The 232,131-nt window shown below is 41.2% G+C and overlaps 1 protein-coding gene and 1 pseudogene across 1 annotated transcript; both read right to left on the minus strand.

Moving 5' to 3' along the window:
• Positions 1-28,039: 28,039 nt before the first annotated feature.
• Positions 28,040-158,738, minus strand: LOC126174941 (protein spartin). The gene is made up of 8 exons (XM_049921398.1): positions 158,475-158,738; positions 144,895-145,025; positions 113,236-113,552; positions 111,583-111,717; positions 110,495-110,683; positions 99,321-99,518; positions 54,087-54,339; positions 28,040-30,101 (listed from the first exon to the last, which is right to left on the minus strand). Exons 1-8 carry the CDS (start codon positions 158,604-158,606, stop codon positions 29,915-29,917), a joined length of 1,542 nt encoding a protein of 513 aa, XP_049777355.1. The 5' UTR covers positions 158,607-158,738; the 3' UTR covers positions 28,040-29,914.
• LOC126177829 (5S ribosomal RNA) lies at positions 101,812-101,928 on the minus strand (annotated as a pseudogene).
• Positions 158,739-232,131: the final 73,393 nt, after the last annotated feature.

The raw sequence follows: 232,131 nt of genomic DNA on the forward strand, positions 1-232,131 counted from the left end.
GTGATTTAGGTTCGAAAATTATGCTCAGCATTACATGTACTGGAACACCTGCTGTTGTGATATTTGTCAACTGTGTGGTCAAACATTGCTTTTCCTTAGGATTTATTCAACAAATTTTCTGCCTTTTTTACAACTAGCTTTTTATGGTTGTTCCACTTCAGATTCTGATGCATGCTGATGGATATTTATCAATTGTACCTGTTTAATGATTGAAGATGAATCGTTTAAATAACCAAGAATTGATTAGTCTTTGTACCTATTTGTTGAGTGAGCACTAATTGTGTAATCAAATAGTAACTGGTCTTACAACCTGTTAGTACACAATATGTTACATTTTCTTTTCACAATGAGGTCAACAAGTAGTTCCCCACTGAGTGTTAATTCTCAGTATGTCTTCCTGCATGTTGCTTCAATTTTCTGGGATCACAATGAAAGATGGACTGCACCTCAATAGCTTAGGCTCTATGGACATCAGTAAAATGTTCACAGAAGTATGTAGCATCCTAAAAATCAAGGAAACTGATACATTCTGATGCGGGTGACAAAATAAAGGCAGAAACTGAAAATAATAAGTATAGGTACCAGAGAGAGGATGCACATGAAATTACAGTCAAAACAAAAATTTCTACTGCTGCACTGGAATATCAATGGCTTAACAGCAGGACTACCAAATCTTAAATACTCTGAAGTTGATGAACTTAAAATTCTGCATTCTGAATGTGTAAATATCAAAATAATCTACCTAAAAGAAAACTGATTAACAGAAGGCTGTATACAAGTTTTAAACAGTATTAATAATTTTAAGCTGGCTAGCATCTTTTATGGGAGAAACAAATCTTATAGAAGCTCCTGCAATCTTGTTGACTCTTCAGCAAATCATAACATAAGTGTTTCAGAGTTTTACTACATGCCCTAGTACGTCGATCCCCTGTTGTTCGGGCTCCTGTCAGAATTCGTTCAACACTAATAGCCTTGAATGAACTGTGACAGGAACCCGAACAACAGGGAATTTATGTACTGGGGCATGTGTTAAAACTCTGAAATCCTACATTGATAGTGGCTAATTACTAGCCAAAATGTAGATTTGCCTTAATAAAGCCTGAAAGGAAAGGACAACTGATTGCTGTTCTCCATCACTTTGAAAAATCTATTTCTTTAGTCATTTACCTGTTGTTTATGGAGGACTTGAATGCGGATCAAATAGTGACAGCTGTAGCTTATGGTCATCCACAAGTGAAAGTTGTTCCCCCATAAAAAATACATCTTTTTTTTTTTACAGCATATATGATACCCAGGGACTCTCTTTTCAATTTGTGAATAGTTTAACTGTGAGCCATCAGCATTTTTGTGCCTTCGTGCGACTCCAATGTACATGTTACTGGCACCATTTGTTTTCCTGAAGTGATAGTTGCCAGATATATCAATTACAATTGACAACACCAAAAATAATAAGTCGAGGCCCTAGATTCTCATACAGTGATTGTGCTTGATGAGCAAGCTGTTGTTACCTCGAATTGTGATCTGCTGCTTCTGATTAAAATAGTTAGGCTCTAGCCGTTATTTCATCTACTGTAGGGTCCTTAATTTGTATGGTATGCTAATGGATTTCCCTGAGAAGACTCGAACAGACAACATTTCATACTAAAACATCCTTGAGGAAATATAAAAAACCATGATTTGTATGTTTAAAACTGCACTTAAGACTTAACTCACACAGATTGGCAAACCAAGCTAGTATGTCAGTCCACGAATCTTCAAGTAGTTTGTGGAATCTTAATATGGCAACAACAGTGCATCTCTTCATGAGATAATATGAGTAGAGTTTAATAGAAATTGGATTCAAAGAAAAGCGTAATGGGTTCTTTAGTGTACCCTCTTTAACAACTCATATGACTGTAATCACAAACACGAGAAGAAGTAAGCTTTCTTTGCTTTAGGATCATATACAGGGTGGCGCACGATAAGCCACCTGATTTGCTTCATGAATAATACATTTGTTGTTGACAAGACCTGCAATTTATTGGTGTAGAAGTAAAGAATACAGCTTTGAAATACAACCTAATGAATCACATTGTTCAATATGACTGCCGTTTTGGTTTACAACTTCTTCAAGTTTCACACGTGCATTTGTGACAACTCTCCGACACAAATCTTCTGGAATGGTACTGCATAGCATTAGTCCACAATGACGACCCTAAGTTGCACTGCATTTTCAGTTTTTCTGTGGTACACCTTCTCTTTAAGGAACCCACAAAGGAAGAAGTCACTTGGGTAAATGTCCAGGCTGTGGGGCGGCCACATTTCTCCTTCTGCATAACATTCTCAAAATCTGTTTGACAATACCCTAAGGCCAAGTCTTTCGTGTAGGAAATCAAGCACAGCGTTGGCAGTATGGGGAGTGATCCATCCTGCATGAACCATTGTCTCTGCAATGGAAGACATGAGGCTATGAATTGAGGAAAGAACTGGTTTCACAGCATGTGTAAATAGTGTTCCCAGTTACTGTGGCATCAAAGAAGAATGGACCGACGATTCCATGGCTCGACACCACATGCACACTTCTCCCCATAGGTGTCTTTTGTATGGATTATTCCCAGACGTTCATGTGCCCAGAATCGAATGTTTTGTTTGTTCACAACACTGTTTATGTAAAAATAAGCTTCATCAGAAAACCATGTGTTGTGTAGCACTGCCCTTGGTCCTGCTCGACTGTCCAACTCGCAAACTGCAGTGTCCACTTCTTACCTCTTGCAGTAAGCTTATGCACACCACAGTCATCTTGTATGGGTAGAAGCGAACGTCGGATTGAATAATTCTTTGTACAGTCGGCATGAAATTTCCAACTTGGCACTAGCTCTTCTTGTTGATTATTCAGACTATGAGTCAAAGCCACTCGAACTACTTCAAGGTTTTGCAGCGAACATATGGTATATGCCTGTGGCCGCTGACACTCCAAAATAGATCCAGTAGCCTCAAATTTTTTATGTAATCTGCATACTGTCTGTGGGCTGGGAGCCCACAGTGTGCCAAAATAAGCACAAAACCTTCTCTGTGTCATAGTAATGCTGTTTGTCACCACAAAAAGTAACACAGTCTTTGTCTTTTATGCAACGGTCAACCATCCTTTGTCCACCATTGCAGCAAACTGAAATGGCAGACTCACAACGCAAGCGACATCTGGCATAATTTCCATGAACTGCACGAAGTTGAGTGCAGAACTTGAAAGTTATTGCCTCAACAGTATACTTATAGGATCAAAATTCAGTCAGGTGACTTATCGGGTGCCATCCTGTATATGATAAGAATTATTGTAGGTAGGAGTCCCACTTTTCACAAACCTCTCAACAAAGGCCTTGTTGGGTGAAAGCTCATTTTGTGACAGCCTTTTTGTTGTGTCTATCTGTGACTCAGCACCTCCTTTTCATAATATTTTACATTCTATCCTGGGTTTTCTGTTGTTTGAAATGAAAATTAAATGGACCAAAGTCAGCTTACAATGAGCTGTTGTGGATGAAATGGTGCACTAACTGCATTGCTATTTAACTCAACACTTCTGTTTGTTGTTGCTCAGCCTCCCATTTGCAACTGTTGCTGTTTGCTAAATAAGTTGCATAACCTGTGAATCTGAAAGCTCTGTTTTAAGACTGAGTTTATTTCACAAGATATATTACAAGAAAAGAAAACAAGTAAATGAATGCGCTGCCTGGCAGTCACAGCACAAGTGCTGATATGTCTCGAGCTGAAATAAATAAGTAGACATGCTAGTGTGAAACTGAGTCACAGCTAATGTAACAAAATTAAATTTCTACATGAACAGTTGTTGCTACAGAGTGTCCTTGAATTATCACTGTTTCAAACAAACAAATACTGGATTTTGATACTTGAGAGTGCCTCAAAATGATTCTAAGCTTTCATTTTTTCCATCTAAGGGTCACAAACCCCATTGGGAAAATACAGAGTTTACATAATTATGTACCCTACTAGTAGCATACAGTTAACATATGGTTTGTTAACTCAGGTAACTTTGGATGTATAAGAGATAGTCAAATGTAAATGAGACAGATGGAGAAAAAGTTAGTAAACTGTTTACTATTACGGAAGTAATTGCCATACGTATACACATGTTTATAACACTATGTGACAAGATAGTCGATGCTCTTATGGAAAAATGTTTGCAGTTGCCTACAGAAAAACGATTGCATCTAGGTGTGTACATCTACACCCTAAACAAATTGATGGCCTCAAATGTCTTTCTTCAGAGCTCCAAAAATATGGAAATCACATGAGGAGAAATCGGGACTGTGTGGAGGATGTGTAAGGGCCTCCCAACAAAATTTCTAAAGCGTAGTCAAAACAACCTTAGCACACATGTTGCCATGGTTGTTTCGATTACACTGCAAAAGTTTCACTGAGAAGCCCTTACACATCCTGCATAAAACCCCGATATCTCCCCATAATTTCCATATTTTTGGAGTCCTGAAGAAAGACATTTGTGACCTATGTTTTGCTTCTGATGATGATGATGATGATGATGATGTTACATAGCATCTTTGGTTGATAAGTGGTGTATATTCAGAGCTCTCATAGAGATAAGTCTTTAATTGCATAATAACAATTAATTAAGGCAACATTACATCATAAATAGGTAAATTAATGTATATTGTAAGCTATCAATTATAGGTTTCACATTTTTTGTGTATTTTCTGGAAAAAGAAAACATTTCATAGTGGTGAATTTTGGACTAGGATTTGTTTACATTATTGTATATTGTAAGTTACGTGATTATTTCAATAAAGTAAAGTTTGTGTTGTTAGTGTATTCTTACACACTATCCATTTGATTCTCTAGTAAGCAGTCAAAGTGAGAAGTTCCAAAATAAGTGAAAAGTTTACATAGTGTGGGCTCAGTTCTCTGTTTACTTTGTGTTTCATCATGTAAACAATACAAGTTAAATCATTTTTGTTTATCTGGAAGTTTTGAATTAGTATCCAAACTTTAGGCCTAAACTTTCCAAGAAATGTAATATATTAATTAAGTAGTTTATGAAGTTATTCTTGTTTAACTTAGACTAAAGCTAAAATTTGTTTGCCATAAGTGAGAAGTGTATGACTTGCTATAGGATTGTTAGTTCTGGGGTGTGGTGTGAGGGTTATTGCAGTTTCTTTCATGTGGGTGACTGTAGTGGCGAGGGAATTAGGGAAATAAACAAGGCTTGTTGGTTATGTAGTATTTGCTGTAGAGATAGGAAGGAAGATAATGGAACAAGAGGAGAAGATTGCTGTGCTTCAGGCAGAAATATGTAAATCAAAACAAGATCTGGAAAGGTTGAGGAAGGAGAAGGGAAAAGAGAGGTGGAAAGTGACAACAGATTATAGAACAAATAGGAATAGGACTTCCTCAGACAGTGTTGTTGTGAATGTGGGAAACAGGTTTGATCTGTTGTCACAGTTGGAAACCGATGAGCCACAAGTAAATGGAGGAGCAGACAGGACAAACAAAAAAAGTGTTTGAAAAGTAAGAGGTCAGAAAAAGTTGTGAAGAAGAAGTAAGTTTTGTTGTTAGGTAGTTCACGTGGTAGACATGTTGGCCAACTGTTGCAGGATGAACTAGGGTCAGGTTACCAGGTCACAAATTTTTTTAAACCGAGTGCAAGTCTGCAAAGACTTCACAAAGGAAGACACCATGGTAATAGTGGGTGGAGCAGGCAACAGCACAGACAGGAACTCTAATTGTTCAATTGAGAATGACCTGGTAAAGATAGCTTCAGCAACGAGACATACTGGTGTTGGGCTTGTGTCTGTTCTGAGGCATCATGACCAGCCTCATTTAAACTCTTCTGTTATGAGAGTTAATTTAGAGGTGGAACGACTGCTTGGATCAGGTATGGGGTGTTGACTCTATCAGCGGGTATGGGGTGTTGACTCTATCAGCGGGTGGAACTATACTAGGCATGGCCTTTGCAGGAAAGGGAAGGGAAAATTGTCTGGGCTATTAGCAAATAACTTAAGGGTGGAGGCACTGTCACAAGTGGTAAAGTACCAGTGGTTACAAGTGATAGATCAACGATTTTTTTATGGAGGGCAGAAACAAAAGACGTTCAGAGACAGGTTGAAAATGACTTTCACATTGATAAAACATGCACCCAGAAAGCAAATTTTAAGGTACACAGTTCATGCAGATAACTTCTGATTGAAAGTAGAGATACTCAAAAGCTGACAGGAAAATTAGGTTCAGCCAGTCGTAATTCAGCCAGTGCAAAAAATCAGTTCTTTTTGCATCAGAATATCTGAGGACTAAGCAGTAAGCTTAATGAATTGCTTATTTGTGTTGAAGAATTAGGGTTGAGTAAATTGGTTGATATAGTCTGCCTCTCTGAACATCATGTGAACGCTGGTATAGATATGTTAAATGTTACAGGATTCAAGTTAGCTTCTTACTTCTGTAGAGAAAATATGGAGAAAGGAGGAGTTGCCACATTTGGCAGCAACTGTTTTGATTTCAAGAATATTGATATTAATAAATTTTGCTCAGAGCAGCACTTAGAAGCATGTGCAACAGAAGTAAAATTTCATAACAAGTCCTTTATAATAGTAAGTATACACAGGTTCACCTTCATGAAATTTTAACCTCTTCATAAAAAATCTGGAATCTCTGTTGTCCCATCTCACAGTAAAACACAAGGAAATAGTGGTTGCTGCTGATTTTAATGTGGATTTATTGAAAAGCTCTGACAGTGAACAATTACTGCAATCAGTAACACTATCATTCGATTTAGTTCCTACTGTGAACTTCGCAACTAGGATATGCAAATGCTCTGAGACTGCTAACAATAATATTTTTGTAGACTAATCTAGGGAAAAAAGTCATATCACAAAACCAATCATATATGGGCTATCTGATCAGGACATGCAGCATCTTGTGTTAAATGCTGAAACTTGTCAGGATAAAAAGTCTTTTAAATCTGAGTACAGGAAGGTAATAAATCAGTCAAAAATTGAGAAATTCAGGAAATTGCTCAGCGACATGAACTGGATATATGTTTACAATATTTCTGACTCAAATGGAAAATACAAAGCACTTATTAATTAAGTTACTTCCACTTTTGAAAATCGTTTTCTCCTAAAGGTAACTCAAATCACACAGAAAAAAAAATAAACCATAGATTACACAAGAAATAAAGGCATCATGTGGGACAAAAAGGAGACTCACTCTACTACTGAGGAACAGCTCTGATGTTAGCATTGTAATGCATCACAAAGTATACTACAAAATACTGAAGCAAGTAAGCCAGAAATGAAAGCAGCTTTATTATGAGGAAAAGATAATTACACCAGGCAACAAAATAAAAACTATATGGGATATAGTGAAGACAGACACAGTTGGGACCAAAAAAGAAGAGGGGCAGACAGCTCTAAAAATAAATGAGACTTTGGTAACAAATGAATTTAGTGTTGCAAACCTCTTAAACAAGTGCATCATTTCTGTTACTAACAGCTTGGGGTTATCAGGTTGCGTGAACATAGCAATGTAGTATCTGCGACCAGTCTTTAAAAATAATTTCAGTAAAATGAGAGTGACACCCACGTCTCCCAAAGAAGTAGCATCCACCATAAAATCCTTAAAATCTAAATATTCCAGTGGGTATGATAACATATCAACATCGTTAATCAAATAGTGCTCATGTGAGTTGAGTTCTATCTTAAGTTATTTGTGTAATCAATCTCTTATCAGCAGAACACTTCCAGACCGGCTAAAATATGCTGAAGTTAAGCCTCTTTACAAGAAGGGGGATAGAGAGATACCATCAAACCATTGACCAATTTCACTTTTGCCGGCTTTCTCAAATATATTTGAAAAGGTTGTGTTCAAACACCTCCTTAAGCATCTGGCTGTAAATAATATATTGTCTTAGTCACAGTTTGGGTTTCTTAAGGGTTTTGATAGAGAGAAAGCTATTTACACTTATAGTGAGAATGTACTTAATTCATTAGATAATAAATTAGAGGCTACTGGCATTTTCTGTGACCTGTCCAAAGCCTTTGATTGTGTGAACCACAGCATTCTCTAAAGTAAATTAGAATATTGTAGTGTCACTGGCAATGCTGTGAAATGGTACGAGTCTTATTTAACAAACAGAGAACAAAGGGTGTTGTTGTGAAATACCTGTGCAATAAGCAGTCAGTCTTCATCTGACTGGGAATTAATTACATGTAGTGTTCCTCAAAGATCCATCTTGGGTCCGTTGTTTTTCCTTGAGTACATTGAATTACATCTCATCTGTTACATTGCCGGATGCTAAGTTTGTTTTGTTTGCAGATGATACAAATATTGCAATAAGCAGTAAGTCAAGTACAGACTTAGAATTTGCTGCTAATCAAATTTTCACTGGCATACTTCGCTTACTTTCATTCTATTACATCATGTTGTTGTTGTTGTTGTTGTTGTTGTTGTTGTCTTCAGTCCTGAGACTGGTTTGACGCAGCTCTCCATGCTACTCTATCCTGTGCAAGCTTCTTCATCTCCCAGTACTTACTGCAGCCTACATCGTTCTGAATCTGCTTAGTGTATTCATCTCTTGGTCTCCCTCTACGATTTTTACCCTCCAATGCTAAATTTGTGATCCCTTGATGCCTCAGAACATGTCCTACCAACCGGTCCCTTCAAGTTGTGCCAAAAACTCCTCCCCAATTCTATTCAATACCTCCTCATTAGTTACATGATCTACCCATCTAGTCTTCAGCATTCTTCTGTAGCACCACATTTCAAAATCTTCTATTATCTTCTTGTCCTAACTATTTATCTTCCATGTTTCACTTCCACACATGGCTACACTCCATACAAATACTTTCAGAAACGACTTCCTGACACTTAAATCTATACTCGATGTTAACAGATTTCTCTTCTTCAGAAACGCTTTCCTTGCCATTGCCAGTCTACATTTTATATCCTCTCTACTTCGACCATCATCAGTTATTTTGCTCCCCAAATAGCAAAACTCCTTTACTACTTTAAGTGTCTCATTTCCTAATCTAATTCCCTCAGCATCACCCGACTTAAATTGACTACATTCCATTATCCTCGTTTTGCTTTTGTTGATGTTCATCTTATATCCTCCTTTCAAGACACTGTCCATTCTGCTCAACTGCTCTTCCAAGTCCTTTGCTGTCTCTGACAGAATTACAATGTCATCGGCGAACCTCAACATTTTTATTTCTTCTCCATGGATTTTAATACCTACTCCGAATTTTTCTTTTGTTTCCTTTACTGCTTGCTCAATATACAGATTGAATAACATCGGGGAGAGGCTACAACCCTGTCTCACTCCCTTCCCAACTGCTGCTTCCCTTTCATGCCCCTCGACTCTTATAACTGCCATCTGGTTTCTGTACAAATTGTAAATAGCCTTTCGCTCCCTGTATTTTACTCCTGCCATCTTTAGAATTTGAAAGAGAGTATTCCAGTCATTATTGTTGAAAGCTTTCTCTAAGTCTACAAATGCTAGAAACGTAGGTTTGCCTTTCCTTAATCTATTTTCTAAGATAGATCGTCGTAAGGTCAGTATTGCCTCATGTGTTCCAACATTTCTGCGGAATCCAAACTGATCTTCCCCGAGGTCGGCTTCTACCAGTTTTTCCATTCGTCTGTAAAGAATTCGCACTAGTATTTTGCAGCAGTGACTTATTAAACTCATAGTTCGGTAATTTTCACATCTGTGAACACCTGCTTTCTTTGGGATTGGAATTATTATATTCTTCTTGAAGTCTGAGGGTATTTCACCTGTCTCATACATCTTCCTATACATTACATCATATGTATCATATTCTGGGGTAACTCATCAAACCGAGAAAAAGTTTTTAGTCAGCAGAAGTGTGTCATAAGAATCATTTGTTGTGTAAATTCAAGAACATCATGTAGAAACCATTTCAAGGAACTTTGTATTCTAACTACTACTTCTCAGTATATTTATTCCCTAATGAAAATTGTTGCAAGTAATATATCTCTGTTTCCAACCAATAGCTCCATACATAGTATCAATACTAGGAATAAGAACAATCCACATAAAAACCTAAAATTACTTAACTTGGTCCAAAAAGGGGTCCAATATTCAGGAACATACATTTTCAAAAAATTGCCAGTAACCATTAAAAACTTGCATTCAGATAAAGCATGGTTTAAACCGCAGGTTAGTTAAACATAACATTATTGGTATGTACTGCCCATCAAATACAGATGTGTTATGCTATCTTGATAGACTTAACAGGGCAATTAGACAAACAGGCCCCACTGACCTTAACATAGTTGGAGACAAATATCGATGCAAACTCCTGTCGTATAACCTATTTGAAAATAATAGATATATTAAATGCATATAATCTCACAAATATCTGACACTAGAGTGACAGAGTCAAGCTCCAGCAAGATAGATTATGTAATAGTCAACAAAAATGTAAAAGACAGTGTTAACTTTCAAAGTGTTGATTATCTTTACTCAGATCGCTATTGTCAAGTGTTAGAATATTTAAGGTTTGCTGTACCAACAGCAACTAAGTTAATTGAGAAGAAGCGGATCCTGCACCAACTTCAGCGCCTTCAAAACTAAGTTAGGAGAGGAGAAATCTGACACCATTTACCAAACTAACGGGTCAGAAAACAAATGGGAAAAATTTTATAGGACAGTGCTGAAGCATTTTGACTGCTGCTGCCCACTCAAAAAAAACAGGGCATGAACCAACTCCTGTCTTGAAAGTAATACTAGGTTGAAACTTACACCTAGGCAGATTAAGTTAAGGCAGAATATATATTGATCTTGACTGTTTATACAAGGAAACAAAGCTACATATATTTAAGGAAAAGTACAATCAAGTCAAAAAAATTTTAAGACAGATCTCTTACACCTGAGGAAACATGTAGAATGATGCAATAGAGCCTTCAGGCAACATAAGTAAGGCATCATGGAGACTAATCAATAAACATCGTAAAGCCACAGCAAGGGACAGAGTGAACCAGTTAGCACTAGACACAAGGTGCATCTAGTAAAAGATCCAAATGAAGTATGTAATTTATTCAATAAGCATTTTATCTCTCCTTTTGACCAACCACCCCCTATTAGAGATCTACAGGCTGGCACACCAAATGATATCACGGATGGTACAGAGCTCAAATTTATGGAGGTGAATCAACAGGAAATATTTAACACGATGCAAAAGCTAAAAAAACAAGCACTCATCTGGATGGGATGGTATCTCAAGTGTGGTGTTAAATAAATGTGCCAATGAAATAACTAAACCCCTTACCTATCTTATCAACTGTAGTATTAATGAAAACTTATACCCAAATGCCTCAAAATTTTAAGTGTCAGTCGGCCAATCCATAAGAAGGGAAGTAAAGAAGTAGTTTCAAATTATACACCACACTGCCCTACCTTCAGTAAAATATTTGAAATAGTTATCCAATCACAGCTCAAAACATTTTTCTCAAGACACAAAATGCTTACCGAATCGCAGCATGGGTTTAGGGAAGACCTAAGCATGACCATGAAGTATATAGCAATATAGAATGGGGTATGCACACAGCCAGAATATTCCTTGACATGAGCAAAACTTTTGACTCAGTAAACCATGAGCTGCCTTTCTTTCTTTCTTTTTTTTAAAAAAAAAAAAAAAAAAACTGCGGGCATATATCAGTGATACATCAATGAAACTTCTAGCCACCTATCTGGTGAATCTGAAACAGTGTACCAACCTTACACATCAAATTGACAATAAGATCTTAACCTATAAATCCACAAGTGAAGCACTGCCACAGGAGACCCTCAAGTTCAATTCTTGGATCTTTCCTCTTTTTAGCATATATAATGTTGTGCACCCCATTAACTTGCACATTGTAAATTATGCTGGCGACACCTTAGTTTTATTTCACGGTAAGCATTGTGAGGAACTGAAATTCTCAGCAAGTAATGGGATACTATAATTAAGTTCATATTTTCGTGCACAAGGATTAAAGGTCAATGTAAATAAGTCTCAGATGCTAATATTTACAACTGGCAGCTCACACCACTCATGCATAAATGAGGTAAGCAGTGTAGTGGCAGAGGAAGCAAACAAGTGTAAATTTCTAGGGGTCCATCTGGACTCAAATCTCCGGGGGATTAGCCACATTACAGCTGTATGTAAAAAAGTCAGCAATGGGCTGTATCTTCTTAGCCAACTGTCTGAAATGGTGCCCATCCACATGCTTAAAACTGTGTATTATGGGACAATCTATCCCCATCTTAGCTACTGTGTAGAAGAATGGGGGTTGTGCTGCAGACATTCACCTTAACAGAGTACTATTGCTACAAAGAAGAGGTTTAAGGATTATACATGGACTAGGCTGCGATGTTTTCCGACAACACAAGTACTTCACCATATACTCTTTGTATATTTATAAATTAATTATTTTTTTGTCTCAAAGAAAACTGAAGTAATTCAATGTAGTGATATACATGACCACAACACCAGGTCCAAAGAGAATTAATATCGACAGAGAGCAAGATCAAAAATGACAGACCAGAGCCCATATACTAATGGACTGATGTGATATAATTAACTGCCAGAGTCCATGAAAAACAGTAATAAAAAGCCATTCAAATCAACACTAAAAGCATTCTTAATGGGAAAGTGTGTGAATTCACTCAATGAATTTTAAATGGTTAAGTTTAAGAGCTGTAAAATGATGTATAAAAAAATAATTGGTTATATTAATATGTGTAAGATGTAATGTATTTTGACAAGCATCAATTTACTGTTTAATTACTAATTGCAAGGCTAAGATCTAAATGTATTTTATGTTTATAACTGTACATGATGTTTGCAAAAGCCACCATATTGATGACTCCATGTGAAAAAATCTAAATAAATAAATAAGTTTGAAAGACTTTTTGATAGGCAACTCCTTCTACTCTATAGATGAATATCTTAACAGGGACTGTTAGACCAGCTTAAGTAAAAATGTCTGTTATATTTCAGTTTTGACAGCACGTGGTCACAACAGTCAAGATTAATTATTTTATGTATGATAAATTTATTAAAGCTGCATAACAGTGCTTCATTTTGACAACATATTAATTCTGTAAACATTAGCAGTTCCAATTTATGGTAATGTAATTACCTATTTTGACAACTCCTGACAATTGACCAGAATAGTAAGTATTATATTCAAATATTTCATTTTTTTTTTTTTATATACTTTTTCCACGCCCACAAGAATCATCCCAATTTTTGGTCTATGGAACTAAAACTGAACTGAATCTAATCTAATCCTAAGTACAATCCTGGTTCCACACACAATCACAAACGTTTTTCCATGAAGGAACTGACCGTCTTGTCTCATAATGAGATGTCTTAAGAGTTATGGTGATTAATTTTGAAATAATAAAGAGTTTACTCACTTTTTTCTCACCTGTCTCATTTTCATTTGACTGCCCCTTATAGATTCACCCAAAAAATTAATGTCTTGAGCTATTGTCAGTGCTGTGCTAAAAATGTTTCACGTAACATAAAACTGCCACAGTATTTAAACAAGTCAACATTCAGCAGTTTCAGGTTTTTAAAGTGGTTTTTCATTGCATACAAGATGAATGTTAACACATAAACCCTGTTCATCATCATCTGTCTCCATAATCTGTTGAACATTTAACAGTATAAAATTTAGTGGCTAAAATTTATAAGTTTATTTTAACTTCACAACATATTTCCTTCTCACCTAATGATAATGACATAGAAGCAACTATGCTTAAATGTGGAAATTGGTTTGTATTTTAATTCATTTCAATTATGATAATGTCATAACTGATCATGTATTGAATTTTTGAAAAGTGTTCTAGCAAAACCTGGCAAGTTATTGGTGGTTAACACATCAAGTAAGATATGTTAAATATCTACAAGTATCAGTTGCTTCCTGTGGCACAACCTGTAATTTCTCAATCTTCACATTGGTTTATGCATTTATTTTACCAGAAAAACAAAAAATAATTAGAGACTTCAGGTCCTCTCACATCTGGCTGGACATGTTTGTTGAGTTGATATTATCATCTGCATAATACATGAGCACTAAATAATAATAACAATGTCAGGCTACAGTACATCTGGAGAAGCTGAATTGTATGGAGAAGAGTGAGAAATAACTGAGTAAGGTTAGCAACATGGGATGGAAAAAAGAAAGCTTGAGGAAAGCACAAATAATTTACTAGGTTAAAGTAATATTAGTTTGTTGTTGGACAGAGGGAAGACAGCATATCCCAACTGAGATGTCCACTATGCTGATAACAATGGGTAAAGCTGTAAACGTCTCTTGAACGCAGCGTGGTTTTGGACAAGACAGATTACTGGGTAATTTATTCCAGTCTCATAGCAAAATGGAGGAAGATTTAGTGTTACGCATAGGAAAAGTCAAAATGCTGGCTGTATCAGATCTTGTATTGGGGTTATGCAATGTTGTTATGAGAGGACCTCAGTGGCTAAGAAACTGAGGAAGGAAACAGAGCATATAAAAATCACGTCAGCCATCCAGTCACATTGGCACTACTGAAGCATAGCAAAGACTGATGTGATGTGATCGGACAACCGAATGTGTGCACACACACACACACACACACACACACACACACACACACACACACACACACACACCTAATTTTTCTTGTTGGAAATCTTTTTTCTAAATTTTTGGACTGCATGTAAACATAAGAGAGATTTTACAAGTATGTCAAAAGCCATATCATTTTCTCTCTTTTGCTTCCCCCATCACCGTTTGTCCTTCACTTTGTTTTTTATTATTTGTTTGTTATCTAGATAAAAATGTTAACAATTTTCCACATCACTTTTATTTATTGGAAATGAAGTTATTTCATTTCTTTCATCTGTTGTGAAAAATGGCACAATGATTTAGGAGAAAATCTTTATAATTCAAACCTTTAGCCAAATAACCTCACTTCTGTTTTTCATATATCATTGTAAATGGAAAGTAACATAGTTCCTTACAACAAACAATAGCCGTTTTCTTGCCTAGGCTAATCCTAATGACTTGACAGCAACAAGAAAACTCACTCTCTCTCTCTCCCCCCCCCCCCTCCCTCCCCCCTTCTTATTTTCTCAAGTCTCTTACATTTCGACATTTCTCAATTCATTATCCCCTCTTTCTACCCGTTATTTCATACTTGAGTGATAATCTAAGTATTTTGACAGTTCTTGAAACCAGACTATGCACACTGTGCCATGAGTTCTCTCTCTTTTTTCCAACCATCTACAGCTGTATCTCACTGAAGGCACTGTCAGCACATTAATTACCTATTGTTTTAAGACATACAATAAGTAAATAATCTGAAAGATCCTGTTGTTTTCTTTGAAATAATAATTCATTTATTTTTTGACACTGACAGAATAACAACATGTCCATACACTTTCATACAACAATGTGACAAAATAGCCAATGCATCTGTTAAATATTTTGAGTATTTTGTAACACAGGTTTTTTTTCAGTACTAGTGTTTTCACAAAAACACTTGACAGTCTTTACTGGATGAATAACTAGTATACTTGCTTACAGACAATGCTTTATTAAAATGTAAAAACGTGTATAATGTAACAATATCACATTCAAAAAATAGTGCAAGCTATATGTAAACTTAAATCTCATTTCTCAGATCTAATGAAATGGTTATCTTACTGTGTAACCAAAATGGAAACTCCTGGATGGAGCAGTATGTAAAACAAGGGAAAGGTGAAGGTATCTGTGCTGCTTTGTGTGTGAATGTATGTATTTCTTGAGAAGAAGGAGAAAAACAATGTCTTCTGTTATCTGTTTGTATGGTATACACATCGGCCCACTATGGGTGAGTGGTTGCTTTTCCCTTATTTTACATACTGAAACAGTTATCTTCAAAGCTGTGCATATATTCACTGCCAAAACTATGTGAAAATGTAACAGAGGACTGGACATCAAAATTGAACTCTTTTCTTTTCCAAACATCCTCTGTTTCATAATCATTTTAGAATTATTCTAAACTTTGAAGGTTTCTAAAAAATCATGGTCATAAAATTAAAACAATATCTTGAGTATTAACAAATTAAAATGTGTTTCATGAATCTGGCACAAGGAACATATGACCATTTGTATCAGTTATCATTAAGAAATCAGACAGACATCAGAATATTTTAATAACTTACAGAGAGCATCACAACCAACAATTTTTTCCTGCTTAATTTATCAAATAATGGAATGACCTCTGTCTGACCTAGAATGCCTTTTGCAGAGATGATAAACTCTACATCAACATACAAATAGCACATCAAGAAGTGATATAATTAATATTAGGTCAAACCAGTGTGTCCAACCACTGCATAGTCTGCATAACACAATTATATAATATAGATCAAACAACAATTTAGACTAAGTAATTGCATTTTACAATGGATAAGAAGTCAGATCACAACTCTCACAAGCATACAAGTAATAATAATTAATTGAACACAGTCACACATGTGCAGGAACAAATGCTTACATCTTTGAGAAGCACAAAGTCAATTGTTGACTGCATTTTTGGCATGCAGTTGTACAGAATCTTAGAAAATCAGGTAATGCACAGTGTGAAAAAATACCTCACTGGTAATCTTTAACATCACAGCATGCACTGGAATAGTATTCCTTAAAAAGTAATGTCCAGTGTTATATAAAAATGTTAGATCATGCCATGCTTCACAAAATCACCAATACAATTCTGAATGTATGGATTAACAATTCTGGAACAATGAAAGAAAATCTTCAGAAGATTATCTTCCCAATTTGACACTAGTGTAATAAGCTGAAAGTATTAGCTGTGATAGGATAAAACTGCCTTCCTGAACAGAAATTAGCGAACAAGAGAATCAAAAGAAATTTGTTATAGACACTGTAGAAATTATAGTAAACCCCCTTATTTCAGAGAAGAAAATCACAACAGCAGATTTTATTCCAAAAAAACATTCACTGTCAGGCAATAAACATCTTGGGATACCACAAGTACTTACGTACCAGTACACATATTTCACTCCAAAACAGCAACAATATACTGTAAAACTAACAGTCCCTTAATAAAAAGGACGTGCAAACATTGCTACTGTTAGCTATATTTCAGCTGCAAAAGCCTTTTATAAACAAAATGACTGAAGTGTTAAAAATAACAGTATATATTGCTGATGATGGCACAGAACTGAATTTTGCTACTTGCTTTCATCATTTACCAATTAAATACATTTAGAATATATGCATAAGAATTTGAAAATTAGATTATCTGCCTGTTTTTAAATGTTACACTGGACAATAACAAAATTTTGTTCCATTCTTTTTCATTTCACTTTTGCATGAACAATAAAAAATAAGTGCTCATCACTCAACAAAATTTTGTTTAACAAACAAATTTATGCTACTTTCACCACACTGATATATCACATTTGCATATTCTAATGGTGTTATGTTGTGAATCACAGATTGCACTACAACTCATGTAAATAATCATGCATGTGGGGTACATTAAGCAATAAGACTGTATAACATAATAATGGAATTTTTCTTAGCTGCTATTATATTTAAATTAACAGGTTACTTCACTACTTTGTAATCAGATAAAACACTTTATCACTGAACATGAGCTAAAGTTGTAATCTATTCCACTAATACACACTCCACAAATACAAAATACCACAATGAGACAAACACAAAAGAATAACTTTCAACACACCACAAGTCTGTTAACAGGGAGGCAATGAGTGACATATAACAACTTCTTTCTGAGAATATGAGTCAAGTAACAGTAATACCACTGATAAGAGGAAAACTCTGGAGAAATGTCCAAGTGAAATTAGAGGCACAGATTAAATATTTTACACTTACCAACTGAACAGCAAGACATAATTATATGAACATCAAAAATGTTACAAAAACATAAAAGAGAAGAAAAGTTTATTTTTACTTTGAAGAACATTATTATAATAATATTATAAGGCCAGACAAAGGAAATGTTTCATTATTCATGAACAGGGAAGACTAAAAGAAAATCAATGAAGTGACAGTTGGCGGAGTGGGCATAGTGTTAATCCCAATCATATTCCACTATTTAAGATCATGCCATTCGAGAGTGGAATGGTAGAGAAGTGGTATGAAAATGGTTCAATGAACCCTCTGCCAGGCACTTTAGTGTGAATTGCAGAGTAACCATGTACATGTAGATGTAGATGTAGGTGGGAAAGTCACAGGTACTCTGAATGATTCAAAACTGAAATATTTTCATTACCCTCCAACTCCTATGTGTGACAGTTGGCTTTGTTTGCCAAATTATATTTACAAATATTCTGCTTTCAAAGGCTGTGAAAATCTCGAAACAAGTAACTACAACACATATCTGTAATTTGGTCAAGTGTTGTGTTGTAACACCCACAATTTCTAGATATCAATACACGGTACACTGAAATCCAATGAATACCTATCTCAGGTGAGCACACACCAACAAAGAGGACATAATAAAGTGATTATTGGTACATTACCATTCAAATGTGACAAAAAACTGATACTGCTGATACTGAAAGGAAATTGCTGTTTAACAATGATATAACCTCCTTAGACAAAATGTTTAACTGCAGAAGCAATTATAATTAATGAAGAAAAGAACTAGTTCATTTAGGATCTGCGTAAAAAAGCATTATTGTGTATCTTCTTTTGACAATATGTATTTTTGTTTTTACAAGATGTTTTACATTTATAGGGATCTCACTATGGATCTATGGAATAAAAAGTATATTATGTATCTACCTATTTTAAAGGGGTGGAAATTATGAACTACTTGGAGGAAAAAAATAACAGATATTTACAATAAGATCTGTGCAATAAAGTATAATTAAAACCTGTTATGTTCATAGTCCCACAGTGTCTGGTGTCCTACATTTCTAGTACATAGCAGTTAGGGTAAAGTGAGGATAGCTGAACCACATTTCGAAAAATTAACAAGTAGAGAAATTTTAATCATTAGAAAATTTTGCTGAATTGGATGCCCTTCAAATCTCCAATTCAGCTCAACTCAGCACTATAACTTAAAACCACATGTGCTGTATTATTATTATTGATTTACCAAGGTTAAAAGTAATTTCTTGCCATTTTTATTTTTATTGTATTTGTAGTTATTGACTACCCATTACATGTGTGACAATGTCATTGCAAAACATGCTTTTAAAGGTTTCATTTCACATATCATTTCCAAATGTTCTTTTGGCCATGGTTACTCTGATGAAAAATTTATTTCATCAGTGTTTGTAGGAGTTAACTTGTCAGTAGTTCATTTAAATTCACAAAAACTGTGTGGCCTAAGTAGAATAAGTGACACCTACTTAGTGTGAAATTCAACTTTGTGTCCTGAGTATAGATGCACTATAACTCTCAGATGTTGGCTAGACAAAAAATGAGGGTATTGTGGAAACTTTTAAAATAAAGTTGTCCACTACAGAAGAGATATCTTTGACAATGCATATTTGGTCTGATATTGTAAACAAAAAGCTTTTTAGGCATGACTAACCATTTCAGTTACTTTGCCATGTATGAATAGTTCAAAGATGCACATCATAGCATATCACTGAAACCCTCAAAAGACTGCAGCCACATGGTTAATGCAGTACAATTAATGTTTGATCAAAATAAACACTTTTCATGTTCCATGCATACATTAAATGTGTTAATAAGGGAGTCATACCATGCACCAGGTGGTATAATTACATCATTAACAGCAACTAGGTTTTAACAGCATTACACTATTAGTAACAAACTGTGCAAAGCTGCTGTTTTGGAGACATAACTGTATCCACTAACTGGAACAGTACTTGCTACATGGTACAAAGCTTTTTAAAGCTGTGAAGTGTTGAAAATGAAAAATGATAGTCTGTTTTTGTCACACTAATGCATCTACAATGCTTAGTACACATCACAAATATCCATTGTTTTATCAGTTCGCAACATATTTCAACATTTAGAGGCATCTACAAAACAAATTTCTGGTGACAAATGTTGGACAATTAGCAAAATTAGACCCTTAGACCACTGTACGCTTTATAAAATACTATCCTTTTCCCCTGAGTCTTCGTTCGTGTAAGCATTCGACACATATATTGCACACATCTGCTCCTCCCCCCCCCCCCCCCTGTGTGTCCACCTCTTCCTCCCATCACTACCTTCCCATTTCCTCCCCCCCCCCTTCACCCTATCCTCCTCCCTCTGACCAGCTCCTCCTTCCCCCTCTTCTTTTCCACCAGCCCACTCCCCCTCTACAGCTTCCACCTATAACCCACATCTCCCTCTCCCCTCCTCTGACCACCTCTTACTCCCCCTTCTCTCTGTCTGTCCTCTCACCACCCCTCTCTCTGCCCGTTTCTTCTGCCCCCCCCCCCCCCCCAATCTCTGCCCACCTCCTCCTCCCCACCTCTCCTATTCATCTCCTCCAGCCCCCTCTCCCTGTCCACCTCGTCCTGCCCCTTCTTCCTATCCATCTCCCTCTGCCCCATCACATTACACATCTGCTCCTTCCCCTCTCCCTACCCATGACATCCTGCTACCTTCCTCTGGCCCCCTTGTCCTCATTTCTCCCTACCCATCTCCTCCTGCCCCCTCTCTCCACCTAGACCCTCCTCTAACCATCTCAAACACCCCCCCCCCCCCTCCTCCCCGCCATTCCCATCAGTACATGTATACCCGACAAAACAGTTCGACAAAGCAGGCCTATACTATAACCAAACAACATGCATGTTGTCCAGGACAACCTATATGGCAAGGGCTGAAAAAACACATTTTTGCCCGTATTTCCACTCTTATTAGAGCTAGGAGGTTATAAACCCCACAGTACTGATACTCATGAAGTTTACCGTTGGTGTGCCAAAGGTGATCCCAGACATACATACATACATACATACATAGAGTCTGCCTTATATTACTTCAGCCATTGTTGCAGATCCAATGGTCAAAAGAGATGCAGAAACTTGCTCTAAATGAAATAACCACAAGAATGGGCCCCATATTGAAACTGCCAACCACTGAAAACATTTTACACTACACTTTAAAATACTCCACTTTAATGGTGGAATAGATTGTGCAAATGCTGTAACTAAAATTAAAAATTTCATCCACACTGATCTGCATCAAAAAGACGAGACCTTTTTACCACAGAGTGATGATCATAAAGTAATACATAAAACTGGAAGAGGAATAAATGTGATTACAGTTTTACCGGTGAACTTGCAATTTATCTGAGAACTCCTAAAGTAAAGACTAAATGAAATTTGGAAAGATCATAAAATACAATTTCCAAAATTATATAAAATCATGTTTAGATATTTTACAATGGTCAGCATATTTGTTCCATCTGACACACTATTTATCACAGTGCAGCAATTTTTGAATCTGCAACAAAATCAACAGGAGGACAAAAGACAGAGTAAAATTTTGTTTTTGCAAAGGACAGATGAGAAATATCGGGAATTTTCAAAAATGAGTCAATTTAAGGCATATCCAAGCCACATCTGCATTCAATTCCATAAGACAACTGATACATTGGAAACTTTGATTTTTTTTTATATAGCATCATAGCACTGATGTCACAATGTGATGTATTGCGCGCGCGCACACACACACACACACACACACACACACACACACACACACACACACAGAGAGAGAGAGAGAGAGAGAGAGAGAGAGAGATTGATGTATTTTTTTGTTTTTTTTATTTTAAATACTGATCCCTACTTTACAAGGGCAAATTAGAAAGTTTACTCTAACAATCTGGTTTTAGGCCTGAACTGCAAGATGTAAAATCTGGATGATACAATGGCAATCAATGTTCGGTAGCTACCAAATGTATACATTCAGCCTTGCTGCAGCAATTGTATGAGCTACATGGACTGAAAAAGGTACACTAGTGACAATGGTTACAATAATTACTGCTTCAGGAAGAGATGTACCATATTCATTGTTCCGTAGGGTTCATTTTAAAGATACTGCATGCTGCACAGTGCCTCATTTCACATTGGGGGTGAAGCTACAGTCTTAGGTTGGATGAACAGTGAATTACTTTCACAATTTTACAGCATTCCATCAATTACGAAAGGCTCACAAAAGAACATCCTAAACTCATGGTACTGGAGAGTCATGAAAGCCACAAAAGTATAGCTGCAGTATCATGTGCAAAAGACAATGCTATTATTTTGTTTACTCTATTACCTATTGATTGAAAATTTTTGCCTCTTTCAAAAAATTATGTAATACAGTATGTTGTGCTCTTATTGCAAGCACTGCAAGGCTAATCACTTTCTCCAGTCAAAATATATGGAATGGTTGTAGAGCATGCAGTACTGAAGCACAAACAGACACACTTTTGAGCCTGAGGACTACCTGCCAGGTTGTTTTACTGATCAGCCTTGGCCAACTTAATCAGAACAATGAAATGATTTGCCATCTAATCTCACTGTTGATGTTTTTGAGAAGATCATAACTGCAAATTCTGAGCACTCCTCAGTCTACTGAATAATTGATGATCAGATGGTGAGGGGCGGGGGAGGGAGGGGACCTTCCAAGACATTCGCACTCATCAGAAAGACTATATCCAAACAAGAAAACAAGCAAATAAGTATAGCAAAGATTCTGACAGATGCTCCCACCAACAACAACTTTAAGAGGAACCAGTACTAACAGAAGGAAATAAAAAGAATTAACCATGTATAAGAAAACAATCCCTAAATGAATGGAATAAAAAATTTAAAGAGAAAGCTATTTGACTTAGAAGAACATGAAGAATTTGAGAGAGCTGTTTACCTATGGTAATTCATGTTCAGCAGTTAATCTTTCCCTGTCAAAGACAGTGTGCTCTATTCTGAGGAGTACTATGTGATTGTGAAAGTCTATACCATACATTTTTAGGACTTTCAGGTGTGGTTGCTAAGTTTTTGCAGATCCTAAAAGTTGCAGCTCAAGTGCCTTTTTCTGGTGTCCGATTGGAGCAAAGACATTTATGCTGACATATGAAAGAAGGTTTGCACTAGAGTCTGAGGTTATATTGAAATTACATAACTGAAATCAACTACGAGCACCTCGATATACGAGCCTGTTGTCTTTACATTGAATCTGGGTGCCTTCACACTGTACTAGCTATTTACTGGCCTCTTTTTAAGTTTATATTTTCTATAAGATGTAGTCTGGTGTAGTATATTGTGTTCTGTACACTACAGTCACTAGCTTCTTTAACATCCATTATACTTTTGAACTTAAACCAGTTAATGGCAGTGGTCCATTTAATGCTATTGCGTGGCTCAATTGCCCTCCAACATGATGTCAAGTGTACCATTTCTAACTATATTACATTCTGTTCTCCCTTTTGACATGTTGAACATTTGCCTATTATTATGAGGCCACAGTTGGTATTAGTGCACTGTTTCCATTGGCAATACGAGTTGGTTGCTATTTGAATAATAAATGAAGTAAGTCATTCTTTATGGCCTGTACTTTATTATATTCTTTTTAAAAAGATAAATCCCATATAGTGTCTCAAAGAATGAAAGACAATCTCAGATTTTAGAAGTTATCTTGATACTTTCTGTGACATTAATGCTGTATATCTGGGGAAGAAAAAAATTGAAATTTGCAAGTGGAAAAAAAAAAAAAAAATTGTGCTTCTCCTGTACAAAGATTTGTGTATCATATGTCAAAATATAGATTCATCCCCAGAAGATGTAGCATTAAACAGTTTCCTCTTATGAGACCTGGAAATAACTGTGATGTTCATGGCAAAGGACATTGGTGGATACAAGGAACCTAAGAAAAGGACAAAACACTATATTCTGAGAACCACAGATATTAATGTTAAAACATGTCCGTACCTGTTAAACATCTAAAGAAAATAAGTGGTGCACTTACAAAGACATATCATAACAATACAGACCAGTAGATGACTCAGGTGCTTGGAGAATTCAACAAATTTGAATATGACAGAAATCAAGATATGGTGACCAGCATTGATTGCTTAAAGTGCAAACACTAGCTTCAGAATAAACTGCTTGGGGCAGAATATTGATGAAACAGCATTAATCACAAGGATAACAACAAAGTTGCCTGCATACGAACTTTCAAAAACCTGAAATCAATACTTCAATCTGACGAAGATAAAACGAAGAAAAATAAATAAGAAATGTGTGTGCATTCAAAGCTGCAGCCTATCAGAAGAAAGATTAGAAAAAAAAAAAAATGAGAAGTCAGTGAGGTGGTTTGGATGTAGAAGTTCAGGTCACTACGTGAGTGAGTGTAAAAAGAAAAGATAACAAGAACAAAACAGAATGCTCTAAGAGTGGTAAATATCGTATGGGAGAGTGTTGGGCAATGGAAGGAATTGTTTCCATGTAAGTTGTGCAGAAACACAAATCACCCAGCTGGAAAGTATAACTATGGAGAGGAACATGAGGAAATGAAGAAAACAGCGAAGACAGTTTATCTTTCAGAAGTGTTTGTGACAGAAAATCGAGATGAGAAGCCTGATAAAATAGATAATAAATTTAATGTGGGCACTGGTAGTAACAAGCACATGTCACATGAAAGGAAGATTGTGACAGGCTGTGAAGATACAAAAATTAAGATTGCAAATGGAAATTTCGTGTATTCTCATTTGGTTGGTGAAGTTGAAGCAAGAAGACTCGGCCTCTGCAGACAAGTGGAAAACAGTGATGGGGAAAAAACTGCATTCAGGAAGTAAAATCTCCAAAAATTGTGAAACTTCAGTGCTGCAACTGAATGCAGCAAATAATGGAAGAAAGTGATCATACGAACAACTACAGTGAGGTAGTGAAAAATAATGACCAAAGCATACAAAAAAAAAAATCAAACTTTCCTCACAGTAATCTCTAAACTCCAAAGTGAAAAATTCTCAAAGAAACTTTTTGAATAAACCTAATATGTGCACAAACAGATCTAGTGTGTTATCAGAAACAATGAACGGCCTAAGTGATGCTAACATGCAACTGAAAGTTTCCAAACTGAATACAAAAAAACAATAACAGTCAACGTGTAGAAGATTCTGGCATTATTTATTTGCTTTCTGACAGTCATTATGAATGAAAAACTAATAAATCAAAGTGTTGTTGGGTTTGTGAAACCATGTGCTCCAGTACGAGAAGTTACTCAATACACTGACATGTACATTAACCAAGTTGTAACTCTTGCATTATTTTAGCTGGAGCAAATGATGTTTACAAAAATGAGGCAAAGTTTACTTTGCTATCTTCTTTGGGGATGTCACCCAGAACCCCGGGTCGGGGGAGACTTACCACACGGGATGAGAAGGAAAGTCTTTCCTTCTCATCTTGTGCAGTAAGTCTCCCCTGATCCGTGGTTCTGGGTGACTTTCCTGAAATCTACCCCTTTTCTTAGACCTCTCCAGTCCTTTTCCTTCATCCCTCTTCCTTCCCCTTCAACCCTTCTGCCTGAAAGAGGAGCAACTGGATCCAAAAGCTTGCCAATTACAACCGTCTTAAGTGCGTGTTCTGCCACCACTTGGTGAGTAGACTTTATCTATCCAATTAAATTATTTTGTCAATAATTGAATACAGAAAAAAACAGAAGTGACAGAGGAGGAGAGAGTAGAAGTACTGCCTTTAATGAATGGTGTAGAAAGAGAGCTATAGTGATTAACTACACAGTTAGTGTGTGTCCTCAAATGAATGATAAGACAAAGAATAAATTTTACTATCATGAACAAATAAGGACCATGTTTGATTCAAAAGTCAGAAACAACATGTGGGGCTATGTAGTTTTAAGTGTAGCTTATCTCATGAACAGATGTCCCACTACAGCTACTGATGTGACACTATCTAATATGTGGTATGGAAGAAAATCAAATTTGTCAAGATTGGGTTTTTTGAATATGTGACATTCATAAAACTTCTTGGATATTTAAAAAAATAAGTGTAAGAGGTGAAACGTGTTCTAGTAGGATATACAAACAATGGCTATGTATTGTGGAATCCTAGGACTGGAGAATTTTCTGAAGCAAGTGATGTTTACTTAACAATATGAAGAAGAGACAGACAAAATCAAAGAAGAATGAATAAATCTACCTATATAAAACCAAGTTTTCGAAGAAGAAGCAGAAGAAGAAGAAGATGAAGAAGAAGATAAAAAATCAAACAAATTTTCCAAAGAGATATGATTAAGTCATGCTCATATACAAGGAGTGCATTAAAGGTGAAGACAAGGAAAACTTGATAAAGGCTATCACGGAATAGAAATTATTACAGGAAAATGTATTTTCAAGAAAAAGGATAACAGAAAGTATAGAGCTACACTAGCTGCAACATGATCAAAGAAAACTGGATTTTAAAGACATTTTTAGTTCTACTGAATCCTTGATTTCAGTATGCTCCCCCACAAAGAGCAACCCACGAATAATTTATTTTTGAAATCACAGATTTATAGAATTAGGTGCCCAGAATTTCCATCAAATATACTAGACAAATGGAAGGGTCATTTACTGTTAGATTCAGTGAAGGCCAAATTAAAAAATATCCCCCCTTCGCTAAACATCTAAAATTTTAGACCATCAGTTCCCTACTTTGGAAAAAATTATTTTTGGAAAATTAAATTTGCTTGAGGAATTCAAAATTTTGAAACATACTTGCTTCAAACCACTGAGGCTTTTAAATGAACAGTTATTGTTGAATAACCAAAGAGTTTTCTGTGCTATGATGTGCATCTTCAAATTAGTTTATGAATTTCTATTAGTTCAGACACTGGGCATTATCCATTATTATTTACACTCAGCCTTCCATTGTTTGAAACCACAGTATCACCATCTGGCAAGCTTCCCAGTACTATGATATCATAGTCCTTACTTTTCATCTAGTCAGACCAGTGCTAGCACGTAAGGTTGTGTATATATGACAGATGTAAACAGGTCTTATTTTGTGTTTTAGGGGTGTCACCTCCGTATGGTAAGTCAAATAATGTCTGTGTCTTGCTCTTTTGGCATGCAGACAATTCGCTTGTTTCTGTTGTATAGTCATGGTTTATATATTTTAACAGTGTGCTTTCCTTCTCCAGATGATTTTTTATGTTGTGGAGAGAACCTGTATTTTCAAAGGCCACATTTGATATTTCCTTATGAGAGTTCTCATTTATTACCATTATTGGCTTGTGGTGTTACATTACTGTAAACCTTCACAAGGTAGGCTTTTGCCTGTTTCTCTTTTATGGCTATTTGAAAGCTTACTTGTTTAGCAGTCTTTTTGTCATGCCTGTCTGCAACTCAAATTCTCCACTATATGGTGAGTAGCAATCTGTCCTTTTCATAATAGTCAGAAGACTAAATAAACATTAAATCAAATGAGTTGCCGGTCCTTTATAGCAACACAATATTGGGATCACTCAAACATGTTTATTTACTTGATGACTTAGTACATAATGTTATCCTGTAACACACAATCTCAACAACTGGGACACTTACAGAGGTCAAATGAAAACCAGAAGGAAGTAAATACAGCATAACATCACATTGACTAAATGGTCATTAGAGACGAAGCACAATCTTGGATTAGGGTAAGACAGAGAAGGCAATTGGCTGTGCCTGAAAAGGGGCCTTCTGGAACATCCTGGAACTTGCCTTATTTGATTGGGTATATGGATATATGGAACATCTATATGTCAATGGCTAGAAAGAAGTTTGAACTGCCATCTTCCTGAAGATATGTCTAGTTCTTACCACTGTGACACCTCATTCAGATTGAAATATGCAAAAATTAGTAATGATTATTGGATAGGGTTACCAATTTTTGAATCCAAATGTCTGAAAAACTCCTCACATTTGCTGTATCCCTTGAATGGTTTGGAGAAAACAGCACGTACTTCTGCAGTCATGAAAGATACATGTAATAATGAGTATTACTGCAGAAACTATGGCTGTTTTCTCTGTTTTATTTGAGAAATATGCCAAATTTAGGAAGTTCTTCAGACTTTTGAGTACAGAATTTGGTAACTTAACATGACAGACACTAACAGTACAGTAGCATATGGAGCAAAAACTTATCGAGTATTCAAATTCAGCACCAGCAACAGTGCAATAAGTACAATGCAGAAGGAGTGCAGATTTGAATAAGATGTACATTTTATGAAAACAACAACACATTAATTAAATAAAAGTAAGCATACAACGTTTGGTTTAAAAATGACAAGAGTTTTGAGTTGTCAGCAGCTTGGATCCAGACTAAACTCAGGAAATAACTAGAAGTGCTGATGATGGTCAGCATGGTATGTATGAATAAAATATGTGAAGAAAATAATGTCCTTTTTTACAGAAGCTGCATTCACTGCATCTGGTCAGTGTGAGCTGCGCCAATAATATGCAGTGAGGAGATATCTATTCTAAGTAAAAAGCATTTTGACTGATTACAAAATAGTATAAGTACTCTTAAGTTTGTCGTGATAAATATATTGTCTTCACACAAGCAAGTACATGTACTCCAGTACAATGTGTATTTCACATACTGAGTGAAATATTCGAATGACCACCCAGTGAAATATTAGCTGCACTAAAACTCTGGCTTAAGTTTCACATATACACTTTTCATAAAGCTCACGACTGTCCAATTCTAATTTTACCACTCCTCTTTCATTATACTAGACTCTCTTAAAAATTATTTTTATAGCTCTAACAAGTACCCCTTCAACATAAAAATAGAAATTTTTATATTTTACTATATTTTAAAATGACAAGTGACTATGTCAATCAACATTAACATAATTGAAAACCACAAAAGGAACATCCAGTTAACCAACACAACTCGTACTTACTACACATATGAGATTTCCAGAGAAAATATCACAGAACAGAAACTATTTTCTGCATAATAAAGAGAATTGAAATAGCTACAGGGTGTAAAAATATTACAGATTAGCTACTATCACACTGTAATAACCGCAGTACATATTGCAAAATAAAAAGAAGGTGGATTACCGTGCACTGCCTTTCCTTTCACATACAGCTGGAAAAAGTCTTCATAATTAACACAACTTAATGCTATCAGTTTCTTCTCAATACAGTAAACATTCAAACAATGATGAGGAGGTACAGCATAGAAATTTGCCACTTGCAAAAATATTGTAACAGCACCTCTTCTTTCCTCAGTGCTTATTACACAAGGAATACTAAAAAGTTATGTAATTTCCCTGACCATATCCTAGAAATTTATTACCTGTTTGTATTCAGAAGAGATTTATCATAGCTTAGGTGCCTTATATTTCTTAGTACAACACCAGTTTAAAGATCACCCACGACATAATGTAACTCCAGTGTGAGAAAACAGTTCAAATAATTATGAAATATCAATGAATGAAATTTATAACATCCCCCCCCCCCTTGCCATCAGTTCAGCTTCAATAAAGTGACTTGTGATTGACAGATATCAATGGCCAGCTATTCCTCCCTCTTCCACATCATATAATCTGGATCACTTATGAGGGTTCTGTAGTTACCTACTAAACAGTGAGCATGTGGAACCATAAAAAGAACTGTAGTTTACTGACATCTCAGCCCTTGCCGACTGTCTTGCTTAATGTCAATCACAAAGTTATTGTAATCAAAGTATAACAATACAAATGTACATACAAGGCAGATTTATGAAACTGTGCGCTGTAAAGTCTGATAAAAGCAACTATACAATGTCAACAGTAAGTCCACCATTACAAAATTATTAATGCCTTGCAGTCACTTCAAGTGAACCAAGAAAAAAGTAATTTTAAATCATTCAACACAAAGGAAAGCCAAATTGTAAGCAGCATGCCTTTGATTCTCTGATAATAACTGACTTATTTGAAGACTACCCAAGAGTAATCATTCCTTTTTACTTGATGGTCCTGGCAAATGCCCAGTGGCTTCCACAACACCTTTACTGGCACCAATAGCTGTTGTCTTTGCAAGCCCTTTAGGTGAAAGATGTCTGATATCACGACCAGCTATCCAGACGTTTCCAACAGCATCCAGAGCTTCACCTGTGACCTGACCAGCAGAGTTGCCATATCTGGAAAAAATTGTTTATATATATGGTCTTACAATTACAATAAAAAAATCAGTTCCATCTGGACAGATTATACTTCAACTATGATGCATGACTGCATTGTGTAAGAAAGGACATATAGCCAACATTTACTTTTGCAGGAAAAACAACTGTCTTTATAAACACATCTGGAAAACAGTTACTATGTGACTTGGGTTAAATATGACACAGTCACTGACAAAGGGAATTTCCTACCCTGCTTGAAGAGAATATATGTGAGAACTGATGCACTGTTAACTCTAATTTTTTAAATGGTGAAAAACTGATACATCACAACATGAATTACCTGCCCATTAAAGTATGGGAAATAGAAGTGACATACAAAAACATTCTAACAATGAAGAGCTTAATTTATGGACAAAGAAAAAAATCACAAGGAAAAACAAAGTATTTTTTAATCTCTTCTGTACGACACTTGTCACATACAGAACAAAATGAGGGTAAGGTATTGCGATGTGGCTGACTGGGAAATAACATTATGCAGTTACCAATACCAGGACTGATTATCAATTCAATACAGTAGTCACATATTTTTCATATATATTATAAGTATCTGCTAATTTGCTCATTCCTCTTTCCACTTACATATACATTTTATTTCTACTTTTGTATCATGCGGACACAATTTCAACCTTTGCATAATTAATTTTTGTGCAGATTTATTTCCTTTAGAACATTTTAGAAACACTGCCTATCATAACTGCATAGAATTGGGTATTATTATTTGTTTTACACATAAGGGGTTAATTGTACAATTATCCACAATACACACAGACACTGATTAAATGTAGGTAAGGAAAATAGCAATACCTAAAATGTAAATAAAGACTATTGTAAAGTGGTTGTTCAATGATGCTATTTCATTAATTTTCATGTTAAAAATGTAATTTAAGCAGCACTGTTACTGTACCAAAAATTTTTCTTTAGTTCTGCAAAACATTAAACTGTGGTAAACTTTTTACAAAACATTAATTATCAGTTCTAGCTTCTTGAATGTAATAGTGCTTTAGAAAATTTTGATTGTTAGTACATTATAAATGGCTCTACAGCAGAAACCATACAGATCAGTATGGAGTCGATATTCAGGGAGTGTTTGCAGGGCAGTCTTGAATAGAATTTCAAAGTTTTTGTGCAATATGAAAAATTGTTTCAAACTTGAAATGTGTAATTTGGATTAAGGCACATGTAAATGTGATTGCTATAAAGAACTGGAATTTATTTGAAGCAGATTTCTAAAATTGAATCCCTTGCTCTCCAACATCTGGAAGGGCATTCCAGATGCCACCTCCATAAATTATACATCCTACTGCCTTGGGGCACCACTATCCAACTACCTATACTACCCACAGTGTTCGTCCTCTTCAACACCTCATAGCACCAAGACACCACCTAGCAGACCTTTTCAGCTTACCACATCCCCCAAAACTTCCTACCCACACTCCAAATCAAGTGCATAAACAACTCTAAAAAATTGTTGTTAACCTTTCCACCAATCCTCATCCCTACAGAAGTTTCAGTCCTGTAGTGTCGCGGAATAGTAAAGAGTTGGAAACGTGGAATATTGTCAAAGTTTCACTGCCTATGCCGAGAGCCAGAGGCGGTAGGTTAGCCAAAAGGTAAGAGGATTGCACATGTATTGGAATGTGTCGTCATGCAGGAGCAATGGCCTTGTTACACACAACAGGCGAGAGAGAATTGCTTAGCACGCGGGTTTGTGTTAGACGGAGACTTTCGTAGAGTGTAAGACAGAGGTATAGCGTCAGCTGTACTGCATTTCATAACTTCGCGTAAGTCTGCTGTAACAACACGTAACCCTGTCATAAGAACATCTAAGGGGCGAGTATGACAGATAAATCAGCAGTATAAGTGGAACGAATGTGTTCATTACAAACAAGCATGACGTCAGGACATTGCTCGTGCTTCCTTTAAATACGCCAGCTTTGATAGCAACAAGGCACTCACAGGTAGACTTGGAGTTAGATGTGTACTGGGTCGCTGCACAGCATTCAGCTCAGTGATCGACATGTTAATCTTTATTAAGGAGATGTTGCGGCCCATCCAGCAGCAGACCTGAGGGGACATTACCAGCTCTACTCCTCTCTGCTGCCGCTGTCAATCATCAACCCAGGATTAGCAGACATTGTGGCAGACTCACTCACCGCCAATGCTGACCAAATCGGCTGTGAGCCGTCGTCGAGATGATGCGGGGGCCTAGGCCCTGTGCATCCGCCGTCACAACCAGGTGAGCCGACGACACTGGGGGATTGCAACCAGTTCCGCCCGTCCACCGCGGACGAGCCACCGGGAGGAGCAGGGAAGAAGACGGGGTGGGATAGAGTACACTCTGCACTACGAGAACACTTCTCATGCCGACAGCGCCGGGACTCCAGCCCGGAGCCTCCTAGGCACAGCGGCCTGCTGTCTGCCGCCGAGCCGCCCGGCCAGCCGTGTGCCGCCAGCCATGCGCGGCCAAAGTAAGGGCGTTCCACTTCTACGTCACAGCACACAGCGCTGCACTATTAAGACTGGTGTGGCTCGGAGCTGGTGTCATCGCTCCGAGTCAGCGAGGACTTGGGGAAGGTCATTGATATCACCAAGCTCAGCCAGCCTGTGTTACGCGGGCCAAATTGCACTCGGCAGGAATAAAAGTGTCATTAATTAATAATGTTTCTTTGGCGTTTCTGACCCATCCACAGTCATTTCCTAGCATCCTGACAACTGGAGAGGTCATCGCTCAGTTTCCAGTCCACTGTAGGCGACCGGGACCACCGGGGCACCTACAGATTTGGTGTCAGAAGTCCTCGCACCCACCGCTTGTTCAAACCGCCCACTACAGCACTGGCCTGCAGACCTGGTATCTGGAGTCGTCGACACCGCCACTGCAGGACTGACACCACAGAGTTGCGGTCAGAACTGTCGACTCTACGCAGCCTTGTGGTATGTGCACAAGGCAATTTTTGTTAATAACTATGGATGCACGTTCTTTGTTGGGAGTGCACTTTGTGAGACCTGCGGAAACAGCAGATTTATCTGAGTTTAAGGGGAACAGTTGGGAAACGTACTTGGTACTAGTCAGATGTACTGTGTGTAATTTAACGGGGCACGGGGAGCCATGCACAAAGTTTGTACCAGTAGAATGTTCAATTTGTAGACGGTTTGGTCACGCAGGGCACAATTGTAGAGAGTGTCGCTGGGCAATAACAAGGTGGAAAGATTAATTTTGTTTAGTTGTGCATTGTGAGTCTTGTTTGTCTTCTTGTGTGTAGTGCTGAACTGTGACAAAGGAGTTGAGTAGCTAGTGTAGTTATTGTTCTGAGGAGTAAATTCAGTATAGAGTAAGTTGTTGGTAATTTGCACAAATCATGCTGGAAACAAGATCCGTTAGTACTGAAATGAGTATAGCTGCTCTGACGGAGCAAGTCTCAAAATTGTTAGAAGAGAATGCGCAGCATAAGTTACGTCATGTAGAATTAATGATGCAAATGGAGACCTTGCGTTCGGCAGAAGAGTCGCAAACGGGCTCAAGTGAGTGCAAGTCAGTAGCAATGTCCAACCTTGCAATATATCCTTCAGAAGCTAACCTGATCATGCCTTTCTTGGGTAAAACAACAGAGGATGTCACAGCGTTCATTAACGATGTTTTGGCAACAGCTGCAATGAGCAATTGGTCGGACGTAACTACGTTACGTATGGAAAATTTGCGAGTTGCAGGGGAAGCCAAGACGTTCGTGATGTCCCATAAGACACTTAGTAAGGCGAGCACGTTTGAAGAATTGGCAGATGGGTTACGACAAAGATATTGTAAGCAGAATAGTGCAAGATTTTTTAGGGAGAAGTTAGCTAATTTGACAGAGAACATCAATGAGACAGTGGAGTCTTTTTCAGATAGGATACAGAAAATTAATTCGCAGACCTATGAATTATCGGGTAATCCCGATGCGGATCACAAGAGGCAGAAAACAGAGCCCTCAATGTATTCCTCAGAGGAATTCCTGCAGAATTTTCTAGTATAATAGGGTTAGGATGGAGAATCCTGGGGATTTAGCTGCAGCACTGCTTATTGCAACGCATCTGCAGGAGATAGACATTGCAAAAAGGGTTCGCAGTGATAAACGCATCTTTGCGTCATAGAGGAATTGTTTCAGTTGTGGGAGCAAAGGTCACATGAAGGCTCAATGCAGACAGCCACAGCTTGTAAACGCTACGGTCACAAGGCGAATGAGTGTCGTAGTAAGCAGAATGGTAACAGGAATAAACAGGAAAAAGCGTTAAACGGGAACGGGAGTGTTTCGTCCGTCGGAAGACATTCCCGGTAAGCAGAAGTACAATGAAAACCAGTACAGGGACGGATTGTTGCTTGATGGGTGTTGTAAGGAATAACAGATGTAAGTTTTTGATTGATACAGGGGCACATGTATCTGTTGCTAGTCTAGACCTCGTGGGTAGGAGAAGACTAGGTACTCTTAGGTATAGATTACGTGGTGTAAGGAATAATGAGTTGCAATCATTGGGTACAACACAGCTTGTTTTTCAGATTGGAACTGTAGAGTTCGGAGAGCAAATGGAAGTGTTGCCAACTGTGGGACAAGGGTATTCTGTAATTCTTGGACTGGACTTTCTCGATAAACACCATGCCAAAATTAGTCTTTCACAGTGTACAGTTGAACTTAGTGGAAACTTGTTTTCAATGGGTACAACAGCTGTAAATGTTTTTACGTTGCAAGGTGCATCCATTGCTAAGATGTCACCAATTGAACTGCATACAAGGGCATTTAAGATGATTACGCATGTCAAAGTGCCTTCGAGTACAGGGAAGTTAGTTTGGTTGTCATTAGGTACCGATGAACCACAGCAGAGACTATGTGTGGTGGAGCCACTGCAGAGCAATGAAGCATTGGATGAAATGCATTGTTTTATTAGGAGGAGCATTGCGCGCGTAACGGATATAAATGGGGAACTGATGAGTCCGGTCAGTGTAGATCATTTTGGGTCAGATGAAGTGGATCTCCCAAAGGGTTTAGTGGTAGCAAGTTTGGAAATACTCGACGATTAGGATACAGGTGAATCCCAAGGTGATTATAACGCCAAGCAAACCGTCAAGGCATCTGTACTACGTGATAAGATTCATCATTTGGAGAATGGTGATCGGAAAGCTAAGGAAGCTTTGTTATTAGAGTATTTAGATTTGTTTAATTCAGAAGGTCTATTACCAGCAACTTCTATTACACAGCACCGTATACCAACTGGCAATAGTCCGCCGGTCTATAGAAAACCATACAGGATAGTGAAACACCTACAACCACTAGTGGAAGAATTTATTAATCAACAGCTATGGGACAGTATTATAGAGAACAGTGAAAGCCCATGGTCTGCCAACAGTGGTAGTTCCTAAGAAGTCATTGGACGGTACTAAAAGTATAGGTTTTGTTGTGACTATCATTTTTTGAACGCACGAACTGTAACAGATGCGTATCCAATACAGAACATCACAGAAACATTGGACAACCTGGGTTGGTGTAAATATTTTTTGACACTAGATCTAAAGAGTGGGTACCATCAGATAGAAGTAAGTCCCGAGGATAGACCAAAGACGGCCTTTACAACAAGCCTTGGTCACTTTTAGTATCGCAGAATGCCATTTGGGTTGAAAAATGCTCCTGCTACTTTCCAGCGTCTGTTAGATGGTGCGCTTTGGGGACTGAAGCCGAAGATTGCTATGGTATACCTCGATGATATTGTTACTTTTTCGCATAATATAGAAGAGCATGTGGAACGACTGAACGAAGTATTTAGTAGGCTAAGAGTGGCAAATCTTATGCTTAATGTCGAGAAATGTCAGTTTGCTCAGATGCAAGTGACTTATCTTGGACATATTATCAGTCAGGATGGGGTAAGAACGGATCCTCGTCTAACATCGGCTGTGCGTGGTTTTCCAGTACCACAGACCACTAAACAAGTTCAGCAAGATGTCGGTTTATGTAATTACTACAGATGATATGTAAAGGGGTTCACAGAAATTGCACATCCATTAACGAGATTGCTAAAGAAAGGTGTTAAGTTTGAATGGACAGCACGGTGTCAGGAGGCATTCGAGAAGCTCAAACAGATACTAACATAAGACCCAGTGTTGATACTTCCTGATTTCGAACAAGAGTTCATACTATCTTGTGATGCTAGTAATATTGCTGTAGGTTGTATTCTTTCTCAGAGGGTTAATGGACAGGAACATCCAGTGGCTTATGCTTCCAGGCAACTGAATAAGGCAGAGAAGAATTATTCAACTACAGAGAAAGAAATGTTAGCAGTAATTTACGGTATCTTGTATTTTCGCTGTTATTTATATGGGCGTAAGTTCAAGGTGGTTACAGATCACGCAGTATTGAAGTGGTTGTTGGGGTTGAAAGATCCTTCGAGTCGTTTAACGAGATGGGCACTGAAACTAAGTGAATTTGACTACTATGTAATTCACAAACCAGGGGTAAAACATACGAATGCAGACGCGCTTAGTAGAAAAATAGCAGCTGTACAAGTTGTGGGCATAAGTGAGAAGGAGCGGATAAAGGCGCAAGCCATTGACAGAGAGTGTCAATTGTTCCGAACGCAACCGCAGTTTGAAATGCAGGATGGGTTGCTTTGCAGGAAGATGAAGTGCGGACTACCCGTCGTAGTACTGGAGTCGCTGAGGGAAGAAGTGCTGAAACAAGCGCACGACCATGTATTGTCGGGTCATGGTGGTAAAAGAATGACTGATAGATGGGCAGCTGAAAGGTTTTGGTGGAAGACACGTCGCAATGATGTAGAGCAGTATGTGCAAAATTGTATACCGTGTGCGCAGAGAGCAGATTTAAGTCATCAGAAAATTCAGTTATAGAGACTACCTGAAGCGGATCATCTGTTCGTATTAATCGGATTAGATGTAATCGGAGCATTTAACAAGACCCAAGCGGATAATCGATACGTATTAACAATATTAGATCACTTTTCCCGATACCTGGTAATGGTAGCTATTCCAGATCAGAAGTCAAGCACTGTTGCGCAAGCCTTAGTAAATAACTGGTTGCTGAAGTATGGTGTGCCTGATACTATAATTACAGATCAGGATAGTAACTTTATGTCGGAGCTGATGAAGCAATTATGCCGTTTATTGAAAGTTAAGAAATTGCGGACAAGCCCATTTCATCCTCAGTCAAATGGCCGAACAGAACGGGTTCATAGGATGTTAGTTAGGATGATTAGTCATTATGTAAACTCAGAACACACAGATTGGGACATGTATTTAAATCTGTTGAAAAGCGCATATAACGTGAAAGTTCATACAGGAACTCTCTCCGTATGAGGTAATTTAAGGTCGGAAAATGCCATCACCATTTGATGTGTTCAAACTTCAGGTAGGTTCACAGGATGAGTCAGTGAAGAATTTCGCCAAGAAATTGAGAGAGATTTGGCAAAGGGTACGGCGTGCTAATACTAAAGCTTTGGAGAAACAACAGAGTATTGGGCAAAGAACAGGTAAACTGCCGCAATACAGAATTGGCCAATGGGAATTGCTGGCTAATCCTTATGTTCCAAAGGGTAAAATGAAGAAGTTTTTGATGAAATATTCTGGACCGTATCAGGTAAATGACATAGTGTCCCCAGTGAACGTAAAGTTGCAGTTACCAATCAAGTCGTCAGTAGTTCATGTGAGTAGGATTAAGCCATTTAAGAGCGCAGTGAATGCATTATCGCAGATTCCTCCAGCAGTAACAAAGGGTGTGAGGGTACTGAAGCTAAAAGAACAGCAGAGGAACGTTCCTTACGCACTTAGGTCTAGGGATAAGTAGATTAAGTGTCCTCGGGGAGGAACATGTCGTGTTTATTGTTATTAGGTAATAGGGTATGTGTAGTTTTTACTTGTCATTTGTGTGTTTTAGATGTGATAAGGAAGGGAGCGATTGACATGGCTTCCTTTTCCTTCAGGTGCTGTGCCAGGATGTGACCTGGGAAACTTTTCGTCAGACTGGTGCTGCTACACTGTTGCAGAGGAGAGGTGGTGCAGGTGCAACCACTAGATAAGGGAATTTTCTTTGCAAGACAATTAGATGTGGTATTTTCAAGCCGTAGGTGGACAATTGTGTTCACGTATAATATATGGAGAGTGAGGAATGATGTACGGACACTACAGGATAGGTTTACAGCGCGTTCAGGAGGCCACGGAGAAGGGTTTCAAGACATACGGAACGAGTATCAGGAATTGAAGCTCTCATACGAAAAGCTGAGAAGGCAGCTGCAACAAGTAATGGAAGTGGTCCCGCAAATGCTCGTTCGCAGGAAATGAGAGTGGTTGGATGCAGGGGGAAAATTGCTGAAAACAGTGTTTGGAACCGCGGACGAGGAAGGTGTAAGGAGCTTAAATAGGACGGTGGGGTCAGTGCAGGAGTTGGCGGAGGAGACAAAGTCAAAAGTGGATTGGCACACGACACGTATAGGTAACATGGAGCAGGGGATATTGAACATCACTAGAACAGTGCGGGAGTTGACGTCAGACCTCGAACGGTATGCAGAAAATATCAGGAAAGTGTTGAATGGGGATATAGAGGCCATACAGGTGAGATTGAGCCGAATAGACGGGAAAATACAAGTAGCAGCTTTATTGAGGGCATTAGCAGACAGGGTGGATGATGCGCGTGTCGAATTGGAAGCGTTATATGAAGCTATGCATCACGCAGTGCATGGGCAATTGAGTGCCACTTTGTTAGGTCCAGATCAGATGCTGAAGGCGTTGCTGAAAGCGCAGAAAGAATTCTTGGAAGGAGTGTGTCATGCCGTGCCTCTGGCGAAGCGAAATTTACCGTTATTCTATCGCATGTCTAAAGTGAGAGTAATTACGGATCCCGCAAGTATACATGTAGAAGTGCAAATACCAGTGATGGGTATCAATTTGCGGTACCAGTGTTATACAGTACACCCATATCCAATTAGATGGGGTGCACTTGGGAAGTGGGTCCAAGCGCAAACTTGGGAAATGTTGTTAGTGTCAAGACGGAGGAGTACTCATGTGGTAATGTCTACGGAAGATTTGACAGACTGTTTCAGGGGAAGTGTTTTATTTGTCCAGCAAAGGAGGTGGCAACCCACAATCATTCGTGTGAGATGCAGTTGTTCTTGGGGAATATGGGAACCTTAGAATGCGAAAAGAAGGTGTTACTTCCGAGACCGAAATTTCAGAAACTTGGGGAACCTTGGATTTACTCTGTGTTCGAACTAGAGACCGTAGTTGCCACTTGTTACAGAAATGGTAGATTGACAGATATATCAAAGCTTGCATTGTGGGGCAGTGGGTTATTGATTAATGGCACTGGATGTGAAATAGTGGGGAAGCATTTTCACCTACCAGCTACTTTCATGGGTACAACAATGATTAACGTGACACAGCCTATCTTGTATTATCCAGAGGAACCAACACACATGTTGCGCTCACCAAAACCTAACTATCATTAACGAGTCCTTGGATCCCACACTGCTACAATCTTTCAATAGCCTGATTATCTCAGAAAAAGAGCAGATCTCCGTTAATCAACTACTGCATCACGTCCAGCAATATCGGGAGAAACTTAAGCAAAACACAATTATATTTGGTGTGTCAACGACTAGCATAATCTTAGTTCTAGTGTTTATTCGTGCAACTTACTTTTGTATACGGAAAAAGATGTCTCATTCTGAAATAACAACCATACATCAAATACCTATGTGATGGATCGGGAATAATGAAACGTAATACAAATAGATAACCAATGATAAGATTGGAATCAGTATTAAGTGTAAATAGATTATTAGCGGATAAGAAAAGTTTGACAGTGCTGAAGGAGTAGTTGTAAGATACCTGTAGAGTATAAGGAAGTATGGCGTGCACAACCAGCAAGTGCAGAATTGTAAAATTCGGGACGAATTTTCTTAAAGGAGGGGGATGTGTAGTGTCGGGGAATAGTAAAGAGTTGGAAACGTGGAATATTGTCAAAGTTTCGTTGCCTATGCCGAGAGCGAGAGGCAGTAGGTTAGCCAAAAGGTAAGAGGATTGCACATGTATCGGAATGTGTCGTCCCGTAGGGGCAATGGCCTGGTTACACAACAGGCGAGAGAGAATTGCTTAGCACACGAGTTTGTGTTAGACGGAGACTTTCGTAGAGTGTAATACAGAGAAGTGAAGGGAGACGAAAATTTAATAGTCATGGGTGACTGGAATTCAAGAGCAGGAAAAGGGAGAGAAGGAAACATAGTAGGTGAATATGGATTGGGGCTAAGAAATGAAAGAGGAAGCCGCCTGGTAGAATTGTGCACAGAGCATAACTTAATCACAGCTAACACTTGGTTAAAGAATCATGAAAGAAGGTTGTAAGGTTGTATACATGGAAGAACCCTGGAGATACTGACAGGTTTCAGATAGATTATATAATGGTAATGTGGTGTCACCGCCAGACACCACACTTGCTAGGTGGTAGCCTTTAAATCAGCTGCGGTCCGCTAGTATACGTCGGACCCGCGTGTCGCCACTGTCAGTGATTGCAGACCGAGCGCCGCCACATGGCAGGTCTAGAGAGGCGTCCTAGCACTCGCCCCAGTTGTACAACCGACTTTGCTAGAGATGGAACTGACAAATTACGCTCTCATTTGCCGAGACGATAGTTAGCATAGCCTTCAGCTACGTCATTTGCTACGACCTAGCAAGGCGCCATATCCTTTGCTATTTATCTTGTGAAGCATGTACAATCAAGAGCGATGTTCTCCAATTATGGATTAAAGTTAAGTATTCCAGAAGCTATGTACTATTCTTGGCTACTATAATTCCTTGACATTTTCCAGACCTCACGCCAGCCTGCGTGAGCTTAAACGCGTGCCTTTCGGCTTCCTCCAAAATCCGTGAATTGGCTCCTGCCAATTCACAACAGGTAAGACAGAGATTTAGGAACCAGGTCTTAAATTGTAAGACATTTCCAGGGGCAAATGTTGACTCTGACCACAATCTACTGGTTATGAACCGTAGATTAAAACTGAAGAAACTGCAAAAAGGTGGTACTTTAAGGAGATGGGCCCTGGATAAACTGACTAAACCAGAGGTTGTACAGAGTTTCAGGGAGAGCATAAGGGAACAATTGACAAGAATGGGGGAAAGAAATACAGTAGAAGAAGAATGGGTAGCTTTGAGGGATGAAGTAGTGAAAGCAGCAGAGAATCAAGAAGGTAAAAAGATGAGGGCTAGTAGAAATCCTTGGGTGACAGAAGAAATATTGAATTTAATTGATGAAAGGAGAAAATATAAAAATGCAGTAAATGAAGCAGGCAAAAAAGAATACAAATGTCTCAAAAATGAGATCGACAGGAAGTGCAAAATGGCTAAGCAGGGATGGCTAGAGGACAAATGTAAGGATGTAGAGGCTTATCTCACTAGGGGTAAAATAGATACTGCCTGTAGGAAAATTAAAGAGACCTTTGGAGAAAAGAGAACCACTTGTATGAATATCAAGAGCTCAGATGGAAACCCAGTTCTAACCAAAGAAGGGAAAGCAGAAAGGAGGAAGGAGTATATAGAGGGTCTATACAATGGCGATTTACTTGAGGGCAATGTTATAGAAATGGAAGAGGATGTAGATGAAGATGAAATTGGAGATATGATACTGCGTGAAGAGTTTGATAGAGCACTGAAAGACCTAAGTCAAAACAATGCCCCGGGAGTAGACAACATTCCATTAGAACTACTGACAGCCTTGGGAGAGCCAGTTCTGACAAAACTCTACCATCTGGTGAGCAAGATGTATGAGACAGGCGAAATACCCTCAGACTTGAAGAAGAATATAATAATTCCAATCCCAAAGAAAGCAGGCGTTGACAGATGTGAAAATTACCGAACTATCAGTTTAATAAGTCATGGCTGCAAAACACTAACTTAAATTCTTTACAGACGAATGGAAAAACTGGTAGAAGCCGACATCGGGGAAGATCAGTTTGGATTCCGTAGAAATATGGGAGCACGTGAGGCAATACTGACTCTACGACTTATTTTAGAAGCTAGATTAAGAAAAGGCAAACCTACGTTTCTAGCATTTGTAGACTTAGAGAAAGGTTTTGATAATGTTGACTGGAATACTCTCTTTCAAATTCTGAAGGTGGCAGGGATAAAATACAGAGAGCAAAAGGCTATTTACAATTTGTACACAAAGCAGATGGCTGTTATAAGGGTCGAGGGTCATGAAAGGGAAGCAGTGGTTGGGAAGGGAGTGAGACAGGGTTGTAGCCTCTCCCCGATGTTGTTCAATGTGTATATTGAGCAAGCAGTAAAGGAAACAAAAGAAAAATTTGGAGTAGGTATTAAAATCCATGGAGAAAAAATAAAAACTTTAAGGTTCGCCGGTGACATTGTAATTCTGTCGGAGACAGCAAAGTACTTGGAAGAGCAGTTGAATGGAATGGACAGCGTCTTGAAAGGAGGATATAAGATGAACATCAACAAAAGCAAAACGAGGATAATGGAATGTAGTCAAATTAAATCAAGTGATGCTGAGGGAATTAGATTAGGAAATGAGACACTTAAAGTAGTAAAGGAGTTTTGCTATTTGGGGAGCAAAATAACTGATGATGGTCAAAGTAGAGAGGATATGAAATGTAGACTGGCAATGGCAAGAAAAGAGTTTCTGAAGAAGAGAAATTTGTTAACATCGAGTATAGATTTAAGTGTCAGGAAGTCGTTTCTGGAAGTATTTGTATGGAGTGTAGCCATGTATGGAAGTGAAACATGGACGATAAATAGAGAGGAGAAGAGAATCTTTCGTAATGTGGTGCTACAGAAGAATACTGAAGATTAGATGGGTAGATCACATAGCTAATGAGGAGGTATTGAATAGAATTGGGGAGAAGAGGAGTTTGTGGCACAACTTGACAAGAAGAAGGGACCAGTTAGTAGGACATGTTCTGAGGCATCAAGGGATCACAAATTTAGCATTGGAGGGCAGTGTGGAGGGTAAAAGTCATAGAGGGAGACCAAGAGATGAATACACTAAGCAGATTCAGAAGGACATAGGTTGCAGTAAGTACTGGGAGATGAAGAAGCTTGCACAGGATAGAGTAGCATGGAGAGCTGCATCAAACCAGTCTCAGGACTGAAGACCACCACAGCAACAACAACAACAACAACAAGACAGAGGTATAGCTTCAGCTGTACTGCATTTCATAACTTCGCATAAGTCTGCCGTAACAACACGTAACTCTGTCACAAGAACACCTAAGGGGCGAGTACAACAGATAAATCAGCAGTATAAGTGGAACGAATGCGTTCATTACAAACAAGCATGACGTCAGGACATCGCTCGTGCTTCCTTTAAATACGCCAGCTTTGATAGCAACAAGGCACTCACAGTCAGACTTGGAGTTAGATGTGTACTGGGTCACTGCCTAGCGCTCAGCACGGTGATCGACATGTTAATCTTTATTAAGGATATGTTGCAGTAAGGATGGGCTATCCAGCAGCAGACGTAAGGGGACAGTACCAGCTCTGGTCCTCTCTGCTGTAGCTGTCAATCATCAACTCAGGGTTAGCAGACATCGCGGCAGACTCGCTCGCTGCCAATGCTGACCACATCAGTGAGCTGTCGTCGAGATCGTGTGGGGCCTAGGCCCTGTGCATCCGCCGTCACAACCAGGTGAGCCGACGACGCTGGAGGACTGCAGCCAGTTCCGCCCATCCACCGCGGACAAGCCACCAGGAGGAGCAGGGAAGAAGACGGGGTGGGTGAGAACGCTTCTCGTGCCGACAGTGCCGGGAATCCAACCCTTAGAGCCTCCTATGCGCAGCGGCCTGCTGTCCACCGCTGAGGCGGCCGCCCGGCCAGCCAGCCAGGCGCCGCCAGCCACGCGCAGCTGAAGTAAGGACGTTCCACCGCTACGTCACAGCACGTGGCGCTGCGCTAGCAAGACTGGTGCAGCCCGGAGCTGGTGCCATCGCTCCGAGTAAGCGAGGACTCGGGGAAGGTCGTTGATATCACCAAGCTCAGACAGCCTGTGTTACGCAGGCCACATTGTACTCGGCAAAGGAAAGGACAGTATTACATAATTTCAAAACAGTTCCTGACCTAATCATCTTCCCAGCACACAAAGGCTCCACCAATCTCGTGACGACTCACAGCGACTACCTGGTGGAAGGCCCCTGCCAATTGTCTCACTCATACACCTACAAACTCTGCCAGTGTGATCCCATCCCAGAAGCCCAACATAACCTTCAATCTCTGATTAAAGCCTTAGGCCCTCCCAGAACCTCTCTACTGAATCCTCACCCCTACGACACCCCTCCTCTCCCCTCTACTCACTGCCCAAAATTCAAAAACTCAACAATACTGGACACACAATTTTAGCTGGTTATTGTGCTCCCACTGAATGGATTTTGGCCCTCATTGACCACCACCTCCAACCAACTGCCCATAATCTAGCCTCCCACCTCAAAGATACTAACCACTTCCTTCACCAAGTCTCCACCATATCCATCCCTTTACATACTGGTCACTGCTGATGTCACTTCCCCATACACCAACATCCCTAATTCCCACGGTCTTGCCACATTTTAACACCACCTATATCAACATCCTTCAGACTCAAAACCCACTACCTTATTCCTCATACCCCTAACTAATTTTATCCCAATACATAACAACTTCTCCTCTGAAGGGTAGGCATACAAACAAATCTGTGGCACAGCCACTGGTACCTGCATGACACCCTCTTATTCCAATCTGTTTATGAGCCATCAAAAAACATTCCTGGCCTCTCAAACCCCAAACCCTTGGTCTAGTTCATGTTCACTGATGATAGCATCATGATTTGGGCTCAGGGCCAAGACACCGTACCCTCATTCCTTCAAAACATCAACACCTCTCCCATTCACTTCATTTGATCCTTTTCAACCCAGCATGCTATCTTCCTGGATATTGACCACCACCACCACCACCTCCTCCTCCTCCTCCTCCTCCTCCCCCCCCCTGCCCCGCCCTGATGGCTCCATCCACATCTCTTTCCACATTAAACCAACCAAACACCAACAGTACCTGCATCTTTGCCATCTCTCCCACACCAAAAAATCGTTCCCTTTTCCAATATGCTGAAAGTCTCACAAAGGCCTTCACAGACAGACACTAACCCCCAGACGTAGTCCATAAACATACATCCCACGCTATTTCCCCGCACACCCCTAATCCTCCCACCACCCCTAAAAGCCAGCTACAAAAGAGTGCCCCCCTTCATCACCCATTACCACACTGGACTGTAACACAGAACCACATCCTCCATCAGGGCTTTGATTATCTACGATCATGCCCTGAAATGAGTGGTGTTCTATCACTCACCCAACCTCCACAATGTCCTAGTACATCCCTTATAACACTCCCACAGGGGTCAGACCCGCTATGGAAGACCCAGATGCAAAATCTGCCCCATCCATGCACCCAGCACTTCCTATTCCAGCCCTGTCACAGCCCCATCTTACCCCATCAAAGCCTGAGGCAGCTGTGAATGCAGCCATGTCTTATACCAGTCATGCTCCAACCACTGCACAGTTTTTTTTCCCCCTTCATATGAGTACAGCTACTCACCAGCTGTCCACCAGGATGAATGGCCACTGCCAGAGTATGGCAAAGAGCAAAGTATGGCAAAGAGCAAAGTATGGCAAAGAGCAAAGTATGGCAAAGAGCAAAGTATGGCAAAGAGCAAAGTATGGCAAAGAGCAAAGTATGGCAAAGAGCAAAGTATGTCAAAGAGCAAAGTACACCACCCACTGACACAACATGCAGCTGAACATAATATGCTTGATTTCAATAGCTGCTTTGCAATCTGGGCCATCTGGCTCCTCCCCTCCACCACCAGCTTTTCTGAACTGCACAGATGGGAGTTAGCCTTACAGGGGATTCTCCACTCCTGAAATTATCCCGACCTCAATCTATGGTAACCTACTGTCCCCACACTCTTCACCCAACAGTTTCTGCCCCCTCTATCCTGTCACCTGCCCCCTTTTCATATCCCCCACCCTCATTGTGTCCTGCTCTCTGCCAATGCACCCACCCATCCTTTCCCCTTCTCTGCTCCTCTCCTTTTCCACTGCCCATGTTTTTCACCCCACACCCCACCTCCTGAAGCTATGCCTGGGAGTCTAATCAGGCTGCCCTGCATGCCCATCCTGCCAGCACCCTTCTTTCCCCCCACCCATACCCCGCTATCCCTCTCCTTTGCCTGCCCCACTCCAGATTGCTATTCACCTCACAGTCACATTCTGGTCAGAACTGCCGGTGGTAGTGATCGTGTGCGGTTGCTGAAGGAGGCCTAGGTCGAAAGCTATAATGTGTAACAATCTAGTCGTTTTGCCTGTTTGCAACTCAACAGGTCATCTTTACAGTGTGTAGCAATCTATCCTTTACCTAATATTGTTGGAACCTTGAGTTGCGTTACTAACAATGAAAAATGTAGCCAGGCAACAGTCAATTCAACATCAGATGCTATTAACTTATGGTGACGTAAATCAGCTTGTTCTGACCAGATCGGCTGAAAATAATTTTTAGCTCCATCCAAAATTTGAAAGTTTTACTCATAATCACATGATAGCATTAGTGTGTACCCAAGAAGGTACTTCTTAGGCTCATAATATTATAACAAAAAATAAAAAATGATCTCTGGCTTTTAGATCAACTAAAAAACTTCTCTCCTTCTTTTGTTTGTATCACAGGTACCAGGATGTTATAACATAAGCACTAGAGAAAAGGAGGAAGATTAGTTTTTTAATGCTCTGCTGAGAGCAGAAGCTCTGAGAAGACCAGAGTGGGCCATGGATCAGGCAGTGACTTTCACAGGAACTGTTCCAGTACTGCCATAAGTTATTTCGAGATACCACAAAATACATGAATTGGATGGTTAGACAAGGATTTGAACTGCTGTCCTCCCGAATGCAAGTCTAGTGTGTTATCAGTGTGCTGCCCTACTTGGAAACAGCAACTACATGGGCATGGGTAGTATGGCTGTAAAGTATTATTTTGTCACCCTAGAAAACACAATTAAGATACCAAACTCTAATGACAAGCTTTTTCCTCTTTAACTCGTGATAACTGAAGGACACCAGAAGAACAAATATGTCCTCCCTTGGTAGAATACAGGTTCTCCAGTGTTATCTTTGAATGTACTAGTCATTGTATAAATCTGAATGTGGTTTATTGGATTTACAATTGAAGACTGGAAGTGGGACAAGCTGAATGTGCCAAAAATAAATATTTAGGAAATTGGGAAGAAACCTTACGGAAGTTATATTACAAACAATTTGTAGTTAATGAAATATAAATTCTGATGACAAATGTTGATGGTGTTAGGACAGCAACCAGCCACAAATTTACTTTCAGTTCCTTTATTCAAAGGTTACCGTTACCGGTTTCGAATTGTTGTGATTCATCCTCAGACAGTTTACATGCTTTCTTTATGACGTGGTGTGTTTTTTACAGATTAATTGTCCTAAAATATAAATAATACATAATTATAAACACGCCACACACAGATGGTTGCATTACATATTTTCGTTGCATGTGACTTACATGAAACGTAGGTTTCGAGTGTTTGTTTGCATAAAATTTGTCCAACAGATGTAAATGCATTCCCACTGCATTCTTATTGTTGCACACGTAAATTTTTCTCACCGAACACTTAAGATTTGTCACTGAGATGATTTCTACCACGCTCCACATGTTTTGATACATACAAAGAGCTTACAAACAGCTGTCCTAACACCATCAACATTTGTCTTCAAACAACAGCCACGGTCTCCATCATGTCGTCATATGACAAAATTGCATAAATTCTGATATTTGACATCACTGTTAACATTTCACACAAACACATTTTAAAAAGGAACAGACCCCCATAAATCTTAAGATTTTGGTAAGGCTGAATGTGCCATGCTCCTTTACCAAGAAAATGCTAAATGTCCATGTAAATTCTTACAATCTAATATCGCTTACACAAAAATTCATAAAATGCTCTATATTCCACGTCAAGAAACGTGATCATAACAAGTAGATCCTTCTTTTTCTCTTCACTTAATGTGTTTGGCAGTGGAAGCTGGTGCACATTTCCTAAGGGCGGCAGTCATTGAAGTTCTGTCCCTTTTTTAACACAGAGAACTCAGTCCAGTCTGCTTCATCACAATGAGTTTTCATAAGAATCTTTCCCTTCTTGTCTAAACTAAAGTGTCTAGCTGAAGCTTTGATTATCTTTAGTTAGATGGTGATAAGATATGTATTAACTAAGGAAGCCAGATCCAAGAAATCAACTTCACCCATGCTGATCACCTACAAGGATCTTTTACTCTAGCTGTGGCCACCATATCTCCCAGTTCTTCAGGCACCATGATTTTAACCTTTTTTTTCCTTTTCTCTATAATACCTAAGTCTTGATCAGAAGGTATGTAACTATGACCAAATACTAAATACTTGATTTCAGCACTTTCAAAGATACCTTCTGAAACAAGCAAAATTGAAGCCATCAACATTATACGATTTTTGTTCTGTCCGATGCAGTTATTACACCACAAAATGAGTTCCTTTTTGTGCATGATCCCATAGCTATAACCTATAATACACAGGATGGCATTTCATTACCTCCTTGGTCAACTAGGTCACCATGCCACATGCACATGAATAATTTGCCCAAAACAGCTTGTATTCCCAACTTATAATTTGAGAGTTGTCTTGAGTAAAACATGTTGCTGAGTGTCCACGTACGTGTAAACAAAACTTCTTGCCAATCTCTGGACACAGTGCATGTTTTACTTAAGGGCATCTATGAAATTGTAAAGTCGATTTTCATCAAGTCCGGAGCTTTCTTGGCATTTTCATGATGAGTTAACAGTGCAGAATTGGCAGATTCATCGGAGATAACTTTAGTTTGCAAACTCAGCTTATCAAATAGTTCACACGTGCTCTTTCTTGGTTTGCTGAAAGAAACATAGCTGAAGAATTTCTTGAAGATGGTAGAAAAATATTTGTAAGTCAGTGAGGAAGCCACATGTTTTTCTTGAAAAGATGCATGCATATGGTTTTTATTTACGTTCTGGCTGAAATATTTCTTTACCTAACTTTCTTCTGCTGCAGTAACATTCTTCTCTGGGAAAACTATTAATGTCTGCTTTGATTAGATTCATGTTTTCATCGTTGAACTTTTTTTATAAGCATGAGAAACCTGCAATGTTTCCTCTACAGTCATCATACATTGTTTCTCCCTTTTCAAGTTTCTCTTCAAGAGTCTGTAGTTGTGGGAAAAAATTCAAAAAAGAAATTTTTACTACATACTTGCACGCATCTTCCTGAAGCATTAGGTACTGTGCAATACATGCTGGCTTGCTTCCTGCTCTCTTAGGGCTTATCATATCCACTGTGACGTCTTCTGTCAACACAAGTTACTTAAAAGCACCCTATTAAGTATATACCCTGTTGCTCTTCAGAGAGTTGGTAGAACTGCACAACCACAAGCTCTCTGTGTTCATACAATAATGACTTGCAGGGATATCTGCATTTGCACAGCACCTGAAAACAAACCTATATAATATCAAAGAGAATAGTAATAATGAAACTAAAATGGTAATATTCCTCATAGATATTTTATTATGTAATGCAAAATACAGCACAATACCTATGGTTTGAACTGCTTAGGAACAGCAGCTGTCCCTTTCTACATTGAATATGGGCTTCTATGAATTATCAGCTCCAAGTGTCATTTTTAGTTCAAAAATGGTTTAAATGGCTCTGAGCACTATGGGGCTTCACATCTGAGGTCATCAGTCCCCTACAACTTAGAACTACTTAAATCTAACTAACCTATGGACATCACACACATCCATGCCCGAGGCAGGATTTGAACCTGCGACCATAGCAGTCGCGCGGTTCCAGACTGAAGCGCCTAGAACCACTCTGCCACTGCGGCCGGCCTCATTTTTAGTTAAAAACGTTTTCTTTCTTTTCCTTTACATTATAGCAATAAACAGTATCAATGCAAGTACACAAGACTCAAAGTACTACAATGGTATAGCTCACACCAGACACAGGTTACAACAATCACTGCCTTTAGGCACAACAAATTCAGCATTCACCGTACCGCTGCCATCGAACATCCATTCTCCTACATCTATTGGAATTCTTGTGAACATAATGAAACCTTTGTGGTACTTCAATATCTTCCATGTTATTTACTTTGGCATATACAACAGTTTCCATGAAAAATTTGACATTGCATAATTTTGGCACTTTCAACATTTCTGACTTCCAGGCTTCAATAGTTGCTGGAACATGATCATTAGACAGACGTCTACTAAACATCACTTTCAGTGAAAAGGTTGCACACCATAAACTTGCACACAGAATTTGCCCTTTGTGCTGGAATTTTCTTCAGTAACATACAAGGTGGACTCTCCTGGAATTATTGTATATTATTAGCTGTTGGTCTTTCTGGAGGTTTGGAATAGTCTTGGTGTGTTTGTTGCTGCATTCAGATGACAGATGCACTTTTAATGCTCTAGGCAGGTCTGTGTAAACCAGCCTGTACTGCCCCTAACATACATTTTGCTTTCAGAGACTATTCAATAAATGGATTGAGACTTGTTTACACAAGGGAGGTGGTACATGTATATGTACATATATACCTATGTACTTTGCAAGTCTCTGTACAGGAAATGGTGGAGATTACATTGTTCCAATGTCAGTGATTTTTTGTCTTGTCTCGGATAGTAGCCAACAATATAGTACAGTATTGAATATCTTTTGGAAATCCAGGAACACAGAAATTACACATTCATTTATATCTATTGTTTGCATGACACTATGTATAAACAAATCAAGCTGTGTTTCACTGGGTGGTTTTTCCTGAATCTGTGCTGATTCTTTCAATGAACAGAACTTCATAAACTCTGAACTGAGAGTAGGCTCTAGGATCCTGCAACAGATTAATGCATGTGATACCTGTTTTAATTCTGTGCAGCTGATCTCTTACACTTTCTGTAAATAGGAATGAGCTGTGCTCTTTTACAGTCATGTGGGATTATTTGGAGCTCAAGGGACTATTGATAAATAGGATCTTATAAAGGAACTAATTCTGCAACAGTCTTAACTGTTTTTCAATACTGGGGATGGTACTATCAATATCTCTCATTTGTGAGTCCGCACAGTCGTCAAACATTGGTACAATAGTATCCTCATGTGTGAATACCTCTTTAAATATGGAATTTAATATTTCTGCTGTCTTCTGTTTCAACAACAGACAGATTCACAGTAGAATGCATGGAAGATTTGGACCCATTCATTGACTTTACCTATAATCAGAACTTCCTGGTGTTAACAAAGATATTCACCTGGGTCTGACTGCGAACATTACTGTAGGCTTCAAACACAGATATATTGCTTTTAATTTTTCTTTATCAGTTTGCCTGCAGTCTTTTTTATGAGACTGTAGTGCTCTCCAAACAACACAATTATTTAGAATACATTTACGCAGACTGTGGATGTCTTTCAGCTTTAACCACAAAATATTCTCTTAGCTTTCTTGATGGCCTTCCAAGCTTTGGTGACTGCTACTCCTGTAACAGTATCATGATTGCTAATTCCAATCTCACTGGTGACACTCTCTAGAAGATTGTGTCTCTTTTTAACTGGGAATCAGAAATATGTTTTTTGCGTGTGGATTATTAGACTAGTTGTTTGAGGCAATTGTCAGAGTTTCTCAATATTACTTCACAAGACTGATTGTTCTTACTGCTGATAACACGTCAGTGGTTTTCCCCTGTTGGTGCTAAACAGGTTGAAGTCACCAACCACTACAACCACTACTACTACTACTACTACTACTACTACTACTACTATTACTGTATGCTCAAGGTATTTCCTTGCTGTCTTTAAATGGCTGTATCATGATATGTGTGAATCAGGTGGTCAGTAAAAACATCCTGTTATTAATTTAAGCCCACAGAACTCCTCATTAGACTTAATGCTACTGCTTACTTCTGTAAACATTCATCTTCCTGGGAAGCCTAACCAGTATTTCCAATATATGTTCCATGTATTGTCAAAAATTTCCCTATCTCTACTTTGGGTTTCATGCACCTCTCAGTTAGCATGATGTGGGGATGACTGCTTTCTATGAGAGTTGTGAGCTCTGGGATTTTGTTGTGAATACTCTGGTAGTTTAGCAGTGAATATTTTGAGATTATCCTTCCCTACATTCGCTATCTGGCTTACTGAAATAGTGGTTTATGTGATGCTAGTTTTTCTACTAAGGGTCTCAGTAATGTAAAAATGACAAACATATGCATTCCACATTTCCCTGCCACCTGAGTAGCCATGTATAGTAAATATTGCACACCTGACCAATCCACGGTGACTCTACAGTTCTCCACTGAGCAACATAGTTCAAGGAATCTACTGCTAATCTTGTTGCAGACCCAGCAAAGCCTTGGGTTTAGACCCTCATGCAGCTCGTAACTGGCACCCAATTAGTCTTAGGATTAATGCTGGAAATTGACAACTGTGCAGAAGCCTCACAAATGAGGCTAACATTCATCACCATGTCCACCAGTCTCTGTAAAGAACTGGAAATTGTCTCAGAATCCAGGTGCCAACATAAGTGAGGATCTGCATGTGATACAACTGGTGCTTTCAACTGTTTCTAAGACAACCACTTCCAACTGGCAGACAATTCCTTCCAGAAGAACACTGAGTGAACACTTGGTTCATTTCATTGTTGTGATGCTCTTTCCCCAAGAGAGCTCATCACACATCTAACACTGGAACTGATCACCACTAACAGCCTTTCCTTTCCCTATGCAGTTGCCCTAATCATGTCAAAAGTGAAACCACTGCATAAGCAGGAGAGGCAAGACTCAGTAGCTGTCTCATTTTTAAGCTTTAGGCAATGCCTCAAACCATTTGTTAGAGGTATGGAGCTAGTCTCACAAGTGCTGGCTGTATCATGCTATGTGCCTACTGTGAGGGAATGCCTCATGCAGCAGTTTTAAATGTGTTGTGACTCCACAGAATAAAGGTGCTTTACCCACGTTGCATATCATGTAATCCCATATCAACTTCAATTACTGAAGTCTATGAAATGAATGAGACTGGAATACATGCTGTTTGTTGAGATTTTCCACATTTGGAGGATGTGGAACATTTGCCAAAATACATGTCCCATTGTAGCCGAGTACATCATCAATGGGCTGCATCATTTTATTCTGGCTCTTTTAGGACTATGACAATACTATGACACAGGGATTTCAATGTATACCAGGACAGCAGCCATGTATCTGCAAACTAACTAACTCACTAACCAACCAACCAGATTTAGGTTGAAGCTCTTCTGTTCATGTTTGCTTACAAACAGATTTGTTCTTGGAGAGGGTAACCATGAGCAAAACATAATTTCTTTTTATTCCCCAGACATATTTTGCTGAAGTTACAGCATCAAAGTGAGTTTTATGTTATCTTCTTGTTACAACATGCTGTGGATTTCCTGGATTTTATGTGATTCAATGTAGGTGTTTTGTTTCAACAAACAACTACAATGAATTACAGAAAATCCAGAATTTGAGAAAAGCAATTTCCTACAAAGCTATGAGTAATTAAGTGTTATTTGACAGACATGCATTCAGTATTAAGATATTTAAGATTTCCAAGTCACAAGAGGAAAAATCATTATAATAATTACTCTAATGAGAGATATTTTGTCTAGGACTGTCAGTGACTGAACTGTCTACATTAGGGATATTTTTACTAGTAATATGCCATCATTTATAGGCATCTCTAAAATCAAGTTGTCATAAATGACCATCACAACAACAATTCTTAGGTTAACCAAAATTTTACTGTACTTTTTGTAAATACGTACTGTAAAACGAAAATAGAAAGTAAGTCATTTACGCACCTGTGTTTCACAATTGTCACTGTGGAGTTAGCAAGGCTGCTGCCTAATATGGATGCAGAACGTTCTAGTCCTTCATACACAGTGCCAATGCCTTGCACTGCGCCAGCTGCCACTTCCAGCACACCCTCCATACGTGCCTTGGCTTCTTCCTCTCCTGACCCAGACACTTTTGTCAGTAACTTTGTTCCTTGTTCACGAACATGTGGTGCAAGGTACCTTCCAAGAGCCACAGTTGCAGTTCCGACTTTGCTTGCTGAGGAGAATGTAAAGGTTTAATTATTACTTTGGTGATAAATTTTAACTTTTGAATATACAGGGCTACTGTACATGATTCACTTGTTTTCAAAGTTCTGTATTTTCTAAAGTATTAGATGTACACATGTACAAATATGAGTAAGATTGATGAATGAATAATGAATAGAGCCATAAACTTATCAAGTTTGCATTGTGACCACCAGTTGACTTTTTGAGATCAGTGCCTTGATAAAATGGTGAAAAGCAGGGAAAAAAGTTTCTCGCCCCCAAGCTGAAATTCAGTGATGAAGCAACCTTCCATTTATAAGGAAAGGCAAATTACCACAATGTGAGAGTGTGGGGCACTGAAAATCCTTATAAAATTGTGATGTATTTTGCTGAAGTTAAAGTTTTCTGCACAGAGTCACCGATGAATCTGTATGGGTAACTTTTCTAATGTGAAAAGACTGTGAGGGGTACCTCTTACCTCAATACGTTGCAGTTAACAGTTGTTTCCACAACTGACTGCTGAGTCCAAAAATTTCATCCTCCAACAAGGCAGGGCACCCCCCTCCCCCTCCCTCATCTTCCAACAAGGCAGGGAACCCTCCCCCCCCCCCCCCCCCCCCCTCCCCAATTGGAGTTTTGACGTTCATCACCTCCTAAACAACAATTTCTGCCCCACTGGTTTGCACTCAGTAGTGAAAATGATGTGGCTCTGGTGGCTCTGTCCCCCCCCCCCCCCCTTCCAGGTCCTGACCTACAGCCTTGTGACTTTTCCCTTTGGGGGTACATTAAGAGCTGTGTTCACGTACCCCCACTGTCAAGATCACTGGACCACCTCAGAGAATGCCTCAACACTGTTGTGATGATTACTCACAGGACAATGCTACACAAGATAAGGAATGAACCCAATTACCTCTTGGACATGCATCAATTGACCACAGGGGCAATTACAGAACATTTGTAAAGTGCAAAATGCAAACTTGGTGAGTTTACAGTTCTGCTTACACATCAATCATATTTGTACTTGTAATACTTTAGACAATATAGAGCTTTGAAAATCAATGAACATAAAGTGTGTCCCTCCTATAAGTTGTCAGGTGCATTTTCTCTAATGTTACAGCAGATATTTGGAATTTCCCTTTTGCAATGTGTTACTGGAGTCATTCCAAACAAATACTGCTCATCGTGTCTTTCATGTTGATGGAAAGCATTGGATTGTTTCCTGTTACAAATAAAATTATTTTTAAAAAGAATTTTAAGTGCATATTTGACATAGTACTCCCAAATTAGTCAAGTGTGATACTTGGTTAATCGATATATAAGGGTTCCGTTTCTATCTACAGCAGCCCTACGATCGCAATTCTGAGCATGCACAGCAGTTACTCAGACTCACGTAGAAGACATATACACCATTTTCAGATCACTGCTGCCCGACGCGTGCTTTGTAGCGCTTCCTTATAATGTCAGCTGTAACTGAAAATGCTGTCGCATGTGAATCAGATCTGCGATTCGTTTTCTAAATTCAAAGAAAGTTAAACCAAAGGAAATTCATTTGCAAATCTGCGAAGTTTACAGACAAAATGCTATGAGTGATTCAATGGTTAGAAGGTGGGTCAGACTGTTCAATGAAGGACGTGATCATGTGCACGATGAAGAACGAAGTGGCCTCCATCTGTGGTTACCGATGAACTGGTTCACACAACTGGAGAGAAGATAAGATATAACCGTAAGTTTACACTTAGTGCCCTTGCTATGGAAGTTCCGCAATTCTCACAATCACAAATTCATGAAATTGTTACTGAAAAACTGAAATTTTGAAAACTTTGCTCACATTGGGTACCCAAAATTCTTACTGAACAACACAAAAAACAACGGATGCACAGTGCACTTCAGTTTTTGACACACTACAATGAAGAACGCGATGGTTTTCTTTCTCAGATAGTTGTGGAGGATGAAACTTCGGTATCATAAGACACCTACTGAAACAAATGGCAATCAATGGAATGTAGGTAAACTTCGTTGTTGTTGTTGTGGTCTTCAGTCCTGAGACTGGTTTGATGCAGCTCTCCATGCTACTCTATCCTGTGCGAGCTTCTTCATCTCCCAGTACCTACTGCAACCTACATCCTTCTGAATCTGCTTAGTGTATTCATCTCTTGGTCTCCCCCTACGATTTTTACCCTCCACTCTGCCCTCCAATACTAAATTTGTGATCCCTTGATGCCTCAGAACATGTCCTACCAACGGATCCCTTCTTCTGGTCAAGTTGTGCCACAAACTTCTCTTCTCCCCAATCCTATTCAATACTTCCTCATTAGTTATGTGACCTACCCATCTAATCTTCAGCATTCTTCTGTAGCACCACATTTCAAAAGCTTCTATTCTCTTCTTGTCCAAACTATTTACCGTCCATGTTTCACTTCCATACATGGCTACACTCCATACAAATACTTTCAGAAATGACTTCCTGACACTTAAATCTATACTCGATGTTAACAAATTTCTCTTCTTCAGAAACTCTTTCCTTGCCATTGCCAGTCTACATTTTATATCCTCTCTACTTCGACCATCATCAGTTATTTGCTCCCCAAATAGCAAAACTCCTTTACTACTTTAAGTGTCTCATTTCCTAATCTAATTCCCTCAGCATCACCCAACTTAATTTGACTACATTCCATTATCCTTGTTTTGCTTTTGTTGATGTTCATCCTATATCCTCCTTTCAAGACACTGTCCATTCCATTCAGCTGTTCTTCCAAGTCCTTTGCTGTCTCTGACAGAATTACAATGTCATCGGCGAACCTCAAAGTTTTTATTTCTTCTCCATGGATTTTAATACCTACTCCGAAATTTTCTTTTGTTTCCTTTACTGCTTGCTCAATATACAGATTGAATAACATCAGGGGGAGGCTACAACCCTGTCTTACTCCCTTCCCAACCACTGCTTCCCTTTCATGTCCCTCGACTCTTATAACTGCCATCTGGTTTCTGTACAAATTGTAAATAGCCTTTCGCTCCCTGTATTTTACCCCTGCCACCTTTAGAATTTGAAAGAGAGTATTCCAGTCAACATTGTCAAAAGCTTTCTCTAAGTCTACAAATGCTAGAAAAGTAGGTTTGTCTTTCCTTAATCTTTCTTCTAAGATAAGTCGTAAGGTCAGTATTGCCTCACGTGTTCCAGTATTTCTATGGAATCCAAACTGATCTTCCCCGAGATCGACTTCTACTAGTTTTTCCATTCGTCTGTAAAGAATTCGTGTTAGTATTTTGCAACTGTGGCTTATTAAACTTATTGTTCGGTAATTTTCACATCTGTCAACACCTGCTTTCTTTGGGATTCGAATTATTATATTCTTCTTGAAGTCTGAGGGTATTTCGCTTGTTTCATACATCTTGCTCACCAGATGGTAGAGTTTTGTCAGGACTGGCTCTCCCAAGGCCGTCAGTAGTTCTAATGGAATGTTGTCTACTCCGGGGGCCTTGTTTCGACTTAGGTCTTTCAGTGCTCTGTCAAACTCTTGACGCAGTATCGTATCTCCCATTTCATCTTCATCTACATCCTCTTCCATTTCCATAATATTGTCCTCAAGTACATCGCCCTTGTATAGACCCTCTATATACTCCTTCCACCTTTCTGCTTTCCCTTCTTTGCTTAGAACTGGGTTTCCATCTGAGCTCTTGATGTTTATACAAGTGGTTCTCTTATCTCCAAAAGTCTCTTTAATTTTCCTGTAGGCAGTATCTATCTTCCCCCTAGTGAGATAAGCCTCTACATCCTTACATTTGTCCTCTAGCCATCCCTGCTTAGCCATTTTGCACTTCCTGTCGATCTCATTTTTGAGACGTTTGTATTCCTTTTTGCCTGCTTCATTTACTGCTTTTTTATATTTTCTCCTTTCATCAATTAAATTCAATATTTCTTCTGTTACCCAAGAATTTCTACTAGCCCTCGTCTTTTTACCTACTTGGTCCTCTGCTGCCTTCATCCCTCAAAGCTACCCATTCTTCTTCTACTGTATTTCTTTCCCCCATTCCTGTCAATTGTTCCCTTATGCTCTCCCTGAAACTCTGTACAACCTCTGGTTCTTTCAGTTTATCCAGGGCCCATCTCCTTAAATTCCCACCTTTTTGCAGTTTCTTCAGTTTTAATCTACAGGTCATAACCAATAGATTGTGGTCAGAGTCCACATCTGCCCCTGGAGATGTCTTACAATTTAGAACCTGGTTCCTAAATCTCTGTCTTACCATTATATAATATATCTGATACCTTTTAGTATCTCCAGGGTTCTTCCATGTATACAACCTTCTATCATGATTCTTAAACCAAGTGTTAGCTATGATTAAGTTGTGCTCTGTGCAAATTCTACCAGGCGGCTTCCTCTTTCATTTCTTAGCCCCAATCAATATTCACCTACTATGTTTCCTTCTCTCCCTTTTCCTACACTCGAATTCCAGTCACCCATGACTATTAAATTTTCGTCTCCCTTCACTACCTGAATAATTTCTTTTATTTCATCATACATTTCTTCAATGTCTTCGTCATCTGCAGAGTTAGTTGGCATATAAACTTGTACTACTGCAGTAGGTGTGGGCTTCGTATCTATCTTGGCCACAATAATGCGTTCACTATGCTGTTTGTAGTAGCTTACCCGCATTCCTATTTTCCTATTCATTATTAAACCTACTCCTGCATTATCCCTATTTGACTTTGTGTTTATAACCCTGTAGTCACCTGACCAGAAGTCTTGTTCCTCCTGCCACCGAACTTCACTAATTCCCACTATATCTAACTTTAACCTATCCATTCCCCTTTTTAAATTTTCTAACCTACCTGCCCGATTAAGGGATCTGACATTCCACACTCCGATCCGTAGAATGCCAGTTTTCTTTCTCCTGATAACGGCGTCCTCTTGAGTAGTCCCCACCCGGAGATCCGAATGGGGGACTATTTTACCTCCGGAATATTTTACCCAAGAGGACGCCATCATCATTTAACCATACAGTAAAGCTGCATGCCCTCGGGAAAAATTACGGCCGTAGTTTCCCCTTGCTTTCAGCCGTTCGCAGTACCAGCACAGCAAGGCCGTTTTGGTTATTGTTACAAGGCCAGATTAGTCAATCAACCAGACTGTTGCCCTTGCAATTACTGAAAAGGCTGCTGCCCCTCTTCAGGAACCACACGTTTGTCTGGCCTCTCAGCAGATACCCATCCGTTGTGGTTGTACCTACGGTACGGCTATCTGTATCGCTGAGGCACGCAAGCCTCCCCACCAACGGCAAGGTCCATGGTTCATGGGGGGTGAGGTAAACTTCATCCCTAACAAAAGTTAAACCTAAGCAAATCTAGTCACCTTGGAAAGTCAAGTGCACCGTTTTTTGGGAGAGAAAAGGCATTTTGCTGATTGATTTCTTACCATGAGGCCAAACAATGAATGCATATGGTTACTGGAAGACCATTAAGAAATTGTGCTGCACAATACAGAACAAGTGCCGAGGATTACTGTCAAAAGGTGTTTTTTTACATGATAATGACCGACCTCACACGGCGAATGTGACCAAACAACTATTATGGAAATTCCACTGGGACACATTTGATCATCCTCTGTACAGCCCAGACCTCGCTCATAGCGACTTTCATCTCTTCTATAAAATCTGACCTTGGTGGTCAACACTTCAACAATGATAACAAACTGAAAGAATATGTTACCACATGGTTGAAAACACAGGTGGCAACCTTCTATGAAGAAGGCATACAAAAACTTGCACCACACTATGACAAGTACCTACAAAATTTCGGAAGCTATGTAGAAAAGTAGTTTAACGGTTGTAGATTTTTGTACAATAAATATTTTTTCTGTATCTGTGCACATTTGTTTTATATAACCAAACGGAACTTACTTTGTGAACGTACCTCGTATATTAACAGGGACAGTAAAACATGAAGATAACCAGTACTGCAGCAGCAGCATCAGCAGTATCGCCCTGGCCGTGATGATTGCTATCACTATGCAACATCATGGCTCAGTTGCTCCTGGAGTGTTTTAATGTCACTGTTAGTACTTGCTGATGACACAAATATCACTGTAGAGTGATTTGGGACTACTCAATCAAATGGCATTTGAAGTTACACTTACAAATAATTTTGTTTGTAATGGGGAAACAAACCAACACTTTCCATTGACACTGGGAATTGCATGAAGGACCTGATGAGCATTATTCGTTTGAGCTGACTACAGCTACACATTTCAATAGAGAAATTGCAAATAACTGTCAAAACACAAGAGAAAATGGACCTGACAACTCTTAGGAGGGACATCCTCTAACAGAGAATATGAACAAATTCAAAAGAATGAAAAAAGGAGTCAACATATTTGGAAAAATACAAAAAGAAAACTCTAATGAAGTGGACTCAAAATTACGACAGGGCCTCAGAAAGGCATCGATGACACTTCATTAGGTTGGGTACAGAACAAAGAAATAATTTACTATCAATAGACAAACTACTACAAGTGTCGAAAAATTGCTTCAGCGTTTCAGTGAATGAAGGGTAGGTAAGTTTGAAATAAACAAAGTAAAGGAAGCTGTGACATTCTTTCATACGTTATGTGTTGAGTCGATAACACTTCTAAACAGATAACACAAAAATTCAAAAACAAGAAAGGAGTACCAAAATTACCTTCAGAAAAAGTAAAGGGTACAAAACATCTTTGGCTTATAAATTGTACCACACACTTTCTGCAAAGCATTTATTGCAATATGTATAATCAACAACTTCAAATTGAAGTATGATCATCATTAAACTAAAAAGTGTTCAATATTTACATCTGTTTATTACAGTCTTATTAAAAAGTATTATGTATACAAAATAAAATACTCCAAGAACAAATCAAAAATAATTTGGACTATTCCTAAAAAACTTTAACAGATGCCGTATGGACCAGTAAGGAACATCAGCTTCCAAAGTACAATACATAAAGAAATTATAAAATTCATTATGTGACTAAAAAGTATTAACGGGGAAATTACAATGTTATGGAATTTATGATTTCCTCTTGTGTGTCTTACTTTTACAACAGAAAATAGAGAGTTTCATTAACATACTGTCACAGTGATGAAACAGACTGGAGAACACAATGTGTGGTGTGCCACAAGTTTCAATTCTGGGTCCACTTTTGTTCTTAATCTACAAAAATAATTTCCAGTGACTCTAAAAGAAGGCTCAAAGAGCAAAACTCGAGCTTAACAGACATAGCCCAAATGGTAGCTGAATAGGCCTACAAATGACTCAGAGAAAATAGTTTATAATCTTACAGAGACAGAGGCAATTTCAGAAAGGAAGAAAGGACCTGCTCACATCAGAAACAGACATTATTGGCCAATCTCTAAATGAAACATTGGATGTAAAATTCCTTGGTGTCCAGCTAGAAAGTTAAAATAACATTAACACAATGATAAAATAGCCTGTTTTGCTTCCACTGAGTCACCCTAAAGGAAAGGGTGCCTGTTTATTTTGCACATTTTCACTCCCTGTTGTCTTATGGAACTATAATTTGGAGTAACACACCCAAGATAAATAAATCTGTTATAGAGCAAGAGAGAGAACTATTAATACTGTTTAAAGTAAATAACCACACCTCTCACAGAGACCTCTTTAAGGATCTTTGAATTACAGTCTTCCTTCCTTCCCAGTAGGCCCTATATTTTACTCCTTGATGATTTTGTTGCTGAAAATAGAAATCAGTTTGATCTTAAATGTGACTTATACAGTACGAGAGACAAAAAATATTTTCATATGAATTATGTCTCCTCCCTTAGGGTTTGGATTGGTGTTACACACTCCTCTGCACATGTCTTGATCAAATTCCCACACAAAGCAAGAAACAAAGGATGTCTATCAATTCCAAAGCAGTTTAAATACATTTCATTACCAGTCCTACAAATTATGTGATAATCTAGATTTAACGACTGGAAATACTTATTAACTGGACAGATTTTTCAAAGTAGGTGCTTTCCTGGTAATTAAGTTGGATATATTTAATTGACATAAGTACAAATTGTGTCTCGTAGAATCTACATCAATTACCAGTTATGATAGAAAATTCATCCACAAAAATTAACATTTTACACTGAAAGCACAATTATTAAGCATATTTTAAATTACAGGCATATGGTTGTTGGTTGGCTGTTTCTAGGAAAGGAGACCAGACAGCGAGGTCATCGGTCTCATCGGATTAGGGAAGGACAGGGAAGGAAGTCGGCCGAGCCCTTTGAAAGGGACCATCCCAGCATTTGCCCGGAGGGATTTAGGGAAATCACGGAAAACCTAAATCAGGATGGCCGGACGCGGGATTGAACCATCGTCCTCCCGAATGCGAGTCCAGTGTCTAACCACTGCGCCACCTCGCTCGGTAAATTACAGGCAGAGCTGAACTGATTACCTAAGCAGAAAGTGCTCCTATCTGTACATACAATGTATAAGTAAATCCCAAAACCTTCTATATGAGGTGGAATCCAAAATTTTCTGGACTGGTGTTGCCATCTGGAAAGTAGGAGTAGTAGATCTCTGCGCCACTAGGTGGCAGCAAGAGCTGTATACCTGATGAGACAGTGTGTGGAGTGGCATTCAGATGGGAGGACGTGTTGTGTGTCCACAGTGATTTTTGTAACACTATGTGTTTTGTATGTGGCGATTTTACGATGGATCTGCGAACAGAGCAGCGCGTGTGTATCAAATTCTGTGCGAATCTCGGGAAAAGTGCTACAGAGACCCTTGCAATGATTCAACAAGAGTTTGGGGGACAGAGCATGAGCCATATGCATGTGTTTGAGTGGCATGCACAGTTCAGGGCCGGCCGTACAGACGTTGAAGATGATGCTCACACTGGAAGGCCCGTTGCCAAACTTCAACAACTGGTTCATGAGGATCGACGTCGAACCATTCAAGACTTTGCTTATGAAATGGGTATTGGTTATGGGACATGTCAACAAATGTTGACTGATGAATTGGGCATACATCGTGTCACCGCAAAATTTGTGCCAAGGATCTTGACTGCCGATCAGAAGGCACAGAATATTGAAGTGTGCACGGACCTTCATCAGACCACATCTGATGATCCAACCTTCTTGTCATAGGTTATAACTGGTGACGAGAGCTGGATTTATGGTTATGACCCATAGACAAAGCAACAATTGTCCAAGTGGAAGAGCCCGGGCTCTCCAAGAGCCAAAAAAGCAAGACAGGTAAAGAGCAAAGTGAAGAACGTGACAATCGTTTTCTTTGATACCAAGGGAATTGTGTACAAAGAATTCGTCCCACCCAACCAAACAGAGAATTTCGCGTGCTACTGTGACGTTTTGCAATGGCTCTGTGAAAACATGCGGTGATGACAGCTCTAACTCTAACTTTAGTGTCAAGGGAACTGGATGCTGGGAACTGGCTGCTGCATCATGACAACACACCCTGTTACACGTCCTTGCTCACCAGGATCTTTTTGGCAAAAAACAACATGGTGATTGTACCCCACCCACCGTACTCAGCAGATTTGGCACCTTGCGACTTCGCACTATTTCCAAAACTGAAACTCAAGTTGAAAGGCCATAGGTTCGACACACTATAGAGGATTGAAGAAGCATCGCTGGCAGTGATAAACACCCTCAAAGAACAGGACTTCCAGAAAACGTTTGACCAGTGGCAGAAGCACTGGGACCGGTGTGTACGTGCGGATGGGAACTACTTAGATGGTGATGGTGATGGTGACCATTAGTCCAAAGGTAAGGTTTTCAACAGATGGCAGCACCAGTCCTGAAAATTTTGCATAGCACCTTGTAAACCGACCTTTCACACACGTGTAAACGTTCACACCATAGTCTGATTACAATTACTTGATAGTTGGCATGCATTCAACATCAGGTCCAGACCATTCATCATTGCCAAACTGGCACAAGTGGCCAGTTCACTTCCAGTTCCTTGTCCGGCATTCTTTCTTGACGAGTTTGGATCCTAAATCATTGGCATGCCAACACATTTCACACACAGCAGCAACCAAACACTACTGGGTACTTCCGCGTAAGACACAATTCATTGTCTCATACACAGTTACCATAAAGACATTTGGCTTACATTAGATAAGCTTCACACGACATTACAAGAAGCCAAATTTTTGAAGTCTGCAATTCATTGTTGTGATTGGACCACCACAGTCATAAATATAAATACTACACCTATAGTGTTGTGTCTTAGTGCAATTGTTAGCCTATTATAAACTTGATGTGCAGAAGGTTGTAGGTCTGAATCTCATCAAATGTAGCAAATTTTTTTTTTTTTATTTCTGATTTTAATCAAAAGAGCTTGAATATTTTTTTATTCAATTAACTGGTTGTTGGCCTGCAGTCAGTCTTTCCTTTTCATCCCGTCTGGTAAGTTTCCTCTTACCTGGGGTTCTATGGCGACTTTTCTGAACTCTACCCCTTTTCCTAAACCTCACCAGTCCTTTTCCTTCACCCCTCTTCCTTTCCCTTCAACACTTCTGCCAGATGGAGGAGCCATTGGCTTCAAAAGTTTGCAGACTTTAATACCTTTACGCGTGTGTACTCCAACTGCTTCGGTGAGCATATTTTTTATCTATTCAGTTACTTTATGTTTTCAAAAATGGATTATTTTCATTGATGTATTAGCCTGCATGGTCATAATTGCTTCTTATGTAACCCTCTTATCAGTGTCTCTTGTCATCAATCTTGTTCAAACTGTCATCTGTTTTCTACCGTATGTGCTATTTTGTCCTCTACCTTATGTGCTATCTTGTCCCTACATCTTTTCTAGTACCAATTTCCATGCATATAGTGCGAGCTAACACCCCAAAGATGTTCGGGCTCACATGCGGTTCCTCTTCGTTGAAATGTCTTGACTCAAACTCGTCTGGGCGCTGAACTACACGTGTCGCATTACACCCCCTCAATTAGACACTTGTGACCTTTGGTTAAATTGTCTGGCTGATGGCAAGTTTGCGAAATACAAAGTTAACACAACATATAATAACAGTAATAATAATAATAATAATAATAATAATAATAATATTGGGAACTAAATTAATGACCCATAAATGATGTAGGCCACACAGTTGCGAATTTGTTAGAATAATGTTTATTCAGAAAGCAAACTAATAATGCTCGTTAACTCACAATAGGCAGATCCACTTATTTATGAATTTGCATGGAAAAAATTATTTGCAGTTCACTACACTGCAAGGCCTTCTCCCAATTGTCTTTTGCTGGTTTACTTGTAAATTTGAGAGCTATTTTCTTTCCCATTGTCCAATTACCTTGCTTATACATAATTCTTTCATGTTTCTGTGCATTTATCACCAAACCACTCTGATGGACTTTTACTGCCATCTACTACATTATGTTATCTGCCAAACACAATTGATTACATTTCCTCCAATGACTTCATCTTTCTGTTTTCCTAGTTTTTAAAATTTTGTCTGTTTTCATGACATTCCCAACCAATATTTTTTTTCCATTCATATTTTTGTATCATAAGGCCACTTTTCTAATGAGATCACCCACTAATCACTTCTTGTTAGTCCTAGTCTGTTCTCATGATTTTTGTATGAATTTTTCCAATTTTCCCATCTTTTCCTTTCTTTTCTTCCAATTTTCTATCTTTTCCCACTCTCCACTTCTGTGGTTTGACACTCCCACCATCTGTAACACTCCTAAACCTCTTCTCTTGCCATGATGAATCCCATCAAATATTACATCTGTTCCTTTTGAAAACATGCTTTTGCACTATCAAAACTAAGGTCCCACATTCTGCTTGTCCCTAGGAGTTACTCCCAAAGGTCTAACATTGAAAGTCCCTGTTTCTGGGTGCAATCCTGCTCTACACCAGCCTATTTACAGTTCAAAATACAGCAAACTCTAGCTAAATCTGCCTAATCTGTTACCTACATGCCTCTTCTCTGAAATCCCAACAATCAGCTTTTCTTTCTCATCCTGTCCAGTGACTTTTCCAAACGCTATTCCTTTTCTTATACTTCACCAGTCCTTCACCCCTCTTCCTTCCCCTTCAACCCTTTTGCCACAAGAAGGAGTCACTGGGTCCAAAAGCTTGCAAACATCAACACTTTTACATTTGTATTCTCTTAATGCCACTTGGCGAGTAGATTTTTTAGCTATCAAATTACATTATATTTTCAAACACTGACTATTTTTGTTGCTATAATAGGGAGTGTTGTTCATGCCTTGTGTGTGAAGATGTACCCCCTTTGGCCATCAACGAAAGTTCCATCATTGTAAAGACAATCCAACTCTAGAATTACTTCATGATCAAACAAAAAACTCATCTTAGACAGATGAGTCACTTACATGTTTCGGCCAGAATGATAGATCTAGACAAAGTTGTTGGCTTGGGACACTACAAGGGAGAGAGAGTGAGAATGATTGAGAGAGAGGCGTCAGACACGTCGTATAGTTCAGAGAGGATGGATTGAAGATGGGCTACAGCAGGACACAGATCAAGGGTGTTTTGTATATGCCGTGCATGTCCTTTTATTTGTGAAGAATATAATGGTTTGAATATACATGGACAGCACAATTAAGTACTAGTTGGAGCCATCAAACCTGTGAGGGTGATATGCTCACCTCTCAAGTGGTGTTACGGCACCTGTGAATGGCACCACCTCCACGCTCGCTTCCTAAGCCAGCCTGGTGAGTAAAGGCTTTAGGTTTTGTTGTAGTATCCACTCTCTCTTTTTTAAAACAAAATGTGAAAATGTGGTTGGCACCCATTGTGTTGTCAGATAGCATTTGATATAAGGATATGTCCAATTTCAATTTATCAAACAATGGAAACTCAAGATTGGAATATCAACAATCTAGAGAAAAGAGAGATTGCTACTTATCCTAAAGATGACACATTCAATTGCAGAGAGGCACAACTAAAAGACAATTACATGTAAGCTTTTGGGCAAAGCCGTCATCAGGAAAGATAAAAGAAAAACATACACACATATTCATTTACATAAGCAAGCACATTTCATGCACACATGACCATCATCTCTGGTACCTAGGACCAGAATGCAACTGTCATATAGAACAGATGCAGTGATCTGGACGGGTCATGGAACCAGAAGGGATAGCAGTGTACAGTTGGGAGGGGAGAGAAGAGCACTGTCTGGCGGAGTGTGCAACCGCGGTGTCGGCAGGCTGCAGGGTAGGGAGGTTGCAACAGAGTGGGGAAGGGGGGGGGGGGTGAAAAGGGAGAGGAGTGAGGAAAGGGAATGTCAGGCAGGTGTCTTGGCCGGAGGTGGAACACACAAGGTATGAGAAGAGAATAGGAAGGAGGTGATAAGACAGAGAGGGTGAAACCATTTGGTGGAGTGCGTGGGGATGGTAGGTTGTCATAGTTTGAGACTGGGATAATTTCAGAAGCGAAGAATTTGTTGTACGGGGAAACTCCCATCTGTGCAGTCAGAAAAGCCTGTGGTGGTAAAGGAGAGGATCCAGATGGCTTGAGTAGTGAAGCAACCATTGAAATCAAGCGTGTTACGTTCAGCAGCATGTAGTACCGTACCAGTGTCTACTTTGCTCATTGCAACAGTCTGGCAATGGATGCTCATCTTGCTGGACAGCTGGTTAGTAGTCATACCAATATAAAACACTGTGCAATGATTGCAGCAGAGCTGGTATATATCCCTGCTAACTACATCACATTTCCAAAATTGAATCCCTGCTCTCCAGCACCTAAATGAGCATTCCAGACACCACCTCCGTATGTTATCCAACCTGCTGACATCCTACTGCCACCTCGTAGTGCCACTATGCAACCTCTATTCTACCCAGGATGTTCCTCTTTGTCACCCCTCATAGCTTAGCTGACATTTGCAACTTACCAGATCCTAAAAAACTCCCTATCAACACTTGACCAAATCCACAGCCAAAATATTCCCAGACGAATGCAGTAACCTTCACTCCACAGAAGTTTCAGTCCTATCCCAGGGCCCCACCTTTAGCCCTACACCTAAATTTAACCATGCTGTACTTGTCAAAGACATACTTTCCTTCTCCCAATCCCTGCAATGGAAACACTTCTTTGTGAGCAATGCCTCCAACCAATGCCAACCCAATCCCAACATTGAACTCTGCCCCTTTCCTGGTTCATACCACCATCCAACCATGATACCACCCCCCCCACCCCCCCACCCTGCTGCAACTAACCATCCACCGGTCACCTTCCAGGAATTCCTTACATCCAATTTGGCCTCACCATCCTTCCCCCCATGCCCAGGACAGTCATACATAACCTCAAAACAAATACTGATCTAATCATCCTACGTGCAGACAAAGGTTCCACCACTGGTGTTATGAATCACAATAACTACCTGGCGAAAAGCCTCTGCCAGTTATCTGACTCCTCCACCTATAAACTCCTCCACAGTGATCTCATCCAGAAGTGCAAAATAGTCTCCATCTGTACTTAGCCTTACGCCCTTCCCAGAACCTCTCTCCTGAATCCACTTAATTCCTCACCCATATGATGCCCCATACATCCACCTTCTACATGCTTCCACAAACCCAATAATCCTGGATACCTTTTTGTAGCTCATTATGTACCCCTAATGAAAGCACCTCAGCCCTCATTAACCAACACATCTGACCAAATGCCCGAAATCTAGCCTTCTGTGTCAAAGATACCAACCATTACATTCACAAACTCTCCATCAAGAATCCCTTACAGCTAGTGAATCCCTACTCACAACTACTGATGCCAATTCCTTATACACCAACATCCCTTATCCCAATGGCCCTGTCACTGTTGAACACTATACTTTTCCCAACATCCTTCAGACTCCAAACCCACTACCTCATTTCTCATATACATTACTGACATTATCCTAACACACAACAAATTCTACTTTGAAGGGAAGTAAAGAAATCCATGGCACATCCATGGCCATCCACATGGCACTTTCCTATGCCAACCTGTTTATGGGCTATCTAGAGGAAACCTTTCTAGCCTTCTAAAATCCCAAACCCCTGGTCTGGTTCAGCTTCATCGATGATATCTTCACGATCTGAACTCATGGCCAACACAATCTACCTTAATTCCTTCACAACCTCATATCTTCTCTCTCATTCAGTTCACCTGGCCCTCCAATTGCGGGGTCGGGGGGTCAAACCCAGGGCTCCAGATGGCAGAGCTGAAGCACCCACCACGCTGTATTTCGTCAGGAGGCTGAGCAAGTTCAAGATCATCAAGGGGCAGTGCAGAGCGATACAGCAGTATTCGGTAACATTGCTTTATTCAGCTAATTTACAGTACTCGATGGTGAAGCATAGTGTCAACATGCTGGCCGCTGATGTCCTGCGAGTACAGCCGGCTCAGCAGACTCCTGGTATGCCGATGCCACTGCTGTCATCATCAAGGTCGCCCGCCGATGGAAGTTGGCTGCCGCTCTCCCGGTCGCCGTCAGCCGATGCATTGTGACTTGCATCGCACTGCTGCCCACAATTCTGGAGACTGCTGCAGCCGCTGGTCCTCTCCGCCCTCCACCCCATTTGGCCTGCTCTGTATGACCATGGGACGAAGGTGGATGCACTAGTCACCCATAGCTTTCGGGCCGCCACTGCTACCAGAACAGGACCAAGCTCGAACCCACACCCTCCTCGATGCTGTGCCGCAACTTGCCGCTAGTGGTGCTTGCCCGGACCCCGGTATGCCAGGTGGGAAGCGAACGTGGCCCATAGACTGGAGTGGAACCAAGCCCCTCCTGGACCCACTGCAGACCACTGTCACTGCCCTCTTTCAGGCAGACTGTGCGATCTCCAAGTTCCAGGCTGCCGTTCTGTCCCACCCCAGTGTTGTGTCCCCGGAAGCGGAATACAGCCAGAACAAGAACATAGAAACAAAGCACAAGTTTATGCCGAATGCTTATAACATTGCTGCCAGACTGGCCCCCATAAGCGTGGGCCAGCACAGGTCCTCCCGACGCTCGACTGACCTGGCACACCATGTCAAGCTAAAATTGCCCGTCTATTTATATTGGTTTCTCCCTTGCTTCTGATGTAGTGTCAGAGAGAGACAGAAACTATGGCAGGGGTAAATTCCCACATGTCAGCCATTTACAAATCGCCACTCCTGGCTCTGGCCTAGTGCCCAGCCTCATACATCACAATAACTTAAAGCAATGCTGCAGTTTCCTGCTTCGTTGCTCCATTCAAAGCAAATTGTGTGGGCAATACCACCGTCGCAGATCCGCGCCCGCGAGTGCCATCTTTACCTCGCCCGCGAGTGCCATGTTATCTTGTCTGGCCTGCTGGCTGTCGTCTGTTACCACACTCTGCCAGCGGCCCTAGATTTCATTGCCCAACCCTGCCTTCATTGAATTTTGATAAAATTTTCCTTTCCCTCAACTAGGACTGACACTAGCGCAGCACACCTCCCTCCTTTCTACAAGATTCGTCCCGAATCGAGATAAAACAGACGTGGCCTGCGGCCGCATAAACATACCTTGTTCACAAAACTTACATTCTACAGACTAAACGTAATGAGAACATCAAAACATTAACTCTACACCTATACACTGTTTACATTGGTTACCCATGATAGGCAACTGATGTATTGGCACCCCCTCCACTGGTGTATGTTTCCACATTCTCCACAAAGCTATACTCAAGAAAAATAGAAAAACGGCACACCCTGTGGCTGAAATGCTCACTGTCATTATCCTGTTGCTCCGATGCTGTTGTACCATTTGAACATGTTCCAATACTTCAGATCCCTCCCGTGCATTAATAAAGGAATACATTTCCAAAAACTCTGGGTTAACGTGGAGGTCAAATATGTCAGATTCTGCACTGGTAATATCTCTAGAACCCCTTCCAGATAAAACAAAGTTCCCTGTGACAAAGTTAAAGCTGTTTCACCCGTACATGATGCTGGAAGATGGAAATCCTCCCCCACAATCTCACAAACCATACCTTTTATAATTATTCCACTCTCCTGGAGTTGCAACCTCCTTATTTTATCCACTCTCTGATTGGTATAACAAGTGACTGTCACCCATATCGGCATAAATACCAAATATTACCAATGCCTCCCAACCTTCTGGTAGTAGGAACGTGTTGATAACACCTCTTTCTCACAATCTGAGCCATTTGTAATCCCCAGGAACAATCCAACTTTGCATGTACTACTATCTGAAAAAACTGGTCAATTAGGGCAAATCATCACTCGTCCTTGCATACAATGCTCCAACTCTGACAATGGTAGTACCCCATGAGCTTCCCTGTTTGCCAAAATAAAATGTACGTCTAGCGTCCTAATCTGCACCCATTTACTGATCTCCTTCCATTTCACTGGGTATGGGTGAATCATGTAACACTCATAACGTGAGTCAACTCCGAATCGCACAAACAAAAAAATGGCTGACATCGAAATAAGGGTCCAAGGAATAGAAAAGCAACTGGAATCACTCAACAGAGGAAAGTCCACTGGACCTGACGGGATACCAATTCGATTCTACACAGAGTACGCGAAAGAACTTGCCCACCTTCTAACAGCCGTGTACCGCAAGTCTCCAGAGGAATGGAAGGTTCCAAGTGATTGGAAAAGAGCACAGGTAGTCCCAGTTTTCAAGAAGGGTCATCGAGCAGATGAGCAAAACTATAGGCCTATATCTCCGACATCAATCTGTTGTAGAATTTTAGAACATGTTTTTTTGCTCGCGTATCATGTCATTTCTGGAAACCCAGAATCTACTGTGCAGGAATCAACAGCAAAACAGACGTTAAAGTAACCTATGGCATGCCACAGGGGAGTGTTATGGGACCATTGCTTTTCACAATATATACAAATGACTTAATAGATAGTGTCGGAAGTTCCATGCGGCATTTCGCGGATGATGCTGTAGTATACAGAGAAGTTGCAGCATTAGAGAATTGCAGCAAAATGCAGGAAGATCTGCAGCGGATAGGCACTTGGTGCAGGGAGTGGCAACTGACCCTTAACATACACAAATGTAATGTATTGTGAATACATAGAAAGAAGGATCCTTTACTGTATGATTATATGATAGCGGAACAAACACTGGTAGCAGTTACTTCTGTAAAATATCTGGGAGTATGCGTACAAAACGATTTGAAGTGGAATGATCATATAAAATTAATTGTTGGTAAGACAGGTGCCAGGTTGAGATTCATTGGGAGAGTCCTTAGAAAATGTAGTCCATCAACAAAGGATGTGGCTTATAAAACACTCGTTCGACCTATACTGTAATATTGCTCATCAGTATGGAATCCGTACCAGATCGGGTTGACAGAGGAGATAGAGGAGATCCAAAGAAGAGCGGCGCGTTTCATCACAGGGTTATCTGGTAGGCGTGATAGGGTTACGGAGATGTTTAGCAAACTCAAGTGGCAGACTCTGTAGGAGAGGCGCTCTGCATTGTGGTGTAGCTTGCTGTCCAGGTTTCGAGAGGGTGCGTTTCTGGATGAGGTATCTAATATATTGCTTCCCCCTACTTATACCTTCGGAGGAGATCACAAATGTAAAATTAGAGAGATTCGAGCACACACGGAGGCTTTCCAACAGTCATTCTTCCCGCGAACCATACGCGACTGGAACAGGAAAGGGAGGTAATGACAGTGGCACATAAAGTGCCCTTCGCCACACACCGTTGGGCGACTTGCAGATTATAAATGTAGATGTAGATGTACTGGAAAACTGACATCGATGTAAACTCGCGCCCCATCCGTCCTCACCTGTACCAATGACACATGAAAGAATATTTGTATGATGCCCGTGTTACCTCCATTACATGTTCTATATCTGGTGGGTATTGCCTCTTCGCTAATTGTGATCCAGTGAGATTAACATTTGACTAACACTTGAATAAGATGCCCATTTACCGCATGATATACTGCTTCCTGTAACATCGTAACTTCTGAACATGCGTCAATCAGTCTGCTAATGCCCTGAGCAAACTGGCAATAGCCAACTTACCATCCAATATCTTCAATCATTTCTGCAGAATCTCTAAATCGCTATTTATAATTTCCCATGTCTCTCCCATGTATCGAGTCAACTCCTCCGCTAAGGTCCGTCCGAGCTTGGTGTTATTCAAGACCCTCATTTCTAAGCTTGACAAGCGTGTTGCGTGCCACTCTATGGTTCCTCTAAGCTCACTGACCGCTTGCTCCACCTACATTACCAATTGATTCAGAGCTCGGACATCATCATCATCATCATCATCATCATCATCATCTGCTGTACCGAACACCATTTTCAGTATCTTTCCGCCTGCATTTATCCATCCCCTCTTGCGCCTAGTTACCGCCTGTTACTCTCTCCACTAAACGAGACAATTGTTCCCTAACTTTACTATAAGTCAACTTTAATTCTTGTTACTCCCCTTGTACTTCTTTTAATATGTGATTCCTTTCCTCTTCAGTATACAATTCCAAAAATGATTCCTGTAATTTTCGTACTTCATTCCTGATCTTCCATACCTCTATTGTTGTTCATAGCGACCACTTATGACTTGTTACTAATATATCTGGCTGCCGTGAATACAGTAGCCCTGATTGCAAGGTCTAGATCATTATCCGTTGATGTCCGGCTCCACTGCTGTGACCACAGATTAGCATCCCCATGGCTATCATCCAGCACATCCACATCTGACCCTGCGAAGAAAAGGAACGAAACATGCGTGTACCACCTCTTTTCCACCACAAGTTACTGCAACATCATACGACATCCTCAAAAATTCCCGACAGTTCACTTTGCCCCTATCAACTTCTCTGGAAAAAAAAAAAAAAAAAAGTCTCCCCCATACAATGGAGAAACTAAAACAACAAATAAGAAAAATGCAACTCTTATTGGACCCACCAAAATGCGAGAAAAAGAGAGAGAGAGAGAGGAAAACACACACACACACACACACACACACACACACACACACAAAACAAAAACAAAAACAAAAACAAAAACAAAAATTATTCCTTGATACAAAAACACAAAATGTAAACATGCCATACAATATTACACATACAATAATTTACTCCTTCCATGACCGTAACGCATATGGAACGTTATGCATCCACTGTTGTCCTTCCCCCAGAGACCACCTCCTTCCGCTTGCTTTGCCTAGCCTCTGCAATCGGAGCAATCGGGTCACTTCCCTGTAATTGAGGTAATCCGTCCACCATTCCTTTAAAAGGTTTTACTCTACTCATGTGGATAATGGATGCTTTTGTTGGCAGCTGCACTTTAACATTTACAGGCAAAGTCATCTCCATGACCTGGTATGGGCCGTGGTACTTCGTCAAGAATTTTTTCGTCTTTCCCTTAGGTGAATATGGATTCATGATTAATACCCATTGACCTAGCCTGTACTGTCATAAAGGTCCCAACTGCTTATTCGGTTCTTCCTGCCTCTCTAATGCTTTTGTACTGGCCTTCTGTACCCTCTTCCAGACTTCCCATATTGTTCATGCAAATTCCCTCACTGCATTCCCTTTAGCTCCCAATTTTGGACATAGAATGTCAAATGGCGATGTTATTTTTCTTCCATAGGCCACCTCGAATGGTGACATTCCAACCTCCGAATGTATTTTAGTGTTATAACTCGATACCAAATATGGAAGATAACCGTCCCAGTTATCATGGTTTCCATTCACATAATGACTTCGCATTTTTGAAATTGTCCTATGTACTCGTTCGATTCTACCATTCGCCTGTGTATGAAATGGACTGGTACATAATTTTTAATTCTCCATAAATGACACAACTGTGATATTAATTCGGAGATGAAGTACTTTGCCTGATCTGTAATTATGGTATCAGGCACCCCAAACTTCAATAACCAATTATTGACTAAAGCTTGTGCTACCATACTTGCCTGTTGGTCTGGTATTGCGACCATGGCTAGAAACCGCGAAAAGTGATCAATTATAGTTAGAACGTAATGATTCTTTGCTGGTGTTTTGTTGTATGGCCAGCAAACATCTAGCCCAATAAACTCGAATGTTTTTGAAGCCTCTGGTAACCACTGCAATGGAATTCTTGTGCATGTCACATCTGCTCACTGCGCACATGGCACACAATTTGCTACATACTGTTCCGCTTCCCTTCTCCGAGTGCGGCATCAAAATCATTCTGCTACTCGTCTTCCCGTTGCTCAACAACCACCACCACCACCACCACCATGCCCTGAGAGCATATGACCATGGGCCTGCTTTAAAACTTCCTCTCTAAACTATTACAGCCAATATCTCCTTTTCCGTTGTGGAATAATTCCGCTCTGCCCTATTTAACTGTCTACAAGCATACGCCACCCGATGCTCCTGTCCATTCAGCATTTGCCCCAAAACACATCCTACTGTGCCATTTGAAGCGTCACATGATAAGATGAAGTCTTCTTCAAAATTTGGATACACCAACACTGGACCAGAGACTAATCTCATCTTTAATTAATCGAAAGCTTCCTGACATTCCTCCGTCCATTGAAATTTAACCCCTTTCTTTAAAAGCTTTGTTAATGGCTCGGCTATTTTAGAAAAATCCTTTACAAATTTACGATAATATGAACATAATCCAATATACAATTGTAATTGCTTTGTTGTATGTGGTGTCGGGAAATTTTGGACTGCCTCCGTTCACCAAGAATCGGTTTGAACCCCTTGTTCACTAATTACATGACCTAAATATTTGACCTGTGTCTGTGCAAAATTACATTTTTCTAAACTTAATGTTAACCGTGCCGATTGCAATCTTCTAAAGACTTCTCTTAAACACGATACACGTTCCGGTACATCCTTCAAAAATTCTATAATGTCATCTAGGTAAACCATACAAGTCTTTGGTTTCAATCCCCTTAAAATCCCATCTAATAATCGCTAAAAAGTTGCCGGTGCATTCTTCAACCCGAACAGCATACGTATATACTAATAGTGCCCCCCAGGAACAGTAAAAGCTGTCTCTGTCCTATTCTCTGGCGCTACTTCCAACTGATTGTATCCACTCCATAAATCTATTGTCATAAAATACTTACATTGTCCCAGATTGTCCAATATGTCCGTGATATTCTGAATCGGATATGCGTCCGAAATGGTTTTCGCACTCAGAAACCTACAATCACAACAAAACCTATAATTCCTTGTACCATCCACCGACTTCTTAGGTACGAGAACTACACTGCTTGAATATGGACTATCGCTATGCTCTATGATTCTATCCCGTAGTAGTTGTTCTATAAAATCCTCTAGTAGCGGTTGCATATGATGTGCTATCCTATATGGTTTCCTAAACACTGGTGTATTTTTCTCCATTGGTATGTGATTCTTCGTAATCAGTGTTGCCGGTAACCTACACTCCATTCCAAATAAATCGCTAAATGTCAATAACAATTCCTCCAACGCAACCCTGTCGTCTACCTGCAAATGCTGTAATTTTCCCCTTAATTGCACTGCATCAACGTTTTGCTTACTGCTCGCCTCTAAATTCTCCCTATTGAGGTCATCGTCATCAAAAAAAAAAACCAACGTAGCCAATAACAACCCTTTCGACAAGCAAAATTCCACTCTGCCGAAGTTATCTATACTTACAGGAACTCTATAGTCTCATTCCACATAACTTGTAGGAGCTAAACTCCTCCGCACAAAACAGTGCGCATTATCCAACTCCTCATTACTCAAGAGTGGCTCCATCATGTACAATGTCTCCTTTGGTAAGTCCGAATTTATCGAAACCCAAACTACCTTCCCTGTAGCTGCCGGTATGTTATCCTACTGATCGACTTTTAATGAATCTGTTTGCAGTTTAGCTGATGTCACCTTCATGTTAAGTACGCATTGTGACATTTGTCCATTTGCAACCATTTCCCCCATGCGAAACATTCTTCCATTGAGTTCCACTGTTTTTTGCCACACATCTATATTCACACGATGTTTGTCAAGGAAATCCAGTGCAAGAATCACTGAATACTCCTCACCTACATGTGGTAACACCTCCACCTGCTCACTAAACTTAGTTCCTGTGATAACGAATTGAAGTATCGTCGTACCCAATGACTCCACTTTATTATTGCCCACCCCATGTAACCTATAATGTGGTGGCTCAAGCCTTCTCCTGCTAAACGGGTCCAGACTAATAACAGACATGTGTGCCCCCGTGTCAAGCAGAAAGCTCCTCTAAGTATGTGGCAATCCTTAGAGCCACTGCAAGATCACTAGGATTCTCCATTCTCACCCGACGTGACATCTCCAGTGGTACTCCCTGCAAAAACACATCTAACACCCTGTTCTCAGCCTCTTGGAACAGCACTGTATTAGTCTCCCCATTCTGTGACAGTTCGAACATTTGTGCATTCAATTTTTGAATCCTGTCTGAGGAAATCTCCACAGTCTCATTTCTCCTCATAACTAATGCACTTAAATTTTCACGAAAAAACCTGGTACTATTCTGTTTTTTGGTACCTCTGGTGTAAACCAGCCTCAAGCTCTGAGAACATCCCCACATTGTTCAACGTTTCATGGTACAATATGTATGACTTGGAATCCCCTATAAAGCATAATTTCGCCACTGTCAACTCCCAGCCATTGTGATAATGTCATTAAGGAATACTGACACATCCTCCATTGTTTTACCCGAAAAGGAGTTAATCAATGCTGTGATTGCCAGGTCAAACAGTCTATGACACTCCATGACCTGTAATTTACTTTCACCTGATGTCCCTTCCCCTACTCACAATGCCTCAAATCTCCCTGCTAATTCTTCATAATTTTCTTTGTCACTTAGCCTCACCTCTGACAATACCCGAATTTGCTCTGTTAGAGCTGCTACAGCTTCCGCTGCTTGCCATGTTTCCACCATTCTTGCTTATAGCTCCACTGTTGCCATTAATTTCACTCTGCTACTCCTTAAACTTAGTTCTTGAAGCGAATCATCGCCCATCTACATTCTGAACAATTATGCGCCAAATGACCAAATCTCTTACTAATAAAACAATTCTTTGGCACCCACTTTGTACATGGTAATCCATGGCCTGACAGGTTACAATAATTACATTGCTTAGGCGCTATGTTATCATGTCCCCCCATTTCCCCTGAATCCAGATAAATCTACAGGCTCCTCCGGCCTTACAAAAGACACCTTTAAAAAGTCCATCCTAATTAACAAAAGAATGACACATAAACCACAAATCAAACGTCACTCACCCCTCCACATTGTGCTCGCCTGCAGGTGAACAGTCCTACTTTCCTCCCTATACTGGTATGGACGAACACCTCCCGATCGACAAGGCGTAACAAGAAGTGCACAACCACCCATCACGAACACAACCAAACACCTCAACTACCCCTCTACACAGGCACACCACAAAGATGAGGGAATGGAAATCCGGTACCAGCATTTTAAGCAGCACCACTTCTGCCACCACTGTTGCGGGGTTGGGGGGTCGAACCTGGGGCTCCAGATGGCAGAGCTGATGTCAGGAGGCTGAGAAAGTTCAAGAGCCTTGAGGGGCAGTGCAGAGTGCGGTATTTGGTAACATTGCTTTATTCAGCTAATTTACAGTACTCAACAGTGAAGCGTAGTGTCAGCGTGTCGCCCGCCGATGTCCCGTAAGTCCAGCTGGCTCAGCAGACTCCTGGTAGGCCGACGCCACTGCTGTCGTCATCAAGGCTGCCCACCGATGAAGTTGGCCACCACTCTCCCGGTCGCCGCCTGCCAATGTATTGAGACTTGCGCCGCGCTGCTGCCCACGATTCCGGAGACTGCTACAGCCCTTGGTCCTCACTGCTCTCCGCCCCGTTTGGCCTGCTCTGTCTGACCATGGGACGAAGCTGGATGTACTGGTCACCCATGGCAGTTGGGCCGCCGCTGCTCCCAGGACAGTACAGGACTTGAATCCACAGCCTCCTCGATGCTGTGCCACAACTTGCCGCTAGTGGTGCTTGCCGGATGGCAACACCCGCCGCCATCTCTGGCGCTGTCGCAGCAGCGCTGCAACTCCTGCAGTGTACGCCTCGCCTGGACCCCGGTACGACAGGTGGGAAGCGAACGTGGCCCATAGACTGGAGTGGAACCGAGTCCCTCCTGGACCCACTGCAGACCACTGTCACTACCATCTCTCAGGCAGACCATGTGATCTCCAAGTTCCAGGCTGCCATTCCATCCCACCCCAGTGTTGTGTCCCCGGAGGCGAAATATATCCCAAACAATTACATAGAAACAAAGCACAAGTTTATGCTGAATACTTATAACATTGCTGCCAGACTGGCCCCTATTAAGCGTAGACCAGTACAGGTCCGTCCCGGCGCTCGACTGACATGGCACACCCTGTCAAGCTAAAATTCCCATCTCCCATCTCCTTTGATTCTGATGTAGTGTCAGAGAGATACAAAAGCTATGGCAGGGATACATTCCCACACGTCAGCCATTTGCAAATCGCCACTCCTGGCTCTGGCCTAGTGCCTCGCCTCATACATCGCAGCAGCTTAAAGCAACACTGCAGTTTCCTGCCTCGCTGTTGCTCCACTCACAACAAATCATGTGTGCAATGCCGCCATCACAGCTCCGTGCCCGCGTTTGCCATGTTTACCTAGCCTGGCCTGCTGGCTGTCATCTGTTACCACACTCTGCCAGCGGCCCCAGATTTCATTGCCCAACCGTACCTTCATTGAATTTTGATAATATTTCCCTTTCCCTCAACTAGAACTGACACTAGCGCAGCACTCCTCAACCCTAAGTGCCAACTTCCTGGATGTTGACCACCTCCTCTCTGACAGCTTCTCCAACAACTCCATTCACACTAAACCCACCAACCACCAACAGTATCCACATTTCAATGGCTGCCATCACCTCCACTACAAAAAATCCCTCCAGTACAGCCTGGCCACCCATATTGCAGTGACGAGAACTCCCTTACCCAGTATGCTGAAGATCTCACTAAGGTGTTCACTGAGAGACACTAGCCCCTGACCTAGTCTGCAAAGAGACCTCCACTGCCATTTCTCCACACACCCCCAATCCCCCTGAGAACCAAATACAAAGATATGCCCCATTTGTCACCCTATAGCATCTCGGACTGGAACAACAGAACCACATTCTTCATCATGGCTTTGATTAACTATCACCCTGCCCTGAAATGAGGGACCAAGATTCTTCCTACCTTTCCAAAAGTGGTGTTCCAATGCCCACCCAGCCTCCACAACATTTTAGTCTATGCCTGTGCCACTCACAGGCCCAGTGCCTTGCCACTGGGAACATATCTGTGTAAGATCCCACTGCAAGTCCTGCTCACTCCACCCACTCAGTACTCCCTACTTCAGTCCTGTCACAGGCTTATCCTACCCCATCAGGGGCAGGCCACCTGTGAAAGCAGCCATGTTATGTACCAGCCCTGCTGCAGTCACTGCACTGCTTTTTATAGCAGTATGATGACCAACCAACTGTCTACAAGGATGAATGGCCACTGCCAAACTGTTGCCAAGAGCGTGGTTGACCACCCTGTGGCACAACATGCAGCTGAACATATCATACTGATTTCAATGGCTGCTTCACTACCCAAGCCATCTGGATCCTCCCCTCCACCACCAGCTTTTCTGAATTGTTTAGATGGGAGCTGTCCTTACGAAACATTCTCTATTTCAAAAATTATTCCCGGCTGCTATCTATGATATTCTGCTGTCCCCACACCTTCCACCCAACAGTTTCCGGCCCCTCTGTCCTATCGTCTCCTCCCTTTTCATGTCCTCTCACCCTCACCGTATGCTGCCATCTGCCAATGCATCTGCCCATCTTTCTCCTGCCCTGGTCCTCTCATTTTCTGCTCCCTTTCTGTCCCCACCACCCTGTATCACAGTCTTCCAACTGCTGCTTGAGACCATCTTCTCATGCCTCCATCTAGTACTTGCATGCTCGACTAGACAGCACTCTTCTCTCCTCCCACCCATACCCTGCTACCCCTCCCACTTCCCTGGCCCACTCCACATTGCCACCCAATATGACAGTTGCATTCTGTGTTGAGCAGCTGGAAATGATGGTCGTGTGTGCTTTAGGTGTGACTGTTGGTGTGAATGTGTGTGTTTTCTTTTCTGAAATAGGCTTTGACTGAAAGACAAGTGCGTAACAGACTTTTTGTCATGCACGTCTGCAACTCAATGTGTCTTCCTTATAGTGAATAGCAATCTATTCTTTTCCTAATATTGTTCAGACTCCAGCCTGGAGTTTCCATTAGTTAAAATATTTATGTGTCACGAAGGTTTCATGGCAGGTCTCTCTGGACCATAGTACATGCATCAGCCTAATTGTTCTTTTCTGTAATACAAATATTCTATTCAGGTGTAGGTTACTGCATAACCCCACAACTCAGTATGATAATTAAGAAACTGGCCTACCCTTTTCTTCCATTTCCCACAATGGAAACACTTCTTTGTCACCAATCCCTCCAGAAAAAGCCAACCTGATCCCAACTCTCACAGCTCACACCACCATCCAACCATAATTCTCCCCTATCCCCCTCCCACCTAACCACCCTCTGGTCGCTTTCCAGGAATTCCTTACCTTCAACTTAGTCTCACCATCCTTCCCCAAGTCCCTTCCCCAGAACACAACCTTTCAGCAGAAGAAAGGACAGCCATACACAACCTCAAAACAAAATCCTGACCTAATCACCCTACCTGGAGACAAAGGTTCCACCACTGTGGTTATGAATCACAGTGCCAACCTGTCAGAAGGCCTCTGCCAATTATCTAACTCCTCCACCTATAAGCTCTGCCAGAGACGTCCCATCTTAGGTTCAGCATAACCTCCTCTCTGTGCTTACAGTCTTAGGCTTCTACTCTCTTGTCCACATTAAAACTGCCAACCACTAACAGTACCTGCATTTCAATGGCTGTCCTTGGCTCCACACCAAAAAATCCCTCCCATACAGCCTGGTCACCTGGCCGCCTGGGGATGCCCAACATGCTAAGAGTCTCACCAAAGCCTTCACAGACAGGCACTTGTCCCAAAAGCTAGTCCACAAAATGATATCCCATACCATTTCCCCCCCACACCCCCAATCCTTCCACCACACCCAAGATTCAGCCACAAAGGAGTACTCGCTTCATCACTCAGTACCACCATGGACAGCAAAAACTCAACCACATTCTTAGCCAGGGTTTTGGTTATCTATGATCATACCCTGAGATGAGGTGCATCCTACCCAAGATCCTTCCCACCCCTCCTAAAGTGGTGTTCCTTCGCCCGCCCAACCTCTGCAATGCCCTCGTCTATCCCTATGTTACTCCCAATCGCAACCACTTGCCAGATTTGGAAGCGCAGGTGCAAGGCCTGCCCAATTCAAGCATCTAGCGCTTCCTATTCCAGTCCTCACACAGGCTTATCCCTCCCCATAAGAGGCCAGGCCACCTGTGAAAGCAGCCACGCAATATACCAGCTATGCTCCAATCATTGTGTAGTTTTTTATATCAGTATGACTACCCCCAGCTGTCAACCAGGATGAACAACCACTGCCAAATTGTGACCAAAAGCAAATTTTACTCCCTTGTGGCACAACATGTAGGTAAACATACTGTTATAACCTTTAATCACCAATAATTGCGTGGATATTCAAACACTCTCACTTAGAAACAATAGCTCGTTACATGATAACAACTCAGTATCTCTTATTCGACTGCCGTGCCGTGACATGCAGCCGGTGCCATTCGTTCGCTCCCGCGCTCAGCTGAGTTGCGGAGCGCCTCTAACGCCGTTTGCGCGTACTGTCATGGCGGCACTGTTAAATGTCGTGGCACTGTCACAACACTTTTCCCCCCTTGGAAAAAAAAAAAACCACTCACTTCCTTGGAGACATGGACAGTGGGGAGACATCCATGGCCTCTTGTGAGGCCCTGAGAAGATCCCGCGGAGAGACACGAGAGTATGGTCGAAAATGTCCAGGACGGAAGCTCGTGCGTGGAACGTGCCTCCTGGACAAGATGATGGGTGAAAACTCTGGAGCAGCATCCATAGGTGTTGTGGACCTGGGGGTGTGCTCCAGCGAGATGGGTTCCGGAGAAGGCGGCGTCGCGACTGGGGCCGGTTCCGGCGTACTCGGAAGCAGTAGCGACGTCGGCTGAATCCACACGTACAGTAGATTGGCAGCAGTGACAGGACTGGCTTCTCGGGCTGGTGGAGGCGAAGGAAGGGGCAGTGGCACTGGTGTGGCCACCACTCGTGGGCGCATCTGTTCGTAATGGCGAACAACCATGCCGTCGTCCGTATGTATTTCACAAAGCCGGCGGCCGCGAAGAGCCTTGACCACCCCTGGAATCCATTTAGGGCGAGATCCATACCCTCGTGCTTACACGTCGGTGCCCACCGAGTATTTTCCCGCACTAGGGTACACAGCACAAGGCCTGACAGGGTTAAGCAGGTGCAGTAGAGTGCGCGGTTGGCGGCCATGCAAGAGTTCAGCAGGGCTGCGATCACCCAGAGGCGTGAAGCGATAAGAACTCAGAAATTGCAGCAGAGCATCATCTGTGGAAAAATCACTAAGGAATTTTTTCATCTGGCTTTTGAAAGTGCGGACAAGGTGCTCGACCTCCCCATTCGATTGCGGATGGAAGGGTGGTGCTGTAACATGACGATGGTTGGTTGGTTGGTTGGTTGTTTGAGGTTTAAGGGACCAAACAGCAAGGTCATCAGTCCCTTGTTTCAAATATGCTCCATTCCGCTAATGGGACATCTCAGTAAAGTCAGAACAATAAAACAGAAAAAAGGTAAAAACGTAAAAGGGCAGTCATGTTGTCATTGGTAAAAAACAAATTGAGGGAAGTCGGCAAGAGAACGAACCCAACACTATGCTGAAGCAGCTCAGGCAAGACCACCTGTGACGTAAAAGGGACAACTGCTAGAATGTAGAAAGTATGTTTGGGAATAGAAAGACTAACCAAGCCTTAAAAAAAAGGGTAAAAACAGAGTAAAATCTCCGAACACTGCTTACAGTGGGAGACACCCAAACACTCACCGCCCTGCCCCAACACCAGAGAGAGATTAAAAACCTTAAAACTGAGAATAAAAACCACTTTCCTGGAGGAAACCGAGAACCAGAGAGACCATCCGGGAATCGTCAGCCAACATCAAAGGTAAAGTGTGGGGGACTCTGTACTCAGCACGCAGAGCCAAAAGAAGGGGGCATTCAACCAAAATGTGGGCTACTGACTGGAAGGCTCCACAACCACATAGCGGGAGTGGCTCATCACGCAAAAGAAAACCATGGGTCAGCCTGGTATGGCCACTGCGGAGACGACACAATGTGGTTGAGTCCTTTTGGGAGAGGCGAAAGGAAGAACGCCACGGGCCTGGTGTCACCTTAATTGCACGAAGTTTATTAGACAGGAACTAACCAAGGAGGGGTGGAGGGGAGGGAGCAAGGAAGACAGGAGAAAGAAGGAAGCTGAAAATCACAGCAAAAAGACGCAAGAAGTGGCCCATGACTGTGCGAAGTGGGATTTGATGTGAAGCCGTAAATCCGCTGCAGGAGGGGTTACAGAAAACGGGAGGTAAGTAACTGCTCCCCCAGCCAAACCATCAGCGAGCTCATTACCCGGGATACCCACATGGCCAGGGACCCAAAGGAAGTCAAAGGAACAAGCAGCACGGTGAATATCAGCGAGATGGTCATGGATGGCAGAGACCAAGGGATGGCGCGAAAAACACCGGTCAATAGCAAGAAGGCCACTCATCAAGTCCATACATAACAAAACGCGGTTGTGTTGGGACTGTTTAATAAAGGTAAGGGCCTGGGAAATTGCCATCAATTCCGCAGTAAACACCCCACATGTAGGTGGCAGCAGATGACTTTCCGTGCCAACAGAGGACGTGAAGGCATACCCAACATGATCAGCAGATTTAGAGCCATCAGTGTAAAAAACAACAGCATCCCGAAACTCCCATAAAATTTGGCGGAAAAAGGAACGGAACACCACCGGGGGGATGGAATCTTTCGAACCTCGGTGGAGATCCATCCGAATTTGAGGCCGAGGAACTAACCAAGGAGGGGTGGAGGGGAGGGAGCAAGGAAGACAGGAGAAAGAAGGAAGCTGAAAATCACAGCAAAGAGACGCAAGGCGCAGCCCAACTGGTAAACCCGCCCGAGGGCGGGAGTCGGGTGGGCGACGTCCATGGTCTGGGAACAGGATAGAATAGGAAGGATGAGTGGGAGAGGAACGGATACTGAGTGCATAAGACACCAGAAGCTGGGACCGCCAAACAGAAAGGGGGGGGGGGGGGGGGGGGGAGGATCCCAGCTTCAACCAGGAGACTATCAACAGGGCTAGTAGGGAAGGCACCGGTGGCCAAACGGATACCGCGATGGTGGACTGGAGCCAGCACGTGCAGTGTGGAAGGAGCAGCTGAACCATAAACTTGACAACCATAGTCCAAGTGAGACAGAACTAGAGCACGATAAAGACGGAGGAGGAGGGAACGGTCCGCACCCCAAGAGGAGTGGGCAAAGAAGCGAAGGACATTGAGTTTACAGAAACATCCTACCTTCAGGAGTCGGATATGGGGCAGCCAAGTAAGCTTGTTGTCGAAAAGAAGACCCAGGAAACGAAACTGTGGGACCACAGGCAATCGTTGTGCAGCGAGATAGAGCTCTGGATCAGGGTGGATCGTAGTACGGCGACAGAAGTGGACCACTCGCGATTTTAAAGGAGAGAAATGAAACCCATGTGAGAGGGTCCATGCAGAGGCACGCCGTATAGCTACCTCGAGCTGCCGTTCTGCAGATGCCATCGAGGAGGAACTAACCCAAATGCAGAAATCATCCACATACAGGGCAGGGGCAGCCAAGGGACCAACAGAGGCCACAAGTCCATCGATAGCAATGAGGAAAAGAAGGACACTCAAGACAGAACCCTGTGGGATGCCTGTCTCCTGGGTCCGTGGAGAACTAAAAGCAGTACCAACTCAAAGTCTGAATGACCGATGGATCAGGAACTGGTGGATAAAAATCGGGAGTGGGCCCCGAAGACCCCACTGATGAAGGGTAAGTAAGATGTGATGGCGCCAGGCCATGTCATAGGCCTTGCGGAGGTCAAAAAACACTGCAACCAAATGGTGGCGCTGGGAAAAAGCCTGCCGAACTGCAGATTCCAAGCGAAGTAAATGATCAATTGGAGACCGTCCCTCTCGAAAGCCACACTGGTAATGGGACAATAGATCCTGAGATTCGAGGACCCAATTGAGCCGATGGGCTACCATCCGTTCAAGTAACTTACAAACAACATTGGTCAAACTAATTGGCCGATACCTGTCAACAGATAGGGGGTTCTTACCAGGCTTAAGGACAGGAACCACAATGCTATCCCTCCACTGAGAAGGGAAGTCACCCTGGGGCCAGATACGGTTGAATACCCGAAGAAGATGCTGCCGTTGTGGAGCACTGAGATGTTGAAGCAGTTGGTTATGAATGGAATCTGGGCCAGGGGCCGTATCATGAGAAGAAGATAGAGCAGAAAGAAATTCCCATTCAGTAAAAGGTTCGTTGTAAGATTCTGACTCACAAGGGGTGAAACATAAGGTGGAAGCTTCAGCCTGCTGTTTTTGATGAAGGAAAGCAGCTGGATAGGAGGCTGATGCTGATGCCACTGCAAAATGGGTCGCAAGATGTTCTGCAAGAACTAATGGGTCCGTACAAATGCCATCTGGGAGGTGAAGGCCTGGGAGGGTGGACTGCCGATGGCAACCTTGGAGAGAGTGAAGTGTAGCCCATACCCGTGACAGAGGGACAGTAGAACCAAGGGAAGAAACGAATCGTTCCCAACATATCCGCTTGCTCTGTTTGATTAAATAACGGGCTTTAGCGCGAAGGCGTTTAAAGGTAGTAAGGCTGGCTACGGATGGGTGCCTCTTAAAGTGTTGCAAAGCTCGACGGCGATCACAGATGGCGATGGCAATGGCAATGGCCGTACTCCACCACGGGACTTGCTGGCGACGAAATGGTCCAGATGAGCGCGGGACATCAAGGCTAGCAGCGCAAACAATCGCGTCAGACATGTCATGGAGGACGTCATCAATACAACCCGACAAAGAGGGAGAAAACACGACCTGTGCAGTGTATAGAGGCCAATCGGCGCGTTGGAAAGACCAACGAGGTAACCTGTCCATCGGGGAGCGGGAAGGGAGCGTGATAATCAATGGGAAATGGTCACTATCACCAAGGTCGTCGTGTGGCGACCAGTGTAATGAAGGGAGGAGAGAGGGAGAAGAAAGAGAAAGATCAATGGCAGAAAAGGTACCATGAACGGCACTGAAATGAGTAGGGGAGCCATCATTAAGAAGGCACAGGTCGTGGTCTGCAATAAATTGGTCTATAAGAAGACCTCGTCTAGATGGAAAGGCACTGCCCCACAAGGGATGATGAGCATTAAAATCCCCAAGGAGGAGGAAGGGAGGAGGAAGTTGTTGAAGAAGGGCAGTTAAGGCAGCAGGTGTAAGAGTCCTGTCAGGAGGGAGATAATGATTGCAAACTGTGACCGCAGAGTCTAAGTGGACCCTAACAGCAACCGCTTCCAATGTAGTTTGAAGAGGAATCCACGTGCTAGCAATGTCTGTACGGACCAACGTACAAACGCCACCAGAAGTCCGCAGGGGTCCGACCCGATTTCAACAGAAAACACAGAACCCACGGAGGGTCGGTGAGTGAGCATCAGTAAAATGAGATTCCTGGAGAACCACACAAGCTGCAGAGTAGGACGAAAGAAGGGATTTCAATTCCGGAAGGTGACGATAGTATCCATTACAATTCCATTGGAGAACCACAGAACGATGGTTTAAATGGGGGCTGAACACGCTAAATCCAGTCATACCGCCGGGTCCCCACCCGTCACCGACAAGGAGGGGGCGACATCCATGAACAACAGGTCAGAATCCGGTTGTGAAGTCGGGGAAGGGACCTCTGGTGACACCAGAGGCTCTTTGTCCTGGGACTTATGTTTCTTCTTCTTTTCAGGCTGAGATCGAGGAGGTCTGTGTGGCATAAATGAGCCAGTTGCAGCAAGATCAGGAACAGAAAGAGACCGGGCGACCTGTGGGCCGACAGACCGCGGCTCTCGCGGTCGTCGTGCGGCAGCAGACCTTTGGCCTGGAAGGTGCTGGGAAGGGGCATCCCGGGAGAGGCGCCCTCAATCGGCAGACGCCGAAGGAGTGGGACACTTCTCCGGCTGGGGAGGGCAAGCAGCGCCCATAGGAGAAGGTGTGGGAGCCGCAAGGGAGGGGGGGAGGAGAGGGGTCCGGGATGGGGGTAAGGAAGGGGGAGGAAGGGGTGAAGATGTAACCAAGGTGTAACTAATGACTACCATGACAATTTACACATATAGGATGGGGAACACAGGAACTCCCCTCATGGAGTGGACGTCCACAGTCACCACAGAGAGGGGCCTGGGAACAGCGGGAAGACATGTGGCCAAAACGCAAGCACTTAAAACACCTCATAGGAGGTGGGATGTACGGCTTCACATCACAGTGATAGACCATAATCTTAACTTTCTCAGGGAGGGTATCCCCTTCAAAGGCGAGGATAAAGGCACCAGTATCAGTATGATTGTCTTTAGGACCCTTCTGAACACGCCGAACAAAGTGAACACCCCGCCATCCGAGATTGTCCCGAAGTTCCTCATCAGTTTGAAGGATGAGGTCCCTGTGAAAAATCACACCTTGTACCATATTTAGAGACTGGTGGGGGGTAATGGACACAGGAATTGTGCCAAGATGGGTACGGGCACGAAGGGCCGCAGATTGGGCAGCTGAAGCAGTTTTGATCAGCAACGAACCCGACCGCATCTTGCTCAGGGAGTCCACTTCGCCAAACTTGTCTTCAATATGTTCCACAAAGAATAAAGGTTTGGTATTGGTGAAAGTATCTCCATCAGTCCTGGTGCAAACTAGATAACGGGGGAAAGGTTTTGACCCTAGCCGACGGGCCTGACCCTCTTCCCAGGGGGTAGCCATGGAAGGGAAGGCCGAAGGGGCAAGAGAAGCAGCAGTTGAGGAATCAGTTCCACGCAGAGAGACGGCCGCAGAAGAACGGCCAGAGTTCTGGACCCGTATGCGTTTCATTTGCATAGCGTCCGCCCTGATACCACCCACTCCGATCAGGGGCTCTCCTCACGGGCGCCACACAGCTACAGCAAGGGCCGTCTGGCACGGCGGCCATTGCCGGGAGTTCCGATGCTCCAGGATGACGAGCAACCACTCCAAGGCATGCATGAGGAGGTCACAGCTCAGGTATCAGAAGTTTGATCCCTATGTGTTCAGGGGTCTCAACCAAAAGGGTACATAGCGACCCCACCACACGGGCTGGCTACCGTGCTGGCTATGCACCCTAGTATCAGACGACGACGTGAAAGAAAAGGTGGAATGTACTAGGAGAGCGCACATCGGAGACACTAGGTAAGGTGCTCTTCCCCAAATGGCTCACACTACGGAGGAGAAATTTTGTAATGGAGGTCAAACCCCAGAGGGGGACCAAGGAATGCAAAAAGGAGGAGATGATTATGCAACAAAGCCGAATTGGAAAACCAACAGAACCAGGAAGATAGCGGGGGCCAACATAAGCAAGGACACCAAGAGAGGGAGAGGAGAGGGTGAGGGGAAAGGGGCAAGGAGGGGAAAGGAGGGGAAGGGAAAGGAAATGCAGCCCTGGAGAGAAAGAAGGCTGCAATGGCTCGGGGCCCCGTGCTCGCCACACACGTATCCACAAAGGAGTTGTGGACCCCCTGGGGGGTGTAACACGATGAATCCCTTGTCCAGTACAAAAATCACGGAAGGCCTCCGAAGAGAACTGAGGGCCATTGTCTGTGACGATCGTGGATGGAAGACCTTCTACGCAAAGATTTTGGGTAAAGCCAGCGTCGTCGCCGCAGTGGTTGGCAACGGACATCGAACAACAAACGGAAACTTCGAGAAGGCGGCAAACAACAGTAGCCAATAAGTACCGAGGAAGGGGCCAGCAAAGTCAGCGTGCACCCATTCCCATGGCTGAGCCAGATCAGGCCATGGAGAGGGCATAGTACGAGGTGCAGCCAGTTGTTGAGCACACTGAACACACGCAGCAACCATGTGGGCGATGTCCGAATCAATACCGGGCCAATAAACGTGCCTGCGGGCCAGGGACTTAGTCCGAGAAATAACCCAATGGCCTTCGTGCAACAGTTTGAGAACATCTTTGCGAAGAGAGGCTGGCACCACGACCCGTGGAGATGCGCCATCGTTGGCCAGAAGAACAACACCATCACAAACAGACAGACGAAGGCGCAAGGCATGGTAGTTGCGAAGGGGATCCGATGCCCGGCCCTTGGTCCTGTCTGGCCAACCCCTTTGAACAAAACCGATCACCTGACGCAGGACCGGGTCCCGCACAGTAGCCGACGCGACCTGCGAACCTGTAAGTGGAAAACCCTCGATCGCAGGACGTTCTTCCTCATCAATGTGGAAACAGAGTAGTTCATCACGATCGAAAACCGGGTCGGGGCCCATCGGCAATCGCGACAATGCGTCAGCGTTGGCGTGCTGGGCTGTGGGGCGATAGTGAATCTCGTAGTGAAAACGAGACAAGTATAAGGCCTAACGTTGCAGGCGGTGAGCTGCCTTATCCGGAAGCGACGCCGATGGGCTGAACAGAGAGACCAGCGGCTTGTGGTCGGTGATAAGGTGAAACTTAGAACCATACAAAAAAAAAATGCTGAACTTTTTTAGAGCATAAATGATAGTGAGCACCTCCTTTTCGATTTGAGAGTAACGCCGTTGCGCATCGTTGAGGGTCTTGGAAGCATAGGCGATGGGTCGTTCCGACCCATCCTCATACCGATGGGCGAGAACAGCCCCTAGGCCATACTGTGACGCATCAGTCGCCAGAACCAAGTGCTAACCCGGACGGAATGTGGCAAGACAAGGCGCCGACTGCAAATGAGCCTTCAGGCGGACAAAAGTCTGCTCACACTCATCGGATCAACAGAAAGGGACGTTTTTGCGCAACAGTTGATGCAGAGGATGAGCTACCGCCGCCGCGGATGGAATGAATTTGTGATAATAAGCAATCCTGCCTAGAAACGCCTGAAGTTCTTTGACCATAGACGGCCGGGGTAGAGCGTTAATGGCCGCAATGTGCTGACATAGAGGACGTATACCCTCAAGGGACTAGTGGAAACCAAGATACACAATGGAGGGTTGGAAGAACTGTGACTTGTCCAGATTGCACCTCAACCCAGCCAAATGCAAAACCCGAAACAGTGAACGCAAATTGCGAAGGTGCTCCTCAGTGGAGGCCCCCGTGACAACAATGTCATCCAGATAGTTTATGCAGCTGGGAATGGAAGCCGTGAGCTGTTCCAAAAACCGCTGAAAAATGGCCAGCGCGCTAGCAACGCCAAATGGTAACCGCTGGTACTGATACAACCCACAAGGAGTGTTGATGACGAGAAATTCCTTGGAAGAAGCATCCAACAGCAACTAATGGTACGCCTCTGATAAGTCAAGTTTGGAAAAGAACTGGCCCCCAGCGAGCTTGGTAAATAACTCCTCAGGATGGGGAAGAGGATAAGTGTCAATGAGGCTCTGAGCATTGACAGTGGCTTTAAAATCACCACACAATCGCAGACTCCCGGTTGGTTTAGAAACCACCACGACTGGCGATGCCCATTCGCTGGAGGTAACAGGAAGGAGAATCCCTGAAGCTGTTAACCTGTCTATCTCAGTCTTGACAGGTGTACGCAACGCCACCGGAATAGGGCGTGCCCGGAAAAACTTAGGGCGAGCTGTAGGTTTAAGAGTAATGTGGGCTTCAAAATCCTTGGCACGACCCAGACCAGCAGAGAACACGGATGAAAATTCAGAACACAATCCATCCAGCTGATGATAAGGAATATCCGCAGACATGAGGTGCACATCATCATCAATGGAGAACCCGAACAACTAGACAGCATCATAACCGAACAGGTTTTCAGTGCCCGCATGATCCACCACATAAAACGTGAGGGGCGTAACAACAGACTTGTAGGCAGTGGAAGCATCAAACTGGCCAATGACAGGAATTTTCTGTTTATTATAAGTTCTCAGATTTCGCGTAACTGGAGACAAGGGAGGCGAGCCGAACTCTAAATAAGTGCAAGAATTAATGAGAGTTACTGCAGAGCCAGTGTCCACTTGCATGCGAATGTCTTTATCCAGAACACGAACAGTAATAAACAACTTATTTGTTTGAGAAAGCATACAGTTAACATCCATGTCCGATGCCTCGTCTTCGTCGACAGGAACTTTAGGGGACTGACACACAGAAGCAATGTGGCCTTTTTTCCTACATGAATTACACGTGGCCCAACATTATGGACACGCGGCCCTGTCATGCTGTACGAAACAACGTGGACAAGGAGGAAGTGCGGAATGAACTTGCTTCTGTGGTTGCTGTTTTCGCTGTGAGCGTTGCGGCCAACGCGACGTTGTTTACGTGAGTGAACCGCCGCCACATCTTCATTCTCCTGTGAAACAGCCAAATTGTCCGTGTCGAAAGTTGACTGTACCGCGCGTACATCACACCATGCATCTATTTGCGCGCCAGCAGCGTGAGACACTTCAAAGGATTGAGCGATGCTTAGAACTTCCGACAACGACGGGTTTGGCAGTTGTAGGGCACATTGCTGAACTTCTTTATCAGGAGCAAGCCATAGAATAGCATCCCTAACCATTGAATCAGCATAAGACTCATGATGAGTGTCCGTGACAAACTGACATTTCCTACTCAGACCGTGTAGTTCCACCACCCAAGCCCGGTAAGATTGATGGGGCTGTTTACGACACCAGTAGAACGCCACGCGGGCGGCAACAACGTGGGTGTTTTTTCGGTAATAGTTAGACAATAAGTCACACATTTCTTGGAAGGACAGAGGGGCTAACTGAGATAGCAGCTGATAGATCCGTAGGGAAATCCAAGATAGAAATAACGACTTACACGTAGGAGTGTCGACAACACCGAAAGCCAAGAAGTGTTGCCGCAAACGCTTCTCATAATCCTCCCAATCTTCAGCGGCCTCGTCGTAAGGATGGAATGGAGGCGGAGAAGAGGAAGACAGACGATGAGTAAGCGACGTCGACAACACCTGAATAGCAGCCGTCAGCTGTGTTTGTTGTTCAATGAGCGCTTGCATAAGCTGTTCCATGGCTGCCCCGTCACGAACACACAAATCCACAACGCAGTGAAAATATCCGACCTCGTCACCAAAAAGTGTTATAACCTTTAATCACCAATAATTGCGTGGATATTCAAACACTCTCACTTAGAAACAATATCTCGTTACATGATAACAACTCAGTATCTCTTATTCGACTGCTGTGCCGTGACATACGGCCAGCGCCGTTCATAGCTAGGTGGCGCTCCCGCGCTCAGCCGAGTTGCGGAGCGCCTCTATCGCCATTTGCGCGTACTGTCATGGTGGCACTGTTAAATGTCGTGGCACTGTCACAACACATACCATGCTTCATTTCAATGGCTGCTTCACAACTCAGATCATCTGAGTCATCCCCACCACCACCAGCTTTTATGAACTGTGCAGGTGGGAGTTACCCTTACAACACATTCTCTGCTCTTGAAATTATGCTGGCCTCAAATTATGGTAACATACTAACCCCACACCCCCCATCCAACACTTTCTAAGCCCCCTGTCCTGTGACCTCCTCCCTATTCTTGGCTCACACCGTCTGGGTGCCGACCTTGGTCAACGCATCCACCCACCTTTCCCCTTCCCCGCTCCTCTCATTTTTCATTCCCTGCCACCTTCCTACCCCCACCTCCCTACCCCACAGCCTCCCAGAGCTGTGACTTCTGGCTGTCTACTCCGTGTGCACTCTGCCAGATAGCACTCTTCTCTCCCCCCACCCATACATGCTATCCCTTCCCCTTCCCTTTTCCTGCCCCCTCCAGACTGCTGCTTCCATTATATGTGACAGTTGTATTCTGCTCCAAGCTGTCAGAGATGCTTGCCATATGTGCGTGTGGTGCACTTGCTTGTGTGTATGAATGAATGAATGAATGAATGAATGTGTGTGTGTATGTGTTTTGTAATCTACCCCTCCCTCACATCATTTGCAGATCATCACTGACATCATAATGAACTCTTTTAACAAGCTTTGAGAGGAATAAGATTTTCAGTAAACTTTTTACTTATCTTCTTTTCTCATAGTTGGCCCTAGTTCTTCATGTCTAGGGGCTGATTCTTGAAGCTGAAATTTTTGATATTACAGGTTCTCATGGTTCCAACTGACATAATAACTTCTGAAAGAATTGCCTGAGCAATTAATTTTTATTCTCTCTTACATTTTTCTTTATCACACGGTCTTTACAATTTCCATTTCAAAATCGAAAATTGCATTATCGCCAAAAAATAAAAACACATCCAATCACATCAGAGGCATGCCCACTACTAATCCATTCTACAGTGCTACCAATATTCCAAAGAATTTACAAATTTTCTTGACAAGTAAATGTCAACCAATTTATATCATTATTTTATAAATGAATCTAGAAGTAAACGTAATTATATCGTCAGATTGTGCTGTTAAATAATAGGAATGTTAAGTGTGCCAGATATTTTGTAATTTCAAATATTTCTTTAAAAAAATGTAATTTTAACTGTACATATAGAGCTAGTACATATCACTTTTAACAACGAAAGTAAAGTAATTTCTTTTTATGGATTATAGCCTGAAATATACCACAGCATGTACAAAATCATGTGAAATTCTTTTAGAAAAACAGCTGAGATAGTATTAACCTGTTTAAAAAGTTTTAATTATTTTTGGCATTGACTACTACTGTTGAGGGAAACTAATGTGAGAGAGAGTGCCTTAACAATACCCCCACACAAAATTTGGAAACAATGTGTTTACAATATTTTGTGACAGACTATAAGGTTTGCCAAACAGTGTACAAAATGATGCCAAAAGATAAAACATAGATGTATAGAAGTATCTGAGACATAACATATTACAGAAAACATAAGAAAGATATCTACTATACAAGTCACAATCTATACATATATCAGGACTTGGCATTCAGATTTTCAGATCTATGGAACATTCTGTCCCAGGACAAATAATACAAGGTCAAAACTACAACATTACAATACTAAACTATAGAAATAGGTGCAGTGACAATGTAACTTACTAGAATTACAAATCGCAAGTTTACATCCATAAAATCACACCTTCAAAATCTTACCGGAAGAATATACTCAACCATGAGTAGAAATATAACACAAAATCAATCAGCCACATAAACCAGAGTATTTAAGGATATGTTGACTTACGAAAGGACAAAATAATGAAAAAATATTAGGGCCTATGCTTACAATGTGGGGACTGATCCATGAATCCAGATAACACTGGGCACGAACCAGCATAAAATATTTCGACACAACAATATGAATAAAGTTCATAATCATACCAATAGGTTAAATCATATGTAAAGAGTAATTATAAGAAGCATCTAGCCTCAGTCAATAGTTGCACACTCTCCTTGAGTACACATACACAGTCGTGATGACCAGGGGTACCCAAAACAGAGTTAAGCATGAGTTTGCCCACAACTCAAGTTCCAGTCAGATCATCTGTGAATTTGCTGTGACCAATATGTAAGTGATATATTATGACTGGTGCTTTGAGAGAAACCTGGAGTGAAATTTGCCACTCATAAGTAGTCTCTCTGATTGTTGGTAAGGTCGGTATTTTGCCATACAGTGTCCCATGTCTTCAAGATATGGTGTCTGAGATGTGACCAAACGTCAGTACATGGAGCTAATAGTTGTAACATTTCCATTGCAGTTGGGTCCATGGCAAGTCCAGATACATGTTCATGGCCTGGAATGCTCACATAACTCGAGTACACAGAAAAGTTAAGGACATTTCTGCTCTATGGTGGTCATATAGCAGGTCCTGAACGTTAGAGATTAGCATTTTTCATGTTTAACATTGGTCTGTTGCTTGCATTCCACTTAAGGAATCATTACATACAAATAAGTTCAGGTTTGGGAGGTTTACAATATCAGAGAGCTCAAAATACAGCTGTCAGTTTGCCGTAAATGTACTGCACTTTTTCGCTGGAGAGTGTTGCTCAAAACCTGCACAAACATAGGCATAAATGATTTGTTCATTGACATCAGAGTCATCTGCTCAAACGATTTTTTGATGTGTATAATCATGATATCTGTAGTCCCTTTGGTGTTACAGTGCTTCCCATCCATGTTACTGGCCTAGGGACATATCACAGAGGAGTCCGAGATGTGGTTCTTTGCACATAAGCAAGTGGTGGATGCTGTAGTTTGCTACATAGATCCTCAAGCCATATCTCAGCTGACCTATCAGTACAAAGGAGGTTCACAGGCAGAGAAATGCTTCCATTTTGGAACAGAATGAGCTAACAATGGTGTTCCAGTTGCTGGCTGATAGTGACTATGTATTTGATCAGGAACAGCTGGCTTTGTATTGTCAAGAGAGGGACGCCCACGTCTACAAGGCGGCTATAATAAAGCTAGTGCTACCGAACCAGAAGCAACACACCTATAGTCCTAAGTAACATAAAATTAATGTTTTATAAAATCTACATAAAACCAAGAGTGGTGTACAGACTTAACTCTGTAAAAATGCTTCATATGAGATTTCATTGCTAAAACATAGTACCTGTGGTTCTGGTCTCAACCTCATGTCCTTGATATAGAATCCTGAAGTTTCCATCCTGCCATATGAAATGGTGGAGAGGTGCAATATACACAGAACACTTCTACAAATAATGCCAACAAGACCATGAATCACACAGTGGTTGTGATATTGTTGACTGTAATTGAAAAGAGTGTAGCACCCAGCACAGGTCCCTGTGGGACTCTGTTCTCCTGGATACATTGGGTGCTGTGTCCTGCCAACTCATATCCAAAACAGTCTGAGTAATAAAAACTTCCATATTAAAATGAGCAGGCAACTCCAAAAACCCAACTTATCCAATGTAGACAAATTGTGATAGCACCATGTTGTATCGTACACTTTTCATAAATCAAAGAACACAGCAATCTGATGTCAGAATGTGCAATGGCATTTTTGGCTGCAGACTCCAGCCTCAGAAAGCAGTCAGTGGTAGACCCAGATTCACAGTAGCCATATAGGAATTAAGAAAGTAGTCTACACATACATCTAGACTCCACACATTGGCTTGGGGTACTCTTGGTACTGCTACCTGATCCTACTTCCTCGTTCCATTCCTGAATGGCACATGTGAAAACGATGGTTGGTTAATCTCCATTTGAGCTCCAATTGCTTAGATTTCCTCTTTGTGATCATTACACGAGACGTGTGTGGGAGGAAGTAACATGTCACCCGACTCTTCCCGGAACACACACACTCAGAATTTAAGTAGTAAGCCTCTCCATGATCTGCAATTCCTCACTTCTAGACTCTGCCACTGGAGTTTGTTGAGTATCTCTGTAACTATCTTGTGGCAGCTAAATGATCCTGTGACAAAACGGGCCACTCCTCATTGGATCTTATCTATCTCATCTATTAATCCAACCTGGTAAGGGTCCCAGACTGACGAGCAATACTCAAGAATTGATATGAATCTCAGCTTGGCATCTGTCTTTTTATCTGTTTCATGTGGTCATTCCACTTTAAGTAGCTTTTGATTGTTACTCTCAGGTATTTTACAGTAGTTACTGTTTGCAGTCAATTGTCACTAATATTTATTGTACAGTAGTGGACTTCTTGTAATATGTACACACAATGTTTGACACTGATGTGCATTCAGGGTCAGCTGCCAGTTTCTGCACCATTCATTAATCATCTGCAGTCTTGCTGCAATTCACTAAAGTCTTCTGTTGCTGCTGCTTTCTTATAAACAACACATCATACGCAAACAGCCTGAAGGAGCTTTCAATATTATCCATTGGATCACATATAGTCCTGTCTCACTTCCTTGGGGCATTCCTGACACAGTCTTTACATTGTCAATTTTGCTCCATGAAGAGAGATGTGTCGAGTTCTATGAGGCATGTACATAAAGTGAGTTTCCCATTTGTTCCACAGCTAAGTAAACCATTTCGACCATTCATTAACTTTAAGTATGAAAAGAAATTTTCAAGGTTTTCTGATAGATCTGTCTCCAGGATCTGAATGTGCAACTTAATTGTAGGCTTCACACATGCTCTTTGAGTTGCTGTTAAATTTTATCTATCAGTCTCCATGCAATGTTTTTTGTACTAAGGACGTGCCAGTCTGTTTTTGCAGAATTTTCCAAATTTGTAATGTCTTTTAGCTTTGATCATGATTGTTTCGTGTTTGACAGATTTGGACAAAAAGTTCTCAATTCCTCCCGTAAGTAAACATATATCCCTTGCCCTTTTTGCATCATTCACATAACAGTTTACAACAGTTGTTCAGGCACATGCAAGATACTGTTGTCCATGAATTACCAGAAAACCTCAGTTGGCTGCTATCTGAGTCCACTAGAAGATTGATAATGTATCATTATAGTTGCAGATCATGTCCCAAATAATTGTATATAGTCATACCATCTTTGTGTTTCCATAAATCTCCTGGATGGTGGTGATGTATGTTCAGTTGCTACCGGAATTAACTGTCAACTGCAGCAATATTGGAATCTCCACTGCAAATTCTGTGTTTTACTCCACTGATTCATAACTTGTACAATAAGCATCACTATGAAAGTGTCACTGTGTAACAGTTTCAGTTTTAGTTTCAATTATATAAATCATTTCACATTACTGTCATTCATTAGTTTCTTATCTACTTAAACAAGAATAATATCGAAAAGCATTGCTATTTTTACATATCTGCAAACTAGAACAACTTTACATTACGATAGTCAATCCAGAAATTGATAATTTCTATCTCATCCAGCTTCCCTTAAAAATAAATATCACATTTATTTTATTCTTCCAGGCACCTACCTACAAATCCCGTAAAGTGCACAGCTTTTCCAGAAACATCTTTGGCAAATTGGACACCCCTTGTCATGCCAGGACTAACTGGTCGTGGCTGTGCTACAGGCTGAATATGTGATACCAGAGCAGGTGTCCCACGCTGTGTTATCAAGTTTGCTGCCTTACTTGCTCCCCACACTAATCCATTTGATACATACTTGGCACCTAAAAATGTGGTAACAAAAAATTTGAAAAATGCATTCTGCTCTAAATAAAAACTGTTCTACACTGAGGATAAGGTACATTGTGAGCAGGTGCAAATATTTTAATTCTTCCTATAAAAATTTCATCAAAGTATACACAAAAAATTAGATACTTGTGTTGATGTGATATTTATATAAAATAGCTATGATCATGATAAGTTATAAAACATCATGTCAACAGTTTGTAAATGAAAGTTAAGAAAATCATTCTGCATTGTAGTTCTACTCTTCTTGATATATCTCAACATGCAAAATTTTTCGTCCATCACATATGCATAAAAAATAGTTCCAATTTGTATATAAAATAAGATTTTATATCCACATGGATTATAATGTTATCTACATTTATTTACTTACATATTTATTTATACTCTCAAATTATATGGAGCATCCAAGCTGAAGCTACACAATTGTAAAACATCTCATTACATATTTACCAAAGAAATTAAATATGAAAGCAAGAGATCAACCATCAAATTATCAACAGAAGATTTGCACCATTATATCTACATCTTCATCTAATTTATACTCTGCAAACCACTGTGCAGTGCATGGCAGCAGGTACATCCCACTGTACCAGTTGTTACGCCTTTTTGCTATTCCATTGCTTAAACGCCCTTCTGCATGCTACAGTTAGTCTATTCTTGACTTTGTGATCACTATGGGAGTGATACACAGGGAGTTGTACAATGTTCCTAAGTTCATCATTTAAAGTTGATTCTAGAAACTTTCTAAGTAAACTGCACTTGAAACACCTGTATACCTACAAACGTGTAGGCTTAGATTCAAGAGGAACAAAGAATCAAAGAATTACTCACAATAGAGGTTGTCTGTTCAGAAGTGTACACCTTTGCACATCGGAATATGTTGTTGGGTAACATTCAATAACCTTTAACTCCACATTGTTCACTGTAACAGGTTTGGAACCTTCTTGGCATGTTGTCTACTATTTGGTTGAGATACTGCTGCTCAAGCCTGTCCCACTCTTTGGTGGTAACCCTTATTAGGTCATCCTACGTGTGAAAGACTTCCTGCAGATTTCATTGGTCGCAAGCATGCTCAGTCAGAATAATGTCAGCTGTACCACAGGTTGATTGCTGCCTCCTGTAGGACGATGTCACAAAATCGGTGTTATTTGCTTCCTTTATTAAATTTACAGTGGATATGGATCTGTACACAACAAAGACTATAGACAGGAGCAGGAATGGTGGAAAAGACTGAAATAGAGTGCCACAAGGAAAGTTTTCTGGATAGATTTGAAAATCTGACTTTCAACCTCATTTTTCAGTTCTTTTGGAAGCTCATGGAAACTGTCATCAGCAGAGTATAATCCGTCCATCATAAGAATAAACCTATGTAAACAAACACAAATGCAATGATTGGTCAGAAGCCATTGCACGCCGCACTGGTTTCGTTACACTCTTGGAAGTAGGTCCTACTTATGTATTAGATATCTTATTACCAAGTTATGTTCAATGAAACTTTAAGATATTCAAATGAATTAATAGCCATCACACTTTTTCTTAATCATGCTTTAGCTATGTAGTTTTTATTTAAAAAATCATGTACAGTCACAGCCTCTGCAGCATTGTGCCCTGATTGTCGCACTGCTAATGTGCAGTAAGAAAATGGCTGAGGTTGCGCTCTGTTCCATAGTGAAACACACACATGGAACACAGTTAAAAAGTGCCAAGAAATAGGGTGTTATTAAAGTTTTTCATAAATTTATGGAGATAATCAGCTTTGAAGCTTTCTCAAGTGTTGTATATAACACAGTTGGTAACTGAATGAGCACTGAACGTGTAGTGCAATCAGTAGTGGAATGGAATGTAATCAAAAAATGGTTATTCATGCGGTGATTCAAATCTTCCCGATACCGTTTTTTTCATTCAATTTGAAATACCTACCACTCATGATTATAAAACTCATCATCATGTTTTATGAATAATGCATGTCTTCTTGTTTCTAATTACATATTGGACACGAATTTCCTGTTTCCATTTCAAATACAAATTCTTAATTACAGATTTTTAATGAAAGACTGTTCATAAAAGCACTCCGTCTTCAGGCCGCAAGCAGCCCATCAAGACCATCCAACCGCCGTATCATCCTCAGGTGAGGATGCGGATAGGAGGGGCGTGTGGTCAGCACACCGCACTCCCGGTCGTTATGATGGTTGGCTTTGACCGGAGTCGCTACTATTCGGTCGAGTAGCTCCTCAATTGGCATCACGAGGCTGAGTGCACCCCGAAAAATGGCAACAGCGCATGGCGGCTGGATGGTCACCCATCCAAGTGCCGGCCATGCCCGACAGCGCTTCACTTCGGTGATCTCACGGGAACCGGTGTATCCACTGTGGCAAGGCTGTTGCCTGTTCATAAAATTTGTTAAAATTAAGAAAACATAACAACTTAATTTTTTAAGGCGAAAATGAAAAATCAAATCCTCTTTATTTGGACTATGTCCATTGTTTTATACCACAGAGGTAGATAAACATCATAGAAACATGAAACACAATCATTTTCACAGCATCAAGCACAACATACAAATGCTGCATTTTTACATTTTCTACTGTACTATTACAATATGAATGCAACAGAACTGAACTGGAGCCAAGCTGCGGGATTTGGCCCGAGAAGTAACAAGACTGTTAAGTTGCCAGACGTACTGGAACTAACGCATGCATCTTTTTCACACGTCACTGACAAACGCTGGTAGGATATAGAGCGGCTCGTCATAAAAGAAGAAGAGAAAATGCTGCACCTGGTTGGCTTCGTGGATTCTGTTGTTGATAGGCTCATTATCATTTCACACGTCACTGCCAAAAGCTGGTGGGATGTAGAATGGATCGTCATAAAAGAAGAAGAGAAAATACTGTGCCTGGTTGGCTTTGTAGATTCTGTTGTTGACAGGCTCATTATCAGCATGGCAGGTGACACTTCCAGAACTGTAATGTATTTCTCGGATTCGAATTAGGAAGGAGCTAAGAGAGTACCAGATGACTAACTGTAATTAATACCTTCAGTAGCTTCAATATTTAACTATATGGTGAAATCCTTCAATACTCTCTTACGTTACACATGGCTTATATAGGAGAAATTAACCTGTGGTTAAGTCAGGAATTTTCATCATTCTTGTTTTTAATTACAATTGTGCATTAGCTAAAACCAATAATGTGTTGTGGTTTTCGTCTAGTCGTCTAAGGAACATACTGTGGGAGATTTGTAGTGTGTTATTTCATTCTGCTTAAAAATTAAATGACATTCGAAACTGTATTGCTCCTCTGGTCATCTCTTTTTACTTGTGAACTGCGGCTGGCCACGTCACTGCAGGCTGTACCAGCTGACCAACCGGTGTTGTCCAAGGACTGACTAAGAATGTGAAAAGCATAGCACAGATTACTCAATTTCTTTAGTAGCTTTTCTCTGTGAATATTCCACTGTAAGTTATTATCTTACCACACACCAAGAAATTTGATCTCATTGACTAGCTCTGTTGTTTCACTGTCAATTAGTATGGGTTCCATTTACATACAGTGATTTTTAGAGGCACTGAAAAGCATATGGGCAGTTTTGCTTTTTTTTTAAATTGTAGTCTGTTTTTGTGTACCCAGAAAATTAGTCCATTGATACAATCTATTGTTACATCCTTAACAATCTGTAGAGATGGATTATGAAAAAGGAGATTTGTGTCATCTGGAAACAACACAGGTAAAGCATTCGGCAGATTTTGAGGCAGGTCATTGAAAAATAGCAAGAAAAATTAAGGCCCTAGAGCTGAACCTTGATGGGCACCACAACTGATCATAGTTTCATTGGACAGAACTCTGATGCCATCTTTCTTTGAGAATTCAACCACCTGCCTCCTGTTACTGAGGTATGTCTGAAACCACATATTGCAATTGCCTCTGATGCCAAGAATTTGTAGTTTTTCAAGCAGCAGAGAGTGACTGACTAAGTCAAAGGCTTTAACCAGAACTATGAAAAGACCAGAGACAGAATGTTTAACGCACTTAGAACTGGATCAGTAAAAGAAAATAAAGCTTCACTTATGGACCTGTTCTTGAGAACCTCAATGTGAGCAGTAACTGGGCTGCAGACTGATTGGTGGACTCAGACTTAGTGTATATCTGTTGGACTCCCTTGCTGGCCCGCAATAGTGATGCCCATCCACTTCAGATGCAAGTTGTGTAACCAAAGCCATCACACCCTGGAGCTGAGAGCAAAATGTCACCAATTCAGCTTGCATCTGCACACAGCAATCACAGTCATACTAAAGACTATGGAAAACTACACCACACAGACAAACAAGGGTTATCAGCACACACTACAGAACTCTACAGTAGTCACAGAGGGAAATGCAAGAACTGTGCCCAATAAATTAGATTAATATGCAGAGATTCAAAAACTGAACTACCAAAGTACTCAGGTGAGACTAAATAATTCGCTCCTTATTAGGAATAAACTACCACCATAAATTAGGGAAAACAGAAATGCATTTAGGAATAAAGAAAAAAATCTTAATAATGCATTCTTTTTATTCTGTTCATGAATATCTACAATTGAATTTGTCCTAAAAGTTCTTATACTCTTAGTGGCTCTGACCACTATGGGACTTAACTTCTGAGGTCATCAGTCTCTTGTACTCTTAGTCTAAAATGTGGCTGCACTATAGTATGTACAAGTTTATAGTATATAATTTATCTGAATTGTGCTGTTATGCTTTTGTGTTTTATTTTTAATTTCTAGTATTGTTCATGTGCGGCTGACTAAGTTTCTTAACTGTGATCTAGTCTGATGATCTGTGCTGTGCTAAGTTAGCTGTGTATGATTACACATAAGCAAATTTGTGCAGCAATGTTGCATCATTTATGGCTAAAAATTTGTATCACATATGGTAAAGTGAAGCTTTGTTCTAAAAATTTTAAGTTTGTCCAACATCCAGGTGTATCTTGTACAAGTGAGATCTGATGGTCTAAATAAATAACCGAGTATATTATTATTATTTCTTTCTTTTCTCAGATGTTATGACTGGTCAAAAATGGAAAGTCACGCGGACCTTGATCAAGCGTGACTTCCTTTTAACTGTACAGTATATGTTATATTGCATTTAGGAACTTTCGGGTAATTGAACATGTATCAATAGTTACGGATTTCTGTAGTTGTATATATAAGTTTGGATGTAGCTGTATTGCATTGATGTACTGGTGGATATTGTGTGGTATGACTCCTGTAGTTGATAGTATAATTGGTATAATGTCAACTTCATCCTGATGCCACATGTCCTTGACTTCCTCAGCCAGTTGCATGTATTTTTCAATTTTTTCTCCTGTTTTCTTTTGTATATTCGTTGTATTGGGTATGGATATTTCGATTAGTTGTGTTAATTTCTTCTTTTTATTGGTGAGTATGATGTCAGGTTTGTTATGTGGTGTTGTTTTATCTGTTATAATGGTTCTGTTCCAGTATAATTTGTATTCATCATTCTCCAGTACATTTTGTGGTGCATACTTGTATGTGGGAACGTGTTGTTTTATAAGTTTATGTTGTAAGGCAAGCTGTTGATGTATTATTTTTGCTACATTGTCATGTCTTCTGGGGTATTCTGTATTTGCTAGTATTGTACATCCGCTTGTGATGTGATCTACTGTTTCTATTTGTTGTATGCAAAGTCTGCATTTATCTGTTGTGGTATTGGGATCTTTAATAATATGCTTGCTGTAATATCTGGTGCTTATTGTTGGATTCTGTATTGCAATCATGAATCCTTCCGTCTCACTGTATATATTGCCTTTCCTTAGCCATGTGTTGGACGCGTCTTGATTGATGTGTGGCTGTGTTAGATGATACGGGTGCCTGCCATGTAGTGTTTTCTTTTTCCAATTTACTTTCCTCGTATCTGTTGATGTTATGTGATCTAAAGGGTTGTAGAAGTGGTTATGAAATTGCAGTGGTGTAGCCGATGTATTTATATGAGTGATTGCTTTGTGTATTTTGCTAGTTTCTGCTCATTCTAGAAAGAATTTTCTTAAATTGTCTACCTGTCCATAATGTATGTTTTTTTATGTCGATAAATCCCCTTCCTCCTTCCTTTCCTCTTAATGTGAATCTTTCAGTTGCTGAATGTATATGATGTATTCTATATTTGTGGCATTGTGATCATGTAAGTGTATTGAGTGCTTCTAGGTCTGTGTCACTCCATTTCAATACTCCAAATGAGTAGGTCAATATTGGTATAGCATAAGTATTTATAGCTTTTGTCTTGTTTCTTGCTGTCAATTCTGTTTTCAGTATTTTTGTTAGTCTTTACCTATATTTTTATTTTAATTCTTCTTTAATATTTGTATTATCTATTCCTATTTTTTGTCTGTATCCTAGATATTTATAGGCATCTGTTTTTTCCATCACTTCTATGCAGTCGCTGTGGTTATCCAATATGTAATCTTCTTGTTTAGTGTGTTTTCCCTTGACTATGCTATTTTTCTTACATTTGTCTGTTCCAAAAGCCATATTTATATCACTGCTGAATACTTCTGTTATCTTTAGTAATTGGTTGAGTTGTTGATTGGTTGCTGCCACTAGTTTTAGATCATCCATGTATAGCAAATGTGTGATTTTGTGTGGGTATGTTCCAGTAATATTATATCCATAATTTGTATTATTTAGCATGCTGGATAGTGGGTTCAGAGCAAGACAGAACCAGAAAGGACTTAATGAGTCCCCTTGGTATATTCCACGCTTAATCTGTATTGGCTGTGATGTGATATTATCTGAATTTGTTTGGATATTAAGTGTGGTTTTCCAGTTTTTCATTACTATGTTTAGGAACTGTATCAATTTAGGATCTACTTTGTATATTTCCAATATCTGTAGTAACCATGAGTGGGGTACACTATCAAAAGCTTTTTGGTAATCAATGTATGCGTAGTGTAGCGACCTTTGTTTAGTTTTAGCTTGATATGTCACCTCTGTATCTATTATCAGTTATTCTTTACATCCTCGTGCTCCTTTGCAGCAGCCTCTTTGTTCTTCATTTATAATTTTGTTCTGTGTTGTATGTGTCATTAATTTCTGTGTAATGACTGAAGTTAATATTTTGTAGATTGTTGGTAGGCATGTTATGGGGTGATATTTAGCTGGGTTTGCTGTGTCTGCTTGATCTTTAGGTTTCAGATAAGTTATTCCATGTGTAAGTGTATCAGGGAATGTGTATGGGTCTGCAATGTAACTGTTAAATAATTTAGTCAGATGTGAATGTGTTGAGGTGAACTTCTTTAGCCAGAAATTTGCTATTTTATCATTTCCAGGGGCTTTCCAATTGTGTGCAGAATTAATTACTCGGGTGACTTCATGTTGCAAAATTATCACTTCAGGCATTTGTGGCATAATCTTGTATGAGTCTGTTTCTGCTTGTATCCACCGTGCATGCCTGTTATGTTGTACCGGGTTTGACCATATGTTACTCCAGAAGTGTTCTATGACTGTTATGTTTGGTGGATTGTCTATTTAAATGTGTGTGTTATCTATTGTTTGGTAAAATCTCTTTTGGTTTGTGTTGAATGTTTGGTTTTGTTTCCTTCTATTTTCACTTTTTTTGTATCTTCTAAGTCGTTTGGCCAATGCTTGTAATTTCTGCTTCTTTTCATCTAATTGCTCTATTGCTTCTTGTTGTGAGATTTTACCTAACCTTTTTCGTTTTTTTGTCTGATATTTCATTTCTTATAAATTTTGTTAGCTGTCCGATGCCTTTTCTCAGTTTTTCTATTCTGATCTGTAGCCTGTGTTGCCATGCTGGTTTTGTGGGTTTCTTCTGTGTGTTGGTTGGTTCTGATCTCTGCCTAGTGTGTATATTTAGTGTAGTGAGTGCTCCTACATAAACCAGTAGTTGTAACTCTTCCATAGTTGTATTTTCATTTATTTTGTTGTGTATGATTGTGTTGATAGTTGTTATTGTTGTTTTGACTTGTGGGTTATTTGGTGGTCTATGCAAGAATGGTCTAATGTCTGTATTTGTGTCTTTGTATTCTATATATGTCAGCTGAAATTTTTCTTCTATATCTAACATGTGTGTCACTTCGTGTTCTATTTGTGCTTGTTCTGGTGGCTGTCTTAAGATTTCGTTTTCCTCCGATTGTTTAATTGACGCGTTTTGTTCTTTGTTTGTTTTCTCTGGGATGTTAGAGTCCATTACTGTATTTTCTTCTTCTTCTAATTGCACATTATTTTGTTCCAGTATTTATTGTACTTGTTGTTTGGTGTTTTCTAATTCTGACTGGGGTATCCTGTTATTTTTTATTATTACACGGATCTGATCAGCTAGTCGTTGTTCTGTTAAAAAATTTTAATTCCGGGTATCTGGTAATAAATGTTGTGTATACTAGTGATCTGTGTCCAGTTGTGTTGGTTCCTAGGTTTGTTGCTTGGTAATAACAGAACATGAGGTGTCGATTAACTTCATCTGACCATCTCATCCTCTGTCTTTGTTTTCCTTCTAGGGTGGTTGCAGGAATCATGTCCTGCAAAACACCTCTATTTGGATTTAAATCATTTTCCAGTTGGCTAGCAGTGTCGTTACCATTGTGGGCGGGCATAGGGTTCAAGCGTCGTCCCCGACCATGACGGCGCTTGTCCGAGGCTTCTTTAGTTCTGTCCTGAACCAAGTAATCACACTAAAAGGGGGTTAGCCCTATTAGTGGTTTGTTCTTTTCGTCGCCTTTTACGACTGGCAGAACATACCAGAGGCCTATTCTTTTCCCGGGCCTCCACAGGGTTATTATTATTGTTATTGTTATTGTTATTATTGTTATTGTTATTATTATTATTATTATTATTATTACGTTTGTCACTTTTGGGTGTCAGTTTGTTTCTAATAATTTCACAATGTTCTATGATATTTGTTACACTGTTATATTTTGATGTAAATTATTTTTTTATCCTAGTAGACTTGCTCAGGCAGACCAGTGAAGCTTTTCCATCACCTCTGGAGTACAGTGTCAGATTTTCTGGTCCCTCTTGGTTATTCAATTTAAGCGTCATCTTCCCTATAGTTAGTTTTAAAGGTTGTATTGTTTCACAAAATATGGTGTGAAACTGGAGATGATAATACACCTAAATAATTACAAAAATTACGTACGTTCTTACAGGGGAAAATGACTACCATATTCTTCAAATGACTCCACTTGTTTTACACAATCTTTTCATACTTTCATTTTTGTACATATATACCTCTAGTATGGTTATAATAGAAGGAAACATTCCACGAAGGAAAAATATACCTAAAAACAAAGATGATGTGACTTACCAAATGAAAGTGCTGGCAGGTCGACAGACACACAAACGAACACAAACATACACACAAAATTCAAGCTTTCGCAACAAACTGTTGCCTCATCAGGAAAGAGGGAAGGAGAGGGAAAGACGAAAGGATGTGGGTTTTAAGGGAGAGGGTAAGGAGTCATTCCAGTCCCGGGAGCGGAAAGACTTACCTTAAGGGGAAAAAAGGACGGGTATACACTCGCACACACACACATATCCATCCACACATATACAGACACAAGCAGACATATTTAAAGACAAAGAGTTTGGGCAGAGATGTCAGTCGAGGCAAAAGTGCAGAGGCAAAGATGTTGTTGAATGACAGGTGAGGTATGAGTGGCGGCAACTTGAAATTAGCGGAGATTGAGGCCTGGTGGATAACAGGAAGAGAGGATATATTGAAGAGCAAGTTCCCATCTCCGGAGTTCGGATAGGTTGGTGTTAGTAGGAAGTATCCAGATAACCCGGACGGTGTAACACTGCGCCAAGATGTGCTGGTCGTGCACCAAGGCATGTTTAGCCACAGGGTGATCCTCATTACCAACAAACACTGTCTGCCTGTGTCCATTCATGCGAATGGACAGTTTGTTGCTGGTCATTCCCACATAGAATGCATCACAGTGTAGGCAGGTCAGTTGGTAGATCACGTGGGTGCTTTCACACGTGGCTCTGCCTTTGATTGTGTACACCTTCTGGGTTACAGGACTGGAGTAGGTGGTGGTGGGAGGGTGCATGGGACAGGTTTTACACCGGGGGCGGTTACAAGGGTAGGAGCCAGAGGGTAGGGAAGGTGGTTTGGGGATTTCATAGGGATGAACCAAGAGGTTACGAAGGTTAGGTGGATGGCGGAAAGACACTCTTGGTGGAGTGGGGAGGATTTCATGAAGGATGGATCTCATTTTCAGGGCAGGATTTGAGGAAGTCGTATCCCTGCTGGAGAGCCACATTCAGAATCTGATCCAGTCCCGGAAAGTATCCTGTCACAAGTGGGGCACTTTTGTGGTTCTTCTGTGGGAGGTTCTGGGTTTGAGAGGATGAGGAAGTGGCTCTGGTTATTTGCTTCTGTACCAGGTCGGGAGGTAGTTGCGGGATGCGAAAGCTGTTGTCAGGTTGTTGGTGTAATGCTTCAGGGATTCCGGACTGGAGCAGATTCGTTTGCCACGAAGACCTAGGCTGTAGGGAAGGGACCGTTCGATGTGGAATGGGTGGCAGCTGTCGTAATGGAGGTACTGTTGCTTGTTGGTGGGTTTGATGTGGACGGACATGTGAAGCTGGCCATTGGACAGGTGAAGTTCAACATCAAGGAAAGTGGCATGGGATTTGGAGTAGGACCAGGTGAATCTGATGGAACCAAAGGAGTTGAGGTTGGAGAGGAAATTCTGGAGTTCTTCTTCACTGTGAGTCCAGATCATGAAGATGTCATCAATAAATCTGTACCAAACTTTGGGTTGGCAGGCCTGGGTAACCAAGAAGGCTTCCTCTAAGCGACTATTATTAACATGAAGCGAAAATAATAACTGTGCTAAATCACCACAAGTTGACATTAACATAGTGCATACGATTTAACAATGATGATGATAAACTATTAATGCAGTCTATAAGTACTGAATACATGCGTGCTCACCTGAGATGAGAGCGCCTGAGATTCTCTGACTATAGCTATATGGTGCAGGTGGCAGAGCTGGTGCTGCTCTCGCCATGCGAGGCAGTGCCTGGGGTGCCTCCTGGCGCATGACACCTTGTAGGATGTCATCCAAGAGCTCAAGCAATGAATCATCTGCATTCTCAGGTAGGATCAGTCCAACAGCTGCACCTGTTTGGTGAACAATGATATTGCGTATAATTTGCCAAAACTGCTACTGTATGGCAGCAGTTATTTTACACTGATTTAAACACAGCATGTAAACACAATAAAACTGCAAGTGAACAAAGGAAAATAGAAATGCTATAAATTTTAAAAATGTACACTGAAGTTGAAATCATTTTGGTCCAACACTGTAACAACTCATCAATTTCTTATGAATAAGTTAACTAGCCATTTATTTCTTCTAATAATAGTGATAACTGAAAAGACTATCAATTTCCCTATTTGTTTTTTTTCTATACCAGTCAAAATTTTCTGACATTTCATTCGTCCTACTGAGTATCGTATGATGCAGACCATGATATGACTGCAGCCAACCTCTCACCAAAAGGAGCAATTTTTGAGCTGAAGTGATGCACATAACTAATATAGTGAGTACTACAGAGCACTGTGTGTATCTCTGTCACCTTTTTTAAATCTGGCTTTAAGTAATTGGGAAAATAATTGCCACTGAGGAGCACATGCAAGCAGATCTATGGTTCTCCATTATGAGTCCTTGAATTCATGAATTTCTGGGAATACGGTATACCCCCTGATCCATATTATCTTTGGCTGCTTGTGTGTTTCTACAGAAGCTTATGATTTGCTGCAAGCTGGCATCTACTTAACACTACACAATTAAGCAGAATACTTATGCTCAGTCCAAACTTGAGTAATTAAAACCCAATACTGTAGAATTTTATCTGTGGCCAATAGTAATCTTTCACATAAATTATATAATCTGAAATTAGTATTCTTTCCTTCCAATGTGCATCCTTTAAATCATCCTAACTTTCATCTGCACACTATAAAGAGCATTCACTATTCTATTGATTTTATTTTACACAAATACACATTATAACACTTACCAGGAACATCAGAATGCAAGTCAGGTAGTATCAAAGCCCCGTATTGTGTACGAAAGCATGGCGAAACACCAGGTATTAATGGATAAATCCATGTGCCAAGCTGCAAGTAATAACTTGGCACCTCTCCTTCTGCATCTGCAACATAATTTTCCTTTGACTTCAGTTTTTAATCCAGTACATATAGGAATATTATTGAAAAGCAAATACATTACTCAATATAAAGCTGAAACAGTCATTATACCATTAGCCCTTTACTGCAGAAATATACAATCTGCCAGATTCCATTAGTGGCTAAGCTTGCATTTCGGTACGATAAGTTACTCAGTCTTATCACTGCTGGAGAAATGTTTCCAATGTAATGGTAGTTGAAGTTCACAAAACAGAAAGAGATTATTGGATGTCCTATCTGGAAAATAGGGCAAATGATGTATCATTTCACAACCAGCAACCTGCGTAAAAGACAGTTTTACAGGCAACAGGGAAAAGGGGGGAGGGGGGGGGGGGGGTGAGAGGAGCAATTCCTTGTAATGGAGAATTCAGACCTCACAAGCGAATTTTCTTTTGACAGAATTCAAATCCCTTTTGATAAACTTTTTCATCTACTCCATTTTATCTGACAGCACTGCTCTGACAGCAAACCTTCATAAAGACCTATTATGTTTTATAAAGTTTTGCTGTTTTGACACCACCCTTAGACAAAGCAGCAAAATCTCAGAAAATATTAACCATCAGCTCTCTGGACAGGGAACTCTCATTCCCTTTTACTTCTGTATTACTACAGTGAACGCAATAGTAATCTACTGCCACAAAATCATTGAAAATGTTGTTTTTAACATTCTGCATAATTTCCACCTGTCAGAAATAATGTGTCCATTGGACCACTATTTCTGTTGTCTATGATACTGATCATCAATTCTGAACTAATGCCAACCAAAGACAATTTTCTGAATAATGATGTGTACAATGGACAATACCAAAGTACTCTTTCTGGTTAACTGTTCTCACAGGGGCAATCATTATAGCACATCTGCTGTAGATTGGTACAACGAAAATATTTTTACTTATTCATACCTGTATATTGGTATATCGTTGTCTTACACCATCACCACTGTTTTACAATATCACTTGCAAATTTAAATACAAAATTTTATAAACCAAAATAACACAGCAAAAAGTCTCACTGTACGTATCCAACATTCATGTACTCCTTTTTCTCAACACTTCTTTTCAGTTTATGAACCACTTGCTTAACTGGGAAGTTTTTGCTAACGATATAGCACAAATTTATTCATTAGCACTCAACAACCAGATGTGAGTTTGCAATGCAATAACTGAGGAAGCATTTTCTAGTATATCTTAAGTCTTAATTGAAGGAAAACAAGTACAACACCACAAGCTTACTGGATGATAGCAGTTTCTTATTATTTTTGTTGTTGTAAAGGATTTTGGTTGAACATGGAATGAAAGTAAGAAAGTAGAGTTTGCTAGGGTTCTCTTACACTGAGGGAATCAAACAATTCACTCCAACGTCCGACACTTTCTTCCAATTCAAAAGTATCTGACAACATCAAGAAACATGAAAGCAGAAGCTCTGCTGCCTAGGAATGAATGAGTAACACAAATTCTGCAAAAGTAACTCCATCATAAGCATACCTTTCACATGTACAATCTGTAGTGATGCAGGGTCTGATGGAGATGTGACAGAACCATCAGGTGAGATAAAGTAAATTCTAACTCCATCCACTGTGAACAGTAGCTCCCCATGCATCTCATCACACAGCTTACTGCTATCAGGCTTTAACCTCTGCAGGGCTTTCCCCAAATCCTCATATGTCTGGATCTGAGATGGCTCTGGAACGGGTGAACTGGGTGCCGACATTGCCTCTTCATAAGAAGGTGGTGCCTGCTGAGATGATGCACTCCCTGCTGCACTGACCTGTGCATCACTAATCCGGTGCAAGACTTCTTTCCTTGATTAACAGAACAAAATTTGTCAAATCAAGAGTCTGCTTAAGTTGTGAAGATTCTATTTTACAAGCAACATGTGGAAAAAGCACTGTAAAATAGCTATTTGGTGCAAAAGTTAAATAAGAAAGCATATGTCCTCTGACCATACACACATTGCTTCAAAGAAGCAATAAAACCTGAAAAAGGGAAAGTCAAGGTCATAAATATTCTCCTTATTGAGGCAAGCACGGAACCTGACAGTAAAAATACAGAAATGTGAACCATCACAAAGAGAGAAGTTGGTGTTAAACTATCTGTAGTATTCCTGACATGACTCGTCAGAAGAGCTGTTACAAGCCTCATCAGTGTAAGTGACAGAAAGTACTGTGCAGTATTTCACAGGATTTTCTATTTTGTGTCTGGTATCCACTGTACGGTATTATTTAGTTTTATTCCTGGTCCACTTTGATTGCTGTATTTGATTTCCAATGCATATGGCAGTTATAAGTAGTATACATCTATGCACAATGGCACTTTATGTACAATTTGTGACAAAGGATGTTTGCTTGAAAAATGCATACATAAAAACACATTAACTAATAAATACAGTCAAGGTGAAAATATGTCTTAAAAAATATACATTGGAACCTAACATGGAAAAAAATGTAGAAAAGGTAAGGTCTCCAGTGGTCCCATCATTTTTCCCCTCTCAACACTGATGTTATTAGAATCCATACAACTCTCTTGTTGGGAAAGTGAGCTTAAATCTCATAAACCTTTACTTTCTATACATTAACAGTAGTAGTGATAAGGCGCAATATGTCACAATTGAACATTCACCACTAAAATGAAAGTATTTAAAACAACATTTCAGAAATGTGGTTGACTGACTACTGGTATAAGGAACAGTGAAGAGTCAGCATGTACAAAGGGCATTCAGAAAGTTTCGCAAAGTCCTCTCTAATTTTTTTTATTTTTTGCAGGAGGACAATGAAATTTTTTGTGAACATACTTGGAACATTTAGCTATATGTTGGTATTATAAAAGTATTTTCTTCTATTTACAGGTGAGCTATAATGAACTATGAAGTAGATGTCTGGTTGCAACAACGGTCGGTTATGGAGTTCCTCTTGAAGACCAGCGATGACTCTGTCACATCGATACACAGGAAGTTGCTCCCTGTTTATGGGGAGAACTCAGCAGATCACAGCAGTATCCAGTGGTGGTTGCAGAGGTTTAAAGAAGGTGATTTCTCTCTACTGGACAATCCATGATGCAGTAGACCATCGATGGCAGTGAGTAATGTGAATAAGGAGACCACTGATCAAATAATCCAAAATGACAGATGTGTGACGACACAACAGCTTGCTGAAATGACTTGTTTGTCATTGGGTAATGTGGTACCACTGGTACAGTCACTAGGGTACAGAAAAATCTATGCACGTTGGGTGCCTAGATTACTGACAAGAGAAATGAAAAGATGAGGAAGAATGAGTGCGAGGGTCTAATGAAGACCTTTACTGAAGATTGGAAACAGTGTTTTGATGGCATAATTACCCAGAATGAAACATGGTTGTTTTTGTCCGAACCTGAGAGCAAGACCCAATTCATGGAGGGGTGTCATCCAGGTTCCCCTCTGAAGGAGAAACAAAGACTTTCATGGACAGCAGGCCGAAAGGTGATGGCCTCCTCCTTCTGAGATCAGGGTGTGATGAAGCAGGCTGGGATAATTTTAATTTCCCTCTTATTTTGCCATCTGCCTCCTTAAATTCATTTCTTCACTTTGAACTATTTACCATTAGCATACGTGAATATAATCTGTATTTTCATAAAAGAAAAAGGTTGGCTCTCAGTTTCAAAGAATATAACACCAGATCAAATTTTGTGCTTAGTTTTACATACGTAATTGATTTTTCTAATTTATTTTGACTTTTCCTAGTTAGTATCTTTCAGTATAGGGTGAAATCAGTGATTGTTTCATAACTTAAATTCTATTGTTGACATATAAACAAATATAAATTCTGTAATAATTGTAAACATTTGGAAGAAGAAATGCTAGCAATCTTTAAGTATCTATTTGGCTCTATTTGAAAACATGTTAGCAAAATCAGCTCTTCATTAATTCCAAAGTAATTAGCAGTTTTGTCAAAAGTATTGTTTGCATAACTATATTTGTTAATTTCATGATTTAAACAAATAATTTGGCTTAACCCTAGTAGTAGAAGACACTGTTAAAAAGATGCAATTTGTCAATGTATTCACTTAATTTAATTGGCTTAACCCTAGTAGTAGAAGACACTGTTAAAAAGATGCAATTTGTCAATGTATTCACTTAATTTAATGAGTGAAGTTTCAATTGTAATTTCTGTAATTTACACTTCGAACAATGTGTAGTTTCAGCACCTATTATTGTGATGATATACAAGGGCCAGATTTTTGGTCATGAGACAGTCAGTCCACAGCCAAGTTTCTGACAAGTAACCTGTGCTGGTTAGAGCAATAACAATGATTCATATTAACTGTAGAATGAGTGTTAAACAATTAGGCCATGTGTCTGCTCCATATGTACCCGATTATTCTTCAAGAACTGTGAACTTTGTGGTTATGTTTTTACTCCTCGTAGATGTTTAACAAGAAACTATTGTAGCAGTATGTGGAGTTTCACCTGCTAGCTATTAATGAGGCTTATCAAAGGTTAAATAATAGTGCACTGACCACATAATTGTGTATTATTGGGGGCTTGTGAACAGTGAAATTAAAGTACTATGAAACACAACTGTGCACCTGTTGGCTACATAATTTGCGGTAGTCAGTGTCGGAATCCATAACCCATTTTTTCTGCCAGTGTAGCAATGTAGTACGTCAACACCAAGGACAACAAACGAAGAGAGAAATAAAGCAGGAGGAACTGCCACAGGTGTGGTGTCATTTTCATTGATGTTTTGGAACCTGGCTCCACAATTAACTGGGACCGGGCCTTTTTGTCATTGGACAAGCTGCGACATGCCATCAAGACCCACAGACCACGGCTTCAGGGTCAGATCATCAGACTACACCATGACAATGCCAAACCCCATACAGCCCTTGTGACACAGGAGAAAATTAGGACAATGGATTGGAAAATTGTTCCTCATCCTCCTTACAATCCGGACTTGGCTCAGTCTGATTTTTACCTTTTTAGTCGTCTGAAGGGCCACCTGCATGGTACAACATTTGATGGCGAGAAAGACCTTATTTCCTGTGTCAGGCAATGGTGTAAAAGTCAATCCCCCAGAATTTTACCAAAGTGCATGGAAAGAGCGTTGGGCCAGATGCGTAACAGCTGATGGGGGCTACATTGAGTAGGTTCAGTGTATAGCTAAATGTTCCAAGTATGTTCACAAAAAATTTCATTCTCCTCCAGCAAAAAATAAAATTAGAGAGGACTGTGCAAAACTTTTTCAATGCCCTTTGTACCACAAGTCATGATAAAGCTGCAACTGCTGTCTCACAATGAAGATGCATGATGTTTATCCATATCCATGTACATACAAAGACAGATGACAAAATCTTCCAAACAGTTTGTGATCCTAAATTGCTTGACTAATAAAAATACTTTCAAGTGTCACAACCATCATTTGTAATTTAGGTAGACTCTGAGTGACACATCACTTTACCAAAGCATACTGTGAGTATGTAAATAATTAAGAGTTGCAATTCTCTGTGGCAGGGAGAAAGGTAACCAGAGAGCACGACTGTTGTTCATGTTTAATTTATTACCTGGCCCGGTAGTGGACATAATCATTGTGGAAAATGTCAAATGTTGAGTGATCGCTGATAAACATGGAGATGCCATTTACTCATGAGACAGCATTATCAGAACCTGACAGAATTTGGAAGGGCCTCATTGTGGATCTCCATTTGGTCATCTGATCAAATAGTGCAATATCCAGATGACAGTAGCCCAATATTTGACTGCATGGGAATGTGAGGGCATATATATTCATGATAAAGGTTCCAGTTGACCACATCTGACCACCACAAAGTAGGATCACCAAACTGTGAAACCTGAGAAAAGTAATGGACTCACTGCAACATTTCGTATCACTCCACATCATTTGTCAGAGAAAAGCAGACAGCTCCATATGGAGTGATAGTGAGGCTAAAGCATGGACTGCTGGGGGTTTGCAGGTTTTGTTTTAGGGAGCACAAACAACTAAGGTCATAAGCACCCATGTCATAACCATACAAGAGTAAAAAGTGAAAGAAGTTAAAAGCGAGTATACATTAAGCCCAATCAATGGAAGGAAAGAGTGATAAAAACAAGGATTTCCTCTTGGAGAAAGGTCCACAAAATACGCCACAGAGACAGCAGAGGTCCCAAGCCAAAAATTAAATGTCCTTTGCCCACATTGCTACGATGTATAAAAGTAAAATGCAGTTGAGTGCCTCCACAGAGTTTACTAAAATGGCCCATAACTCAGACGCAAACATACAGTAGAACATGAGTGGTTAAAAAAAGGGCATTCAGTCAGGAAATGGTGAATTGTCAGAGGTTGACAACAATTAGCACAAAGTGGTGGGGGATCACTGCTTAACAAATGGTGATGGCTAAAATGACAGCGCCCAGTACACAACCTGGGTAAAATTATTTCCTCGCAGTGAGAGGGCCGAGAGGAGGTTGGCCAAACAGCTCGGAGGGGTTTAATCTCCAGAGCTTGTTCCTGTGAAGGAAGACCAGTGGTGATGCCAAAGTGACACCACCTGCTGACAGATGGCAACACACAGAGATCATCCCAAGGCTGACATAGGAGGACTGCAGCCTTGGCAGCAGCATCAACAGCCTCATTTCCCGACAGACCGATGTGATCAGTAACCCACATGAACATCACAGTGCACTAAGGGTTAAACTGTGTACAGCACACAGATGCTCTGTATGGCACTAGGAAAATTTGAGCAAATAACATAATTAAAAAGCCTGGGTTGCTGGATGTAATGGGTGGTCTGATAGAGGGTGAAGAGCTCTGCTATAAATACTGAGCAGCTGATACCAAAAATGGTCCGTGCCAATGACAAAGGCACACCCGACACCACAGTTAGTCTTAAGGCCATCAGTGTACATGAAGGTGTTATCGTCAAGTTGCACTGAAGGTCTAGAAACCTACAGTGATAGATCAAATCCAGATTAGTTTCCACGGGAAGTGAATGAGGTCCAAAATGAACATGGGTAGCCGCACAAAGCCAAGGCAGTGAAGGGTTCATACCCAATGGGAACATGGCAGGTAGTGTGGATTTAAGCTAGAGACTCTCAAAACCATGTTAGTGTAAAAGTTGCCAATGGCCAAATATTTTCATGATGGTGGATTGTATTAAGACAGCATAAGATGGACGGATGTACAGATTAATAAAAAAAAAAACACCCATAGTCTAGTTTCAAATGGGTAATGGATCGGTGGAGGGTGGTCTGATCTGCTCCCTAGGTAGTACCGCTGGTAACAAGTACGACAATGGGGAACAGGGAACAGCATGTGGCCAGGTAAGACACGTGGAAGGATCAAGAAAGTTTTCTGTCAAGCATGAGCACCAGGAATTTCATAGTTTCAACGAGTGGAAGAGCAACGTGTCTAAGATTTAAAGATAGTGGAAGAAAACCACAGTGCCATCAGAAATTCATAAAAATGGTTTTTTTAGTGGAAAAGCAAAAGCCATTGTCCTTGGAGAACTGCAATAGATCACAAAGCCATCGATAAAAAGGGAGCTGGAGCTGTCTGGTCAGAGAGAGGCCATATTAGGGTTAATGGCTATAGCAAAGAGGATGATGCTGAGGACGGAGCCTTGATGCACCCTATTCTCCCAGAAAAAGGTGTCCGACAAGACCATACCCACATGTACCATAAAAACTCTGTCTTTTAAAAATTCCCAAAGGAAAAGGGGCAGGCGGTCTCAGAAGCACAATGTATATAGAGTACAGAGGATAACAGTCCTCCAGCAGGTGTTGTAGCCATTCTCTGAATCAAAAAACAGCCACAGTCTGGTATTTCCACATAAAACCATTCATGACATGTGTTGACAAAGTAACGAGATGATCAACTGAGAACAGCATGCTCAAAATCCACATTGTGCACTTGTTAGTAGAGTGCAAGACTTGAGGCACCACATCAGTTGGCCAGGTATCATATGTTCCATCATCTTGCAAACACAGCTGGTGAGAGAAATGGGGCGGTAGCTAGAATGAAGGTGTTTGTCCTTACCATGTTTAGATATGGATAGTCATACCAGCATCTGGGAAACATGCCATCTGACTAAATACAGTTGTACATATGAAGTAGAAAGTGGTTGCCCGCAAGAGAAAGGTGCTGCAACATCTGTAGGTGTCCTTCCCTAGGGCAGAAGTTCAGGATGAAGTGCATGCATGGTCTACCTCCCTCATAGTAAGAGTGGCTTTGTAGCATTCACAATTCTGAAAGGAGAAGGGTATCACCCAAGCCTCCTCAACATGTTTCTGAAAGAGGAAGGAGGGTTGATAGTGGGTAGGGCTCAAAATTTTCACAAAATAGCAGCCTAAGGAGTTGGAGATAGCAATAGGGCCACAATGACATCATCTGCTATGGTCAGGCTGGAAATCAGGGAATAACCTTGGTCTCAATGAGCTGAAGGAAGTTTCTCCAGACAACAGGAAAGAGGGAGTGAAACTGTTAAAAAAACTAGTAAATGAAATCCAGCTACCATTTTTGCTATCCTGAAGAATGTGACGACACAGCACATGCAACTGTTTATAATGAATACAGTTCACCATCGTAGGATGACTGGTAAAAACACGGAGAGCATGTCTATATACTCTAATCGCATTGTGGCATACCTCAGTCTACCAGGAGACCGGAACATGGCACGGTAAAGAGGAAGTATGAGGTACGGAATGTTCTGTGGGAGTAACGATAATGTTTGTAATGTACACTACCTGGTCATCGGAACAGGGGATATGTTGTTTGTCGAAGGTTGCCAGGGAGGAGTAAAGCCTCCAGTCGGCCTTAGAAAGCTGCCAATTGGGTTTATAAGTACATCTACATCTACATCTACATTTATACTCCGCAAGCCACCCAACGGTGTGTGGTGGGGTAGGAGTCGGCACATGGATAAAACTTGGGAAATGGTTGGTCGAGTACATGTCAGAGAGAAAGAACTATCTGAGATGATGGGCAAGCTGGGCAGTGCAGAATGAGAGGTCCAAATTAGAATAGGTGTCTGTGGAGTCTGAAAGGAACATGAGTGCTCCAGAGTTAAGGCAGATGAGGCTGAGTTGATTGAGGTCAGCCAAGACAGCACCTCTCGGACAGGTTCTTTAAGATCCCCAAAGAGGATGGTGCACTTTAAAGTCACTAAGCAGTGAAAAGGAATGAGGGAGTTGACCAATAAATTAGGGGAAGTCTGTCATGGTGACAACAAATGACAGAGGAGTTTGGACATTACACAGGGAAAAGGTGTAGCGAGGAAGGAAAATATGGACTGCAACAACTTGCAGTCGGGTGCTCAGTGAGATGGTTTGGTTATGGATATCATCCCAAATGAGCAACACGACTCCTCCATGAGATGGAATGCCATATTCAGAAGGAGGTCAAGGTGGAACAGGAGGAAACACAGGAGGTGAAAGTGGCAGCAAAGAACCAGATGATGTGATTCCAAGAGCAGCTGTAATTCCTCCTTGTGGACCTAATGCCGTGAACATTCCATTGGAGAAGGGTAATAATGGGGAATAATGGAGAATGGGGAGAAGGGAAGAAAGGAAGGCTAGTCACCTTGGTGGCTGCAAAGTGCCAGGCTTTAAAGACTCACTGCTACAGGGCAGAGAAGCTGGAGGAGCCTGGTCCATGAAATCTACAGAGGCATCAGCATTCTTCCTGGGTTGGCCTGTGGATTCCAGAGCAGAAAAACAATAGGCGGTGTGCACCAGTCAAATGGAGGTCAGCTGGGTGAGGGTATCACATGGTGAAACCGTTGAAGAGGCTCTCCAAGCCAGGGAAGGAAAAGACCGTTTGCCTTTATTTGATTTGTTAGAGCCTTTATCGTAGCAGGTGAAGACTCAGACAGCTGTTGGCTGGAGGGGCATAACAAGTCTTTGCAGGAGTATTCCTTTTGCCCTTCTGGCCTACCAGCAGTGTAGCAGGTGATTTCAATGCTGGGGTGAAAATTTGGTGGCTTTTTGCACAGCTGTAGGAGGAGGAGATGGGGATGCTACCATGGCATTAGACAATTTTACAACTGCAGTGCTGAACTGGACGTCACAAGACTGTGTGGCCATGTCCTTCATGGACCGACAAGGCATAGCAAGAATGGTACTAAAGTGCCAGATGGTAAAATGAGGGCTTTCGACTATCCAACAACTTGTGAGTTCTATTTTGTAATCACTGAAATATCATTACATACTCTCTCAGTCTGTGAAGTTTTGTTTCCTCCTCCAACTCTGGGTGCTTCACATTTTTTTTGCAGGCAGTATAGAAGCCAGATTCATGGATAATTGTAGGGATGGTCTCCTATGACATCTGTTATCTGGGAGAATGGTACAATTATCTCCTTACCTGCAACGGGCAAAGGGTATCCTGGGTGCTTTTGTCTGACTTGTGCATGTGGTACAAATGCTGAATGGTTGGCGTAGCATTTGAGGAATCAGATGAGATGAACAATCAAGCCAGATGACGTTCCATTCAGTCCATTGCCCTCAACACTGAGCAAAATATGACATTAAATATAGCAACTGATACACTCTGATACACTCTGATAACACAGTTGGTGAAAACAACTGGGCAGTTGATTGTTTACCACATAATTAAAAAATTTTGAAATCAACCAGTCATCATAATAACATGTTTGGTGTATTTACATTTATTAGTCTATGGGATAATTTTCTGGGGAAACTTATCACTTACAAATATAGTATCCATCGCTGTCCATTCAAGAAGAATAGTACTGTCCACAGCTACAACACTTGAAGAAAAAAATATCATTATTCACTATTAATGCTGTCAAGTCTCACAAAAGGTAAATCAAAATGCAGCCGCAAAGTAACAAGTTGTTGTTGAAGTCATCAATCCAAAGACTGATGTGATGCAGCCCTCCAAACTCATCTGTTTCATGCAAGTCTTTACAACCTACACCCATTTAAACCTTCTTACTGGATTCAGTCCTCCCTCTACAATTGTTGTTATTGAAGTCATCAATCCAAAGACTGGTGTCATACAGCCCTCCAAACTCATGTGTTTCATGCAAGTCTTTACAACCTACATCTATTTAAGCCTTCTTACTGGATCCAGTCCTCCCTCGACAATTGTTATCAATCACACTTTAGTCTAGTACCAGCTCATCTGTCCCTTGATGCCCGAGGTCCTACCAACCAATCAGTTACTTGATCTATCCATCAAATCTTCAGCACTAGATTTGAAAAGGTTCTGCTCCCTTCTTGTCTGAACAGTTTATAATTCATAGTTCACTTCCACATAAGCCTACATTCTGAACAAATACTTTCAAGGAACTTTCTTACAGTTAAATTTATACTCAATATTAACATTTTACTCTTTTTCAAGAAAGAGTTTCTTTAATTCTGCCATCATCAGTTATTTTCCTGCCAAATAGCAAAACTTTTCTACTTGCATCAACTCAGTTTCTGACAGAATTCCCTAAGCAGTACTGGATTTAATTCAACTAGATCTATAGACTGTCACCGTGGTCTAGGGACACCGTGTTTGGCTAATAATCAAAATGTCCTGGTTCCCAGGTTTGATTCTAGCCATTGCTTAAATCATGAATAAAAGTCAACAGCAATGGCAACCGAAGACTCCCAGTATAAGTAGTCAACCTTGTTCTGACAATGGACAGAGGACAGAAGGAGGTTCAGAGTACCCTCTTGCCCTCAGGGTGGGAAACTGTGCCTAAAAGGCAGAAGAATCAGAAATGATCAATAGTATGAGGATGCAAGAGGCAATGAAAACCACTATATTAAAGATACATAATGCATGTGGCCTGTAATTGAAAAGTGTCATGGAGATCTCTCTGTTGGCAAAAGATTCTGGATTAGTCCCCATTTGGATATCTGGGAGGTTGCCATGAGAAAAAAATTGAGCAACCAATGCAAGAATAACATTCTTCATGTCAGAAGTCTGAATGTGTTAGGGAAGCTAGAAAATCTGAAGAGAGATGTACAAAAGCTCAGTTTAGATACAGCAATTAAAAAATGGGTCAATAAAGAAATATTTCAAGTGACCAACAAAAGAAGGGAGCACATAAATGCTTAGGAAAAGGCAGGACTATATCAATACAAGTCACCTATAAATGAAACAGATAGGAAGTACATGGACAACAGGGCAAAATGGTTGCAAGTAAAATGTGAAGAAATTGAAAAAGATATGGTCATCCGATGGACTGAATCATGACATAGAAAAATCATGACAACCTTTAGTCAAACTAAAAGCTAGGGCATCAACATTAACAGTGCACAGGGGAATTTCGCTGTTAAACATACAGAAATAAAAGGATAGTTGGAAAGAGTATACTGAAGGCCTCTACGAGGGGGAGAACTTGTCTGATGATATGATATGATATGATATGATATGATATGGAAGACATAGAGTCAGAGTTTACAGAGCTTTGGAAGACCTGTGGTCAAATAAGGCAGAAGGCACAGATAATGTTGTGTATTCAGGGCTACCCCCTGCATATTTCGGCCACTGCAGTAACATGTATGCTTCATGAGCAAGATATGGCCCCTGCCTCAACATGGAGGTTGTTTGTAAGTAAGTGTCATGGTACAGTGTACAGTCACACTGGCAACAGCCGCCACAGCCTCCAGGGACGCTAACCTCACTGACAGGCAGCAGCCTGTCGCGGCAGAGAGAACTGTAGGCAGGGCACTACTTCTATATGAAGCTATGTCACCTGCACTCACAGCACCACATGGGTATCCTCCTGTAGCAAATTATTTAGGCTGCCGCTGGACCAAGCTGGAGCAGTTAAGTCTCAGGGCTTCACACCACCTACACTAGCAGCTCACCATACCAAGTCATCGCCCTTGCTGTGAGCACCTGTCACCAACACTATGCAGGACTGCTGTTTGCTGCTTCCAAGTGGCATGCCACACCACATGTCATCGTACCGGTAGCTTATGTCATCCAAGACTTTGCCTCCCACATTTGCCAATGCCCAACATACCAAAAATATCATAATCTAATGGACATACATAAGAGTGCCAGGTTGGATCCTCATGATCCGGAGCCTACCATGACCTGTGGACTTCTTCATGCAGGTGCATCTCACACAATACCCAGGAGAAACAGTTCTGTTTGTACTTCAGCTGTGTGGACATTCATCCAGGGACATTGTATTGTGTATTGATAATAAAAAGTTATTACAAAGATTCTCTCACTCCTTAGTATGAGGTTACTTCAACAGTGACGAGGTTAAGTGTTCTGTGAGGTCTTTCATTGTTCTTCTCCAGTCTGCCATGATTCATTTGCAATGAGTCTCTTTCACGCTTGTGTTACTAGTGCACCATTTTGACTCTGTCTCTCCCCCCCCCCCCCCCCCCCCCCCTCATCTTCCTTATGCTTCAATGGTGATGAGGTAAAACGTTTCGTATTTCAGCACTCTTAAAGTCTGTTTTAGTGCTTCTGCTGTGTATTGGTTCATTTAGCTGAACAAGTTTCACTTCAAGTTTGTTAATATGGTTTTTCAACTGCTAGGTTTTGGGCTGGGTTGTTTTGGTGGGACAGTGTTTTCACACTTCTTGCATTGTCACACAGTCAGAGGGCAGTTGGTGCTCATTGCACTCCACAATTCTAATTACAGGGCAAGTTTCTCAGTCTATGCAAGTCAGAGGAACAAGTTTCTTCGTCACTGTCTTAATTTCCTATGTACTGTAGTTCAGGTTTTCCATTCACACGTTCTACAAGTGCGAATTCTCTTAGTTGACAATATTGGTCTGTATTATTTCCAGTGGTTCTTTCATGAATTTTTCGTACTCCTGTGACAGCTCACATTCCAGGACTGGCAGTGTATTTTCATGTAAGGTTTGTGTGTCATTTTTTCTTATCATGTCTGTCCCTCCGTCCAAGTGGTCTGTCTCGACTCATTCAGTTATAGGAGCAGTAAATTCAGAAACTGCTGCAGGGTGTAACTCAGCTCACTTAGGTTTCGGCTACTACAGCTGCATCTACATCTGCATCGACTTTTCGTGTGTTTAATGATCTGAAAGATTGGTCGTTGTACCATCAGCAGTTGGAGTGGCATTTTATGGCCTACAGCATTAAGGTATGTAACACAGTGTTCATTTTATTGCTAGGATGGGAGCAGTAATTGTTCGTTTGTGTTGTTAGGTTTTTCTGGGCTATGACATGTTAGTGAAACAGATGTACACTTATGTTATGATTGTCACCTCCAGCCAAGCAGAGTGTGTGCCACATTGTTAGTCAATGTCAGACAGTCTTCCCCACAGTGTTCAAGTGAGCTTGTTCATGAACAGTGTCCAGAAGTTGTGTGTGGGGCAAGCTGGGCCTACTTCAGTCAAGTTGTTCGCAAAGCCGTTGTACGTGTGGCCCTCAGTTTTGTGTTCACAGAGGTCTATAGTGGTAGTACCATCCTCTCGCCATAGCCCTTACCTGTGACACCATCATACATCAACTCCCTTGTTGTTGGCATCAGTCCTGTTAGTGCCAGCCCTGTCATGACCGGCCCTCCCATCGGTGCTGCCCTCATGTGACTGACTCTCCTCTCAGTGTCACTCCTTTTGGTGACAGTCCTGACATGGCTGGCCCTCTTGGCGTCGCCAGGCCTGTCAGCAATCTCCTCAGCCCTGTCATCAGCCCAAACATCACCAGCTCTGTGACAGATGGCCCTCTAGTCATCACCAAGCCTGTCAGTATTGACTTCGGTACATTTGTCAGGCCTGTCAAAGCCAGCCATGTCTCGACTGGCCCTCCAGTAATCACTCAGCCTGTCAGCGATGCCAATCCAGGTGTCAGTCCACGTGTTGCCATCCCTGTGCTGGCCAGCCCTCTTGTCATCACCCACCCTGTTGATGATGCAAAAAGGCTTCTAAATCAGTTTGGTCATCACCAGCTGTTCTGGTCAGTCCACCTGTTATCACCCATGTCGACAACAACGCCATTCCTGTTTTCGTCAGCCCTGTTACGACCAACCCTCCTGGTGTTGTCAGCCTTGTTGACATCAATCCTAGCTGTCGGGTCAGTGTATCTGTTGCTGGCCCTGTCATGGCTGACCCCCTTGCCGCAGCCACCACCATCCCTGCAGTCAGCCCATTGTTCCCGCTGCCACTGACCACTACAGGGATCACTCTTCTTGTTGCTACCAGCCCAGCACTGTTCCCACTGGCACCCACAATCCAGTCGTGTGTTCTTCCAAGCTTTGGGCTACCTTCACAGAAATTTTGCTTAAGCTCTGCCTATTCCAAGTCGGCCCCACCGTTGCATGCGTAAGCTGGTTGCCTTAAGAGTGCATGGAATATTTGTTTTACTGGGGTCAATTTCCTGTGTTGTTTAGTAGTTTGTTTCAGTATCTTCATGTGCCTGAGCTTTTGGAAGCTGTTATGCAATGCTTAAGTGATTTTTCTGTTCTCAAATATAAGGCGTGATAGTCTTACACCCTCGGCTCAGCATCCATGTTCATTGTATATTTAATTCTTATTCAAGTGTTCATGCCATGTCTGGGTTCTTTTTATCCATTGTGTTATGGTTCTGTTCAATGCTAGTAGACTGCAAGGTTGTGTCACTGTGCTTAGCAATGCACTGGTCAGTTTCCAGGCAGATGCTTACACACTGACTGACTCTGCTGTTGTTTTATTCCAGCTGTTTGGACAGTCTGCACTGGTGGCTGTGTTCGACCTACTCCCTTGGATGTAGCACTTCTTTGAGATGGTTGTACCATCTCTTTTTAAGGGGGGAGGGGCATGGTGTACGCAGGATTGCCCCTGCATATTTTGGCTGCCACAGTAATGTGTAGTATGCTACGCTTGCCAGCTATTGTTCCTGCCTTACCACAAAGATTGTTTATAAATAGTGTCATGGTTCTGCATAAAATCAAGCCACCAGTAGCTGTCACAGCATCAGGGGTGCCAACCTTGCTGACAGGCAGTGTGCCTGTCGCAGCACAGAGGACTGTAGGCAGAGCACTACTTTTCTACACTGCGTCACTTGCCCTCATAGCGCCATGTGGTCATCGTTCTGTGGAAGATTATTTACACTGCCGCCAGACCATGCTGGAGCAGTTACATCCCAGGGCTTCACATTAGCCACGGTAGCAGCTCATCATACAGTGTCATTTCCCTCAGTGTGAGCACCTGTCGCTAACACAGGGAAGACCACTGTCTGCCACTTCCAGTGGCCATGACATGCTGCACATCATCCCACCAGCAGCTATAGTCATCCAAGCCATCATCTCCCACAACTGTCGACACCCATATTCTGGAAGTATCATCATCTCAACGACTTACTCCAAGTGCCAGGTTGGATCCTAATGTCAATCAACCTCTGCTCCTTCTGTTCCACCACCCACAATGACTCGTGGACTTCATTGTGTATGCACATGTCATGCAACATCTGAGAGAGGTAGTTCTGTTTGTACTTCAACTGTGTAGATTTTCATCTAGAGACATTGTATTTTACTTCTGTTTTCTATACCATTACAAACAGTTATTATGACGTGTCTTTCATCCCTACACAGTACAAGGATACTTCAGAAACATTTTTTCAAAAATTCTAAAGTGAGTGGGGAAGTGATAATTGAACAACTATTCAGCTTGGTATGTAGAATCTATGAGATTAGAGACTTACGATGAGACTTTCGGAAAAATATCATCCACACAATCCTGAAAATAGCAAGGGCAGATCAGATGAGTGTGAGAATTGTAGCACAATCCGTTTAACAGTTTCCGCATTCAAGTTACTGACAACAATAATATGTAGAAGAATGGCAAAGAAAACTGAAGATCTGTTAGATGATGAGCAGTTTGGCTTTCAGAAAGGTAAATGCAGCGGAGAGTCAGTTCTGGTGGCACTTGAGAAGGAAAATAAGACTTAAAAAGAATGAAAACACTTTCATGAGATTTTTTGAAAATTCTGGGAAAAGTTGGTATAAGCTATAAAGAAGGATGAGTAACGCAAAAAATGCACAAGAACCACAACAGAACAATAAGAATGGAAGACCAAGAATGAAGGGCTCAGATTAAAAAGGATATCAGAAAGGATGCAGTCTTTTGTCCCTACTGTCCAATCAGTACATCAAAGAACCAACGACAGAAATAGAAGAGTGGATTAAAATTCAAGGTGAAAAGATATCAATGATAAGATTTCCAGATGATATTGCTATCTTCAGCGAATGTGAAAAAGAGTTATAGGACCTGCTGCAGTCTAACTAACATGGGATATGGTAGGTGGGTAAACCACAGAAAGACAAAAATAATTAGGAGCAGCAGAAATGAGATTAATGATGCATGTAACATTAAAACTGGTGATCATGAAGTAGATTAGGTTAAGGAATTCTACTAGCCTGGAAGAAAATTAACACATGACAGGCGAAGCAAGGTGGGGATAGAAAACACACTAGCACAGGCAAAGAGGGAATTCCTGGTAAAAAGAAGTCTACTAGTATCAAACACAGGCCTTAATTAGAGGAAGAAATTTCTGAGAATGTATACTTTGTGTACAGCATTGTGTGGCAGAGAATCATGGACTGTGGGAAAATTGGAAGAAAGGAAAATCACATTATTCGAGATGTGGTGCTATTGAAGGATGTTGAAAATTAGGTGGACTGGTAAGGTAAGGAATGAGGAGGGTCTCTGCAGAAATGACAAGGAAAGAAATATGTAGAAAACACTGACAAAAAGAAAGGACAGGATCATAAGGCATGCATTAATCCCAAACAGTTTGGTTGTGTGGGGGCAATACCTGAATAGTCGCACAAGTTGGTGTGGACAACCGCATTAAATTCCATGAGGCAACAATGAAGTTTTAAGCGCTTATGAAGCCAGAAGGAGATGCTACCAAATTGGCAGTGGTAGGTCACCAGCCTTTGCACATCGACTTTTAACTGGACTGGTCCGAAAGGCTCCACTCAATGTCCCAGTGTCCTTATGGTGGACAGTGTACATCTTGAGGTAGGAAATATGTGCTGATCCATAAATGATGCTGTTGCAATGCAATGGTGATCTGACAAGTGGTGCCCTATAAAACTGCAGGAGGTGGGACAGGTCAGTTCCCCACGCCTTTCTGCCGAGGCATTTCAAAATATTTAGTGATTTGAAGCCCTCTGTTTGCACGAACCAGGTTAATTTAGAGTCAAATAGCAGGCCCAAAAAGTGCACACTGACATTAAAATTTAAAACAGTGTCCCCTATTGTAAGCTCCACTGGGTGACAACTAAGATGAGCATGGGTAAAGTTGATGCAAGCAGTCTTCTCAAGTGAGAACCAAAACCAGTTTTATTGAAGAACTTTTAACTGAGATTCTGACTTCAAAGGAGATGCCACTGATAGCGACTGCGAACAGTGTGCACTGAATACACTGCCTTGGAGGACCAAATTCTCCTGAACAAAGCAATCAGACAAGGAATCATCAACACAATGGTGAAAGCATGTGTCCTTGAGAAAGGAGTGAATAAGAAACACAAGATGTCTATGCAGTCCCCATTCATGAAATTGATGAAAGATGTGCTACCTCCAAGTGGCATCTTATGCTTATTCAAGATCAAAATACACACCAAGTAAATGGCTGAAGCTATGAAAGACTCCTATATCACCATCTCCAGTACAATTAAGTTGTCAAGTGTGGAACAGCAGCACATGAAACTACACTGGAATTGGTATGGGTGACCCCATGATTTGAGGAGCCAGAGGTGGTGGCATTTGACCATATGCTTGAAAGTCTTAACCAAATAGCTGATAAGAGTTACACCCCAGACACTATTAGGGCTGGCACGATGTTGCCCGATTTCCATAAGGGAATTAATATTGCTTCTTCCACAAAATAGGATACTGTCCATCAAATCAGATCTGATTGAAACAAGACAGGAGCTTGTCTTGGACACCAGGACACAGATGACAGAGCATAGCATAAAGAATTTGATCCAATCCTGGAGCAGCATCTCTGACTGCAGACAGAACTGATTCCAATTCCCACAGCGAGAATGGAAGATCATATTTATTTAGCTTATGGCATTACATATGAACAGCAACTAACAATTGTGGATTACATAATTTTACAAAAATATATTAATTTCATAATTTACAATTTAAAAAATAAGTCTATAAATTAATATCTAATTTGTTGAGCCATTCAAGGGCTGCCTTTGTCGCTTCAAAGAAATCTTCCAACTTCCCATGGTAGGCTCTTCTGCTACAGCTTGTTACATTGTGATGCATCATCTGGTGTTCATTTCCACAGCCACATTGAGAAGACAAAGCCTTTCACCATCAGTAGAGGTTTTCAGCACAGATGCCGTGGCCTGTGTGGATCTGATTAATTTTTTTCTGAGCATGTCACGTTAATTCCATACTGGCTGGTCTTGTGTCAGGTCTTTGGAGGGTCTGATGTTCCTCATGGGCAACAGTGTTCCACATTTCTGTCTACTTGATGCTGAAAGTAGCTGCCTGTAGCGATTCTGCCAATAGGACAGGTGATTGCCTAGATTTTAATCAGTTCATTTGGAGTGCAGGAACATCAGAGTGCATTGGAAGATTGGGGATTTTGAGTAATTTTTGGTATTCCCTGAGGAGAAGGTTCTGTCTCTGAGGTCTGGTGGCGCAATGTTGCTTAGAGGTGGTAACCAGTACAGAGTAGTAGATTTGATGCAGCCTGTTATTGTCCTCATTGCTGCATTTAACTCTATGTCAATTTCTCTCAAATTTGTGCTATTAAACCACACTGTGGCACAGTATTCGGTAGCAGAATAGACTAGCCCTAAGACAGCCCATCGCAGTGTCGTCATAGCTCTTGCGCCCCATGATGTACCATTCAGCTTCTGTATGTTATTGCGTGATCTCAGCTTTGCTGTGGTGTTTCCTACGTGCTTCCTGTAGGAGAGGGTTCTATAAAGAGTCACTCCTAGATATTTTGGAAAGTCTTGGTGGTGAAGGACCTAACCGTTAAAGGTGACATTCAACTTCGCTCATTGGCCAGTCTGTTGTTAAGGTGAAAGCAGCTGACTTCAGTCTTCGTTGGATTTGGTGTCAGTCTCCACTTTTTGAAGTATTCATCTATTGCGCTTAGATTTGCGGATAGGATCTCACCAGCTTCAAAAGTTCTCTGTTGGGTGGCCAAGACCAGATCGTCTGCATAGATGAACTTCCTTGACTCTGTTTCAGGATGGTCAGATGTATACAAGTTGAACAGGACTGGTGCCAAAACTAAGCCCTGAGGGAGACCATTATCAAGTTTCTTCTGTCTGCTTAATTGGCTACCAAGGACTACTTGGTAGTATCTCTCAGATAACATGTTTATGAGCCTGATTGTGGTTTGCCAGTGTATAACACTGGCGGGTTTGTACAAGAGTCCTTGTCTCCATACTGTATCATAGGCAGCTGTAGGACCAATAAAAACCACTGATGTTTTAAGGATGTTTTAAGGTGAAGTTGTAATCCAGCTTCTGCGTGTGTAGTTAAGCTGAGCACTTAGTCTGCACAGCTTCTGTTATGTCTGAATCCTGTCTGTTTGATGGGAATAACTTCATGGATCCTTGGACCGATTTGATTGAGGATGACTCTTTCCAAAAGCTTGTAGGAGCAGCTCAGGAGGGTGATTGGGTGATAGTTAGCAGCTTTGTTCTCTGGTTTACCTAGCTTCAGTACAGCTATGATTTTTGTTCTTTTGAAGGCTTTTGGAATGCTCCCTGATAGCATAATATTGGTGAAGAAACTTGCAAACCAGCTAAGAGTCCTGTTTCCACAATTGATGATGAACTCTGGGTGTATCCCATCAAATCCTGGAGCTTTGCCTTTTTTTCCATTTCTTTTATTGCTGCAGTGATCTCTTATTGCTGCAGTGATCTCATCTACAATGAAGTCTCTGGAGTACTCTGATTTGTTGGGTGCCTTCTGCTTCAGGTTTCTGAGTTTTTTCTTAACCATTCTTGTGTGTGGATTATGCGGGGGTGCTTTGGAGAGAGAACTTATTCTATTCGCAATCTGGTCTGGTGTTACTTCAGTATCTTTTTCAGGTGAATGGTCGACTTCCTCCCAGTTTTCTAAAGGCGCTCCATGCCTCTCTGCTTGACCTCTTAAAATCCAGACTTTTGGTTTTTGGTCCCAGCATTCTTTATGAGCTTTATTGGGGTGTTTTGGGAAGATCATAGACTTCTCATTACACAAGAAGAAGCTGAGCCTCCTCGTCCATATAGTCCTATGCAAAATTTGTAACTCAGGAGTTTATCTGGATGATGCAGTTACAGTAAAGCAATATTCAGCTAAAGACTGTGCCATTTACTTAGGCGCATCCACTAAGACTCCATTTCTCAAGAGAGCCAACAAGACTTCATTTCTCAAGAGCCATAAGAGAGGCACACTGTCCTTGCCTGAAATCCGCCTTGTTGAGCCCCAAACTCATGCAGTGGAAGTGGACTGATTAATGGAAGTCTCAAATTTCTTCCAGGAGTTCCTCTTCTGTTCTTTTATTGCTTGCCTCAAATGTGCTCATGTAGACCTGAAGAAATGAAGATTTTCTGTAGTTGGGTGGTGTTTGAATTGCCACAAACCTATGTGACTGGCTCTGATTGCCACATGACATTCTTCATTCCACCAAGGAACAAGCCATCATCTGAGGTGGTTGCTAGACTGAGGAATGGAATCGGCGGCATCTAGTTAGATCACAAAGGTGACATGGTCCACCATCTCCTAAGCACAAACCTACTGTTTGAAGGCAGCCTGCTGACTGTATCACAACCAACCTGCCCTTTGAAGTATCCATCATTGCGGTCTCTAACTGACCACCATCTGAATCAGCAGATGGATCCACACCAGAAAGTGGTCACTGGAATGCAAATCTGTGACCACTCTCCATTGAACTGAGTCTAGAATGGCTGGTGAGAAAAATGGTAAAGGGATGAAGATGAAAAATTATCATTTGACTAGAGTTAAACATGGAGTTCTCTCTAAATGGATACTCAATAATTCAACCCCTGGAGCAGGTGGTAGCCAAGCTCCACAATACATTGTGTGCACTGAAGTCATACCTGAGGAGTAATGAGGGGAGAAGTGCCCGGAAGTGCTCTGTCAGTGAATTTGCATCCAACGGATTGTGAGGTGGAAGATAAAAGAACACACATCGTTCTTAAATTGTATGAGACCTTAACCCTCAAACAGCTTGTATGGCCATGGTATGACAGACAGGAGAGAAGTAGCATCCATCTTTGAAAGAAACAGCCACCCCACTTTTAGTCTTGTCACTCGTCAGATTATTCTTCGTGTAGGAATAGTAGCCCTGTAACACAGGTGTGTTGGTGACTCTAAAATGAGTTTCTTGTAAGCTGAAGTAGAACAGGCTCTCCAGGGCCAAGAGCTGAAATTCTTCCAAATGCAATTAGTATCCACTGAAGTTCCACTGAAATACCAAAGCCCCTGTGGGATCCACTGATTGACATGGATTATTCTTGGTCCTGCTTCCTCAGCAATAGTGATTTACCCAAGAGGTCAGGTGGAGCAGTAGCTGTGCCCAGCTCTCTGGTTCCTCCAAGAAGATATCAGTATCCTCAATCTTAAAATCACCTTTGGAAAGGGAGAGTACTTGCCGATCCAACAGTCTTGCTGCCACTTTTGAATGTCTCTTTGTGTGAGAGTTTTTTCTTCCTTATGAGAGGAGTTAGTTGCATGGGTAGAGAGGACAGCTTAGTGGGTCCCTGATGGTGTGCAGAGATATGTGGCCAATGTTCCAAGTCCATTGCTGATGACTTATGAATGGTTTCAGGGTCAAGTTAAGCTTTTCCTCCCACATGGAGATTGACGTGTGTACGTACTTATGCTTGAATCTGTGGTATTGGTTTGTGTGGAGGCATCATACTTAGCGACTGGCTTTTTAAGGGCCAATGCAAAACAAGAAGCAAAAAGGTTTCAAAACTTTGATAATCATTTAGCTTCACCATACGGTATGCAACTCTCAACTTTCAACACCTGAATTTTCCTTTCTTTGTTTTAAAACCTATTCTTCTTCTTCCATACAGCATGATCCCTGTAGCAGTTTAAACATTTCAAAGGAAGTGTACAAGGATCACCTGATTCATGAGCTGGGCCTCGACAATTTCCACACATAGCTCTCCCCTTACATACCACACTGGTATGACCAAATTTTTGACATTTGAAGCATTGCATTGGGTTGGGAGCAAATGGTTGAACCGTAAGATGGGTATAGCTTGTACGAATATGTTCAAGTAATTCTGGAGTGCTGAAGGTTAGAATAAATGTTGTCATTTTTTACAGTATGCCAATGACTCTCCTCATATAATTCTGCACTTCCGTCACACTCACTGTTTCTTCACACAACTCCTTAGGGTCCATCTCCAATACATCCGAGCAATGTCAATGTGCCCTTACAGAAGTTAAGAGTGTTAGGCAACTCAGATGATGATGATGATGATGATGATGATGATGATGATTGGTTTGTGGGGCGCTCAACTGCGTGGTTATCAGCGCCCGTACAATTACCCAATCTTTGCTCAGTCCAATTTTGCCACTTTCCTGGATGATGATGAAATGATGAGGACAACACAAACACCCAGTCATCTCGAGGCAGGTGAAAATCGCTGACCCCGCCGGGAATCGAACCCAGGACCCCGTGCTCGGGAAGCGAGAACGCTACCGCGAGACCACGAGCAGGCAACTCAGCCACAATGGGTAGCCACCTACGGCCTTGCATCCCAGAAGCTTAGATACTTCATGTGACATAGCAGTTTCAACTAGAAGTGTTCCATTACGAAGTTGTTTAATGCCTTTTAAGGACCCAGCAATACCAACCAATGCCTTGTGAATATAGAAAAGGGATACATTCTCAAAGTTTCCCTTAGCTCTCTCAATTACAATTGTTGTGTTCTCCTTTTGTACACAAAGAGAACAGTCCAATGAATTAACAGATACCGCCAAGTAACACAACTCTTTATTTAACACTGAAACACACTTATCACTCACTGCTGTGAGTGATGGGAATTGGGATGGAATTATTTATAGATATTTAATTCTTGATGTCCAAATCAAACAAAAAGCAACCAAAGACACTGAGCCGTGTGATACGGCAAGTCCGTAAATCTCGCAGTCTGAATGTTCTAAGTGCAGTTACTACAAACAGTGTCTGTTGGGCAGAATTAAACTCTATATATACAAGTCTGACATGAGCTCACCAGAGTGATGATGTGATGAATCTGTGGAATTCTAAATCTACTCCAACATGAACTCAGGATCAAACTTCCATTTTCATCCCTGGTGGCCATATTTCACAATTGCTTTGCAATGTATTTATGCATATTGTTATGTGGTTTCAAATATTTTTGTGTTTTTTATGTATTTGTGCACATTTTTACATATATGTGTGTATTTTTGCATATCTGTGTGTGTTTCTGCCTGTCTTCATATATTTTTTACATATCTTTACATCTCTTTTCACTTATCCAGCTCCTCTCACAACCATCAACACCTATTTTGCCTGTTTCTATGTCATTTCCATTTCCTTTACACCATTCCTGCCACAATGGCCCCTATCTCCATCTTCCTGCATCAGTTCAGAAAAGTATCGCTTTCCTTGGCTAAAGCCCACTGCCACATCCTGTTTCTCAAATGCTGCCTAAACCATGGACTCCCTCAAACAGCCTAACTGTAAAGATTCATTTCTCTGGACCTCACCCTTCCTTTCACAGTGACCGACATCTTTCCTAACCCTCACCAACCAGGTACTGCACAAAACACATCTCCATATCATCCCAGAACCACCTCTGCTCTCTCTGCAAGATATTATTACTCTGCAAACCCTACTCCGTATAACAGATCTCTCAGATTGATTCCCTCACTCTCCAGCACCTGGGGGAGCATTCCAGACACCACCCCTGTAAGTTATCCAACCTACAGACACCTTACTGCCACCTTGGGGCACCATTATCCAACCCCTATCATACCCATAATGTTAAAGTGTTCTTCCTCATCCACCCCTCATAGCAGCTAAACCCTGCCTAGCTGACCTTTTTAACTTGCCACATCCCCCAAACCCTCCTACCATCCCTTCACCAAATCCAGAGCCAAAACATTCCAGTAACACTGTTGTTCACCTTTACCAAAACCCTCAGCTCCACAGAAGATTCAGTCCTATCCAAAGGCCACACCTTTAGCCCTACAACCACATTTAACCATGCTAGACTTGTCAAAGACCTACTCTCCTCCTCCCAATCTCTCCAATGGAAGCACTTTTTTGCCACCAATCACTCCAACCAGAACCACCTTAATTCCAACATTGAACACTGCCTCTTCCAGTTATTACCACTATCGATCCATGATCCTGCCGCCCTCCCACCCACTGGTTACCTTCCAGAAATTCCTCACCTCCAATTGAGCCTCACCATCCTTCCCTATGCCCCTTTCTCAGAACACCAACCTTTCAGCAGAAGACAGAACAGCCATACACAGCCTCAAAACAAATCTTGACCTGATGATCCTATCTGCAGATAAAGGTTCCAACATTGTTGTTGTGAATCACAGTGACTACCTGGCAGAAGGCCTCTGCCACTTATCTGACTCCTCCACCTATAAATTCTGCCAGAGTGATCCCTGGGATCCAACACAAACTCCAATCCCTGCTTAAAGCCTTGAGCCTTTCCCAGAACATCTCCCCTGAATCCATTTCCCTCCTCACCCCTATGACACCCTGCACACCCATCTATGTGCTCCCCAAAATCCACAAACCAAACAATCCTGGATGCCCCAAGTGGCTGTTTATTGTGCCCCCCCTCCCCCCCCCCCCCCCAACTGAAAGAATTTCAGGCCTCATTGACCAACACCCTCCAACCAACTACCTTTCCCAATGTTCTTCAGACACCTAACACACTACTTCATTCCTCATACACCTTTCAACTTTAACCTAACCTACAACTACTTACCATTTGAAGGGAAGGTATATAAAAAAAAATCCAGGGCACAGCCAAGGTCACCCGCATGGCACCCTCCTATGCCAACCTTTTCATGAGCCATCTAGAGAACACCTTCCTAGCCTCCCAAAACACTAAACTCCTAGTCTGGTTCAAATTTACTGATAATATCTATGTGATCTGGACTCAGGGCCAAGACACCCTATCTTCGTTGCTTCACAACCTCAACACCTTCTCTCCCATCAGCTTCACCTGGTTCTCGTCAACCCAGCATGCCACCTTCCTAGATGTTGACCACCACCTTTCTGATGGCTCCATCTGCACCTCTGTCCATATTAAACCCACCACTCACCAACAGTAGCTGTATTTTGATAGCTGTCATATTTTTCACACCAATAAGTCCTTCCCATACACCCTGGGCACCTGAGGATGATGTATCTGCAATGACAAAAACTCCCGTGCTCAGTATGCTGAGGGTCTCACCAAGGCCTTCACATATACATACTACCCCCAGACCTCGTCTGCAAACAGCATTTCCCGTCACATCCCCAATTCTCCCAGCACCCTCAAGAACCAGCCACAAAGGAATGCCCCTTCATCACTCAATACAACCCCTGACAAGAATAACTGAACCACATCCTTCAGTAGGTCTCTGATTGCCTATCATCATGCCCCGAAATGGAACATCCTACCCAAGATACTTCCCACCACTCCTAAAGTTGTGTTACACCACCCATCCAACTTTCACAGCAACATCCTAGTCCATCCCTGTACCATTCCCTATCCCACCCCCATGCCACAAGGATCATATCCTTCTGGAAGACCCAGGTGATAAACCTGCTCAATCCACCCCCCCCCCCCCCCAGCACTTTCTATTTCAGTCCTGTCACATGTTTATCCTACCCCAACAGGGGCTGGGCCACCTGTGAAAGAAGCCCTGTCATTTACCAGCTCTGCTGCAATCACTGCACAGCTTTTTATATTGGTATGACTACCAACAATCTGTCCATCAGGAGAACAAAGTAGACCACACTGTGGCACAACATGCAGCTGAACATAACACACTTCATTTCAATGGCTGCTTCACTACCCGAGCCATCTGGATCCCTTCCCTCCACTACCAGCTTTTTTAAACTGTGCAGACAGATGTTATCCTTTCAGCACATTCTATGCTCCCCTAATTATCCCGGCCTCAACCTATCATAACATACTGCCCCCACACCCTCCACCCAACAGTTTCCACCCCCTCTGGCCTATCCATCATCTCCCCATTATCATCTCCCACCCTGTTTATTTGCAGCCCTCTGTCAATGCATCTACCTGTGTTTTCCTGCTGATCTTCTTTTTTGTTCCTTTTTTTCCCCACCTCCTTGGCCCACAACCTCCTGACACTGCGCCTGTTGGCAGCCTAGTCCCTGCGCACTCCACCAGACAGCATTTGTCTCCCTCCCCACCTGTACACTACCATCCCTTCCCCATTCCCTCCAGATTGCTGCTTTCATCCCACGTGATAGTTGCATTGTGTGTGTGTGTGTGTGTGTGTGTGTGTGTGTGTGTGTGTGTGTGTGTGTGTGTGCGCGTGTCTGTTTTTTACTGATGAAGGTTGTGGCTGAAATCTTTATGCAAGTGTCTTTTAAATGTGCCTGTCTGCATCTTGACATGTCTTCTTTATGGTAAGTAGCACTATGTCTTTTCCTACATTGTTAATAATTAAAAATGGTCACTTTCATGTGTGAACATGAAACAATATTTTAGTGTTGTGGCTTTTATCTAAATGTGTTTTTATTGGTGTACTCCATGAATTCAACGCCACTCATACTCACATGGTGTACAGTTAGCAGCTGTATTTATGCCTGTCTACATATTTGGATTTGGAATTTCTGCCTGGATATGAAATTGCAACAAATAAAAAAATACAACAGTTTTCGACAACCATAAGCAGTATTGTCCATAACGAGATTTTCACTCTGCAGCGGAGTGTGCGCTGATATGAAACTCCGTGGCAGATTAAAACTGTGTGCCCGACCGAGACTCGAACTTGGGATCTTTGCCTTTCGCGGGCAAGCGCTCTACCATCTGAGCTACCGAAGCACGACTCACGCACGGTACTCACAGCTTTACTTCTGCCAGTACCTCATCTCCTACCTTCCAAACTTTACAGAAGCTCTCCTGTGAACCTTGCAGAACTAGCACTCCTGAAAGAAAGGATATTGCGGAGACATGGCCTAGCCACAGCCTGGGGTATGTTTCCACAATGAGATTTTCACTCTGCAACGGAATGTGACAGGAGTGTGCCAGGAAGTTTCATATCAGCACACACTCCGCTGCAGAGTGAAAATCTCATTCTGGAAACATCCCCAAGGCTGTGGCTAGGCCATGTCTCCGCAATATCCTTTCTTTCAGGAGTGCTAGTTCTGCAAGGTTCGCAGGAGAGCTTCTGTAAAGTTTGGAAGGTAGGAGACGAGGTACAGGCAGAAGTAAAGCTGTGAGTACCGGGCGGAGTCATGCTTCGGTAGCTCAGATGGTAGAGCACTTGCCCGCGAAAGGCAAAGGTCCCGAGTTCGAGTCTCGGTCGTGCACACAGTTTTAATCTGCCAGGAAGTTTCATATCAGCGCACACTCCGCTGCAGAGTGAAAATCTCATTCTGGAAACATCCCCCAGGCTGTGGCTAGGCCATGTCTCCGCAATATCCTTTCTTTCAGGAGTGCTAGTTCTGCAAGGTTCGCAGGAGAGCTTCTGTAAAGTTTGGAAGGTAGGAGACGAGGTACTGGCAGAAGTAAAGCTGTGAGTCCCGGGCGGAGTCGTCCTTCGGTAGCTCAGATGGTAGAGCACTTGCCCGCGAAAGGCAAAGGTCCCGAGTTCGAGTCTCGGTCAGGCACACAGTTTTAATCTGCCAGGAAGTTTCATAGTATTGCCCATGTTTAATTGATAACTATTGTTTTGTTACAATATATGTGCGTATTATCAATTCAGGCAGTCAGTGAACAGTACTGCTTATTAAACAAGCCAATAGCAGAGGTGTGTTGTCATACATTCTCAAACTAAGGAGAGACAGGTGTCATTACTTTCTCAGACATAGCAGTAGATGCAGGCAACACAATCAGAGGAATGTGTACAGCATACAAGAGTGAAAAACTAAACAGTCAAGACCAAGAACATAGTCGGATTGGAACAGCAAACTGACAACTCCAAAAGTATCTCAAAGAGAGAGAGAGAGAGAGAGAGAGAGAGAGAGAGAGAGAGAGAGAGAGAGAGATGGGAGTTTTGCACCCATTACCTGCAGAAGAAATGTGGTAACACCACCAACTCAGGCCACGGTTTGGAGGTTTCCTCTGGCTATAAGGTGAGTACTACCCTCTCCCCCTCAATAAACCTCTAATAAGTACCTAATTAGGAAAACTAACCTACCCAAATTAGTCCACCAACAAAGCGGGACAAAAATTAAAAAAAAAAAAAAAATGCCGCACAGAGCTTTTCATATCGCACTAATTTCTGTTGCTGTTGATAGTTTCCTATTTTCATCTGCCCAGAAATTCTTATCTTTTCTTTTCATTTCGCTGCCTCCTCATAGATCTAGGGCATGTCTTAATATTTTCATTTTCAGAGTTACTAGATTCTCTACCACATTCATAGTTCTGACATTCAGCACACTGATTCTCAGAATGTTAACATTTAATTGGTTTTTCAAACTTTTTCTCATGATCACCTCTCCTTTTTTGGCAAACCCATCCAGGATATTTGAATAAGACACATCCATTGTGAAACTTTTTCAGTTACAGGTCACATTTGGTGAGGATTGTAATGTAACAAATTGAAACTCAAATACCGGAGTGTATGATACATCTCATTACTTATGATCATGATGCAAAACGATTGATGTATTATGTGATACACAGTCTATGATGTATTACTCAATACAATGCACCTTTTATTATGTTGTCTTATATTTATGGTTGTGTTTATTCCTTTTGCAGTTATTATTCTTTATGTAACACTGTTTCAAATAACTAAATTGCCTGTAAATGACAAATTACTGTGCTATTTCATTTTCAAGAGCGCAATACTTTGAAATTTCATGTAGCCATATCCTATTTTGGGTAAATGATAATGTCTAATCCAGAATGCTTATGGTTGACTCACGTATTACAGAATCATAAAATTAACAAATAGAAAGTTCTAAGAAAAACCTTAGTAAATTCGATTCTGATTATTGAAATTTCATAAAATATTTAGATGCAGCACATAATGTGTGTATAGCATTGTGCTTATGTAAATGGTTATAAGTCACATAAGAGTGTGCTAGAAAGGATGCAAATCATGTTTACTTTATGCATGTGCTGTAATGGTCATGAGTGTTAGTTGCCATTGAGACTGGACTTGGTGAGTTGATGTCAATTAAGAGTGTGCTCAAGGCAACAAAGATACCATTATCAATACCTCACCGAGTTTGAATGAGGTTGCGTAATAAGGCTACAAGAAGCTGGACGTTCTCTCTGCGACTGAATGTTCTTACCGCAATACTGCAGAGACTTAATGGGAATGTAGCCACCATACATGATTGCTGGCAGTGGTGGTCAAGAGATTGTGAGGTCACGTGGCACTACCAAGAGGGAAGACTATGGTATTCAATGTATGCCTCTGGTGCATTGTACTGCATCTATAGCAGCAATGTGAGTAGCATTTGGCACCACAGTATCATAATGAACTGTTACAAATCAATTACTTCAAGGACAGCTCCGAGCCCAACATCTTGTAACATGCAATCCACTGACCCCAAACCAACTGCCAATTTGTAACTTCAGTGTTGTCATGCAAAAGCTCATCCAAGGGTAGGGTGGAGGTCTGTTTTGTTTTCTGATGAAAGCTGGGTCTACCTCGGTGCCAGAGATGGTTGTATGTTGATTACGAGGAGGCCAGTTGAGGGCCTGCAACCAACCAGTCAGCGTGCTAGACACACTGGACCTGCACCTGGAGTTATGGTCTGGGCTGCTATTTCATACGGCAGCATGAGCACTCTCGTGGTTATCCCATGCACAGTGACTGTAAATTTGTATGTCAATCTGGTGATTCAACCTGCTGAGCTGCCATTTATGAACAGCATTCCAGGGGGCGCTTTCTAACAGGATAATGCTCACCCACATGCCACTGTTGTAACATGCTGTACAGAGTGTTGATACATTGCCTTGGCCTGCTCATCACCAGATCCGACTCCATTCGAGCACATATGGAATATCATCAAACAACAATTCCAGTGTCACCCACAAACAGCATTAACCCTCCCAGTATTGACTAACCAACTGCAACAGGCATGGAAATCCATCCCATAAACTGACATCTGGCACCCGTACAAAACAGCACATACATGCTTGCATTCAACATTCTGGCAGTTACACAGGTTATTAATACAGGGAGCGAAAGTCAAACCTGAATTTTTAAATGAGTGTAAAATAAACACAGATGCAGATACCATACAATCTTATTTTACATTAAAAAGTACTTAAGAAACATCAACACTTTTTTTTTCATTGTTTGAAAATAACATCAGCAAAATAGGTCCTCTTCAATCACGGCATTCTCGCAGGCGATTTACGAAGCTGTCCATCACATGACGGAGCATACCCTGAGAAATTCTCTCGTTTCCAGCCGGATTCTTGCTTTGAGATCACCACCATTACGAAGTCTTTCTTCGTACACTTTTCTCTTAAGGTAACCCCATAATAAAAATTCACAAGCTGTAAGGTCAGGTGAACGGGAAGGAGGGGAGGGGGGGGGGGAGGTGGGGGGGGGGGGGGGGGGGGCAAGGGCAAGCAGTCGCTCCACGAAGTCGTCATTACTCAAAGCATTAACCACTTGGATTTTGTGTGGGTGGTGATGTAAGTCCGACCTCGAAATCCTTCCGACAGTCCTGTCAGAAATTCCAAGCTTAACACTCTGTCTATGTGCTGATCTCCAGGGGCTTCTGCCCACAGCAATTCTTATACATACCACATTCTCAGGAGTACGCATTGTCTTCGCTCTGCAATCTCTTTTCCTCGTTATTTCACAAACGTTTTGAAAGTTTTCGACCCAAGTTTTTATTGAGTTAACCGAAGGCACCAAACTATTACAATTAATTTGAAAACACGCCTGGAAATGATGCTGAGCAGCTAGAAAACTACCACTTTTGTAGAATACTTTGCAAACGACTGTTGTTGCTTAGTCCACTGCTCCATGGCAACTGAAATGCTTTGTGTTGGGGAACGCAGTGGTGACCTTTGTTACTCTTCCCCAACTACTTCCAATGCTTCCGCGCACTAATAATAAACGCAGGTCTGACTGCCGCACCCTGTATATCAGCATTTCATATTTGCAATGACATATCTCATGCTTACATTAACCTGTAATCTTGCAATGTTAATCACTTACATATGTTACCTAGACATATGTATTCCTGAAATTTCATTACTCTGCATTAATTATTTTTTAGTGCTGTGATTTTTTTCTGCCGGTGTATTTAATAAATCGTATGAAGCACTGGAAATGTTCAAGAGCTGATCTATGACTTCCATTTGCATCATATAAAAGTCCACGGAAATATCCTTTCAGCCCAGACAGAGCCCATTTATCAAGAGAAACTAGTACGTAGCAAGTGCTCACTAACGACTGACTCTCTGCAACAGTCATAAAAATCAGTGGCACAGACCACACCATGAACCTGAGCTGCTTTTATTGTCATCATCTGGTCAGTTAAGATAAAATGTTCATATGCTATGATACATAAAATTTCACCATTCTACTGCATGGCAGTCCCTGGCCCCTGTAGTTTAGGATGGGGTTAGTCATCTTAAACAGTCCCCAATACAGAAAAAACACACCTAATGTAAACTGATCAAAAAGAAAGAACTCATGATATTAAATTAAACACAGTGTGTTTTGCATTCTCCCTTCAATATCTCAAGGTATCTCAAACTACAAGAACACCCACAATATCTACAAGTGGAATTCAGTAGCTTGGACCTCAATTTCCAGTTTTGGAGCTCACTACCCTATTTTTTCATTGACTTGTTATCAAAGCCTCGACTTTGACAGTGAAATTCAGCATTGCAACAAAAACTGTAGAAAAGTTTGAAAAATCCATCATTTTTTTTCTTCATGTTCAGTAAGGAAATTCTACTTTTACATCAGAGAACACAAAGTCATCATTCAGATCTAGCAAATATTAAATAAAAAACTAATCCATATGTATGAGCAATTACAAAAATAATTAGCAATTTATGTGAAACACGAGTTTTCACACTAACCTGGTCTTCCTCATTTTTTGCATCATCATGCATGCTTTTTCCCAAGAAAAGTCTGGATTCTGCGGACAGTCGAGCTGAATACTTAGTGCTCTATCTATTAAGATTAGACCTTGTTCATACCTTTCAACTGCCTGCAACATTTAGAGAGGAAAAATTCATATAACCTCTTCCACAACAAATTCTGCTGACTATTGGATAGAAAAATTTTAAAAATGATGATGGTGTGTGTGTGTGTGTGGGGGGGGGGGGGGGGGGGTGTCGCGCACGCACACACCAGCAAACAAATAAACAAGCACCCTCCCTCTCTACCCCCATCCCCTGCTCTCTCTCTCTCTCTCTCTCTCTCCCTCACCCCCCCCCCACACCCCACCCCTCCCCCTCCCACTACAGCACACATTCTTCACTATGAGACCAGAGACACAGTTTCTGCATAATACTCGTATCATATTCCACACAGGCTCTACCATATTGTTATGTGAAAGTAGCATCTCTAATGGAAAGGGCATAGCTTTTCGTCAGACTGTAATTTATCTTTGTTAAAGTGTATCTTTTATTAAGTGAGATTAGTTTTTCTCCCACATTATTTTTTGCAGCATGACATTTGTTGGCTGCATCAAACACAGTTAGTTGGTTATCATAAGCAATGTATGGTGTGACAGACCAAAGGGGAAAAATGTGTAAATAAACAACAATTGTTCTGACACTTTTTTAAATGCTTTTGTGGTTGATTCAATGAGTTGCAAGCCAGAGAGGGAGCAGCCAGAGCTAAACCTCTGGGACATTATTTCAGTTAGCAAACATTCACAGCAACATCAGTCCAGCAAAGTAGTGTTTGTAGCAACAGTATAAATAATGACACAAAGGACACATTTCAATTGGCATCCCTTGGCTGGCAAATGTGCTGCTTAGAATTTATAATCTTTGGAATAGAAGCAACTGGAAATTGAACAAGCATCAAAAGACTGTAGCAGGGAATGTGAATGGTCAGCTTCGGTTTATTAGGACAATTTTAGAAAAGTGTGGTTTAATTGTAAATGAGGGCGCATACAGAAAACTAGTGCAACAGATTCTTGAGTACTGCTCGAGTGTTTGGGATCCCCACCACATCAGATTACAAAAAGATACTGAAGCAATTCAGAAGCAGGCTGCTAGATTTGTTACCAGTAGGTTTAACCAACATGCAAGTATTACAGAGATTCTTCAAGAACTCAAGTGGGAATCCCTGGAGGGAGGATGAAGATCTTTTTCAGAAACACAATTTAGAGAACCGGCAGTTGAAACTGATGCAGAACAATTCTACTGCTGCCAATTTACATTTCATGTAAGGACCACGAGGATAAGACAAATAAAATTAGGGCTTGTATGGAAGCATATAGATAGTCATTTTTCCCTCACTTTATTTGCGAGTGAAACAGAAAAAGAAACAACCAGTGGTATACAACATTCCCTCCACCACACAGCATACAGTGCCATGTGGAGTAGGTATGAGGTCTGTTCAAAAAATTCCGGAACATTCATAATTTCGTGCCAATGGTATGTTGGAGCGAAATGCGATTGGCATCCCTACACACATCTGTGTTTAATGTGTAGCTGCCGGAAGTTTCATAGTTGGATGTCTGTTAGTTACTGTTCAGTGCTGTGCTGAGTAGAATATTGTGTCACACAGTTTGCATTTTCAAGATGACACAGCTACAGAAACAATGCTTATGCATTAAATTTTGTGTGTAACTCGAGAAAACCTTTATAGGGACGAACCAAATGAAGTAGGAAGCCTACAGTGATGAGTGCTTAAGCTGTATTCAGTGTTACAAACGATTCACATGGTTTAAAAATGGCCCGAGAGAATTTAAGGATGACCCTCATTCAGGATGCCCTTTGACATCTATCGAAGCAGCTCATGTCAGGAACGTCAAAGAAATGGTGCGTGCCAATCGAAGACAGTCTGCCCAAGAGATTGTAACATTTCAGTCCAATCATGCCATGAAATCCTGATGCATCTTGGAATGCACCGTGTTGCCGCCACATTTACCCATGGCTCATAAGTCAAGACCAGGAAAACCTTCACCTAACAGCCTCTGAAGAACTTTCGGATTTTGCACATGCGAACGAGATGCTCCTTAAGAGAATCGTAACCGGTGATGAGACGTGGGTCTATGGTTATGATGTTGAACCCAAGGTTCAATCTTCACAAGGGGTCGGGAACGGTTCTCCTGACCAAAGAAAGCTTATCAGGTCAGGTCAGATCAAATGTCAAAGTCATGGCGATAGTTTTCCTTGACTTTGAAGTATTAGTTCATCATGAATTCATGCCACAGGGACAAACTGTTAATCGATAGTACTATCATGACTTGTTGCAACACCTGCGAGAAAATGTCAGAAGGAAATGACCTGAAATTGATGAGACAATTCATGGCCCCTGCATCATGATAACACAACCACACATTCATCCCTTTTGGTGTATGACTATTGCACAAAAAACGAAATCACTGTGCTGCCTCCTCCTTCGTACTCTTCAGACCTGGCCTCTGCGGACTTTTTCTGTTTTGCAAGACTGAAAACCTCACTGAAATGATGAATATTTGTAATGACAGACAAGATAAACGAAAATTCACTGATGTAGCTTGACACAATCCTGCAAGAGGCGTATGAAGACTGCTTCCGAAAATGGAAACGGCATTGGAAATGGTATAGCAATTGAGAAGGAGAGTATTTCGAAGGAGACCATGCACAATAAGTAAGGGGTAACTGTAGAAAAATTTTGTGAACAAAGTTCCAGAATTTTTTGAACAGACATTGCATGCATATGACTTTGAGGTAGAAATGTTATGCAATATCAGAATTGTAATATTGTGGACTGATTACTGTATTATGAGTGACAAGAAATCCACAGCAATATACCTCTGAAATTTGATTAGAAGGGAACTGTGTAGGAAAAATGCTGATGATTCCATTGACATATAGGGCAGAAAATATTTTTCAGTGAAACTGTTAACCTTGAAAATAAAGAGTGCAAATACTTGTAAATAATCACTGAAGTACAAGAAGTAGTGCACATGACCAATTTCATATTTATCCATAATGGCATTGAAGAAAGAAAAGTGGAAGCAGTCTCCTAGCAAAAGTAAAGTGACTGAAGACAAAACACAGTAGAGCAGTCACAGTAAGGACTTTTACAAAAGACAGGGGGCAACAAGTCGTGCATTAAAAGTGAGGTCACACGACCGTATCAAGCAGCAGCTGTAGTATAGAGTGTACAACAGATGCAAGTATCAGGGTGTAGAAAGCTTACTGAAAACAGATAGTGGATGTACATAAAATGTTAGTGATTGCATGGTTCAATAAAAATGTTACCATTACAATCTATAAATAATGCTAGTGAATTAAGTTTTATTTCATCTATAAAGGTAAATTAGATAATATGTTTTCTTTGGAATAAGCTAAGTAGGGATAAGAAAATTTAATAGTCATGGGTGACTGGAATTCGAGAGTAGGAAAAGTGAGAGAAGGAAACATAGTACGTGAATATGGATTGGGGGAAAGAAATGAAAGACGAAGGCGTCTAGTATAATTTTGCACAGAGCATAACTTAATCATAGCTAACACTTGGTTCAAGAATCACAAAAGAAGGTTGTACATGTGGAAGAATCCTGGAAATACTAGAAGGTATCAGATAGATTATATAATGGTAAGACAGAGATTTAGGAACCAGGTATTAAATCGTAAGACATTTCCAGGGGCAGATGTGGACTCTGACCACAATCTATTGGTTATGAGCTGTAGATTAAAACCGAAGAAACTGCAAATAGGTGGGAATTTAAGGAGATGGGATCTGGACAAACTGATTAAACCAGAGGTTGTACAGAGTTTCAGGGAGAGCATAAGGGAACAATTGTCACAAATGGGGGAAAGAAATACAGTAGAAGAAGAATGGGTAGCTCTAAGGGATGAAGTAGTGAAGGCAGCAGAGAATCAAGTAGGTAAAAAGACGAGGGCTAGTAGAAATCCTTGGGTAACAGAATAAATATTGAATTTAACTGATGAAAGGAGAAAATATAAAAATGCAGTGAATGAAGCAGGCAAAAAGGAATACAAATGTCTCAAAAATGAGATTGACAGGAAGTGCAAAATGGCTAAGCAGGGATGGCTAGAGGACAAATGTAAGGATGTAGAGGCTTATTTCACTAGGGGTCAGATAGATACTGCCTACAGGAAAATTAAAGAGACCTTTGGAGAAAAGAGAACCACTTGTATGAATATCAAGAGCTCAGATGGAAACCCAGTTCTAAGCAAAGAAGGGAAAGGAGAAAGGTGGAAGGAGTATATAGAGGGTCTATACAAGGGCGACGTACTTGAGGACAATATTCTGGAAATGGAAGAGAATGTATATGAAAATGAAATGGGAGATACAACACTGCATGAAGAGTTTGACAGAGCACTGAAAGACCTGAATCGAAACAAGGCCCCGGGAGTAGACAACACTCCATTAGAACTACTGACAGCCTCGGGAGAGCCAGTCCTGACAAAACTCTACCATCTGGTGAACAAGATGTATGAGACAGGTGAAATACCCTCAGACTTCAAGGAGAATATAATAATTCCAATCCCAAAGAAAGCAGGTGTTGACAGATGTGAAAATTACCGAACTAACAGTTTCATACGCCACAGCTGCAAAATACTAACGCAAATTCTTTACAGACGAATGGAAAAACTAGTAGAAGCCAACCTTGAGGAAGATCAGTTTGGATTCCGTAGAAATATTGGAACACATGAGGCAATACTGACCTTACGACTTACCTTAGAAGAACGATTAAGGAAAGGCAAACCTACGTTTCTAGCATTTGTAGACTTAGAGAAAGCTTTTGACAATGTTGACTGGAGTACTCTCTTTCAAATTCTGAAGGCGGCAGGGGTAAAATACAGGGAGCGAAAGGCTATTTACAATTTGTACAGAAAGCAGATGGCAGTTATAAGAGTCGAGGGACATGAAAGGAAAGCAGCGGTTGGGAAGGGAGTGAGACAGGGTTGTAGCCTCTCCCCGATGTTATTCAATCTGTATATTGAGCAAGCAGCAAAGGAAACAAAAGAAAAATTAGGAGTAGGTATCAAAATCCATGGAGAAGAAATAAAAACTTTGAGGTTCGCCGATGACATTGTAATTCTGTCAGAGACAGCAAAGGACTTGGAAGAACAGTTGAATGGAATGGACAGTGTCTTGAAAGGAGGATATAAGATGAACATCAACAAAAGCAAAATGAGGATAATGGAATGTAGTCGAATTAAGTCAGGTGATGCTGAGGTAATTAGATTAGGAAATGAGACACTTAAAGTAGTAAAGGAGTTTTGCTATTTGGGGAGCAAAATAACTGATGATGGCCGAAGTAGAGAGGATATAAAATGTAGACTGGCAATGGCGAGGAAAGCGTTTCTGAAGAAGAGAAATTTGTTAACATCGAGTATAGATTTAAATGTCAGGAAGTCGTTTCTGAAAGTATCTGTATGGAGTGTAGCCGTGTATGGAAGTGAAACATGGACGATAAATAGTTTGGACAAGAAGAGAATAGAAGCTTTCGAAATGTGGTGCTACAGAAGAATGCTGAAGATTAGATGGGTAGATCACACAGCTAATGATGAGGTATTGAATAGAATTCGGGAGAAGAGGAGTTTGTGCCACAACTTGACAAGAAGAAGGGACCAGTTAGTATGACATGTTCTGAGGCATCAAGGGATGACAAATTTAGCATTGGAGGGCAGTGTGGAGGGTAAAAATCATAGAGGGAGACCAAGAGATGAATACACTAAGCAGATTCAGAAGGACATAGGTTGCAGTAAGTACTGGGAGATGAAGAAGCTTGCACAAGATAGAGTAGCATGGAGAGCTGCATCAAACCAGTCTCAGGACTGAATACCACAACAACAACAACAACAACAACAAGCTAAGTAAGTACAAATGATTTGCAGAGACGGTTCAGATATATCACTACTAAAGGAAAGACCCAAAACTGCTATATACATAGAGATCGGAAGATAAAGCAGTTCCACTGAAGATCTGGCATTCAGTAAAAAAGAAAAGGTAAATACAGGGAAGGAGAATTTAGTATACATGCTCCGAAAAATACTGAAAAGGAAGAGTTCAAAATTTTATTATGTGAATCTCGTGGAGGAAAGTTATTTTCAAAAGATAAAAAATGTTATCACAATCAAAGAAGATACATTACTGGTGAACAACACTCAAAAATATATTACACAATGGCACACAGGTGCATAAATAGAGTAAATGTCACCTCTGACGGTGCAGTAGCATAACTGACTGGGTGTTGTGTGTTCTTCATCGGGTCATTCCATGTCAAGTCACCCAGGCCTTGACACCAACCATGTCAGATTTTGATGAAACTTGGTACAATTACTTCTTTTATCATCCTGAAAGCACTTGTAAAATTTTTTTTGCTCTATCTCTTATAGTTTCTTTTTTTTATAAATTTTTAAAGTTTTTAGATTTGGCTTTGTTTCAGCAGTCGGAAATTGTAACTTAAACGTGTCCTCACAACTAAAAAAATTTGTATTTTAAAGAATACTCAAGATATCAGTATGAAATTTTGGAATAAGTTTGTATATTATATCTAAATGTTAAAAAAAAAATTACCATAAAGATATATTAAATTCTTCCAAATGAAAAAAAATTTATAAGTTTTTTATTTTATTTTTTTAGCTAACGGATGTTTAGTTTTACAAAAACTGCAATATCTAGAGTCTCAGACCTGATAGAAAGCTCAAATTTGTTTTAAAATACTCTTAATTGTATAGGCTCTTAGATAAAAGAAAAATTATGTTGGCTTTTTAACGTGTTTAATAGTTATCTAATTTTTAAAATAATATTAATTATATTTAAAAAATAAAAAATGCCAAGTGACTTAGACACCGAAAATAAGTTTTTGTCTTCTTGGAGTAACAACGTACACTTGGATTTTGTATTGTTACTCCTGTGTTTTGAAGTAAAAAATTATTACAGTGTTAAATAGTGCTTGAATAGTATTTTATTAAGTTTATTCGAACTCTCAGTAAGTACGGTTGCTTAGTTTACAGAGATTCTTTTCCAATATCCTATAAAAGTAACCAGAACAATAATCAGACCAAAAGTGAAATCAGTATGTCAGATATTCAAACCTGTAGTGTAGGGTTATTTAAAAAATCTGACTGTTTCCAAACAACCTACACACCTTCAAAAAAGTTACAACCGGTATCAGAATTGAGTGAGGAAGAAAAAGATTTGATCCACTTACGATCTGGAATTAATCTGTGTGAATTTAAGAATATATGTTCACACCACAGCTACTACTTTTTAAATGTTTTTGAAAAGTATCAAACAACATGTGTAGACCCACTAAAAAAACACAAAAAGCCCATCAAAAAATCGTTGAGAAGTGTAGGCTTGGATCTTTCTAAACAATTACTGACAAAAAATAATAGCATAAAACCTGGACAAAAGCTTTGCTCAACATGTCGTAACTTTTGTGAGGAAAAATTAAGAGTTGAAGTCAATGAAAGTGAAACAGATGATGAAGTCATGGTTGAATTAGAATCATTGGAATCCAGAAATGAATCCCTCGTACAAACAAACATTGCTCTTGATTATTTAGGTTTAACACCGATAAAGCTTCATGGCTTGTCAGAACAAAGTAAAGGGTCTTATTTTAAAAGGAAGGTTAGCAGTATTGAAAAGACTGCAAAAAAGGTGGTTTCAAAAGCATTAAAATATGATGCACCAAGTTCTGATGATGACGAAGAAGATAAAAGTGTGGTTGAGAAAGCAAAGGATTTTGATGTAATGATTTCTCTTATGAAAGAGAAGATTTCATCTGTTGGGAGATCTAGAAAAATCCAGATTCTGACCTTGGCTCCAGATTCTTGGACTCGAAATAAAGTGATGAAAGAATTTAATGTAAGTGAGTACATGGTGCGACAAGCTAGAAAGCTAAAATCTGAAAAGGGTATTTTGGAAACTCCTGGTCCAAAAAAAGGTAAAACTCTTTCTGAAAATACAGTAAGACTTGTAACAGATTTTTATGAAAAGGATGAAAGTTCCAGAGTGCTACCTGGAACAAAAGACAAAGTAAGTGTTCAAAAAAATGTGTACATGCAAAAAAGACTCATTTTGTGTAACTTGAGAGAACTCTATTATTATTTCAAATGGGAGAATCCCGAGGTAGAAGTAGTTTTGTTTCTTGAGACCTAAATGGTGTATCCTTGCTGGTGCTGCAGGCACACACACTGTATGTGTATGCAGTATCCACCAGAATGTTAAACTATTACTGGATACTGTGAAAATTGAAGAATCTTATAAAGACCTAATTAAGATGCTTGTGTGCAACACAGAAAACCAAAACTGCATGCTACATCATTGCAACAGCTGTCCTGCAAATACTGCGCTAACAGAGTGCTTAACTGAAAAACTAAGTGAAGATTATGATTTAGAAGAAGAAATTGTAATCAGTCAATGGGTTAACACAGACAGGACAGAAATGATCAAACAGTCTATCAGTGTTGAAGACTACATTTCTTTATTGGTTAGGTCATTGGAAAAGCTCACCCCACACTCGTTTATAGCAAAATCCCAATCAGCAGCCTTTAAAAGATTGAAAGAAGACCCGCCACCCAAAACAGCGATTATTGTGATGGATTTCAGTGAAAATTATTCCTTTGTTATACAAAATGAGATCCAAAGTTACCACTGGAATAGAGGTGGTTGTACTCTACACCCAGTTGGAGTTTTTCTAAGAAATGAGGAAAACAATGTTTTTGTTTCCAACCACTGTTTTATTAGTGATGACCAAGAACATGACACTGGTTTTGTTAACTTTGTACAAAAAGAAATTACAAAGTGGCTGTCATTACATCATACTGACATTGACTCAGTTCACTACTTTACAGATGGTTGTGCTGGGCAGTACAAAAACAGAAACAGTTTTAAAAATTTGACTGAACACTTGAGAGACTTTAATTTGAAGGCCCAACACTCTTTTTTTGCAACAAGTCATGGGAAGTCAATTTGTGATGGCCTAGGAGGAACTATTAAAAGAATTTTAAGGAAAGCCAGTCTACAGCTTTCAGACAAAGAACAAATAATGACAGCAATCGATGTGTATAAGTTTTGTGAAAAAAATATTGAAAACATTCATTTCCACTTTATTGACAAAAAAGAAGCTGATTTGCTACGGTTAAAACTAGAAAACGTTTTTCAGCAACCCGAACCATTCCTGGAACTAGAAGTTTTCATAACTTCAAACCACTTCCAACAAACAACCTTGAAATTAGAAGGACTACAGATAGTGTAAAACCCTCCTTAGTCTTTTCTTTCCATTCTTCTTCTGATTGGGTTCGTGTTGAACCATCCATAAATTGCTATGTGGCTGCAAATTATGATGGTAACTGGTACTTTGGACTGGTAAAAAACAATATTCAATGATGAAGAAGATGCAGAAATTCTATTTCTACATCCTTCAGGACCCGCTGCATCATTTTATTGGCCTGAAAGAGAAGATTCCTGCATAGTGCCTTTGGAGCACATAGTCTGTGTAGTAGACGCACCTCAATCAAGCGGCACTGGGAGAATGTATTACTTCAAAAAAGACTGTATCAAAAGAACTGAAAGCTCTTGGATGAAGTGGAAAAACAGTTTGAATCAGCATTAATGTTTATTAAAAAGACAAAATTACTCAAAAAATTCAATGTTTCAAGCAATCAGTTGGGTTATACATAAGTGTCGTAAGTAAACTATCTTTGTACATAATTCTAATGTAATCTACTATAATTAATAAACATGTTAAAAAGCCATCATTATTTTTGTTGTATCAAGTAGCCTATATGTTTAAGAGTAAAATAAAACAAATTTGAGCATTCTATCAGGTCTGAGACTCGAGATATTGCAATTCTTATAAAACAAAACATCCGTGAAAAAAAAAAAAGAAAAAAATACATATATATATTTTTTTTTCATAGAAAATATTAATGTATTTTAATAGCATCATTTTTATCTTCAAATATGTATAATAAATAAACTTGCTGCAAAAATTCATGATGTTATCTAAAAGAGTTTTTAAGATAAGCAAATTTAAAGTTTTGAATACAAATTAAACTGACCATTTCCCAAGGTTCAGAAAACGCAAAACATAAAAACTTTAAAAATTTATAAAAAAAAAAAAAAACTGTAAGAGATACAGCAAAAAATATTGCAGGTGTTGTCAGGATGGTATTAGAACCATTTGAGCCAAATTTCATGAAAATCTAAGGAGGTGGGTTAAAATTTATTTTTTATTGGGTGATTTGATATGGAATGACCCCATCATCATTTCATCACCACTGACATGCGCAAGTCGCCAAAGTGGCGTCAACTAAAAAGAACTTGCAATACGGCGGCTGAACTTCCCGCATGGGGCCTCCTGGCCAACAATGCCTTACGATCATTTCATTTCAATTTCAGCACACAACTGAATAACTGAAAATGTTAAAGCTAAACCATACATAAATGTGTTTGGAACATTAACAGAAGACTTTAGCCCTTGCAATACCAATGCAATATCCATAATGCAGATTACCAATTGGGGGGAAGGGGGTGTACTTCACACTCACCCTAAAAAAATTTAATGAAGTAATTGTTGTCGGATTTTACTAACATCATAAATTTTAAAGAAATATTGATGGGTAAGGAAGCTCCTGCACCTGAAAATAGTGAATATGACATTACTGGAGAATGTGACACTACTATCGCAACTTAAATTTTTGGGTTGTTTTAAGTAAAAAATTTAAAACAATTCATTAAAAACAACATTTTTCAGTTTTAACATAAGAAAAAACAGACTAGATTACAATATTTTCAAACAGTGGGCATAAAGTACCCCTCCCCTTGGGATTGCAAGGGTTAAGACTAAAGATTGAAGGGTGGGGAATACAGAAGGATGAGGTGTGCAGCAAAAGGACAATGTGAGCAAAGATTTGCACCCAGCAGAAGGAAAGATGGCACATATGGCTAATTATTGTGTGTGTGTGTCTCTTGTCTTTCATTTTCAAAATGGCGCAGATTTAAACATTCATTGGCTTCGCAAAGTCACTCCTTGCCACCTAACCTAGACCTCGGGCTGCGTAACAGATCACTCTGTCACAATCAAGACTTCAGGGTGTTCCAATACGAAAATTTAGCAACAAATGACAGTAAAATTATATTACAGGTTGTCTTTTTCTGAGAGGTTGCAGTGTTTCATATGTTCAGTGGTGTAAATTGATATTATTCATTTTATGTGATGCTCCTTGGCAGTGATTAATAAATGTGAGTCACAGTTTATTCACACACACACACACACACACACACACACACACACACACACACACACAGAGAGAGAGAGAGAGAGAGAGAGAGAGAGAGAATCATGTAGCTTATTATGTCAATAAAAAGACCAAGTTCAACTGTAGTAAATCTTCAGTATGGTTGATCCAAGTCCAATATCTGCAGTAGTTAAGAAGTTTAGGCCTTCAGTTAGACTATTTAAGCTAAAATCTCTAGGATGTTAAAAAAATGTACAAAATAATGAAAGCAATAAATCATTTCACATGTGCGCACGCACGCACATACACACGGGATTCTCAGCAGTACAGTGAGTTTTGGTTGAGAGCGCGTGGAAGCAGTCCCATATGTGAGCAGCCGTTACAATATCTGTTAAAACTACACAACTGTGGGTTAGCTATATTTGAGGAAGAAACAAGCATTTCATAGCAGTGGAAAAAAAAGGAACAGAAACAAGAATGAATAGGTCAGGCAATTTAGAGTCGATTATGGCTGCAGATACATAGGGAGTTGTTTATCCACGTGAGGGTATTAAGGATGAAAGAATTATGCAAATACTCTTCCATTTATCTGAACCCAAACACGTTTCCTTATTTTATTATCCATAAAAACTGTTCATTTGATCAAGTGGAATACCATCAAATCAGCACACAATCACACATTATACACTTTTATAGATGCACGAGTTCAACATGTTTCCATCTGAGTGCCACTGCACAAACTTTTTTTAAATTTTTTATTTTGCATAGTTACATGAATTTATGGCACATGGAATAATGTTCCAAGTAATTCTACACGCCCATATGTAAACCATTCATTGCAAAAAGATATTAATAACTCTACTCTTCAATTTCTATGGAAAATGCATTTAGAAGCATCACACTGGATTTAGGCATGGCGACACTGGAAAACATTGGAGGTCACTGCCAGTTCATAAGTAATGTTCCTGTGGTACATGTTACAGGCATTTCACAAAACATTCTATGTCTATGTTTAACAGACTCCCACCTCTAAATTACAATTGGAAATAAGCATGGTAACAGAACATCTGAAGCTTCATTGAAATTACCCCCATGATTTTGTCACTGTTACTGTGAGCTCTCATACCGTAATTTCCTTGATGCTCTAATGCACAACATCGGAGAAGCATTGTCTAATTAAAATTTCTTGTTATTTGACATTTCATGTCTTAGAACTTAGGCCCACAAATCAAAGCTCTCAATGTGACATGTAAACAGTCTGCTGTTGTAAACAGTCTGCTGTTGTTAAACAAACTGACACTTCATGCCTTAGAACTTAAGCCGACAAATCACAGCTCTCAATGTGACATGTAAACAGTCTGCTGTTGTAAACAAACATCAGTTCAGTTGCAGTGTTGAAGCACACACACTACTGGTTGTCCATTTAATGCTGGCCACAGCAGACAAGTACACGTATTGTCCACACTGGCAGCTCATTCACTGTTGCCAGCGTCTGACCTGAAGTGCACCTGGAAGCCAATGGTGCACTGCTTTAGCACCACTTGGCAAACTGCACATAGGCCTAACATGTAACATAATTATTTATAACAGATAACACCAGCACACACACACAGAACCACTTAGTTATTTCAGAGAAGACTACGCTGTATCATAAAGCAAGAACTTTTATTTTATGTAAAAGCTATAACAAACTGCAAGACAAAAATTGACATTTTGCCTGACCAGTATCACATCTAATCAACTGAACTGATGTTCAATAAGAGAACTCCGAATATGGCTCATGCGGTTACCCAATGGTGTCAATGAATTATGGTCTCTGACCAAAATAATGAAGCAATGAGTATCTCATAAACATTCCATTGACTTCTTCACTGTAGTGTGCTGGACTGAAGCTGGCAACACGCAACGTCGGTTGTCAATGACAACAAATTTGATATTAGGAGAATAACTGCAATTCATGTTATGACACGTACTTTACCCATACTGGATTAGGATGGTCCTTTCATAATGTCATGGGTCAAAGCAGAATGGTGGTATCGGCATGTTCCTGATCTGCAGCAGCAAAGCCTAGTTGAGCGCATTATAAATCTATAATTTTTATCGAACAACGATCGGTTCTGTTTAAAAACTTACGTGCCTGTTAGCATTATCATTTGAAGTGTTAACAAACTGCGAGTTTCACAATAAAGAACTTCGCTTTTCGGCATCATACTGTCAAACTCATCGTACTCTCTATACGTTGCATTATCTTCCTGTCCTATAATTACCTCTCTGTTTTTTCTTTCCTCTTCCAGTTTTATAGCAGTGTCAATCACACGATACGCTTCGTCATGGTACTGTTTTAATTCAGCAAACAGCATAGGCCAATCGGTTCTCGTATCACCATGATACACAGCCATTATGTTATCAGTAATAAACGAACAATGTAAACAACACTTTCGCTAAGCCTTGACAGCAATTGTGGATGAGGCGACTGCGCTGACACACAGCGAAGTCACTGCGCTCTTGCTAATCAAAATACACAAATGTGCATGTCAGAGCAAATATAAGTGATCTCTGACAGAATTATCGCTGATCCACTATACAACATATCGTACGTCAACAAAACGTCATCTCGTGCATACCGCGCAGAATACCAAAACTGAAGTTCAAGAGAACGGCAACAGTGCTCATAGTGGCCTGGCAAGGCACTTTGAATACGGGAGAAAGTGGCACGAAAATCCATATTTTTACTTCGTAATAAGTCATTTAGATTATCCAGCAGTAAAGTGCGTGTCTGCTAACCGAAGTCTTCTTGTATTCTTGCAAAATAATAGATTTCAGAAATCGCAATCAAAAACTAAGATATATATGATGTATCATGTAATAAGATTGCTATGCATTAATGTGACAGTACGAGAGAGAGAGAGAGAGAAAGTTATTCTTTATTACTCTGTGGCGTGGTGCGCTTAGAACATGGAGATTCTTACCTCCATGGCTTAGACATTAATTCTTAGATAGTAAGCTTTTGTTCTTGTTAAACTTTAATTTCGTGAGAGAGGAGACTGTTCTTTATTGTGTAGTACAAATCGACGCCATTGCGAGATTTTGAAGGAAATTTGTATATACATCTGAATATATGATAGAGAATCGCTCGTTCATGTGCGAGAAGAATTTCATTGACACTAAGGCCAATAAAAATTCGTTCCTTTCAAAAAGGTACGTGTTATTTCCACAAACGACGTATACTCAAGTGTGATCTATTAATGAATACCAGCTCGAGACGAATCCCGACAGGAAAATTCAGTTCTAATTAAATAATTTGATGCTTTCTTCGGAAAAGAATTGATTTCATGGATCTTTCTTTTTTTGCCACCAGTGTTTCTAAGAACTGAAGGCAAATCAGATTGCAATGCAACAGAGTCCAGACAAATATTTCTCTGCAACTTTGATTAACACCTTCAGTTTCGATACAGCGTCTGCAGCAACTGGAGCAGATCACCGTAACATCAAAGCAGCCCTGTGTCCGACCAACGGTGCATGTATTCACTACAACAGAACACACATACAGACAATCACATATATATATCATCATCATCATCAGCCAATTCAATCATTAGATGATGTGGCCTCTTCGAGTCGTGGGTTCAGGTAGGCTTTCAGAAGTCTTCTCCAAGTGGGACGGTCTTGGGCAGTTCTCTGCCAGGTGTTACCAGCGATCTGAAGCGATTAGCTTCAAGTGCTAATTATATGTGTAATAACCTTTCTTTTTCATTTACTGTAGTAATTGTCCTTAGGACTGGCGACCGTAATTTCCCCCAAATCTCAAATATCTAATTACCGCTAGTTAATTGTTAACGTAACGGCCGCACATTTACTTTCTTTATTAACTTTACCCCTTTTCAAAATTAATTTCCACCAGTTTCATTGGCATTTTTCCTTTCATTTAGATGTAACCCTTTCCTCCCTCTTTACCGACAGATTAACTTCGGTGACGATTGCTTTTCCCAAATTTCCATTACGTACACGCGGTTCAATTTTTCACTGTCATTAAGTTCGATAAGTGAGGGGGAGGTTACACGTGGCGACCTGGTGACAGGACAATCTTCGGATTTGAGGTTGTTCTGGACACGAATTTTGCATTGTGCAAATCTCGTAACAAAGTACTTTTTACGAAATGGTCGATACGTCAGCGAGAATATTAGTGTGAGGAATCCTAATTAGATTTGAGATTTGGCATTCATACTGAAAATTATTAAAATGAGTGAAGGCAACAATTACCAAAATTTGGTCGACTTGGATACGGAACAGTCGGTCGAACAGTGGGAAACGCGCACCGCGGAACCCATTGTTCAGGGGCAGGCGGCTAGCATGAAAGACGCGACCGCCGAAACGCAACAAAAAGCAGAAATGGAATTCCAAACTTTAGAAAATGTTTCGGAATCGGAAGTGAAAATCAAATGTGAGTCCCTTGATGACGAATACGGGGGGACAATTAAAGAGGAAGCCGCTACAGAGGTAAAACCGGTAGTTTCCGGGAATTTAACTGATTTATTGAATGTTTTGATTAACGAAATCACGAGTCAGTCTGAAAAAATTGAACGGTAGCTAGACAATCAGAACAAAGCTATTAATGTTGTTAACAACAATGTTGGAGTTGTTAACACAAAAGTTGATAAAATCAAACAAGATATTGTTGTGATTAATACCGAAATCGGTAATCTTAAACAGGAAATGATAGGCGTTCAGGCGGAAGTTGCGAGCATAAATACTCGTTATTATTCCGAAATTAGCAGAATCGAGAAAAGTGTAGGAGAAGCAGTTGCTCCGATCATCGAGAATAAGGTGACGGAACAAATTCAATTCGTGAAAAAAGAGGATCAAAAGAAGGTGGAAACTTTAAAGGCTTTAGTATCCGAATTAGATACCAAAGTGACGAAGCAGGCTAATACCTGCGAAGAGAAAAAGAGGGAAGTGGAAACGCTTGCGACAACCACTTGCCAAGTAATTACGAGACTGTCGGAATTAGAAAAGAAACGGCGAAAAACAGAGCTACGTGCCAATCTGTGCACATAGTTAGGAATTGTTGACGAAAGAGGAGCGGTTCGACCCCTTGAAAAAAGGCGGTACACACCCGACGGATTTCATTAAAAATTGTGAAAGGGTTTTACCCAGATCATGGACTAATGAGAGAAAAATTAATGCAGTTATTGATGTGTTGGCTGGTGTTGCCAAGCGTTGGGGCTTAAACCTTAACATTACGAACCTGACTTTTGACGAGTTTAAAAATTTGTTTCTGGCTGAATACTGGTCAGAGCAAAAACAGCAAAGTGTCTGGCGCGAATATGTCGTATCGAGGCCTTTCGATGCGAGTTCGCGCGGCTCGATGAAGGAGTTTTGTGAGGGCTGGATCCGCAAGTTGGAATATTTGCGTGATCGCCGCACGGAATCCGAAATAGTCTGGGAACTCTACAAGAAGCTTCCAGATGATACAAAACGCTACATAGGTAGCAATTACAGGACAATCAATGATTTCCTGGAAAGAGTTGAGGACGAGGACAATTGGCGCAATAATCGCGATAGTGGTAGAGGCCGGGTAACAACAACGGGTACTACAGCAACCACAACAACGATAACCATGGGAATAATGCATACCGCAACCATGGCAGCAATAACAATAATGGTTCGGACCGTAATAACAATCGGTACAATGCAAATAATAACAGGAATGACGGAAACCAGTATCATACTAACGTGATACGGGCTTCACAGGATAGTAATAACGCCAGAGGGTGCGATAAGCCGCCTCAGCAGCGTCCGGGGAGCAGATCTACTGGAACGAGACAGGGAAGCCATTAGCCGCGCCGGTGACGGCACCGGGCGTGGAGAAATTTTGGAGGCCCAATAACAGGAGAAATCCCAGGTGTCGTCGTTATGAAAGTTCCGTATGGAATATTCAACGGCGGGAGAGTGTGCCAGTGTTAGGAGAAAGGAGTGCGCCCACAAATAGTAGATCAGCTGTACACACGGCGGTAGAAAATACATTCACTGTCAGTGAGAACAATTTAAGTAGTGTTCCGGAAAACGATTATAAAGTGGCAGCTGTAACACCCACAGCGGAAATGGAGATTGAGTTTAAGAATGATTCGCAATTGTTGAGAGAAGATCAGATATCGGATAACACGTTCGTCATTGAGCGAGGGGATGCAGAGAGGGATGAGGTCTGGTTAAGGCAGTTCGGTCGCTTATACGACGAACTAAGAGATTATAGGGGCCTGTACGGGAGAAGTGTTTATGAGGAGCGCGGGCAGGATTTGCCGCGTCTCGTCCCACAGGAAGATAGTATTTGTGAAGTGATAGAAAGTTCTGGCCCTGACCGGCAGACTTTACTAGAAATAGTTGATGTTAATGGGGAGCACGAGCAAGATTCGTCATGTTTCGTCCCGCAGGAGTTGGATGTTGAAGTAGTAACGGAAAGTTCTGGCCCTAACCGGCAGACTTTACCGAAAGTTATAGTGGTAGAAGTAGCCGACCCATCCGACGCAAACCTCCAGTTTTAAACATTGCGAGAGTATTAAGGAGAAAGATTACGAAAATTTTAGTGATAGCCGGACACGATTGGTAGAAAAGCACGTAGATTACAGCGTGTATGAGGTTAGAGCTGACGTTATACGGTCAGACGGTAGCAGTGTGGGTTGCGCAGATCCAGAGGAAGTAATTGCAGATACTACTGGGCACATTCCTCCAGATAGATTGGCAGATGAGATCAATCTGACCAAAGAGGAATCAAAGAAGGTGACAATTAGTGAATTGATAGCAAAGCAACACTCACTAGTTGACGAGTTACAGGAAAAGGTTTCGGTATTGGAGGCGAAGCTACAGACTAAGCCTCAGGACAAACGTGTTGAAATTAAAACTGTATGTGAACAGAAGCCGAAAAGGCCGCCAGATAAGCCGGATTTAGGATCAAAGCCGGATGTTTTTTTTTCTGGAATGACCTGGATATAGACGAGGATTTACTGTGGGAAAAATAAAGAAACAGTCGAGGACAAGTGTAGACAGGTAGTAGTGTCTGTTAATATGCACGACCTACAACTAAACGTGTTGATTGACACCGGTGCAGAATTGAGTGCTGTATCTGGGAAAGTATTTGAGTTACTGAAAGACAGACCCGGCATCGTAGTTATGCCAGTAACAGCAGTGAAAATTATCGGTGCTACTGGGAAGGCCAGTAAACCGGTCATAAAACAGATTTTTGTCAACTTCGAGATATGTGGGGCACGATTTGAACAGGAGTTTGTCGTCGTGCCAGACTTAACTGAGGAAGTAATTATCGGGTTAGATTGGCTATTAAAGTACCGTGCAGTGATTAATTGCGAAAGCAAAACTTTGACTTGTATGTCACAAGATAAAACAATAGTAGTTGGCTTTGACGAGGCAGGAGACGGTGTGCATAGGCAATACCAGCCTATACACATTGTTAACTGGCCGGATGGTATTGATGTAGGTATGAATTTTAACTACTGTAATGTGAGGAATCTCGGCATTGACAATAGTGTAGAAAGTGATTTGGAAAGTATTGTAGACGGTGTGTCAAACGTAACACACGAACAAAGACGAGGCCTGTATGAAGTGATAATGAGGAATAAGAGTGTGTTTTCAGACAAACCGGGACTTGTGGAAGGATATAAATGCAAGTTGCATGTAATTCCGCACGAATCATTCTTCGTGAGACCGTATGCTATACCGCTGTCCAAAAAGGAAGCAGTGCAACGGGAGATAGATAAGATGATCGAATGGGGAGTGATTGAAAGAAGTACGAGTCCATACAATAACGGTTTGGTCATTGTAGCAAAACGGGATGGTAGTGTGCGTATTGTGATTGACGCACGCACGTTGAATAGGGTCGTTCAACGCGAAACAGACAGACCAGAGAGTATGGAGGAGATTTTGCAACGTTTTCATGACGTTAAGTCCATGACTAGCCTCGATCTGACGGCTAGTTACTGGCAAATAGAAGTCGAAGAAGAATCTAGGCCATACACCGCCTTCTTGGTTGCGGGCAGGTGTTATCAGTATAGAGTACTGCCGTTTGGACTTAATATATCTGTGTCTGTATTCATCAGCGCCCTAGATAAAGTGCTAGGACCGGCTTTGAGTTCAAGATTAACTGTATATGTTGACAACCTATTGTTGGCCAATGCCACTTGGCATGACCATTGTGACCTGTTAGATGAAGCTTTTAGAGCATTGCAAAGCTAAAGAAATGCGAATTTGTGAAGCAGGAACTGAAATTTTTAGGGCATGTAATTACCGCTACTGGTATTACGAAGGACCCGGAGAAACTAGAGGCAATAAGGAATTGTCCTCCACCCAAGTCTAGGAAACAGTTAAAAAGTTTTCTAGGGCTAACAGGATTTTACCGTAAATTTGTAAAAGGACAAGTGTTTAATGATGAAAATTTGAATAACCTCTTACGCAAAAATGTTCCGTTTGTGTGCCACACACCGTTGGGTGGCTTGCGGAGTATAAATGTAGATGTAGATGTAGATGTAGACCGACGGGTGTCAGGCCGCTTTCGAGAGATTAAAAGACGAGTTGTTAAGATCTAACATACTGTTTCATCCTGATTTATCGCTACCCTTCCATCTGGGAACGGATTCGTCGAATTACGGAGTGGGGGTAGAACTGTTCCAAGAAGTTGGTAAAGGAGAGGATAAGGAACACCCGACGATAGCGTTCGCGAGTCGAACTTTATCAAAAAGTGAGCGAAACTACACGATTTCTGAGAAAGAGTGTCTCGCTATCGTGTGGGGAGTCAAGAAGTTCAAGGGTTACCTATGGGACCGTAAGGTGATTATTCATACGGACCATAAGGCGCTCACTTATCTGAAGAATTGTAAACCACTTCACGAAAGACTGACTAGGTGGTCGCTGTATTTACAGCAATTTAACTATGACATCTGTTACGTAAAAGGGACCGACAATTGCGTAGCGGATGCGCTGTCGCGGTTGCCCGAGTCTAATCAAGATGTATTGAAAGATGAGCCATATGGAGTGGTCAAATTATACTATTTTAAAGAAGTTGAGGGACGCAAATTAATAGTGAACATCTGTAAGAATCTACGTCGTCATCAGAACGAGGATGGTTGTTTAAATATGGTGAAAACGCGATATGACGGAAGGAGTCCAGAAGGAGAGAAATTAAGGAAGTATTACAAGATATACGATCATATCTTGTACATACGTAAGGGTGAAGATAGTAATATTTGGCGGGTATGCTGGCCCACCAAATACGTCACGGAAATAATAGACTACTATTATTTGGCGTATGGTCACTGTGGACCAAAGAAATGTACGGAAAAGCTGAGTCAAGTAGTGCATTTTGACAACATGTTAAAACGCGTTACTGACAGAGTGAAAACTTGCGATTTATGTCAGAAGGTGAAGGTTACCAACTGTACGAGTCGTGGTCCTATGCAAAGTATAAGGCCAAACGACACCTTCGAAATACTGTGTGTGGACTTGTACGGACCTTTGCCCAAGTCATCAGGAAACTTTGCCTACATTTTAGTGGTGCTAGAAGCTTTTTCCAAGTTCATAAAACTATACCCGATTAGGAAAGCTGCAGCCAAAGCGGTCTATAGCAAGCTTGTGAACGATTATTTTGTTCATATTGGTAAGCCCAAGGCGATTCTATCAGACAATGGGGCACAATTTACTCCTAAGTTGTGGAATGAAGGCATGGAAAGTAATGGGGTCGAGGTGATCCATATTTCAGCTTACTGTCCGGCTAGGAATCCCGCTGAGAGGTATATGCGCGAGCTAGGCCGACTTTGCCGTACCTATTGCCATCACAACCATAGGGCATGGGGCAAATATACAGCAGTATTTGAGAGAATTATGAACACCTTGAGACATGAATCTACGGGATTTTCTCAAGAGGAAATCCTGTTGGATGACAGAAGTAAAAGTTTAGTGGAAGAGATAATCAAATTCCCTCCACGGATTGACATTAGTATTGGTGAGAAAAAAGATCGTTTGCGAGAAGTAATGAAGCTAAAAGCCGATGCTCGCATACGTCATCATGACGCTAAAGCACGTTTTCCTAAGTTTGCAGTCGGAGACTTAGTACTTGTAAAAGCTCATGAGAAATCGAGCGAGATAGACAATGAAATCTCTAAATTTAAGTTTGTTTATAATGGACCATATAAAGTCATTAGTATACCTCACACAAATGCTTATTGCTTAGACTATCCAAGCTCTGGAAAGCTATTAGGTATACGGAACATTGTAGACCTGAAATTGTACCAACCAAGGATTGATTAATACCACAGTAAGGGTAATTTGTACAGTATGTAAATATAGAGTGTAAGATTTAAGGATGTGCCATGTGGCCAGTAGAGATGGGGGATCCGCTCTTGAACTAATGCATAGAGTTGCATCTTTCAAAGGAGTGAACATTCAGTGATTCAGAAAAAAAGAACGGTAGCTCCAAACGTTTCCCACGGCAGAGAGAGAGAGAGAGAGAGAGAGAGAGAGAGAGAGAGAGACGGAGCATATCAGCAGCGCCTCTGCTGGTCAGAGCACAGTGCACGCCACACAACACAGCCAGCGCCGGCCTCTGCCCTGCTTCTACCTTGGCTGCCTGCATTGTGCAGTGCCCCATTGGATTTTGTGTTACACATATGCCGTGCCATCTCTGTGCGTCGTCTGCCACCTGCAGTGTCTGGCGCAGCGTAACTTCGCATCGCACTCTGTCGGCGATCGTTTCAGTCGCACGTCCTGCCCTCTGGGCAGTTGATGCGAGCAACAGGACAGAGAGCGACCTAGCGGATAACATAGGAACTACTTGCAACAACGTGCTCGCAAGGGAACGGACGATTTGTCTCGGAGCGGGTGAGTTCACCGCTCCCCCCCACCCTTGGAACTCGCCCGCTCAACGCTCGCCCCACCGTCTCGACTCTAGCCAGAGCGTTGAGAAAAGCGACTCAGGTGTCACTCTGGTCTCTGCGGTCTCAGCTCACGCAGTAATACAGCTCGCGGATCGACCTGCTCGACTCAGCGCCTCTGCATCGGAGTTCGTCTCTACTGGATATTGTTCTTCGTAGTAATACCGCTATGTATATTACATTATTATGTTATGTATACATCAATTGTTTTTATTTTATTTTTCTTTGTTTAAACTGATTAGATTAGGTTCCTGACGACTCCTCTTACTATAGGATTTTTATTATGGACACTCGAATTTACGCTTTAATTACGAGCGAACCGATAAACGTATCGCAAAATGTGATACACCAATATTTTCCTTGTTTTATTCTGCGTAAGGCTATATGCAGCACTTTCGTTTTACAGTCAAATTTATATATTTTTTTTCTTATTCTGGTACGGATTTTGCGATTTTAGGCGTCTTCGGAAGGAAACGTTCACTTTAAAAATATATGGCTTGCGATGTATTTGTATGAGGTTAATGAAATTTTAATACATTATAGCCAAATATATTGTTAATGAAAATCTCAAGTTACAACATTTTCCGATCACCCAAAAAACCACGATAGTGCAAAATAAATAAATAATCCAAAACTTTGTCATATCGTGGAAATTTCAATAAACAATATAAAATTCTTACTCATTATCTGTGTTACTTCAAAATAGGATCAAATAAGATCAAAATACAGGTATAGTACTGGAATAAACCAAGTTTAAAGGGCAATGTGCCTTCCATTTATTTTCTATTGTAAATGAGTGGTGAATCATGAAAAAGAGCTAATTCATTTCAGGGAGTGAACAGTTCTGATCCAATCTCTGAAAAGAACAGTTTTGCCCATCTCTAGTGGCCAGGCTATTGCCTGACCAAGAGGTCGTTAAAGACGTTGTAATTAATAAGTAATTAGTTTTGATTATATGAGTTAAAAGTAACTCATTATTAATCAATTGAAAATCCAAGCTGCTAGTTTAGGTTTTCAGCTGTGTCACAGTAGATTAAAGAATGTAACTATGATTTTGTAACTAGCTGTAAGATTTCATGGATATGTGATTACTAGTAACTGCCAATGTACTTAGACGCTGTTTTAAGTTTCAGGCTGGTACATGCGTGTGATGATGGACACTGTTTAGTTATCCACTGTGATAATATTAATGGACTCCTTGAGATTACTCGGGAGTGAATTTTTCCGAAAGAATTCAGTGAAACGGATGTTCTGGAAATGCCGTTACAAGGGCGAGAGAGATCAAGCGTGCCGCACAGGCGGGCGCAACAATTCTGGCGGGGCGGAACCGCTGTCGGCTCTTGTGCCGCTGTCGGCTCTTGTGCCGCTGTCGGCATTCTTTGTACTTGCGAGTACTGAAGGCGGAGTTGTTTTTCTTCCCGGACAGCATATGTGAAAGAATTCTGCTGTCAATATTTATGTTTTTTTCGATCTGCTGTATATTTTTTTCTTGTTTAGCGTTATGTGTACTCTCATGACTAGAATATTAATTATGAAAAGGTTATACAAAAATGTGTATTCTATGTCATTAATTATTAATTTGCGTATTTTGATATACCTGTTTTTATGACCATGTACTCTGGTTAATTTTGTAAATAGAATTCCATTTCTTGATACTGTAAGGAATTTTGACGATTTTAGAATAGCTAAACCATTTTCTAAGTTTTCTATGAATTTTAATATGTTGTCAACCTGTCATACTTTGGGTAAGATGACAGAGTGGAATAAGATTAGGAGTGCCTCCAATCAATTATTATGGTCTAAAAATTGGTTTATGGTTAATTAGACGAATGCTACATTTTGTTGATGATTTGAGCATATGCATTTCCGCTGTTTCTTTTTTGGGACATTTTCTGAGTCTGTTTAGGTTACACGAACATCCTCAGACAATGTGGGGCACGTGTAACGCCGGAAATTCATATCCTCCTATTTCCATCTGCTGCACTATAAATTTTTTTTCCTTATTTTGTTACCTGAAGATATGACATTTCTGTGTCTTTATATATTGTAATTGTTTTACTGTTTGTGTGTATATATATATATATATATATATATATATATATATATATATATATATATATATATATATATATATATGCATTTATGTTGGTTTGTTTTGTGAATATTATTTGTATTTATACGGTGGGTCTGGCCTAGGGAAGACTGTGCTATCGAACGAATACATCGATAGGTCGTGTGGAGAACAAAAGTGTTTAGGATCTTTGGTAGTGTGAACTCTGTCGCGTGGAGCGCGGGAAGAGCAGAGAGAGTCTGGCTGGGGTAGTGCAGTGGAGCAGGGGTGTTGTGTGACGCTCCCGTGAGTTGCCGCGCTTTCTGGGTTGGGCAGCGTGTAATTGCGCTCGACTTGCTATGATAGTTTCTGACACGGTGTCGCGGATGGGAAGCATTAGCTGGCGCACATCAAGAGCCCGTTTCGCCTGGTGACCGTGTCGAGAAGAAGGCGCGCCAACATCCAGCTTCTGCAACAGCGACGGCAGACAATGAGTGACTGTCGCCATCTCCTCGATTGACGGCTTCAAACCTTCAATCAACCAACAAGGAAGACTGGAAGCACGTAAAGTTTTAGATATGTATGGCAGACCTCAGCTTTTCAAACTGATCCATTTTCATAACTAAATTACAGCAACGTAGCATGAACCTTTGTTGCTCATTGTCCCATTTGCATTTTCAAGCAGGGTCCCTTCCTTTTCTGGAATGAACCCGAGTGTCGCTGAAATTCAAATGCCAGCATCATTCGATTTCACTGCTTTAATTTCAATGTTCAGTTAAGGTATTCATAGCTGGCTACAATATTTAGATTACACAGTCACAAATTAAGAGTGCGAGTTTCGTTACCGTATTTTAGCTTACCTGTGACTGCAGCTGAGCTTGGTACGTACTAAATTTTACTATTGTTAATTTTTCAGAATCATTTAATTCAAGATCAAAGTTAAATCTCTTATTTCTAAATTGTGTAGATTCAAGTAGCTTTTGAAATGATTGTTGAGGTAGTCCAAGACTAACCGTATTTTACTGAATTTCGATGTGCTTCAGAAAGAAAGCTCACTATTAACTTCAGTCACTAAATTAACTTTCGATTTTCCGGTTTTATTAATTCTTTTGCTAAATTAAGTCAGAGTGTAGCGAAATTTATTACTTCTGACAAACTTTCAGTTTTCACACTACACATGTCAACCTTCAGTTGCCACGCTTCTAGTGCTAATTATATGTGTAATCACCTTTCTTTTTCAGTTACTGTAGTAATTGTCCTTAGGACTGGCGACCTAATTTCCCCTAAATCTCAAATATCTAATTACCGCTAGTTAATTGTTAACGTAACGGCCACACACTTACTTTCTTTATTAACTTTACCCCTTTTCAAAATTAATTTCCATCAGTTTCATTGGCATTTTTCCTTTCATTTAGATGTAACCCTTTCCTCCCTCTTTACCGACAGATTAACTTTGGTGACGATTGCTTTTCCCAAATTTCCATTACGTACACGCGGTTCAATTTTTCACTGTCATAAAGGTCGATAAGTGAGGGGGAGGTTACACGTTCACAGAAAATCTGTGTTGATGACGTGATTCCACAATTGCGTGCAGATTCTCGTCAGCCCACACATGTTGATTGTGAAAATTTACAATTTGATCACGTTGGAATGAATCCTCATCCGTGAAGAGAACTATTGCACTGAAATGAGGATTGACACATTGTTGGATGAACCATTCGCAGAAGTGTACCTGTGGAGGCCAATCAGCTGCTGATAGTGCCTGCACATGCTGTACATGGTACAGAAACAACTGGATCTCCCATAGCACTCTCCATACAGTGACGTGGTAAAGTTACCTTGTACAGCAGCAACTTCTCTGACGCTGACATTAGGGTTATCGTCAACTGCACGAAGAATTGCCTCGTCCATTGCAGGTGTCCTCGTTGTTTTAGGTCTTCCCCAGTCGCGAGTCATAGGCTGGAATGTTCCATGCTCCCTAAGACGCCGACAATTGCTTCGAACGTCTCCCTGTCGGGACACCTTCGTTCTGGAAATCTGTCTCGATACAAATGTACCGCGCCACGGCTATTGCCCCGTGCTAATCCATACATCAAATTGGCATCTGCCAACTCCGCATTTGTAAACATTGCACTGACTGCAAAACCACGTTCGTGATGAACACTAACCTGTTGATGCTACGTACTGATGTGCTTGATGCTAGTACTGTAGAGCAATGAGCCGCATGTCAACACAAGCACCGAAGTCAACATTACCTTTCTTCAATTGGATTAAGTGGAGGTGAATCGAGGAAGTACAGTACATACTGACGAAACTAAAATGTGCTCTAACATGGAAATTAAGCATTTCTGGACACATGTCCAACATAACATCTTTTCTTTATTTGTGTGTGAGGAATGTTTCCTGAAAGTTTGGCAGTACCTTTTTGTAACACCCTGTATATATAAATTGCTACACCAAGAAGAAATGCAGATGATTAACAGGTATTCATTGGACAAATATATTATACTAGAACTGACATGTGATTACATTTTCACACAATTTGGGTGTATAGATCCTGAGAAATCAGTACCCACAACAACCACCTCTGGCCGTAATAACGGCCGTGATACGGCTGGGCATTGAGTCAAACAGAGCTTGGATGGCGTGTACAGGTACAGCTGCCCATGCAGCTTCAACACGATACCACAGTTCATCAAGAGTAGTGACTGGTGTATTGTGCCGGGCCAGTTGCTCGGCCACCATTGGCTAGACGTTTTCAATTGGTGAGAGATCTGGCCAGGGCAGCAGTCGAACATTTTCTGTATCCAGAAAGGCTCGTACAGGAACTGCAACATGCGGTCGTGCATTATCCTGCTGAAATGTAGGGTTTCACAGGGATCGAATGAAGGGTAGAGCCACAGGTCGTAACACATCTGAAATGTAACGTCCACTGTTCAAAGTGCCGTCAATGCGAACAAGAGGTGAACCAATGGCACCCCACACCATCACTCCAGGTGATACGCCAGTATGGCGGTGATGAATACACGCTTACAATGTGTGTTCAACGTGATGTCGCCAAACACAGATGTGACCATCATGATGCTGTAAACAGAAGCTGGATTCATCCAAAAAAATGACGTTTTGCCATTCGTACATCCAGGTTCGTCGTTGAGTCTGTCTGTGATGCAGCGTCAAGGGTAACCGCAGCTATGGTCTCCGAGCTGATAGTCCATGCTGCTGCGAACGTCGTCCAACCGTTCGTGCATGTGGTTGTTGTCTTGCAAACGTCCCCATCTGTTGACTCAGGGATCGAGACGTGGCTACACGATTCGTTACAGCCATGCAGATAAGATGCCTGTCATCTCGACTGCTAGTGATACGAGGCCGTTGGGATCCAGCACGCCATTTCGTATTACCCTCCTAAACCCACCAATTCCATACTCTGCTAACAATCATTGGATCTCGACCAACGCGAGCAGCAATGTCGCGATACGATAAACCACAATCGTGATAGGCTACAATCCGACCTTTTTTAAAGTCGGAAACGTGATGGTATGCATTTGTCCTCCTTACACGAGGCATCACAACAACGTTTCACCAGGTATCGCCAGTCAACTGCTATTTGTGTATGAGAAATTGGTTGGAAACTTTCCTCATGTCAGCACGTTGTAGGTGTCGCCACCAGCGCCAGCCTTGTGTGAATGCTCTGAAAAGCTAATCATTTGCATATCACGGCATCTTCTTCCTGTCAGTTGAATTTCGCCTCTGTAGCACGTCATCTTCGTGGTGTAGCAATTTTAATGGCCAGTAGATACACAAATCAGGTAGTTGTACTGAGAAATTCATCAATGGAGTAGAAGGAGTTGACCGCCAATAAATCCTTTAGGCTTCTCTTAAACTGAATTTCATTGGTTGTTAAGCTTTTTATGGCTGCTGGCAAGTTATTGAAAATGTGTATTCTTGAATAATGCACACCTTTTTGTACGAGAGTAAGTAACTTTAAATCCTTGTGAAAATTATTCTTATTTCTGGTATTGATTCCATGAATTGAGCTGTTGGTTTGAATAATGATATATTTTTAATGACAAATTTCATTAAGGAATAAATATATTTCGAAGCAGTAGTTAATATCCCTAGTTCCCTAAACAGGCTTCTGCAGGATATTCTTGAGTTCACACCACATATAACTCTAACTGCACGTTTTTGTGCCCAGAAAACGTCAGCTTGGCTTGATGAATTGCCCCAAAAAATTGTCCCATATGACATTATGGAATGAAAGTAAGCATAGTATGCCAGCTTTTTCATTTTTATATCCCCTATGTCTGACACAGTTCACATTCCAAATAGAGATTTATGAAGACGCTCAAGCAGTTCTGTGGTGTGCTCCTCCCAGTTGAATTTATTATCAAGCTGTAATCCCAAGAATTTAACACTGCCCACTTCTTCTATCTTCTCGTCTGGTACTAGATTTCTCCTTCAGAGGCTGTTTGTTGAACAACTGTCTGAGTGTGCCTGCCAAAGATCCTCAGATTTTGCTTCTCACCTAGTTACAACATGGCAGCCATGAACTTTCGCTAGAATTCAGGAAAAAATTCTTTCTGAAACACATGAATCTACACTCCTGGAAATTGAAATAAGAACACCGTGAATTCATTGTCCCAGGAAGGGGAAACTTTATTGACACATTCCTGGGGTCAGATACATCACATGATCACACTGACAGAACCACAGGCACATAGACACAGGCAACAGAGCATGCACAATGTCGGCACTAGTACAGTGTATATCCACCTTTTGCAGCAATGCAGGCTGCTATTCTCCCATGGAGACGATCGTAGAGATGCTGGATGTAGTCCTGTGGAACGGCTTGCCATGCCATTTCCACCTGGCGCCTCAGTTGGACCAGCGTTCGTGCTGGACGTGCAGACCGCGTGAGACGACGCTTCATCCAGTCCCAAACATGCTCAATGGGGGACAGATCCAGAGATCTTGCTGGCCAGGGTAGTTGACTTACACCTTCTAGAGCACGTTGGGTGGCACGGGATACATGCGGACGTGCATTGTCCTGTTGGAACAGCAAGTTCCCTTGCCGGTCTAGGAATGGTAGAACCATGGGTTCGATGACGGTTTGGATGTACCGTGCACTATTCAGTGTCCCCTCGACGATCACCAGTGGTGTACGGCCAGTGTAGGAGATCGCTCCCCACACCATGATGCCGGGTGTTGGCCCTGTGTGCCTCGGTCGTATGCAGTCCTGATTGTGGCGCTCACCTGTATGGCGCCAAACACGCATACGACCATCATTGGCACCAAGGCAGAAGCGACTCTCATCGCTGAAGACGACACATCTCCATTCGTCCCTCCATTCACGCCTGTCGCGACACCACTGGAGGCGAGCTGCACGATGTTGGGGCGTGAGCGGAAGACGGCCTAATGGTGTGCGGGACCGTAGCCCAGCTTCATGGAGACGGTTGCGAATGGTCCTCGCCGATACCCCAGGAGCAACAGTGTCCCTAATTTGCTGGGAAGTGGCGGTGCGGTCCCCTACGGCACTGCGTAGGATCCTACGGTCTTGGCGTGCATCCGTGCGTCGCTGCGGTCCGGTCCCAGGTCGACGGGCACGTGCACCTTCCGCCGACCACTGGCGACAACATCGATGTACTGTGGAGACCTCACGCCCCACGTGTTGAGCAATTCGGCGGTACGTCCACCCGGCCTCCCGCATGCCCACTATACGCCCTCGCTCAAAGTCCGTCAACTGCACATACGGTTCACGTCCACGCTGTCGCGGCGTGCTACCAGTGTTAAAGACTGCGATGGAACTCCGTATGCCACGGCAAACTGGCTGACACTGACGGCGGCGGTGCACAAATGCTGCGCAGCTAGCGCCATTCGACGGCCAACACCGCGGTTCCTGGTGTGTCCGCTGTGCCGTGCGTGTGATCATTGCTTGTACAGCCCTCTCGCAGTGTCCGGAGCAAGTATGGTGGGTCTGACACACCGGTGTCAATGTGTTCTTTTTTCCATTTCCAGGAGTGTATTAAGCTGGTGTTCTAAATAATTGGAGAAGAACTCTTTCAAACCAAGTTCTGCTATATCATTTTCAAACCCTCCTCTGAAACAGAAAGTAACAGGCTGATAAGAAAACTGATTCTGTTTTATTTCATTTATGCTTTACTCATGCATTTCCACATCGTTGTGCCGTGAGGTACAGTAGAAATCGAGAAAATAGGTATTATATAGGTATTATATTAGCCAAACCTTTAAGTGTGTTTAATACGTCAATTAAAATATCGTCAACATTGCATACATCTCTCAAACAAAAATTAACGTTGTTTGTTCAAACGTGCCACTACTGATGACAAAAATTACGAATAAATCAAAAAAGTAGTGAAATGAAATGAGCTTATAGTATTTTTGACCGAGACACCGTATCTGGAATTGTTCGCCCGCTTTGTGCGTCTTTTTTATTTGGCGACTTGCGCGTCGACGATGATGAGGACACCACACAGCTAGCTACAATGATCACTCAGCAATGGAGACGGAGTAAAGAAGTCCTAGTTTAAGTAAATAAATCGAACGATGATGAGATTTTCTCCCTCGTAATGTGGCACCTATTTTCGTGTTCTGTCGAACACTATGGAAACTTCTCTGCTCTAAAACTGAGTATTGATTTTAGAATGAATTTTCGCTCTGCAGTGGAGTGCGCGCTGATTTGAAACTTCCTGGGAGACATGCACTCTCCATTTTTGTTTATGCCTTGTCGAACTGTTTCTTGTTGTCTGACCATGTTGCTACATAAAGTGCACAATTATTAAAAGTATAATAAAGCACCATGTTTATCTCCTGTTACAACTGTATCAATAGTTCATTGCAACAGGTTTATGGGTCTGGGCCAGAACGCTTCAGGCTGCATTCGCTGGACTATCTTTCGGTTTACCAAGGATATTCATGCAGTGACAAGATGTGTGGAGTGTGGGCGACATTACGCATTAGTTGAATTATGACAGCAGTCATACAGCCATTTGCAATCTGACAAGAAACGATCAGTGTTAAACATTTCGCTTAAAGGAACATTGACTCTGAAACTTCCTGGCAGATTAAAAACTGTGTGCCGGACCGAGACTCAAACTCGGGACCTTTGCCTTTCGCGGGCAAGTGCTCTACCAACTGAGCTACCCAAGCACGACTCACGCCCCGTCCTCACAGCTTTACTTTTGCCAGTACCTCGTCTCCTACCTTCCAGACTTTACAAAAGCTCTCCTGCGAACCTTGGAGAACTAGCACTCCTGAAAGAAAGGATATTGCGGAGACATAGCTTTGCCACAGCCTGGGGGATGTTTCCAGAATGAGATTTTCACTCTGCAGCGGAGTGTGCGCTGATATGCTTTCTTTCAGGAGTGCTAGTTCTTCAAGGTCTGCAGAAGAGCTTCTGTAAAGTTTGGAAGGTAGAAGATGCTACATGGAAGTAACAACTGTGTGACTAAGTTTGTCCTTATGGTAAGTCCACTGGATCACAGATTCACAACCGAGTTGCAAGACGTCTTTACACGTCACCCAAGACGTAATCACACATTAATCTCAAAACAGAATTGATATCCAAGACGTGTGGATGCCTCCCAAGAATATCCGATTATGCAAGTGCTGACACAGGAAGAGATTGGCGACAGGAAGCCATCGCAGTGCCTGCGTTATTTGCGCAGTAAAGTTGACACAGGCACGATACCAGATAACTTGTTAACCGCATTATGGAGTACACCCTTGCCACCACAGATCAAGGCAATCGTCGTGTGACAGACGAACATGTCGCTGGACACCATTGAAGAGCTAGCTGACTGCATTCGAAATGCAGTTGCCCCCACACAGGTCAGTACAGTCGTGGCGCTGGATAACTGTGCAACTACTGTGTCAACGGTAGTGCCGGCAGACCATGACTCGCTTGCGGCAAAAGTGGAGATGTTGTGCTCCCAAGTCAGCGCACTATTATTACGCAGTGGTGCTGGAAACAGCAGAGGACAATACCGGTGACATTCTCGAACAGTTCCTGGCAGATACCTTGTACTTCTGTTAAGAGACTCAATCCAGGGACACACATATCACCGCCAGTTTGGTGAATAGGCGAAGAAGCGTTCACCACCTTGTTCATTCCCAAATGATGCCGGCAGGCAGTAATAGGCGCAACTGATTGCCAAACATCCTCCAAGCACTTATTTGTAACCAACTGAGATTCTGGCATAAAATTACTGGTAGACACAAGCTCAAACCTGAGTGTATTGCCTCGAATCTCTATATATCATTGCTAGCCGCCAGTCACTTTTCACCTGACGGCCGCTAACAGCTCTCCAATTGCAACATATGGCACTCAGCGGTTAGGGCTTAAACTTGAACTGCGCCGCCCGTACATATGGGACTTCACCATCGCAGACGTAACAGAGTACATCATCAGAGCAGACTTCCTGGTGCACTACAGGTTACTACCCAAAGTGGCAAATGCCCACTTAGTTGATAGCTTCAACGACCTCACCGTCACTGGCTTCCGTCGCAGCTTAGCAGTTCACAGCGCCAAGTTGATCCAGGTTTCTGGTGGTGAGTCGCTGCATTAGTGTGTGACTACCCGAATTTGACAGGCCACGTGGTGCCCTGAGACGCATACCACATGATACAGTGCACCATATTAAAACAGCAGACAGACCCCATGTGGCGTGGAGGCCTAGACGATTGGTTCCAGTTCTTTTGGCAATTGCAAAGGCCAAATTTGCTTCAATGTTACAGGAAGACACAATACGGGCATCTAAAAATCTATGGTCTTTGACGCTGCACTTGGTGCCAAAGAAAGGTGGAGCCTGGAGCCCATGCAGTGACTATTGTGCACTCAACTCTCAAACAGTTCATGACATATACCCTGTACTGCTGTTAAAGGACTTAAGTTGCGCACTTCATGAGGCCACCATTTTCACCATCTTGGACTGTGCAGAAGCTTACACCCAGATATCTGTAGCCACAGAAGACATACTAAAGACCACCATAATCACCTTTTGGTTTATACAACAGTATGTTTATGACTTTCAGCTTATGTAACACAGTTCAAATGTGGCAGAGATTCATAGATTTTGTTCTTCAAGGACTGCCATTCTGCTTTGCATACGTCGACAATTTCCTGGTGTGCTCCGCCAATCTGGAACAATCTCATCAACACCTGCATGAGGTATTCGGACGACTAGAACGGTACAGAGCCGTACTGAACGTAGCCAAGTGTGTTTTTGGGCAGTCAGAAGTGACGTATCTTGGTCGTAAGATTTCAGTTGTGGGGTTCCTTCCTCTGACTGAAAAGATAGAAGCAGTACTGCAGCTGCCCAAGCCAGCTACACTCAAAGAATTACCACATTTATTGAGTATGTTTAATTTCTGCAGACGACACCTTCCACATGCCGCAGAGTTACAAAACCTTTGATGGCAGCTTTGTCAGGTCCTAATGTTAACGGAAAATGCTTTGTGCACTGGATAGATAATATGTGTGCCGTGTTCGTGGCTCCAAGGAAGAGCACGGGTGAGGCAATGCTTTTAGCGCACTTGAAGATTGATGCACCACTAGTTATTGCCGTGGATGCAAGTCAGACAGCCATTGGCGAAGCACTCCAACAGTGGATGACAACTTCTGGCCGCCACTGGTGTATTACCCCCACAAACTGTCGCCTTCGCAAAGGAAATGCAGCACATACGACTGTGAACTAGTGGCTGTGTACCAGGCAGTTAGAAAATTTCGTTCACATGTCGAAGTGTAGGTGTTTAGAATCTTTACAGACCACAAGCCGTTGACAATTGCATTCAGGAGGAACAGTGTTAACTGCTATTCCAGGCAATTTAATCATTTGGAATATGTTGCCTACTTCATGACAGACGTTAGAAACACATCCAAAATTATCAATGTCGTTGCATACTTTTTGTTGAGGGTCAGCAATATCTTGAGTTCAATAGAATTTTTCGCACATGCACAGGCACAACAGGAAGATAAAGAGCTCAGTATGTACGTTAATGACCCTGTTTCAGCACTGAATTTGCAGCTCATGAACGTACCAGGAAAAAATACAAGTTTGTGCTGCAATGACGCATGCAGTCGATCTCGTCCTTTCCCACCACCAGGCAGAAGGCAAGCTTTCAGCATGATATGGGAGTTGTGCCATCCAGGTGTGCAACCGATGACACATCTGGTGTCTCAGTGCTATGTATGGCCAGACTCGCAGAAAGACTGTTCGAGTGGGTCAGATACTGTCTCAAGTGAAAATGGTGCAGAATTTCTCACATGTACATATTCCAATGGGCGATTTTCCAGATACCACCAAACGTTTCGCCTATGCGCATTTGGTCACCGTTAGCGCACTTCCTGCATCAGATGGACGGCGGTGTTTGTTGACCATGACTTATTCTTATACCTGCTGATCTGAAGCAGTACTGACAGATAATATCACAACTGAGACATTAGCTTCTGCTTTTGCATTGGCGTGATTGGTGAGATATGGGTGACCATTGCATATCATAACTGATTGTAGACGCGAGTTTGAGTTAGACTGTTCACTCAGCTGGCCAAGTTTTGTGGATACATCCATCTCAAGTCCACAAGTTACCACCTGTCCAGCAATAGGATGATCGAGCCCTGGCACCACTTTCTGAAGGCAGCATTAATGTGTCATGACGAATCTTGCACATCGGCACTTTCCGTGATATTACTCGACTTACGGACAACTTTCACGTCAAACATCAATGTGTTAGCAGCGCAATTAGTATCGAGTTTAATACAGTATGTGTCCAATATCCAGCTGCCATGACATGGTACACTGCACTCTTTCACACACCAAGATCTTGAACATTGTAAAATTGTGATGCTCTGTGCAGATGGTGTTAAAGTTCCATTTCAAACCCCGTATACCAGCCCATACAAGGTTCCCCAGAGACATGGACAAACAACAGACATTCTGGTGAATGGAAAAACGATAACTGTCTCATCGAAACGAGTAAAGTCAGCATATATCTTCCGTGACACGCTGCTGCTAATGCCCCAGCGTAGACGACGACACCCCTCCCATTGTCACTCAATGATGTGTCTGCCGACTCATACAGTGCAGCATCCACCAACTGTAGCGATACCTCCTCCGGAGACGACGAAACGCTCTGGCCGCCAAGTCCACTTCCTGGCGAGTCTTCTCCATACCAACGCTCCGCTTCCGACAGGGAGGCGATGATGTAGCGCCCTATGCATCAGCCTCCATCTATTTGCTCAGAGTGTTGTGCTGTGACAGTAGAGTGTCATGTGTGCATAGCAAGTGCATCGCCATCCAGTAGTTCTGCACCTGGCCTCCAGGAGTGCTGCACTGCATATGTGATTCATCTCTGCATGTGCACATTACTCTTAGATTTAAATTTATTCTGTTGTTGTTCTATTCAACTTCTCCCTGACAGTGTGCTGCGAGGTTTTCTAGCTTTCTTTCTGATTCAAATTACAATTCTGTGAGGACGCTAACACTTCAGTTAAGTTATCATTGGGTTATAATGTGGATAGTAGCTGTACATGTTGGAATCAATAAAATCTGTTCTTCTTGTTTCTGAGTTTATTCCTCATGACTGTAGAACACTTAAACCAAGGGTTGGGCAGCAATTCCCTGCAAGAAAGGACAGTGTTTTCAACACATTAGGTCCCAAACAACAGCTTTATAGGTCAGTAGTAGGGAAAGGCCGATTTCAGCGCAATTTGTTAGTGCGGGTTGCCTACATCAGGAGAAAGTATACATTCAGAGGAAAACCTATTGTTCTCTTTTGATTGACAGGTCCTTAATCTATTGTTCTGCTAAGAGGACTAAGACCACCTGCAGATAATCTGTCCTTCTGACAAACCTTCCCCACCCATCCATCTCCTTCTTCCAACCCATCAGGAAACCCCCAACACCCCCCAACCCTCACTAATACAGGTACACTTTCAGGCTTGAGTTATTCAAATAGCCCCCTCTCACTCTATCAGTATGATTAACTACTCAATTATATCAATTAATTAATGCCTCCTTCTCTGGTAAACCCCAACCCTCCCCTCCCTCTCTGCCTCCTCTACCTGGAAATTGGCGGCTCTGTGCTGGAGAGGAAGGATCTCACAACAGGAAATTCAATTACATACCAGAGGGTATATTGTTTATCTATAAGAAATTCAGTTTGCAGGTTTTGCATTTCTCGTGTTCATCATTCTCTACTGTTACGGGAGACGCAGGTCTTGTAAAATACGTCGAAAAGAAGTAATTAAATCGATTGCTTTTTTTATTGCGATCATGCAAGGAACACTATCATGAAACAACCGTTACACATAATTATACTGTTAAAAATCTTTCGATCGCGAAACATGCACCGTCCACTGGCTCGCACAGAACGCCACCCATGCAGGGTGCTTAGAGTCAGGGTGCACTGGGTGCACTGGTGGCCCATACAAAGCGACGTGTCGACAGAGGGCGCGACACGTGCCTGTGTCCACTCCAGCCCCGTGGCCGACAGACATGATGTCGTGCTAATCTCCAAACAAAAGCACCTGTTAAATTCCTGTCAAAAGCAGTGTTCTCTATTTCTCCTCCTGTAGCATCCCACTGCTGGGCCTGCAAGCACTGTTAGTTGTGGTTGGATCGAACCGCAAACAAAGCAGCGTTTATCCAGAAAACGCACGTGGAATACCGACACACGCGAGTTGCCTTCCTTCCAAGGCAAATTCCTGTCTGAGAATGGATTCCACCATGGGCTCTAAACTGCCTCAGCCTTCCTAGTACAGTTTCTTGTGTTGCATTTCACGATCTGCTTTGAGACTTATCTGGTGTTGTGGAAAATTGTCACATACAAAACTTGAAGATGTCACAGGAATTAAATGTACCACTGCAAAAAGAGAGAGATTTGCAGATTACATGAGAATATTTAAACAATTACACGTTTTATTCCAAGGAATACTCTACTGCCACACTTGAACACAGGCTCTAAAAGAAAGGATCGCAACACACTTGTGAAACTTCGCCCACTTTTGCAGGAAATACCCTTATCTTTGAGCACAAGCTGCTTCAGGAGTTACTAAATACAATTGAATATGTCTCTAAATGCGCTTTCAAACGGATCGTTGCACAGTAGTTTGCCTCAGTTTTGTGATGAATACTGCCACTGACTAAAAAAAGATTGCAGCACACTTGTTTATTTATTTTATTTATTGTTCCATGGGACCAAATTAAAGAGAAGTCTCCATGGTCATGGAACGAGTCAATACATGAAATTGTAACACAATAGTAGAAACAGATAAAATGAGATATAAGAAACATATTCAGGCGACAAGTCATAAGTTTAAATAAAGAAAATCAACAATGTAACAGTGGAATTTGCTTAATTTTTGAGCTCTTCCAGGAGCTCCTCGACAGAATAGAAGGAGTGAGCCATGAGGAAACTCTTCAGTTTAGACTTAAAAGTGTTTGGGCTACTGCTAAGATTTTTGAGTTCTTGTGGTAGCTTATTGAAAATGGGTAGAGCAGAATACTTCACTCATTTCTGCACAAGAGTCAAGGAATGCCCATTCTGTCTGATCAAAGTATCGGTTCTTGTTGAATTGTGAGTTAGAAACTGTAAAAACTGAGTCTTACTGTGATTTAGCATCAAATTATTTTCCACAAGCCACGAACTTATTTCATGAACTACATTATTTGATACTGTTTCAATATTACACACAAGATCCTTCACTAACAAGCTGGTGTCATCAGCAAAAAGAAATATTTTTGAATCACCTGTAATACTAGAAGGCATATCATTTATATAAATAAGAAACCTCTCAGTCTTCCGCCACTACTGTGAAACATTTGCATGCATATACAAATTAGGTAAAGTGTTCAATGCCTCAATACATTTGCAAATGTTGCTTTAAGCTGGCCGTTGTGGCCGAACGGTTCTAGGAGCTTCAGTCCGGAACTGTGCAGCTGCTACGGTCGCAAGTTCGAATCCTGCCTCAGGCATGGATGTGTGTGATGTCCTTAGGTTAGTTACGTTTAAGTAGTTCTAAATCTAGGGGAGTGATGATGTCTGATGTTAAGTCCCATAGTGCTTAGAGCCATTTGAACCATTTTTCCTTTAAACAATTTGTTTCAAATACACTCGCTCACAAAACGCTGCACTGTCTTCCCAGGTGCACGTGGAATAGAAATACATTACGGCAAAATACGCTCGAAAAATAAATATATCGCTAAAATAAATGACTGCAAATATAATACATCAAAACTCTGAAGATGATCCTGCATCACATAAAAAAATATTATTAATACAGTATCACAGTAGTTTGCTACATGGGACATGGTCGTAACCTGCGGAGCAGCAAAGCGGTGGCACGCCTGTCAGTAGCCGTAGCTGACCATAGAATGAAGTCCAGATAGGAAGCAGGGTTTTTTTGGCTCAATCAGCAAGGGCGCGAAAACCATAGCCCGCCAGACCAGAACCAACTTGTCATGTGAGCTCAGACCAGCATTCATCTGCAGATGGGATATAATGCCACACTCCTATTGTCTCCCTGGATAAAATGACAGGTAGGGGGCTGAGGTTATATAAACTCTCGTCATGGTGTGGTCGCTCTCATTGTGCTATCGTCCACGGCGGCGTCAGCTCGACTGTGCTGTTCTCACTCATGTGCATGTGTGTGTGTGTGTCGGAGACTGTGTGTGTGTGTGTGTGTGTGTGTGTGTATGTGTGTGTGTCAGAGACTGTGTGTGTGTGTGTACGGCAACAAGCGGCAGTGGCAATGCCAGTGGCAGCAAACGCCTGAGGCAATGGGATTTACCAGGTAAACGTATAATTAATTTAATAGCATGAGGTCGGATTTCGCAGTGTTTATTTTGATAAAAAAATTTGCAGTATAAGTTCAGATTTAATTTAGGTGTTAATTTTTTAGTTGTTGTTTCAGATAATATACACCAAATCACAGAAGAGCTGGAGGCAAAGGTCTGACGGCAGCAACAGTACCATTGTAAGTAGTGTATATATATTTTACACCATGTACATAACATGTCGTTGTTGCTTTAGATGAGTTCGAGGATCAGAATCGATAAACGTTGCTTCTCATTATTTCGCTAAGAATTTCGTATTGTTTGAGTATATGTATCCATTAATTTTTTCATCTCCATTGTACTGTGTATACAAAATTAAATTTCATCTTATATGTAATATAGTGTATATTCTTTGTTGGTGTAGGTGATTTCCTGGCCAACAAAGAAGAGGGACAGAATGTGGTATGTGCTGGAGATGTGCAGGAACCATCACAGGTCTCATGTGAATGTATATTCTAACAACAATATATTTGTTTCCTGCAGTTTGTGTGTGTGTGCGTGTGTGTGTGTGTGTGTGTGCATATTTTATTATTAGACCATTTTATTGTAGGCAATACATGGAGCTTGATAGATGAATCTTCCCAAATTTCAGGCAAGGGCGAAATGCCACTTTGGATGGAGGAGATGGAAGAAGACCTTCATTATCATGAGGAGATGAAGGAGACGCCAAGGAGCTAGAGCAAAATAGATAATAGATTTTCACTCTGCTTACAAACAATCAGTGTTCTTTATTTCCGTGCAGCAACAGCGACAGCAAGCAATGTCTAGAACGTTGTACTTAATTGTGTTCGTTATTACACAGCAGCTGCGTAAGGGGAACAATTCCCACAATACGCCGTAGCTTGAGTACCAGAGACGGTGAAACATATAACATCGAGACAAGGTTCCGCGCGGCATGCTTTGCCAGCAACGGTGCCGCTACTCACCACGCAGGAAGACGCCATCGCTGCCGCCGCCACCGCCGCTGGCCCCGCCATCGCGGCTCCCCACCCCAGCACTGCTGTGGCGACCATGAACCACTCTCTCTCAGGCTAGCAGATCAGGGCAGCAGCAACCAGGCTGGTAGCAGTGGTCCGATTCTGCAGCGTCTCCTCCTCTCCTCCTTCTCCTCCTCCTCCTCCTCCTCCTCCTCCTCCGCCATCACGTCCTCGACGATTTCGAGCTTTACAGCACATACCTCTCAACACAATACCGAAAGTAGAAGCTGTGTCAAGCAGTTGTAGTTACAGTACGAGTAATAGAGATGATCCTGTGGCTAGTGGCAGTTTACTCTCCTGGTTGAAAAAGTATATTGACTTGAATACGAGACAGAGAGCTTCTGCGACGAGCGACTTTGAGAAAGATTTTTACAAATTAATGAATAATTCAATTTTCAGCAAAACAATGGAGAGTTTGAGGGAACGATGTGAAATTTTGATCAGAACTGAATGGAATTGGCGTTGTCGCGTAAGAAAATGCACTGTCAGACCAAATTTTAAGCAGGTCACCATATTCAGTAAGAACTTTGTTGTCATGGAGATGGCAAAGACTGCAGTAGAGTTTACAAAACCTATTTATGCAGGGATGTGCATACTAGACCTATCCAAACTCCACGTGTACCGTTTTCATTATAAGTTTGGGAAAACTCATTTCGCATATTCTAAATAACTTTATATGGATACAGATAGCTTCATCTATTGGGTGAAGAACTGCAATAAATATGAAGTGACGAGGTATCACGGTAATGAATTCGACACATCCTCAAATGTGGCCGATAATCCTTATTGTATTGTTCCACAGACCAAGGTTATAGGCCTTATGAAGGACGAGGCAAATGAACTGCCAGTTGTGGAGTTTGTAGGTCTGCAATCAACAATGTATGCATATCACACATTGGAAGGTGCGACCTAGACAAGGGTTAGGGTGTGCGTCATATAGCATCAATAGCCCTCTCTATCTAAGACTATTTGCGCGCATATGGTGCGGCAGACGATTAAGATGACACGAGGTGTACATTGTGCTGCAGTCTAAAAATGGCCTGTTGCCTCATGACAATAAAATGGTCATTTGTGATGACAGAATTGAAACTCTGTACTCACACTATTCACTTGTAGTGAGAGAGAAGGCGTGTGGGATCCTCAGTGAGAGAGGGGGAGAGAGAGCGAGACTGCAGAGTAGTGGTAGAACCAGTTTATCACAGTGTAAGTACGTGTGTGTGTGTGTGTGTGTGTGTGTGTGGTGTAAATATTATGTGTATTATGTACATGCGTATATATACACACACACACACACACAACTTGTGTAGAAGAAAAAGATTAAAACATATGCACACCATGTGTGTGAAAAAAGTTTAAGAAAGCATAAACAAAAAACATGTTTATTAAAGAAACCATAAACAGAAAAAATACAGGGTGTCCGAAAAGTCTTTCCCTGATTAAATAAATTGATAACTCAGGCTAGAAGTAAGATACAAATATGAAACTGGTGTCTAATTGTTTACAAACTATCAAAGTTTTTTTACACACATCAGTAAACTTCCACATGAGCACCCTTGGTAGCACATAGCACATCTAGGCGATATGCAATTTCCGTCCACACATTAGCCAACGTCACAGGAGGGATTAGTTCAATGACTGTGGTTATCCATTGCCGCAGGGTTTCAAAATCTGGTACACGTGTTCGGTAGACCTCGTCCTTGACATAACCCCATAAAAAGAAGTCTAATGGCGTTATGTCAGGAGAGCGTGGAGGCCAAACCGTCACGACCAACCCATCGCCCAGGAAAGGTCATATCGAGATAGGCACGGACATCCAAACCCAAATGAGGCGGTGCACCGTCTTGCTGAATCAAGACATAGGGGTGATACTGAAGCAGCTGAGGAACAGCATACAGTTGCAACATGTCCAGATACACTGCAGATGTGATGGTAGCCTCAGCGAAAAAGAATGGCCCGATAATTCAATCGTGCAATAACGCACACCAAACATTCACCTATCGACTGCCTCTGGTGCACTTCATGACCTCGCCAGGGGGTTGTTAACCCCAAATGCACACATTATGGCGATTCATTACTCCACTGATAAAAAAGGTCGCTTCATCGGAAAAAGCAATTCGTCTGAGATAACCATCATCGTCCTCAATACGTGATAGCATTTCGACCGCAAAGTCATATCGACGTGTACTGTCATTGGGCAACAAGGCCTGAACGATTTGCACTTTGTGTGCACGAAACAATAAACGTTTGTGCAAAATATTATGGAGAGAGCTTTTTGGCATCTGTAATTCACGTGAGGCCCTGTGGACCGATTTCTTGGGACTTCGCAGAAAAGACTGCCTTAAAGTTTCCACCCTGTCTGCTGACGTTCATGGTCGACCAGATCTCGGAAGGTCAGCAACCAATCCTGTGGTCTTGAACCTCTCGTAGCAGGCTTTAATGCTCTTGACATCAGGTGGATTCCTTCCAAATGTTGTCTGGATGTGTTCTGCACTGTGGTTGGTCATCGTGTCTCATGGTACCACAGAACACACTGTGCCTTCTCCTGATTGGTTAACGTGGCTTCTTGGGCACTGCACCTCATCCACTACTTACGTACTGCGAACCTAAAACAGAACAAAAGCTTTGATAGTCGTAAACAATTCGACACAAGTTTCATATTTGTATCTTACTTCTAGCCTGAGTTATCAATTTATGTAATCAGGGAAAGACTTTTTGGACACCCTGTACTTGTATATTTCTTTATTCACACATAACTCATGTGTGCCCTGTAAATATATATTATATCTACACATCATGTGCGTCTTGTAAATAGAACAGTTTTTAAGTTTTCACCTGCCAATAGCCACCCAAGTCAGATTAGTTTTTCAGTGTATCGTAGTTATCTATATAGCTCAGAGAATTATTATTATTGTAAAAACCTTTGCTACTGGGGCTATGGAAATTAGATTCTAAGTGTGCACAGTCCACCAGAATTATTGTAAAAGCCATGCTACTGGGACTGTGGAATTTAATTATAGTAAAAGGACCTCCAACTTAGTTTTTAACGTAGATTTATATCTCTGGAAAAGTTGTAAACACTCTCATCCAGTGGCACTGTGAAAAAAAAGTGTAAAAAATATTCTCGACCAGTTTTACTGTTGTAACTTGTAAGTTAAAAGTATCTCTGGATTGGAATAACAGAGTCAAATTGTACCTCAAGAACTATATTGTAATATCAAGCACTAAACTGTATCTCAAGAACTACACTGTATTTGTGTGAACTGAATAAACGAAAACAATTTTTTACCATACATCTTTTTTGTTATTTACAAAAAAACGTCACCGCTATTGCATTATGTATGTATATACAAATATCAGGGCCGTGCAGGTCACAAATGACACTTGAGTTCCAGAATAACAAAACATAAGAATGGTTGAATGGAATTACCCCTATCATACAACTTGAACTGGATTATGGGAGCAGGAGGCACATGACCACGTCTGCTTCCAAAGACATATAGCAAACATATCTAAAATTATATCTCCTGTGCTTGAAGAAAACCACAGACATAGCATTTGAGTAAAGTGGGAACAGTGTGAAGAGAAACTACACATATATTATGAGGTAAAAATTAATTTATTTCTGATCCAACTTAAAAGTAATTTTACATTTTCATAAGCAGACACAGCAACACTATTTTCACACATCTTCTTCTTCTTCTTCTTCTTCTTGAGTCGATGGAGAGCGAGACACGTGTAGTATTCCAGGTCTTGAATAGCAACGAACTTGAAGATGCGACGCATCCATGAGATCTTCTCCATCCCCTTCACGTAGGTGATGGTATCCGTGTGGTCGAATAATCAAAGCGACGTATGCCAGGATCACTCAGTGAATTCCGCGGTAGAAATGTGTTAACCACTTTTCACTCTCCTGTGTTTTAGCGGACTTCACATCCTTGAATGATCTTGGTGATGCAATATTTGCTGAGAATGTCTCTATTATTCCTGCATCTTCTGTGTACGCTACGAATGCAACGCCTTTAAATATGAGCTGTCTACACTCATCATCATAGGTACCCTGAGCGTTTGTAATGATGTTCACACCTTGAGATGCTATTGTGAAATGCTCTAGGTATGACGCAGCACCTGTTCCTTTATTCAGCTCGTTGCACAACACCAATGAGCTGGCAGTAGTTGATCACACAGTCATGTAGAACTAAAGCATATGCTGCAGTGTGTTTTGGGAAATTTGGTGAAAATTCAAATTCAGTTCGAACATCTATAGGGTGAGACTTAATTACCTCTTTCTGCTTTAAGTAGAGCAGTCTATTACGATGATTGGTGATATCTCTTTGAATTTCCGTGGACTGAGTAGACACCCTCTTCCTTCTTCTTCATCACTTTCACAGTAAGAAACACAAAATCTCGCATACATGTCATTTACTAGATTGTATACATTTTCATCTCACTGCAGGTGCAGATTGTCATGTGGGTAGAATTCTGAACTCAGTTACACTCTGGCATTAGTTAACTTGCGGCTGTCGAATGCAGGGGAATCATTTGCTATATTCCCTCTTCTATCAGTCTGAAACGCAAATATGATGAACCTAAGCGTGTCTAGCTGCGAAGCAGATTTAGTAGCCCATGTTTGTCTGCTTTCAGTCGGTAGTACTGGATACTCGGAAACCTCCCACAGGGAGAGTGTCAGCAATAGATATGTACTGGAATTCAGGACTTTTAAAAGCTTCAAACGGTCCTCGTCTGATTCACTGGTGTGAGGCATTTTCCATATTATCTTGCTGATTGTGATCATATTCTCTCTTGAGCTCCTTGAATGTATGAGTTATTATCTGTCGCACTCTGTACCTGAATGAGTTCCTGTTTTGCATTCAAAATAATCTCCCTCGTGTCCTCGAAGTAGCCCATAAGCATCTTTAGAGGTATGCAGGCTGTAAATCGCTTGTACTCTGCAACTGTTCTGTCCCCTGGATCGTCTATGAACAATCCTGCAGTTTCTAAACTATGAAACTGGTGATGCCGAGATGTATGTTTTAAGGGTTGATGTTATGCCGACATTGCGTGTACGGTCGATCTCAGACCCGTTGAGTTCATAGCGTATGTCTTGGAACAGCAATGCTAAAGCGTTATGTGTCAGCTTGGATCTCACTGTATCGATGCCGTCGGTTTTCTTGAATGACCCCTGAATGTAGTAAATCGTTTGTACTCTGCAACTGTTCCATCCACAGGATCGTCTATGAACCATTCTGCATTATCTAAACCATTAAAACGCGTGGGTGATGCAGACACATATGTTTTAAGGGTTGATGTCATGCCGACATTGCGTGTACCGTCGATCTCAGACCAATTGAGCTCATAGCATACTCTTGAAACAGGAATGCCAAAGCGTTACATGTAAGCTTGGATCCCACTGTAGCGCTGCCATCGGTTTTCTTGAATAATTCCTCCAAATATATGAAACTCTTGCGTGGAAGCGTCAGCGCGTTTTGGTACTGGATGACGATTATTTCATCATTCTTGTTAAGTGTGACTGAAGTGTAAGGATTATGCAAGAAGTAGTTCTGACGTATAATTCGCTTATTATACTCTACTAGACTGGTTATACTGAGTGAGGACGCTATTGCGAGGTTTCAAGTCAACTGATTTACGTTCGCACGTGTGATCACTTCGATTCGACAGCGAAGTGATGTGCTGTGGAGTGCGTGCACTGGTTTTATACTGTATGCCCATACTGCCTTAGCTGAAATCATACAATGATTTCCGCACCACGAAACTTGACAAATTGATTCTTCTGGTCCACAATACGCAATTCCAAATAGTCTAGTGTCTGAACTGTCACTGGAAAGTATATTACGTTGGTGAGAGTCTCAACAATCTCATACACTGTTGCAACAGAGGGGAAGCATCGATAAATAATATGAATCAGACTGTCGTTGAGATAGGAGTTTGTTACAATGTTACACTCGACTCAGACTGTGCTGACTGGCAGTATATCCACAGTCTGATCTGACTTGTAAAATTTACTATGATCCTTCTTCAAAACCTATCATTTTGCGAAATCCAGCCGGCGTCCCTATTGAACCTTTCTGGTTAAAACTAAACGTTGCATTCACAGACCTTATTTCAGATTTAAGTATATTGATGTTTGCACATAGTTCAATATCTTTTCCAGACTGTTTTAAGATTTTGTTTAAATCATCGATATCGTATGCACCAGATTATATTTCCTCTATGTCTTTTTCACCATTAATATCCAGATGCAGTTTGTTGTTAGCCTCAGTGATATTTGGTATGCTGTTGTACGTCTCGAGTCCAATCAATGGAATATTCCATTTTCCAATGCTCAAATCAATTGATAGGAAGTAACTTGTACATAATACAGATGACTGTTCTTTTAAAGTCAAAATGTACAACGTTGCATCTGAACCTCAATTGATGAAGGAATGTTTAAAGCTCTTCCTTACATTTCCTCTTCTGCTTTGTAAACGCCAAGAGAAACATTATGCATATATGCACGCATAGGTGTATTTTAAAGTCCTGATAGGGCCAAAAGTTGTAGAACACACGTCTCCTGCGAATGAAGTAACGTTGTAATTCTACTGGCGGTTGCAGATCACTAAATGAATCGAAATAGTAAACGGTATTTGCATTTTTCATAATATGTAACACTTAATGGGTGGTGGGACCTCCAGCAACATCTAAATTGACAGTACCACAATCATCAGTTTTCCACATAGTCTTCAGTAATGTATCCCGCGAAAACATACAACAGAATCTTGGAATCTCGAATTTTTTTTCTAGTAAACTTGAGAAGATCAGTATTTGTGAGTGGTCGATCTGGTAGGACCGCTAATGGGCTTTTTTTTTATTTATGAATAGACCAAGCCCTTTCCTGTACAGTTTCAAGTATAGTCCTTTTCCGATGGCTGCGGATTCCATCATGCAGTTATGTCTTCTTGCTTCTTCTAGATGTTCCTGACAGTTTTGCGAGTTCTTGACTGTTCTGGCAATAGCCGCAGCTCCACCAGCCAGTGATCCCACCGCTGAGTGAGCGGAGAGGGCTGGGGCGAGGAATGGAAGAAAACTACGTGATGTCTTGGATACTGGTAGAACTCGAGGTGCTTTAACGGATCCTCTTATTCCCGCACCCTTCTGCTTCAGAGCACTTTTAGCTGCATACGTCGCTGTCAAAATACAGTTTTTTAAACACCCTTTCTTCCTCTTCTTCGTCATCGTCTTTTCCTTCTTCTTCAGTGCATGACGTGCAGCATTCATAACAAGCTTGAAATTCATCACTCCTAAACCCAACTTAATTTTTCCATGCATAGTTTTTACCATGCATAGTTTTATAAACTGCAAATGCTGCAGTGCATTGATATATACCAATGTCCTTTCATCTGTGTATCGTCTTAGCCTTATAAGCTAAAATCCTTTCTCCAATGTGACGACTTGGGAGATCTTTATTTGCAGCGTATGCAATGTTGTGTCCCATACACGCTTCGTCGAGCAAATTAATCCCCTTATCACCTCATGCCGAGCGTTTTTGAAGCTTTGTTCCAGGCCACAGTAGTTGTATCCCAGGATGTGTAATTCCACTGGTAGTTTGGAATACCCCCAACTCCTCTAAAGTATCTCCTAGCACGCGTGTTATGCTATAGTGCCAGTTGTTCTCTGTACACTCCATTATACAGCAAATCATCAGCGTCAATCCAGCTTTTTTGTGCTGCCGGTAAAAGCAAGTCATTTAACTAGTGTTCTGTTTCCCCGACGTCTTATGACTCTCTCCAAGAGAAACACGCCCGTTCTGCGCTGTTCTGCATTTCCTCAGTGTAGGAGCAACCTTTAATTTCTTCACCTTTACTATACTTTAAGATGTAAGTTCTAGGATTTCTTCTCTGCATTTGAAAGCGATAGTACACTGTATCCATGAGTCCATTATCACGAACATCGATTGGTATCATTTTTATTGTGCTGTGTTTTGCTCGATTATACTGAGCAATTATTTCTGGGAGGATATTTGTCCATTTGTATGAGCGTGAAGATTAAAATGCATCCACATTTAACTTTTTATTGTCCTGTTCAGACGTTCCACGGTACTCGCCTTCAGGTGAGTGAATGTTGAGTAGTGATGTATTCCATACCGCTGCATGACGATCTTGAAATACCTATTGTAAAACTCTTGACTGTCATCAGTTAGATTTATAGGCTGAGCACCCATCATGTACGGTCTTCCCCTGATGACTCCGAATATCCTATCTATCTGGGCAATGGCAACAGGATCGTTATTGTGTGGTTTCTTTTCACTGAAAGCTGCCTGAGAGATTCAGTAACCGGATTAAAGGTCTCTCTCAGTGTTTGCTGTTGACCCATATGCCATAATCTTAGCATCTGTAATTTCTCTCGAACGGCTTTCTGGGTCTGAATGACTTTCTGCTTCATTGACATTTCGGTGTATATTAATCAGACGACTCTGCAGCGTAAGGCTTTATACATGCGCTCTTCTTCTTCTTATTTAGTGCCTGCTCCCCCTTCTCAACTACAAGGGCCTCTACATCTATTTTCCCTCAATAATCTCGACATTTTCAATTAAGTCGGCAACTTTCTTACTTTTTTCATTAACTAACTCATTTAAGGCATTGATCTCTCTCGTAAGAGTCTGGTAATAGTTTCTAGCTCGCTGTGCATACTTTCAACTTTATGCACAATAGCTTGAACCTTCGCATCTATGTACAAGCGACTGTTCTGTCTAAGTACACACTTCTCTCGGGTTGAGAGCTACACATGCGCGCGAATTTGTCCATGGTGCTGCGTATATTGATGTACTCACCTCTCTTACTGGACTATATATACAGAAACTCTTGGGAGTTTCGCCTGTACCTATCATCATTCTGTTTTCTTGTTTTATCAATAACGAGAAACCCATACTGTGAATGATTCCAGCTATCGGCACGTATCTTTGCAAAACGAATGAATGACATCTCATTCCTACATTTGCTTGATGAATGTATTTTAAATTCAGAGTGTCTTGTTGGACGACTATTATGAGGTTTGCATTATAACTAACCAAGTTTTTCGAGATTCTGGAATATATTTGGCTGAGATAAAATACATTAGTACCCATATGACGACAGGGACAGGAATATTATCGACTTTTGCCTTGGTTTTCTACAGTAACAGCGTCGAATATGAACACAACGTTTGGCTTTACTTTTCCAAGTGGGAGGATATCACCGCTTTCACTGAATATCGTGTACGTAACACCTTTTACACCGTGAAATATCTTTTGTAATGGCTGATACTTAGGCTGAAACAGTGTTTTTGAAAATACGCAAACATGTTCAAATTGGACTCCATCTAAGCATGTTAGCAGCATCATGAGGACATTAGTATTGCCACAATTAGATGGACCTACTATATTTGCTTGTGTAGTATCAGGAAGGAGTATTCAATTCTGCTTCTTCTTCAGGTCTTCTTTTGCTTCTTCACATGATCATCACCAACAACAAAGTTCTGATGCTTCACTCACTCGGCCATGATAGCGACTATGTCAGGTTTTTATGTGCAGTGGGTTTTTATAGAAAAAATAAGTGGTTGTAATAATAATAATAATAATAATAATAATAATAATAATATGTAGCCACTATAGACCTATCACCTTACTGAGCGAGCTACAATGGCTACATCTTACATTATATAAAAGCAGGGTAGTTAAATGAGAAAAAACAACAAAGTTTCGCAACAATGTCTATTTTATTTACATTTCAGCAATGATGCATAGGTTGCATTACATCAAATACAACAGAAAAAACTGATTTATTTTTTACAGTATTTCCCAAATAACTGTTTCTTGTATGCAGTAAATTCAGCACATTCTCACAAACTGATTGCCGTTTCTTTAGTTTCTTCTTTGGACACCATATTGACGTACTGTTCTATATCATCTGCACGCATACTATATGTACACAGATAGTTCAAGATGCCTTTATACACAGTCGGAATACGCAGCAGCATACGGTTTAGTTTTTCCAGCACAAGGAATAGCACCATTCATAGAACAAACAAGTTTGTAACGGTGGAGTGTTGCAGATAAATGGATCGACCCTCAGATCTCACCATGAGTGTCACACCACTGTACAATGATGTTATAGAAAGCATCAGACCCAACCAGTAAAAATTTGGAAGTGAAGAATACTAAGAGGTCATCTGCTGGTTGATGTTAACGTTCTGCACAACACAGTTCATCCCATTCCTACTCTGTAACTCGCACTTTAACACTTCTCAATGCATTTTCAATCTCTAACACAACACGCCAGTCACTAGCCACTGATACTTCTATTACAATATTTAAGCGCTTTGAACCACTAACCTTTAAATTATAATTTGAAATGAAAAGCAGTAGAGCACTGGGAGGAATCAGCAGCTTATCATCCACTCTCTCCTTGCAGTAACACTGGAATATTCGGCGATGGTTCATATGTTGGAGACCAGTACTGACCCACACCATGTGGTGTAGGGCCTCCAGCACAGTTCTTCTGAGAGTCAGAGACTTGCTGGGTGTCTAATCAATGAGCAGGATGGATAATAGCAGCTCTTTGTGCTCCTCCAGCATGTTGGTCAGGTGTGCTAGAGGACCTCACAGTGTTGCAACTGCTGCTGATCCTGTCAGGGCAGAGTTTGCTGCAAGTCTCGATGAGACGATGGTGGCTGCTGCTGGTCTGGACACCCCAGAGGTCACTGAACAAACAAGAAGAAGAAACAATAAGAATCCACAGACAATGACATAGAGCTGAACAAACAAGAGGAGAAGGAACTGCTACACGCAGTAATAGTCGCAAAACGTAATGATTACTTACTTTTACACTTATTCTGCGATGGAGATGCAGATGAGGATCTTGACTGCTGGAAACGTTACATAATTCTCCTTCTTCCAGACACTGACTGCTACTGGCATTGGTGGGCTTTCACACTCGCCTTATATCCCCTACATCATGTGACCGGAAATTAATTATTTATTGACAGCATTTCTGGATCACTTGCCTTGGAAGGAGTTCTCATGTGCATCAGTATTCCACGGGGGTTTACTGGGTAAACACTGCTTTGTTTGCAGTTCAGTCTGACCACAACCGACAGAGTGTTCAGGCCCAGCAGTGGAACATTACATGACGAGAAATAGAGACAGTGCTTTTGTTTCGGCATTAGAGTGACATCCATCTGTCAGTCACAGCGCCTGAGTCGCCGTCTCTTGGACACTGGCGCGCTGAGCAGCTGCTGAGGAACACATTGCTTTGCGGCGATCGCCGCTGCACCACGATTCTGGGCATCCTATGCAGGTGGCGTTCTGTGTGGGCTAGTGGACAGCGCATGCTTTGCAATCAAAACATTTTTAACAGCGTAATTACATATGGTTGTTGTTTCATGACAGTATTCCTTGCATGATCGGAATAAAAATGCGACAGATTTAATTACTTCTATTCGATGTATTTTATGAGACCTGCATCTTTCCTAACAGCAGGAAATGAAAAGCAAGAGAGATCCAATACCGGCAAACTGAATTTTTTTATAAATAAACAATATACCCTGTGCTATTTAATTGAATTTCCTGTCATGAGGTCCTTCTTCTCCAGCACAGAGCCGCCAGTTTCTAGGTAAAGGAGGGGGAGAGGGAAGGGGAGGGTTGGGGTTTACCAGAGAGGGACAGGTTAATTAATTGTTCAATTTACTTAAGTACTCAGTCAAATTGATAAGAGTGAGAGGGGGCTATTCGAACAATCCAGGCCTGAAAGTGTACCTGTACCAGTGAGGGGGAGGGTGGTTGAAGTTTCCTGAGGGGTTGGGGGAGGAGGAGGAGGTGTGGGGGAACAATAAGTTAAGGAGCTGTCAATCAAATGGAAGGATTATCCCCAGGAAGTCATAATCCGTTTAGCAGAGCAATAGGTTAAAGACCTGTCGATAAAAGGAGAATAATAGGTTTGACTCTGAAAGTACACTTTTCCTGGATATATGCAACCTGCACTAAGAAAACGCCCTCATGCCCGCTCTGTCCCCCTGCTTAGGTCGACCTGGTACTGTTTACCAGAAGCTACACAGAAGACGAAGCTTCTCATTGAAAATTTGCTTTCGATTGGGAACTAACTAGCTACAAATGTAAAGGATCAGGCAGCTCACACTTGTTACACCAAATCAAAGAACAGAGTGGAATAAGTCAAAGGATAAAGAAAATTGCTGATATCTATACTCTAAGAAAGTTGGACATATTATTGCAAATTGCCAAAAGCACATGGTGTACAGACAGCTGACAATGAAGTGTTTTTTCTCATGGGACTGGCAGTGTTAGTACCAAAGGTTGTATAAACAACCAATGGTTACCTGCGTTGCTAGATAATGTTTGGTATGTACCTGATGCCAGACATCAGTTCTCTCTTTCTGTCAAATAGCACAAGAAGGATATAATTTGACTTGTGATAGAAAAGGTGTTATCATTCAGCAACATAGTGAAACAGTCTCAACGGGAGAACTTGTTGGTTCAGTGTATCAACGTGTGTGTTTGTTATCCAGATTCACAAATAAAGATTAATTTAGAAGCTCCAGAAGAAAAATTATGAAGCTGGCATGAGAAGTTTGGTCATTTAGACAAACATCACTCTCTCTTCGATATCGAAGTGCTCTGATACTACATCATTTTGCTATGGATATTGTAACGAATAATGAGGGAAAATGCATCCTATTAAAATTAACCGCTGTTAGACAGCATTTTCCCCACACAAGGGCTGTCGAGTGTAATGAATATTATGTTACAGGGAATGCCAAGAGTAATAATTAGGGCTTTTACTGTTCAAACTATTAGCAGTTTCGGAGGCAAATGCAAATTGTAACACTTTTAGGTATTCTACGTAATACCACTGAATAAACATTATTAAATATGCTGAACTTTCCTCAATTTACTACAAACTTTCTTCAGAGCACATACAGTAAGCGTACATCACAAAGCAACATCCGAAGAAGTCAGTCCTTATCCATAGATATCACATTATATCCTAAGCTCATAACTTGATTCAAATCGATTCCGCCACGTTAGCCCATTCCCCCAGTTTGTGGGAGGACTGTAGCTTGTCTAACAATGAACATAGGAACAGAATGAAAATTACAAATTTTAAGAAATCTTTGTAAAACCATTAGCCCCTGGTACCTCTGAGTACTGACATACATTTTTACTTGAGCGAGTTAGAATTACATGAGGTAGACTTACGTTTGAAGGAGTCTGAAGCACACCACTGCTCTCCTTGTTTGACATGGGAACAGTTCCTAAATTGCTTTCTCAATAAGCTGGCTTTAAGCGATCAGTGGAGACAACATCTGGTTTACCATTTCTGTCGATCATAAATACCATGTCGTCACACTGCAGGACCCTGGAAGGGACAGAAAAGTGAGTGGTAGGGTTGATCTGACACGGACATCACGCACCAAACATAGTGCCACATCTTCAAGTCCTTATGTACGAAAATAGGATTGGTCCCACGTTTAGTATGGTTTATGGGAACCAGGCTTTGCATAAGCTTTTGTAGTTTGTTTAAAAATCAACAAATTCCCCGGATTGCAAGGAAAACACTTAGATGGCGAAAACAAATCCCCAGGCACATTTACTGATTCACCATTAACCACCTTTGCAGAGAAAAATTACATTTCCTCCTTAATACTAGTTCGCAGTCCTAATAAAACCCATGGCAATGCCAAGACTCATGATTCTGGACAGCATGCCAATACTGTCTTTAAGGTCCAGTGCATACGCTCTACCATCCCTTTACTGGAGGGACAGTAGCTCATAGTACAGATATGTTTGCAACCACAAACATGAAATAAATCTGTGAATAACTAGATTTCAAACTGGTATCCCTTACCTGAAGTAATGACCTCGGGGATACGAAAATGGACGAACCACACAGAAAGCAAAACGCGAGCAACAGATGTTCAGATATATCCTGAACAGGTACACCCTCTGGCAAATGAGTAAAACGGTATCAGAAAATCATGTCCTTCAGATGGGGGGAGGGAGCCAACAAAGAAAGTGAGAAAATCTCCATAATGCAGTGGGAAAATTAGCAATAGGAGCAGTCATATGTCTACTATTTTTTTCATTTCTACCATTTGACGCAGTCCCTCGCCCAACTGCGGCTACACTACCGTGTCCCAGATCAGACAACTTCGCCTGTTATTAAATGTATGGTCGCTCTTACCCCTGGGTAATCCAGAGACTGATATGAATGAAAAACAATTCGATGTTACTTTTCAGTGACAAATGGACGTATTTTTAGTCCAGAAGTATCACACCAAATACCATTTATGAGACGATACAAGAATAGACGTTCCAGATGAAAACTTGTTGATTGTGGATGCGAGTTGTTGTGTACATAGTTCCGCATAGTCAGCACGTACACAACTTTCCCACTAGAGCGCACCCCGCTAAGCACAACAGCGCAGGCGCAGCGCTCGTCCATCTCCGCACTACGAGATTGCGCTGGCTTACAGACGAATCAAATTCTGCTTCCGCCGATCCGCGTATTAACATGTAACGCAGCCAATGCTGCTAACGTAGAACCTTTTCTCCTCGCGGATCACACTCGCGCAGTGATACCTGAACGCTCGAGGTATTACAACGAGTGTACAGACCTCCAATTAATCAGTCTGCATTTGTCTGTACCAGTCTGCATTAGTCTGCACCAGTCTATAGTCAAGTTTCAGTCTGCGCCTAATAAGATTATCATATTCCTGTACATAGCCATGAAGAGAAATGTATAGACACTTTGTCAAGTATCAGAGATATGTGAGAATAAGATTAACGTACCAAGACCAAAGGAACTTCAGATTGTCAATTGTAAACAGCATCCAGAATCAAGTTACGTAATATCTATGTTTTTTATTATTTTAATAAATGTGTGTGAAAATTAATAAAGTTCTGTTTAAAGTTGGTCACCGTCAATCTGCTGCTCTAAGCGTGCAAGTGACATTTCTATCGTCTGACCTAACGGCAGAAGATAAACACGCCACGATAAGACCACGAGACATATTGCTGACACTCGCCTACTTCGTTAGAGCGACAAGTCAAATAATCTGATGGTGTGTGTACCGAAGGTCTTACAGCACGCACACCACACGAGTGATATTGGAGGAGGAGTGGGTCTGTGCCCTGATCTTCAACATTTTTACCTAGTCAATAACACTAATCGCCGCACAGTTGCGAGGAAAAATATCTGCCAACACTCTGTCCTACCCAGTAATATGCCGAATATCTGTAGAAAACTGAACTACAAAATCATCTTGGCTGAACGGCGGAGTCTTTTAAAAGTCTCAAGGAGAGGCATGTTTTGAATATCGAAAACCTTATGAGGCATAGGAGAAATGACTTTGTAAACATCCTATAGCCTAAAAAAGGAACCTCTTTCCTCATGAAAATAAAGCTTGTCAAATAGTCCTTACATGTAGCATAGGAAATTAATATGTCATCGACATAGCATCAAACAAATGGAAAACCCTGAAGAACTTCGTTCATAAATTGTTGCCATGTTCAGGCTGCATCATGCAGTACAAAATGCATAACATTGTGTTTTAATAAGCTGAAAAGTGCAGTAATAATAGTCTTCATTTTGTCTTTGAGGTCATAGACATCTGTACAAAACCTTAACACAGTTAAGAAGAGTAAAAAGTGTGCACCCGCCAAATTACCGATGAAATCAGATATGTCAGGGACAGGATACTTATCATGGATTGTACCAGAGTTCAAAGCTCTCTAATATCCACAGGTTATCCAGGTTCAATCTTTTTTCTGACCATCTGTAAGGGAGAAGACCAAGCATTCTTAAGAGCAAGAAACAGAACCATCACTAATCATACTATGAAACTCTTGCTAAGCAGCTTGCAGCTTTTCTGTAGGCAGGTGACGAGGCCTACTAACCACTGGCAGCCATGGCGTAGTTTTTATGGGATGGAGAGCAGATTGGCAATGCCTCTCCTTTGCTAGTGTGGAGTCGGTCATTGGTGGAAAATACCTCAGTAGCAGCTGGCCAATGTCATTATATGCCTGGTCGGCCTCAGGCCAGGGAGGGGGGGATGGCAAGTCTTCAATCTACATGACAGCCCACCTTGTGCAGCTGACGTAATTTCTGACGTGGCCGCTCCGAGGCCATATGCACCTGCCTCGCCCTATCTCGCAATTCTGATTTTGCTCTATTAGATAGGTTGCTGTGTTGTTCTCTTTGTGCCACATTTCTGAAGATTCCTCAATTTGAGCATTGAACTCTGAAATTTACACTCTGATGCACACAAGAGAAGGTAATGTCTTTTTCCTTACTGCACGTGTGTGCATTCTGCATGTGGGCGACTGTAGCTTCAAAATAAATTGTACCACGTAGGAGATGCAGTTGGTCTGGAAACCTGCATGCAGTCCATGGTGGTAATTGAGACACGATGCATTGGGAGTTGAGCGCATGCAGATCCTTTCATGAGACACACTTTCCCCAAGTCTGGTATCAGACAAAAATGACTGTAGAAATCAACACAAATAATAAGTCCAGACACATAGGCAACAACAAAAGTCCATGCAGGCAAAAAATCATACTCCAAGACCAATGTTAACATTTGTTTACCAAAGGTTTTGATAGGTGAAGTATTAGCTGCCTTTAAAATAGGCATTTGAGTAACCTGTTTAAAATCACCTATAACTGGAGGAATAACAGCACTCTCCGATAGTGGTAGGGTAATAGAAGTGTGTGTGCATTTTGTCTGTGTGGGTTCCATACATTCAGGCGCAAGCATACTTTCAGGAGCTAACTTGATTGATATATGACACCCTCTGCCTCCCCTTACCTATGATATAGATAGATGTTCAGCGATCACAGGCACTGCAGACGACATGCTGCTTCCGCAAACTGCCTCCATTCCTTCCTGTTTTGTGCCTGGTTCCTCCAAGTGTCTTCAGTTCCCAGGGCTGCTAGGTCCTTGGCCAGCCCTGCCTTGGTCGTCCAATGGGGCGTTTGGTGTTTGGTTTCCCCAATAGTGCCATCTTCGCCTGTCTTCCATCTGGCATATGGGCTACATTACCCACCCATTGTATTCTTTTGCTCTTTATCTTCTGTAGGATAGTTGGTTGTCGCATCAGAAGGTAGATTTCCTCGTTTTTCCTCCTCCTCCATTTTCCATTAACCTATAATTATGCTAATTGATTTATGACCTCCTGGGGATAATCCATCCTTCTAAGAAACCCTCCAGCCCTCCCCCTCCTACTTCCCTTAACATATTGTTTTGCTAATTGGTTTATGACCCCCTGCAGATAATCCATCCTTCTGAGAAGCCCTCTCTCCTTCCTCCATCCCTCTGGGAAATTCCCATCACTCCACCCCCCCCCCAACCGATAAAAGCACTCTTTTGATATCAAATTAATTGACTAATTACTTAAATTAATCAATTAATTACCCCTACCCATCCTAGGAAATCCCCCAGACCTCCCCTTCTCTACCCCACTCCCTCCTTCCCCATCCCTCTCCCACCTGGAAATTGGCAGGGAAAAGATTCAGTCTTTGCTGAGCTGCTGGAGAAGAAGGACATAGAGTAGTATATTTTCCTTATTTTGTTTAGTACCCTGTTGGAAATTGGCAAGAAATCCTCCTGTTCTCTCCTTACCTCCCCTACTTTCCCATTACTGCAAAATTTTCGCATGTTTGCTCACCTTGACATGCAGCCATCAGCTGAGTTAGTGCCCAGTGCCACCACCAGAGGACGTCCCACCCCTCAATCTCAACTCTCACCCCCTCCTTCCCCACCCCTCCCAGAAAAAATTGACAGGAAAAACATTCAGTCTGTGCTGTACAGGAAGGAAGGATCTATTGACACGAATTTCAAATCAATGTCAATAATATATTGATGCATATTCCTCATTTAATCAGTTTGCAAGAAACAGTACTCCCCCAGTTGGATAGAGTTCATGTGTGAACCCCCCATTCACGATTTCAATGACGTAATAACTGCAAGCACTGAGAAATGGAATGAAATGAAGTGTAGTAGCCGCCATTTGGGGTCCCCCACGCATGTGTCTGTCGTCCAGGCGCCACCAAGGATTTCAAAGCTGCTCAATGTGATAATTATAGATCATAATACTATAATACTAAATACCACTGATCACGGAACGGATGTCGGCCTTCTTTGATCTCATGACCCCGACCAAAGCATCAGGTAGTGGCATTCTTTTGATTGGGAAATTCCAGACTCGCTTGCTGTTTCCGTCTCTCTCAAGTGACTACTTTCCATTGATGCATGAAACAATGTCTCCAAACAAACAGACGGAGGATTCCTTGTCTCCTCAGAATACTGTGATCCTATTGGACAATGCTGGGGGCAAAAGGAGAGCTGACGCGATTTTGATATCGAAAATAGAGGGAAATAGTCCATTTCCACTACCCTACCAAATTAATTGTTTAACAATGTACAAAAGTCAAATACATCGCATAAAATACTCACTACCTCCTTCTGATGATCCTTCTTCATAGTAAAACATATTTTCAGCTTTTGAATATCACACACAAACACTATTCAAATCAAGTAATTAAATTTCCGCCACAAACAGATCGAAGCACTAAATATATCTGAGGTCTTGTATGAACTGAGCTTTGAGAACGGCAGCACCCTCCTCTATCCCAACGTTTCCACTAAACATATTTGGCGAAAAAAAGTTCCAATCACAATTGCGAAGCACATGCCATTTGCAGTCCGCCACGTCGCACCAAGCGCCATCCAGCACTGGGCTCGTGATCGCAACACACGGCACCACAGAGAAACAACTGTGCCACACACATTGACTGCATTGTCAGTTCAGCACTTATCTCCAGGTATTCGCATGCCTGCTGTACCAGACACTTGGGGCAGGAGTGAGTACCACCATGGCAACTCAGCCACCAACCAATCAGTTTACATGAGGGGGAGTAATTGTCCAACAAAAAACCTTGCCTTATTGAATCTTCTCACGCAAGACACACATCCGCATCTGTCGCCTCTCTACCAGCATACTGGCTACTTCACTTTTCAGCTGTCCCCGTCCGCAGCCCGTGGTCGTGCGATAGCGTTTTCGCTTCCCACGCCCAGGTTCCCGGGTTCGATTCCCGGCGGGTTCAGGGATTTTCTCTGCCTCGTGATTACTGGGTGTTGTGTACTGTCCTTAGGTTAGTTAGGTTTAAGTAGTTCTAAGTTCTAGGGGACTGATGACCATAATGTTAAGTCCCATAGTGCTCAGAGCCCTTTTGAACCATTTTCAGCTGTCCCGAGGGCGTCACAAGGACTGCCGCTGGGACTTGTCCCCATGGCTGTGGGCAAGAGCCAATTAGCCAGTAGCCAGAATGTTTCCTTTGTACCTGCCAGTCACGCGAGGCTAAGCCGTCACGTCTGGTCGGCCGCTGGCCACAGACATTGCACGACAAGCAGCAGTGGCTTGGACGTATACAGTAGTTTTAACTAATTGCATCTCAACATGGACCCCACCTCCAGTTTAAAAAAATCCACTTTACCCAATTCGATGCGGGGATGTTACTGATCATACACCTCGAATTTCTCATGCGAAATCTAGATTTCCCACTTTTATATGAGTTATTTTCGAATACGAAGAAATCGGGGCATACACGCGTTTTCACATCACTAAAGTATCGTTAATAGTAGTGAAAATCGTGTAACAATATGGCTATACTTCATCTATGTATTCTCTCATCCGGTAAAAAATATGTTTAAACAGCTTAATATCTATTACTTCTTGCATCACAGGACTAGAATATTAGACTCATTTTTGCCTCATGACAGATGGCTAAGAGCATGCTTTACCTCTGTCATTGAATGTCAATTGGAACTCTCTTAAAGTAAGCAAATGCATCCTCACATATGAAGTCTCTTAAAGCAGCAACACAGAGATGTTGTAACTACTTATCACATTATAAATTCGGTAATATAGCCGATTTTATTACGATGGTCATCGCTCCCTGTGCAGGTGGGAGATTGAAATTTCGTCAAAAGATCTCCCTGCAACGAAAAAACGCTAGATTACTGATCCAACTCCTGAACCATATCAACGGTACTCTAGCCCTCATTGCTATCTGCCTGGCAGCACATATTGATGTCAACTTAATAGGCTAATTAATTAAACTGAACATGAGAGTCACTTTGCTTGGTGAGTAATTTTTTCCTGCTGTCAGATTACATTCATCATGTAGCCCAAATGAGAATTCATAGAGGGAATATGACGTTATTTTCAAGGAACACTACTGCGAACTGTCATTTGAAGCTGACCGCAGAAGGATTCTACTACCACGAACAAACATTTCGGATAAGGATCATGAAGATAAAATATGAGAAATTAGGGCTCATAAGGGGGTATATAGGCAGTATTTTTCTCTCGTCCTGTTTGTGATTGGAATAGGAAAGGGAATGACTAGCAGTGGTACAGGGTACCCTCCGCCACACACCGTACGATGGCTTGCCAAGTAAGCATATAGATGTAAACGTGAATTTAGTCTACCTATTAGGATGTCACTTCATTCATTTTTAGGCACACAAAACTCACGGAAGAATGTTGTCTCTTAATCAAGAAAACAAAATACAGAACTTCTGTTGCCGATTGTCTCTTGGTAAAAATCTTCGTCTTAGCTCCTAATTTTCTGACTGAAGTCACTTCGCGAGACGGATGGTAGAGGTTGTAATATGTTTGCCCGCAACACTTAGAAGAAGCTGCATAGAGCTCATCTCTTAACTCCCCTTTCATCAGAGTATCGCTTACCTGCCATAATCTAAGGTATCTTCCAGTCTTCGATACACAGCATTTGAATCCCATGTTCAGTGAGTTAGAGATGTCCCCTGCCACATTCCGACAGCACTATTCCATTAGTTAGAAGGCTGTCTAGTCCTCCACTCATCATTGACTAGGTGGAGAGCTATCACAACGAGAAAGATAGCACACTAATACACAGGAGGAATTTCACAGCCATGCAGAGTATATGCGGACTCCATGAACAAATTCAGAATCATAACAGCTACAATTCATTGATGTCGAATGACAGACTATAAATATCACCCTGTACCTGTCCTGATCTCTTTTATCATATTCCTGTGATTACTACGTTATAAATACGATTGTAATGGTGTCAGAGACTTCGAGAGACTTTGGTGACAGCACAATATATATATCTCTCTCTGTCCCTCTCGGTCTCTTCATTATTTTGCCACATGGGTAGCCACGCAGTCTGAGGTGCCTTGCCACAGTTCGCCCAGCTTTCCCCGTCGGAGGTTCGAGTCCTCCCTCGAGCATGGGTATGTGTGTTGTCCTTTGCATAAGCTAGTTTAAGTTAGATTAAGTAGTGTGTAAGCCTAGGAACCGATGACTTCAGCGGTTTGTTCCCATAAGAACTTCACACAAATTCCAAATTTCCTCGTTATTTTTATAGCATCCAACAGAATAAAACTACAATCCACAAAATCTTCACATACCTCACCCTGTAGAGAACTCGATATCATCACATCCTTCTCTTCCCATATATATCGGAAACAAATCCCTTCTGCATGTTGACATCGACCATATGTGGTGATCCTATTAAATATACACATATTCTTCCACTGGAGCAGTAATCGAAGTTGCTTGCAAACACCTGTGTAAAGTTTTGTCGCCTATACTGTAGGAGGACCATATCCCACAAACTATCAATCACAAGAGAGCGTTCCTGTGTTGTAGTTCATAAGCAGTTTGATACATTGCTTTTCTTTTGTAACACATCCAAGCAGTGTGTGGCTACAGTTTTGTACACCACCATACGTTTTGTTTTTCCACCATGACTTTGAAATCTGTGTCAAGTGCTAAAACGACGTTAACACATTTCGACCCATCAGCTCTCGCAGAAAGCTGGACATCACATGGTGCAAGTTAACCTGTTCCCACAACACACAGGATAGTTGAACTAAAAGACAGAGGTAATGTTTCTTACTGACAAACATGTGGAAGACATCGCAACTTATAGAAACTGAAAGAGTTTGCATCATTGTGGAGCGACTTCAAACAGCTCTCTAAAGGTGATGAGTTTTACATTTACACTCATGTTCCACAGTGATGGGATACCAGATATCTTGGTGTTCCATTTTCGAAGAGACCAAGAGCATTGATTTCTCATATTGGTGGGGCATAACACACCCAGGTATATGATCACTGTTTCGATAGCCTAGGTGGTGGTCATCATGACTGCTAGATCTTTGGACACTGCATCTTTCATTTTTATGGCTTACAATGCATAACCACATGCGGACCAAGGGGTATTCTGCAGGACTTAGCCCATAGAGCATGGATAGTATAGACTACCAGTTGTCAATCGCACTGGTGGAAGAATGGAATTATTTTCATACATCAGGACAGGCACATTTTTGTTTCATTTACCTCAATTTTACGTATTTTCCATCAATTTTCGTAATTTTACCAGGTTTCCCATAATTTAAACGCTTTTTACAAAATTGCTTGAGTTCCAAACCCTCACTCTTGACGACTTGTCACACCAATAAAACGTCTCATCACGTCGATGTCGTGATGCTATCAGCCAATGAGATTGCAGCATGACTCTCAATTTCTGTATCATTGCCAAACCACCACCTCTATTATTTTGCGAGTGCTACATACTTGTGGACATATCGCAAATCCTGTAACACTGCGTACACCACGTCTCACAAATACTGTTTCTTAGTGAAGGAAATAGCCATCAGCAGAGAGGAGGTGCCGAAATACTTTGTAAATTCGATAAGATTTTATACGATTTGCCATCTCGCTCTATGTAGATGGGAGTCACAAAGTATTCTCACATTCGTAGGATACAGCCGGAGATTCAAAGATCTAGCTCTGTTTCGAAAAGAGCTACCCCTTCGTTGAACCTATTGACTAAGGACCCAGAGCAAAACTCTAGATGGCCTCTCTCCAGGCCATCTCATAATTCTACTTCTGTGTTTAATCAACTCTCCCTGCAACATTTCCTCTGATTTAATTTGGAACTGACCATAAATTGGAGGGTACTATACTCACTACATTCGACGTCTTGTGAAGGAACAGAATGAGCTGAGTTCCCTGTATTCAATACGTTGTGGTATTTTGCTTCCGTAAAGAGTACAACACATGTTCCAAATCTCTGCTGACTGACACAAGTGATATAGACCAGTATCCTTATTTCAATACTGTAACTGCAATTCTATGAAGACTGTTCCATACCAATCTGACTTACATCACCCATCCAATTACACACAATCTCTCTTGATGCTTGCATGCTGAGGAGTTTAGCACTTCTTATTGGTGTTAGTACATATGAGTATGATACAATGGAGATTACTGTCATGAAATAACACACGATTAAGGAGGAGAAGAAGAAACGTATGATCTATGCATAATATCACTACAGATGTAAGGTGTCTGAAACGTTTTACGTAGATCACTTCTGCTATCAGTTCTGTAGAATTGTTGTAGTGTTTGGATTTCATACCAAGATGCTACAGGGAAGAGAGAAATGATCATAGAACACAAACACACACTCCTAGGGCTACAGTTAAGAATGCTATAATGTTAAAGCAGTGTGGTTTCCGATATGCATGCAATGAAACGCCATTAATACTTCAGTGCAGGAAATATATTTCCAACACATGACATACATTCACCTTGCAAGTTTTCTGTCCCACCCACTATGATGAGAAACTTTAATAAGATAAAAGTACTACCTTCTACACCAAAGAAAAAAAACATAGATTCTTTGTGATCCATGCACTATAAAGCTTTCTGGGGGTATACAGCGCCCGCTTTTCACATCCGATTACAGTTTAGAAATTATGTTATGATCCTATAAAATGATCGTCAGCAATGTAAAATGCATCAAACAACGACATCTTATGAGGAAATAGGCAAACACATAGCAGCATTGTTTGCCATGTGAAATTACGCGCCTTGCTGCTCTAACTCTGTGAACAGAATACAGTGTCTTCCACATACATCTATCAAGCAAATCTATACACAGGGATTGCAGTATCTCACAAACTCGTGTCACTAACTTAACAATCAGTGCACTTATGAAACTGAGGACTCGATTTATTTCCAAGATGTAGTAGGGGAATGGAGTACTTCGCATACATCTTTGTGCATCCAGAGCAGCCTGTCGAAATAGATGTTCTACCAGTTCGGTGGACATGATTCATCTCACATGCGTTGGAAGCCCTCTGCTGACTGTGGTATGAGAGGATTTCTGTTAACTGCTCTAAGTCACGCACAGAACTCACAATTGTACACGAGCTGAATGCAGGTTATACCACACAACTTATACACCCTGAGAGAACAACGGAAAAAATGGTTAAATGTGTGATAAATGACCTGCTGCAAAATATCCCTCTCTCTGGAAAGTATCATCAGTCTACCATTAAATCATACCTCATTACAATTCCTCTCAACAGATTACTCCATCTAGTTTATGTCATTCTTTAAAGCAGATTCACCTCAGTTTAGAGGCGGATGGTTCTCTTGTCCAGAAGAGCATGAAGGACAGCAGTCAACTTATATGTAGCCCTATTACCTCAATACACATACAGCAGAATGTTGTTAAAACCAATGCAGCAACTGTTCTGTGAGGTATTTGTTAGCTGAGACCACATGGTTGTAATTGGTAGAGAGTACAGAAAAGCTCTTTGTAAATACTGGTTGTTAGAGTTGACAACACGTAAACAGTCTTGTACAGGATCAAACATGCGGTCCTTTCTGTAGCTGTATACTGCAGCCCCCAAGCTCGTAATACAATGCTCTTTAGCTAAGAACACTTTACAAAAATCTACAAGGTGGCTGCTGATAACTTTAGGGTCACACATGGGCTTGTAATACGACATACATGAACTTATTACTCTGCATTTGGTTGTCATCCACGTTCAACATTCTATTCCTGCCATTTTACCGCTGTCCACGAGAAATGACCGTTTCCCTATGCTTCCACTTAAACTTTTTCTCATATTCCTCTCGTTGCCACATACTTGTAACGATGTGCAGGAATTTTCCTGCACCAAGCAGACATCTAAGTATTCCCTCATTCTCCCTCAATTTCCCTTCACTTTGGCATATTTTCCCTCAATTCATACATAATTTCCGACAATTTTCGTAATTTTACTGATTTTAGATCACTTCTGCTCATGCGATCATGATGTCGCTTCTCGCCATATGTTCTAAAATTGCTTGTAAATGGAGTAAACTTTTCAACATCTATAGCAACTGTAATATTTTTCTGTATGTGTTTGTGCCAATATCAGTTTCACATGGCGGCCCCCATGGCACAGGGTAGGTTCCAGATAGGATAAGGATAGAGCTGGTAGGTCTTTCCACCACACTTCACGTCAGGTATAAGAGTTGAGGGTGGATCCACCAGGAGTTGAGGTCGCGATAGGGTTCGACGGTGGTTATGGCCAGGGATAGAGTTTAGAGGTGGATCCACCATGTCTTATGGTTGGGATAGTGTCCGAGTGTGGATCCACCACGAGCTATTAACCAGATATGATCCAGAGGTGGAGCCAACATGCTTTACAGCTGAGATAGGAGTTCGAAGGTGAAGACACTTGCTATGTGTCTGGGACAGTGATAGTTTCGATGAGCCAACATGCTTTACAGCTGAGATAGGAGTTCGAAGGTGAAGACACTTGCTATGTGTCTGGGACAGTGATAGTTTCGAAGTATGGTCTGGGGGCCCTGACATGAAACTGATACGGGCACACACACATACAGACAAATAGTGCAGATGCGCTAGGTGTTGGCAATTGTATTAAATTTACAAACAATTTTAGAATATGTGGCGGGAACTGACTTCATGATCACATGAACAGAAGTGACATAAGATCGGTAAAATTAATTAAATTGTCGGCAAATATGTATAAATTGACGGAAAATATGCCAAAATGTGGGGAAGTTGATGGAGAATGAGGGAGTACTTACATGTCTGCTCGATGCAGAAAAATCTTTGTACATGGGTACGAGTACGCGACAGCAAGAGCAATATGAGAAATATTTTACATGGAAGCATAGGGAACCAGGGAAACACTCATTTTTCGTGGATGGCGATAGGGTAGCTGGAATAGACTGTTAAAGGAGGATGACCACCAAATGTAGATTGATAAATTTATGTGTGTCTATATCTAGCCCTACTACAGTCCAGAGGTGCAACTGATGATGAGAGCTTCAAGGAAAATGAAGGCGCGCTCGACGACGATGAAGCTTTGATGGTAAGGACTACCTAAAATGCTCATCGCCGCCATACAGAGAAAACTGTAAAGATCTAGTTCCAGGGTGCTGTAATCGGCTCCTATGAGAACTTCTGAAACAATGAGTCCCTATTTCACCAGAAGAGGAAACAATGACATAAGCTGTTGGGCATTCATTGTAGTGGAGTGATGAGTGTTTCTGGCTGGTGTGCTCAGGTCGCCAGTTCAAAACTAACTGAGCAAGTATTTGTAACGAAGCCTTCGAACTCAAATTAATTTAAAGTATTGTGTGCTAAGACAGGACTTTGTAATTAATGTATTTTGTTTTCCTAAATGAAAATTATATTCAGCTCAACAGGTCGATTTATGGGAAAGAAATGATATAAAGAATTCAAACTATGATATGTTATTCTCCCTCCTATTGTGGTACTTAGTTTTCTGTTCTGTGGAACACTATGGAAGCCTCTCTATTCTAAAAATGTGTCTTTGTTGTTTTTGTTTATGCCTTGTGTAAGTGTTTTTTGCTGTTTGCCCATATTGCTACATAAGTGCAGCATTCTTAGAAGTATAATAAAGCATCATGTTTAGACTGAAGCGATAGAGAAACTGGTATAGGCATGCATATTCAAATACAGAGATATGTAAACAGACAGAATACGGCGCTGCAGTCGGGACCGCCTATATAAGACAACAGTTGTCTGGCGCGCTGGTTAGATTGGTTACGCTGCTACAAAGACAGGTTATGAAGATTTAAGAGAGCTTGAACGTGGATGTTATAGTCAGTGCACGAGCGATGGGAGAGCATCTCCGAGGTAGCGATGAAGTGGGGATCTTCCTGTACGACCATTTCACGAGTGTACTGTGAATATCAAGAATTGGGTAAAACATCGAATCTCCGACATTTCTGCTGCCGGAAAAAGATCCTACAAGAGTGGGATCAACAACGACTGAAGAGAATCGTTCAACATGAGAGAAGTGCAACCATTCCACAAATTGCTACAGATTTCAATGCTGGGCTATCAACAAGTGTCAGCATGTGAACCATTCAACGAAAAATTATCGACATGGGCTTTCAGAGCCGAAGACCCACTCGTGTACCCTTGATGACTGCACGACACAAAGCTTTACACCTCGCTTTGGCCCGTCGACACTGACATTGGACTGTTGATGACTGGAAACATTTAGCCTGGTCGGACAAGAGTATCGAGTGGATGGACGTGTACGGGTATGGAGACAAAACCTTATGAATCCATGGACCCTGCGTGTCAGCAGGGAACTGTTCAAGCTTGTGGAGGCTCTGTAATGTTGTGAGGCGTGTGCATTTGGAGTGATATGGGAAACTGATACGTCTAAATATGACTCTGACAGGTGACACATACATAAGCATCCTGTCTGATCACCTCCATCCATTCACGTCAATTGTGCATTCAGACGGACTTGGGCAATACCTGCAGGACAACGCGACATCCCACACGTCCAGAATTGCTACAGAGTGGTTCCAGGAACACTCTTCTCAGTTATAATCTTCCACTGGCCACCAAACTCCCCAGACATGAATATTATTGAGCATAACTGGGATGCCTTGCAACGTGCTGTTCAGAAGAGCTCTCCACAGAGATCTGGACAGCCCTGCAGGATTCACGGTGTCAGTTCCCTCCAGCACTTTTTCAGATATTATTCAAGACCATGCCACGTTGTGTTGTGGCACTTCTCCGTGCTCGTGGGACCCTACATTGTATTAGGCAGGTGTACCAATTTCTTTGGCTCTTCAATGTATCTTGCTACCATTTGTTTAGTTCACAACAACACTACTCACTCAGGGTAACTCAATAGTAGACTGAACAATTGCATCTACTACTCAAACGAAAGTGAAATATATATTTTAATTCCTTGTATCTGAAGTGATGTGTTGGTTACCATGATTTATGTTGTCACTCAGTGTCATAGAGACACATACTACAAATGTAATTATGTATCTCTGTCAGCAGGACAATTGATATTGACTCTGTAAAAAGATTATCCACGCTTCTGGGTACTACATGTGATGTATTTTGACAAAAAAGATTGATGTATGAGGTGACATGATGAATTTCAGGCAAGACAAAATCCCTGTGATTACTAGAGTCAAAGGGGCACATTTTTAAGGTGAGAGTCAGATTACAGACAGACAACACTGAAAGGAATTTGAACAGAACGAGACTGTAATTCAACAGACTCAAGAAAAATAAAATAAAATTAATTCGTTTCATCACAATATTAAGGTGTTGAAAAACAAGATAGGAGCTCCTTGTATGCATAGTGCAAAATTCTGAAGTGGTAGATGTTCTGTGTCTATGTGAACGCCACAGATCCACAGGGGCAGAGAAGTTTAATATCAGGCATTATAGACTAGCATCATTTTCTTGTACTGTTAACATGGAAAAAGAAGGAATTGCAAAATATTTCAAATTTGGACACAAAGCCAACAAAACTGAAACAAATACTTCGTGTTGATCAGAATCTATAAGCTTGTGCCTCTGAGTTGCTACTGAAGAATACTTCCCTGGTAGTTGCAACAGCCTGTAGGTACTCTCTAGGAAACTTTTAGCTATTTATGAGAAAGCTAGGCGCGTTATGGAGCTGCCTGTAACGTCGTTATCCAGTTTCAGAAAATAGAAATAAGGAATAGTGAGAAAGCCACCATGAAGCATTGCGTTAACAGCTGCAGGCTGGTAGCTGCAAGTGTGGCGACATGTGGGTCAGAATAGCATACATGTAAGGGGCCTGCTATAGGATGGTAGAAGAAAAACGCTAAGCACAGTGGTAATGACCGAAGGACGCATGTCGATGTCACCACACCAGGGCAAGTCACTTGTTATGGGCGACGTGATCAGGGGTCAGATTTTAGTGAAAGAAATTGATCTCAGAATAATATAAATATGTCTGAGTTTTGAGGTAGAGCTTTTTTGCATTCTCTCATCGCCAGAGTTCAGCAGCAGTACCATGACACCAAGGGCCACACCAATTAGCATGATAACAGCTCATCTCCAGCACCAGAAACTATTGATTTTAGCATGGCCTGTGCCTGTCACCATCAGCACTAAGTTCCTCATGGGAACCACAGCCCCACCAACCTGCCATCTGTGCCTGCTGTGGTGTGCATTGACTTCCTAGTGGGGCTCAGTGCCTCAATGTCAGATACCATCCAACTCCTGCCAGAGGGCAGCAAGTCAAAGCCAGCTCAGAGCCATCTCCACATACTGCCACAGTAAACACGTGAGGAGCCTGGGGCAACCAGGGCTACAAGGCACCTAGGGGAGCAGAAGGACGCTGATGTCATGGCTGTAGCCTCCAGAGGGCACCTTGCTGCTATGGACCTTCCATCTGCATTGCAGAGCACCTCCGCAGCCTACCACCCATAAGTCAGCACTGGGCAGGGATAACAGAGTAAGGTGTTTCAGCCTCGCTGAGCCATGACGTGCCATGCACTGGAATTAAATAAAAGCATTCTTTAGTGTCAAAAGTGTTTCCACTGAGCCTACTGCCCTGTCACCACAACTCACTCATCCTCCTGAGTACAACTGCACCCTTCATACCTTTCAGACAAGAAGAAACGCCAAGTACTCTGTGGAGATTTCTAGGTAAATTTCTTAACAGATACAGAAGCAAAAACTAAACGTAAGCATTATTTGGCTGTTTAAATCCGATTTCAGTGGTATATTTCCCGTCTCGTCTGCAGCAAGATAGTGGGACCCAGGTTTTATCATTTTTATATGTTCAAACAAATTTCGGACTTGCAGCCAATCATCGTCTAATGCAGTCTACTATATTTCTACTGGGCACCTGCCAGTCGTCTTTAAGTAAACCATCGAAGACTTCATTCTACAATATATCGTGTGCTGCAAGTACTCCATACATGCGTCAAAATCAAGTTGACAGATGGATCACACTTCTCGGCGTCAGCGTCGTTGCTTTTGGAATCACAGAACTCAACTGTACTCTTCGTTACCGCCCGCTGCGGCAGTTGGCGCACCTGTCGCCTTCGATTAGAACAAATCGTGGAAATGATGGGCTTCCATGTACCGCCCAACTGGTAACCACTATCATGATTCATCAGATTTCCGCCAGGCACATTTCCACGGATTCTTTAATAATGGAATCCCAAAACGATGCTGTGGTCAGAACCATAGTTTTATCATACGCCATTGAACATTCAGGATATACAGTTTTCGGAAACAGTGAACTTGCTTCATTGCAAATGTCAAATGCAACGTTAATGTTCAGTCCAGCGTTCTTTCACAGTGCTTGTGGTCTTTCCTATGTAAGCCATACCACATCAACATGATATTTTTAAATTCCAGCTTTCGGCAATAACACGTCGTCCTTCACTGATCCCAAGACGTCTGCAGTCTTAGATGGTGGACAGATCACTTTCACTTGAAACTTAAAGAGAATTCTTGCTATTTGAAGCAAAATGTTGCCCACAAAAGAAAGATAAACTAAAGATTTTGCCAGTGTATTCTCCTTTTTCCACTTCCTGACTCTTGGTTTCAACTGACAGTGCCATGTTATTCTGCCAGGTGGAATATCCAATTCTTGAACTCTATCTTTAGGTGGGCAATCTCTTTATGGAAATTATCTAGATCTGTGACAGTGTGAACTCTGTGTATGAGTATTTTAAGCACGCTCATAGTTTGCGATGGGTGGTGACAACTTGATGCTTGCAGATACAAATCAGTGTGAGTTGCATACAATAAACTGAATGCCCCAGAGAGCTATCATTCTTACGTCGAACCAAGACATATAAGAAAGGCAGCCAACAATGTTACTCTACTTCTGTAGTGAACAGAATGTTGTTATGAATAGAGTTGAGGTGTAGAAACTCCATCAATTTGTCTTCTCCATGAGACCACACTATGAAAGTATCATATACATCTCTCCAAAATACAGCTGGTTTAAGGGCAACTGATTCAAACGTTATCTCCTCAAAATTCGCCATAAAAAAAGTTGCCATCAAGAGAGACAGAGAACAGCTCATGGCGACGCCATCGATCTGTTCAAAATATTTTTGGTTGAACTTAAAACAGGTTGAGAATAGAGCATGCTGAAATAAAGCAATTACGTCCACCTGAAAGTGCTTTGTCAATTAGTGCCTGTGAGAGTGACCTTTGTAAAAAGTGATGCCACATCACAGCTAACTAAATGGTCAGAACTGCTTCGATGGAGAATACTCAGGCTATTGATAAAATCAGCTGACTTACAAATGTACTGTGAGCACGTGCCCAGCAATGGCTTTGGCAAAGAAGCGAGATTTTGGATGAATGATATGTAGGAGCTCAAATGTTGCTCACTTATCCTTATCAATTTTTGGAAGGCAATCATGTGATCTTACAGTCCTGATGCACATTCATACAAAAAGAGGTGGTATGGGATGAGATATACATAGAAAGAATTAATCATGTTAAATTCAATTTATTCCATATTGGAAGCTTGCTTTCCTAAAATGTTATTGAGAACTTACATTAAAAAATGTAAGCCATGTATAACTAATGAAATTAAAATCTCCTGTAAGAGGAAGAGAGAAACTTATATAAAGGCCAGAATAAGTCAAGATCCGATGTTACTTGCAGTTGACCAAAAAACTGTAACATTTTAAGGTCATTAAAATGATAAGAACCATTACATCACGATAGAAATTAATAATGCAGATAATAAGATTAAAACAATGTGGGAAATTGTCAGAGGTCAGCCAGTCCATGAACAAGACATTGTAACAATAAAAATTGAATGACATTGTTGTGACTGATAAATCACAACCTGTGAGTACTTTTAATAACTACTTCCTGAATTTAGCAGCAAAAATAAGATTCAAAGGTTCAGTTTACAAAGTAAGAGCAAATTTTAAAAATGTTTTCACAAAACTTTATGCAACTCAAAGGAACACCATCACCCTTCACTGAAATTGACAGAATTCTAAAAAATAAAAGGTCATATAATGTTGACAGAATTTCAGAGAGAATTCTGAATGTTCTTAGTAATATATGTAAAGCATCACTGACACAAGGAACTTTTCCAGACAGGTTAAAATACGCAACTGTTAAACTTCTGCATAAGAAAGGTAACAAGAAAGACTTAAACAATTATCATCCAATTTTCTTACTGAAGAATTTTTTTTATAAAATATTCGAAAAAGTGTTGTAGTCAAGGATGGTCTCACCCTTAAGTAGAAACATAACCACAAGATATTTGGTCAAGATGTACGAATTTTTGAAATGGAATAACTATGGTGTATCTGTGAGTATGCGGTTAGTTAAAGCTAATCCACATGCTATATTATGTCTGAGCAAATGCCTGTGTATGTCACATCTGCACAGACAACTATGTTTTTCTTCCCTGACATCTTGTAGTAGTTTGTTTTTATCTTTGTTTTCTCGTGTAATTAACACTGAATAAATAGTTTTGATCATCTTTGTTTCTGTAATAAGAGTATGTATGAATTGAATTCATTACTAAGTCAACTTTATATCCTCTTAAATGACTGATTGGAGTCAATATCCAGTAACTGGAGATCCTTGCAGATGTGGTTTGTGGAACACATTTGAGTATTTCCTGTGTTTGATGACTGAAATTAATGTCCAGAGAGTACACTGCTGAATTTGTTGGAATATGGATGAGTCATGCATGTTTATGAAAATTAAGTGTGACGGATAGAGCAATCAGGAAAAGAAAACAGTTACTTATAATTCTGAAAGTCTATTCTAAAAGTCTATAACCTGTAACAGGTTGCAAGGAGGGAAATGAAAATCTCCAGATACTCAGAGACAAAGGGAAAGATACCTCCTTGTCCACTCATATAATTTATCGCGATATGTGGAGTTCCAGGCACATCTACAAATGTAAAACTTTTCACTACAACCTGTCACAACAGATATAAAATAACTGAGGTACTTTGCTTGCCTTCATGAAACTCTCCTTCAGAAAAGTATATGTAGCTTTGGTATTATTTCACTTCCTTGGCCACTGCAGTCAAAAATTCTAAAGCTTCATAACTTCTTTCTTTTGCTAGGAATCATAATGTTGTTATCAGCTGCTCACATAGTGAAATTGCTTTCCTCATATAAGTACTTTGTAGTGGCATGTGAGAAGTTGCAGGCATCAATAGATATTTGTACAACTCTATGTCTATTGGCAAATAATTTCGCCAGTCGTTGGGTTCACACTGTAACTTGAGAAGTATATCTGTCAGAGACAGCAAAGGACTAGAAGGAGCAATTGAATGGAATGGTTAATGCCTCGAAAAGATATTGGTAGATGAATGCTAACAAAAAGCAAACCAAGGGTGATGGAACGTAGTTGAATTAAATTAGATGATATCTAGGAAATTAGATTGGGAAATGAGACACTAAAAGTAATAAAGGAATGTCATATTTGGCCAGTGAAATAACTGATGATGGCTGAAACAGAGGGGACATAAAATGCAAAGTGGCAATATCAAACGTTCTTGAAAACCAGGAACTTGTCAACATTTAATATAAATTTAAATGTAAGGAAGCCCTTCTGAATGTATTCATCTGGAGTGTCTAATCTCGTCCATTTGTTTTGTGATTTCCTTAAAATTAAATTATTTAAATTCGTCAACAGACATTCAGTGATATACATTGTCATGTACTGCATATGATGAAATACAGAGACAATGAGAAAGGTTATAGTGTTTGCAAAAACGTAGTATTTTCAAATATGTGGAGTCTTCTTAGACTTCCTTTTAATTGGCTACTTCATGTCAGCTTGGTTGATTCCCACTTTACAAGGAAGTACCTGTTTTTTTCAAGTCATGCATTAAATTTTGCTATGAAATGCCATGGAGCTTTATTCATGTTCATTATTTATAGCTTCACTTAGGATACTGTAGGGCATCACACAAGTAAAAAGTTATACACTTTTTTAAGCTAAATATCTGCCTTCCTACACTTTAGCAGTCAACACCCCTGATAAGCATTGAAACGTAGGCTACTTCTAGAACAAAACCCCATTAACACATGTGAGAAAAGTAGGCAAAGGTGACCAGTGATAGAAATCTCAAAGTGCAAAGATTACAAAATATCAGTCTATACATGCAGAGAATGTTATATGTGGCTAACAGTTTACTTTACAAATGTTTTCAAATTATCTTAAAAATTGTAGAAATAACAACAGTATTAATAACTTTCGAATATCTTTTTCAAAATTTGGGAAAATTTGTTTATCAAAGTTGTTTTTTATTTTAATTTTCAGAGTGACATTATTTCTTATTACACATTTTTAGAAATAAATGTAATGAAAACTATATTTCACTATTTGTTTACTCATAAATAAAAAGCCATTGTTTTATGATCTATAAGGAATGATAGTGGATTAGCTAGTATATTTATTTGAATGTATAATTACATACATTAAAGAAACGATGTATCACTGCCCAGTTCCATTACAACAGCCCCCCTCCAACCAAGAATTTTGTTAGAATCAATTGTGAGCAACATTATGATACTAATATAATGGAAATGCCCAATGTTTAATTTTGGCAAGCACACCAAAAAATGATTTCTCTTCCCAATTACTTTCAGAAAGTAATGTTCTTAATTTGTGTATGTATTGAGAATGAAATAACATTTAGCTGACAAAAAATACATAAATGTTGAAATAAGAAAGTGTGTGTAACATTTGGACCTTCAAAAGAAACTAATTTATGTACTTGAATGGTGTTGTTCTAACTTTGGAATCAAACACTTTCAAAATTGTTATTTCATGCCATGAAATGATTCTATTAATATTTATCAACTTCACAGTAGATAGTACAATTTTTGGTCTACGATATTTGAATGTTTAAGACGAAAGAATTAACGACATTATCTTCTGTTGGGCATTGATTTAAATCAATGGGGAACGTTGAAAATTTGTGCTGACTGGTGTTAAAACTGGAGTCTCCAGCTTATTAGGCATGTGCACTGACCACTGATCAGTCCAATTTCATGTTTGACTGTCAAATAATTAATTTACCCATCCCAGATAGCTGTGTATGTTAAAGTATTGCTTCCAGGATGGGTTGGTGTACTGGCCCTGGATCAAATCCACCCAACAGATTAACAACCAGCCTGGATGTGGTTTCCCACATCGCACTAGGTGAATTCTGGGCTGGTGCACATGTCTTAACTCAAGTACACGATTCACAAGGATTTAGAAAACTTTCGCTCATTTTCACACGAATAGCATTACACGCTGATAACTAGGGTACACAGATTCCATCCCAGAGGGTAACAGTGATGGAATCTGGCCATCCCTTAAATTAACTACGATAAATCAGTTCATAACCATCCTGACCTGTGCCAATGACGAACAAAGGCACAAGAAAAGGAAGAAGAGCGTCAAAGAATTCATTCAAACTATACAGTGTTTTTTGGCATAGATTGTGCACCTTCTCTCGATATTTCACCAAGTCCATGGACTGTATTTCCATATTTAGATGACTTAATGACCACTGCTGAAAAACTGTCCCATGTCATGGAGAGTTGACAGCTTGGCATGTCTATGTTTTCCTTGTAGTGTGTATTATAACTATGGATATAACACCTGTTGCTGAATGTTTCATGATGTTTCTTCATGTACATGAGACAGCTGAAGAGAATTTTTTGAAAATTATAATCACTCCTTGACGTGTAAGGATGGTCTTGCAGTGGTCCAGCTTCCTGCTTGATGTTATGATCCTTATTGCTTTTTTTGAACTAGTAGTTCTTTCTTGTGGCATCTACAGTAACCCCATAATAATTGGCCATAGTTAAAATACTATTAGTACTTACAGATCAGTTCTGACATGTTTCAGTTTTCTCAGAATGACAGTTCATCACAAATATGTGGGGTGTGTTCTTGCCAAATTACTTTACTGTCTACAATGAAACCCAAAGTTTCGCAGACTATACATAGTTCAGGTATCCTGTGTCACTACGCCTACATACCAATTTTTGCATTTTTTCTTCATTGATTTTCAATTTGTTTGTAAGAAACCATTTCTTTGTCACATCACAGGAACAAAATCTACTTCTTCTTCAGCCTCTCTGGCATTCATGCCTTTCAAGTACAAAGTTTCAAATGTGAGAGCTTAAATCATTTACAAAAACTGGGAACAGTAGAGGGATCATTACTGGCACGTTGTATTCCATCTTCCATTCACTTGATAGTGCTCCTTGCACTGATAAAATCTGCATTTTGTTTTCCAAACAAGATTTGAGGGTTTCCAGAACAGTTTCTCCAACTGCATATACACTGTGGTTGTTTAGGAAGATGTTGTGAGGAATGTAGTCAAACACCTTACTAATGTCACAATGTGTCACTGCAAAATTTTCTTTCCCCTCAGAACTGTGCTTTATGCTGATAACCAGATCTAGTGCTGTTGTGGCTGTATCTGTCTTTCCACAAACCATGCTGTGCATCTTTATGGAACTCACAAATTTCAAAATAATTGGAGACTTGGGCTTTTGTGGCAGTTTCAGTGACTTCAGCTAAGACTGGAATTGTTGAGATTGGTCTGAAGCTTGCTACCACGCTTGGGTCACCATTTTTATAAACTGGTACTGTCTGTACAAGTTTTAGAAAGTCCAGAAGTACACCAGCAGAGAAACACTTTTTAATTATCGTACTTAATACTTCAGTAATTTCATTGATAATTTTCCTGAAGCCATTAGGGAACAGCCCTGTATATGCTCAAGTCAGAAGGCTTATAGGGCTTTACAATATTTCTTAATTCATATTTTTATACTTTCCTCCAGTTCATCATGACATTTATAAAGGAAAGATAACAATTAAATAAATTCTGATGGTACTATTTTAACGACTTTAAATGATGAGTACGATAGCAGAAGTACATTTAAAAATGCCCTTTATTACTGTAAAACACTCATTGGTGTCGATGGTCCAGCAATTAAATAAAATATAAGTTGAATAACAAGAAAACAATAGATTCCTACTTCACATAATTAGCTATGAACAACAACATAGCTCAGGAGATATTCACTTCTAAGTACGTACTACATCTTCACTGCAGAAATCATGGGAATCTTAAAAGTGCACAAGTCGGCACTATGAAATATTTCTATCTCTCGCGACCACGCGCAAACTGCTCCACTCTCCAAGTCTTCCTCGCGATTGTCCGTCGCTGCTCTTCGTGCAGCATCTCCCTTGTCCTGTTTGGAACGATTGCTGTGATTGGCTAGAGCGCTCCCACCATGTCTCCAAGCCAACACACACTCACAAACATAAAGAACCACATTCAAAATACTGGGTTTACATTTAAATAACTTGAAATTAAATAAATATTCCTATGGCTGGACCATAAACACGTTCTAACACACTTTCTTCAACACATAAACAAAATAAAAAAACATATATCAAAGGAATAGAACAGAAGTAAGCCAGTAGCCTAATGTCTCTGTGCTTTCTAAAACACAGTAAATAATTGACCAATTTGTTCATGAATAGTATACATCAGATATAAACAAAGACATAGACGAATAAATATATTGTAAGCATGCTGCTAACGTTTTTTTGTGTATCTGTGGAGCCCTCATGGCCTGCCGCAATTAATAGTAATCGGCCACTTTGACCTCCAATAACTCATCTACTTTTCAAATACCTGTAATTCATACCAATTTAGGTTTACACTAACAGCTTTCTAAAGACATGTTGATCGACAAAATCGGATGAGCTGTTTAGATATTGGAAATTCGTTGTTGGGTATTACTTGTATAATTTACAGTCAGATACTAAACTTTAAACTAATGAAGATATTGAAAATCTGATTACACCATCAGAATCGTCATGCAAAAAATGGTAACGGACATTTTTTTTATTTTTGAGGTCTCATGATTCCTCTGGCCATTATTAATTTCTACATAAGCTGTGTAATGTCTGCCAGTATGGTTTCACGAAGCCTGCCATCTTTGGCACCCCATGGCATACAAATCTCCTTCATCAACAAAAAACTGAGCGAGGTGGCGCAGTGGTTAGCACACTGGACTCGCATTCGGGAGGACGACGGTTCAATCCTGTCTCCAGCCATCCTGATTTAGGTTTTCCGTGATTTCCCTAAATCTTTTCAGGCAAATGCCGGGATGGTTCCTTTGAAAGGGCACAGCCAATTTCCTTCCCCATCCTTCCTTAACCCGAGCTTGCGCTCCATCCCTAATGACCTCGTTGTCGACGGGACGTTAAACAACACTAACCTAACATAACCCATTGACACAAATCCCATTCTGCGACACAGCCTTAACATGGAATTCCCAGCCATGTGGTCGGCCTGGACCATGTGTTGGGGCTATCCCTCTTGCTCCGGCTAACGTACGGCACCACATGGTTAATGATGAGCCCCCGCTCGCCAAGTGGCCTGTGCAGCCACACTAACTCTGAACTTAGAAATTTTCAGGGCGCCACAACTCGCCTGTTACCTCACACACCTCCACTTACTAACATTCTGGCTTGCCAGAATGTTCAGAAGTAGCACCCTTCAGTTCATACAAGTATATATAAAACAAATTAGAAAGAACAGAAATAAATGATTAGAACGCGAGACCAATAGTGTTTACAAGATTTTGATAGTGGTGTGGGAGCAGCATGAATTTCGAAATAAACTTAAACTAACACAAATTAGCAACATAAATGCATATTAAATAAATGCCTGCATTTCATTTATGCATAAACAAGCATGAATTTCGCAATAAACTGAAACTAACACAAATTATGAACGAAACGGCATAGTAAATAAATGCCTGCATTTCAGTTATGCATAAATCATTTTTTGGACAAAAAATAAAATTTTTAAATGCACTTTTATGTATGTGCGATTTTTTAAGCACTTCTTGTGCCACTCACTCAGCGCTAAGGCTCCTTTATGCACTAATTTTTTCCGTCGCACTACACACGCTCACACGGATTTTAGCACGAAGTATTGATCAACTCACATCAGTCTTTAGACTAAGTGCTTCGCAGAAATTGTGTCTGCCTCTGAATTCCGACTCCCCAACTCCCCCGTTTATCGTGACAAATTTGTCTACAACGAAAACCAAAAGTAGAAACCCCTCAACAAACCATTTCCTACAACCAACCATGATCCTCGCTAAAGATTCCCTCCAGCGGAAAACGGTACTTTAGGAACGAAGTCACAAGGTTCAAATGGCTCTGAGCACTATGTGACTTAACTTCTGAGGTCATCGTTCGCCAAGAACTTAGAACTAATTAAACTTAACTAACCTAAGGACATCACACACATCCATGCCCGAGGCAGGATTCGAACCTGCGACTGTAGCGGTCACTCGGTTCCAGACTGTAGCGCCTAGAACCGCACAGCCACGATGGCCGGCAAAGTCCCAAGGCAAATGACTGAATCACAGTAAGCTCAAATTCCCATAAGTTATATTAAATGACTTTAATCAATGCTTCCTACCTTCATGCACCAAAAATTGCGTGCACATGCAATTACAATTTAATGCCCTTCAAATTGACCACTAAATTCTTTGCTACAATCTTATACAAAGCATAAATCAATATGTATTTTACTTAAATCCACGAGGACACTGACCTCCACGCACCCACAGTGCCTGAACTTCCCCCTTTTTGCAAATGTACAGTGCCACAATAAACTAACAAATAAACATATAAATTATCCCTCCAAAATTACTACCACTAATTACAGATCAGAACAGCTTTTCAGTTCTGCCCTTTCTCTATATACCATTACAAATTTCAAACTTCTCCCATTTTCACATATGTGGCAGCAACGACCACAACGTTCTACCATACCAACGCCAATCAGTCTCACTAGAATCACACTCCTCCTTCCTATACCAATTCATATGAACTTCATTACACAAACTATGCCCATCCACACTATTTGCTTCAGCCTTCTCTAAATTTTCTGTTAGTTCTTCCACACATTTTGCCGAATCACTACCCACAGCATGCATAACTTTAGTGTTTTTCCCCTGCAAAATATCGACACTTGCAGCTTCAACAAAATTACACATCAATTCAGTGTTAAACACTTTATCTTCCTGAAATAATACATCCATGCCTAAGCCACCATCACCATAGATATTCATCTCAGAAACCTTATCTGCTGATACACCATTAAAATCACTACATAAATTCATATCAGAAACCTTACTTTCCTCCGTCAACAAATTAACTTCACATGAAATGTAAACAACTTTATCCTCTGCCGCTACATTACACAAATTGCTGCTACCTTGTCATACAATTTTGGGATTTCCAGACTTGCTACATTCCATTGTGATTGGACAAAAATCAGCACACACTGTCATTTCTAAACACTTTTCATTCAGATGAACCCCTAATCCCACTTTACATACATTCTCACATTCATATTCTGACAAACATTTTAGATCCACACATTCATCAATAAGTTTTGTTTCATCTTCATTGGTGACTAGAAACACGTAAATTCCTTTCTCCGAAGTATCGATACCAGTAGCTTTTACATCATTACATATATTACCATTACTCTCTCCCCTTAAACAGAAATCATCTACCTCCGCCGATACATTTTTAAATTCAACTGCTTGCGAGACCAATGCTAAGCCTCCCTTAGTAATATTGACCCTTTCTGCCAAAACACAATCAACCTCACTTGCAGCTGGCGAGATCGAAGGTACGCTGCCTTTACTTACATCGACGCTTTTCGCCGACTCACAAATACTTGCTAGTACAACACCTTCCTTACTGCAATTGCTGCTATCTGCTAATGCCTCTTTAGAACTCTACACACAGTTTGCTTTCACAAAATTCATCTCCTCTTTATCTTCTTTTTGAACCACTGAACCTTTCCATTCATCACCATTCACACACTCATTCATTACACATCCATAACTTACATCATTCTCCGCAAATTTATTCCCATTACTTTTACTTAAATCTCTCACAAATCTATGCTCCTACTGTACACGCCTGCTTTTATTGAAAGAGCCACCTACATAGCCTTCGTCTTTAACATACTCCATATTACACTTTTGTTGCCTTTATCCAAACCTATCCTATTTATGTTTTCAAAGAATTCATAGAGATTCGTTTATCTGATAATCTTATTAATAGAGACACGGGGTACCTTTTAAGACTTGGAACCCAGTGTTATCTGACATTAAAACACAACGGTGTGTGTTTCGATCGTCGAAATAATTTTTAATTTTTGATAGCGATATCTTGATTTCGCCTGTTTCCACCACTGGCGGCGCGGTATGTTTACTTGCGCTAGAGGGCAGTTACGGCACCTTCTCGCGCACGCGTTGTGGGCCTTCTGCGGCCTACATAGGGGCCGCCGCTTGCGCTGAAAAGTCAGTTTCGGCGAAATTGTGTACCAGCACTCTCACCTGAAGATAGCGGCCAGTTGGACAGCGGAAATATTGTGTCAAGATGATGTTATGATCCGGCTGCACACCCGAGAAGAATATTATCAATTATTACGCTGGGAAAGCCTTCGTAATCGCAACAGAATAATTATTAATTGCTAAATCACAGAATTCGCATAGCGTCCACGCTGCGGCTGGGAATAAGCGCAAGGCAGCGCTCCATGCGGCAGTCGCGCGAATTCCTTGACATTAGTGGCGATCAGCTGATCGTACATGCCAAGCATGCGAGCTCACATAGTCGCCACAGGTTCAGTGCTCTCTTTACCAAAGTGTGAATCACCACAAAACGCAGTTTTAAATTTCAAGAGCAGTATCACAGGCAAGATTCCATTTCTAGTAACTCCAAAGTAATCAATTCTAAATCTACATTCACACAGAAGCTTTTTAAATCAGCTTATTGACACTAAGTTTTCTGTTGGCTTATATAGATACACCATCAATGGAGGCAGTTGTGCAGTAGTAGCATTCAGTTTCTTGTACTGACAACCAGTGTTCACCTGTACACAGCTCATCTGGTTTCACTTCTATAAAAAATGATAAGACAGCAAGTTTAATTCTAAGAAATTGTTCATTAGCACTGTTTACAACTGTGGGAGTGACATTTTGAGCTCTGTGTGATACTTTTACACTTAGCTGGTCTTGGTGACTATTTGTCACTGAAGAGCCCATTTCAGAACAATACCAGTCGTCTCCAGAATAAAAAAAAAACGCGTTATTACAATATACTTGGACCAAATAATGTTATCTATTACTTTATCTGTTAGCTGAAAGTCAACAATAGCCTTCAAACAGTTATTCAGCACCTTGGCATCATGCTTTTTGGCTGTAAAGTTGTCGCATTAGGAAAAGCATTTTGCATAAAGTTAATGAAAAATAATAATAATTTGCCTGTACAGATGCCCAACTGGAGACTTACACATTTTCCTACAGAAACTAGACAGTGCATTCAGCAAACTTAAACCTAACAAGAAAATACTAATAGTAAGTGGTGACATCAACATAAATTTACAGAAAAACTCAAAAAACAAAATCTCATGATCATTCTTTCAATGTACACTCCTGGAAATGGAAAAAAGAACACATTGACACCGGTGTGTCAGACCCACCATACTTGCTCCGGACACTGTGAGAGGGCTGTACAAGCAATGATCACACGCACGGCACAGCGGACACACCAGGAACCGCAGTGTTGGCCGCCGAATGGCGCTAGCTGCGCAGCATTTGTGCACCGCCGCCGTCAGTGTCAGCCAGTTTGCCGTGGCATACGGAGCGCCATCGCAGTCTTTAACACTGGTAGCATGCCGCGACAGCGTGGACGTGAACCGTATGTGCAGTTGACGGACTTTGAGCGAGGGCGTATAGTGGGCATGCGGGAGGCCAGGTGGATGTACCGCCGAATTGCTCAACACGTGGGGCGTGAGGTCTCCACAGTACATCGATGTTGTCGCCAGTGGTCGGCGGAAGGTGCACGTGCCCGTCGACCTGGGACCGGACCGCAGCGACGCACGGATGCACGCCAAGACCGTAGGATCCTACGCAGTGCCGTAGGGGACCGCACCGCCACTTCCCAGCAAATTAGGGACACTGTTGCTCCTGGGGTATTGGCGAGGACCATTCGCAACCGTCTCCATGAAGCTGGGCTACGGTCCCGCACACCGTTAGGTCGTCTTCCGCTCACGCCCCAACATCATGCAGCCCGCCTCAAGTGGTGTCGCGACAGGCGTGAATGGAGGGACGAATGGAGACGTGTCGTCTTCAGCGATGAGAGTCGCTTCTGCCTTGGTGCCAATGATGGTCGTATGCGTGTTTGGCGCTGTGCAGGTGAGCGCCACAATCAGGACTGCATACGACCGAGGCACACAGGGCCAACACCCGGCATCATGGTGTGGGAAGCGATCTCCTACACTGGCCGTACACCACTGGTGATCGTCGAGGGGACACTGAATAGTGCACGGTACATCCAAACCGTCATCGAACCCATCGTTCTACCAGTCCTAGACCGGCAAGGGAACTTGCTGTTCCAACAGGACAATGCACGTCCGCATGTATCCCGTGCCACCCAACGTGCTCTAGAAGGTGTAAGTCAACTACCCTGGCCAGCAAGATCTCCGGATCTGTCCCCCATTGAGCATGTTTGGGACTGGATGAAGCGTCGTCTCACGCAGTCTGCACGTCCAGCACGAACGCTGGTCCAACTGAGGCGCCAGGTGGAAATGGCATGGCAAGCCGTTCCACAGGACTACATCCAGCATCTCTACGATCGTCTCCATGGGAGAATAGCAGCCTGCATTGCTGCGAAAGGTGGATATACACTGTACTAGTGCCGACATTGTGCATGCTCTGTTGCCTGTGTCTATGTGCCTGTGGTTCTGTCAGTGTGATCATGTGATGTATCTGACCCCAGGAATGTGTCAATAAAGTTTCCCCTTCCTGGGACAATGAATTCACGGTGTTCTTATTTCAATTTCCAGGAGTGTATTATATACAGGCCACTATAATCTCCCCCACTAGACTTACGAAAACTACATGTGTTACTGTTGTTGTTGTGGTCTTCAGTCCTGAGACTGGTTTGATGCAGCTCTCCATGCTACTCTATCCTGTGCAAGCTTCTTCATCTCCCAGTACCTAGTGCAACCTACATCCTTCTGAATCTGCTTAGTGTATTGATCTCTTGGTCTCCCTCTATGATTTTTACCCTCCACGCTGCCCTCCAATGCTAAATTTGTGATCCCTCGATGCCTCAGAACATGTCCTACCAACCGATCCCTTCTTCTAGTCAAGTTGTGCCACAAACTTCTCTTCTCCCCAATCCTATTCAATACCTCCTCATTAGTTACGTGATCTACCCACCTTATCTTCAGCATTCTTCTGTAGCACCACATTTCGAAAGCTTCTATTCTCTTCTTGTCCAAACTAGTTATCGTCCATGTCTCACTTCCATACATGGCTACACTCCATACAAATACTTTCAGAAATGACTTCCTGACACCTAAATCTATATTCAATGTTAACAAATTTCTCTTCTTGAGAAACGCTTTCCTTGCCATTGCCAGTCTACATTTTATATCCTCTCTACTTCGACCATCATCGGTTATTTTACTCCCTAAATAGCAAAACTCCTTTACTACTTTAAGTGTCTCATTTCCTAATCTAATTCCCTCAGCATCACCCAACTTAATTTGACTACATTCCATTATCCTCGTTTTGCTTTTGTTGATGTTCATCTTATATCCTCCTTTCAAGACACTGTCCATTCCGTTTAACTGCTCTTCTAAGTCCTTTGCTGTCTCTGACAGAATTACAATGTCATCGGCGAACCTCAAAGTTTTTACTTCTTCTCCATGAATTTTAATACCTACTCCGAATTTCTCTTTTGTTTCCTTTACTGCTTGCTCAATATACAGATTGAATAACATCGGGGAGAGGCTACAACCCCGTCTCACTCCTTTCCCAACCACTGCTTCCCTTTCATGCCCCTCGACTCTTATAACTGCCATCTGGTTTCTGTACAAATTGTCTATAGCCTTTCGCTCCCTGTATTTTACCCCTGCCACCTTCAGAATTTGAAAGAGAGTATTCCAGTCAACATTGTCAAAAGCTTTCTCTAAGTCTACAAATGCTAGAAATGTAGGTTTGCCTTTTCTTAATCTTTCTTCCAAGATAAGTCGTAAGGTCAGTATTGCCTCACGTGTTCCAACATTTCTACGGAATCCAAACTGATCTTCCCCAAGGTCCGCTTCTACCAGTTTTTCCATTCGTCTGTAAAGAATTCGCGTTAGTATTTTGCAGCTGTGACTTATTAAACTGATAGTTCGGTAACTTTCACATCTGTAAACACCTGCTTTCTTTGGGATTGGAATTATTATATTCTTCTTAAAGTCTGAGGGTATTTCGCCTGTCTCATACATCGTGCTCACCAGATGGTAGAGTTTTGTCAGGACTGGCTCTCCCGAGGCCATCAGTAGTTCTAATGGAATGTTGTCTACTCCTGGGGCCTTGTTTTGACTTAGGTCTTTCAGTGCTCTGTCAAACTCTTCACGCAGTATCTTATCTCCCATTTCATCTTCATCTACATCCTCTTCCATTTCCATAATATTGTCCTCAAGTACATCGCCTTTGTATAAACCCTCTATATACTCCTTCCACCTTTCTGCTTTCCCTTCTTTGCTTAGAACTGGGTTGCCATCTGAGCTCTTGATATTCATACAAGTGGTTCTCTTCTCTCCAAAGGTCTCTTTAATTTTCCTGTAGGCAGTATCTATCTTACCCCTAGTGAGACAAGCCTCTACATCCTTACATTTGTCCTCTAGCCATCCCTGCTTAGCCATTTTGCACTTCCTGTCGATTTCATTTTTGAGACGTTTGTATTCCTTTTTGCCTGCTTTATTTACTACACTTTTATATTTTCTCCTTTCATCAGTTAAGTTCAATATTTCTTCTGTTACCCAAGGATTTCTATTAGCCCGCGTCTTTTTACCTACTTGATCGTCTGCTGCCTTCACCACTTCATCCCTCAGAGCTACCCATTCTTCTTCTACTGTATTTCTTTCCTCCATTCCAGTCAATTGTTCCCTAATGCTCTCCCTGAAACTCTCTTCAACCTCTGGTTCTTTCAGTTTATCCAGGTCCCATCTCCTTAAATTCCCACCTTTTTGCAGTTTCTTCAGTTTCAATCTGCAGTTCATAACCAATAGATTGTGGTCAGAATCTACATCTGCCCCACGAAATGTCTTACAATTTAAAACCTGGTTCCTAAATCTCTGTCTTACCATTATATAATCTATCTGAAACCTGTCAGTATCTCCAGGCTTCTTCCATGTATACAGCCTCCTTTCATGATTCTTGAACCAAGTTTTAGCTATGATTAAGTTATGCTCTGTGCAAAATTCTACAAGGCGGCTTCCTCTTTCATTCCTTCCCCCCAATCCATATTCACCTACTATGTTTCCTTCTCTCCCTTTTCCTACTGACCAATTCCAGTCACCCATGACTATTAAATTTTCGTCTCCCTTCACTACCTGAATAATTTCTTTTATCTCGTCATACATTTCATCTATTTCTTCATCATCTGCAGAGCTAGTTGGCATATAAACTTGTACTACTGTAGTAGGCATGGGCTTTGTGTCTATCTTGGCCACAATAATGCGGTCACTATGCTGTTTGTAGTAGCTAACCCGTACTCCTATTTTTTTATTTATTATTAAACCTACTCCTGCATTACCCCTATTTGATTTTGTATTTATAACCCTGTAATCACCTGACCAAAAGTCTTGTTCCTCCTGCCACCGAACTTCACTAATTCCCACTATATCTAACTTTAACCTATCCATCACCCCTTTTTAAATTTTCTAACCTACCTGCCCGATTAAGTGATCTGACATTCCACGCTTCGATCCGTAGAACGCCAGTTTTCTTTCTCCTAATAACGACGTC

Source organism: Schistocerca cancellata, chromosome 3 (genome assembly GCF_023864275.1).
Source record: "Schistocerca cancellata isolate TAMUIC-IGC-003103 chromosome 3, iqSchCanc2.1, whole genome shotgun sequence".
NCBI classification, from domain to species: Eukaryota; Metazoa; Arthropoda; class Insecta; order Orthoptera; family Acrididae; genus Schistocerca; species Schistocerca cancellata.

Coding starts and splice junctions, on each gene's coding strand:
- LOC126174941 (XM_049921398.1), bottom strand. CDS start 158,606: ATGGCTGTGTATCATGGTGATACGAGAACCGATTGGCCTATGCTGTTT. Junction 111,718..113,235: donor ACAGATTGTACATGTGAAAG/GTATGCTTATGA, acceptor ATTATGTTGCAG/ATGCAGAAGGAGAGGTGCCA. Junction 110,684..111,582: donor CTTGCATTCTGATGTTCCTG/GTAAGTGTTATA, acceptor TTCACCAAACAG/GTGCAGCTGTTGGACTGATC.